Source organism: Lepidochelys kempii, chromosome 6 (assembly GCF_965140265.1).
Source record: "Lepidochelys kempii isolate rLepKem1 chromosome 6, rLepKem1.hap2, whole genome shotgun sequence".
NCBI classification, from domain to species: domain Eukaryota; kingdom Metazoa; phylum Chordata; order Testudines; family Cheloniidae; genus Lepidochelys; species Lepidochelys kempii.
Window position 1 is genome coordinate 29,816,506 of NC_133261.1, and position 208,814 is coordinate 30,025,319.

At 42.6% G+C, this 208,814-nt stretch overlaps 7 protein-coding genes across 34 annotated transcripts; 5 read left to right on the forward strand and 2 right to left on the reverse strand.

Moving 5' to 3' along the window:
• Positions 1–32,245: 32,245 nt before the first annotated feature.
• Positions 32,246–69,007, reverse strand: GTF2H1 (general transcription factor IIH subunit 1). Its single transcript, XM_073347331.1, has 15 exons — positions 68,455–69,007; positions 62,744–62,912; positions 61,400–61,592; positions 55,658–55,820; positions 54,731–54,824; positions 52,195–52,344; positions 50,316–50,395; positions 48,545–48,675; positions 45,856–45,943; positions 43,062–43,150; positions 41,729–41,846; positions 40,493–40,583; positions 37,048–37,163; positions 35,908–36,000; positions 32,246–35,237 (listed from the first exon to the last, which is right to left on the reverse strand). Exons 2-15 carry the CDS (start codon positions 62,895–62,897, stop codon positions 35,151–35,153), a joined length of 1,647 nt encoding a protein of 548 aa, XP_073203432.1. The 5' UTR covers positions 62,898–62,912; positions 68,455–69,007; the 3' UTR covers positions 32,246–35,150.
• LOC140912629 (serum amyloid A protein-like) lies at positions 68,775–127,822 on the forward strand. Of its 14 annotated transcripts, none has more exons than XM_073347311.1 (24): positions 68,776–68,958; positions 70,810–70,848; positions 72,432–72,604; positions 73,618–73,728; positions 76,324–76,388; positions 76,932–77,124; positions 81,529–81,662; positions 83,072–83,287; positions 84,847–84,918; positions 85,513–85,601; positions 86,846–87,024; positions 87,292–87,450; positions 91,264–91,423; positions 94,298–94,421; positions 100,313–100,465; positions 101,252–101,323; positions 102,287–102,906; positions 104,348–104,468; positions 104,750–104,905; positions 105,418–105,537; positions 106,306–106,419; positions 107,287–107,393; positions 108,159–108,444; positions 109,389–112,259. In XM_073347311.1, exons 3-24 carry the CDS (start codon positions 72,497–72,499, stop codon positions 109,447–109,449), a joined length of 3,420 nt encoding a protein of 1,139 aa, XP_073203412.1. In that variant the 5' UTR covers positions 68,776–68,958; positions 70,810–70,848; positions 72,432–72,496; the 3' UTR covers positions 109,450–112,259. The 14 variants fall into 14 exon arrangements, with proteins under 14 accessions (XP_073203416.1, XP_073203412.1, XP_073203413.1 ...); XM_073347314.1 differs by lacking the exon at positions 68,776–68,958 and adding an exon at positions 69,158–69,197; XM_073347315.1 differs by lacking the exon at positions 70,810–70,848 and having other exon boundaries at positions 68,775–68,835.
• LOC140912633 (serum amyloid A protein-like) lies at positions 127,762–152,574 on the forward strand. Of its 4 annotated transcripts, none has more exons than XM_073347338.1 (5): positions 127,762–127,850; positions 130,839–131,044; positions 137,421–137,533; positions 147,445–147,583; positions 149,454–149,671. In XM_073347338.1, the coding sequence occupies exons 3-5, from the start codon at positions 137,425–137,427 to the stop codon at positions 149,593–149,595; spliced, it is 390 nt and encodes a 129-aa protein (XP_073203439.1). In that variant the 5' UTR covers positions 127,762–127,850; positions 130,839–131,044; positions 137,421–137,424; the 3' UTR covers positions 149,596–149,671. The 4 variants fall into 4 exon arrangements, with proteins under 4 accessions (XP_073203439.1, XP_073203440.1, XP_073203438.1 ...); XM_073347337.1 differs by lacking the exon at positions 130,839–131,044 and adding an exon at positions 152,537–152,574 and having other exon boundaries at positions 127,772–127,850; positions 149,454–149,603; XM_073347339.1 differs by lacking the exon at positions 137,421–137,533.
• Positions 127,767–158,188, forward strand: LOC140912634 (serum amyloid A-5 protein-like). Of its 3 annotated transcripts, none has more exons than XM_073347342.1 (4): positions 127,767–127,850; positions 155,945–156,063; positions 157,125–157,263; positions 157,989–158,188. In XM_073347342.1, exons 2-4 carry the CDS (start codon positions 155,961–155,963, stop codon positions 158,128–158,130), a joined length of 384 nt encoding a protein of 127 aa, XP_073203443.1. In that variant the 5' UTR covers positions 127,767–127,850; positions 155,945–155,960; the 3' UTR covers positions 158,131–158,188. The 3 variants fall into 3 exon arrangements, with proteins under 3 accessions (XP_073203443.1, XP_073203441.1, XP_073203442.1); XM_073347340.1 differs by lacking the exon at positions 127,767–127,850 and adding an exon at positions 155,510–155,607; XM_073347341.1 differs by lacking the exon at positions 127,767–127,850 and having other exon boundaries at positions 155,838–156,063.
• Positions 134,022–163,396, reverse strand: LOC140912630 (serum amyloid A protein-like). 7 transcript variants are annotated; one of them, XM_073347327.1, is made up of 4 exons: positions 163,018–163,107; positions 137,208–137,326; positions 134,992–135,130; positions 134,022–134,226 (listed from the first exon to the last, which is right to left on the reverse strand). In XM_073347327.1, the coding sequence occupies exons 2-4, from the start codon at positions 137,308–137,310 to the stop codon at positions 134,085–134,087; spliced, it is 384 nt and encodes a 127-aa protein (XP_073203428.1). In that variant the 5' UTR covers positions 137,311–137,326; positions 163,018–163,107; the 3' UTR covers positions 134,022–134,084. The 7 variants fall into 7 exon arrangements, with proteins under 7 accessions (XP_073203428.1, XP_073203425.1, XP_073203430.1 ...); XM_073347324.1 differs by lacking the exon at positions 163,018–163,107 and adding an exon at positions 159,287–159,649; XM_073347329.1 differs by lacking the exon at positions 163,018–163,107 and adding an exon at positions 158,776–159,262.
• SAAL1 (serum amyloid A like 1) lies at positions 161,196–178,271 on the forward strand. 4 transcript variants are annotated; one of them, XM_073347332.1, is made up of 14 exons: positions 161,196–161,306; positions 164,313–164,491; positions 165,632–165,745; positions 165,952–165,993; positions 167,854–167,937; positions 170,150–170,229; positions 170,905–170,964; positions 171,247–171,362; positions 172,179–172,362; positions 172,634–172,716; positions 172,834–173,022; positions 174,175–174,371; positions 175,822–175,914; positions 176,630–178,271. In XM_073347332.1, the coding sequence occupies exons 2-14, from the start codon at positions 164,369–164,371 to the stop codon at positions 176,720–176,722; spliced, it is 1,458 nt and encodes a 485-aa protein (XP_073203433.1). In that variant the 5' UTR covers positions 161,196–161,306; positions 164,313–164,368; the 3' UTR covers positions 176,723–178,271. The 4 variants fall into 4 exon arrangements, with proteins under 4 accessions (XP_073203433.1, XP_073203435.1, XP_073203434.1 ...); XM_073347333.1 differs by lacking the exon at positions 161,196–161,306 and adding an exon at positions 161,405–161,672; XM_073347334.1 differs by lacking the exon at positions 165,952–165,993 and having other exon boundaries at positions 161,198–161,306.
• A 2,684-nt stretch (positions 178,272–180,955) lies between these two features.
• On the forward strand, positions 180,956–183,123 carry LOC140913596 (uncharacterized). Its single transcript, XM_073350324.1, has 2 exons — positions 180,956–181,816; positions 182,603–183,123. Exons 1-2 carry the CDS (start codon positions 181,090–181,092, stop codon positions 183,121–183,123), a joined length of 1,248 nt encoding a protein of 415 aa, XP_073206425.1. The 5' UTR covers positions 180,956–181,089.
• The last annotated feature ends 25,691 nt before the right edge of the window (positions 183,124–208,814 follow it).

Genomic DNA, 208,814 nt, shown 5'->3' on the forward strand with positions numbered 1-208,814 from the left:
CACATCAGATGTTTCCAATATTCTGGGGGGGAAAAATCTACAGCATTAGGAGGTATTATCTCCATTTTGATACTTTGCTGTAGGGTTTAAAGTATTGTTCAATCTTGGTGTCTCTTGTCAGTTGCATGTGTCCTTTTTCTCTGGAAAACCAACTCAAAGCTGATACTGACCACTCCGAAGATGAGAAGACATGAAGCTACAACATGCACGGGGTCATTTTTGGGGTTCAATTCTGAAGTTCTTGCTCAGGCTGCGCTCCCAATGAACTCCATTGGGTTTTGTCTGCAGAAGCAGGCAGTGTGTTCTGAAGAAAAGATCAGGGGACTGAGCATCAGGATGTTCTGAGTTCAAATGGGAATGGTTTTCTAAAAGATCTTTTCTAGGACTTATTTCGAAGAAGTTCCGTGGCCTGTGTGATACAGGAGATCCAGATGATATGATCACAGTGGTCCCTTCTGGCCTAGGAATCTATTAATCTAAATCCTGGTTTACCCATTAATTTGCTCTGCACCCTGGGATGAGTCCCTTCATCTTTCTGCCTCAGTTTTTCCATCTGTAAAATGATAATATTTAACTACCCCCTCATAGTGATATTCTGAGGATTAGCTAATTAACAGTGATAAAATAGTTCAAACATGTAAACCTGTAAAATTGCTAATTATTATAATCAAGGGGTTCAGGATTGGCACTTAGATGCCATGCTGCTAGGTGCTTTAGACATACCTTAAGTTGATTAGACTAGACCAGACCCTAAAATGGACTGAGTGAAATCAGATAAAAAAGGATTGAGGTGTGTCTTTTATTGTCATTCAGTTGATTATGCGACAGCAGGGAGTGGACTTGATGTCCCAAAAGGTCCCTTCCAGTCCTGTGTTCCCAAAACCAGAAATAACAAAGTATGGTTGAGCAAGAACTTTAGTGATTGTTACATGTGTAGCAGGGTGAAATACATTGTACAGTGCATAAAATAATCATGTTTATACATGTCCCCGTGCTCTTCAGTCATCTGTAATATTCCCACTTCAAAGGTTTGTACTAACCTATAGAGAACCGAAGGCTCAAAAATGGATCCCCTCTTAGCTTGCACTAACAGATTTCTATGCACCCAACTGATTTGCCATAATAAATAATCTTCACAATTTTGTCTTGCTCTTTATCTGTTCCCACACATGCAAATATCCTCGGGGCAGAGCCAACTGGAATTACAAAGACCTAGAGCTCTTGCTACTTATTAGAAGGAGGTGCTGGCTGAAGTCTTAACACTGTTTGTTTTTTTTGTTTGTTTTTTTGGGGGGGGGGGAGGGTTGCATTGTCAGGGGGTGGGGTTAGCTGATGCAATTCTCATTTCTGGAAATTTCCACACATTTTGAAATCTTACTAAGGTACAAAAATAAACATCAGGGAAATGTAACTGAAATATAAGTGGTGATTTTATACATAACTGACAAAATCTGAAAATCCTCCACCTTCTGGGGGAACTTTTCATTATATCGCCATAGGTGTTTATTGAGATGGCCTAAGAGGCTCTCCAGCTGGTTACCAATTATTTTTGTTTCCTAGTTTACACACTTCAATACTCAAAACTTCTAAGTACGTTGACTTTTCCCCCACCAAAAAAGTTCTGTGTGCTTCCCAATTATACAGTCATGGAGGATTTGTTCACTGGTGCAGTGTGCCCTAGAGGGTAGAGCACTGAAGTGGGACTCCGGAGACCTAGATTCTATTCCTGCCTTGGCCACTGGCCTGCTGGATAAGCTTAAGCAAGTCACTTCACTGTGCCTCAGTTTCCCTCTCTGTAGTATGAGGCTAATGATGCATACCTCAGTTGGAGAGTGCCATGAGCACTATGGCTGAAAAGTTCTATTTAAGTGAGATGTTGTCATATTATTATGATGCTACATAGCTAAAACTATATTACTAACAATGGCTTCCTAAATCACAATTTTAATTATTTTAGGTTTAATGCACCACTGCGTAATTAGAGCTGAGCAAAAGCCCTGGACTTGCCTTACTTTATGAGGAGAATAAAATTATCCATGCGGGCATTAGCCATTATGTAGGACTCTATTGAGTCCTGAGTAGTGGGCTTTATCCAAAATATCCCTTTTTCATGCTGTTCTCCATAGTCTTTGTTTCTGCACAGATACCAGAGGATAAGTGTGGAGCATACAGACAGATAAGAGATGGGGAGGCAGCCTTATGCAGTGACAGGGCACTTTCTGATCTGCTGAGTGACTTTGGCCAACTCATTTAGGCTAGGATTTCAAAGAAGCCTAGGGGAGTTTGGCACCTGACTTTCAATGCGAGCCGAATGAAAAAATCTGCTTTTAGGTCTTAGTCCTAAACCTGCTACAGGAGCTAAATATTCATATTACCCCTTTATTAACTAGTGTCTTGAAATTAAGAACCCTGAAGATTTCAAGAAGTAAGACTTTCCATAAATGATAGTAAGGTCGACAGTGATACCAGAGGAATACTGCAGATCCTTGCCACTGCTTCAGTAGTGAAAGATTAGATGATAAATGTAAAAGTAGTGAAAGGTTGTTGGTAAATGTTGGTAAACATTTATTTCACAACACACACACACAAACCGACAAACAAATATTTCCATCAATAGTAATAAAAATTTACAGATCAGCAGAGTAGAAAAATGCTTAAACCCCATAATTTTGGGCAAACCCCCCTGAGTACAACTCGCTCAAGGGCTTCAGCTCCTCCCTGCACTGTGCAGCGGCGGGGTGGCTCCAGCACTGACCCAAGGAAGTCTTCATTCTGGGAATGGCTCTGGCTCTTCACGGGTGGCGCAAGCCACCTGGCTGGGAGGTGCTGTGGCCCCCTGCCCAATGCAGCCATGGGCCTGGATTGTTCACAGTCCCCACCAAGAGGCCACAGGATTTTGCTGCTGGCTGCTTCAGAACAGCAGTCCTGGGACTGGGAGGAGAGGCTAGCAGGGTGCTGCCTTTCCCCAGCACTACACGTTCATCTCTACCAGAGTGATACTCAGGCCTCAGTGGGTGAGGAGCCAGATTAGTGATCAGGGGTACCCAAAAGAGCCACAGTTGTGTGAATTCATCGTTCCATTTACTATTGTACTAGTCATATTTAAACAGTATGATGGGGAAATATTTAGTTTTTATAGGTTTCAGAGTAACAGCCGTGTTAGTCTGTATTCGCAAAAAGAAAAGGAGTACTTGGGTGCCACAAGTACTCCTTTTCTTTTTAGTTTTTATAGATTATTCTCACAGCAAAATGACTGATCAAGTATTTTTATCAACTGCAATTGGTTAATATAGTAAAAGCATCCTGATTGGTTAATAACTTAGATTGGTTAATGAAATCACAGTGTTTTCAAAAAAAAAATATCTATAGTGGGAGGCCGTGCACTGAGTCCCGCACAGAGATTAACAATCCACTTAGGTCATTTTGGGCACAGTGCATGTAATGGTTCTAATATTTGTTCCCTGTGGTGCAGAATATTAGTGCCAGTGGTAACAATCACCTAGAAATTAGCATTTAAAAGATAGTGAAGATGATTATAGGATTTATAAACCCTTTTTCATGACACCAGGCAGGTGGCCAAGTCAGATACAAAAATAAATGAGAGACAAGATAGAGATAATCAGTAACTTCTCCATAGCTTTTATTCATATCTGATCAAAGTGTTCTCTTTATCATAGATATAGTTACAGAACTAAATCATTGTAGGACCTGTGTTATCCTGGCCTCATTTCCAGAGCTCAGTGCCACACCTGAGGTGCTTTAAAAGCGCTGCAGCTGAGCTGGCTCAGCCCTAGCAGCAGTAATAGTCAGGGAGCGGCTGATTGTTTCACAGAGCCAGGCTCTTTCAACATCAAGCTGGGAGAAGTAGGCTGGCTGGTTCTTCATCAGGTAACGGAACCTTTTTAAGGCATAGTTAAAGGCTCTGCTCTGGGGAAACAGTATGCAAAGGTCACTTATTATTTATTTGGACTGTTAGTGCGTAAGGATCCTAAACGTGGACTAGGACCCCATTGTGCTAGGCTCTGTGTGAACATAGAACACAGGCAGTCCCTGCCGTAAGGAACTAACCAAAGAAAAAAGTGGGGGCAGCTAAATATCAATCCTAGCACATATATTCTTGGCAAAAAAAAGTGCCTCAAGTCGAAATGGAGCCATTTTCAAGGGGAAGGTTTCCCTGTCCCTTCAGTAGCTCTGCTGTCTTCGTGTGAGAACCAGCCGGACAAGGAGATAGTAAGCAAGCCTTCTGCTTACTGGTCAAGCCCCCTTGGCTTTCTGCTGCCTCTACCTAGTGTTGCTTTATATAAATAATTAGAGATGAGGTTTTGTGCTAGTCTACACAGAGACACATTGGCTTTAAGTTAATTAGCTGTTGTATGATATAAACTATCAGTATGGGTTTGAGGTGGGCAGGCCATGGGGTCTGAACTCTCCCAATGGCCTGGGGGAGGCAGGGGTTTGGAGTTAGAGATCTGGTTCTGCCCATTGTAAACCTAGAGGTTAGCCACAGAGTTCAGATGTGGATCCCCTGCCGGCTGTGCCCAGAGTTTGGGGCAGCTTAGGTCTAGGAGTGGTGGTTTTGGTCCATCTCAACAAAGGGGTGTTTTTTACAGCCTCCTCCCTACTTTTCATTAGGATGAGGCATGGATCTGTCTGTATGGCTCTGGATATTGTTTACAATCCCGTCATTTAACCTGGTGGCAGCCTTCAAATGAGGTAAACGGCACTGGACAGAGCAGGGAGCTTGAGGTGAGGCATGATTGATGGTGTCCTATATGAAACAGTCTGTTGGTTCACGCTCATCATGCAACACAGCTGAAAACAGTAACAAACTGTAAGCAGGTGACAGGTACTAGCTAGCTGAGCTTGCATCACAGCTACTAGGATACTGATACTTGGCACCTATCATTTTTTATTTACTCTAGGGCCTAGAAGCCCCAACTGAGATCAAGGTGGCACTGTGCTAGGTACTGTACAAATATGTAGCAAAAGAAAGACTCCACTTCAAAGAGCTTAAAATCTCAATAAGACAATGGGTAAGAGGGAAACAGATGCACAGTGAGGCAAAATGTCTTGCCCAAGGTTACACTTACATTCTTCAAGGCATTTCACAATATTTAGTAACTCTCTCCCCACCCTTCTAGGTAATTAAGTATTCTTGTTGCCCTCGGTTTTCTGACGGGGAAACTGAGGCACAGAACCGTTGCTGCTTCCTCAGGGATATACAGTGAGTCAGTGGTACATCTAGTACTAGAACTCAGAGGTCATTGAATCCCAGTCCCCTGTGCCTTTATCCAGATCATACTGAACAAGTTCAATGTAGCCATGTTGCTTTGCAAGCCACGATAAATCTTGCTTAATAACATGAGTATGACTGTTCCCCAAGGGAAATAGAACATCTAACTCCTAAGAGAAAAAGAACAAATGTAAAGAAAACAAGTTGTATAGATTCCGATCCTGCCCGGGAGTGAGTGCCCACATTTCTAGCTAAGACAATGGGAGTTGAGGGCGCTCAACTCCTCTTAGGAGGTAAATTCCAGGATCAGTATATAAATAAAGAAATCTGAAATCCTGTTGATGGTAAGATTTCTCTTTATTTAGCTTTACATACAGTCCACCACATCCATATGTACTAAGCAGCTGGCTGGTGCTTGCACTAACAACCAGGGTGTGGCAATGCCAAGGATGCAAATCTATTTTAAAATAAGTGTGACTGTAAAAATAAATAAATAAATAAAAAATAAAAAATTGGCAACACCCTGATTAGCTGGTACTGCTGCTCCATGCTCTGGAGTATGGTCTGGCCTTCTGGAACCTCTGTCTTTGGAATTTTTTCACCTTGTGCATGTGTGCTAGGGATGTTCTTTGCTAATTAGTGCAGCATTTCTGTTTCTGACCATCTTCACCCTGATTTGGTCATTGTTTGCCATCTTTTGGAGCCCCTTTGTGTACGGTGGTGCAGTTGATTAATTGCATGTTCTATTAAATATTTTTAATATTTAATGCTTTTATGTCAGAAGGAAGGAGAGTTACAGATCCAATTTAGAAATGGAGTACTTGTGGCACCTTAAAGACTAACCAATTTATTTGAGCAATAAGCTCAAATAAATTGGTTAGTCTCTAAGGTGCCACAAGTACTCCTTTTCTTTTTGTGAATACAGACTAACACGACTGTTACTCTGAAAGATGCAATTTAGTACCATATTGTTGTGGACCCTCAATGGGAATCAGATGTAAAATAAACTCAGGATTTTGATTTTGATCAATAAAGTCCCTTGCCTTGACTCCTGGTCATCTAGTCATCTCTGACTAATCACCTTCCTTCCCACCTACAAATGTGGCAGCTGGATCAACTGATCTCCTCACGCTTAGTCCCTGCAAACTGAGGTAAAATGTTTTCGGTTTAGGGGGAGGGTATTGACTCCAGAATTTGCTTCAGCCACTAGGTAAATAGAGCCCAGGCCTGTGGCCATCAGAATGCAATACAAAGCCTGTTTGCATATTCAGGAGAATGTGGATAAGGTGTATTTGTTATTTTCAATTGTTTAATTCTGGGCCTGGGTTCATATATTTGGTTGACATTGGTCCACCAATTCTTGCATTGTTTCTAATTAGTTGTGCATGATTATGACAAGGGAAGTACATCAAATGCACAAATCTATTTTCCTTTAAAGCCTTTATGGCTAAGTGTTGGAGTGGACTTGATCCTGTGAGGGGCAGAGTATTGAAAGTTGAGAGTACTCCATACATCTGAGGTAGTGCTGACCACCGGATGGCCCCTTGTTTTTTTTAAATCTTTGTTCCTGCTGCTTATCTGTACTGCAGTAAATGTATCCGCATAGGCAATCTGCTGTTTGCCTGTTGACATTTATCCATAATAGTCAATCTATAAAATATTCATGCACGCGGCTTTTGTGTCTGCAGGATTTGAGTGCGAGGACATGTTTTAAAAGGGAGAATAATGAATCATCTGCAGTGTTTCTGACCCCTCGGGCAAAGGGTTTTTTAAAGGTCAGTTAATTCAGTGTGTGACCTATGTAAGAGATCTTGGGCATAAAAGAGAAGTCAAAAATAACCCCTTGGAAGGTCAGAAAAGGCACATCTTGTGCACTAGGATAGCTCTGTATTTCATGGCAAATAACTGTATTGTGGTTGGAAACACAAGAGGCTACCAAACACATTTCAGTAGAGGGACTCCTAGGACCAACAGGCCTGTGTAATGGATTCTTTACTCGGACCAGCCCTTGTGAACTACTCTCTGCTTGGGAGACTTTCCCTTTGTAAAACAGAGAGCCCAAGTCTATCTTTATGAAAATATTTCAGACGAGATTAGTTGTCTAGGAATTAAATCTTGGCTTGCCAACAGGATGGACAATAGCACAAGAAATGTTTATATTTAAAACAGAGCCAGCAGTTCATATGGATCTGTTTTCAGATTATTTGAGCTTTTGATTGGTCTAGGGATGAATTTCAGTTTGTCATACGGAATGTTCTCTCAGTGTCAGTGCAGGTAAAGAGGTTTATAGAGAGCGTATTTATAAAGCTTCCTATTCAGATCTGCTGTAGAATGCTTTTTTTTTTAACCTATAAATGAAGTATACCAGAGCAGATGTGAAAGCGAAGAATTCAGTGATTCTGCACAAATGAAACCCTGCTCGACTCCTCTCGGTTAACGAGGTTATGTGCGTTCCATTTCACAAAGGGAGCAGAATGCTGCATTGGTAGAAACCAAATATTCCCTGTTGTCAAGGCAAAGGGAACTAAATGTGTTTAAAGCAGGAACCAGTTTAGAAAAGAGAAGATTTCCAAATGGTCAAATACTCACTTTGCACATGCTCCAGATATTACAGTAATATACATCACCACCACCACCCCCCATCTCTGCTCTGCTCCTGAAATCTGTGCTGGTTAGATATCTCCACACAGGGAAATGCATGGGTCGTGCCTCCTGGATCATATGACTAAACAGGAGTGAAGGAAGCTTGCAGTGAAATGCATTTTGCTTCTTTAACATATCCCTGTCTGAGCATGATTCATGAGCTGCATTGGTGGTGATTTGTGTGTGCTTTTTAACTAACAGTGATTTTGCTTTAACTCAGAACAAATGACAAATTTGCTAAACAATGTATCTGTGCATTGAACAAGGTGCATACACCCTCCTGGTTGAGCCCAGACCCTGAAGTGCTGTAGTAGTTAAACTGGTTACACAGCAGAACGTGCATGTTCTGGTCCTGTACCCAGCAACGCCATCTCACTTCAGCCTCACTGCACTCAAGTTATTTGGGCAGAGGCTGTGAAAATGGAAGTGTGTCAGAGATGAGCAGCCTGAATATAATGGAGACCTTTCTGAACGGGAGCCAGCATGCCCACAAACACCATCGTTAACCTACCTTGGTTTTGCTTCAGTTTGCAAAAAGGACGTAGGGTTCTGCTGGCAGCCTGAGTTCCTGGCAAACCTGTGTACTGAGAGGAGTTAGTTACAAATGGTCTTGAAGCGGAACCAGAATTTCTGATCTGAGTGCCCCCAGGCTTCAGGGGGACTCCGAATCCAAATGTGGATATGCTCTTTGCAAATGGCTTCTGGTCTGATCTCAGGTTTTGATTCAGCACTCCATGTCCAAGATATGAGCTTTTGGCTGTTCAGTATCTGGATCCAAATCCTGCAGTTCAAACTCTCCTTTATTTTGAAATGTGAAGGGTTTATTGCACCAAGGTCTTGTTTGATGGAGCTTTTTGGGACAGGGCTTATCACCCGAGCTGAGACTCGGCAGGTTGGTTTTGCAGGGGATGCGTGTGCATGCACTTTTTTTGTTTGTTTCCATTTGACCAGAGTTTGCATTTCAGGGCTAACCCCTGACACTCAAAGCCAGACCTTCCGGGTTGTGCCAGGCTATGCTACTGAGATTCCTGTAGCCTCCCCCCTGAAACCGTAAATCTTTCCCTTAGCTCTTTATCTTGGCCTAAGCTCCCTCTTATTTTAGCCAGGGCTTGCACGTTGGTTTTGTAAGGAAGCTCCAAACCACAGGTGCGATGCTTGCTTTTGTGTTGTATCATGGATGCTTTGCTCAGATCTAGCCAGGCACGGTTGCAGTGGGGTATGCCGCATGTTATTTAGCGACCATTTCCAGCATTCCTGTTTGCTAACAGTGTAGATCATGAGCTTTTCTGCAGCCAGGTGAATGTTAAGGGAAAGCAGGAATTACTCTCCTCTAAAGGGGGCATATGAACATTAGGAAATACAGGCTGTGACAGGTTGGATCGCAGAAACCCCCTTAGGAACTGCCAACTAGGCTGAGCAGATAGCAAGTGTGAGAAATCGGGACGGGGGTGGGGGGTAAATAGGAGCCTATATAAGAAAAAGCCCGAAATATCGGGACTGTCCCTATAAAATCGGGACATCTGGTCACCCTACTGCCAACTGATGTGCTTAGACTACCTCTGAGCCATTTCCCCTGCCAGCTTGGGACTTCAGAACACTGCCTGGTTTGAGCCAGACACGCTTGCATGCTGCAAATCCAGACCCAGGTCTGAACCACGTCCTCTGAATGCTGCAGGCTTCACTGAAAACAGCTTAAGAAGTGTTCCTGTCTCTAACGCTCAGATGCCCAGCTCCCAATGGGGTGCAAACCCCAAATAAATCTGTTTTACCCTGTATAAAGCTTATACAGGATAACCTCATAAATTGTTCGCCCCCTATCACACTGATAGAGAGAGATGCACAGCTGTTTGCCCCCCCCCCAGGTATTAATACATACTTTGGGTTAATTAAGAAGTAAAAAGTGGTTTTATTAAATACAGAAAGTAGGATTTAAGTGGTTCCAAGTAATAACAGACAGAACAAAGTGAATTACCAAGCAAAATAAAATAAAAAACACAAGTCTAAACTTAATACAGTAAGAAGCTGAATACAGATAAAATCTCACCCATAGAGATATTCCAATAAGCCTCTTTTGCAGACTAACCTCCTTCTAGTCTGGGTCCAGCAATCACTCACATCCCTGTGGTTACTGTTCTTTGTTCCATTTTCTTTCAGGTAGCCTCTCCACCCCCCCCAAAGGATATCTCTTCAGCCAGCTGAAGACAAAATGGAGGGGTCTCCCAGGGGCTTAAATAGACTTTCTCTTGGGGGTGGAGACTCCCTCCTATGCAAAATCCATCTCCAAGATGGAGTTTTGGAGTCACATGGGCAAGTCACATGTCCATGCATGACTCTATTTTTACAGGCAGCAGCCATTGCCCACATGGTATCTTGAATGTCTCCAGGAAGACTTCTTATGTGGATTGGAGTCTTCCAAGATCCATTTTCAGAGTAACAGCCGTGTTAGTCTGTATTCGCAAAAAGAAAAGGAGGACTTGTGGCACCTTAGAGACTAACCAATTTATTAGAGCATAAGCTTTCGTGAGCTACAGCTCACTTCTTCAGATGCATATCGTGGAAACTGCAGCAGGCAATGCTGGAAATCACTTTAGATAAGCTATTACCAGCAGGACAGTGGGGTGGGAATAGGTATTGTTTCATATTCTCTGTGTATATATAAAGCCTGCTGCAGTTTCCACGATATGCATCTGAAGAAGTGAGCTGTAGCTCACGAAAGCTTATGCTCTAATAAATTGGTTAGTCTCTAAGGTGCCACAAGTCCTCCTTTTCTCTTTCCAAGATCCATTGTCCGTCAAGTTTCTTGATTGGGCACTTAATTTGCACATTCCTTTTTCAAGAAGCTGACCAAATGCTTTACTAAGGCTACTTAAACTCAAACAAGTACACAGCCAATATTCATAACTTTGAATACAAAAATGACACATGCATACAAATAGGATGAATATATTCTGTAGATCAAAACCTTTACAGAGATGGGTTACATGGCATATGTAGCATAAAACATATTCCAGTTATGTCATATTTACATTCATAAGTATATTTCCATAAAGCATTATGGGGTGCAACGTCACACAGGCCTCAACTTTAAACAGTGAATAAATATGTGCATGGCCCATGGCATTAAAGCATGTTTACATGTTTGACGGTACACAGCAGCACTATTCAGAAGGCCACAAGTTCCTCTACTCTCACTAATGCACAAAGGGTGGAAGTGAACACACATTGGGCCGGCATACTAAGTTGCTATATAGGAAAGATCTACCCTAAACGCAAGCCCCTAAGGCAATTCTGGTGTTGGGGTGCTGCATAGATCGAGGTGTACGTGTGCCGACAGATAGTTTTGGGGGCCAGGGCATACATTTCGAAGCCCTTTGAGAAGATCAAGCCAAACAACGGCACTGTTTGCAGATCCACTGACACTTTTATACTCTACCACATCAAGGTTGAGCTGTCTGTCAATCCTAAGTTACTGTTACGGTATTACTTGATTGCATCTATTGTTTTGTAATTTTTGTGGCTCTGCGGCGGTACACTTTGGTGTGGGGAAGGACTTAATTGAATCAGACTGAATACATTGCTGCCTGCCTGTGAGAAGCCAGCATGTGTGTGAGAGAGCAGCGTGTGTGTGAACAAGCAGAGGGTGAGATGAACTCTGGCCAGGAACGGTCTCAGGGCCTGGCTTCACTGCTAAAAAAGCTGTTTTTTACCCAGGACTAGCTCAGACACAGTAGTTACCCTCAAGTAAAAGACGCAGCCTTTTTTAGCAGTGAAGACAGAGACCTTAGAGACTTGGGCTCAACTATACCCAGCCCTAGGTAGGTGTGTAAGGGGCACAGGGGAGACAGCTCAAAGATCTTTCCCCTCACAGTCCTGCGTGGGAGTCTGAGGCCTGGCATTTTGGAAGCACAAGGACTCCGTGCAGTTAGTACCCACACTGCAATGGCACGAACCTCCCCAAGGAAGCAGGCCAGGCCATCCTCATGCAGGAGCAAGGGCACCATGCACCTTTGGTGAGAGTGACACGGCAGCCACGTACCCCCCGAGTCAGGCACAGTGTCTCCCTGCTGGGACTGTGCCTCTACAGCTCCCCCCAGAGAAATTTGGGGCCCCAGAACATCATGTTTGCTGGACCCCACCCCTTCCCATTTCACCCCAGTTAAGAAGTTTTGGGGGTTGCCCTGAACTCAGGGTCCCAGTACAGTTGTTCTCTTTTTCCTGCCTTGTCAGGCCTGCCTGTAGCTGTATTTCCCTGTGTGGCTTTGCCCAAAGAGCCTAACTGATAACGTGCTCATGGGGCACAGGAGGCCTTTTTTTCTATGCCTGGTCAGTCTTGCAAGGTAAAAGAGCATTCAAAAATCTGGAGTCCGGCCCAAAAAATCATGAGATTAGCTTCAAAGTCATAAGAGATTTAAAAATATCATCATTTGGGATTGTTTTATTTGCTTCTCTGGTTTCTGAACCTGTAGTGAGCACTTAGTTCACGGTTTCAAGCTTTTTGCCAGCACCATGAAGGCTGGAAATGTTTCTTCAAATGAAAGCTGAGTTTCTTGCACAGTCACATGACTCTAGAAGCTGGAGCTTTAAGACAAAACCAACCACTGCATGAGTTGGTAGCACTGAGCCAGTAAAGAAAAGGAAGAGGAGAAAACGCGCGGGTTTGCTCCTGGAATCCGGGTAGTGGATAGGCTTTAACAATGGCACCCTACAGCATAGGCTTCAGCTACTGCTTGGATGTACGTGGCAAGGTTTGTACTCAGTGGCTGTGATGGGTTGCGTCTTGCAGGCTGATGGCCCAGACCATCACTGGAACGTTGCTTGCTAGTTAATTGTTGCAGAGCGAACAGGGAGAGCTGCACAAGGGCACAATGTTAAGTTATTAGGTAGGTTAAAAAAAAAAAAAAGGTGAAATTAAAAAACCAAAATAGATATGAAAATCTTGATCTATATTTCTCACCAACTTAAAAACAGTGTAAGGTCTAATTTTGGACCTCAGCTTTTTGACTCTGCACAATTTTAAGTGGAATTTCATGGAAGTTTACAAATAATTCATGCGTCTTATTTTGCAATGGGGCCTTAAGGCCCCGCAGTTTGGGGCACGGAAGAACGTTCCGGGAGGGAGGGGAAGAAGACGTGCAGCAGGGCCTGCACCAGCCACCACAGGAGCGAGGAGGGACCACCTCCCAGCCCAGCTCCTCCCCCAGCCACAGCTCCGCTTTGCCCCCCAGACTAGCCCCACTCTAGCCCCAGCTCCTCCCCACATCCCCAGTTCTGCCCCCAGCTTTGCTGTCAGCCCAAGCTCCTCTGCTTAGCCAACTGTGCAGTAATGGAAGGGGGCATGGACGGACTCCATTACTGATAAAGGGGGGGGGACACGACTTTTGGGCATCACTGCTTTAAGGCCTTAAGATCCTTGTAAATTGCTATGGATTGCAACTCCATCAATGGCCCCTAGAAATGAGACTTGCACATTTCTATGGCTTTGCTCCAGCCTGCTTGCAAACAGGTTAATTGTTGCTAATGTACACTTTTGATGGGTTCAGGGACTGTACAAATGACAGTACATGTGTCTGTTACATTTCACATCTAGTTCAGTTTAAAAAGAAATAAAATCGAATAGTATTAAAGATCTGATCCTGCAGAATTTACTCTTACAAAATTCACATTAAGGTCAATGGGACAAATTAATCCCTGGTCCGACTCCTCAAGTCAATTTGGCATTTCACCACGGATGAATCTGGCCCAGTAAGAGCTTTGAGCATGACTTAGGACAGCAGCTTATTGTCTGACTTAAAAGAGGAGAATTCGGATCCCAAAGTGATCACACAATCACCCTACTTGCTTCACTGTTACAGTTATGCTGATGATGTCGTCATAGTTAAGAAAAAGGGAGAGAGGTTTTCAGGCCAAGATTTTCAAAAGTGACTCAGGTTTTTAGTGTCTCCACTTTTGGGTGCCCAACTTGAGATACCTTTGTCTGATTCTGAGAGGGCAGATGCTCAGCACTCTTTGAAAATCAAGTCCCATTAAGATATCGGTTGCCCCAAATTTGCCATCTCCCTACACTACTAATCACTCTTGAAAATCTTGGCCATCATACTGAGTTGTGAATTTCAAAATAAATCCAAACGTTAATATGTGAGGATAGGTTGTCAGGGTGTGGATACTGTGGTGGTGTGTGCAACGGAAATGCCTGTACATAAATAAATTTTGTAAGGGTGTCTTTTTTAGAATTTGATTTACTTTGTTTTTGGAGAAATGGCTTAAAAATGTTTGTTTGGGCATAAGCTTTCGTGGGTAAAAAAACACTTCTCCAGATGCATTCAGTGTTTTTTGTTTTTTGTTTTTTTTACCCACGAAAGCTTATGCCCAAATCTGTTAGCCTTTAAGGTGCCACCGGACTCCTTGTTTTTGTGGATACAGACTAACACAGCTACCCCCGATACTTAAAAATGTTTATTTTACAGAAAACGTAAATGTCCTGCCCAAACTCCCTGGCAATGCCCCTAATCCTTGAAAAACTTTAAATTGCAGTTTGAGGAGAAAGGTCGTTAATGACTTGTTACATAACCCATTGGATCAAACCCTGGAGGTTTAATTGGTTTTGAACTTTGCACCAAGGCCATTTCCTGCTCGTGAGTAACAAGTTCTGATCACAGGTGGATGGAAATATCAGATTAACAAATACTAAGTGAACTCAAATTATTTGACCTCTTTGTGTTTCCTGAAGTGCTTACATGGAAATAGATAATGAGGTAATGGGTGCATTGAAACAGGGTAGTTAAGCACCACGCTTCTCAACTGGGTCATGATCTTGCACCCGTTGAAATCAGTGGTAGAACCAAGGCACTTAGTGCAAACTGGTTCCATTCTGCGTCGAGACCACAGAAACACAGACCCACAGATAAGCATGCAAAGTTATAGGTGTGTGATGTGCGGTGTGTGCCGTGGGAGGCTGTTTTTGAAAAGCTGACCCTTTGGGGCTGTTGTATCATCCCATGCATCTGGGTCTAGTGCAGAGCAAATGCCTTTTGAACAGTGTTTGCTGAAGTGGGCTCTCCACTCGAGTAAGGAGCTGTTGTTAAGCTAATGAGCTGGAAAAGCTTCATGTGAAAATGATGCGGAATATTTGTCCAGTCCATTCACCTGAAAGAATCGTTAATTTGTGGCTGCTCAGTGACCACCTCGAGTTGCTGTAGTAGCAAGTCCAAGAAGTAACTTACTGCGTTACAGGAACGGAAAGCAGGAATGGGCCCAACCAGCAACATTTGTGGGAGTTTGGATCCAGATTTTTGTGTCTTCTATAATCAAAATATATTCAGTCCCAATGATTTGTCCACTGTGTCTAACAATAGTATGTGAGATTCCTAAATTATACAGGACTGTGACTGTGAGCTGGGATATTCAGATCTTGGTTAGATATCACAATAAGTGCCTTATCTACCTAATATAGTATCAGACTCTTAGAAATACACTGATGTGCAGCTATTTATTACTTCAAATGTAGAGAGAGAGCGAGAGAGACACTGACTAGAACGAGAATAGAACTGAACCATTTGACAATGGCTGGTTAAAAAGCAGTATGGCCATTGTATGAAGCCACAGCACTATCTCTGTAATGTGGTGTACATCTGTCTGTCTCTCATGCACATGCAGCTGATTTGACAGAGTTTCCTCCCTGCACCAAATGATCACTTTGGGAAGCAGCATCTCTAGGAAGAAGTGAAGTGGTTTGACATGATAGGAGGAGACACTTTTCTGAGTCAGAGCTGGGAGGGAGGGAGGAGATCTCACAGCAGCAGAGGGCAAGAGAATAACCTTTAATTTTGTAAAAAGAAAAGGAGTACTTGTGGCACCTTAGAGACTAACAGATTTATTTGATCATTAAAGTTTTCATGACCTACAGCTCACTTCATCAGATGCTGAAAGCTTATGCTCAAATAAATTGGTTAGTCTCTAAGGTGCCACAAGTACTCCTTTTCTTTTTGTGAATACAGACTAACACGGCCGCTACTCTGAAACCTTTAATTTTGTGTTTCTGGGGGACAGTGTTTGGACCATTTAGCATCAGGCAAGACTCGATACTAAAGGGTCCGAAGAGTCCATCTGGGATGTAACCAAATCCATGTGATGGATTCTGTGTGTTTCTGTTTGCTTTCTGTGGCCTGTACATACGCACAAGGCTTGAGCACAACGCGCCAACTGCTTCCGGAGTGAATGAAATTACCCCTAACCTAGCCAAGTGAGTAGTGTGACCAATTAGGCCTGTGTACAACAGCTAACGTCCTATTTCAACGAGCAGTAACCCCATCAGATATTAATGCTGGTAAGAGATCCCTGTGTGAGGATTGCATATCTAAAGCATGCCCAGATTTTGTGCCATTGAGATTGCCGTGCCTAGTTGCACATCTGGTATCTCCTCATGACCTCCAGCAGAATGATGGGGTCAGTCCAGAGGTCCCCCCAGCCTGCTTACATTGACCTGACTCTGAGTTGTCTTTGAGTGGCAAAAGGCTGCTTCGTGCACCCAGACTTCTAAAACCTCTGAAAACATGTAACCTCCCTGGAGGCTCTTCTGAGCTGGCTGGCACATGTCCCATTGACATTGCTAATTGCTGCGGTGCATCCCCACTGCTGCTGTTTTAAAAGCTGAAATAGGAATGTCAAAGGGGGGCGGGGGGGAGGAAGAGGCTGTGTCTGTGATGGCCTGTATTCCATGGATTCTGGCTCTGTTCCCCAAGCCAGTACATATGTGGAGATGCAGGCAGTGGAACGTGTGCAAAGTCAGCATCGCTCAGCTCTTCCTGCTTGCCTGGCTGCCTCCCCTATGAATAAACCATTTCAGAAATGTAGACCAATATTTCATAACCTTCACCATCCATCAGTGCATAAAGCTGCAGTACACAGACGTGCACTGAAATCAGTAGGGTTTCTCTGGATCTGTGCTGGGGAAACTGGGAGCAGTGTCTTGCCCCAGGAATGTATAAATTGTTATGTAAGTGGACCATACATGATTGAATATTGAAATTCACAAACACCATGACATGGTAAATATATGCATGGAGCAAATCTGTAGTAACACGAAAGATTTTGGATGGTCTCCAATACAACAGAACAGTTACTGATACAAATAAGTGACTGACTTAGTTTTCTTGTGTGTTTTTGGGTGGATCATGTCTCCTAGATCTGCAGCTTTCCTCCTACCCCCCCTCGCACACAGCAGGGAGCCCAGCTCGGCACAGTTCTTCCTCCTAAGACTTTGCCCGAGGAGGGGAGGGGAATTGAGGCTGGGGGGAGCTATGGGGATGACATGTTGTCCCATGCTCCCCAGCCCTGAGCACTACAGAATCCCCAGAGAAATGAATGACGATTTAAGCCATGTCTACACGTACAAACTTAGAGGCACAGCTGTACAGATACAGCTGTATGAGCGCTCCTGTAGCTGCATTATGCTGATATATTAAAACCAGCTCAACCAGCTCCTGCTTTTGAGCAGGGGGTTGGACTAGATGACCTCCTGAGGTCCCTTCCAACCCTGATATTCTATGATTCTATGCCCTGGTCTACACTAGGACTTTAGGTCCAATTTAGCAGCATTAAATCGATGTAAACCTGCACCCGTCCACACGATGAAGCCCTTTATTTCGACTTAAAGGGCTCTTAAAATCGATTTCCTTACTCCACCCCTGACAAGTGGATTAGCGCTTAAATCGGCCTTTACGGCTCAAATTTGGGGTACTGTGGACACAATTCGACGGTATTGGCCTCCGGGAGCTATCCCAGAGTGCTCCATTGTGACCGCTCTGGACAGCACTCTCAACTCAGATACACTGACCGGGTAGACAGGAAAAGAACCGTGAACTTTTGAATCTCATTTCCTGTTTGGCCAGCGTGGCAAGCTGCAGGTGACCATGCAGAGCTCATCAGCGCAGGTGACCATGATGGAGTCCCAGAATCGCAAAAGAGCTCCAGCATGAACCGAACAGGAGGTACGGGATCTGATCGCTGTTTAGGGAGAGGAATCCGTGCTATCAGAACTCCGTTCCAGTTTTCGAAATGCCAAAACCTTTGTCAAAATCTCCCAGGGCATGAAGGACAGAGGCCATAACAGGGACCCGAAGCAGTGCCGCGTGAAACTGAAGGAGCTGAGGCAAGCCTACCAGAAAACCAGAGAGGTGAACGGCCGCTCCGGGTCAGAGCCCCAAACATGCCGCTTCTATGATGAGCTGCATGCCATTTTAGGGGGTTCAGCCACCACTACCCCAGCTGTGTTGTTTGACTCCTTCAATGGAGATGGAGGCAATATGGAAGCAGGTTTTGGGGACGAAGAAGATGATGAGGAGGAGGAGGTTGTAGATAGCTCACAGCAAGCAAGCGGAGAAACCGGTTTTCCCGACAGCCAAGAACTGTTTCTCACCCTGGACCTGGAGCCAGTACCCCTCGAACCCACCCAAGGCTGCCTCCTGGACCCAGCAGGCGGAGAAGGGACCTCCGGTGAGTGTACCTTTTAAAATACTATACATGGTTTAAAAGCAAGCATGTGAAAGGTTTACTTTGCCCTGGCATTCGCGGTTCTCCTGGATGTACTCCCAAAGCCTTTGCAAAAGGTTTCTGGGGAGGGCAGCCTTATTGCATCCTTCATGGTAGGACACTTTACCACTCCAGGCCAGTAACACATACTCGGGAATCATTGTAGAACAAAGCATTTGCAGTGTATGTTTGCTGGCATTCAAACAACATCTGTTTTTTATCTCTCTGTGTTATCCTCAGGAGAGTGAGATATCATTCATGGTCACCTGGTTGAAATAGAGTGCTTTTCTTCAGGGGACATTCAGAGGAGCCCGTTCCTGCTGGGCTGTTTGCCTATGGCTAAACAGAAATGTTCCCCGCTGTTAGCCACGGGGAGGGGGGAAGGTTGAGGGGGTAGCCATGCGGTGGGGGGAGGCAAAATGCGACCTTGTAACGAAAGCACATGTGCTATGTATGTAATGTTAACAGCAAGGTTTACCCTGAAAGAGTGTAGCCACTGTTTTATAAAATGTGTCTTTTTAAATACCGCTGTCCCTTTTTTTTTCCTCCACCAGCTGCATGTGTTTCAATGATCACAGGATCTTCTCCTTCCCAGAGGCTAGTGAAGCTTAGAAAGAAAAAAAAACACACTCGCGATGAAATGTTCTCCGAGCTCATGCTGTCCTCCCACACTGACAGAGCACAGACGAATGCGTGGAGGCAAATAATGTCAGAGTGCAGGAAAGCACAAAATGACCGGAGGAGAGGTGGCGGGCTGAAGAGAGGGCTGAAGCTCAAATGTGGCAGCAGCGTGATGAGAGGAGGCAGGATTCAATGCTGAGGCTGCTGGAGGACCAAACCAGTATGCTCCAGTGTATGGTTGAGCTGCAGCAAAGGCAGCTAGAGCACAGACTGCCACTACAGCCCCTGTGTAACCAACCGCCCTCCTCTCCAAGTTCTATAGCCTCCACACCCAGACGCCCAAGAACGTGGTGGGGGGGCCTCCGGCCAACCAGCCACTCCACCACAGAGGATTGCCCAAAAAAAAGAAGGCTGTCATTCAATAAATTTTAAAGTTGTAAACTTTTAAAGTGCTGTGTGGCATTTTCCTTCCCTCCTCCACCACCCATCCTGGGCTACCTTGGTAGTCATCCCCCTATTTGTGTGATGAATGACTAAAGAATGCATGAATGTGAAGCAACAATGACTTTATTGCCTCTGCAAGCGGTGATTGAAGGGAGGAGGAGCGGGTGGTTAGCTTACAGGGAAGTAGAGTGAACCAAGGGGCGGGGGGTTTCATCAAGGAGAAACAAACAGAACTTTCACACCGTAGCCTGGCCAGTCATGAAACTGGTTTTCAAAGCTTCTCTGATGCGTACCGCGCCCTCCTGTGCTCTTCTAACCGCCCTGGTGTCTGGCTGCGCGTAACCAGCAGCCAGGCGATTTGCCTCAACCTCCCACCCCGCCATAAACGTCTCCCCCTTACTCTCACAGATATTGTGGAGCACACAGCAAGCAGTAATAACAGTGGGAATATTGGTTTCGCTGAGGTCTAAGCGAGTCGGTAAACTGCGCCAGCGCGCCTTTAAACGTCCAAATGCGCATTCTACCACCATTCTGCACTTGCTCAGCCTGTAGTTGAACAGCTCCTGACTACTGTCCAGGCTGCCTGTGTACGGCTTCATGAGCCATGGCATTAAGGGGTAGGCTGGGTCCCCAAGGATACATATAGGCATTTCAACATCCCTAACAGTTATTTTCTGGTCTGGGAATAAAGTCCCTTCCTGCAGCTTTTGAAACAGACCAGAGTTCCTGAAGATGCGAGCGTCATGTACCCTTCCCGGCCATCCCACGTTGATGTTGGTGAAACGTCCCTTGTGATCCACCAGAGCTTTCAGCACTATCGAAAAGTACCCCTTGCGGTTTATGTACTCGGCGGCTTGGTGCTCCGGTGCCAAGATAGGGATATGGGTTCCATCTATGGCCCCACCACAGTTAGGGAATCCCATTGCAGCAAAGCCATCCACTATAACCTGCACATTTCCCAGGGTCACTACCCTTGATATCAGCAGATCTTTGATTGCATGGGCTACTTGCATCACAGCAGCCCCAACAGTAGATTTGCCCACTCCAAATTGATTCCCAACTGACCGGTAGCTGTCTGGCGTTGCAAGCTTCCACAGGGCTATCGCCACTCGCTTCTCAACTGTGAGGGCTGCTCTCATCTTGTTATTCATGCGCCTTAGGGCAGGGGAAAGCAAGTCACAAAGTTCCATGAAAGTGCCCTTACGCATGCGAAAGTTTCGCAGCCACTGGGAATCGTCCCAGACCCGCAACACTATGCGGTCCCACCAGTCTGTGGTTGTTTCCTGAGCCCAGAATCGGCGTTCCACAGCATGAACCTGCCCCATTAGCACCATGATGCATGCATTGGCAGGGCCCATGCTTTCTGAGAAATCTGTGTCCATGTCCTGATCACTCACGTGACTGCGCTGACGTCGCCTCCTCGCCCGGTATCGTTTTGCCCGGTTCTGGTGCTGCATATACTGCTGGATAATGCGTGTGGTGTTTAATGTGCTCCTAATTGCCAAAGTGAGCTGAGTGGCCTCCATGCTTGCCTTGGTATGGCGTCCGCACAGAAAAAAGGCGCGGAACGATTGTCTGCCGTTGCTCTGACGGAGGGAGGGGCGACTGACGACACGGCTTACAGGGTTGGCTTCAGGGAGCTAAAATCAACAAAGGGGGGGGCTTTACATCAAGGAGTATTTCAGGCAGGACTTCACGGAGGGTTCCAATAAGAAATAGTGCACCTAAGTTATTGTTCTTATTGGAACAAGGAGGTTAGCCTGGCCTCTGATTGATACATGGCTAGATTTACCTCGCTGCACCTTCTCTGTGAGTGACTGCAGTGTGACCCAGAGGAATGAGTCCCCTAGACAGGGGAGGAGGCAAATGAGTACAAAACAAATCTGGTCTCTTTCTTGTTTTGATCCACTCCATCTATCTTTTACATCTTTGGCTGGCAGCGGATGGTGCAGAAGGACTGCATGCCATCCACATCTCATGGCTGCTCGGCAGAAGATGGTACAGTACGACTGCTAGCCATCCTCATCTCTTGCCTGCCCGGCAGAAGATGGTACAGTACGACTCCTAGCAATCCGTATCGCCTGCTTGCTCACCATAAGACGGTTCAATAGGACTGACTGCAGGACTAAAGAGAATGACCTGGTCAAGTCACTCCAAATTTAATCCCTGTGCCCATGTCTGCCCAGGCGCTCCCAGCCGACGTGGCCAGGAGCACCTCGGACACGATGAGGACGGCTACCAGTCGTACTGCACCGTCTGCTGCCAGAAGGCAATGGGTTGCTGCTACTGTGTAGCAAAGCCGTACCACGTCTGCCAGCACCCAGGAGACATAGGGTGACGGTTATCTGAGCGGGCTCCATGCTTGCCGTGGTATGGCATCTGCACAGGTAACTCAGGAAAAAAGGCGCGAAACGATTGTCTGCCCTTGCTTTCATGGAGGGAGGGAGGGAACGGGGGCCTGACGATATGTACCCAGAACCACCCGCGACAATGTTTTAGCCCCATCAGGCATTGGGATCTCAACCCAGAATTCCAATGGGCAGCGGAGACTGCGGGAACTGTGGGATAGCTATCCACAGTGCAATGCTCCGGAAGTCGACTCTAGCCTTGGTACTGTGGAAGCACTCCGCCGAGTTAATGCACTTAAAGCATTTTCTGTGGGGACACACACACTCGAATATATAAAACCAATTTCTAAAAAACCAACTTCTATAAATTCGACCTTAGTCCGTAGTGTAGACATACCCTATGATTCTAAGTGGCGGTAGCTAGGTCGGTGGGAGACGCTCTCCTGCCGACATAACGCTGTCCACACCAGCGCTTAGGTCGGCGTAACTTATATCACTCGGGGGTGGCTTAGTCACACCCCTGAGTGCTGTACGTTCCACTGACCCCCATTACTGTTAGTGTAGACGTAGCCTAAGGCTGTACAGTCTTTCTTGAAGAGAGCTTGCAGAAGAAGCAGGGGTGCCATGCTGCCTGTGGTGAGTCAAGGGCAGGAGGTCCCAAAGCTGGTGCCAAAGCACATGAGTGTCGTGTGTGTGGAGGTCAACTCCTGCAGCTCCTCCCAAGTCCACAGTCTCTGGTCATTCCCCAAAAGGTGACCGCCCCTCTAAGCTCCCTAGAATAATGTGGGGAAAAACTGAGCAGCGCTTGCCCTTTGTCCCCTCACCCAGGAGGGTGACCTCTGGTCCCCTGTTCCTTTGATGATGATTTTGATTGTGTTCAATCCTAGATTTGACAATCTGTATGAAGTTTATATGCAGGGTCCCATCTAGCGCCTCCCTTCCTTCCCCTTCTTGAAGGAATGGTCAATGCCCTGTACCTGCCCATAACTTCCCCCTAGCAATCCACCCCCCTCCCATGCTGGAGTATGGGACAGTTCCAAATGCCCTCAGCTACTCAACCTACAACATGAGGGGGATTGGGAGGAGAATCTCCCTATGTAGACTGGGTGGCCCAGGAGCAGTGAGATTGTCAGCAGACTGCCTAGGAGTCAGCTCCTCTGGCTGGGGGTGTGTGGACAAACATGCATAAACCAGTCCCATATTTTGATAGTTGATATTAGCCATTGAGCCTTGGTTTATTTAATGAAGCCTGACCATATGGAGCTGGTCTTAGAATTGCACCCATTCTCAGCCAATTGGTCTGCTCCCTAAATCCAGGCCATGTTATGAGCATGGTACTGCACTAGGGCTAAAGTAGCATCTACAAATACATTCCTGAGATTTCGCCCCAGTGTATCGTAGCACAGAGTTTATAGATGGGAATGAACAGGCTTTTTCTCTGGTTTTCTCTAGTAACTATTCAGCCATTTCTCTTTGACTTTCTTGATGTTGCATTCTAGTGACTAATCTCTAGTTAGGATGGACTAACAAGTGGCAGTGAGAGACTTTCCACCTGCTGGGATGCTTAACTTTCACAAGAAAGCAGAAAAATCTTTAAGGATTTGATTTCCTGGGCCTATTAAATTTATAGGACTAACGGCAAGAGTTCTGAGTAAAGCAAGATAATTTGATCAAGCCTCCATTTCCGCCCTTCTGGAATACACCTCTATCAACTCAGCACTGCCAGGTGCCTTGTTCACACAGGGACATGCTAGATTTTTAAAATCGGAACGCTTTGGGAGCCTTGCTTCCCAGATGTAGTATCCATTCTCTGCTGTCACCCATGCAACTTTTGTGTCTGGCTGCTGAAAGCTGGTAGGAAAAGACCACTTGTTTTCTAGGATATTTTTCATTTGATGAGTAGTTCCTAAGAGTGGATCACATGGGGCTGCTTGTATAAGCATGCTCTGTACACCCTGCATGCACCAGGAAGTATAAATGCTCAGTCATATCAAGATAAGCTGGATTCAGCATTAGTCAGATAGGAAGTCTGATTTTTACAGCCACTAGGCAGGGTTTAGAGCCACACCCATAGGATAAAGGAAAAATTTAGGAGATTTCTCACCAGGAACTAGCTATTTCTGGGCCATGGTGTCAGAGCTTTCCCTTCAAATCACTAGACGGCTGCATTTTATATAGCATTTTTCAACTTGCTGTATCCCAACCTGCCCCACAGAGTCCGGTAAAACTACAAACTGTATGTGGTAGGAAACGAGTGCTTTTGTTGTTGATACTACAGTACAAACTAGACCAGTGGTTCTCAACCAGGGGTACGTGTACCCCTAGGGGTACACAGCCGTCTCCCAGGGGGTACATCAACCCATCTAGATATCTGCCTAGTTTTACAACAGGCTTCATAAAAATCACTAGCGAAGTCAGTACAAGCTAGAATTTCATACAATGACTTGTTCATACTGTGCTATATACTATACATGGATATGTAAGGACAATAGTTATATTCCAATTGATTTATAATGATATGGCAGAAATGAGAAAATCAGCAGCTTTTCAGTACTAGCGTGTTGTACACTTCTGTATTTTTATGTCTGATTTTGTAAGCAAGTAGTTTTTAGGCGAGGTGAAACTTGAGGGTACGCAAGACAAATCAGACGCCGCAAGGTGGTACGGTCGTCTGGCAAGGTTGAGAGCCTCTGAGCTGGAGACCCTAATGGAAATTGGGGCCCGTTTCGCTAGGTGCTGTACATATGCATCGAAAGAGCGTTCCCGTCCCGAAGCGTTTGATGATCTCTATCCAGTTCACAGAACAAAATACCATGTTTAGGCCTGGTCTCCTTACTGGGAGTTTGGCCTGAGTAAAGAATGAAAGAAAGGGCTCAAAACTGGCTCCTTTGCTAGTAGCTGCAGGAGAGTGAGGCCAGGATTGGAGTGTATCATGGAGCCTGAACAATGCCTTTCCCCTAAAGCTGTTCCCCCTCTAGATAAAGGTTGGGACGCTGCTGGGATAATACGGGGAACATGCTGGGCCAGATTTACACCTTACATGCCCCCAGGCACAGCATCTTCAGCCCCCCCCTGCCTGCAGCGGACTTTTCTGTTGCACAGTTTGGGAGAGGTAAGGCTAGGGGTGACCAGATGCCCATATTTTATAGGGACAGTCCCGATTTTGGGGTCTTTTTCTTATATAGGCGCCTATTTCCGCCCCACCAGCCCGGTTTTTCACACTTGCTGTCTGGTCACCCTAGGACCGTGCCTACTGTGCCTAATTAGAAATCCAGCCCTGGGAACATGCTGGAATCTGGACAACTGATGCTTTGGCAGGCCAGAGAGAAGGGAGCTGCTGTCCTGAAGACTAGGAGAGATGCTGGCATACATGAGGACTTGAGCAGAGGTGGAATCAAATCAGTGGCTGACATGGATCACCAAGGGAAGGTCATGCCTGACTAATCTAATTGCCTTCTATGCTGAGATTACTGGTTCTGTGGATGAAGGGAAAGCAGTGGATGTATTGTATCTTGACTTTAGCAAAGCTTTTGACATGGTCTCCCACAGTATTCTTGTCAGCAAGTTAAGGAAGTATGGGCTGGATGAATGCACCATAAGGTGGGTGGAAAGTTGGCTAGATTGTTGGGCTCAACGGGTAGTGATCAATGGCTCCATGTCTAGTTGGCAGCCGGTGTCAAGTGGAGTGCCCCAGGGGTCGGTTTTGTTCAATATCTTCATAAATGATCTGGAGGATGGTGTGGATTGCACTCTCAGCAAATTTGCGGATGATACTAAACTGGGAGGAGTGGTAGATACGCTGGAGGGCAGGGATAGGATACAGAGGGACCTAGACAAATTGGAGGATTGGGCCAAAAGCAATCTGATGAGGTTCAATAAGGATAAGTGCAGGGTCCTGCACTTAAGACAGAGGAACCCAATGCACAGCTACAGACTAGGGACCGAATGGCTAGGCAGCAGTTCTGCGGAAAAGGACCTACGGGTGACAGTGGACGAGAAGCTGGATATGAGCCAGCAGCGTGCCCTTGTTGCCAAGAGGCCAATGGCATTTTGGGATGTATAAGTAGGGGCATAGCGAGCAGATCGAGGGACGTGATCGTCCCCCTCTATTCGACATTGGTGAGGCCTCATCTGGAGTACTGTGTCCAGTTTTGGGCCCCACACTACAGGAAGGATGTGGATAAATTGGAGAGAGTCCAGCGAAGGGCAACAAAAATTATTAGGGGTCTGGAACACATGAGTTATGAGGAGAGGCTGAGGGAACTGGGATTGTTTAGTCTGCAGAAGAGAAGAATGAGGGGGGATTTGATAGCTGTTTTCAACTACCTGAGAGAGAGTTCCAGAGAGGATGGTTCTAGACTATTCTCAGTGGTGGAAGAGGACAGGACAAGGAGTAATGGTCTCAAGTTGCAGTGGGGGAGGTTTAGGTTGGATATTAGGAAAAACTTTTTCACTAGGAGGGTGGTGAAACACTGGAATGCGTTGCCTAGGGAGGTGGTGGAATCTCCTTCCTTAGAAGTTTTTAAGGTCAGGCTTGACAAAGCCCTGGCTGGGATGATTTAATTGGGTATGGGTCCTGCTTTTCAGCAGGGGGTTGGATTAGATGACCTCCTGAGGTCCCTTCTAACCCTGATATTCTATGACTCTATGGGCAGCCAGGCAGATCTAGGAGAACTCAGAGTCAAGGATGGTGCTGTGGTTACAGGCGGGGGACCCCGTGGCTGGGAGATAGACAACAGGGCAGTACACTTGAAGATACACCCCTTGCTCAAGGACTTATCATAATGCAGAGCGTTCCTAACCTGAGTCCATGGGGAAAGGAATGGGTTACGTAAGCACTGAAATTTTGGAGAGCGAAATGGTGTTTAGGCTCCCATAGCTTCAGGGAAGCTGCTCCCTTTGGAGAGCTTTAGGTTCTGAGCTTGATAAGTGCATAGAAACATCCTCCCTGTTGCAGATATTGGTGAATGCCTTCCTAGGGCGACCTGAAGGACCAACAGCCCCCCTGAAGCAGCAGGGAAAGGCAGGGCCTACCTCACTGCTGGACAGAACAAGCTTTCATCCTTATGTGGTCAGGCAGTGAGCCAGCCCTGCTGGGAAAGGAGGAGTTTGGCTCAGATAGAATGAAGCAGCAACAGCCTGCCTGGCCCCCTCTAGTTGGGGAGCAGTAGGGCAGCTCCATGGGGTCTTCTGGAGGGAGCCAGAGAGGAGAAGGAAGCTGGGCTGGACATGAGCCCAATAAAGTCTTTCAGCTGAGATGGCTAAATAGCACTTACACAGCAGGGAATGGGCTAACTGAAAGCCCAGCTCAGTCACAGGTGGAGGGTAATTCCCATAGTAGGAAATAGTGGAGAAGCTGGTGAGGTCTGATCTCTGAAAAATAAATCCACAGAGAAGGAAAAGCAGCTTCAGAAGGTTCACGCTGAAACCTCTTGCCACCTTCCAGACTGTGAGGGCTGTACGGTGCTTTGCGGAGAACGCGTTAGGTCTGTGCTCACAGCTTAGTGTTTGGGGCTCATTGAGGCATCTTTCGTGTCATTTTCAGAATTGATGTTCATCAACTTTATTATATTGTAGTCACATTCAATGGCCCCAGTCAGGATCAGGGCCCATTCTGCTGGGGGCCATGCAGACACCACACCTACAACCAAGACAGAATAAGCAAAGGGGTAGTTTTTAAAATGAGGAAATCAGGCTCTTTTGTTTAAGTTGGATAGAAGAGTGTACGTGAACTTTGGGTGTATAAATTTAGCTCACTTTACTGTGATCTCTTTTGCAGTTCTCCTTCCCCTTCTTGATTTACTACCACCAGCTGTTCCTGCTTTTGCAGCCAGGACTTTATTTATGTGCCCTCTAGTGGACATTGTGTATTTTTTGTTTTTTAAAATGCTTAACTTGCTAGCATCATAGAAATGGGGACAGCTTGTACTGACTTGGACTCTCTTATGTCTTGTTATGTAAAGAAATGGTGAACAGTGGTAAACCAAGTATAGGTCCTGCACGGGGATATTTAGCTTATTACTAGGGTTGGGTAGGCAAATCCCCTTCACATACGCTTTTTAGGAACAGCTCATATTGGAACAAATAGAGCCTTGAGATGACTGAGCTATGCCAGAGATGAATTTAAGGAACTTAAGAGCTCAGTCTGTTAAGCTAATCAAAAAGAATATTGAGAACTGACTTAATTACAGTATACAAGTATCTTCAGGGGGAGAAAATACCCTGGTTCTAAAGGGCTCTTTATCCTAGCAGCAAAAAGTATAATAAAAATGAGTGGCTGGAAGCTGAAGCCAAATTCAAATTAGAAATGTATACACAAATTTTTAACAGGGAGGGTGATTAACCATGGGAACAAACTACCAAGGGAAGTGGTGGATTCTCCATCTCTTAATGTCTTCAAATCAAGACTGGATGCCTTTCTGGAAGTTATGCTTTAGTCAAACAAATTATTGGGCTCAATACCAAGGTAACTGGGAGAATTCGTCTGAAATCAGCAAGATGAAATTCAATAAAGACAAGTGCAAAATATACTTAGGAAGGAAAAACCAAATGCGTAACTTACAAAATGGGAAATAACTGGTGAGATAGGAGTACTGCTGTCAAGGTTCCTTCCCCACTCTGAACTCTGGGGTACAGCTGTGGGGACCTGCATGAAAACCTCCTAAGCTTACTTTTACTAGCTTAGGTTCAAACTTCCCCAAGGTACAAACTATTTTACCCTTTGCCCCTGGACTTTATTGCTGCCACCACCAAGTGTCTAATAAATATATAACAGGGAAAGAACCCGCTTGAAAATGTCTTTCCCCCCCAAAATCCTCCCAAGCCCTACACCCCCTTTCCTGGGGAAGGCTTGATAAAAATCCTCACCAATTTGCATAGGTGACTACAGACCCAAACCCTTGGATCTTAAGAACAATGAAAAAGCAATCAGGTTCTTAAAAGAAGAATTTTAATAGAAGAAAAAGTAAAAAGAATCACCCCCGTAAAATCAGGATGGCAAATACCTTGCAGGGTAATCAGATTCAAAACATAGAGAATCCCTCTAGGCAAAACCTTAAATTACAAAAAGACACAAAACTAGGAATATCCATTCCATTCAGCACAGCTTATCTCCTCAGCCATTTAAAGAAATCAGAATCTAATGCATCTCTAGCTAGATTACTTACTAAGTTCTAAGACTCCATTCCCGTTCTGTCCCCGGCAAAAGCATCACACAGACAGACCCAGACCCTTTGTTTCTCCCCCCTCCAGCTTTGAAAGTATCTCTTCTCCTCATTGGTCATTTTGGTCAGGTGCTTGCAAGGTTATCCTAGCTTCTTAACGCTTTACAGGTGAAAGGGTTTTTCCTCTGGCCAGGAGGGGTTTTAAAGGTGTTTACCCTTCCCTTTATATTTATGACAACTGCTAAAAGGGATCTGGGGATGAGAGTTGATCACAAATTGAACGTGAGTCAGCAATGTGGTGCAGCTGTGAAAAGACTGGGGTGTATTAACAGAAGTGTTGTATGTAAGATGGGGGATATAACTGTCTCACTCTACGTGACACTGGTGAGGTCTCAGCTGGAGTACGGTGTCCAGTTCTGGGTGCCACGCTTTGGGAATGATGTGGAGAAACTGGAGAGAGACCAGAGGAGAGCAACAATGTTGATAAAAGCTTTAGAAAATCTGATCTATGAAGAAAGGTTTAAAAAGGATTAAGGGCCGTTATAAAGAGAATGGTGATCAATTGTTCTCCCTGTTCACTGAAGGTAGGACAAGAAGTAATTGGCTTAATCTGCAGCAAGGGAGATATAGGTTTAGATTTTGGGAAAAGCTAATGATCCAACCAGTGGACCAAATTGGTGATGAATCCTGGTCATGTGCCACCTGAGGCATGTTGTGTATATGCTAAGATGATGACTTAACTATACGGGTAGTTAAATTCTGGAATAGGCTTGTTGCTGAATTCCCATCATCCTGGAGGCTTTGAAAAACACCTGCCAGGGATGGTCTTGATTTACCTGATCCTGCCTCCGTGGGCAGGACTCGATGTCTCTAGGTCCCTTCCAACCCTACATTTCTAGGATTCTAAATTTAATGGCCTGTGATATACAGGAGGTCCAACAAGATGACCTAATGGTCCCTTCTGGCTTTAAACTCTCTGAATCAATCCCTCCCTTTGACTAAAGGAGTATATTTGCCATTAATTGCTAGTGTTTGCAACTGAAGGGTGACTTTTGGACACACTCCCAGGTGCTGTTTATTCCATATTACAGTAGTGACCCATCTGCAGCTAGCTAGGATGTTGTCACCTTTCCACCCTTATCTAGGCTTTTTTGTTACATTAAGATTACATTATTGCAATGCACTCTACATTGGACTCTACTAGAGCTGGTTGGAAATTTGACTGAACAGTTTTATTAGAAAATGCCAATTTGTTGCAACCCAAAATGTTTCAGGAAACATCACAGGGTTCAGCGAACTTTTGGCAGATCAGTGTCAGGGTTCCAGTAGACCCTTGCCTGCTCAGCAGGTTTCTGTAGGAAACCTGGCAACTTGCTGGGGAACCCAATCTTCCAGGGTCCATGGCTCTGGGAAAGTCCCATTGGATAAGACTGCAGTTCAGGGAGCCAGCTCGGCCAAGAGTCTGCAAGTCCTGAGGTTACCCAGCCCAGGACAGTCTGCATGGCAGGGCTGCCCCTGCCAACTCCAATAGTTGAGTGAAATTGATGTTGTCAGTTTTAGGCTGCTAATAGCAGTTGTGAAACAGACAAGAATGTCATTTTCACTCAGCAGCCATCAAGATCTTGGGCAGCAAACTTGGTTTTGTAAGCACAACCTGTCAGTGTTTCCAAAATGACTTTTTTGGAGATTTCTGGTTCATGTGAAATGTTTGAAAAATTTGGATCTAGTCTGATTTAGACCAAACCCGCAACATTACCCATGAACTGGAAATCCCACATTTTTGCCAGCTCTGTGTTACACCTTAAAATCAACTGGAGACTAAAGCTGTTGCAGAACACAGTGGCTTACTTATTGAGGGGATGTGGGGAGAAAAAGAACAGTGCTTTAGAATCTGCAATGGCTGCCTATTGGTGTCTGGGTGGAATGTTAGGGGTTAGTTATGACCTGCAAAGCCCTGAGTGGCCCAGGACTAGCCTACTGGAGGGATCACTCCTCCCCCTGTGCCATTCTGCCACAGCTGTGGTCAGCAGGGGAACTGAAGCCGACTATATGAAAGAGGACTGGCAAGGTGTTGTGATGGCTCAGACTCTGGCACTCTTCCCCTGATCCAAAATAGCCTAAATCTCATGACTTTCCAGGCATGTGCAAAAGATACCTGTTTGGACAGGTTTTCTACCTGATGAAGGGGTTGGTGGGTGGCTGGCAGAGCTCCTGTGGAAGTGATGATTTTAAAGATGCTGCAGCTTACTTATTTCTTGTATAATTAATTGAGCACCTTGCTTAACTTTATTTTAAATCAAGGTAGGCGGTGGCCTAAAAAGGCAGATTTTTCCATATAAAGAGAAGCAAGGAAGAGAGATGTGATAGTACAGCCCTATGACTTTGGACTGTGTAGAAATTGTAGAGGATCAAGAAGGGTCAGACTGTATACAACAAAACTCATGCATGCAGAGGAAGTAGCATTGCTCATACAACAGATGGCACCCTTTCCTCTGAGTCAATGGCCCAGCGTTAGCATAGTGCTTCTGGTAGTAGCAGAGCATCAGTCTTTCAGTGAGGCCTCCAGCTGAAGGACCCAACCCCATATTCTCATTAAAGATCCCACAAGGACTAGTCCATTTTTTGTTTTGTTTTTTGCCAGATTCCAGTGTAACTAGTCACTGTAGCCATAAGAATTCAGTAGATGAAATTCTTTACTTTCCATTCTCATTTTAGGGTTAGTATATGCTGTTAAGTAGCTGCCATCTTCCACCCTAGCAAAGCCTGCCTTTGAGTGATAGATGATGCAATTGTTACAGTACCTATAGGTTGTAAAGTATTTTTGGTAATTAAAGTTGCTATGTTAGTATATATAAATACTAGGGTTTTCCTATATTACCGTAAAGCTCCAAGACTTAAGAGGGGAGCAGGTTAATATACCACCAATGTCCTCTTATCCAATAGCTGTTGTACGACTGACTGGGAAAAGTCATTACAAGAGAACAGAGTAGCAATAGGAAGATGGTACTCTGCTGTTGCAGCAACAATGAAATGCTTCCTACATTTAAAAGCTAAATGAGGAATTTCAGAAGATGTTTCAGTCACAGAATAAAGAGGATTCCTTTGCCGCAAGTAAGTCCTCTTCTGAAAAGCACTCTACTGCCAAGAAGAGAGCTGAGCTTATGCCATATGCAGCACCTTTGGCTGAGACCCATAGAGTTTGTTTTGGTTTCGATTTGTTTGAACATCGCAAAATACATAGTCGGAAGCATTAGAGAAGACTTGACTGCAGAATTCAGTAGGGTTTATTCTACAAATACTTTGAATCAATGCCAGTGATACAAGTTGTATGAATTTCCTTTAAAAATACAAGTCAGTATAAAAGATTCCAATTGGCATATTAAGCAAGGTAGCGAATGATTCAGTTTCAAAATGGTTAAGGAATTGTCAGGTCACTTTTTTGACCATGCTACAAAAGTATTGAAATCAATGCTGTCAGGAGACAAAAAAGGAGAAAGGTACGTAAAGTATTTCAATTTGTAGGAGAGAGGGTGACTGCCTCCCTTACTTTAGGAGGGGCTTGCATCTTTTATTGCCAAAATATTTGAAAGAGCAATATGCGCAGTGCATAGCAGCCTAGCTCAAATTGTTCCTGGTCAGAACTGCTGCTTTCAGCATTTCTTCTCAACACATGTTTTATTAATCCATCACACATTTAGGTAGCAACAAGCTCCCTGGTATCCATGTAAACCTAAGGACCTGTGAAGAGGAACATATCCCTCCCTCAAACAATGATTGCAAGGCAAGGATTCCCCAGAGTGTACGGACAGTGTGCATATGCCCTGAAACTTAAACGTTTTGCCCAACATTTCCAGGAGTCATAAATGCTGTTGCTTCAGCCTAAATGCCACTTAATTTGATGTTCAAAACCCTACCTTTGTAATGTTAAAACAGTGCAACTGCTTAAAAAAAATTCAGTGCAATCTTGCTTAAGTTTATCATAGCTCCAGGGAACATTAGAATGCAACTATATCAATTTTCCTCATTCCTGGTCTGATGAAAGTTCTCCCACTGAGAAATGTACTACAGTTCAAAAAAAGCCACTTAGATTTACTTTATTTTGGAGCATACTGCTCTCTTTGTGGCTATTTAAAAAGCAAGATGTATGACACTGATAGGTGTCCAATGTTAAAGACAACTATTGTGGGTCAATGTCTCCCTGATATGAGTCCATTAAAATCTAGTGGAATTCGAGCAGGGATGGATTAGGTTTACTTTAGTTTTAGTTCACGGAGAAGTAGGTTACTTTGTTTCTACACGGACAGTAGGACCATATACTACCAGAACACACACATTGCATTTTTAGCAAGATGGCTTCCCCTACCTCTTCCCCCTACTACGCTTTTCACCATGTAAGGTTAGAAAAACTGTTCCTCTTACTAAACCCAGCAGTCTGTGTGGTAGCAGAACCGTATTAGTTACCACAGAGCAGATAACAAGCACCTATCTGCAAGGGCAGATTGAGGGAAGCTAGGTTAACAATGCATTATTAAATTTCTAAACCAGGCTTCGTCAGTGCAGACAGGGAGAGAAATTCTGATTGTACCAAAAACCTTATCAGACTATGCAACCCACAAAAAGTGCATACAATAAGCATGTAGCTTACATACTTTACTCAATGAGAAAACCCTCCACCCCTTCAAAGGGAGTAGCGGTAGAGCATGGACACCATAGATAGATTCTGCTACTGTGTGTGTGTAAACACACACACATTTTGTCAGGATTAGGTGCCATCCCCTTACTGACAACATGTGTGTGTGTAAACACACACACATTTTGTCAGGATTAGGTGCCATCCCCTTACTGACAACATGCTGTAGGGTTTAAGTACCATTGCAATGCTCATCTGTCTCTCTCAGGTAAACCATTCTGGAGGCTGATGAGTCAGTCTCCAATTTGAATGGCTGTCTGCTCTTAAATACGTACTGTCATTCTGAGTTGTTTCAGTGTATTAAATACATCCCAATTCTCCAACAGTCACATTTAACCCAAGTCAAAAACTCAGTAGCCCATACCATGGGCCTTGTTAATGATCAAAATGAAATACAGTGTGTCATTACTGCATCTACTAATATAGAACAGGTTTACTTTGTCTCCAAGTCAAATATTTAATACAAGACGGATAGGTTTTATGATCAACTCACAGTTTATGTATTTGGAACAAAGTATGGCACAGATTCCAGATACCTCAGGAGCTTGTGTATTCACACACTTTTCACTCTTTTGCAATGATTATCAATTCGCCAAAAATAGTGTAACAGTCAACAAGGAAGAGTGGAGAAAAACAGATTTAGGAGCAATCTCTCTCTTCTAAGAGGTGAAAGTAAGTGACTTTTCCTCTAGTTCTTTAGTAAGAAACTTTTATTTTAGAAAATGCATTCTCTCCTTCTCAAAACAGATGCCACCTTAAAAAAAAATTGCAATAGCAACCCTTGCATTCAAAGGAAAACATGCAAACTTGATGGCTGAAAATATTCTGCATAAAAATCCAAGACAGAGGCAAAAGTGTGCCCTCCCCCACTCATGCCTTTAGGGACTCCAAACCATAAACAGCTTTCAGTGCAATGTCTGTTGCTTCCAGTTTGTGGGGAAACATATGGCCGAAGCTGGTCTTCTGACAGCTAATCTTGTCAGATGTTTGAAGCAAAAACAGTCTCAGCTATATTTAAAATGTCATTGTTAACCTTTGTTTCAGTAAGTACAAACAGAATTCAATAAAATGCCAGAATCCAGTGAAGAAAAACATTACATTCTACCCTGTGCCATACACATTTTAAAAAAATTAGACAAACAGTTTCAGATTTTATTAATACACCCTTTTTAAAGTTTATTTCTGAAAGCAGCTCTTTATGCAAATCAAAAGCAGTTCCTGAGTAACTGCAGTAAACAGCATCTTAAATATGTTATTTTTTTTGCCTCTCAGCTCTTCTGTTTTGGTTCTTCCTCAATTTTTCCCTAGTTTCAAGTTTAATCACAGGTCTTTTTCCAAAAAATGTGCAAGTTCAGTTAGCAACATTTCCAGGAATCCACATATTGCAGATGTTCCTGCAATATCTAAGAACTGCACATTTGCCAGGTTGTGTTCCTACAGCTATTGCAGATTTCCCTCTCCAACCTTTATAGCAGGAGTCTTCACGTTTTCTTCAGCATACGTCGGGACTGCCACGTGTGGAACTTATTGTAGGCTGTCTGCAGCATCTCTTCTATGTGATTTATCAACTGAAAGATAAAACAAAGGGATCATCCCAGTATCTGAGAAACGTGTGCCCTTACTCTGCTCAAACATAAATGGGATTGATTGTTGTTTCTCTCAGTATGAGGAATCAGGAGTAACTCCTCTAAAGCCTAGGGAGTTGCATCAGGGTATGTGATGTGAGAGGAGAATTGGCCGCAAGTTTCAATTACAAAATGTCTCGAAGTCAAGTATGGCAGAGTATCAGTAAAGACAGTGGATATGCAGTTAGCTAGTTCAAGGGAAATTATGTGGACAACTTATGTTCAAGTGCTGTACTTAAAAGCACTTTCCATAGTCACTGGAAACTAGCTAAACAGGCCATTCATCTGGTCATTGAGAAATCAGACTATCAACTTGAAAGATAATAAAAGGAGAAAATTATTCCAAAATATAATACCCCTAACATCCTTTTCTCCATCAGCCATTTTTTTTTGGGGGGGGGGGTGAGGTGGGGGTAGAGAGATGATGATGAGAGAAATACACTTAAGAAAAATTAAGCATTATACGTGTAGTTAATGGAACAAATTAAAACCCCCCCAAATACAGGAGACCAAAATCTGCCATCCTGTGATAAATATGAGTCAGTTATTTTTTTTTAAAAGATCAATATGTGCACAAATAATTGAAATTGGAAAGAATACTTTTTCCTCTTACATTTGTGCTTAAATACTGTCTCCGAATTTTTTCTTGGAATGGACAGAGCTTTGTAACTTGAAATCTTTCCAAGTTACTCTTCATTTTCATAACCTGAAAGAGATCAACAGGAAAAAAGAGTACAAACTCCTTCACATGAACATTTTCTTGCTTTCAGCAAATTGCTCCTGCAAATTGAAATACCTTGAAGCTAGTACCTAGGATTACTGTAAATATGTACAGTTAAAGCAAATTGCTAGGAAGCACTTACTGTATTGAAAATGTGATAATCTTTTTGCTTTAAACAACTGAAAACAAGCACTAAATGGCTCTGCATTTTTCTTAAACTTAAGCTGTTTAACTGAGCATAATATGCTTTACACCTGTACTGTGGTAATTTCTACAGTATCTTTGTCAGCAACACCTCACATTTAACATTATTTATCTCTCTGCTTCAAGCCAACAGCACACTATGATTTTTTTTAAGTGTTGCAGTAGAAGGCCCAAGCCATCTGAATAGAAGTTTTTATTTCACACAGTAACCTACAGTGGCAGAGCTAGAATCCTATGCTTTGTTTCCGATTCTTAACCCCATGCTCTAACCTTTTTGAAGTGCAGTTATACTCTGCAAGGTGACTAGAATGGCACAATGATACTGTGGATGTGTGTGAGATTCTATACTAAACTTGCTCTGTTTAGACAAGTTCTCTCCTGCCTACCACTGTTATCTTGATTTTGAGATCCAAGGTTGATTGTATTTTCTTTCCAGTTCTCATTACCAGTAATCAGGATTCTACAATTGGAATATAGGTAATACGACAATTTCTGAGCCACAAGTATTCAGCCCCTTCTTCTGTACTGTAGTTAACAGGACAGCAAAAAACAGTTTTAGGCAATAGCATTGGCAGATCACACTCCAATTATGCAGAGGGAGCAGATCTGCTGAGTTAATTATGCTGTTTTTACATAGTGCCTTTCTGTCCATAATCATTTCAAGAGTGAAAGGACAATCATCATGTAGAATTATATATACCACATGATTGATAATGTGATACTACAGCTTGAATAAAAATACTTTCAATGGTCTCATTACAGAACATACACGTTTACAAGACACACTGACATTTATACTGGCAAGTTTATACCATCAATCGCTCTTACCTTTTCTTCTAGGAATGGTGTATTAACAGGAAAGCAGGACCAGAAGTGTCGCAATAGCTCCCCAACTGCCACATACAAGTGTTTCAGTTCAGACTGAACATCATTTGGCACCATCTCTGCAACAGGAAAAGAAATTTTCGAAAAGGCATGTCACTTAATTTATGTAATGTGTAAGTAAAATAAGAGCTGGCTAATACATAAAGAAAGATGTTTGATACCTGTAACAGGAGCAGTCTAGGACTCAAACAACTGTATTGTGCCAGTCCACAAGCAGAGAGTCAATTACACTATTTCTTTGTAGTCTACAAGTCTCTTAAAAAAGATGCTCTAGGGCTCATTTAAAGTTAACAGAGTGTTTATTAAATGTATCCCCTTGGAGGTAACAGGACCCGAAGAACCACCCAGAGTGGTTAGGAACACTGGACCTTAACCTGCTACTACATCCTCCATTTTCCTCCCGGGGGCTCTCACCCTCAGCCCCCACTGAGCACTTCCCCAACCTGAAGTGGTCAACACTATCACAATCCACTCATTGTGGAGCAGAAGCAGCACAATCAGTTTGGATCCTACTGACTCACATAATCAGGGTCCTTCCCTCCTCATGACATACAGGGGTAGGGGCAAGATCACGGTGGCAGAGGGAGTAGAGAGGAGAAAAAAACTGGGAAGGAAAAAGCACAAAGAAGCTATAGGAGTGAAAGAAGCAAGGGAAAAGAATTAGAGACTGAGATGCACAGGAAGAGAAGTTAGGGAAGGAACAATCAGACAAAGTGACCAAGAGAGGAAAGGGGGAAAAAAAGCAGAAATATAAAATAGTCAGTGAGGAAGAAGCTGTACAAGGAGCCCCCCAAAAGTCTGTGTGGGGATAAAATGGGGGAGGGTGGGTCCCCAGTAAACATGATGTATCGGGGCCCCAAATTTCTCTCAATGCACTGTGCTGTGGCTCTTTAGCCTTGAGGGGGAGGGGAGCTGTAGAGGCACAGTCCCAGCAGGGAGACACTGTGCCCGACTCGGGGGGTATGTGGCTGCCGTGTCACTCTCACCAAAGGTGCATGGTGCCCTTGCTCCTGCATGAGGATGGCCTGGCCTGCTCCCTTGGGGAGGTTCGTGCCATTGCAGCGTGGGTACTAACTGCACGGAGTCCTTGTGCTTCCAAAATGCCAGGCCTCAGACTCCCATGCGGGGCCGTGAGGGGAAGATCTTTGAGCTGTCTCCCCTGTGCCCCTTACACACCTACCTAGGGCTGGGTATAGTTGAGCCCAAGTCTCTAAGGTCTCTGTCTTCACTGCTAAAAAAGGCTGCGTCTTTTACTTGAGGGTAACTACTGTGTCTGAGCTAGTCCTGGGTAAAAAACAGCTTTTTTTCGCAGTGAAGCCAGGCCCTGAGACCGTTCCTGGCCAGAGTTCATCTCACCCTCTGCTTTTTCACACACACGCTGCTCTCTCCTGGCTTCTCACAGGCAGGCAGCAATTTATTCAGTCTGGTTCAATTCAATACCTAATTGCAGCTCTCCAGAGCAGTCACCCAGTCCTTCCCCATGCCAAAGCGTACTGCAAAGAAGTATCGTGCAGCAGAACCACAAAAGGGTAATAGCTGTGATCAAGTAATACAAACTCACAGTAACCTTAACTCGACGGTCTCAGCAGAACTCCAAACAGAGGCCACAAACAATGCCGCTGTTTGAGTTTATTTCATTAAGGAGCTTGCAACTCAGCATGGCCTCATTATAAACCTGGCCCCCAATACTATTTGCAGGTACTTGTAAGCTTTGACCTATGCATTACCCCAACACCAGAATTGAGCACTTTAGCTCTCTATAATACCCCCAAGGTCTTACTACACCTTGCATTTTGGGCGGATCCATCCTATGTAGCAACTTACTATGCCTGCTTAATTTGTATTCACTTCTACCCTTTCTGCATTCTTGAGGGTAGAAGAACTTGTGGCCTGCCGAGTAAGGTATTATTTTTTTAAGAGTGGAGTTGGGGTTGCAGAAGTGGGGTAGAATACAAAACAAAACCTGACAGCATGGGAGGGAAAACCCTGTCCTTTCCCACCTTTTATTGACCCCTTTTCATCCATTCTGAAGTGCACTCTACACTTTCCCTTGTGGTACCTGACTGTGGCTACTTCTGCCCTTGTTTCTGTGATGCTTCCTGTCAGTTACCAGGGAAGTAAGAGTGCAAACTGGGCCTTACAGGGACTCAGCTTAGTCGCTGCAAGGCTGAAGAGGCAGGAGCTCAAGGAGGTATAAGCAGGATCGGTTGAAAGGGGAAGAACTAAGTGGACATATAGGGCCTGTGTAGAACAGTTATGCCTCTGTAATCCATAAGAAAAATTAACATTGAGCAATTATTTCATAGAGACAAGGTGGATGATGTAATATCTCTTTTGGTGAGAGACGAGCTTTTTGAGCCACACACAGTTCTTCAAAAGATACTCCGAGCATCACAGCTAAGTCCAGTTAGCTGTGACACTCGGAGTAACTTTCCGAGACCTGAAGAAGAGCTGTGTGTGGCTTGAAAGCTCATCTCTCTCAACTGGTCCAATAAAAGATATCCCCTCACCCACCTTATCTCTCTAATATCTTGGGATTGGCACAGCTACAACTACACTGCATACAATTATTTCACAGACAGATTTGGTTACAAAATCTGTTTCCAAATAAAATCTACAGCTTGCTCCCCTAGCATAAATGAAGCTTTATTTTGTAAATGTCAGAGAAAATGTAAGAGCCAAGAAGCTACCCCTCTGCTTTTACACTGTGGCATACCTTCCAAGGCCAGGGAGTGTTGAGTTTTAGCCCTTAACTCAAGGCTTCAGAGCTTTCATTTGTGTGCAGCTGGACTGCTGCTGCTACCTCTTATCTCTTGTGATTCCTCATTTCTACCACTGCAGAAAGCCAGCAGGAGGAGAAAGAAGGGGGAGGAGAAGCCTACACAAAGCAGGTGTAGAGATGAAAGCACCTAAGCGTGAGCAGAGATATTGGAGAAGAAAGTAGGCTTACTGGCTGTCCTCAACTCAACAGAGTGGCTACTTGGGTTTCACCCTATCTGCTCAAAATGGTGGCAACAGGTTGGAAGCAGCTAGACAGGGCCTTTAGTGGAGGAGTAATAAATGGTTTTACCTTTTAAATAACTTAATATTCTGAGAGTCAGTCTGGCTTTGTTTGCTCCTAGCTAACTTAATTCCATTTACCTCTGCACCAGAGCCACCACTGCTTCCCTATCGGGCAGACTGGATTGCTAGTTTCTCTCAGAATTTTTCCTTTGTCCTTTTTCCTGATAACTTCTATACTTTGCAAGGAGTATTTTCGATGAATGTCTCTGCATTTGCTTTGTCAGTATAACCTGTTGTATCCAAAAATTTAAAAAGCCAGGGCACGCCACCTTGCTGTTGGTGTAGCCTATACGGCTAAAAGGTAACTTACAATACGAAAACTTACGGTTTATGGCTTGCTGTGTCCCACCCTGCATAAGGGCTCCTCCAGGCGACAGGGCTGTGATGGTGCTAGTAGCAGCACCACTTGAAAGAACCTGAGGGAAAAAAAAAAACCCAAAGCCCTTTCATATTGTCTTCCCCAGTGACTCGCTTTAAAACATTCTGGACAAAGTCTTAAAGAAAAGCGTGAACTGCACTGGCCCAGACATATCCATCCGGACGTACGTTAGTGATCTTAGATTGAAATAATTTTGAATTTTGCAAGTATAAAAGTCATCTCCCCACTGATGGGATAGGGAACTGGACATGCAGTTCTACTAAGCATTAACTCATGTTGCCTTAGGAAGTTCCAGAAACCATGATGGGAACCCAGAGAGCACCTGTCCACCAGTATTGTTCTCTACTTGATGTCTGTGGTGTGGGTTCTTAACATGCACATGATATTGCCAAACTAGTGCAAGTCAAGATCATTCAAACTTTTAATAAGGCAATATGACAAGTGAAGGAAAATTTTCATTGGTCCTCATGACTTTACTAGAACTGTGAGGCACAAACATTGTGGTAATTTAATAAGGGCCAAAAGTAAATTTTCTGAGTGCAAGGGAAGTTACGAGAACCAGCTGCCCCAGTCAACCTGAGGGCACAGCACACATGCAGCCATTTGGCAACCTCAGAGAGGTAGTAGCACCTGTGTCCTACAGATCCACTTAGTCACAAACCCACTGGCTGTGACCTTGTATTGCCATCAAACCCTCCCCACCCCTCCCTGTGCCTGAGGTAAGGGCCGCCAGAGATAGCTCCACCTTCACGTTGTGGAGCTAAGTCCCCATGTGTGGCTTTCTGTTGTACCCTGTGCAGTACAGCAATGCTGATTCCACTACATTTGGAGCTTCCTCGCAGGTATGAGAGGGCTATAGGATTTGCCGATCAATACCAGCAAATATGGTAGTTACTTGTCTTAATATTACAACTTCAGAGAAGAGCTGAAGTGGTATGGCTAAAACACTGCTCTGCAACTTAAGTGTTGTTCTGATGGAAGACTTCACTTCTAAAATAGTTTCCAACATTACGCAACTTAATCGGAAAAGTATCAGGCTCATCTTGAGGGACAAAACTCTGTAAGTACCAGAATTCTAGTAAGTCAAGAAATATCTAGACAAAGCTAATTTGACACTAACTTTCCAGTATTAAGGAGGGAGTTTTACTTTTTTGTATTTAAATTAAAATGAATTTTTCCTACCTGAGTTAGTCTGGGTATGTAGGCTTCCATTTCTTGTCTAATACTATGAAAAGAATTAATAATATCCTGACTGGTTGCATATTGCTGTGATTGAATTGGAGTTGGACCATGATAATACCTATGGGAAGAGAAAGGGGAAAAAACCAAACCAAAACACAAGGTAACTTAATTCTCAGTAGATTAAGATTTATGTAGCAGTCGCACCTCTCAGATTTTAGGTGCTGTACAAACTTGGCTTTTGGCCTCTATTAAAAATTAAATAAATCAATAAATCCAGTGGTCTGACTGGAAATGTAAAACAATTAAAACTTAACTGTAAGCTTCCAAATTCCACCTACAACCTAATTTTCTCCCACACATGACAGCAAAATGAGAAGGGACATGCCATTCTTGATTTTTTTGTTATGCAGATCTTAGGGCAGGTCTACACTTAAAATGCTGCATCGGCCCAGCTGCAGAGCTCTCCTGTCAGCCAAGTTAATCCACCTCTGAGACGCAGTAGCTTTATTGACAGGAGAAGCTCTCCCATTGACAAAGCGCTGTCTAAGGGGGGGGGGGGGGGGATAAGGCTGGTATGACTATCACTCGGGGGTATGGATTTTTCACACCTGAGTGATGTAGTTATACCAACGTAGGTCCGTGGCGTAGAGCTGGCCTTCGTGTCATCACCCCTTTTATGCTTTGCTCAGCACTGGCACTACTGTCACTTAAACTGACAGACTCCAGATGAGTGGGGCAAGTCCCACCTCTCAGGACTAGTATTTGACAAACACCACTACACCACTGGTTCACATTTGGAAGGCTCTCTTTGTATCTCTTGTCCTGACAGTTGCAATGTTTTTCAAACTGAAAGCTTAGGTTCTGGAAGACAAAAGGGCAGCCCATCACAAAAGTAGTGAATCAAACCACTGAGAGTTGTCCCAAGTCAACACCCAAGTACAATCTGTGTCTGTGCAGAGAGTGCAAATATTTCCAAATACATCATACCAACAGAAATGCTTATAAGATATCTCAAACTAAATTAATAAGGTACATTTGTTAGATTTTCATACTCAGACTAAAATTATGGATCTCTTCTAGTAATCATTTGTAATAGGCTTACTAAATTCAAAAGTCGATATGAATTAAAGATACAGTTTTGAAAATGGTAACTAAAATTTGTTTAAACAAGGTTTCAGATTAATGAAATTTTAATTTAGAAGCATTGAAACACAAAGCAGATTAGCATATTAGGGACAGATTGATTCTGAATAGATCATAAAGAGATTTATATTAGTTTTAATATGCTGAAACATCCAAAGAACTGCAGTTTTCTTTTATCCATTGAACTTACCGATCAGATTTCTTTAGGTTTAGTGCAATAGTTTTAATGCTATTATTCTTTCCTAAATCTTCATATTCAATAGCCTCCTGTAGCTTCACCTGCAATATAATGAGACAATAAAAACTAAATTACTTATGATATAGTTGCACATACACAGACTGTGCTTTTTTTCTTGTCATAGTTTCCTGGTAAGAGAATGGAAAAAGCCAAGATAAATGAAAAAAGCCCATGTGGCTCAGATCCTCTGCTCTGGCAGTGCATCACCAGCGTAGGTTGGGAGGAGAGGTGTATAGGTGGCTCTGGTTGTCTAGCTCAGTTTTCAGTGACACTGGCTGTGAAGGCCACAAGATCCCTATACTATTTGCCATGGCAAAGGGGGACCTCCTTTCTCCCATCACAGCCCAACTGGCAACAGCAAGAGGAAGGAAGAGGATGGTGGCCTAAGAGCGGCCATATTTTCTCTATACCACAAGTGGATTACCCCCATATAAATGCGTCTTCCTTCCATAGCAGGCTGTTGGCCCAGTGATTAAGATTCCCTCAGCAGCGCAGCACGAAGTGGCCACATGCTGTGCTATGATCTCAGCCAAATCTCAAAGACCTTTACACAAACAGACAGGCCTAATTTTACAAATGACTAGCATTCCTGGGTATCCAACCTAACATCTTAAAGGATCCAGGTCTTCAGAGAGCAAGTACTCAGCACTTTTGGAAAGTCAGATCCCTTTAAGGATCTGAAACTGGGCACTCAGAACTTAAGACACTCAATACCACTGGTTTCAGAGTAGCAGCCGTGTTAGTCTGTATTGACAAAAAAAAAAAGGAGTACTTGTGGCACCTTAGAGACCAACAAATTTATTTGAGCATAAGCTTTCGTGAGCTACAGTGAGCTCACTGTAGCTCACGAAAGCTTATGCTCAAATAAATTTGTTGGTCTCTAAGGTGCCACAAGTACTCCTTTTCTTTTTGTCAACTGTAGCTCACGAAAGCTTATGCTCAAATAAATTTGTTGGTCTCTAAGGTGCCACAAGTACTCCTTTTCTTTTTGTCAACTGTAGCTCACGAAAGCTTATGCTCAAATAAATTTGTTAGTCTCTAAGGTGCCACAAGTACTCCTTTTCTTTTTGTCAATACCACTGGTCAGTTCTGAAAATGTAAGACAATTATAATTGGAGTCAATGCTTGTGCGAGGGCTTCAGAGTTGGGCTGAGTGTTTAAATGCACTGGAAGTTACGTGGTGGTAAATCCGATCGTAAAATTATTTCTACTATTTTTAAACTAAAAAGCACAGAAGCCAACTAAAATGTTTAAAAATTCCAAAATCATTGTCTTGTTAAACAAATTTTTAAATGGCATTTGAGAAATTTTAATAAAAGCAGAAACTTGTCGAAGAACCTAGTGTCTGCCAGTTTTGAAGGAAGTTACAGTAAAACTCACTCTATGAATATATGAACAGGAAAAACATGACCAAAGCCATATTTAGGTAAATACTCTACTGAAATCCCATGGGCAGAGCTCCCTGCCACCTTCCCTTTTTTAAAAAACATGTTCACATGCTTGTTTTAGTACTAATGGCCTTTACTACTTTTTCTGCAGATCCTGGCCCGGATTTTTTTTTTTTATAATCAGAGCCAACTCATTTTAAAAAAAAAGTGCACACATACATAAACAACCCTTTGTAGTCCCTGTTTATGTGCATATGTTACTTTAATACAAGAGGAAGGAACAGGGTTAATGTTTTTAGTGCAGGAATTTAACCCTAGAGCCAGCGCAGATATGTAGCTAAATAAGGTGTTCATTTGTGGCAGAAAATATTAAGGATCATTAACAGTAGTATACTTAAATATGATACAATGAAAATTAAGTGAAAACTGCTTTGGACATCTCTTGCTTTCTTCATTCATTAAGTGTAGAGAGATTTTCCTTTAGTCCTGCTCTGTTGTTCATTCCCACTGAAAACTGCACCATATAGTAAAGTCAGAGCTAGTGACTGCCACAAAAGCTACAATGGGTATTTTCTACAAACTGTTTGTTACTTGTGTAGATTTCAAGTAATTTTTGGGGGTTGGGGGAAGTGTATGTGCAAAGGTTAAAAGTCAGTGAAGTTTTCCCCCTTAGCTTTTTGGATTGCAGTATGCAGTCATTCAAAACATTCTATTTTCTTTGCAATTTTTACATAATTCCAGTATCCTGAACACAGCAGCTCTGTGGAAAAATTCTAAGAGAAACACTATAGTTGCCTCATTTTTGTGCACCAATAATCAATCAAATTTGAAACTCACTTTCAGTTGAGCCCTATGATTCTGATGCAAGGTCAACCCCTTTAGCTTAAGTATCAAATTAGCATTCTGTTTACTAATAAGTAGTAAGTGTGCATTCCTTCCCCAATGTATTCAATATATTAATTCCATGCAGTGGTTGCAACTACTAATAATATCTTAATTCTTTGCCTGGATGTTCTCCTAAAGGTGCTCAGGCACTTACAGTGGTAATGCATAAATACAACCACACACAATGAACAGAACATGCCTTTTAAGATCCATTAGAAAGGTATGGGGGAAAATGTCAATATTTACTCAGTGAAAGAAAAAAAAACAACAGGAAGATTGTATTATCAATTAAAGTTATTTGCATTTAAATAAATGAAGAGCTCTGTGTCAACAGCATGTTCATCTTAAGGCTGTTGTATTTAATACTTTATTCATATCATTCTTCATACTTTTAAGCAGATGATGCTTTATGCAGCTGTTCGCAGTATTATACGTCAATTGGAATTGCAGTGGAAAACTCACTTTGTTCATACCTTTTTTATTGGTGTCTGAAAGAAATCTGAATCCCGGGAGTTTCCATCCATACTGCTGGTCTCACTGTAGTGATCATTTTGTGCTTCTCTTAAAATAAAAGACAGTATTAGAAGGAAGCGAACAATAAGTCATCTTGTGGGAGACTGACATTTAGACTGAGGACATGTAGTAGGTTAATCTTTATTTCTTTCAAAAAGGTCTGCACTTAAATGCTGGACCCCTGGGTGTCACTCTAAAAAGGGTCAGTATTTTGTTGACGATGGGCAATGGGGATAATATTCCTCATCTCTGCACAAAGAAAAAAAATAGTGTACTCTTGACATAGACAGGGAGGTAACAGGACCATACTGCAGTGAAGAAGTCCTCCTGCCAACTAAAACTTTAGTCACACACGTGGTGTGTTACTGTTAATGCATTTACATCACATCATTTCCATGTCAGTGTTGGCACACAGGACAGAAACTACTCTCTTTTAGTCCTCTGTTATTTGCTGCTGCTTCCATCTGCTCTATGGTGTTGAGATCTACTGTTCTGTCCTCCCTGTTAAGGGTTTTTCTTAAAGTGTCTCTTGGACACCCTTGTTTTCTCATACCAGTTAGTTTCTACTTAACATCTTCATGTGGGAATCCATGTTAGTTTCTGGAGTACAGCTACTCCTTCTGATTCTGGTGGAGATGAGTGGCTGGTGGCTGATTTCTCACATCTCTTCGCTGGTAAATACGTATTTCCAACCAATGCCCAGGATCTGTCATAGACACTTATTTTCAAAGGGGTCTAGTTTTCTGTCTAACATTTTGATAGATCTCCAGTTCGAGGCCACATGATAGAACAAAATTGAGAATTTTCAATTCAAACGTAATCTCAGTGCTGAGTATCTTAGCTTTCCATACGTTAAGTTGAATAAGTGCTCTGGATGCCTTTCCTATCCTTGATGTCACTTCCTTCTTGAGGTCTCTGTTGGCCATGATGGTGCTGCGCAAGTAGGTGAACTATTCTACTTTCTCGATGTTTTTGTCTTCAAATGTGGTGTTACTGTTTGATGTCTGGGTTTCCAGGATGTTTATTTTAGCAGATGTCTGTTCTGAGTTCTGCCTGGCATGCTGTATTTGCCAGGCTGTCTTTATTTTTAACTTTTCAGGGGTAGTGTTCAGTGCAGGAAAATCTTGGCTTTCTAGGTATTTGCCATCTATCCATGCTATACCAGTATTTGTATTGCTAATATACTACTTTGTTATCCTGTCTATGACCATGCCAAACAACAGCAGTGATAAAATGCAGCCCTCATTTCATGCCACTCTCCACATTAAACCACTCTTGTGTGGTTGTTCCCCCCCTTAAAACACTTCTGATCTCTGCACATGGCCTTGATGATATGGCCAACTTTAGCTGGGATGCTATAGAACTGAAGAATATTCACTATGTATGTCTGTGAAGGCTGTCAAATGCCTTTTGAAAATCAGTGAAATAGGTAAGGAGGGCAGCTTGCCATTCTATACACTCTTCTATGAGGGTGCTTAGTGAGAATATCTGCTCTACAGGCTCTCTTGGGCCTCAATCCTGTTTTTCTCTAAGCTTTGCATCCACTGCCTGCATCATCGTCTTTAGTATCACACTGAAGAAGTCTTGCCCAACACCATACTGTCACCTCCACACAAACTTGTCTGGAGTGTGGGAGTGCTGGGCGTGCTACGTTCACAGTATGAGTGTTGCTATTCTCCCTCTAATTGGCACTCTGATTCTGACTGCTGCTGTGCACATACAATAGGGAGTACTCCCACACAGGACGGGCAAGTAAAGGTGCCTTAATCTCCAGACTGTGCATTTTGTAGAAAGGAGCAATATAAGTTTTGGGGGATGGAATGTTTCCTATCAGAAAGGCTTATTAAGGTAATGTATTCTATTTAAATGAAAACACAAATACATCATATGAGCAAATAAAGAAGCACTAAGGGGAAAATGTGTCTCCTAAAGAACAGACTGGATAAGTTGACTATAGTTGGCTGAGTTTTGCAGGACTCAGATGGAGAAGGAATCCTTCCTGGGCTGCACAGCAGACACTACTGCAACAGAACTGTAACTCAGCCACCTTGTGGATCTGCATTAGTAAACCCAGTTGCCCTGGCTCTTCTGTCCCCTCCTCCTGAACACAGCAGTATAGGAAGTCCCTACAGAGCTATGTTCAATGTGCAGGTGGCATGAACTCCACGTGATGTCCTTGCATCTAATCAATCTATCCCTCTGCATGGCAAAAACTGGACCAATTTCACTGCACTCATGGCCTTCTAGGCCTTAATTTGGGCTATCGTTTGGATGAGGTTGTCAGTTGTCAAATATTCTCTAAGGCAAATCAGTCAAGGCATGATTGACTGTCATGATTGACAGTCAAGGCATGATTTAAATAAAACATGAAAAAAATCCATGTTTGAGATACAGTACAGAAGAGGAATATATGAAGGTATTTCCAGATGGCCATATTTTACGCCACCTTGTGCAAAAATAACATCTTTAATTTTGGTGGTTGGTATGGCCTTATACACTGAAAGGGATTTTAAAAGTAAAAATGGAATCCACACTATCAGATTTGTTTTTAGATCATAATATTCCACAGGCTTCAAGATAACATTTGTAAAATTTTCAAGTTTGAATTAGTCACCAGTTTGGAGAGCTTTTTCCTATGCTGAAACTTACTGTTTTCTGAGCCCAGCTGCAAGGACCATGGCACTGTGATGATTAAAGCGTTTTATAATGGCAGCATTGCTACTCTCCTTTAAGGACTTTGAGGAGTTTGATGTGGATGGCACAGAGGAAACACCATAACCCTGCAAGTAAAGTAATTAACAGTTAAGTTATTCCAAACTAACTGCAGCATGGGGCACAGGTCACTTGCAGGTTTAAACTAATGTAAATAGTGGATTCTCTGTAACTTGATATCTTCAAGCCACAATTTGAGGTCTTCAGTAACTCAACCAGAGATTATGGGTCTATTACAGGAGTGGGTGGGTGAGGTTCTGTGGTCTGCAATGTGCAGGAGGTCAAACTAGATGATCATTTTGGTCCCTTCTGACCTTCAAGTCTGAGTCTAAAAAGTGAGACCATTCCCTATTTTCCATTAGATCAGACATGTAGCAGTGATTCTGCATTTCCCATTTTCTGGGCTTTACTGAATGAACAGCATTGCAGTGTGGTTTAGAGGAATATACATAGTATTGGGAGTCCTCAGGGTCCTAATGCTGGCTCTACTGCTTATGTGCAGTGTGACCTCTTCACCTCTGCCTCGTTTCCCCATTTGTACGCTGGGGATAGCACTTCCCAACCTCACAGGGACGTTGAGAGCATTAATGCTTGTTTTGCACTTTGAACATGTAAACCTCTGTATAAATGCTAATTCTTTATTTTCAAACTGTTAGCTCCAATTACCAAATTCTTACAGAAGTTTATAGAAATCCAGTAGGCCAAGGACTGTTTAGTAAACAAATGAATAGGAATGTCGTTCACCAAATCTGTCGTCATATTTTAAATTTTATTAAGTGCTTAGGGATACAGCTTATATCATTGTAAAACAATATAAAGTTGTATTAATTTGCACTCTGACTCTAGCGACTAATTCTTCTGTTTTAACCATTAAGTCAGTGGTATCTTTGGAACTATCAAACAAGCCTTTGCTGTGTGTGGTGCAAAGCACACCTCTATAACGCAACCTGATATAACACAAATTCAGATATAATGCGGTAAAGCAGCACTCCGGGGGCCGGGCTGCACGCTTCAGTGGACTAAAGCAAGTTCGATATAACGCGGTTTCACCTATAACACGGTAAGATTTTTTGGCTGCCAAGGACAGCGTTATATCAGGGTAGAGGTGTATTTAATATTTTAAATTGATATTAAGAAGTGTTGTGTATATAGTTAACTTCATTTTAAGTACATAAGTTGGACCAAAAACGTGGTAACTTTTATATTTATCTTCGCTTTGATCTTAATCTTCTGTATTGTAGGATTCCTGTTTACCAATGCCAGGTAGCCTCTAAATGGAAAGGATTAAATAAGGAGAGGTCTATTTTAAAATAAAAAAGCTGTACAAGAATGCTTCTAGAAACAAAGTCAGATTTTATCCCAGTGTGCTTAGGAAGCCAGCTGAGGTAATGCAGCGCCATCGAATAAAGAAAAGATGCATAGCACACAGACTGAGAATACAAGTTCTGATTCTCCATCCACTACCCCAATGTATATCAGAAGTAACTCTATGCAGTTACACTGGTGTAGAACTGATGTGATTAGAATCAGACCCAGAACATCAACACAAAGAGGAGACATTCAGTGAAAAATTAGCACTGGGCACCAGAAGTTATTCAGTGGAAAGTTTGTATTTTGGTATTGTTTGCAGTCCTTTAAGCTGATAAGTTGATCCAGTTTTAAAATGTGGAAAGTCTTACTTTTTTTGTTTTACAGTCTCTGTACTTACCTCATCTAACGATTTATCCTCCAAGGCCGTTAAATCTAGCAGTGGATTTTTCACCCCTTGAGACACCATTGTTTTTAACCCTATGAGAAGGAAAAAATCCAATGTCTTCTTGCAAAGTAGTATCTAAACAAGAATATCTGTCAACACTCAGGGCTGATAAAGCGTGAGCCTCCAAGTTATCTGGACTTCAGTACCTTTTTATGATTCCATAATTTTCTTACAAACATATAGTACTAAATTACTATTAGACACCAATATATGTGCAGGAAATTTATTTCTAAAACAGCACTAGTTGTTGCCAAACTTGAATTTGTAGTTTATATCTAACCAAGCAACATGTAAGACATCAGGTACATTTTAGATTATATGGGTTTGCAGGAACCAGTGAACTGAACACTACAGGTATCAAAAAAAAACAAGGCTGTATCTATTTTAGGACACAAGTATTTCTAAAAAGTACAACGATTTTTTTTTTTAATCCTCCGAACATGTTCCGTGGTTGGGAAAAAGGGTATTGTCAGAAGGTTTTGCATGTGTCCAAGTGCTATTATGTGCAGTAACTTTCAGCCCTTTATAGCATCTATCATTAAAGTCAGTCTTTTGCTCTGTATTTTTGAAAATTATTGCAGGAATTATTCTAACTAGTTCCAGATACTTCCACCCACAATTCTGAACGTTTTCTAGTAATTCATCAATGGTACTGCCTTCAATATAAAGTATTATATTTAATTTTTCAATAGATAGTATTGACTAGTGGTTAGAACAGAGAACTGGAAGCCATAACTCCTATGTTCTATTTCCAATTCTGCCACTGTCTTACTGTGTGATCTTGGGTAAAACACTTAACTTTTTTATGCATCACTTTACACATCTGATGATGAGGTATGGCTTTTGTTTGTTTTTGCTTTGATAGTGTCCTTCAGCTGACAATCCCAGAATGAAAAGCATTCAGTATTAATATATTAAAGGATCTAATCTTCTCTCCATACATGTGTGTATCATTCGTGGATTATACACATGCATCAAGAGAAGATGACATTTTCAGAATATAACTTTGACGTTTTTCACCTCAAGGTCATGGTTTCAAATATGTCTCAGAACTGTGATGGTCAATGAAAGTAGAATGTATTCAAATGGCCTGTGAAAGAAACCAATCTTTATCCACTTTCTAGAGAACTGATTTATCACAAAACCCATGTCTGTTGCAAGTCTCAGCAGAGACATCACAGAATAAATAGTCACCTGAACAAAACTATGCCCTACTATCAGAGGTATGGTTAAGGCCCCTTCGTTGTACATTATGAGGAAGCTTTCACTGACATTATCCATGCTGCATGAGTTGTGTATAAAAAGGATTTTCTAGTGCTGGCATCTTTTAAGCACTAATTTGTTTCTAAGGATTTTAGTACAGAACCTGAAATGTCTTCCATAATCAGATACTGTAAATATATAGGTTTCAGAGTAGCAGCCGTGTTAGTCTGTATCCACAAAAAGAAAAGGAGTATTTGTGGCACCTTAGAAACTAACAAATTTATTTGAGTATAAGCATCCGATGAAGTGAGCTGTAGCTCATGAAAGCTTATGCTCAAATAAATTTGTTAGTCTCTAAGATGCCCCAAGTACTCCTTTTCTTTTTGTAAACATTCAGCGTGATCAACACTGTCTAAAGATTACATCACAGGTCTTGGCTCCTGTCATCTTGCAGCATTTATCAAATAACAGGACAAATACATAATTTTTAAAAATGAGAATGTTGGTTTTATCTGATTAATCTAATGTGGCTTTCAAAAACTTAGCTTTATTTTTTTAATTAATTTTGAAGTTTCAGTTTACTGTGGCTACCATCACAATCACCTGTTGCAGAGAAAGAAAAGCTTACCTTTTTCATCCATTTTGGCACATTCAGCAAAGAGGTCTTTTGAGCCTGTATTCAGCCTATCTCGATGGAAGTAGTGAGACTGGAAAAATCGTGTCCAGAATTCTTTTTCCGTCATATTATGTGGAACATTTTCTGCATATTTCACTTTTACTGCAAACAAACCAAAGTGTGTTTAAGCTATTTTGCAATTCAAGATACTGTTTTAATTGTTGGTGTGTGATGGAAAATGACCAAAGCTTATGTTGAATAGGCGTAAACACTTACTAACTAAAAAGATATGGAGTTTGGATTTTAAAAAGAGATGGCAATTTATGCAACAAACTGAAGTTCTGTCATGCCCAACAATGCTTATTAGGTATTGGAAACAAACACCAATAGCCTATAAACTTTGAAAATGGTATAGCTGAGCACATCTGGAAAATTTCGAAGGTCAGAAGTCTAGTTATTTAAGAGGAATCCTTCCATATTGTTCCCAAGATGGACTGGTTCTTTTTCATCCAGGACTGATCAAACTAATGTCAGTATCAGGGTCCAATCTAGCATTTGTAAATCAGATAATTTACCAACAATCTCTCATTAGAAAATTTTAGAATCGTTAAAAAAAAATCCTTCAAATGGAGAGTGGAACTTAGCATGAACATTTACTCATGGCTTAAAGGCAAAGCAAACTGAATAATTCCAGAGTCTCTTTTCAGCCTCAAGCCTTAAAATTAGGGCCGTCGAGTGATTAAAAAAATTAGTTGTGATTAATTGCATATTAATCAAACTCTTAAACCATGGAATACCATTTATTTAAATAGCTTGATATTTTCTACATTTTCAAATATATTGATTTCAATTACAACACAATACAAAGTGTACAGTGCTCACTTTATTTTTTATTACAAATATTTGCACTGTAAAAAAAATAGTATTTTTCAATTCACCTAGTACAAGTACTGTAGTGCAATCTCTTTATCATGGATGTTGACCATACAAATGTAAAATTATGTAAAAAACCCAAAACCCCTGCATTCAAAAATAAAAATGTAAAACTTTAGCGCATACAAGTCCACTCAGTTCTACTTCTTGTTCAGCCAATCGCTCAGACAAACAAGTTTGCTTACATTTGCAGGAGATAATGTTGTCCACTTCTTGTTTACAGTATCACCTGAAAGTGAGAACAGGTGTTCGAATGGTACTATTGTAGCCAGCATACGCCAGATGGACTAAAGATTCATAGGTCTCTTCATACTTCAACCACCATTTCAGAGGACATGCGTCCATGCTGATAACAGGTTCTGTTCGATAACCATCCAAAGCAGTGCAGACCAACACATGTTCATTTTCATCATCTGAGTCAGATGCCACCAGCAGAAGGTTGATTTTCTTTTTTGGTGGTTCGAGTTCTGTAGTTTCTGCATCAAAGTGTTGCTCTTCTAAGACTTCTGAAAGCATGCTCTACACCTCGTCTGTCTCAGATTTTGGAAGGCACTTCAGATTCTTAAACCTTGAGTAGAGTGCTGTAACTATCTTTAGAAATCTCACATTGGTACCTTCTTTGCGTTTTGTCAAATCTGCAGTGAAAGTGTTCTTAAAATGAACAACATGTGCTGGGTCATCATCTGAGACTGCTATAACATGAAATATATGGCAGAATACAGCTAAAACAGAGTAGGAGACATAATTCTCTCCCAAGGAGTTCAGCCACAAATTTATTTAATGCATTATTTTTTTAATGAGCATCATCAGCATGGAAGCATGTCCTCTGGAACGGTGGCCAAAGCATGAAGGTGCATATGAATGTTTAGTATATCAGGCACGTAAATACCTTGCAATGCTGGCTACAAAAGTGCCATGTGAATGCCTGTTCTCTCTTTCCAGTGAGATTGTAAACAAGAAGCAGGCAGCATTATCTCCTGTAAAATATAAAGAAACTTGTTTGTTTTAGCGATTGGCTGAACTAGAAGTAGGGCAGAGTGAACTTGTAGGCTCTACAGTTTTACATTTTGTGTTTAAGTGCAGTTATGTAACAACAACAACAACAATCTACATTTGCAAGTTGCACTTTCACCATAATGAGATTGCACTATGGTATTTGTATGAGGTGAATTGAAAAATACTATTTCTTGTTTGTTTAATTACAAATATTTGCACTGTAAAAATGGCAAAGTGAGCACTGTCTACTTTGCATACTGTGTTGTAATTTAAATCAATATATTTGAAAATGTAGAAAAACATCCACAAATATTTAATACATTTCAGTTGGTATTCTATTGTTTAACAGTGCAATTAAAACTGCGATTAATATTTTTAATCGCATGAGTTAACTGTGATTAATCGACAGCCCTAAAATATTTCCAGAACCTACAAAAAACACCACACTGAAGTAAGACCACATAAGAAGTGCAGAAGGGAGTAGGAGGGAATGTTCAGAAGCCCTGTACATTTTACCAACAGAAACAAGTGTAGGACTAACCCTCTAGTCTTCTAATGATAAAACATAAAATCAACTTGGCGTGCTTTGTATCACATATGTATTGATTTTTCTGCCTACCTGCAGGATAAGTCCTGAATATGGATTCAATAATATCTGAAGTTAAGTTATACCTCAGACCATTGCAGCCATCTGTTTGAGGCCGAACATCAGCCTATGGGAATAACATAAGAATATTGTCAAACTGGGTAAAATCTTGTTATGGGTTGAGTTAAAACTTTGTTAAAACTGATGTGTGAACCCACATTTAAGATAGCTGTAAGAGAGAATTAACCTATATAAACAAAAACAGTAGTAGAGTGGGTAGTTTTTTTTTTTTAAGCCACAGTACAAAATGAAGAGCAGCTTTGATCGTCTCTTAAGGAAACTAATTTATTTGCTTACAGACAATGTCTTTCATTATAAAATTGTCTTTTCAGGTGGGAAGAAGGATTTATCAATTTAAAAAAAAAAAGGACTGAATACACACATTTCTTGGCTAAGAAAAGAGCCTACAAATATCTGAAGGTATAAAGAAAAAGGGCAGAGGAAGTATCATACAAGGAGTAAGAAAATGAAATAGAGAAAAATTTAGGTTAGATATCAGGAAAATCTTTCAGATGGAGCGGTATAACAGAATATGGAAGTATAACAGGAAATAGAGGAAACCTCCTTTCTCATTACATTTATAAATAGACCAGACAGAATACTTTAGGGTATATGCAGAGAACAATCCTGCACTGACAAGGAGATTGGCTTAACTTCTGAGACTATGGAAAGATAATGGATACTCTTGTTTAGAATTGGGGAATTTCACTTACAAAAAACACCACATTAAAACTCAAGGCAGGGCCTTTTTTTTTGTATTGCATTAGGTAGAAAAAGATTTCAAAGCAAATTGTATTTGGGGTAAAATTTAAATTCATCCACATTTTACAGAGAAAGTCTAGTCAAGAAATAAATGTTTTTGTTTTAAAATCCTTCCTATGCTATGTAGGTCAAACGTACCAGAAAAGCTGCAGAGATGCCCACATCCTGCTTACTAGGTGCCACAGAATTATCCACAGCATTCAAGCTTAAACGGTTGGCCCAGAATTCTTCAGCACTAATTACTTGGCTCACAACGAGATCTTTATAAAGCTGAAACAAAACAGGATCTTCTTGCAGCATTCTAGTAAAAGAATGTATTGAATAAAATTGAAACATTCCACACTAATTCGGCAGGATTTCCATGTCAATAAGCCATATGGGTTCCTGAAGCGAACAGATCAGTGAGGTAAGAAACGCACAGCATTGTCCAATAAAAGTTAATTAGTTGTACAAGTGAGATATTGAGGCCAATACTACTATTCATATTGGTCAAAGGGGAGAGACAAAGGGTTTGTCCGCATGAGGACACTCAGTTGATTTGTTTTCACTTCCCTGAAAGTGTGAAGTTCACAAGCATTAGTTTAAAAGGCATTAAACCCCTGTGTGGTCACTCATTCAGCAGTAAAATGGCCGTAGTTCGCTGTAGCTTAATCCTCACTTAAGAAGAGTCTACCCAGGTTTAATGTGTTTTAATTTATGCACTTTAATTTCACATCTTTAGTTGATTCATCTTAACTTTTGTGAGTGTCCTTGTGTAGACAAGCCCTAAACAGAAACAAAGCTGCTGGATGAGGGATAGTTTTAATGGGCAAAAATGGTGATCCCTAGAGAGAAGTTAATACAAGACAGCACCCACAAAAAGAAAAAAGTTACTTGCCTTATAGTAACTGGAGTTTGAAAGCTGTTAATGTATAGTCACTCTTGGTGCCCACGGGGTTGAGATCAGAGTCTTAGTCTTTTGGCCAGCACTATCCAGTGGGGATGCACATGCACCCTGAGTATCTTCATGCTCCTGTTCCAAGGACATAAAGGGCAGAGCATGCCCAACTACCACTATTTCCTTCACCATCACAGAATCCAGATGTTCTAGGACTCCATAGTAGCAGGGAAGAAGGATGGGTCACGGAATATACATGGAAAACACATTTCAAAGAATTTTTTTTTCCTAAGTGGTTATTGATAAATATTCCATTCTTGATGACTCACAAGCAGTGACCTGATGCAAGTAGGTAGGTGCCTGGAGTTTACTTAAAGATTGAAGCACAGCACCAAACCTCAATGCTTCTACCAGGGAACACATTTACTAAAATATGGATTGAACCACAAATAACTTCTTTTCAGGTGTCTGAAACAGGTATGCTTTGCCAGGCAGCTGTTGGGTACCTAAACTAGCTAATTTGTAACAAATCTTAATGTAGACTGAACACACATGGATAGCCTCTGGGCTGATGCTGCTCGACCTTTCATTTTCTCAGCAAATGCTGTAAATTGATTCGGAGAGGTCCTGAAGGATTTAGTCCTTTGCAAATAAATGGATAGAGCTCTGCAAATAATTTAAGGTGTGCAGCCTAACCTCCCCCTGATTAATATGTAATTTAGGGAAGAATATTGGTAAGTGAATCATTTGGGCAAGAACTTGGGATGGGGTGTAAGTGATACCTTTATCTCTAAGAAATACGGCATAGGGAGGTCCTGTCATAAGAGCCTATATTGTCCCAACTCTAATTAGCTGATGTAACTGCTACTAAAAAGGGATGTTTTCATAGATAAGTCAAGCACAGGGCTAAAGGTTCAAATGGGAGGAGGGGGAAGAGCATTAAGTATGCCACAACCACATTAAGGTACCGGGAGGTTTCCTTACTAGTGGAAAAACATATAAGGCCTTTAAGGAATTACACCACAAGGGGGTGAGGAAGGTGTAATAAGCAGAAGGGGCTATGAGGTGCACTCTAACAGAGCTAATCAACAGTCCAAAACTCTTTAGAGCAAGCAAGCAATCCAAAAGAGGAGGGACCTGGTTGTCAATAGGCTGTGATTCACGTTGTTTACAGCAAATCCTGGATCTTTTCCATTTAGCAGCATAAATTAGTCCTATTCTGGACTAACACATGTTCCTCAGATGTCCAGAATGATCTGTCTGACGACATCCACTCAGTAGCCAAGCAGTGAGATGGAGGGAGGCTGGATTTGGATGCGAGTTGTTCATGTTGTCTTGAGAGATTAAGTTTGATAGAAGAGGAAAGGTTTTCAATGGATGAACTGGTAACAGCATCAGCTTCAGGTACCAAAGCTATCTCAGCCAGGCGGGAGCTATCATGATAACTGTGGCCGCATCCTAACTGCTATTCCTCAGCACCACGGGAATCAGGGATTGGCTTGTAAGCATACATCATCCCTGGTAAATCACTGAATAAGGAATGTTTAACAGAGATCCTGGAGCAGAATCTGACATACTACTTGCTCTTGTCTGTTGTGAGTAGGTCTATTGAAGGATGCAGCAGAAAACAGAATCCTTGATCATCCACTGGTGGTCTGATGAAAAATGTCTGCTCTAGCAGAACATTTGAGCTTTCTGTAGACCTGGAAGATACCTGGTGCTAAATGCACCAGTTCCATAGCAAAACCATGTCCTTCAGCCATAATGGGGATGAATAGGCCCCTCCCTGCCTGTTTATATAAAACGTGGCCATTGTGTTGTATTTCATAACTTGACCAGTCAGTCCTTGAGTCAATGGTAGGAACATGGCCCAGGATTTGTGAAGAGCTCTGAGCTCCAATATGTTTATATGTAGTAGAATCTCCTGATGATGGTCCAGGTATGCTCCCAAACCCTGAAAGGGACAGGAAGATGGAGTGGGCATAGTATGGAACTGTAGAGAATATCCGTTATCAGGTTCCAAGACTCCTTGAAAAACTGAAGGAGATTCCCAATTGCATGTGTGTAGGGAGTGGCACAAGAAGGAAGGGTGTTGATCCAGTAGACCGATCAGAGCGACTCTCAACCAGCCGACTGAAATAATAATTTAGATAGACGGAGAATGGGATGAAGTCATAGCCAAGACAGAAGAGCTCCTTTTATGAAAATGCTGCCTCGTTCTTGGAAGCTTTGCGTTTCTCTAGTGAAAGAAGGTACCAGATGATGGTCTCTGTTTGGCATAAGTGTGAGGTCTTCCCTATTTTGTCCGGGGGAGAGTCTTCCCTGCCTGAATCAGAGGCTGGGTGCATTGAGTGGTCTAACAAAAAAAAAAAAAAAGTAAGAAATCCCAAATCTTTAAAGTCCTTTGGGCCATAATTAACTTAACTTGAGGTGGCTGGACTAATGGGATCAGGTGATAGTAAGTTGAACATCTGGGCCTCATAAAAAGGCTTGAGAGAGAACAGTTGGAGAGAAAGCTTTGCCAGAGGCCCCAGACAACAAGAAACTCCTGGAGGGATAAGGAACCAAAGGGAGCAAGTTAAGCTCCTATGGGCGGCCTTGAGCTATGAGTTTGCAAGAAGGTCCTTGGGATGAGACACACTGGGGGGGAACTTACTATGAAAATGACTCCAGGAAAACCAGCCTAAAAATCAGTGCTGTATTACAGCCACAGGGAAGGATTTAAAGTATGGCTGTCAATCACAGTTAATGCTTGTGATTAACTGAAAACAAAATTAACATGTTAATAGTTTTAACAGTATTAATTGCATACCTCTGGAAGGGGAAGGAGGCATCGGCTGTGGAGGGACCCTACAGTGCCCAGTCAGGTGCAATAACCCAATCTGCCTCCGGAGGGCAGGAAGAGGAGAGAAGAGAAGAGGAAGTGGCTATCATCCCAGCTCCAGTGGAGAGGAAGGGATCCTGACCCTGCTGTGCCCCACTGCCCCCAGCCGGCCCCTCGCTCTGGGGACCAACCTCCCCGCACACCCTATTGTCCTTGGCCAGCTCCTTGCTCTGGGGACTACCCCCTCTGTGTTCCATTGCCCCGACTGGCCCCTTGCTCCCGGGGGGCACCCCATAGAGAACAGAGGCCTGGTGAGCTCAGCCTCCCTGCACCAGCCTCTACAGTACTTGTATGAGGTGAATTGAAATACTATTTATTTTGTTTATCTTCTTTGCAGTGCAAATATTTGTAATAAAAAATATAAAGTGAGCACTGTACACTTTTTATTGTGTTGTAATTGAAATCAATCTTTGAAAATGTACAAAACATCCTAAAATATTAAATAGAATACCACTTATTTAAACAGTGCTATTAAAACTGATTAATTGCAATAAAATTTGTTTAATAGCTTGACAGCCCTAATTTAAAGGTGGCCCAGAAGAGGCTGAGAACAGAATCCAGAAGGTGGGCTGAAGAGTAACCCAAAAGGGGCAGAAGAATTGTTTGTCTGACCTTCTGGTTGGACCTTTGCTATCCAAGAGCGAGACTGAACTTTAAGTGTAACCAGGCCGTAGCACCAGGTTGCTTGAAGAATATGACCACTGCAAAACAGATCAGCCAACAAAAGGAAGCGCGGGACTGGAAGAACCACTGCGATGTTATGTACTGACATGAGGAGGAGCTCTGACAGCAACTTTCACCCAACAACAGTCTTGCACAGTGAGTTTCTGTCAGAGATATGAGCCTTTCCAAGACAAAAAGGCATCTGGGATGCCCATTGTTAACTGGAATTGCTACCTGGCAAAAGGGACAATACTTAAAGCCATGTAGTTTAATCCGTACTGACAAGAACATCCTGATCAGAGGTTCAGGGGGAGGGAGGGAGGGAATCAAAATAAGGAAGGTAAACATTTCCAAAATCAAGTAACTATCCTAGCACTAATATAAATATATATACACAATTATCTATAAAGATTATGAAAAAGGTTGCATTGAGACCTGGACACTGAGGAGCTCCATTTTGCAGTTATGGATGGTGAGAAGGAACTGAGCGGCAGAGGGACCCACTCTGCCCTTCGTGTCCTTGGTACAAGGACACTTAAGGTGCACGTGTAACCCCAAAGGACAATGCTGGCCAAAAAAGACTCCAGTCCAAGCACATGCTCAGCAAGCAGAATATATAAATATGGAGAACTCAAATAGCCTATGTTTAGTTTCTTGTAGGCAGTGTATTTATTGCACCTCACATGTTAAGACAGTTAAAGAAGAATTTTCTACTCAAATTCTCACATTACCCATCAGAAATTCTAATCTAGAAATACTACAGAAGTAGACAGAAATCAGTTTGAGAAGGTTATTTAGAAAGGGGTAGTTTAAAAAAAGCCTAATTACTAATGACATAGCAAATTCTAGCCTGCAAACCCTCCATCATGTCCTTTCTAAATAGATACAACGAAAAATTCTATTTTTTTTTTAAAACACAAACCTGGAGTTTTCCAATTCTTCAAAATTATACAGCTGTTCCTACTCTTTAAAAATACTGTAATATTTAATGAACTGTGCACTCGAGTCTTATTTGCCATCCCGCTGAACACAAGTCTATTTAGAAAAATGGTATAGCTATGTTCAATTTAGGAAGGAAACTGATTGGATAGAAAAAGTATTTGTATTCCAGGATTGGGGAGGAAATGAATAGATTCCAATGCATCACTTATCTTGCTCCACTTGTCTGCTAGAAGGAAGTAATTTCTAGTCTCTCTCTGAAATCCATTGATCCTTATAAGGTAACAGGTTAGTCACAAAGCTTTTAACAAAATAAATGGCTTGCTTACATAAGTCCTGTGAAATGAAAACATGCCCAGAGGAATTTCACCAGAATCTAAAGCCAACAGATTTTTACTACTGAAGTAGAACACAAAAAGCATTTTTGTGCTACAGCAATATAGCTCAAGAACTGTTCACAAGTCATAAACATTTATGTTGTAATTAAAGATCTTCTCCTTCTCCCTTCCCACTTTACCTGTTCTTTTCCTCAAGTTCTTTATTTGCTTTCCTCTTGAATTTGGGTAACAGCTGCTGAAGAAGGTCCTTCACTGCATCTCGCTCCTTCACTGCTGTGCTTTCATTAGAGAAGTGGAAGTTGGTTGTGTCCCCTGCATGCAGTACCAGCTGTAGTTGAATTTTAGCCTTTCCTTCCGGACTGATTTTCTGGCCTAGAATATATAAAGAACAGCAATTAGTGATACAAGTACATTTATGTAACAAACTTTCTCCACAGATCATTCATTTATATGCCGTTGTCGGTATCATCCCATTAAATCCTGATATCCCACATTGGTGGTATTATAGCACATTTCTTCCAGCCCTGGAAGAGAAGCATGCTGCTGCCTCTACAAATTAGCTTTAAAAGCTGCATCTCACTTTTCCCCACTGCAACCAAAGACATCCTGGCCCAGATCCTGAGCTGCAGCAGAGTACTCCTTGGCCACCTTTATGTTCCACCTTTGCTAGTTTTCTAGCAAAACTCAGAGCAGCCCTCAGAGTTTCTGTTCCCTCCAAGTTGCAGGACCTAGCAATGGCCCCATGGTGCTGCTTATAGCAGCTGGAGATCACTAAGGCATAAGGATACCTGAGCCCTTCCTCCTTTCCCATAGCCACAGAGAAAAAGGAGATACAGGACCAACTAGGGGAGATCGACACCACCCATAGTGAATATCTACCCGCTTCTACATTGAGGCATTATCTTATTTGCATTGCTTCCCTAAAACCCGCAAAAACTGCCCTACCACACCTCAAGATCTGAGCCCCTTTCTCCAATATAACCCCACTGTATACCAGATTTTAATCTAGATTTTCAAAGATGAGAGGCTAGTATAATGAACCATCAGACCACATAACTCTACCAAACTTTAATCAATTTATTGTGAGCTGGGTTTTATAGAATAGACTGTGGCAGAGCTAGATGCACATCCTAATTAGCCGAAAATGGGTTAGATAGTTCCCTCTTGGGGCCCATAAATCCTGTATCCTCCAAAACAAGACATATGGCCTAGTGATTTTCCATTAGGCTACAATACATATTTCTGCTTCCAAGCGATTGCAGAGATTAACAAATTGGAAAAATGAAAAAAAAAATTAAGAAATTTGGGGTCTATATTAAAAACACCTGAAAATTTTTTGAATTGCAGAATCTTCTATGCCTGTAATTTACTCCTGGTTCCACTCATGCTTGCCAGAAAGAATAATCTAATGAAATGCCCAAATTGGCCAAATACATGTGAAATAAGGTTTGAGTTTTATTTAAATATTTACTGATAATTTGCATACAAGAGCAATAGATAAAATAGAAAGTGCTTTCACTTACATTTTATATCTGCATACATATGGCTGACTGTGAATCGGTCTTTGCCTTCAGGTGCCCATGCTATCCTTTCAGCCATAAGGTAGAGAGCCCCATCCTGTTTCTTTTGACGCACCTTCTTTACTATCAGTAACACTTCCTCAGATGATGTTGCCATGATGGCTATAAGGTGCTATTAAAAGCACATGGTACTGTTAGTTACTTAATTCAATAGCAATTAGTACAGTATTTCCATTGACCGATTTTTCCCCCCAGTATTCCAACTTGTTTCAAGGCATTAAGACTTGCATTTTCACTTCAATACTTACATTCTGTAAACTAACAGCAGCATATAGTCACTGTCCAAGCCTTATGAGACACACTCTGAGCTTCACTTTATACATGCAGTCAAACATTTTCGGATTAAATACAATAATCACATACAAATATAATAATCCACAGCCATATTATACCTAGATTTCTTTTCCAATCCTCCTTGTGCTCCAGCTACACCTACATTTCATCTAATTCCTATATTTTCTATTTCTCTTTTATGTTTCTTTACTGGTTTGTCCAGTTGTGAAGAGGGCTTATACCTCAGAGAGCATGTACATTCCAAATCCCCTGTGGCATTTCATAATGCTTTCCTTCTGTGATAGGAACTCTATAGGTTAAAACTATTTGGAAGGGGAGAGGGACGAAGACTTACACGTTCTTGCAACTGTGTACCTCCCAAGTAAAAAAGATGAACCAGTTACTTTCCCCTTCCTTCAGCACGATCCACTGATTACCATGCAAGACTTGAATGAGACTTCAGACACAATCATAATTTTAACTGGCCTATTTATTTTGTTCCAAAAATACTCAGGATCTAATCTTGCAACAACAGAAAAGAATGTTTCAGAGCAGCAGCCATGTTAGTCTGTATTCGCAAAAAGAAAAGGAGTACTTGTGGCACCTTAGAGACTAACAAATTTATTTGAGCATAAGCTTTCGTGAGCTTCAGCTCACTTTATCGGATGCAGTGCTTAAAAGCTCACGAAAGCTTATGCTCAAATAAATTTATTAGTCTCTAAGGTGCCACAAGTACTCCTTTTCTTTTTGCACAAAAGAATGAGAGTTTTGTCATTGACTTCAATAAGATCTTTTGTAATTGGGAGGAAGGATAATGGGAGTGCCAATATCTTTTTTCCTTTATAGTTTTCCCAATCTTAAATTTCTCAAGAGAACAGATAAACAGTAACATACAAATTTTACTGTATTCCATCACTACACATTTCACTCCTATCAGAATGACATGAAGTTTCCTTCAGTACTATATCCTTTACATATTTTATTCCCATCCTACTCCTGCAGTTTTATTTGCCATGTACCTTACTGCCCCCTCCTCACTTTGCTACGAGTGTATTAAGTAGTTTTAGAAATCCTTTCAATACTTTGAATATGTACATGTACATTTGCTTATTTTAATTGCCAAGATCTACATCAATACTTTAAAAGAACATCTGTACCATATTTTACCACGTATTAATAGGCATCAGAAACCAATATACATATCCATTTATACTTACGTATGGATATGTTTTTAAACTGGATTTTAAATACTGTACAATGTTGAAGATAAAAATCCAATTGTTTTAAATTTGAACATCTATATAGATAATTAGTAATGACCAGCGCTCTGCTCAGTGAAAATCTTATAAGCTGAGCAATCAGACAAGTGTATTAAGTACAATATTTATGAGAGAAGATGTTGAGTAGAAGATGTATCTGCACGTAGGCTTTGGTCCAGAACCAGATCAACAGTTTTGCTATTGACTTCAATGCTGCAGTATTGGGCGCTTATATGATTTCTGCCTGTTTGTGACAAAACTGTGGTTATCACTAGAATACTTAGTATTTAGGGTGCTATAGCTAGAGAAGTTCTGGTAATACTTTGCTTCAGAGGCAAAATGAGACATGTATGAAGCCAGTATTTCAAGAGAGCACCCAGGATATTCTGTGCCATTTCCCCTTCCCCCCAATACCACTATTCTTTCCTGGTATTATTTAGGACACCCATCTCCTTTAAGATTTAAAACCTTCCCAGCTCTGGCTCTGCAGCCTCCCACAGGATTCTTACCCTTGCTGGAAGTAAGAGATTTGGCCATAGAATGAGAACTTCAATGTTTTCTCAATAGTGTAGATTTTAACAATTTTCTCACTTGTTATTTTTAAATTATATACCCCACGTTTACTACAGTTGAAAGAGGGCAGAACTGCACTAAAGGCGATGGACTTCAAATCACACTGAATTGAGATGAATTAAAGGCATTTTCATGCTTAGGCTTAGCCTATTGTGCAGTTATACTTTCTCAGCTAGGTAATGTTTCCTCTATAAACATCTGATTTTCCAAATGAGAAAAAAATATCAGCTGTTCCTGATTTATCTAACAAAGACAATATTTCTGGCACTGTACTTTGCAGTGTGCAGCTTCTGAATGCATAATATCCCACAAGTAGCTTGTTCCATTGTCTGGGAAACTGAATGCACTAAATCAGTGCTCTTCTGTTCTTTTTTGGTCATTGCTACTTCTTTTGCTTTCATGCCTCTGTAATAACTGCACTTTAAAGATGACAGCTCTGACATAACTCTGTCTGCAAACTACTTGCAAGCAGCAAACATTATCCAAGATAGGGGGAAAAAAACCCTGGAGTCCTCTTTAAACAGTGCATTAAGAATCAAAATATTTCACTAATCAGGGTTTAAAAAAATACTATACACCTACAACCTAACAAGACGAAATGGCTCCACCAGTTCGGTTCTGAGGTATTACTAAAATAGAAATCCAAATGCTTCTCCTCTAATTGCTGGTGGGAAAACTCTCTTTTGTATCATCTCTAGATAATAAGTGTCTTCTCCACCATTTAAAACTTTCTAGCTGCTGTGAGGGAGGAAAAGTTTCCCAATACTCTACCCCCCCACTCCCTTTTTTGGGGCACTTTCTCTTGAATGTCTGCAGCAGCACTGTGAAAGTGACATGATTCATGACAATATCACTGCTGCTCCCAGGGGTCTGAACTACAGTCCTCAAGCTGACAAGTTTTGTTAATTTTAATCTACTGGTTTTTTTAGCAAAACTATAAATTAGCAGTAAAGGCATTGGAGTTGTCTAGTTGAAACTCAGAAAGATGGCTCTTTGTCAGTTTACACTTGCTTCAAATTTGAAAGATTACCTTTGCAACTCTGAAGGGTAGAAACCCAGTTTTATTTAAAAGCTTTAATTCTGCAGAAATTGATAGTTAAGAGACCCCCACTCAAGACCGGTAAGTGGACTTTACATGCCAAGTACTAAGCAATATGAAAAGACAACTTGTTAGACACAGGTTTTCGCTGCTTTGCATAGACATGTATCCCTGATAGTAACTTATCTATGAAACATGAGGTTATGTTGTTGAACATTTGTGTTCTGCAACAGGGCCTTTGAAATAATAAAATAGGTAATATTTTCAAAAAGCATGTAGATAAATCAGTGGTTCCAACTTGTGGGTAGGACTCCATGGAGGAGGCACAAAACTTCTCCCAGGACTGACACTTTCAGCTGTACATGACTACTGACACCACTCATCCTGCAGCATAAGTGGTGTGTTAAAAAAATGAAAACAAAGGAAGACTGAGCTGCAAGGGTTGTTTATTTCCCAGCCCATTTCTGAATATTCCCCATGAAATTGGGAAAGGGGGGGTAAATGCAGCATGGGAAGAGTCCAGCAAAAATTGGACCGCAGTAGTGGGGAAAAGGATCTTCAACATACCCACTTTCAATTCCCTAGTTGGTGGATTAAGTCAGGCAGAGACAAGCTAGCAGCTACTTTTAAGCCACCTGCCTGGCTTCTTTGTTTCTCTTTAATTAGCTCTCCCCTACCATTCCTTTTCTCTGCTCCTTCTAGAGTAGCCAAGTAACATAGTGGCACCAGGGGATCTTGCCTATTCCCCTCCCACATGGATTGCTTTGGCAAGTGAGATTTGGATAGAGAAGAGAGGCCTCCAGTACCCCTGCTAATAGTCCTGATTTGGCTGAGACAAAAATGGGTTTTGAAATGGTCCTAGGCTTCTATGACAGGTGGACAAGAAAGGGAGCTCATCTGTCATGTTACTGTAAGGAAGGGTAGAGCACAACAAGTTGTTCTTATTAGGCAAGCAAGGCAACAAGCTGAAGAACTCTGGAACTTATGTTTTGGCCTGTCTACACAATAAGTCTGAACCCCTGGCATGGTTAGAAGCTTCTGTGGTCTAATGTAGTAAAAATTTTAGTTGCAGTGAGACTAGAAGAAACAACACATTATTTGCTTAAGTGAGAGAGAAAACTAAGATGTGAATGTGTGTCAGATGCCACCACTTTTTAAATCGGTGGAATTTTCTTTTAGATTTTGGAAAAGGGAGAGTGGTGCTATCATTTCTTTGCCTTTAAATTACTTTGTATATAGGCCTAATGGCTGTAATCTCCAGCTAAATTTCCCAATATCAAACCTCTGAATCTTGAAGTTTCATTTCAACTACAGTTTCAAGGTCACAAGTAAAAGGAATACCGTAGTTTCCTGCCCTCTTTGGTACTTCTCGCTATCTTGGATTTTATGGCAAGACAGCAATGCTGAACAATAGACAATTACTGGTGACATTTCCATCTCTCTCCTTCCTTAACCTTTTGTTCCAGTTTTATCCCTCCCTTTCCCAAGTTTCAGTGTCTCATGTATACACCAAACAGAAAAAGATCACCCAATCTGTTGATGCCATCTGTGCTTCTGCACAGGGGTGCTTTTAACAGCACAGAGCACGGAGTGGTGACCAGGGTCAACTGGGCTAGCAACAGCACACGGAGATGTGAGCAGACCCACCTCAGTCAAAACACGTGGCAACAGGGTCTCAAATGGGAGGCTGATTCTTTTAAGGAAAAAAAAATGAAGGGAGGGAGGAGGTAAGCCTCACAACTATTTACGGAACTATAACCTAAACCTTGATCCTACGAGCTGCTCCACACAAGCAGACGTTCACACCCACACGGGGTTCTGCAGAGGCACAGAAGTCCACCTGCATAAAGCAGCTTGCGTGATCAAGGTATATACTTTAGGGAGGCACAGCATGATTATCTAAGCTGGGTTGCAACCAGACCATCAGGCATCAAATCCTGATCATTACACAATGGCATTTTTTTATCTTTAACAAACACACGAGCAGGACCTTGGTTTTACCTCATTTGGAAGGGCACAGGGTCAGCAGGGCAACATTCCCACACGTTACACACTGCTGGATCAGTCCCACCTCAGAGAGAGGAGCATGTTCCTGCCACCACGCGCCCCTGGGTCCTCTCCCGCCCAGCTTGCCCTGTCATTCCCTCAACCCGGCTGCACGCCCTCCCCCACGTCCGAGCACACCGCGTGTGTCAATAAATCCGCCTCTTCCCCCGGCCGCATCCCGCTCAGCGGTAGCCCCCAGGGCAGGACAAGCCGAGCCGCCCTCGCCCGGCGATAGCTGGGGAGCCCGGAGCAGCGGGGGCCGGAGGCGGCCGGAACGCGTTGTGCTCTCGGGCTGTCAACGCCGGCTCGCAGGTGCCTCGCTCCCCGCCAGGAGCCAGCACAGGGACCCCGGCCCGGCCCATCCCCTCCCGCACAGACACGAGCCCCCGCCTGGGGAGCAGCCCCGCTGCCCCAGCCCGCCCGGGAGACTCCGCCGAGCCCCTGGATACCGTCCAGACTCCTACCGTGCGGGCGGCTGCTCAGGCCCCAGGCCGCGGCTGGCTGGCTGTTGCTGCCGCCGGGTGCGGGCGCGGCGGGATGAGAGGGCGGGTGGCGCTGGGCACTGACTCCAGCCGCTGCCGGTGCCGCTACTCGGGGGGTCTCGCCGCCTCCTCTTCCATGGGGCGGCCAAACTGGCCAGCAAGGGCACGTGACCGGAACTAGCCAAACTCCCGCGACGCGCAGAGGGAGACCGGGTCACGTGACGGGGGAGACTGGTGTCGCCATGACACCTCCCGGTCACATGACAGGTTCTCCCCACCACCATCACAATCCTGCATCACGTGATGGTTTCTCCCTTCCCCCTCCCGTCGCCATGACAGGGCGCGGGAGGGGGTGGTGACCAGGTACCAACAACGCGGCTGCCACCGTCCGATCCCTCCCATCCCAGTCACCCGGCCCCGAAGAGCGAGGAGTCCGGCTCCGTCCCTTTCGTTCCGCCTGTTCGGTCCTGTCTGTTCCGCTCCGGGGTACCGCGGCGCTGAGGGGGGGCGGGGACTTCCCTAGGCAACCGCCCGAGGGGGGAGGGGTGAAAAGAGCGTAACCGTCACGTGACTGGGGGGGGGAGAAGTTGTGTGCGCGTGACGCACTTTTTTGCGGGCGCGCGCGCGAGCTGACGTGTTTCAGGTAGGCTGGGGAAGGATCGCGTGCCGTGGGGGCGGGGCCGGAGAAAGCAGCTGACGGGGCTGGCCAGGTTGGAGTTCGGTGGGTGAGTGTCCGCGCGGGGAGCTGGGCCAGGGTCTGGGCAGCAGCAGCAGCAGCGCTGGGGCCCAAGCATCGTGCAGTGGGTGGGTCCCATCCGTTTCCTGCCTCCCCCTGGCCCGGTGCCGCGGTGTGACTGGCGCCCAGCTCCTCTGCCTAGGCAGTGCTGGCTCTCGCAGGGGCTGTCGTGCTCCCCGCCTGCCTCCCCTGGCTGCCACAGCGAGCACTGCGCCGCCAGCAACCCCCAGAGGGCGAGAGCCACCCTCTGCAAACTGACAGGTTTCAGAGTAGCAGCCGTGTTAGTCTGTCTTCGCAAAAAGAAAAGGAGGACTTGTGGCACCTTAGAGACTAACCAATTTATTTTGAGCATGAGCTTTCGTGAGCTACAGTAAAGTGATCATCAAGTTGGGCCATTTCCAGCACAAATCCAGGTTTTTTGGAGGGGGGTGAGGGAGTGAGAGAACCTGGATTTGTGCTGGAAATGGCCCACCTTGATTATCATACACATTGTGAAGAGAGTGGTCACTTTGGATGGGCTATTACCAGCAGGAGAGTGAGTTTGTGTGTGGGGGGGGGGGGGCGGAGGGTGAGAAAACCTGGATTTGTGCTGGAAATGGCCCAACTTGATGATCACTTTACATAAGCTATTACCAGCAGGACAGTGGGGTGGGAGGAGGTATTGTTTCATGGTCTCTGTGTGTATATAATGTCTGCTGCAGTTTCCACGGTATGCATCCGATGAAGTGGGCTGTAGCTCATGAAAGCTCATGCTCAAATAAATTGGTTAGTCTCTAAGGTGCCACAAGTACTCCTTTCCCTCTGCAAACTGGGAGCCTGCACGTTGAAATAACTTCTCGGTTTCGTGTCCTGGCGGCTCCGTGTTGTCATCGCTAGTATGAGTGGCAGCCGGGAGAGTCTCCCCAACCAGGTCCTGGCCCTGTTGCCCAAAGTGTTTGCAATCTGAGCTTAAAAGTGAACGTACACGTGTGTGAAACGTACGCGCGGGGAAGAAGATGACCCCGATGGACCTGAGTCTGCAGGCAGACAGCGCTAGTGGCACTGCTGCTCCTTGGGAAAGCCAGGGGCTGACTCTGGTATTTAGCTTCCTGTGGCAGCAATGAAGGAACATGTCAGTTTCAGGCTACAGCTTGAGGAAACTGTGGGTGGTAGACATGAGTACTGGAGGGAGGAGGGAAGAGGATCTACAAAAAAAGTTGGGGAGCTCCCCACCCATTCCTCAGAAGAGCCTGAAGGAGGGGAGGAATGGCAAAGCCCCTTCCAACAGTTGTCAAAAGGCTGTGGCAGAGGGGAGAAAAAGATCCTTTTCTAGGCTTGGGTGGTGTGATTTGTACAAGGGTACACTCCCTGAACCGTATTTGGGGAAGTGTGGATTCAATCTGCTACTGTATGTACTAGAGTGGGATTAGAGTATTTTGTTTATTAGGCCAAATCTCCCCTAAAACGTGTGAACAGCAACAAATATCTTAGTCTGTAGCCACTAGAGATGCTCCCGTCCATATCCTGGAACGGACTTAAGAATTCCAGAAGTCCCAGTGTTACTTTGTTGTCAGCAAATATCTTTGAAATTCGCTGTCAAAGTATGTGTCTTATCCTTCTAGTGACTGGTCCTCAGTAAATAAGTCTGCTGCTACTGCCAGGTAAGTGGTAGAAGTCTGTGCTGTGGAGCTAAAAATGCATGCCTCCCGACCCTAATGATATGTAGAGTGGTCAGTATAAAAAAAATATCGTATATTGTTTTTTGTTTTGATAAAGCTTGTGAGGAAACTGCCAATTTTGTATTCAGTGCAAGGTTTGGATGATGTGCAGGAAATAATGCATGGGGCCCCACCCTGATGGTGAAGATAAAAATATTGAATAGCTATCCCATTCAGTGCATGAATGATGGGTCCTGTGAAAACTGTTGTATGTCGTTAGGGTGTATCATAGTGCATGTGCACAAGGAGGCTGAATTAAGGTTGAATGGACTACCTTGGTTTTGGTGTTAGGGAAAAAGGGTTCCCCTCCCGTCTAGGGTTAGGAGGGTAGCCTTCCCTGGACTTCTGTATTAGCCAAACAAAACACAGAGTCTTGGCTCTTTGATAAAGTGAGGCACTTTATTGCTAGCGAATACGACAGCTGAAGGGCTCACCAATTCCTTTTCAGAGGAAAATGGTGAAGCCCCGAACAAAGAACAGGGATGAGCTTTTATAGCTTGGTTCAACATACATTGTGATATCTCTTCCAGTTCGAACCGGTTAACCCAGTCTGTTTGAAGTTCTGGGGTAGGTAAGAGCATGGAGGCTTATCTGTATAAGGAATTCTCTCCCCAAAAGCAGGGAGTGCAGGTTACACACAGTTCGCATTCTTTCTATCCATAAACAAAGTAGAAAGGACAGATAAGCATAGAAAAAAGACAGCAGCGTAGCTTTACATGATTATAGGGTCGCTTTCTGGGTTTTTTCCCTATCATTGGTATTTTTTAACTTTTGAGTGCTTGATATTGTAACATTCATATTTTAACAACATATTTTACATGTAATATCAATTTTAAGTGTGTCAATGCAGTGATTTACACTGGTTTAACCAGATTGATTTTCAAAATTGATTTTTAGCTAAATCAATGCAGTTTGAGTCTATGGGCTGGGCTTACATTGCACAGGAGACTGTAAACCCGTCAGATATTTACCTTTAGGAATACTCAAATTGTAGCTCATCCAACAGACTAACATTTCCAGTGTAAGTTCATAGACAGAACAAACAAGGGCCCTGCCCTTGTAGTCGGATCCATGTGGGAGGATCCTTATGCTTGTATGGGTCCAGTTGCAGGATCAAGCCTGCAGCCTGTTAGATCCCCCCCTTTTTTTTATCTTTATGAGCAGTCTTAAGTCTTTGTCCCCATTAAAAAGGGTTTCCCTGAATAGCTATACCAGCTAATCCTCCTTGTGTAGGCAAAGTTTATACCAGCAAAATATTTCTTTTGTCAGTATGACTTATACCAGTTCTCTGAACAAAATAAACTGTATATACTGTATATAATAAACTGCTATACTCGTGTTTGCTATCAGGCTATATTAGGTTAGGGGTGTTTCCCCTCTCCCCCTCCATCCCATTTTCCTAAGTGACATAGCTATGTGAGGAAACTTTTAACTTTAGATTAGTTCTTAAAGAACAAAGGTGGGGCTAGAAAGCAAATTGTAACAGCTCAAGAAAGGGATTATATTCTTAAATTTAACTTCTGCAGGTACAGCTAGAAGCTGAAGTAAATAATGCACCAATGATTGAGTATTGCCAGGCTTTCTTAACTCAATGACATCTGTGCCAATGATACCAGAATCTTACAGCCATGTATTGGCAGAACTTGAGTGTTTGGATCCATTGCTTTCTGCACTCAGGTTGGATTCTAGCCGTCTGAAGGTAAGTTTGGTTCTTGCTTGTTGCATTTTTTGCTTTGTTGCTTCTTGTTTTTCAGACACAGAAGTCAATATTTTTGTCATGCTACTGCTTGGTGAATGACTGCATAAAATTGCTTTGATTTGTATAGCTCTAGAAGCTATTATGCAATTTGCAGATTATGACTTGGTGTTTGCTACTTAAAGCTTGGGTGCAGTTTTATTACTGTCAGCTGCATGGTCGAGAATAGTGGCTTCTTGGAAGAACAGTTAAGAGCAGTGTAGAGCAAACAAAGATGGATCTTCTTTTGTCTGTAATGAAATAAATAGAAAAATCTTGCATGTATCTTTAAAAATGTTGCTTGCCCATTCTTAAAGTCAGAGTAATTTGCTGTTTAATTCTGTTTTTGAAGCAAATTACAAATATAAGGTACTTTGAGAATAGATTAGTCAGTTCCAGGAAAAATGCAATATTTACCCCCAAAGCCTCTAAGTGCATAGTCACTTAATTTGAATTAAAACATTTGTATTATGATTTAAGGTTTATTTTTTGGTCAGCCCATGAAATCGGATGATTGGTTAAACTTTAAGTGGATGATACCTTATTCCGATGTACAACTTCATAGCAAACTGTTCTACGCTTTGATCTGTGCTTATTGGGTATGATGGCAGATCCATCAAAAGAAAATAAGTTTTGCCCTTGTTTAAAAAATATCGTCTAACAAGGTTTAAAGTGCTCAAACAGCTTATGAAAAAACCTGAATTTGTCTTTTTCTGTGTCCTTTATCACTAAATATATTTGCAGGAAAACAGTCTTCAAGAGTTTGTTTGCTTTTGCTGCATTGGTTTCACTTCTCTGACAACCTAGCCTTGCTGTTGCATACCTTGAGGGGGGAAGGGAGGGGGAGATGAGCAGCAGGCATAGAATAGGTTCATTGTCAAAGCTTTTGTTTTTAACAAATAAAGGACAAATGAGATGCCATTATCAGGGAGTTTACGTTTAAGTAGCTACATTGTCCTGTGTCATAATTTTTTCAGTGCACATGTATAGCTGTGTCTCGGAAATGGCTGGCTCTGGGCAGTTCAGGAGGGGGATTAAACCTGATTCAAAAAGATGGTTGGAAACAGAGGCTGTTCCTCACTCATAAGGTAAGGTTAGAATTGTGCAAAAATCTCAAGAAGGGCAATATTTCAATTGCAGAAGTGGGGAAATGGTATATTCATATTAAAGTCCCAGGAATGTACAGCCTGTTGAATTATCCAAATAAGCTGAATTTTTTCACTACTTGTGTTTGAAGAGAGAGGTGATTGTTTGCAAAAATAGCGCTTTGCAAAGTGTGGGGGTTTGAAGGAAGAGTAGCCTGAAAGGGTGCATAGTCTACTCAGTTGTTCTCCAGACTCATAGCTTTCCTTTTTTAAACACGTCTCTCTCTCTCTCTCTCTCTCTCTCTCTTATGTTCAAAAGAAAATCTTCAAATCTTATGTGAAGTCAGCATAACCAGTTTGGAGATATCTACCTAAATTTGCAGTGAACCTGAAACAATAACTCTAGCTGTGAATTGCCTCAGTCATTTCAATGGGTGTTAACTCAAACGCCAATGATGATTCTCTATATATTAACACTGTTAGCTATTACTAAGGCTGCGAGTTTGTCACGGAAGTCACAGATTCTGTGACCTCTGTGACTTCTGCAGTGGCTGGTGTGGCTGGCTCCGGGGCTGCCTGATCAGCTCAGGCAGCCCCTGGACCAGTTGCACCAGCCCCTGCTGGGGCAGTCTCAGGCCACTGCCCCCGCAACAGGAGGATTTTGGATGGCGAGCTTAGGGCTGGGGCTAGAGGTGCGGGAGGGGCAGCGCTTACCTTGGGGGGGCTCCCCAGAAATGGTAACATGTCCCTCCCTCTCAGCTCCTAGCTCTACTTGCTGCCTTCGCCCGCAGGCACTGCCCCTGCAGCTCCCATTGGCTGCTGTTCCTGGCCAATGGGAGCTGCAGAGCTGGCAGCACGCAGAGCTAGGAACTTAGGGAGGGACATGTCGCTGCATCCCAGAAGCTGGGTAGGGAGCCTGCCAGCACCAGTGGGGGTCCCGGGCCCGCCAGCACTCGCGGCACCCCCCGGACCACTCCCCCAGCATGTGCAATTGCGTCGCTCCCTTGACCGCTCCCCCCTGTAGCACCCATGGCACTCTCAATATTTAGACAGGGGTATAGTACAAGTCATGAACAGGTCACGGGCAGTGAATTTTTGTTTACTGCCCCTGACCTATCCATGACTTTTACTAAAAATACCCGTGACTAAAACATAGCCTTAGCTATTACCGTGCTCAACACACGTAAGACTGGAATAGATCTTCAGAATATACTTCGTTTCTTGTGTTCCCCAAAGTTGGTGGCATATGTAAAGGACTAACTTGGGCTGGAGGAGGTGTTGAAGATATATAAATTAGGATTTTTAAAGGATTGTTGGCTTTTAACAACACGTGGCAGGATTGGAGGCAGAGAATGATGGATTTAATTTTCCTTTGCAGAGGAAGGGGGATCAGCTTTCAAAAAGCTGAGACTGTGTTTTGCAATCTCTGCATTATTAGTATATCAAATGGTCTGTTTCATTTTTCACTGTTGTGGGGGGGATGATGGATGAATAAAGGTTTTGTTTATTTACAAGTCTTGATTTCTAAAAAAGTACAGAATTAAAACTGCTTTGATGCTGGTGATGGGATCAGTAAAGGTCCTTGTCAACCAAATGATTTGGAGGCACCTCTATTACAAAAATTTCTGTTGTGTTGGTCTTCTTGTAAATGTATCTCCTTTCACTTGTCCAAGTGCTAACACCGTGCTTGCCTTGAGACAGACATGATTGGCAGCATTTTTTTAGATATGATTATGCCTTTATTGGTATCCTTGTGTATTTGTGTATGCCAGGATTTCCCCCTTATTTGGTTACTTTTCAAAACTTTACCTTTAAACTTGAGTTGTGTACAATTATTTAAAAATATAACCACAGATTTCCAGTTGGCTCAAGGGCCACATGAAAGATCCCCTTTGTTACTTGAAGCACAGAGTGAAGAGGATGCTGTCTAATACAAATGGTATACTTAACTTCCATGTGCAGGAGACTGTCTTTTTCACTGGGCCAAAATAGGCTGTCAGTTGGACTTAGTTACACTGACGATTGGTAATTCGTTATGAAGCCTTTTGCGTTGAGTTCATCAGTTTAGAATCCAATACAGATCAGTCGTGATCAGATATCTTTACAGTCTAACAATAGTTGGTGAATTGAAACCACAAACTCATTTTGGTTCCTTGTGCATTGCTGTTTGTATTCTGAAAACAACCCTCGTCACTGGCAGAATTGAATGGGTTTGGAAACTGAACCCTTGTCACTCATGGAGCTGGTTCCTTTAGTCCAGATTTTAAGACGTTGCGTAGACTGTGTCAGATGAAATAATTTTCACTGCTACTACCTATGTTCCTCTTCAATGGATAAACATAAGGCTTCAGTCTCCAGGACTGTCAGTTGGACGTTTTTCACAACCAGTAAGTTCCACTGAAAAAAAAAAAAATGAAGAGAAGGCAAAGGATCCAAGAGCACTCAAAGCAGCTATGAAGACTGACTTTCATCTCTTGTTGTAGTTCTCAGATAGAGGATAAGAACTGTCTATAACCAAACGTAGTAATGAGAACTAACTTTACTACTGCACTTGGAACTATATTCACTTCATCACTTGACTGGTCTTTCTTGCATCAGGAAGGTGCCATTTCCCGGGTTGCCTGTTGTTTACATGATGAAGATTATGTTGCTGTTGCCACCAGGTGAGAAATTCGATTTAATTAATTTTTCCCTTCCTGCCCCAAGGCTATAAAGCATCTTCTCTGCTGGAGTGTATTCCACAGTAGCCATGTTGGTCAATTTCCCTGTTAGCTAAGGCCTGAGACATTTCAGTGGCACGGTGAAAGTGTGTTTGCTGACCTGATAAAGTGAAATGGGTAGCTAAAACATTTATACGTTGAAATTCCAGTTAGTTACATTTATTTTGTTCACAACAGACACCTTTATTGGCAGTTTCAGAACAGAGGCCCAGGTTTGAGTGAGCAACCCTCCAAGTCAGGGCTGATGTACGTTGGTAGGTTGGTGTGTGGAAGCTTGTATCTTTGGATAAATGTAGCACTTTATTTTTCAGAATGGTCAACCTCGTAATTTTCATATGTACAGCATTCAAACACAGCATTATTATATCAAAATGTATTCTTTGCTTGCCTCTTTCTGCAAGCAGCACTTCTTTACTACTAGTATAAATGATAGTCACTTTCAAAAGATCAGTTCTCTTAAAAATGTTAATCTCCTAACTGTTACAGTCAAGGCCTTGTAGTTGTCTGGGAACTCAATCAGGAGCGTCGTGGAAAGCCAGAGCGGATTTATGTTTCCACTGAGCACAAAGGCAAAAAAGTCACATCTCTTTGTTGGGATACAGCCGCACTTCGAGTTTTTGTAGGAGATCATGTGGGAAAAGTGTCTGCTATCAAGATTAATACATCCAAACAAGGGAAGGTAAAATGTTACCCATTTTCTTTACAATGAGAGGAGATTCCAACAGACAGACACACAGATTCAATGTGTCCATGTTTGTTAGTAAAATCAGGGTGGGGGAAAGAATTCACTAGCAAATTAAGTTCTGCTCGTTTTAGTGACTAGACAGGAGTGATGAACTAGATACTGGTATAAATGTTTGCTTCAATTCTTGACTGTATATGTAGCTAATCCAGCAAGTGGCAATATAATGTAAATATTCTAAAATACATTAGCATTCAATTTGGAGGTACGATTTACCACTTTTAACAGACATTGAGTTCAGGGTGGATTTTTTGCACAGTGATGCAACTCCTTTTTAGAAGTCTGAGGTTAAATCCATAATTTCTGTCTTGGCGGTTACGTCAGATAGTCTTAAGTAATCAAAAGATGGATGCACCACTTATTATGGTACTTCTGCTTAATTGTAGAATGAGTCCGTCACTGTACAGGATGATATTAAGTAATTGTCTACACTTACAGCGGCATATAGAATACAGGCACAGCACGCCCAGCTAGCACAGGTATAAATAGCAGTGTAGACATGTCTTAGGTGAGTAGAATAGAGTGCCCTCCATTGCTAAACACATGAGTATATATTCTACGTAGCTCTCTACATGTTCAAGCATTGCCTCCTATGTCTACACTGCTGTTTTTAACAGTGTAGTGTCAGAGTCCATTCCCTGCCACGGGGAAAGACTCTGCAATGGAGAAAGGCTCTGGTATGGGGGAGGCAGCAGGGAAACTCCTCCCCCCCCCGCCCGAGACTTTCCTTGCTGTCGCCCCGCCAGAACTTCTTACTGTCATGTCTTGCTACACACTTCAGTGACAAGTGTGCACGCAGCCTTATTTCACTGGAGCATGTAGTGACATGCATAGTGCCTGTAGACAAGGCAAAAAACAGTTTGTCACAGTCCTGGCTAAGCTTCTCCCACTGGATGCTTGGCAGACAGCTGTTTGTACCCACATGCTGGATCCATGTGCTGCTAAGCTCCTCTGGATAGGCTTCTGGTTTCTCGGGCACACTTCCCAGGCATAAACTCTCTGATGACACTTATGGGGAATGGGACCTTGTGATTGAGCAGTCTTGGTTTCCAGGATCAGTGCTAACCCCCCAAACCCTCCAGTCTCCCCATTAGCTTAAGCACACCTTCCCCAGAGCTTCATTCTCATGTACGTTCTGGTTCATAGTTTAATCCATTTGGGACATGTGAAGTTAAAGGAGGTAACGCACAAGGACTTTCTAAACTAGTCATGCTTTATTCAGAAATCACAATAGATAAACAGATATAGGCAAAATTAAATACCTTTATGCAATTCCCTCCCCGAGTGCCCATGCTGAGAGGTGTTTGGATTTTGGTTAGTGTATTCAGGGTCCCAGGACCTTCCTCTCCTTCCTTCCTCCTGATCCATCTAGCCACCTTGTTCTGTGCACTGAGAGAGTTACTCGGAGCACACTGTGTCCATTTATAACTTTCCAGTTCCTCTGCCATGTTACTCTCCTAGTCAGCCTCAAAGCTTCCCTCAGGTGATCAAGATCCACCGTCAGGTGTGCTGTTGCTTGGTTACTGCCTGTCTGAAGTCCAGACTGAAAACACTAGTTTCTTGCAACACAGTCTCCCCATATGGGTAACTGTTATGGCCAAGGTACACCTGTTAAAATGTTAATGACTCTTGATGTTCCTATCATAGCTGTCTAGTTAGGGTCTGTGCCATGTATAATACAATCCCTATTATCAAATGGCTGATTCAGTATACACTGAGACTTTCCATGGTATAGCAATTTCATAATATGAACCAGAATTCATAAGTTTTACATAAGGAAAGTCCCAAATCATGTCACAGCTCCACAGTTAAACATGTTACCAGAACAATTGCAAAAAAGAGAAAAAGTGGAACTGAAATTTGTAGTAAAGTGGAAGTTCGGGTTTTGAGGTTCGTATCATGGCAGATCTGAACAATACATTTAGCATTAAATCTGCAAAGAACTTTTAGAAAACTGGCCTCTATCTTTTTTGCTTTTTTATAATTTGGGCTTCAGATTTGTCAGGGCATTTTATATTAAAAAATCATGGAGCAGTTGCTAAGCCTGTGATTTTTACTAATTTTATTATGACTGCTCTGTGATTCTTGATAAAATGTGCCCTGACAAATGAGGGGGCACCGACCAGCTGCAGCAACACCCTTTGCTCTGACACCACAACCCTAATCCTAGCCTGGGAATGGAGGGGGCTTCAGAGCAAGCCCAACCTGCACTCACCTCGAGCACAGGGAGCAGTAGAGCCTGCATCCTGTGGGGCTGGTCCCAACTCCCCACTCTGGGCATTGCAACCAGGCATGCAGGATTGCAGCACTGCTCAGATTTGGCCCAGCTGCCTCTTCGTTGTGATAGAGGGGCAGGCCAAACCTGAGTGGTGCTGCAGTCCCATACACCTGGTTGCAACACACACAGCGGGGAGCTGGTCCCAGGCCTGCAGGACAGGAGCTGATGGTGTGAGGTGAGTGAGTCATGGATGAAAAAAGTTACGGATAAGTGGGAAGATCATGCTATTGTGACTCTTCTTTCCTGCCATGACAAATCTATAACCTTATTTATAATGTATAAAATATAGACTGTAAGAAGGCCTGAAAGCCTTTGTATTAAAGAAAAAAATCTGCTTGTTTTATTTTAGAAATATCAAGTAAGTCAACTCTATTCTTCCCTGGTTTTCCCTGGGTAAAATGTCTCCGGAATATATAATGTGTGCACTAAACCCTCAGTTGAAGGGATTGGACTGTTGAAACTCTGACGTACTTTCTCCACAGTGTTAATTGGCCATTGAAGCTAAATAATACCGAAAGCTTTAATAGTCAGGCTATGGAACAATTAGAGAATTGTAACGAACTTTTCACTTGTGCGCCTCCTGGTTCAGCTGCATCAGTGTCCTCACGAGTGAGAGCCCAGGTGTGTGCTACTTGTTGTATGGCCCACAGTCAATGCAAGTCATCTATGTGAGAATTATTTAGTAAATGGTATTTAGACAACATGCCGCAGAGGAACGATGAAACTTGCTGGCATTTGTAGGTCGATTAAATGTGAAGCTAAGTTACCTTAGTAAATAGGTGTATTCCCATAGGGAATACACCTAAGGGAGACTATTACAGGCTTAAAAGAAAATGTGCATTACATGGGTAATGACACATTTATGTAGAAAGAGAACTTACTAAAAAAAAAGTCAAAGAGGACTATGATGTACAACAATGAATATAGTACAAGTATACATTGATGGGGAGAAAAATTACAAGACACTATAAACAAGGCCCCCATCTTGCAAGCACGTATGTGAATAACTGTATGTGTGTGGATCAGAGGTTGGCAAACTGTGGTCCGCGGGACCATCCTGCCTGGCCCCTTAGCTCCCAGCCGGAGAGGTTAGTCCCCGGCCCCTCCCCTGCTGTCCCCACTCCCCCACAGTCTCATCGTGCTGTGTCGCCAACACTCTGGCTCGCCGCTCCTGCTGGGCAGCGTGGGCGGTGTGGCTGGCTCCGGCATGGTAAGGGGGCGGAGGGTCCCGGGAGGCAGACAGGGAGCAGGGGGCGGTTGGATGGGGGTGGAGGTTCGGGGGGGCAGTCAGGGAACGGAAGGGGGGAGCTGGATAGGGCGTGGGAGTCCCAGGGGGCCTGTCAGCGGGCAGGGGTGTGGATAGGGGTCTGGGCAGTCAAGGGACAAGGAGCAGGTGGGGCAGTCAGGAGACAGGGAACAGGGGGGTTGGATGGGGCGGTTAGGGGACGGGGAACAGGGCGGGTTGCATAGGCGTGGGAGTCCCAGGGAGCCTGTTAGGGGTCGGGGGTGTGGATAGGGGTCGGGGCAGTCATGGGACAAGGAGAGGGCTGGGTTGGATAGGGGGTGGAGTCCCAGGGGGGACAGTTCGGGGCGGGGGTCCCGGGAGGGGGCGGTCAGGGGACAAGGAGCGGGGCGGTTGGATGGGTTGGGGATTCTGAGGGGGGTAATCAGAGGGCGGGAAGCAGGAGGGGGAAGATAGGGGGCGGGGCCAGGCTGTTCGGGGGGGCACTACCTTCCCTACCCGGCCCTTCATATAGTTTTGCAACCCCGATGTGGCCCTCGGGCCAAAAAGTTTGTGGATAGTCCATTGAAATCTGTAGGGCTATTCACTCACATAAACATTCTCAAATCCAGGGTCTTATTTGTAGGGGGAAAGTAATGGTGTATGTTATTGGACACAGGACAGAGTTAAATTAATGTGAACAACCACAAACAGTTTGAAGTTTGCCGTTTTCTGACCTTTGAGTGCAGCAGTTTGCAATTTTTTCTTAATGTCGTTTTTATAGAATATTATCAACATTGACCTAAACCCAGTATATGTTGTTTTTTGTTTGTTCCTTTAGGCAGCTGCTGCTTTTGTGATGTTTCCAGTTCAGATTATAACCACTGTTGACTCCCGTGTAGTTCAGCTTGATTATTTGGATGGAAGACTGCTTATTTCTTCACTTACTCGCTCCTACTTGTGTGATACTGAGAGGTAAGTTATACACTAACTGCAAAAGTATCAAAACATCTCTTAAATCTGGAAACTGATTCAAATGGATCAGCTGAAAGATTATTCTTTAGCATTTACATTTATTATTTGTAAATTTCATCACTCAACATTGTTACCATTTAGCTGGTCATACATACTCGTCATTGAAGAAACTTTCTGACATATTGTAGACCAGATATTACCCCTTAGCAGTATTATCTTAACAGTATTAACTTACTTCTTGGTTTTGCTTCTGATTTTAGGGGTTGGGTTTCATGGTTTTAAAATGAATGATAACTTTAATTTACAGCTCTTCAGAACAGTATTTAGTGTCTACACTGCACATGCAGTTTAATGGACACAGTTAAACTTTGAGTTAAGCAGAGACAGCAAGGAAGATACCGGCCCTGCTGTGTAGACCCTAGTAAGATAGACCCAATTGGCTAGGCAAATAGCATAGAAATTACTTTGATTGCTAAATCAAAATAAGTAGTAAAAATTAATGCAGAAAGTATGCAATGTCTTCGTAAAGTACAAATTTAAAAATAATGGAAAACTGACTTGTATCAAGCAAACAGGTTTCGTTTTGGTTAAACTGCAACTATCTCATCACTCTATACTTTGAATTATAATGGTGAGATTTTTTGGTTTAACTTACTGGTCATCAGGAAGTTTAGACTTGAAATTAGATGAAGGTTTCTAACCAACAGAGGAGTGAAGTTCTGGAACAGCCTTCCAAGGGAAGCAGTGGGAGGCAAAAGACCTATCTGGCTTCAAGACTAAGCTTGATAAGTTTATGGAAGGGATGATGTGATGGGATAGCCTAATTTTGGCAATTCATTGATCTTCAACTATTAGCGGTAGATATGCCCAATGGCCTGTGGATGGGATGTTAGATGCGGTGGGATCTGAGTTACTACAGAGAATTCTTTCCTGGGTGGCTGGCTGGTGAGTCTTGCCCACATGCTCAGGGTTTAGCTGATAGCCATATTTGGGGTCAGGAAGGAATTTTCCTCCAGGGCAGACTGGCAGAGGCCTGGGGGTTTTTCGCCTTCCTGTGCAGTGTGGGGCACGGGTCACTTGCTGGAGGATTCTCTGCACCTCCAAGTCTTTAAACCACAATTTGAGGACTTCAATAGCTCTGACGTAGGTTAGAGGTTTGTTATAGGAGTGGGTGGGTGAGATTCTGTTGCTTGCGCTGTGCAGGAGGTTAGACTAAATGATCATAATGGTCCCTTCTGACCTTAAAGTCTATGATTCTATTCAATAAACTTTACCATATCAAATACAAACTAAAATATTTTGGAAGCTTACGGTTATGAATGTTCCTTTGGTGGTTACAGTCCTCCAAGAAAATGTTAAAACAGAGCCTGTTTTTCTTTATTGTCTAAATATATATTTTCCCCCACTAGAGAAAAATTCTGGAAAATTGGTAACAAAGAAAGAGATGGAGAATACGGCGCCTGTTTTTTCCCAGTTGGAAAGAGTTGTGGGAGCCAGCAGCCATTAATATATTGTGCACGTCCTGGGTCAAGGATGTGGGAGGCGAACTTTGAAGGGGAGGTGCTAAGTACCCATCAATTCAAACAGCTGCTCTCATCTCCTCCTCTCCCCGTTATTACTCTAAGGTAGTGGTATTGATGGTGGTTAGTGATAAATTGGGTTATGCTTTCATCCCGTGACTCTTTCTGTGAAAGCTACTCTCTGAAAGTCACAAAATACAGTAATAAAAAGTCAAGTCATGAACAAACACTTCCACTTGTCATGCAGCCTAAAGTTTTCATTTTGCAGCTCTCAGAAATATTTGTTCAGCTGTTCTTTATAGCATCCACTCGCCCACACGCTTGCATCCAAAAGTTTTCTTCTAAAAGGAAAAAAAAAATCTTCTAATGACAAAAGATCATGCTTAAGTAGTGACTAATGCAATGGTTGCCATTTCAATTAGAAGTGGTCAGTTTTTATTACATATCTTCAAGTTGGCAGGAGCTCTGTGCATGAGTGCTTTAAGAACTGATTTCTTTGTTTTGTAGTCAATTCTGGCTTCCAATTAAATGTAGCTGTAGCAAGTTACCGTCATATTTGATTAGAGAAGTGAATTCATACTTTGACTCTTGGGTTATATTTTCCATAGCAGAGATGCAGTTTAAAGTAATAAATCTACAGTGTTGCCTTTGGATGCTCTAAAATTATTATTACTAAACATAGAGCTGTTAATGCACTTCTGTTTGGTAACATGTTTGACTCTTTTTGGAATGGGTTAGGTTGGGGTAAGGGTCATAGCTTTATCAGAAATACTTCCAGTGTACTTTATGCCTATGGAAAATATAACTACATAATTATTTCATAGAATAATTAATTTTTTTCTATATTCGTATTTTTAAATGTTTTTGGTGGGAAAAACTTTTAAACAAACTGATCTCTGACCTTTACTGTAAATTATCTTAAGAGTTAAGGCAACCAGAGGTCTTGGACTCTTGTAAATTTCTATTTCCTGTTCTGAAGTATCAGTCCTTTTGTAAAAAGAAAAGAAGTACTTGTGGCTCCTTAGAGACTAACCAATTTATTTGAGCATAAGCTTTTGTGAGCTACAGCTCACTTCATCGGATGCATACTGTGGAAAGTACAGATGATCTTTTTATACACACAAACCATGAAAAAATGGGTGTTTACCATTACAAAAGGTTTTCTCTCCCCCCACCCCACTCTCCTGCTGGTAATAGCTTATGTAAAGTGATCACTCTCCTTACAAAGTCCTTTTGTAGTTTATGATGACCTCTTCCTTCCATATTCATGGCTATTTAAAATGCCAGTGAAAAACAATTCTGTTAGTTAAAAGATTTAAGCTAATCCATCCACCCTGTATTAATTTTAGAGGTAAATTGTAATATAGTCAGATTGTGACTTTAATAAATATTGAAATTCCTAAGTATTCCACTTTAGTAATAGTAGGTATTTTGCCAATAAACTTTGTTCATAAGTGACAGAAAAAACTAAAGCCTCAATCTTACAAACATACCCATATGTTTAATTTCATACATATCACTTTAGTGGGACTAAATACATGCTTAAAGTTTAAGCATGTGTGTAAATGTTTACAGGACTGAGGGTTTAAATATTTTGCTAACGTGTGTTTTGTAATTAAAATGAATAATTGTCAATTGCCATTTAGATATTATATATTCTATAGGTTGGATCCTCAGTATAATACTTCTGCCTGCTCTCTCCAGTCTTTGTCTTTCCCAAAACTGTTATATTTGACGTAAGTATTTACCAGCACTCTGCTTTAACAACAATATTGTCTTTGTGTTAGCTTTCATCTCATCTGTTCAAATTAATATCCTGCCAAGCTCATGAGCAGTAGTTTTGATTTGTTTATCCTCTTCTTCCCATGCTCCAAATCCTCTTAACCCATTTCCCCCCAACCCTGTTGTCTAGTGAATTCTTTTCAAAATCCTAATTACTTTAAGTTTCCAGGTCTTGTCAACAAAATATAAATTTGTACTAACTTTTAACATTTTCACTAAACGCATTTTTTTACGGGTTCACAGTTTCATGTAAATCTGCAAACCTTCTCCAAAAGTCAGTTTTTTTTTAAATCTACAAAATAATCTTCCTACCTGAATTCCCTGTATGCAGGTTTGGTAAAAGACTATAGAAAACAGATGTGTTAGGTCAGGAGGCTGTGTCTTAAATCTTGTTTTAGAGATCTAGAGATCTTGTTCTCTAAATAAAAAAATAATAGATTAATTAAATATACTATTAAATGGCGTACTCTGGCAAGAGAATTTCCTTCTGAAATGAGTACGTTAAAACTTCTTGAAACAATGCTTAATATTTTTTTCTTTGCTTACAGCGAGCATTGTGTTATGACGTGGACAGAAAGAGGCATTTATGTCTTCATTCCTCAGAACGTTCAAGTTTTACTTTGGAGTGAAGTAAAAGGTGAACTTTAAGAAACTTATGTTTTTGCTGCATTGTTCATTACATTTTGACTTTCTAAAGTCCTGTACTTACAGTTCAGTAAACCAATTTCCATTTCCACAAAAGGGTAAAATAACATTCATTAATAACTTTCTAGTTTAATAGTCAGCAATTTATATGACAAATTTTTGAATATTAAAAAAAAACCAAACCCTTTGAAAACTAATCTTTACAAATTACTTATTTGGATGCTTGTGCAATAAAAGTAATAGGGGACAGTGTATTGAATCTCAGAAATAAAATGACCAAATGTGATTCAATGAAACATCATAAATATTATGGTTTTCTTTCCTTGCTTCTCCTTACTCTGTTTTATTATCTTTCAAAGAATATCTGATGTGGATCTGACTCTAACAGATTAGGAGACTTTTGTATAGTGTTCTTCTAAATTGTATTTACATTCTTCAGTTTAGACAACTGCCGAGTTACACAGAAGGACTAAGAAATGTCAAACACATATGTGCTTACTATATTGGTTCTAGAACTGTTCTAAGAGTATTTAACTGCACTCTTGATATTAACAGTTCAAAATGCCAGTGTTATGGAGCATTTGCACATTAAGTGTTTCTTGTACATCAAATTAATTAAATCCTTAACAAGCAACTAATTAATTTCAAATAATGGGACCTGTCATTGTGCTATGTAGTCTCTGCGTTTTGGTTTGTTTTCTTTTCCAAAGAAAAAAGGTGCATAACTTGTAATTAAATACTTCCAAGTAACTTGGTAAAGATCAAAGGACTCTTAGATTTTAATTGTATGCAATGATAATTATATATTAATGTACTGTCATCTAATTTTATCCCATATTCTGTTGGTCTATTTCAGGAATGGAAATTTGTTGTAATCATTAGTAGGCAGATGGAAAAGTACAAACTGTTTCCAATGTGTTTGTGTCCGTGTCAGTCCCAAGAAATTAAAAATGTAGGGTGGCTGAAGAAATGTCTTTTATTGGACTAACTTCTGTTGGTGAGAGAGGCAAGCTTTCGAGCTTACACAGAGCTCTTCTTCAGGTCTGGGGAACTTACTCAGAGTGTCACGCTAAATCTGTTCTACGTTGTATTGGTCCAGTACAGAATTTGGTCCAATAAAAGATATTGCCTCACCCATCTTGTCTCTAAATTGTTTCCAAGTTTACCCAGAAATGGAAAGGAATACTGATAAGTACATTCATCCCTAAGACTTCTCTACTCGTCTGTTTTATATAGATATCCAGGATATAGCAGTGTACAGAAATGAGTTGTTCTGTCTGCATACGAATGGAAAAGTCTCGCACTTCTCTCTTCTGCTAGTGGAGCGGTGTGTAGAACGTCTGCTAAGAAGAGGTTTCTGGAGTCTTGCTGCCAGAGTCTGCTGTCTTTTCCAGAACTCTATTATTTCCTGCAGAGTAAGTTAGGACCTCTTCCCACCTCTTTCATACATCTATTCATTTAGTACATCTATCTTTTGTCCTAAACCAAATCCTATAAAACTCTGCACTTCGGATTTTGGAGCTTTTTATCGTGTTGAAATGTTATTGTAGAACTAATCAGCAATGATTCCTTTATTAGAAAACTTAGCCTATACTTGTATGGGTAGTAAATTAAAACCCATCTGTTATGTTTCCTATGTGCATTAAGACTATTAACAAACCTCTTGCTTTTTGTATTGTTAGGCAAGAAAATTTTTGCCTCTAGACAAACTAGAGCACTTGAAATCACAGCTGGACCTCTCAACCCAAAGTGATGTCAGTAGCCAACTGGAAGAATTGATATCAAAACTGGAACCTTTAGATTCTGCATGCAGCAGCAGAAGGAGCAGTATTTCATCACATGTAGGTGTACATAAAGTTGAATTTTTTCGTTAATTGAGTTCTTCCTCGTTTTGTTATGAGCTTGTCTTTTGCCATCTTTGACCGGGGTTGCTGGAGGGATGATGCTGAAAATGCTCAAATGCAAAGAATAGGGCAGACAATCCCCAAAACGGGTAGTTTATTCTAATAATTATATTCACCAGGCCAGTAACAAAACAGCCTCTGTAATGCCTGACAGGTTCCCTTTAAGCACTCTAGCCTTTGGCTTCCACTCAAACAGCCAAGTCTATATGGTGAGGATTATTTAAAACCTTATTCACCATATATAAAGTCCTACCAGTCCCAAGGGATCAGACACATTACCCACCAGGTTAATGAATATTTCAGATCTTACCCAAATACATGCTTACAACCAATTCTTATTAACTAATCTAAGATTTATTTAAAAAGAAAAGAGTTACTGTGGTTAAAAATCATTATACGTACAGATATGAGTATAGTTCTTAGGTCAGTTTCATAGCAGAGATGGTGATGATGCTGATTTGTAAAAATCCTTCCTGAATCAGTTCAGTAGGTTATAGTCCAATAGGCAGTTGATGTGTAGAGTTTGTTCAGATTCTTCCATGAGAATTTGCAGGGATAATTCAGGGTACACCTGGAGACCTCTTGCAACTTGAACTTCCTCATCAAAGTTTAAGCAAATCTGAGATAGTAAAGATCAGGCCCGAGCCCTTTATAACTAAAGCTCAGCAGATAAGTCTCTTGATAGCAAATGATCACAGCGGGGGCCTTCCCGGATGAAGAATAGGCAGTGTATATTGTGCTTTGAAGCTAAACTTCTATTTCCTATGTATATGCTGATAAACTAGTTGCATTGATTAGCATTATCGCAATTACCCATTCAAATGGTTAATAGGTAGTGTACTGCACACTTCAAAGAGAAATAAAGACGATATTATTACACCACAAGTCTCATCTAAGTGTTAATATCCCTTTTTGATCTCTGAATCAATAGAATATAGTAATGAAACATTACAGACAGGAACTGAAGTTTAGCATGTACAAGCTAATTAGATTACATTGTTAAACTTCTGATAAGATATAGATAAACAGACAAATATAATTAATATCTGCTTCTAATTCTTTAACAATAGAGGTTTACATTTCAAGAACTCTGAGTGTATTTAACATGGCTTTCTTAACTATATACAAGGAATGGTCCTGTTTACCATTTCAGTACTATTCTAGTATGTCCTGAAAGGTTGATTTTTGGATCAGCCAGCTGCTGGTTGCTTAACCCTCGCTGGCTCAGTGTCACACAATCCTTCACTCTGCAGATTAGAAAAAAGGTTTATCTTATATTTGCCTTTCTTCACTGATAGTGGTCAGATATTTAGGGTGTGGGGGAGGTAATATCTTTTATTGGACCAACTTCTGTAGGTGAAAGGTACAAGCTTTCAAGCTACACGGAGCTCTTATTCAGGTCTGGGGAAGGAAATCAGAGTGTCTTAGCTAACTACAGTTTGAGACACATTGCTAAACGTAAGGGTTAACTCATATTGTAGGAGGCCACATGAAAAGAGGTGGGCAATTGAGGGTTTAGACTATTATTCATAAGGGGTTTGAAGTGGGCAATTAAGGATAGCAGGCGGTGGTGGGGGTATTACAAAGCATTGTAATGAGCCATAAAACCAGTGTTCCTGTTGAGTCCATGGTTTTTGTTGTCCATCAGAGTTACGAATTTAAGTTCCCAGTTGAGACCTACCACCCCACACTGGAACCCATACTGCATGTCCTCATACAGTTAAAACCCATATTTGATGCGGACCACATCCTGAAGTAAATCTTTCTTGAGCACCCTATTCTTGTCTTCAAACAACCCCCCAGCCTTGTCAAGCTCTTCATCAGAAGCAAGCTCCCCACAGACCGGGATGTACCAACTCAGAGCAGCACCAAACCCTGCCAGAATAACCGATGTAAAACCTGCAGACATATCTCCACTGCTACAATGATCAGTACCTCACACAACAAACACACCTTTTGAGATTCATGGGTCCTACACATGCTTATTACAACTCATTCAGTACATCAAATGCCCCAAAAAAACTTATGTGGGTGAAACCAGTCAATCATTACATTCTTGAATGAACTCTCACAAAAAAATGATAAAAGACAAAAACACTTACTGCCTATGGTCAAACTTTTCTCACAAAGTGATCACTCCATATCTGGTTTCAGAGTAGCAGCCTTGTTAGTCTGTATTCGCAAAAAGAAAAGGAGCACTTGTGGCACCTTAGAGACTAACAAATTTATTTGAGCATAAGCTTTCATGAGCTACATGCTCAAATAAATTTGTTAGTCTGTAAGGAGCCACAAGTACTCCTTTTCTTTTTACTCCATATCTGTTCTTTCAATACTCGCCCTCAAATACCACAATACCTTCAAAAGGTGAGCTTGGGAACTTAAATTAATAACTCAGCTAGACACCAAAAAACACGGATTCAACAGGGACACTAGTTTTACGGTCCATTACAACAATTTGTAATATCCCCCACCCCCACTGCCTGCTACCCTTAATTGTCCACTTCAAATCCGTTATGCATAACAATCTAACCCTCTGTTGCCCATTTCCTTTCAAGTGGCTGCCTATAACATGCATTATCCCTTATGCTTAACAATCTGTCCCAACTTGTATTTAGCTTACACACTGATTTCCTTCCCAAGATCTGAATAGGAGCTCTGCATAGCTCAAAAGCTTGTACTTTCCACCAGCAGAAGTTGGTCCAATAAAAGGTATTACCTCACCAAACTTGTCTTTTTCATATCCTGGGACCAACCTGGCTACATCCACACTGCAAGATACTTAGGGTGTCTATTACTAACTAGTCTAATGGGGATAGGAACCTAAAAATGTTAATTATGCAGTTTTTTAGATTTGTGAGGGTATGATTTGATAGATTTCATGTTTATCTAGGGCTACTTAATTCTATTCTCTGACCCACAATGATTCCTGCATGACAGTACTTCTCTTCTAAAGTTATATTTTAGAGTGCTGTAACATTCTTCAGAAAATGCTGGTTTGTGTGGAAATGTGACCTCATTTGGGCATAAGACCTTGTACTCAGTTTTAAAAATTGGCTTTAACTTTACTTACAAAAGTGTCAAGTGCTGTTTTACTCATGTGGTTGGTAAGATGTTGACCCTTTTAATGTCTTGTGAAAAGGAAAAACTTGCTTCGTATTTAGCACTTACATAGCTGTTTTCATCTTCGAAGCACTTTAGACAACTAATTATTCTCACAACATCCTGTGAGGTTATCCATGTTGTAGAGATGTAGAAATGTACAGCTTGAGCTGAACCATGACCAGGGAGAAACGTGTGTTTTGGGGAAAACTTTTGTGGAGGGTCTATAATTGCACTTACAATTGTGTTAGCAAACCAGTTATTTAAGAATCAATTAACTGCAATTACACCATGACCAAAACTCCCTTTATAGGCGAGAGGAAGTGTCTTGTACAGTGTGGCTTTGTCAGAGACGATATTAAAACTGAGGAGTTCTTAGTTCCTCATCTTGTGCCCACCCCACCAGACTTGCAATTTTTCTTGTAGTTACTCTTCCTGTAAAAGTTTCATTTTAACTCTTACTTAGTTCAATTTCTTTATAAATATACAGTGTGGCATACTCATCTGCGTACAAATACCAGAATGCTTTTCTAGCATACATGTGTTTATTTCCAAGGTTTCAGATTAAAAGCTCTGGTGGTTCACTGAATTCTCAGTGTGGTTTAATAAGGATATTTTTGTGGCTCATGTGACTATTATTTGCCCCCACAGGAAAGTTTCAGTGTCTTAGACTCTGGAATTTATCGTGTTATTAGTCGAAGAGGCAGTCAGTCAGATGAAGACTCTTGTTCCCTAAACAGCCAAACATTGTCAGAAGATGAGAGACTTAAAGAGTTTACTGCACACCAGGAAGAAGAGCGGGTGGAGCTTGGTAATGGCTTGCCATGAAAATTGCTTTTCGGTTGCCTTTTTTGTGTTCAGCAAGTAGCTGGTGATATGGTGTCTAAGTTTAAAACAACGACAAAATCCTTTATAGCTGTAAATTCCATTTGTCTTCCACCATTTAGATATCCCTGATTTAAACCCTATAAACTGTTCGGTGAATCACATGTGCCACATCTTGCTGGTAAGCCTAAAGTCACCACTTATGTGGCCTCTTGTAGTAAAACATTGCACTGAAAACCTTAGGGTTGAGATCCTGACTCAATTGAAGTAAATGGCAAAATTCCCTTTTATTTCAGTAGAGCCAGGATTTCACTCAAGATTTCCTTTTTTTGTAGGTAACTCAGCTAGGTTATTCTTACCATTAAGGCAAAATACCCTGCTTCAGTATTAATCCAGCCTCTGCTAGCCAGATTTCCACTTTTGTTGTCCTATCCTAACTCTAGTTGAGCCAGGCCTTATATTGGTGCCAGGGCGCTGGTCGGTGTCGGTCAAGAGCTTTTAACTTTCTTGCAGGGTTTCTTTTCTGGTTTTTTTTGGAAGGGATTCCCTCCTGTACATTTACACATTGGTGTATGAGGGATGCAATCTTTTGAAATAGTAACCCCATTATTCCACCCAATCAGCTTTGTTCTTTTCTTCCCCCAACAAATGTCCATCTCTGGACAAAAGTAGAGGCTTCTCTGGCTTTTCAAGGGGTAGTGTGATCTCTCCTTTCTGAAAAAAACACACCTTTGTTAGTAGCTCCTTTCTCTGCTGCTGCCTGTCTGTGTTGATAGAGGAAGCTGTTTAAAGCTGGGTAGAGGATAGAATGGCCTGCAGAGAGGGAGATGCTCTTGGGTTTCTGCTGGGAATATACTCTAGTGCTATAGGGAGAATATTGGGATTTATTTTTTGTATAGTGAGCTCTCTCTTCAGATGCACCAAAAGAGCTGGATGAGGCAGACCTGAAGGCACACTTCTATTAAATATTAAACTCCTTCCACCTCACCCACCCAATTTAGAGCTGCTTGCTATGAGAAGGTGTGGAGTCTTTCTCCTGACCCCTAGGTTGCTGATGACCTAAAAATTAAGTGGGGCAGGAGAGCAAAACTCCTTTCTCATCAGGGAGTCAACTGCTATCCCCTGCAGAGTGGGAGTGTCCTGTAGGAAGGGATGGCGCCCCTTGTGATCTACCTGATCTTGAATTGAACCCTGCTCTGTTTGGTCAAGAGGGAAGGTGAAGAATGCAGCTGTATTGGTAGACTCATTCTTTTCTAAAATCAAGTGGATTATACTAAAGTGTATGAAAATATGTCAGGGGGTTTCTTTGGCCTGTTTTTTTAGTAATCTGTTGGTGTCAGAAACTAAAATGTTGTAGTGCAACAGTTTTTTTTTGCCAAGGTGTTTGTGGACTTTCTCACAATTTGTGTCAAGAAAGAGTGGAAAATATAAAGGTTTAAAAGCTAATACCATCTTTAGGAAGGTTTGTACTATTAATAAATGCATGTTTTGTGACCATGAACTTTACACTTGTCATTTGTGACATTTGTTCACCCATCTTTACTTTTTGGTTATGCCATCTTAATGTATTTTAGAATGTAAAATTTTCAAGTGAAGAGACTTGGCTTTACACGTTTGGAGTTAGAGCTTTCCTGTTGCTGCTCAACTAGTGATCTCCAAGTGGCTGGTTATTTCAAACTATAAAAGTCCTAGCTGCTTCTGTATCTCAGTGCATGTGAGCATCATTTGGTACTTTAGATCAGTGGTTTGCAGACTGCAGGTTGCGACCTAGAACTTGGTCGCGGAATGTAAGGTGCTGGGTTGCGGCAGCTCTGGTCAGCACCGCCGACCTGGTCGTTAAAAGTCCCATCGGCGGTGCTGCCTGACTAAGGCAGGCTAGTCCCTACCTGACACTGTGCTCCGCCCCAGAAGCGTTCAGCAGCAGGTCCGGCTCCCGGGGGGGGGCACGGGGCTCTGCATGCTGCTCCTGCCCCAAACTCTGGCTCTGCACTCCTAGCCAATGGGACATGGGGGCAGTGCTTGCGGGCAAGAGCTGTGCGGAGCTGCTTATATACCTTTGCCTCGGAGCCGGACTTCCTGCTGGCTGCTTCCAGGGCACAGCGTGGTCTGCGGTGCCAGGACAGGCAGGAAGCCTGCTTGAGCACCCCCACTGCACCACTGACCGGGAGCCACCTGAGGTAAGCATGCACCCCCAATCCCCTGCCCCACCCCTGAACCCCACCCAAACCCGGAGGCCCTTCCTGCACCCAAACCCCTCATCCCTGGCCCCACCCCAGAGTCTGCCCCCTCAGCCCAGATGTAATCTAACTTTCTCAGCCCAAATGTAATCTAACTTTCATGAAATGTCACTACATAGTTTAATATGACATATTTATGTTAGTTTTTTTTTTTTTTTTTTTTTTGAGCCATCTTGGTTACCTGCTGAAAACAGCATTGAGCTGTTGCCTCAGAATAGGCCAGAAATCCATGTACAGAAGACAGTCACCCATCCAGTGTTCTCCTCTTACTGCCACTAGTTTGTCAGTTGCCTCTTTATCAAATAAAGATTCAACAGGTTAATAAAACAAATACCTACTGGTCTAAGGCCAGTAATGCTAAAATTGCCCTTGATCCCAAGGACTGTGTGTGTGTGTGTGTGTTGCTAGTTCCTATCCTATCTCCAGTCTCCCAGTCTCAAAAAAAAAAAAATAATAATAATAAAAAAAATCCATGATAGAACCTGCAAGTAAAAAAGAAAACACAATTTAGGCTACAAGAGTAAAATTTCCCAGTTAAAGGAAAGCATGGGTCCTAACTGGATTATATGTTTCGTTGTCAAGTCATTGCTTCATAATTTTATTATTTCAATTCCGTTTGTTAGAAAACGTATCTCATACTTCTGTGGTGGTTGAGACTGATCGGAATGAGACTTTTCTCCCATTCAGTATTCCATTGTCATTTCGTTCACCATCTCCTCTGGTCTCCCTCCAAGCTGTCAAGGAAAGGTAAACATCATAGGATATTTGTTCATCCATTATATTCCTTTTTTTCTGAATTCATAGCATTGTTGTTTCATACTTTGCCGAAAGATAAAATATTACATAAAATACACAATATAAAATCAAATTTGATAGGGAAGTTAGAGTTTAATCCTGACTCCAATGAAGATAATAGGAGTCTTGCTATTGACTTCAGTGAAGCCAGGATTTCACTCTTGAGTTTTAAATGGAAGTTAAGAACACATACCATAGTCTTGTGGCTAGCGTTTCCAACTTTTGAGTGAGTCTATTGATTGTGGCTATGGGATTTAGCATTTTGGTACTTAGATTGTTGAAGATGTTAAGGTCCTGTGTGTATTTTAATGATGGTATGTATTGTCAAGATATGTACCCCAAATCAATTAAATTGTCCCTTCCCTCCTTCAGTAAATCTTATGCATTCCTCACAGGTATCTGGAATCAACTGTGGTTTATACCTACTGTATGTGAACAAACCCAGTTTTATGTCTAAAAATCAAAATGTGCGGCTTTAAAATATAAAACAAGCAAGCCACTAAAATAAGGGGGGGAAATAGCTTGGATAAAACTGGTTATTTCAAAGCTCTGAATATAATGCATCTTATTTAAAACCAGAAGTGCTGGCCCATGGTGTTTGTAGCATTATCTTGAAATGTTGGGTTAGCCCTTTCATTCAGTTTTCTAAGGTAAGTGTATTGCTCCCAGACCCTTCAATAATAAAATAATGTTTTCATCAAATTACTTGATGCCTGTTAGTCTATTGAAAGCTTCATCCATAAGCTTTATGTGGATATTCACACCTCCATTTTCCTCTTTCCAAATACCAAGCTATATCCATTTAAAAAAGTTTGTTACCAGAGAACATTAATTTTTACACAAGCAGAAAATTAAATCCATAAGTATTCATATGCTACATTCTAGTTACTCCAGTTTAAAGGCTTGGGTCAAGAATCCTATTTTATTTTGTGGTTTATAATCTTTTATAAAAATTTCCCTTCAACGCTCACTGTATTTTAAGATCAGTAACCTACTGGGCTTAAACCCATTCCCTCTTCTTAAATTTGAAGAGCAGCTCTTTTTGTGTTGTACTGTGCCACCACTAGGAGGGGCTCTTTGAGTGGTGAATGTTAACTGTTTAACCAGAGAATCCAGAAGTTCTATTTCGAGTGATTGTACAAGTCATTTCCACTGTAGGGGTGTGTGTGTGTGTGCCTTGCACAATTGTTGGGAACCTTTTCCCTGAGTGGTACCCAGCAGGGTGGGTCAAGCACTCTCTGCCATCACTCGCCACTGCTTGCAGGTATAGAAGGACAGTGACAGCTTTTGTAACAGTTCCAGTCTTGCTATTACATGTTTATTTCACTTGCTCTTTGTATATAGTCTGTTGTTTAGTTGGTAGTTCGATATAGTTCATGGTTAGTGTTAGTGATAGGTTTCAGTTTTTAGATTCTTTATGGACCAAATTTGATTCTCAGTAGCAGGCACTGTACTGGAGCCATGCCTTGTTCTCTGGGGTTCAAGTCCTGCCAATCTTTGTGCTAGAGCTTTGCCCGTCAGTGACCCACAGCCCAGCTGCCTAAAATGTTTGGGGGAGTCCCACATCAGTGAAAAAGTGTCACATTTATAGAGAGTTTAAGCCTCACTAGAAAAACGAGAGAGCAGCAAGACTTAAACATCTCTTTATGGAGGCGGCATTTTACCCTCCTTTGGAGCCATTGGGTTCAGAGCATATTCCAAGCCCGGCACCATCAGTACAGAGACACATCTTCCAGGGACTCAGTACCTCGTTCAGCAAGGCCAGCTAGAGACGAGGACTCTGTGAGGGACTCGAAGGGGAAGTGTTTTCTAGAGCATTCCTCTGCCACAAAGTGGGGTTGTCAACTCCAGAATCTATGCCAGGTCTGTTGAGGCCAACCCCTGAATTTATTATACAAACACAGCAGACTGAAGACCAGTTCTGGTATTGATGACGTCAGAGGTACGCTGCCACAGAGAATTGCTTAACCTTTTGGTACCGGCATCCCCAGCAGAGCAAGAGTGGTTTCAGCAGGTCAGCAAGAGCATGCAGTCCTGATGCTGCTTCCAATACCTAAGGGGCCAGTACAATCCAGAGGCAAGCCACTGTCACTATCCTGAGTACCACCACCTCTGGGTTCAGCTTACCTGTATCCTGTCTACATGGGTTCTGCTCCGCTGTTACTGCAGGACTCAGTCATCTTGGTCAGATTTGGAAGTGGGGTCTTCTGTGTCCCAAACCAGATGGCAGGGTTATTGTCCATCAGAACTTTGTGGTTTATGGATGTCCCAGTCTGAGAAGTCATGTCTGAATCCAATGGGAAAGGCAGAGGAGACCCTACTAGTGTTGCTAGAAAGACCAACAACCAATTTTGCTGATACCATGCTGGTGCAATTAGTATGAGGTAAGCATGATTCTGCTTGGCCTTGAACAGGACATTGGGTAGTAATGTATGCATTTCCTCTAACAACAGCAGGGAGCTCATCTGTGATAGCATGAAACTCTGTTAAAGAACCTGGGCTGTGACCCCCTCTGGAGCAGAACTGATGGCACTTTCTATTGGTCTTTGTTGCAAACAGGTCCTCTTGGGGAGTTCTCCACAACTGGGCGGTGGACCTGGCCACATCCAAACAGAGACCATTCCTGGTGAGCGGAGGAGGACCTGACAATGTGTTCTGCTCGCCTGGGAAGCAAGCAGCTTTGGGGTGTATTGAGTTCGTTTTACAGAACTCCCAAAGCAGAATTACCTCCTGGCACAGCTAGAAGGAACACACCCCTCCCTGTCTGTTCACATAGGACATAGTCCCTGTATTGTGCATTAACGCTAGCAGACTTTTCCCTCACAGTATGTGGACGGAAGGTCAAACAGGCTAGATTGGTAGCATGTAGCTCCCTGATGTTTATTGGAATCCTCAGATCTTGCGAGGGCCACAATCCTTGAGTTGCAGGGTTCTGATGTGGCCCTCCCAGGGATGAGGTATCCATGACCAGCTTGAGCATTGGTTGCGGAGAAACGAAGGGAACTCCTGCACAGACATACCAAAGGTCTGTCCATCAGTTCAGAGAGGATAAAGTTACCTATGGAACACTAATCACTCTGCCTAAACTACGTCGCAGGGGACATACACCGACGCTAGCCATTCCTGAAGCCTTCTGAGGGCAGAAGTGTAGTCTGGCATGCTGCACTATACGGGTACATGCCACCATGTGTCCCAGAAGCTTGAGCCAAGTGTGTGCTTGGTAACTGGATGTGCTTTTAGATCCAAGACCAGGTCTCTGAGCATTTGAAGAGTTGACAGGGACAGATACACGCTGGCTTTTGTAGCATCCAAGCATGTGCCGATAAATTCTATTCTTTGCATGGGTTTTAGAACTGATTTGTCCATACTGAAGAACAGCCCTAGTGTTTTGAAGGTGGACTGAATGATGGTCATACTGGACAGTGATTGAGACTCGGACTGACCTCTCATCAGTCAGTCGTCCTGGTGGAGGAATCACATGGATTTCCAATCTCTGCAGATACACAGTTACCTGCGCCCTGTACTTTGTGATAATGCAACAGGCTGCTGATAGGCTGAATGGAAGCACTGTGAATTGGTAGTGAATTCCATTGACTACAAACCTGAGAAACTTCTGGTGGTCTGGATGGGTTGCAATATGGAAGTAAGTGTCCTTTAAGTCAGGGGCAGCATACAAGTCGCCCTGTTCCAGGGAAGACCAAATGAAAGCTTAGGATAACTGTAAGGAATTTTATTTTCTTCGGGTACATGTTTAATTCTGTTAGGTCTAAAATAGGTCTTTTGCTTTGGCACAAAGGAAACAGCACAAATAAAAACGCTTCCTACTGAGGAACAGAGGAACTTTCTCTCAGGCTTCTGCTAGAAGGAGAGATTGGACCTCCTGCTGAAGAATGGTCTTGCAAGAGTGGTCCCTGAAGAGTGACAGGGAAGTGGGATTTGAAGAAGGGTAGAAACAAATTGAAGGGAATAATCTCCCCTCCCCAACCTACAGGCTTTCCACGTGGCCATAGGGATGCCTCTTGGTTAGCACTATTGGAAATGGCTCACTCAACAGATGTTCAGGAAGCACTTCTGAGTAGCAGAAATCCTTCAACTAGATGTGCTTATCTGGCCACATGGAAACGTTTTTCTATTTTTTCTCAACAGAAACGGTGTCTCTCTAGTGCAGGCTTCCATTAACCATGTTTTGGATTATCTGTTGCACCTCAAACATCAAGACAGTTCAATTAAAGTCCATTTGGCGGCTATTTCAGCATTCCACCCTCTACTGGGTAATAAATCACTCTTTTCCAACCCCGTAACTATCAGATTTCTAAAAGGGTTGGATGAATTATACCTTTAGGTACAGGAACCTATTCACCCAAGGGATCTCAACCTGGTGCTAAAAAAATGAACAGGACTTCCCTTTGATCTTCTTGCAAATTGCTCCCTGCTCCATCTCTTTATGAAAGTGGCATTTCTGGTTGCGTTAACCTCAGCAAGGAGAGTGGGTAAATTGAGAGTCCTGGTTTCCGAGCCTCGTTATACAGTTTTCTGTAAGGATAAAGTGTACCTCCTCCCCCATCCAAAATTCTTGACAAAGGTGGTTTCCAATTTCCACATTAACCAGGCAGTTTATTTGCCAACTTTTCCCCAAAAGCCTACATGTGTACAGATGAGCAAAAACATCATTTGTTGGATGTGAGGAGAGCATTAGTCTTCTATTTGGGCTGCCCCAGACCCTTTAGATCTTCAGCACAGTTATTTGTCATGATTTGCAGCCAGGGTGAAAGATTAACCGGTTTCCACTTAGGAAATCTAGAAAGAAATCCTCTCTTGCACTTGTTTGTGCAGTTAGCTTATGTCACGCCACTTCTTACCTGGAGTATTGGCTCATTCAACTAGAGCACAAACAGCTTTCCTCATGCATGTACCTGGTCAAGACATTTGCAAAGCAGCTACCTGGTCATCAGTTCATACATTTGCTGCTCATTATGCCATTTCCCGTCAGTCCAGGAATAATGCCAGTTTTGGATGGCTTGTTCCACCATAACTGTTCAGACTCCAAACAGTTATCTGCTTGTGAGTCACCTGTAGTGGAATGGACCTGTGCAAAATATTTTGAAGAACAACAGTTATGTAAAGGTAGGTAACTGTTTTTTCTTTCTGACATGGCTAAACTTGTTCTGACCTAGAGCGCAGGAACTTGAGGTTGCTTTTGAATCCTGGTTTTCTAAAAAACTCTTGCATGTTATGGGCCAATATATTAGAGTTTTGGAATGTAGGTAGGCCTTCCTTTGGAATGAGACATTCTAAGGGTTAGGAATGGATAAGTGAAACAGAGGACCTCTTAGAATGCTCTCTAATTTATTAATAACTGTAAATTTCCTGAACAATTTTCTTGTCACTGTGAAGGTCATTATAGACCAAATTAAAAGATAATTAACAAAATTCTTGTGCGTGTGCGAATTTAGAGGCTTTATCATGGAAAAATTAACCTCTCTGTATTGCAAATAAAAATCTCATAATTTGCATAATTGTTAAATCTCCTCTACGAGCAGCACAAAACCAAACTTCCAGTGTTTTATTTTGTGATTTCCATTGGGGCCTAAAAATCTTAGGAGTAAAGAACTTGACTAAAGCATACAAGTTCTGAGATGTTTCTTACTGAGTGCAACATTTTTTCATGTTTGGTTCTGACTGACTGATACTTGCTGGTTGCCAGTGCGCCCATCCTCTCTTCCTGCCTCCTTCAGATGATAAAGGTTTCTGAAGTGAGAAGCTGGCTAGAAAGACCGAGATTTATTGCGTTGACTGAGCTCCCCCCTACTGCCATCTCAGTTGTTTGAACTTTTGACTTTTAGTGTTTCCAGCTTTGTACGCAAAACCACTGAAAAGATTGGCACCCTTCATATGAGTCCTGATGTCAGAGTGAGGCAGGAAATAAAAGATGATGAGGAGTCTCACGAAGTGACTGCTAGTATAGCCACGCACTCCCAGGAAGAAGATGAAAACGAGTAAGTTCAAGCTCGCATAGTTTTATTAGTCGAATGTGCCAGCTGCCCAAGGACTGGGAACTCTTGTCTTCCACAGTGATCCCATTCATTTAAAGAATGGGAAATCACATGATTCTGCTGGAGATTTTTTTCCAGCTGGCTGTATAGAGAGGCTCCATGAATTTACCTGGTTTCTCCCTCCTCCCTCACCCCCTTTCTCAATTTTTTACCCCCAAGCTTGTTCAGGTGTCAAACTCGTCTCGAAAATGGATGTTAACAGTTTACATTCGTGGTGCTGGAATGGTTGAGGAAGGGGAAACTAATATAGCTCCCTACTTGCTCTTCTTGGGTACCTAAGCAGGCTTGTTGACGCATGTGAATTTTAAAGCCTACATCCTATTTTTAATTAAAAGAGGAACAAGCAACTTTATCAGCCTCAAAACTGGGTTGTTTAAAGGAATAAGAAAACACTCTAGTGGCTTAGTCATATGAATAAAGAATGAGAGCTAAATTGTTATCTGGAGTTAAATTGGCAAATCATTGAAATATTTTAAGCAATGAATTTGTAATAGCTCAGTGTTAGTTTTGTTTCTTGACATCTGAGAACCCTCATAGGTAATGAATTACAAGATGGAAGAAATTATTTTTCTTCTGCTCCTCAAGTCCAGCTGCTCCATAATTACTGTAGTCTCATTTGTCTGTTTCTCATGAAAAGTAACAGAGCTGCATTTCTCATAACAGAATTAATGCTATTTCTCCCTCTGTTTTGAAAAGAGAGCACAATTTTGTCTTCATATTTCTTTCTAGAGTGGAACTACAGAGCCAGCCTCAAGAAGAGGATCGGCTAAGAGATCTCAAGGTAGCAACGACAGAAGCTATGTAAGTAGAGACCATAGAGCTATATTTTACTTTGGCAGAAAGCCTTTATTGTAAATGTCTGCAATAAATGATACTGTGCAAGTATATCCAGACATGGTGTATGGCTGTCTTGGGAGTGGGCAAACTTTTTGGCCCGAGGGCCACATCTGGGTGGGGAAATTGTATGCAGGGCCATGAATGTATGGCTGGGGCAGGGGGTTGGGGTATGGGAGGGAATGCAGGGTGCAGGAGGGGGCTCAGGGCAGGGGGTTGGGGTGCAGGAGGGAGTGCGGGGTGTGGGAGGGGGCTCAGGGCAGGGGGTTGGGATGTGGGGTGTGGGCTCTGGCCCAGCACCGCTTACCTCAGGTTGCTCCGGGGTGACAGCGGCACTCAGTGGGGCTAAGGCTGGCCCTGTGCTGCTCCCGGAAGTGGCCAGCATATCCAGCAGTGGCTCCTGGGGGCAGGGTGGGGTAGGCGGCTCTGCTGAGCGCTGCCCTCGCCTGCGGGTACCACTCCCAAAGCTCCCATTGTCCACCATTCCCCGTTCCCGGCCAGTGGGACCTGTGGGGGGCGGTGCCTGCAGGTGAGGGCAGCCCAAGGAGCCGTTCCCTCCAGCCCCAATAGTTTGCTCTTCCCTGGGCTATCTGAAAGTCCTTCCTTGAATAGTGGCTTTTTTCCATTAAAAATATAACTTCATTGTGAGTTTTGCTGAGAAAAAGAGGACTGTAGCATTAGAGGTAGAATTGAACAGTTGCCTACCAAGCTACATGAATCATTTGGAGGGGAGATCCCCCAAAGCATGCGAGGAGAAATTATATAGTGACTTTCCTACTGTCCTGACTACTCAGGAAAACAGCATTGGTCTGACCAGTATCTAGGAATATACTAGAGTTGCGTTGTCCTCTTGATATGTCTAATAGATCAGCTCTGGCATCTCTTGATTATTAAATAGCAAGTTCAATTCATTTCCACTTTGTTTTACAGAAACAAACTGCAAGATCCACTGGTTTTGTTAGAACCACAATGCTTGAGAGGAGTTTTGCAGGAGTGGTTTTTGTATCTGGAAGAAACATTTGGTTTCAAAGAGCCTTCCTTTTCAGGTGACTGCTTATCCATGAAGAAAGTTAAGAACGTGCTTGCTGAAGAACAGAGTGAGGTTTTAGAAGAAAATATTGCACCAGAGCAACACAGTGAAGATCATGTAGGCAAAGGACAGACAGATGCCTTGCAAGGAATTACTGAACAGGATCAAAGTAGCGAAGCTCATTTTGGCAGAGAAGTGTGTGAAAATGATGCCAATTCAAAGGGAGCCTCAGGCCATGTTTTTCAAATGTATCCTCCATGTCTCATAGCGCACGATATTCACAAGGACCTAATGGAGTTGACAACATTATGTTTTGAATTAAATGTGTTTCCTTGCGAGAATGGGAATGCGGAAGAAAGTGCTGAACAGGATTTACAGCGAACAATGGCATGGGTCTTGGCTTGCCAGTTCATAAAGGACTATTTCTTTCTCTTGGATTTAAAAAGACTGAAGCGATGTATTACAAGCAATTACACTAGCAGTCCCAGTGTTTGGGAAACTTACATTGAGGGATTGAAAGGTAATGGCTATGGTGGCTTTTTGTTTTAACTTTTAAACCAATTGAAGCTAAGTTTTAGGTTTTTGTTCTGGAAAAAATCCAGATTTAAAAAAAAATAAATAAAAAAAATCCAGCCTGAGGGGACATTCCTTTCTGAACCACCTCTGAAACAAGTGGTCTTTTTCGTTTTTTTAATAAACAAAACTAGGTTAATAAGAACCAGTGGCTTCTAGGGGAAAATGCTTCTTGTTTAGTTACTACACTGATGTTACTTCCTAAACAAGTTAATCTCTAGTGCAGCTGCAGTTAGCTAAACATGGTAGTGATATGAATCAAATGTGTTGAAACAGAATATGCAAATGTCAAAGAGAACTTGAAAAAGTGTGGTGCTGTTAAACTCAAATAATTTCAATTATTTAACATATAAACCTAAAATTAGGGAAAGAGTTTCAGCACCCTCAGGGGCAAAGTAGGCACAAATATTTCAGCTCGTTTCCAAAGCTTGAACGACAGCACATTTATGAAGATCAGCAGTGAATTGGAAAAACATTCCCCATATCGCCTCAGACATCCTTTTCTTCTCCAGAAGTCCCTTCTGCCCTTTCTCATACGTTTGCACTCCAATGAATGAGGCTTCCTGGATGTAACTCAGAACAGAATTTGGTCCACTATATGCAACTTCTAAAACTGAAGCAAAACCTTTTTAGGCAGGTCTTCAGGGCCACCAATTGATAGAACCCTGATTCGGCATAGAAAGTTAAGCACATGCTTAAGTTTTTTGCTGGATGGAGGACTATGTTTGGGCATGCAGAAATTTGTTCCATGTTGGCGTAAGCAAAGTTTAGAGTAGAAAAGTATTAATTGCATCCCTGCATTGATTTGAGCGGAACTGGTTATTTGCATTCAGTTAAGGATGTGAGGTTTCGCAAGATCAGGGCTTATGTGCCCAGTTTGCTTCCTATGAATTCAGTTACAGAATTCCCAGTGACTTCAGTAATGTCCTTTATTGGTAATTTAAGCTTTAAATTGAACTTGTAGTTCATTAACAGTTGGTGTCGAAATAAGTTCAGGATGGTCTGTTCTGTACATGTGAAGCATATGTTCTGAAATTCATGTGAGTTATGTAACTTTATATAGTAGAAAGTAAGTTGCCTTAAATCTTAAAGGGAAGGAGAAGTGGAAAACCTTATCTTGAAGTTTTTATACAAAAAAATTCCCTAACAAAAAAAATCAATTTAATAATGTTAACTTTGCCGTAACACTATTGATGGTAATTCAGTCAAAGCCAAACACACCGCTTAAGTGTGATTTACTCACCTGCTACCATTGCAGCTAGAGATACATTTCCATGATGGGGACTTTGGAAGAATAAAGGACATTTTTCTCTTCCTTAATTGTTTTTTAAACCAGCTGAGTTGAAAAAAATAAAATCTTAAAACGTTTACAATGTTTTGTGTTTCAGAACTGACTCACACTAGTCCAGTGACTCTGGCAATGGAAAATGGAGATATGTTGAAAATATTAAAACTGTTAAATGACTTGGGGCCCTGGGATAGTCCTCTGTTATTGGCACATGCTCAAAGGTCTGTAGTGTGTGACTTTTTTTCTTGTTGGTTAATATGACAAATTTCAGACTGTCAGTTCACTTTCTGTTTGCCTTGCTCTGGATTTGTATTCCCACTAGCCTCTTCAATGTTTTGTGAGACTTTATGGTAATAGTTCTAGTGTTAGCCTTGTTAAAGCAGAAGAACTTGAAACATGCTGGTAAATAAATTAGAATCTTGAAATAGAGTTGTATTTTCTTATCAAAGTGGCAATCTTGCTGTGATTTGGCATTAAAGATAATATTTGTTTGTTTGTACAGGCTCTATGAAAAGTTTGGGGAAACAGCTATAAGGCCCTTGGTCAAGTTCTACCCATCAATCTTGCCCTCTGACATCATGCAGCTTTGTAGACATCACCCTGCCCACTTTTTAGCATATTTAGACAGTCTTGTTAAATCAAAGCCAGAAGATGAAAGGTAAAGGGGCTGCATGTATGCTGTGTGCCTTTTTTTGTTGTTGGGAAATGGTTACATAATAAAAAGACTGGATATCATCCAGGTGTGTGGGGTTTTTTTAATGTAATGCTACTTTGCCTGCTCATTTAAAAATAGAGTGGAACTTAACATTAAATAAGCTTTTTGTTTTGCCAGTTAATTTCTATGCACCAGTCTCTTCCCATGTTGCCTCATTACAAAGCAGATTCCATTTTATCAAGATTTTTATAACAACTCTTTAATGACTTAGTGTTTTATAGACTGTAATGTATCAGATTAACTCAAACTAGCAATGGGAAACACTTCAATATGTAAAATTCAAATGTGGATGTAGTCTGTAATATTTCTGATGATTAAAGGAAATGTAACTTGTCTAGAAATCATCTTTCCAGTGCACTGATCCTAGGTATTTTTAAATAGTATATATAAAAAGTTTATCACATTTCCATATTTGGTCAATTTAAAACCCGTGGATTTTCCCATTCTTTCTTTAGGTCGTCCCTGCTTCAATCTCTTCTTAATCCTGAAGCGTTACGACTGGATTGGCTGTGTCTGGCAGTTTCCCATGATGCGCCACAAAGAACAAATACAGTGGATTCTGAAGGAAACCCTAGGTAAGGTAGTAAATAATGTATATTTAATTGCACTGCGCAAACCAGACGTAGTTGTTCAGACTTTCTATGTGTTCCATGATGGAGCTGGCTACCTCAGAGTAATTTCACTTCCCTAGAGGGTGAAATTCACCCCAGTGGAGAGAATCCCTATAAAGCCTTCAGTTAAACAAATGGCTGTAAATGATGCATAGTCTTGCCTTGGCCCTTCTGCAGCAGGTTGAATTTCATTCTAGAGTATGTTATCTCATCTACCTCAAGATGTCTAACAGCAGCAACCAAAGGATTAAATAACTTTCCTATCTTCATAATCCAGGCCAGAATGATCTCTTCAACGACTATAAATACATCTCTCTCTTAAGAAGCTGCCACTTCGTTTTTCAGAATCATTTTCAGTGTGTTTCTGGGGAAAACATTTTTTTAAAATGTGTGAAATTCCCCTACTGGCTCAGCTGGAGTATACAAAACGCCATTCCCTGCGCTGTGCACATGCCTCCTAATGTTGATGCTGATACACAAAAAGGCCACATTAACTTTTTTCTGTCCCTCTGTAATCACGTTAATCTGTGCCTACAGGGAAAATCTAATTTTAAGTGAATCCGTTAAGAAGATAGCTGGATGCACTGCTCTTTGAATTAATATTGTCAAAACTTCATGTGAAAGATGAAACAATCCCATTCATCTATTTGGCCTCCTGATAAAAAAAAAAGTGTTTTTTTTTAAAACTCATCAGAATGTTAACGTTTAACTTGAATTAAACTGTCTTCCCAGACCACGTTCACATTTGTTTACCTGGGGCTATAGCCAACTGATTTTGCTTCTGATTAAACTCCCAGCTGATTTTGTAACAAAAGAGAGGATGGCTCACTGCTGCAAGTCATATGGGTAAGTCGGAAACTTTGTAGTTTACTGAAAAATTATGATTATTCTTGAAACTGGTTTAGTTGGTATCTTGGCCCGCTGAACATACAAATGAAAACCAATATGCTTCCTGCCAGTCTACTGTCAACTAAATCTGTTTAAATGAAGTATTTTGTGGCTGGCTTTATTTTAAAGTGTCGTCATGTATAGGTTATAAATAGCCAATGTGAAACATTCCTCTGCAGTATTAATGGTATTTTGCTTTGTAGCTAAGAAGCAACAAAGTCAAGTTGTAGCACATACTACACCATTACCTGTTAAGCTCTGTTTACTAGCCAACAAATGTTATTGACCTAAAATATGACCAAGGAAATAACCCCAATGCAAGTCACAAGGGTTATACCTTCATAATTACACTAATGCCTCTCCCATATTTAACCTGCTTTAGCAGAGAGAAATTTACCCATCAGTCTTCATGGACCTCTTGTAGGCATAAAGACAGTCCCTCTGTTCCTAATTACCCCCACTCACTTATTTCCCTAATGACTTCCCTTCTTTTCCTTATGCAGCTCTTACTTCCGTATGATGATTGTTTTCCACTTGACCCTTTACACTGTCATTCACAAAAAACCCCTCATTGTAATATGGGACCTGGATTTGTTGATCATTGAGCACTTATGACCTTTGTGAGGGTGGTGTTTGACAAAAAGCCGGCTCTAGTTCATTCAGTAAACTGACAGTTCTGGGGACTTATGGCATGGCCAGGTTATTCCTAGTATTTGGGGTTATTTGCTTTTACTGATGAGTTTGGTAATGAAATGCTGATTTACCAATGACATTAGTTTAGAACAGATAAGTATTTGATTTTGGAAATTTTAATCTTTTTTTAAGCTTCTGGCCTGGATATCTCTCTCTGTGTTTGGAACTGGATAGAAGAATAGAAGCCTTTACTAATATTGTTCATTTGGATGATATGAACCTGTTGGATGGAGAACATGGTTAGTGAATCTTAACTCGTGAGCACACCAGTAGAATACATGATCTATATTGACTATGTACTGATTACCATTTAAATATAGAGAAGCATTTATCGAGAGTTGAATGATGTATTTTTTAAGCACTGATGTAGCAAGATCACTTAGCATTTTGTATAACTTCATATAGTATATTGTACAGCATAAATATAATTGAGTGTATAAATCAGTGACGCTCTTTGTAGTTTAATTCTTGTCTTCCAACAAAACAGCAGTGTTTTAAAAAATAAATAAATAAAAATCATAGTCTCGTTTTGAGTGGTTCAAATCTCTTGACATTTTAATCGGATTTTTTGGCTCCAGCTTTCCCTCTGAGTTTTTGTTGCCCAGTACCTTGAAGGATCAGCTAATTCACTAGCACTATCTCGTGGCTTTTCTAGAATATAGTGAGCCAGTTTCTGTATCAGATGGCAGAATTGCAGGGAAAATCTACAATATACTAAAAAGACACACAAAGGAGCTCTTTTGCTCTTAGTTGAATCCAAAATCTCAACAATGGCTATGAAAAAGCTGGTTTTAGTGCTATACAATTAGCTCTGGTACACTTGAAAATGTTTTGTGTGACTGTCAAAAAATCAAATGCATTTTAAGCCATTTAACTAAGATATGAATGTAGAAAGTTGACTCTAGAAAACTAGCTTCTTTTAAATGCCAGTAGATGTAAAATTAGGTTGCTACAAGCTTTTTCCTCACAGATAACTACAGCCAGTCATTTAATTTTGCATTTAGGCTCAATTCCAGAGACCGTGGAAGAATGGAAGTTCCTTCTCCATCTTGCACAAAGTCACAGCACTGACCTCCACTATCATGGTACACAGAATGGGAATACTATCGGCCATGGTAGCACTAATTGGTCAAACTGCATTACTGTTGAAAATGTAGCTCTTTTGTTGGCTAAGGTAATTGGCCCAGATCGTGCCTTGCCAGTACTGCAGGAGTGTGATTTGACGGCTGAATTCTCTGAGAGATTTACCAGGATCTGTGAAATACTGAGAATTGCTGAAAAAAGGCAAAGGTAAGATGGGTGGGTGGCTGTGTGTGTGTGTGTGTGTGTGTATATAGAGAGAGAGAGAGAGAGAGAGAGAACTGTATTGATACTTCACTCAGTGCCATCCTAGGCCATAGTTTTGTCTTTCATTAAATTTAAAAAAAAGTGAAAACACTTCAGACTTGAGCTCCAAGAGTTTTTAAACAGTGTTACAGAGTGGTAAAACTACCTGAAAATACTTCTGTCCCCAGTTTAAGAGGTATATTTGAGATCTGTAGCTTAAAAATGAAAAATGTATTAACAGAAAATATATTCAGAATAAATGTTTAAAAAAATGGGGGGGGAGAGGTAAATGACTAAACTATCAAAAGTCCACTGCTGAAGAACTCAGAAACTCCTCACCTGTACTTCATCCTCCTATAGCTAGACTGCTCTGATGGCTGCTTCATAAATGCTGTAATAGTGCAGTGAGACATTACAGTATTTGGGATTTGAGTCTACTTACACTGCAGCTGTTGCTGTTGAAGTAGTTCACCTGCAAATACACTATTTAACTCCTTTACGGAAAAAAAGCATGCATGGAAAAACATAAGAGGTTTTGGAATTAAATGAATTAAGTTCTAGAAGATGGCACTTGAAATGGTCCTATTGCAATCTCTCTTACACCAATCCTGAGGGGTGGTTACAAGCAAGAGTGAAGGCCTGGAATCTAGGAAGCTTTAAATGCTAGCATTAAATACAAAATAAAATAAAAAAACCCTGGTATCTTCTATTTTCTATTTACGGTTTATCATTCATGCTGTCTATTCAGGTCAGTGAAAAATCTTTAAAGGCAGGGGCATGATAGGGCTCTCTCTGAAATGGAATAGTATTTTTCTCTACATCGGACAGTTTAAACTCTTTCAAAAAGCTAGTGTCCAGCAAATTAGGTAACTAATATGTTGGATTTTTTTTTTCTATTTTGTCTGTAGAGCCCTGATACAGTCCATGTTGGAAAGGTGTGACCGTTTTCTGTGGTCCCAGCAGGCATAGCAAATATTCCAGGAAACACTGAAACGAAGTTGTGTACTGTGCATCTTCTACATTAAATTGCCTCTTAAGTTTCATCATCTCTTAAAGAAACAAACTCTTGTCCATACAATAATGTATGCAGCCACACTGCATGAAAATAGCACCTGAATTGGGTTTTCTTCTACAACTCTTCCTAAATAGTTTAAAACGTGCTTCTAAAACTGGTTTTAGAAATTGTTAGGTTGAAATACTCCAATGTTTATGTTGAAATTAAGACCACAAGTGTCTAACAGATTTGGTTTTTTTACAATAGGATTAAAAGTGTTGAATGAACTTGGTAATAACTCTGCATGAATTAAAACAGTTGGTTAAAAGTACAGTCTTTTGAACATTAAATTATGTTTGAAAATAGTGTATTTTGACTTCAGCTGCTTTTCTGTGGGTTGGTTAAGACGTAAATTTCAAACAGATTAATTCTGTGTATACTGCCAGCATGAGCAGCCCCTGCTGGTAAATGTTAAGACTCACCCAAACTGTTTTCCCCTTCTGACATTCACTTATGCCAATAGCTGCAGTGAATCCATGCAAGAATGCAGATTTTTCCTTAATTGCATAGAATATCTATTCTTTTGATTTATTTCTTGGAATAGCTACATCTTTATCTTAAGAGCTATGTAAAATAATGTTATGGGGTATTCATTGCATAGTGTTGAAATATGCATTAAATCTTTGAAATACTCATTTATTAATAGAACACTGAAAAGAAGTGTAAACACAGCATTCGTAAATTGTATGAATCTGTCATGAGGTCATCTTCAGATAAATTACCACACAATGAACATATCTTTAGATGTCAATATTTCATAACTGATTTTTGATCTTTTTGGAAAAAATGATGAAACTGCATACTTCTTTTTATCTGAAATTGCCTTAAAAAAAGTATTTTAAAGGGAGGCTGTCAAGTTAAGAATCATATTTTTTAAAAACCTTTACCTCTGTTAAGATAAACATTGGATTATTAAAACTGAATATTTAAAACACCCAGTTTTACTTAATCATTTGCAAAAACTAGCTTTATACCTATTCTGTTTACTCTGTGAACTTCCTAGAGCTTAGATAGTGAAAACAGACAAGTGAGATTTACTTTTGGTTTTAGCTTATTTCAATTTAGAGCCTCATTTACTAGCACAATCCTATAATATTTAGGCAGTAGTCAAACCCCAAAGAACTAACTCCCTATAAAAAAATTTGTCATTTTTTCCCTCGTACACCAACATTTTGTGAGTAAATTTATTTGACAGTATCCCTTTGAAATAAGAGCCTTTATATGTTTTATATATATAGTTTTGTCTCCATGGTTTGCTGCATTCCAAATTAATGGTTTTGTTTTTATTTTATTTAAAATTTAATTATTTTTTGGTCAATGTGAATTTTATCTGTGAAGTTTGGTCTGATATATAAAACTACAGTTGGATGGGTAACCTCTTTGTCTCAATTGCTAGTACGAGTCACTCCCTTATGGTGGAGTGTTTCATAGCTCTTCTGGTGTGGGAATAAATGTCTACAGAAATAGGCCCAGTGGCAGGAATTTCAAACCTTAAGGTTCCTGTCTCTGAAAAGCCAACGAAACGTCCTCTTTCAACTTCAGTTTTTCCTGGGGTTGAGATTTTCAGCTGAAGTTGGGAAAACAGCACAAATGTGCCATCCTATACCTTCAGGCACACCATGTCTTATTTATCATAGGTGTAAAAAGGATTGGAAGTCAGGTACTCCTCTGTCGTCCTAACTTTGGTATTGATATGCCATGAGGCTTAGAACAAATCACTTTACCTTTCTGTGCCTGTTTCCCTACCTCTGCAATGAGAACACTTCTACCTCATGTGGGTGTTAGAATTAATTAGTTCAGTTTTATACAGCACTTCAAAGAAGTAAAGATCTATATAAGTTGAAGAATCATCTGTCTCAGGAAAATACATAACCAATGCTCTTTGTCAAAAGTCTAGTGAAATATTTTCAGTTTAGAGGATAAACAGCTGAAAGCTTTGTGTACATAATAACCTTTATTTTAAAATGCACAATTAACAATGCTGACTTTTACGATATATTACAAACTTTCTTTCAAAGAGCTTGTTTTTCCTTTTGCATAGCACTGTTCATATTAAACTTAAATATTGTTGTTGAACTGGTTATTGCACCTAAAATGAACTTGTATTCATAATTTCAACTAATTTTAAGAGATTTCAATAAAAAAGAAAAGTGTTTAGACTTAGTCTGAATTTCCTTATTTATACGTGAATAAGATGTGAAGGATACATGAACACATTGTGACTTCATCCTAGGAAATGCTGCAGTTGCACACCTGCAAGCATAAGAAAGGGAAGTCCGTCACCCAGATACGTTATGAGCCATTTAACACTTGTGTTTAACCTTTTTGGTGTGGAAGTGGAAAAAGGGATAAAGGGAATCTGAACGCAGACATCTTAGTTTTCTTAGGAATAGAGCTAACTCTAATAATGCAAGACTTTAAGGCAGGGCCTGGGCAAGTGGGAAGCGAGTGGGAAGACTGCAAGAGATGCTGTTTTGACCTTGTGTTAGATAAGAATGGAACGCAGACTGTAGCAGGAACTGCTGAAAAAAGTAAGATATCAGGAAGGAATATGTATAAACAAGACATGGCTGTTGATCGTTATTGTATGCAACAAAAGGTATAAATGCTTGCCCTAATTGTTTATCTGGCGGAGACCTGCCTAGGAAGGGGGAATCCCTGTCTGTGCACGCTCTCCCCCTTGCAATTGCTCGAGAATAAACTGTCTCTGACTTGTTACAAACAACCCAAGAGTGAAAACTGCGTTTTTCTTCTACATTGGCTAATACTTTGTGAAATCCTGTCACTTGGCTTACGAGTAAGATGGTCTGTATAGTGGGTTTTCGTGTCAAGACAAGAATCCAGATATGTTGGTCAAAAGAGGTGTAGTTTAAATAATACCGAAGTGAATTTACTTTTTTGTACATTGTTTCACAGAGGAAAAATATACAAAATAGCCCAACTGTCAAATATTGCAAGCATGAGGACAACACTTTATTTTGATGCTTAGCTGTCCTCTGCTGGACAAATTGAAAGGTCTTTCTTGATCGGTGACTGAAACTGTACCTTTCCTCATTAAATACCCTAATCATCTGTCTTACTGGAATGCCCAGGCTCACTTCCAAGTTTCCACAATAAGCCCAGCCTTTTGGATATCCTGTGAGTGAGGCGTAGTAGGTCTCAGTAGATAAGACAACTTCACTGAGAATCCATAGAAATGGGATCTACCAGTGAGTGCTGTGGCCTTGAATCTATTACTTCTCTGTGCCTCAGTTTCTCTATTTGTAAACTGAAGATACTTACCTGCCTATGTAAAATGCTTGGAGATTTGTAGATGAAAAAGACTATAGCCATTCAAGGGGTTCATGCACCTGTGGCTCGTGCATGTGGTCTCAGTGTCAGGTGTGTTCCCTGCACAAACACCTTTTAAAAAAACTCCAGTCAGAGCAATAAAGACTTGGCATTTCCTGACTTCAGTATGTTTCAATGTAAACGTTAAAATTGAACGTGCAGCCTTAACACTGTTTATGTGCATGTATGCATCGCTATATCGCCCTCAAATACTTTGTCCAACTTTTGGTAACACTGTATATTATGCCATTTTTTCTGATGGCCTTAGACACCTGTGTGACACTTATATCACTGTGTACAATCCGTAAGTCACAGATGCAGTTTGTGAAAATAGTTTATACACAAGATGTACAGCTAATAAGGCCAGGGCCCTACATCACTCTCTGCTCCTCCTACAAGATTGTAGAAATAATTGCATTCTTTGAGAGTGTTTTCAACGATGTGATTATGTACACTGCAATGCAAACAGCTGTGGAATCTGATTTTTGCCTGTGTAGGTTTAAGAACATTAGAAAGCTATGGCATTTAAGCTTTTAAAAGAAATCATATTCTGTAAGAACAACCCTAAATTTCACTGAATTATGCACATTACTGAATGGACAACTTTATACTCGGAATACATGAAGCTTTTAAGATTGAGGAATATTAAAGGGCTGTCTGCATGATATTGTAAATTCCCAGCACTCTGCTTCATACTGCTTGCACTTCTAACTGTGCAGGTCCTAAGGTAGTTGCCTGGCATGCTGCATGGCAAACTTAGCCACAGCAGCATACTCTTCCTTAAGAAATCCGTTAAAAAGGGCCAAAACATCAGACCAATCAGTGTTTAAAGATAAGGTGAGATGCTTAAACCCTCATGCCTGCCAAATACAAAGTATTGTTACAAGGAACTTCCTTTTTTCTTACCAAATGTTCACTCCAGTCATATTGCCCTTCAAGCTTTTTTGTTACAAAAGGACAAAATGTACAGAATCGATTTTCATTTCAAATTTTTTAAAAAATGTTTCTTTTTGGATGTAGACCAGGCCTGTAAAATTTCAGTCCAGAAGCTTGAGTGTTTTCAGAATGTTGAGTGAATGAAAAGAGGGCTAAAGGAAACATTTCGATAACCTTAAATACCGCTGTTAGGAGAGCTCCAGCTATACAACCCACCGCTACTTTAAATGATGATGTGCAATGTCTCTGGTAGGCAGATCATAGAGGGTCTGAAAAACTAATGCATTACAGCAAGGTTTTCAAAAAGATGGAGTCACATAATTTAGGAAACAAAGTGGCTCTCTCCTGCCCCTTGAAACCAGAATTATTTCCAATTCCAGGTATCAAAGGTGGAGATTTACCATAGTTCAGTTCATCTAGGGGAAAATGCAGTTGTAGTTCAGGGACTACTGAGCTTCTCAATCTCTGCAGCTTTGTTACTACAAGTAGTAAATGCTCTCCAGGATAACACGACCTAGGAGTTATCCTTCCCTTTTTTAAAGAACTAGTTGGAGTTTGTCTAGAAAAGTGTAGATGCTCATGGGAATAAAATGAGTAAGATTAAAATAAAATTACACGATTCAGCCTAACATGTCATTTTGCTGTCAAGGCTGTTACTGTTGAATGTAGACACTTCCAAAAGCTTCCAGGAAGCTCAAAACCAGATTGGTCAACAGAGCATTGAGCATGGACAATACAGCTACGGTCTGTTGTGTTTACAAGTCATAGCATGCTGTTGGGCTAGTGAGCGGGACTGATTTAGCACTGGTTTCACAACACTTTCCCAATCATGATGACTTTATTCAGATTACATTCCCATAAGAACCACACTGACCATTTACAAGATCTGCTGTTTAGTTTACAAACTTTAGAGGGCAAAGTCTGACCAGAACTAGCAGATATTTACCTGCATCTTTCCAGCTAGAATCAAAAGGAGTTTTACATATTATCGCCCATGCACTGATCTGAGAATGTAAACCGTATTTACTTCATTTAAATACAATTTTGATAGTTCAGATTGTTATTTATCAAAAATGAAAACACTTCACAAAGTACCCTGAATTCCAGATAGAGCTGATTATTCCAATCCACTGGTAATATTTTGAATTAAAAGATATTTTTATAACTCTTCATATAACTGCACCTAGCTTATGGCTTAGATCTTACCAACAGCTACACAATAAGTTAACCGCTATTCAGACAAATTAACCTCTCCCTTTTGAGGTCATAATGGTGGTAATCAAAGCTCGTTGATGTTGTTCAAAATTTTGACAAGTTTCCATCTAAATTTAAAAGGGAAAAAATGAAAATGTCTACAAAGATGACATCCCATTTCTGACCAGCTCTGGTCATTTGTTTTATTATTGATTTCTATTACCATAGCCTCTTGGAGCCCAAGTCATGGAGCAGGACCCATTGGCTAGGTACTGTACCAACAGTACAAAAAGATGGTTCATGCCCCTATAAGCTGATGGCAAAGGCTTCTCCAGCTACCTGTGGCATCTCTTGTGTGAACCCCTAATTACAATTACAGATGAGGATAAAACTGATTTGGTGTCTATCGTACATGCAAGATGATTACTTAAAACTTCGGCATAAAAATCTCACATAAAATATTTCACTCATTTCAGTCATTCCAAAAAATTAGAAGCAAGTCAGAAAAAGTGGCTGCCTGACTTCCAGTAAATGATGGACATTTCATCATATTAGGCACTGGTTAAGTAATTGATCGTTGGATAAATAGACAATACAGACCGTGACAAATTGAAATCAGGAAGGCTCAAGAAGAAATAAGGGAATTTACTGCAGTAAATTCCCAACAGAAGCAATGTTTGTTTGCATTCAACAAGCAAAGAATTGCCCAATTTGAATTTAGTCAGGTTTCTGTTAATTATTTCCCATTTGCTCTTTGAGATAAGGCTTCCTATAAATATAGTACCATTTTTCTTGTGAGAATCCATCAGAAAGGACTCCATTTTTCCGGGGCTTTGCAATACAGCAGTGGTAAGTTTCATTCCATATGGAAACTTCATATTTGTACCACTTTACCTTGTTGTGTATTCAATTTTTGTCTTAGAACTGGTGATTTTTATGATGTAAAAACTTAAGCGGAAACAAAAACTTCTATATTTACAAGTTATGTCCCAGCCCGGTGCTGTGATGGCAGAGGGCATTTCATTTTTCTGAGTTGAAATCATCACTTTTGGAACTCTTCTGAATTGTGTGTGACCCTGAAGATCCATGTACCTGTTCCAAAGCAGATATAAGAGAAATTTACATTATGTCTGGAGTCTTTAAAAGATTGACCAGTTTTCTGACGTATATTCTCCTTCTATTACAGCCTAAAGAAGTGAACTATGAAGTTCTACAACTGCATGTTGTTGTTGTCCCTGGTACTATGTGTCAGTGCCCAGAACTGGTTCACTGATGCTGGATCATTCATAAGGGATGCTTATCGAGGTATGCTTTTTACTAACTGTTTGTTCTTCATCAAAACTGTCCTCAGCATGGTGTACATATTAAAAAAATTCATAAAAGAATAAAAACCCCACAAAGCCAAGCTGAAGACAGGAGTTCTAGACCAATTTCTGATAAATAAGAAATTTACTCAGTTCTTCACAAAAAGATACATTAGAATTTTTTCATGATCCCTTAAAGTGATGCAGTTTTAGGTCCCTCATTGGGAGTCCAAGCACAAGGCTGCTGAACCAGAGCCAATCAGATGGCAGGTATGGGCCATAGATAGTACAAATTATGGATCATAACTAAACAGATATTTTCACCAGACAAGATTCACTTAACATTTAGCAAGATGTTTAACTGCAACCTGTGCACCCAGCTGACCATGTTGTGACTTTAACTTCTGCACTTTCCTGATGTGGATCTCAGTGGGTCTAGTAAAATCTGGAGGCATATTAATACATTTGAGAACTAATGGGTACCTTTTATATGTTTGTTCTTGGTTTTGTGAGAGGTGTATGCCAATTCTCAGTAAAGGAAATCTAATATACTGTAAATGTTGGTTGAATATTTTCAGAAGCTTTCCTTCCCCTTCCTGGAAATGTTTCTGGGGTCAGATAACTTGGGTCCTGATTCAGCACTACAGGAATGAGCATCTTCTGCAAGGTGCTGAACTTCCCTTATTCCTAAATCATGTTTCTAAATCATAGCTCTACTCCATTGTCCTGGTGAGTCTTAAAAGAGCACTGAGAGAAATTTGAGGGTTTCTTTGTCCCTAAAGAATTCCCCAAAGATATTACAACAGAGTTTTGTTGAGATTCCATGTTTTTATGAGATCCTTCTCAAGGGAACTCCCTTTCATTTCCTCTTCCAAAGATGTGACCTGGTGGAAGCTTCAGCTAATACAATAGCATAAATAGCTGCAAATCCATGTATCTCTAATGGGAGTCCTGGGTACCAAAGAAAGTTGGGCAATTTTTTTTGGCAAATATTAAATTAACCAAAAAATGCATTTCAGGGGGACACTGCAACTTTTGGCAAATTTTGGTCAAAAATAATTTCAAAACTGATAATTTTCACAGTGACCTGTTCTGACATTTTGCTGCAGAAATGTCTATTCAAATCAACCTGAACAATTTTTTTTTCATTCTGATGAGAAAAACTCTAACAAATCAGTTTTGGTTTGTAACTCAACAGTCTTTCTTTTTTGGATTTCTCAGATCTTCCACTGAACCAAAAAAATCAGATTTCAGAGGAACAGCCGTGTTAGTCTGTATTCGCAAAAAGAAAAGGAGTACTTGTGGCACCTTAGAGACTAACCAATTTATTTGAGCATAAGCTTTCGTGAGCTACAGCTCACTTCATCGGATGCATACTGTAGAAACTGCAGAAGACATTATATACACAGAGGCCATGAAACAATACCTCCTCCCACCCCACTCTCCTCGCTGGGAATAGCTTATCTAAAGTGACCACTCTCCCTACAATGTGCATGATAATCAAGGTGGGCCATTTTTGGGCAACAAAGCCCATTGCCAACTGTGCCCACATATCTCTTCAGGGGACACCATCACAGGGCCTAATAACATCAGCCACACTATTAGAGGCTCGTTCACCTGCACATCCACCAATGTGATATATGCCATCATGTGCCAGCAATGCCCCTCTGCCATTTACATTGGTCAAACTGGACAGTCTCTACGTAAAAGAATAAATGGACACAAATCAGATGTCAAGAATTATAACATTCATAAACCAGTCGGAGAACACTTCAATCTCTCTGGTCACGCAATTACAGACATGAAGGTCGTTATCTCAAAACAAAAAAACTTCAAATCCAGACTCCAGCGAGAAACTGCTGAATTGGAATTCATTTGCAAATTGGATACTATTAATTTAGGCTTAAATAGAGACTGGGAGTGGCTAAGTCATTATGCAAGGTAGCCTATTTCCCCTTGTTTTTTCCTACCCCCCCCCCCAAGACGTTCTGGTTAATCTTGGATTTATGCTGGAAATGGCCCACCTTGATTATCATACACATTGTAGGGAGAGTGGTCACTTTGGATGAACTATTACCAGCAGGAGAGTGAGTTTGTGTGTGTATGGGGGTGGGGGGTGAGAACCTGGATTTGTGCTGGAAATGGCCCAACTTGATTATCATACACATTGTAAGGAGAGTGATCACTTTAGATAAGCTATTACCAGCAGGAGAGTGGGGTGGGAGGGGGTATTGTTTCATGGTCTCTGTGTATATAATGTCTTCTGCAGTTTCCACAGTATGCATCCGATGAAGTGAGCTGTAGCTCACGAAAGCTTATGCTCAAATAAATTGGTTAGTCTCTAAGGTGCCACAAGTACTCCTTTTCTTTTTCAAAAAAATCAGAGTTTACTTAGCGATATATAGGAGCCTTTCTGCCTTCTCTAGAAGTACTATACTTGGAAGCCACAGTGGGGAAGTGAGAAGAATGGTGCTTGACGACTTCAGAGGACTGTGGGTGGAATAACCTCAAAGTGTTGTTTTTAAATTTTGCAGCGTCTCTATAATCCTTTCTCTCTTCTCCAGGCGCTGGGGATATGTGGCGTGCATACCGCGACATGAGGGAGGCGAATTATAAAAATTCAGATAAATATTTCCATGCTCGTGGGAATTATGATGCTGCCCAAAGAGGGCCCGGCGGTAAATGGGCAGCAAAAGTTATTAGGTAATGGATTCCACTTGGATTATGAGTTAAATGTCAATAAAGAGCTATGCAATCAAATAACTATGAAGTACATTGTAATTCATAACTAGTTATTGTCCTGTTCAAAGCGAGAACATTTTTATTTAACCTCTGAACTGGCTAAGTGTGAAGACCATGCCCATTCATGAGTTGTAAAGGTGATTTCTGAACTGATCTATTTAGATATATTCTGATATCAGATCTCATTACTTTGTGCCAGGAGGCTGATGTGTTCACCACAGGGCTTTTAAAACTTAAATAATTGCAGGACCTCACTTTAATCTTAAACTGATACATATTGCTCTGGGTATTTCATCCAAGAAAACTATGATCAATGGTTCATTTACAGTCCTCTAATGAGGATTGTTTTAAAATATTGCTGTTGAACGTGATGACTGTGATACAAAGGAGCTTATGAGGAGTGGGCAGAACTTAGTGGAGGCAAGTAATGGGAAAGCTTTTTAATTCACAACTGCTGGACTGATGCACTTCTGGGATGACCGATGCTACTCACAGACAGGCTAAGATTTGTGTCTGTGTGTGTGAGAGACAAGGTAGGCGAGCTAATGTATTTTATTAGAATAACTTCTGTTGGTGAGGTATTTGTGCGTGTCCTCAGTTTCATGGAAAAGTAGGGATTAAACTGGGGAAAAACTGAAAAGTAAATAATTTAGTTATTGAGATTTAATAATAAACTGTCTAAAATAATCTTTGTTTCCTCTTTCCAGTGATGCTAGGGAAGGTTGGCAGAGTGACGTTAGCGGCAGAGGAGCCGAAGACACACGTCAAGACCAGGAGGCAAATGCATGGGGCAGAAGTGGAGGAGACCCAAACCGCTACAGACCAGAGGGCCTTCCCTCGAAATACTAATGCAGCCTGTAATACTTTACAATGGTTCCATTTTTCTACCAGCTGTGCAAAACCACAATAAATAAAACCTTAAATTTCTGAAGCTCTCAGTGAATGAACAAACACCCTCAGCTACATTAGAAAGGATAAAAAGCAATATACATACAAACCTTCATGATTTGGGGCCAAAGGTAACCCTTAACTGCCCGGGATTTGGAAGATTCTTCCAGATTATTTAACGATTGTTCTTTACTTGATTTGTTGCGTATTCCTGTGAAGCAGCGGGCACTGGCCACTGTCACAGACAGGCTACTGGACTATTGTGATCCATTATGAAAATTCTCCTTTTTAGTGTTGTCCCCAGGGATCTGAGAGATGTTAATTGACTGGCCTAACATCACAGGGGAGTCTATAGCAGAGCTAGGAATGGAGTCCAGTTCTCTAACCATAAGACCATCCTACCTGGCTAATTAGTTGGGGGCATAAAAACCACCCTGCAAAGGTTTAGGTATCATGGCAAAAACAGAAATTTGTGGGGCAGGTCAGGAGGAAAGTTAACATTTTAAATGAAAAGATGAAAACACATTTTCTATGGGGCTGGGAGTCTGGGTCCACTTTAATAAGCAGTGATGGTGCTTAAGTTTTAAAAGTATATATTTATTGTTGTCAGGTGGGTAGAACCTCTGTTCTGTCTGAGGTCAGAGGAATCTTGGCTTTCAGAGTGGTAGCTGTGTTAGTCTGTGTCAGCAAAACCAACGAGGAGTACTTGTGGCACCTTCGAGACTAACACATTTATTTGGGCATAAGCTTTCGTGGGCTAAAACCTACTTCATCAGATGCATGGAGTGGAAAATACAGGAGGCAGGTATATACACAGTACATGCAAAGATGAGAGTTGCCTTACCAAATGCGGGGGGGGGTCAGTGCTAATGAGACAATTCAATTGAAGTGGAAGTGGGCTATTCTCAACAATAGAATACCAAGGGAGGAAAAATCACTTTTGTAGTGGTAATGAGGCCAAAGTAATCAGGGTGGCCCATTTCAAACAGTTGACAGGAAGGTGTAAGTAACAGTAGAGTGAACTTAGTACAGGGAAATTAGTTTTTGTAGTGACCCATCCCTTCTTCATGTCAGCCTAACAGTCCTGAGGAAGAGCTCTGTGCAGATCGGAAGCTTGTCTCTCTCCCCAACAGAAGTTGGTCCAAAAATAGACATTATTACCTCACCCACCTTGTGTGTCTAATATTCAGGGAGCAACACAGCTGCAACAACACTAATTACCCCTAGTCCCACTCTTGATCAAAAGATCAAAGAATTTAGCAGCATGCAGTGGGGGGTTCTTAGCATGACTTTGCTCAAATAATTTTTTAGGCCTTTCCTCAATTTTTATGGTAAAAGTGCATAGTCAATAGGCTTCAAATCTTACAATTTGTTGGAGGCAGGGGGTGCTGTGGGGTGGGTGAGGCGCTGTCTGTCTGTGGGAGGCAGGGCTGCAGGGGGGCGCTGTGGGGCGGCTGAGGCGCTGTCTGTCTGTGGGAGGCCGGGCTGCAGGGGGCGCTGTGGGGCGGCTGAGGCGCTGTCTGTCTGTGGGAGGCCGGGCTGCAGGGGGCGCTGTGGGGCGGCTGAGGCGCTGTCTGTCTGTGGGAGGCCGGGCTGCAGGCGGCGCTGTGGGGCGGCTGAGCCGCTGTCTGTCTGTGGGAGGCCAGACTGCAGGGGACGCTGTGGGGCGGCTGAGGCGCTGTCTGTCTGTGGGAGGCCGGGCTGCAGGGGGCGCTGTGGGGCGGCTGAGGCGCTGTCTGTCTGTGGGAGGCAGGGCTGCAGGCGGCGCTGTGGGGCGGCTGAGCCGCTGTCTGTCTGTGGGAGGCCGGGCTGCAGGGGGCGCTGTGGGGCGGCTGAGGCGCTGTCTGTCTGTGGGAGGCCGTGCTGCAGGGGGCGCTGTGGGGCGGCTGAGGCGCTGTCTGTTTGTGGGAGGCCGGGCTGCAGGGGGCGCTGTGGGGCGGCTGAGGCGCTGTCTGTCTGTGGGAGGCCGGGCTGCAGCGGGCGCTGTGGGGCGGCTGAGGCGCTGTCTGTCGGTGGGAAGCAGGGCTGCAGGGGGCGCTGTGGGGCGGGTGAGGCGCTGTCTGTCTGTGGGAGGCCGGGCTGCAGGGGGCGCTGTGGGGCGGCTGAGGCGCTGTCTGTCTGTGGGAGGCCGGGCTGCAGGGGGCACTGTGGGGCGGCTGAGGCGCTGTCTGTCTGTGGGAGGCCGGGCTGCAGGGGGCGCTGTGGGGCGGCTGAGGTGCTTTCTATCTCTCTCTGGCTGGCCGCGGGGCAGGGTTGTTGGGGTTGGGCCCAGCAGCCGCGCGGCGGAGAGCGCTGAGCCCCCCTGGCCGGGTGAGCCGCGTGCGGCGGGATCCGGCCCCTTGCGGGGCTGAGCAGCTGGGGCCGATGCAGGAGCCGCTCCCGTTCCCGCAGCGGCGTGAGGGGTCGAGCCCCCGGGGAGGGGAGGAGGGAGCGGGCCGCGACTTGCTCCGGGTACAGCCCACGTTGCGCCCCTGCCTTGCGAGGCATTGGTCGGAGTCGACTGCCCCGGCCCGGCCCTCCCAGACCAGCGGCTGCCTGGGCGGCCGGGGGAGCCGGTGCCCCGTGGAGTCTACGCGCTGTGGGCTCTGGGTACATGGCGGTGCGGGGGAGCCTGTTTCAATAATCCGCCGCCTCCGAGGGCCCCGAGACGACTGGCAGCTCTTTTTTTCTCCATCCAAGGGGTCTTCAGCGAGTTGTCTCCAAGCTGCACCTCTGCCTGCTCCGGACCTGGAAGCTGTTCTCTGCAACTGGGTCCGTTGTGGCCACCGAGGGCGTGGACCTTCTCGGGGTGCCCCTGCTACACAACCCCCACCTTCGTGTGCAGTGGCAGAGTCCCCCTCGGTGCGCTGGAGGCTGGTCCTGGCAGAAACCACCAGAATCAGACACTTCCTGGACTATGACAGCAGGCACTGGGTGGATCCCCGAGTGCCGGTCAGTGCAGGGGGCTCTCCATCCTTCAGATCCTGCACGTACTCCAGGAGGTGGGGGCATCCTTCTTGCCCACCTCTCAGATTTTCCGTGAGTGGGTCCTCTGGGAGAGTGCTCCCTGCTCACCCCTGACCCTCCGGACCTTTTCATCAGGCCCCTGACCTGTGAGTCCCTTGGCACCCTCCCGTTTATACTTCGACTTGGCTGTGTGCCCTGCAACTGGTTCGCTGCTGAACCACACCACAGGAACAACTATACACGTTCGTGCTCCACACATTTAATTTCCTCACCCTCGTGTCCCACCCCGATGCCAAGTGGCAGGACTGCTTACCACCTGTAGACAGTGAGGAACCCTGGTGGGCCAGACTCTTTTCCACCTCTGTCCAACATCCCACTGGGGATACCGGTTGGCGGCTCCTTCATGGAGCCAGGAGCACGGGGGTGTACCTGGCATGGTTCACCCCCATTCCTGACATCTACCCTTTTGTGGCATGAGGCAGAACCCAGCGCATGCTTATCTCGTATGTGCCAGGTTGCAGTCCCTATTCTGGCTCCTCCAGAACCTCCTGTTGTGGTTCTGGATGCACTTTTCCCCACCTCTCGTCATATAGTCACGCCCTTTCTGTGGCCTTATGAATGAGACCTCGTCATCAACCTCCTCCTGGTACTGGCAAAGTGTCCATTTACAACACCAGGATGAGGATGCTAGACAAGGGAGTACTCTGTTACTGTGGGGCCTATTTCCACTCCTCCCTGGTCTCACACATCCGGGCAGAGTTCCTCTGGGCAGCGTCTGCTGGCTCCTTAGGCAGCTTTTAGGAGCAATAGGTGCTGTCTGGGGTTCTCTGCTTGGTGTCGCCCTCTGGATCCCTAGTTCTGAACCTGTGGCCTCCTCTCCTGTCCCTGTTATTCCTTAGTTGTCCCAAGAATTCATTTGGATCCCGGGTCCAGTGGTCCCTTGCACAAGGCTGGGGGAAGGGCCTTTAGATGCGGGTGGGCTTGTGCAGCTGAGCAGCGAGTCCAGCTGGGGCTGATTCAGAAGCTGCTCCCATCCCCACAGCGGCGTGAGGAGCTGAGCCCCCAAGCAGGAGTGGAGGGAGCGGACTGCGCTTGCTCCGGGTGCCCCCCGCCACACACCATGCCTCTGCCTCGCCAGGCGATGGGCGGAGTCACTTGCCCCGGCCCGGCACTCCCAGACCCAGTGGCTGCCTGGGTAGGGTGGGGGAATCGGTACTTCTTGGGGGGTGTGTGCTGTAAGGCCTGTGTACCTGGGGTGGAGGAGCTGGTGCTCCTTATGGTGTGTGTGGTCTGGGTACATGGGACGGGGAAGCCTGTTCCCCGTGGGTCGTGTGTGCTGTGGAGTCTAGGTACATGGGTGGAGGTCAGGGGAGCCGGTGCCCTGTACAGGGGGTGTCCAGGTGGGGTAGGGACCTGGGTTTAGAGAGAGTAGATGGGATGGAAGGAGGAATCAGTGCTATGTGGGATAAGGAGTTCATGCTGTGGTGGGGAAGGGGACACAGGTTGTGGCTGTGGGGGACCCTCCCATGGTTTGGTGGGGACAGGGATGCTGCTGGCTCTTGCCTGGAGTCACTGCCTGGTCATCTCTGTTTCTAGAGAATCAGGATTGCTGGAAAGATCTTGCTGGATTTCTGAAAAATGGACCGGAATCCTTCGCCCCCTTCTAGTGATGCTGAGGACAAGGAGGCTGCAGGGGATTCCATTGCGAACACAGTTTACAGAAAGAATTGGCTGTTCAGTGACCTTACAAAACTGATTGACGTGCATGATTGGTCCAGATCTAATGCATCCGAGGATGCTGAGGGAATTGGCTGATGTGATTGCAGAGCCATTGCCCGTTATTTTTGAAAACTCATGGCGATCGGGGGAGGTCCCGGATGATTGGAAAAAGGCAAATATGGTACCCATCTTTAAAAAAGGGAAGAAGGAGAACCTGAGGAACTACAGCCTCACCTCAGTCCCTGGAAAACTCATGGAGTAGATCTTCAAGGAAACCATTTTGAAGCACTTGGAGGAGAGGAAAGTGATCAGGAACAGTCAACATTGATTCACTAAGGGCAAGTCATGCCTGACCAACCTGATTGCCTTCTATGATGAGATAACTGGCTCTGTGGATATTGGGAAAGCAGTGGACATGATATATCTTGACTTTAGCAAAGCTTTTGATAACGGTCTCCCACAGTATTCTTCCCAGCAAGTTAAAGAAGTATGGATTGGATAAATGGACTATAAGGTAGATAGAAAGCTGACTAGATTGTCGGGCTCAACGGGTAGTGATCAATGGCTCGATGTCTAGTTGGCAGCCGGTATCAAGTGGAGTGCCCCAGGGCTGGTTTTGTTCAACATCTTTATTAATGATCTGGATGATGGGATGGATTGCACCCTCAGCAAATTCGCAGATGACAGCTGGGGGAGAGGTAGATATGCTGGAGGATAGGGATAGGGTCGAGAGTGACCTAGACAAATTGGAGGATTGGGCCAAAAGAAATCTCATGAGGTTCAACAAGGACAAGTGCAGAGTTCTTCACTTAGGATGGAAGAATCCCATGCACCGCTACAAGCTGGGGACCGACTGGCTAAGCAGGAGTTCTGCAGAAAAGGACCTGGGGATTACAGTGGATGAGAAGCTGGATATGATTCAGTAGTGTGCCTTTGTTGCCAAGAAGGCTAAAGGCATATTGGGCTGCATTAGTAGGAACACTGTCAGCAGATTGAGGGAAGTGATTATTCCCCTCTATTCGGCAGTGGTGAGGCTACACCTGGAGTATTGAGTCCAGTTTTCAGCCCCCCACTCCAGAAAGGATGTGGACAAATTGGAGAGAGTCCAGCAAAGGGCAATGAATATGATCAGTGGGCTGGAGCACATGACTTACGAGGAGAGGCTGAGGGAACTGGGATTGTTTAGTCTGCAGAAGAGAAGAGTGAGGAGGGATTTGATAGCAGCCTTCAAGTACCGGAAGTGGGGTTCCAAAGAGGATGGAGCTTGGCTGTTCTCAGTGGTGTCAGATGACAGAACAAGGAGCAATGGTCTCAAGTTGCAGTGGGGGAGGTCTAGGTTTGCTATTAGGATACACTATTTCATTAGGAGGGTGGTGAAGCACTGGAATGGGTTACCTAGGAAGATGGTGGAATCTCCATCCTTAGAGGTTTTTAAGGCCCAGCTTGACAAAGCCCTGGCTGGGATGATTTAGTTGGTGTTGGTCCTGCTTCGAGCAAGGGACTAGATGACCTCCTGAAGTCTCTTCCAACCCTAATATTCTATGATAGGTATCATTTATCTGTCTCAGAAGATGTGCTGCAGACACTCTTAGGTACTGAGCTCTTTCTATGTTAACAGTTCGCCTGCAGGTTAAATAATGGGTGTTGTAACATGGAGAGAAAGTGACCTCCTCATTGAGTGACCTGCAATATGATTGTTCACTATGAATGCCTTAGTGGGGTCAATACAAGGGAGGATGAAGAGCTGTTTTAGCTAAAGGACAACTTTGGTGCAATAATAAATGGATCAGAGGGATGGGAACAGCATCCCAGTAGGAGTTGTGGGGGCAACCAACTCAATGAGTTTTAAGAAAGCGCTGGAGAAATTTATGCGTGTAATTGTATGACAGCGTTGATTGTGATGTAGGGAGTTAAGGCTTGAGAGCCCTTGGGTTCACTTCTGGTTTATGTCTTATGTTCCTAAAAGCTCATGCTTCAGGGTTTTAGTCAGCCACTGGCAGGGGATCGGAAAGGGATTTCCTGCCAGCCGCTGCCCCCTCATGTATTCTGGGAGTGTTTTTTTTTTATTATTACCTTCCTCTGAAGCCTCAGGGATAACCAGGACTGGAGATAGGATACTGGACGGGGAGGGCCAGGACTCTGGGGTGGCACCAAACATTCTCTCTCTCAGGTGCGTGGTTTGCTGGTTTTTGCTCACATGTTCAGGGTCTAATCGATTGCTATATGTGGGATCAGGCGGAATTTCCCTACAGGTTATATTGTCAGTGGCCTTGGGGGATTTTTGTCTTCCTTAGCAGCATGTGAATTTGGGTCACTTGCCAGGTTTATCTAAATATAATCTCACATAATTGATTATTTCCATCTTATTTCAGGAGCCTCGGACACTGGTACACCTCGGTCTTTCCTGTTCTCTGTTTGTGACACATAATAGTCTAGTCACTTATGGGCTGTAAAATTTTTGTCAAATTTTTGTTGTTGGGTTTAGTGTTCAGGTGCTGGGTGGTGATGGTGGCCTATGATATGCAGGAGGTCAGACTAGATGATCTGGCTGTCCCTTCCCACCTTAAACTGTATGACTGTGACTTGTTCTCATCTAAGCTTTAGTTATTTGAAGTTCACTAGCGATCTCTAATATCATTGTATGATTTCATAACTTTAATATGGCTAGCCCAGTGCACACAATTAATTCTGATCCACGAGAGTTTCACTTTGTCACTCATATAATGTTTTACTAAGTAGTCTGAAGATTTGTTTTGAGAAATATATCTTAATTCATCTGTATGTAATATCTCTGCAAAGGAAGTAATACTTGAACTTTTCAAGAGAGGACCTCACACCCTCTAACAAATGTTGATTAAACTTCCCAGCAATTTGTCAGGTAGGTAAGTATTTTTGTCCCTGCTTTTTTAGATGGGTAAATTGAGCCAACATGAGGTTAAAGACCTGCATCTCTTTCAAGGAAAGTCTTTTCTGCCTAAGAAGATTCATTTAGAAAATGCTTAAAAATTAGCAGTACAGTTTGGAAAGGTCTGAAAAGAGTAGATTGTTAGTGATGTCTGGCTTTGAATAACTAAAGCAATAGTTGTAGTTCTTGACTGTGACTCCCTTACTATTGCCCCATTTTCTTTTACTTCACTTGATAGGTCATTAGCCCTGAAAAGAGTGACTCCAACTTGAACTGTGAGAAAGTGCAGACAGAGCTAGATGAAGAAATGGAGAATGACATTTATAAAGTGTGGGACATGTCAATGGATGAGGTATGTTGGTGAGCATCCTGTAATGAAGTGTTGAATACAACTGTAAAGCTGAATAACGGATGAAATGCTGTGGTTGGGTGACAAGAGTGGTAAGATAAAGGAGAATAAAAAGGAAAGACACAAGTCTAAGAGGGGAGAATAATAGGTTGACCAGAGAGGTGAGACAGAAAGCAAGGGATTCCAAAACAACTGGATAAATGAACAGCGTAAAGAAGCAGAGAAATACACAAAAAGAAGTGTGACACAAGTTGTACTGCAAGATAAGAAAACTGAATGGAACACATGAGTTGAAGATGTCAACTGTGAAAGAGAAGCAGGGCAAATAGTTGAGGATGAAAAGCAAATCACAAATGAGGGAAAGCGTATTTTGCAGAGCTGTATGGAATTCAAAACACAGGACAAGTTTTCCTGTACAAATGAGGGAGAACAGAAGCAGGAGTTCTTAGAAGTAAAGATTTCACTAGAAAGTCTGAAAAAGGAAAGGTCCTGGGAAGTGACGAGCAGAGCAGTTAGGCGCAGGTGAGCAACACACATGAAAGGCAATGCACAAACTATGTAACCAACTTTACGAGCAAGGGCAGAGCAAATGGGGGAAGGCGATAATAGGAGTGATCTATAAAATAGGAGATTGAATGAGTTTAAGAACTATGGAGGAATCAGCTCACTGAGTCTGTGGGAGGAAAAGCACTCACCAGGATATTTCAGAGGAGAATGAAGAGGTACATAGAAGCATCGCTTGCAGAGGGACAGGCCAGATTTAGACCGGGATGAAGTATAAAAAGTCAGCTGTTTGTGATGAGACAGATATCAGAGAAGGAGCTAGAACAAATTTGGTTGCGTTCTAACAACTTGAGAGCCTTCAAACAGTCTTTTGATAGCATTTGGCAGAAAAGATTATGACAAGTCTTGAGAACATATGGCATCCCCAAGAAATTGATCAAGCTGGTAGAAAACATCTATAGCAAGTCAATGAGTGCGGTGAGAGTAGACAAGAAGCTGATGGAAAGGTTCAGGATAACCATAGGAGTGAGACAAGGATGCACCCTTTAGCTAGATTTGTTCAACTTGATACTGGAATCAGTATTGTTTAGCACTGAGAGATAATATGACTCCTTTTATTTCATGTGGGAGGATAGTGAATCACCTTTAGATTCACAGAGGATATTGATTTCATAGCATTGTCCCAAGGAAGATTTACAGACAATAACTGCCAAGGGTAGATTAGGAATGCATAAAATTTGGACTGAAGATCAACACGAGGAAGGCAAAAACTGTGACAACTGGAAGAGAAGAGGGAAGAGGTCGAGATCAAATTTAGAGACAAAGAACTAGAACAGTTGGAAAAACATGGGAATTGCAAAGATGATATAAAAGAAGACTGCATTGAGAAAACTCTGCAAGATGTGGAAGGCTAAAATCAGTGTATAGGAGACAGTTATCATGCCTGTACCGTGGTACAGGTTGGAATGTTGGAGTGTGAGGAAAGCCAAGGAATGTAAGATACTAACTGCAGAAATGAACTGACTGAGGGGAGTTTTGGAAGTTTCAAGACTGTGGAAAATGAACAATGAAATAAGAAAACAGGTAAAGCAAGAAATAGTGCTTTTATGGAAGAGTGAAGAAAGATAATTACAGTTTGGACACATGTCAGGAATGTATCCGGAAAGGGTATCATTTTGGTGGTATATACCAGAGTTCAAGGAACTAGAAATGAGGAAGACTGAGGTTGCGTGTTGGATAGGCACAATGAAGAATGATATAGAACAAAAAGATTTAAAGATGAACAAAACCATGGAACTGGCACAAGACAGAAAGTGATGGAAAGACTTCTTTCGGCCCTGTCGTCGCTGGCCGATGGGAATCAAAGAAGAAGCTAGTTCCCAGGTTGATCTTTGAAGTAAGGGAGCCCGGGGTATGGGAGTTGCTTGGTGTACAATCTGGTGGTCACTGGTTGAGGATCACCTGAGATAAATGGCTGCAATTCCTTGTATTTTACATATGATTTGAACTAAAGCCTTTGGTAATTAGAGCTCAATACATCAGCCATTATTGATGCTAATTCTGGTGGCTTTCAAATTTATAATGGTTGTTTAATCTTCAGCATTTTTAAGTATAGAGATAATGTGATGCTGCCTTTAAAATGACACATTTCTCTATAGCCATGATAACTATTATTGCTATTAAATGTAATTAAATCTGATCAATAGACTAGGTTTATCGGTTTGATTGACAAAGTCCCAAGGTAGGGATATAACATGACTTGTTTATTTTGTGGGACAGATTGGTACCCAAAGATTACAAACACTGAAGTATTAGCAAATTCTCAATTAAAGAAAAGAGACATTATCTGCTTCTCTCAGTCTTCAAAATAAACAACTTGGGAGATGTCTCCCTCACTTCTTGTGGCTTAATGAGGTGAAATAGGAGTAGGAGGAGAAAATTTCTAATACATTCCTCTCTTGTACACGCTGATCGAGTCTGAATGGTAATCCCTTCCCTTGTGTTTCTTTTTATATGCCTGATATAAGGTCATTGGCTAAATTCTCATGGCTTAGGGAAAGGGTCAAGTGTGCTGAGAGAAGAAAAATAATTAAAATATAATTTTTTTTGGTACACTGTTGATAATTCAAGAATTTGGAGATATGCTGAGTAGGAGTTTGTAGAATTTCTCATTGATCTGATTGAAGGAATAAGGATGATAACGCCTGTGGACACATCAATGTACAGTAACTCCTTGCATAATGTTGTAGTTATGTTCCTGAAAAATGCTACTTTAAGTGAAACCATGTTAAGCAAATCCAATTTCCCCATAAGAATTAATGTAAATGTGTGTTGGGGGGGCAGGTTCCAGGGAAATTTTTTTCACCAGACAAGAGACTGTGTTTTTATATATACACAGTATATATATACATATACATATATATAGTGACAAAGTTCCTCCTCTGCCTTGGTGGGTCCTGTGCTTATTGGCAGTTTTTCTCGCCTCAGAGGTTCACAGCTCAAACCTGCCGTTCAGTCAGTTAGCCTCATCGCTGGCCAGCGTGGGGAAAAGAAGAAGAACAATACCCTCAGTCTCTGCTGATTAAGCTTCTGGCCTGGATATCTCTCTCTGTGCTTGGAACTGGATAGAAGAATAGAAGCCTATACTAATATTGTTCATTTGGATGATATGAACCTGTTGGATGGAGAACATGGTTAGTGAATCTTAACTCGTGAGTGCACCCGTCTAATACATGATCTATATTAAATATTGATTGCCGATTAAGCATAGAGAAGCATTTATCCAGAGTTGAATGATGTGTTGAGTTTTTTAAGCACTGATATAGGAAGATCACTTGGCACAGTGTATAACTTCATATAGTATATTGTACAGCATAAATATAGTTGAGTTTATAAATCAGTGATGCTCTTTGCAGTTTAATTCTGGTCTTCCAACAAATCAGCAGTATTTTTTTTTAAAAAATCATAGTCTTGTCTTGAGTGGTTCAAATCTCTTGACATTTCAATCAGATTTTGTTTTGGCTCCAGCTTTCTCTCTGAATTTTTGTTGCCCAGGACCTTGGAGAATCAGCTAATTCACTAGCATCATCTAGTGACGTTTCTAGGACATAGTGAACAAGTTTCTGCATCAGATTGCAGAATTGCAGTGAAAATCTACAATATCCTAAAAAGTCACACAAAGGAACTCTTTGGCTCTTAGTTTAATCCAGAACCTCAACAATGGCTATGAGGAAAGCTGTTTTTGGTGCTAAATGTCCATAAGCCCTTACAACTAGCCCCCTCAGTGGCCACAACAGACCTGGTTGCCAAGAACAGCTTCCAGGTCTGGAGGAGGTGCTGGTAGAAGACTGGCAGCTCAGAGACATCTCGCAGAAGACCCCTTGGATGGAGAAAAAAGAGCTGCCAATCGTATCGGAGGCGGCGGATTATTGGAACAGGCTCCCCTGCCCCACCATGTACCCAGACCCCACAGTGCACACACCCCACGGGGCACTGGCTCCCAGGGTCAGCTCTAGGTTTTTTGCTGCCCCAAGCTTAGGTGGGGCTGGGGCTCGCAGGCGGTGCTGGAAGCGGAGGGAGTTGATGTCCCCTTCTCCCAGCGCCTGCAGGGGCTTTATCCCCTCCCCTGCCCGGCTCCTCGGGCCTGCCCAGGCAGCCACAAGTCTGGGAGTGCTGGGCCGGGGCAGGTGGACTCTGCCCAATGCCCGACAAGGCAGGGGCACGATGCAGGGGGGCACCCGGAGCAAGTCGCGGCCTGCTCCCTCCTCCCCTCCCTGGGGGCTCAGCGCTCTCTGCCACGCGACTGCTGGGGCCAGCACCAACAACCCTGCCCAGGGGCTGGCCAGAGAGAGAGAGACAGACAGCACCTCAGCCACCCCACAGCGTCCCCTGCAGCCCTGCCTCGCACAGACAGACAGCGCCTCAGTCGCCTGACAGTGCCCCGACAGTGCCCCCTGCCTCCAAGAAATTGTAAGATTTGAGGCCTATTGACTACGCACTTTTACCCTAAAAATTGAGGAAAGGCCTAAAAAATTATTTGAGCAAAGTCATGCTAAGAACCCCCCACTGCATGCTGCTAAATTCTTTGATCTTTTGATCAAGAGTGGGACTAGGGGTAATTAGTGTTGTTGCAGCTGTGTTGCTCCCTGAATATTAGACACACAAGGTGGGTGAGGTAATAATGTCTATTTCTGGACCAACTTCTGTTGGGGAGAGACAAGCTTCCGATTTGCAAGAGCTCTTCCTCAGGACTGTTAGGCTGACATGAAGATGGGATGGGTCACTACAAAAACTAATTTCCCTGTATTAATTTCACCCTACTGTTACTTACACCTTCCTGTCAACTGTTTGAAATGGGCCACCCTGATTACTTTGGCCTCATTACCACTACAAAAGTGATTTTTCCTCGCTTGGTATTCTACTGTTGAGAATAGCCCACTTCCACTTCCACTGAATTGTCTCATTAGCACTGACCCCCCCCCCCGCATTTGGTAAGGCAACTCTCATCTTTGCATGTACTGTGTATATACCTGCCTCCTGTATTTTCCACTCCATGCATCTGATGAAGTGGGTTTTAGCCCACGAAAGCTTATGCCCAAATAAATGTGTTAGTCTCGAAGGTGCCACAAGTACTCCTCGTTGGTTTTGCTGACAGACTAACACAGCTACCACTCTGAAAGCCAAGATTCCTCTGTTTTTAAGTGAAGATGTTAGGGTTAAATGCACGACCAGAAACCTCTCATGAGACTGCTGTCAGCTGCCTGATAACTATCCAAAGACTAGGAAGCACACAGCCGGAAAACACTGGTTTCATTTTGATTTGGTTTTGTGCTACTACTTTCCTTTTCTTTCTTTTCTACTTCAAGTTGTGAGCATTGAGTCTTTTAACCCCTATAATCTCTTCAGGTTTTTATCAATGTACATTAACTAGTTTTGAACTTAGTTTTGCCACCCCTCTCTGATGCTGTTTCCACTCACTCCTGGTCTTCAGAAACAATGGGAAATTTCATCCAGTGATGACTCTGATCCAGCCTTTCTAGCCTGACCTCAGATGGAACAGAGGTTCTACCCACCTGACAACAATAAATATATACTTTTAAAACTTAAGCACCATCACTGCTTATTAAAGTGGACCCAGACTCCCAGCCCCATAGAAAATGTGTTTTCATCTTTTCATTTAAAATGTTAACTTTCCTCCTGACCTGCCCTAAAAAATTTCTGTTTTTGCCATGATACCTAAACCTTTGCAGGGTGGTTTTTATGCCCCCAACTAATTAGCCAGGTAGGATGGTCTTATGGTTAGAGAACTGGACTCCATTCCTAGCTCTGCTATAGACTCCCCTGTGGTGTTAGGCAAGTCAATTAACATCTCTCAGATCCCTGTCTGTAAAATGGGGACAACACTAAAAAGGAGAATTTTCATAATGGATCACAATAGTCCAGTAGCCTGTCTGTGACAGTGGCCAGTGCCCGCTGCTTCACAGGAATACGCAACAAATCAAGTAAAGAACAATCGTTAAATAATCTGGAAGAATCTTCCAAATCCCGGGCAGTTAAGGGTTATCTTTGGCCCCAAATCATGAAGGTTTGTATGTATATTGCTTTTTATCCTTTCTAATGTAGCTGAGGATGTTTGTTCATTCACTGAGAGCTTCAGAAATTTAAGGTTTTATTTATTGTGGTTTTGCACAGCTGGTAGAAAAATGGAACCATTGTAAAGTATTACAGGCTGCATTAGTATTTCGAGGGAAGGCCCTCTGGTCTGTAGCGGTTTGGGTCTCCTCCACTTCTGCCCCATGCATTTGCCTCCTGGTCTTGACGTGTGTCTTCGTCTCCTCTGCCGCTAACGTCACTCTGCCAACCTTCCCTTGCATCACTGGAAAGAGGAAACAAAGATTATTTTAGACAGTTTATTATTAAATCTCAATAACTAAATTATTTACTTTTCAGTTTTTCCCCAGTTTAATCCCTACTTTTCCATAAAACTGAGGACACGCACAAATACCTCACCAACAGAAGTTATTCTAATAAAATACATTAGCTCGCCTACCTTGTCTCTCTCTCTCTCTCTCTCTCACACACACACACACACACATCTTAGCCTGTCTGTGAATAGCATCGGTCGTCCCAGAAGTGCATCAGTCCAGCAGTTGTGAATTAAAAAGCTTTCCCATTACTTGCCTCCACTAAGTTCTGCCTACTCCTCATAAGCCTCCTTTGTATCATAGTCATCACATTGGACAGCAATATTTTAAAACAATCCTCGTTCAAGGTCCGCAAGTGAACCATTGATCATAGTTTTCTTGGATGAAATACCAAGGGCAATATGTTCCAGTTCTAGATTAAAGTGAGGTCCTGCAATTATTTAAGTTTTAAAAGCCCTGTGGTGAACTCATCAGCCTCCTGGCACATAGTAATGATATCTGATATCAGAATATATCTAAATAGGTCAGCTCAGAAATCACCTTTACAACTCAAGAATGGGCACGGTCTTCACACTTAGCTAGTTCGGAGGTTAAATAAAAATGTTTTTGCTTCAAACAGGACAATAAGGAGTTATGAATTACAATGTACTTCATAGTTATTTGATGGCATAGCTCTTTACTGACATTTAACTCGTAATCCAAGTGGAATACATTACCTAATAACTTCTGCTGCCCATTTACCGCCAGGCCCTCTTTGGGCAGCATCATAATTCCCACGAGCATGGAAATATTTATCTGAATTTTTATAATTTGCCTCCCTCATGTCGCTGTATGCACGCCACATATCCTCAGCGCCTGGAGAAGAGAGAGAGGATTATAGAGACTCTGCAAATTTAAAAACAACACTTTGAGGTTATTCCACCCACAGTCCTCTGAAATCGTCAAGCCCCATTTCTGACACTTCAGCACTGTGGCTTCCAAGTATAGTGCTTCTAGAGAAGGCAGAAAGGCTCCTATATATCGCTGAGTAAATTCTGATTTTTTTGGTTTGGTGGAAGATCTGAGAAATCCAAAAAAGAAAGACTGTTGAGTTACAAACCAAAACTGATTTGTTAGGGTTTTTCTCATCAAAATGAAAAAAAAAATTGTTCAGGTTGATTTGAATAGACATTTCTGCAGAAAAATGTCAGAACAGCTCACTGTGAAAATTATCAGTTTTGAAATTATTTTTGACCAAAATTTGCCAAAAGTTGCAGTGTCCCTCTGAAATGCATTTTTTGGTGAATTTAATATTTGCCAAAAAAAAACAACCTGCCCAACTTCCTTTGGTACCCAGGACTCCCATTAGAGATACATGGATTTGCAGCTATATATGCTTTTTTATTAACTGAAGCTTCCACCAGGTGACATCTTTGGAAGAGGAAATGAAAGGGAGTTCCCTTGAGAAGGATCTCATAAAAACATGGAATCTCCACAAAACTCTGTTGTAATATCTTTGGGGAATTCTTTAGGGACAAAGAAACCCTCAAATTTCTCTCAGTGCTCACCAGGACAATGGAGTAGAGCTATGATTTAGAAACATCAGTCTCCCAAATCTCCTTTAGCACTTTGTCTGCATACGGTTTGTGCATCGATGTAACTAAATCTGTTTAGAAGCCAGTTCAGTTAAATCACTGCCACACAAGTCCATTTAATCTAAATCCATCTAAGGCATTCTTAGGAGTGTCTATTCCAGCATTTATCAGCAATTTAACTAACAACTTCTCAAACGATTTACACTAGAGACAGTTGGGGACAAATTGGTGAGAATATTTAAGCTGTGAGTATACAACGTGAGAACAAAAAATCTGATTTCATAGATGTGAACCTCTATCTACCACTAAAGTTTTAAAAAAAACCCAACACTTCTTACAGCAAAAAGGCGAGATCACGGAGTATCAACCTAAAATAGAAGCATGAGGATATTTGGGCATATAGGAGACAATAACTAGAATCAAAGACTATGCTGAGTTGTTTCTTGAGACTAAATAAATCACAACAGTAGAAGACCTGGTGGTCCACTTTAATTTGATCCACATCTCCATCCAGACAAAACCTATTATATCTCACATACCTCTCTGAGTAAAGCATCTCTATTCAGGAAGGGTACTTAAGCACATGCTTAAGCTTTCTTAAACAAGGATGAATTTAAGCTTGTGCTTAAGAATGCAGTTCTGCAAGGTGTTGCATGCCCTGAGCTAACCAGCCTGGGAATAAGGGAAGTTCAGCACCTTGCAGAAGATGCTCATTCCTGTAGTGCTGAATCTGACCCCAGTGCTGAATCTGACCCCAGAAACGTTTCCGGGAAGGGGAAGGAAAGCTTCTGAAAATATTCAGCCAACAGTTACAGTATATTAGATTTCCTTTACTGAGAATTGGAATACACCTCTCACAAAACCAAGAACAAACATATAAAAGGTACCCGTTAGTTCTCAATGTATTAATATGCCTCCAGATTTTACTAGACCCACTGAGATCCACATCAGGAAAGTGCAGAAGTTAAAGTCAGAACATGGTCAGCTGGGTGCACAGGTTGCAGTTAAACATCTTGCTAAATGTTAAGTGAATCTTGTCTGGTGAAAATATCTGTTTAGTTATGATCCATAATTTGTACTATCTATGGCCCATACCTGCCATCTGATTGGCTCTGGTTCAGCAGCCTTGTGCTTGGACTCCCAATGAGTCCAATGCATCACTTTAAGGGATCATGAAAAAATTCTAATGTATCTTTTTGTGAAGAACTGAGTAAATTTCTTATTTATCAGAAATTGGTCTAGAACTCCTGTCTTCAGCTTGGCTTTGCGGGGTTTTTATTCCTTTATTAATTTTTTTAATATGTACACCGTGCTGAGGACAGTTTTGATGAAGAACAAACAGTTAGTAAAAAGCATACCTCGATAAGCATCCCTTATGAATGATCCAGCATCAGTGAACCAGTTCTGGGCACTGACACATAGTACCAGGGACAACAACAACATGCAGTTGTAGAACTTCATAGTTCGCTTCTTTAGGCTGTAATAGAAGGAGAATATATGTCAGAAAACTGGTCAATCTTTTAAAGACTCCAGACATAATGTAAATTTCTCTTATATCTGCTTTGGAACAGGTACATGGATCTTCAGGGTCACACACAATTCAGAAGAGTTCCAAAAGTGATGATTTCAACTCAGAAAAATGAAATGCCCTCTGCCATCACAGCACCAGGCTGGGACATAAGTTGTAAATATAGAAGTTTTTGTTTCCGCTTAAGTTTTTACATCATAAAAATCACCAGTTCTAAGACAAAAATTGAATACACAACAAGGTAAAGTGGTACAAATATGAAGTTTCCATATGGAATGAAACTTACCACTGCTGTATTGCAAAGCCCCGGAAAAATGGAGTCCTTTCTGATGGATTCTCACAAGAAAAATGGTACTATATTTATAGGAAGCCTTATCTCAAAGAGCAAATGGGAAATAATTAACAGAAACCTGACTAAATTCAAATTGGGCAATTCTTTGCTTGTTGAATGCAAACAAACATTGCTTCTGTTGGGAATTTACTGCAGTAAATTCCCTTATTTCTTCTTGAGCCTTCCTGATTTCAATTGGTCACGGTCTGTATTGTCTCTCTATTGATCCAACGATCAATTACTTAACCAGTGCCTAATATGATGAAATGTCCATCATTTACTGGAAGTTGCAGGCAGTCACTTTTTCTGACTTGCTTCTAATTTTTTTTAATGACTGAAATGAGTGCATAGCCAATGGGTCCTGGTCCATGACTTTGGCTCCAAGAGGCTATGGTAATAGAAATAAATAATAAAACTTAAATTACCAGAGCTGGTCAGAAATGGGATGTCATCTTTGTAGATATTTTCATTTTTCCCTTTTAAATTTAGATGGAAACTTGTCAAAATATTGAACTTTGAATAACTTCAACGAGCTTTTATTACCACCATTATGACCTCAAAAGGGAGAGGTTAATTTGTCTGAATAGTGGTTAACTTATTGTGTAGCTTTCTTGGCAAGATCTAAGCCATAAGCTAGATGCAGTTATATGAAGAGTTACAAAAATATCTTTTAATTCAAAATATTACCAGTGGATTGGAATCATCAGCTCTATCAGTAATTCAGGTTACTTTGTAAAGTGTTTTCATTTGTGATTAAATAACAATTTTAACTATCAAAATTTTACTTAAATGATGTAAATATGGTTTACATTCTCAGATGAGTGCATGAGCGATAATATGTAAAACTCCTATTGATTCTAGCTGGAAAAATGCAGGTAAATATCTGCTAGTTCAGGTCAGACTTTGTCCTCTAAAGTTTGTAAACTCAACAGCAGATCTTGTAAATGGTCAGTGCAGCTGTTCTTTTGGGAATGTAATCTGAATAAAGTCGTCATGATTGGGAAGGTGTTGTGAAACAGTGCTAAATCAGTCCCACTCACTAGCCCAACAGAATGCTATGACTTGTAAACACAACAGACTGTAGCTGTATTGTCCATGCTCAATGCCCTGTTGACCAATCTGGCTTTGAGCTTTCTGGAAGCTTTTGGAAGTGTCTATGTTCAACAGTAACAGCCTTGACAGCTGAGGGTTTAAGGTTTCTTGAGGGTTTAAGAATCTCACCTTATCTTTAAACACTGATGGGTCTGATTTTTTGGCCCTTTTTAACAGATTTCCTAAGGAAGAGTATGCTGCTGTGGCTACTTTGCCATACAGTATGCCAGGCAATGCCTTGGGACCTGCACAGTTAAAAGTGCAAGCAGTATGAAGCAGAGTGCTGGGAATTTACAATATCATGCAGACAGCCCTTTTACATTCCTCAGTATTAAAAGCTTCATCTGTTCCAGGTATAAAGTTGTCCATTCAGTAATGTGCATAATTCAGGGCTGTTCTTACAGAATATGATTTTTTTTTTCTTTTAAAAGCTTAAATGCCATAATTCTCTCAAGTTCTTAAATCTACACAGGCAAAAATAAGATTCCACAGCTGTTTGCATTACAGTGTATATAATCACATAGTTAAAAACACTCTCAAAGAATGCAATTATTTCTACAGTCTTGTAAGAGGAACGGAGAGTGATGTAGGGCCCTGGCCTTATTAACTGTACATCTTGTGTATAAACTATTTTCACAAACTGCATGTGTGACTTATGGATTGTACACAGTGATATAAGTGTCATACAGGTGTCTAAGGCCATCAGAAAAAATGACATAATATATAGCATTATCAAAAGTTTGACCAAGTATTTGAGGGTGGTATAGTGATGCGTACATGCACATAAGCAGTGTTAAGGCTGCACGTTCAATTTTAACGTTAGCATTTCCTGACTTCAGCATGTTTCCATGTAGAGTATTTATTGCTCTTACTGGAGTTTTTAAAATGGTGTTTGTGCAGGGAACACACTTGACACTAACATCACATGCACCAGCTGCAGGCTGCATGAAGTTGGAATACAGCCCTCTGCATGTGGCTGTTACCTATGCCATGTGGAAGTCTGTGTGTCAGATGAGATGAGGTGCCATGGAGTCAGATGCTTTTGCATAGGCTGTATTGCTTTTCTTTCAGGAAACCTCTTTCTACGTGTATCCATCTTGTTGGACAGGACCTACAATAGGTTCTCACTAGGCTGAGGACAATGGGGGGACACTTAACTTTAAAACTATGTTCTGATGATAGCATCTTTATGCTAAGTATGGTGCCTGAGTTGGGAACCCAGTTTGGCCAAGTTGGTGTTAAGGAGAATGGGGGTTAGGAGTGGAAAGTTACTGAAGGTTGACAGAGACAGATGACAAAAACAAAAGGTTCTAAAAGAAATCACTAGGGGAAGACGCACAGGACATTTGGGCAAGAGGAAGGAAGGGGATGAACTGGCCAAGGTCAGGTTAGCTAAGCTTGGGGGAGAAGGCTCTGCTTTTGTGCATAAAAGTGATGCATTGCAACAGAAGGATGTTGGATGACCCCAAGTGACCCTGATCCAGGCCCATAGAATGGCTTGGTGTTTTGAGGAAACTGAGGCCGGGAATTGTGTATAGGGTTTACAATTTAGATAACACTATATATTTACAATTAGATAACACTATATATTATGCCACTTTTTCTGATGGCCTTAGATACCTGTGTGACACTTATATCACTGTGTACAATCGGAAAGTCACATATGCAGTTTGTGAAAATAGTTTATACACAAGATGTACAGTTAATAAGGCCAGGGCCCTACATCACTCTCCGTTTCTCTTATGAGATTGTAGTAATAATTGCGTTCTTTGAGAGTGTTTTTAACTGTGTGAAAAGAAAAGGAGTACTTGTGGCACCTTAGAGACTAACCAATTTATTTGAGCATAAGCTTTCGTGAGCTACAGCTCACTTCATCGTGATTATATACACTGTAATGCAAACAGCTGTGGAATCTTATTTTTGCCTGTGTAGATTTAAGAACTTTAGAGAGTTATGGAATTTAAGCTTTTAAAAGAAAAAAATCATATTCTGTAAGAACAGCCCTGAATTTCACTGAATTATGCACATTACTGAGTGGACAACTTTATACTCTGAATAGATGAAGCTTTTAAGATTGAGGCATGTTAAAGGGCTGTCTGCATGATATTGTAAATTCCCAGCACTCAGCTTCATACTGCTTGCACTTCTAACTGTGCAGGTCCTAAGGCAGTTGCCTGGCATACTGCATGGCAAAGTTAGCCACAGCAGCATACTCTTCCTTAAGAAATCTGTTAAAAAGGGCCAAAACATCAGACCAAACAGTGTTTAAAGATAAGGTGAGAGTCTTAAACCCTCATGCCTGCCAAATCCAAAATATTGTTACAAGGAACTTCCTTTTTTCTTACCAAACGTTCAGTCCAGTCATATTGCCCTTCAAGCTTTTTTGTTACAAAAGGACAAAATGTACAGAATCGATTTTCATTTCAAATTTTTTAAAAAATGTTTCTTTTTGGGTGTAGACCAGGCCTGTAAAATTTCAGTCCAGAAGCTTGAGTGTTTTCAGAATGTTGAGTGAATGAAAAGAGGGCTAAAGGAAACATTTTGATAACCTTAAATACCACTGTTAGGAGAGCTCCAGTTATACAACCCACCACTACTTTAAATGATGATGTGCAGTGTCTCTGGTAGGCAGATCATAGAGGGTCTGAAAAACTAATGCATTACAGCAAGGTTTTCAAAAAGATGGAGTCACATAATTTAGGAAACAAAATGACTCTCTCCTGCCCCTTGAAGCCAGAATTGTTTCCAATTCCAGGTATCAAAGGTGGAGATTTACCATAGTTCAGTTCATCTAGGGAAAAATGCAGTTGTAGTTCAGGGACTACTGAGCTTCTCAATCTCTACAGCTTTGTTACTTCAAGTAGTAAATGCTCTCCAGGATAACACGACCTAGGAGTTATCTTTCCCTTTTTTAAAGAACTAGTTGGAGTTTGTCTAGAAAAGTGTAGATGCTCATGGGAATAAAATGAGTAAGATTAAAATAAAATTACACGATTCAGCCTAACATGTCATTTTGCTGTCAAGGCTGTTACTGTTGAATGTAGACACTTCCAAAAGCTTCCAGGAAGCTCAAAGCCAGATTGGTCAACAGGGCATTGAGCATGGACAATACAGCTACGGTCTGTTGTGTTTACAAGTCATAGCATTCTGTTGGGCTAGTGAGCGGGACTGATTTAGCACTGTTTCACAACACCTTCCCAATCATGATGACTTTATACAGATTACATTCCCATAAGAACCACACTGACCATTTATAATGACAGGTTTCAGGGTAACAGCCATGTTAGTCTGTATTCGCAAAAAGAAAAGGAGTACTTGTGGCACCTTAGAGACTAACCAATTTATTTGAGCATGAGCTTTCGTGAGCTACAGCTCACTTCATCGGATGCATACTGTGGAAAGTGTAGAAGATCTTTTTATACACACAAAACATGAAAAAATACATTCCCCCACCCCACTCTCCTGCTGGTAATAGCTTATCTAAAGTGATCACTCTCCTTACAATGTGTATGATAATCAAGTTGGGCCATTTCCAGCACAAATCCAGGTTTCCCCCCCTCCCCGTCACAAACCCACTCTCCTGTTAGTAATATTTCCAACATACCTCTGAACAACATACTAATCCACAGAGACCTCCCTACCAACACTACAAAAAGAAGGATTCTAGGTGGACTTCTCCTGAAGGTCGAGACAGCAGACTGGACTTCTACATAGAGTGCTTCCGCCGATGTGCACGGGCTGAAATTGTGGAAAAGCAGCATCACTTGCCCCATAACCTCAGCTGTGCGGAACACAATGCCATCCACAGGCTCAGAAACAACTCTGACATCATAATCAAAAAGGCTGACAAAGGAGGTGCTGTTGTCATCATGAATAGGTCGGAATATGAACAAGAGGCTGCTTGTTCCAACACCACTTTCTACAAGCCATTACCCTCTGATCCCACTGAGAGTTACCAAAAGAAACTACAGCATTTGCTCAAGAAACTCCCTGAAAAAGCACAAGATCAAATCCGCACAGACACACCCCTGGAACCCCGACCTGGGATATTCTATCTACTACCCAAGATCCATAAATCTGGAAATCCTGGGCGCCCTATCATCTCAGGCATTGGCACCCTGACAGCAGGATTGTCTGGCTATGTAGACTCCCTCCTCAGGCCCTATGCTACCAGCACTCCCAGCTATCTTTGAGACACCACTGACTTCCTGAGGAAACTACAATCCATCGGTGATCTTCCTGATGACACCATCCTGGCCACTATGGATGTAGAAGCCCTCTACACCAACATTCCACACAAAGATGGACTACAAGCCGTCAAGAACACTATCCCCGATAACGTCACGGCTAACCTGGTGGCTGAACTTTGTGACTTTGTCCTTACCCATAACTATTTTAATTTGGGGACAATGTATACCTTCAAATCAGCGGCACTGCTATGGGTACCCGCATGGCCCCACAGTATGCCAACATTTTTATGGCTGACTTAGAACAACGCTTCCTCAGCTCTCGTCCCCTAACGCCCCTACTCTACTTGCGCTATATTGATGACATCTTCATCATCTGGACCCATGGAAAAGAAGCCCTTGAGGAATTCCACCATGATTTCAACAATTTCCATCCCACCATCAACCTCAGCCTGGTCCAGTCCACACAAGAGATCCACTTCCTGGACACTACAGTGCTAATAAACGATGGTCACATAAACACCACCCTATACCGGAAACCTACTGACCGCTATTCCTACCTACATGCCTCCAGCTTTCACCCTGACCACACCACACGATCCATCGTCTACAGCCAAGCTCTGCGATACAACCGCATTTGCTCCAATCCCTCAGACAGAGACAAACACCTACAAGATCTCTATCAAGCATTCTTACAACTACAATACCCACCTGCAGAAGTGAAGAAACAAATTGATAGAGCCAGAAGAGTTCCCAGAAGTCACCTACTACGGGACAGGCCTAACAAAGAAAATAACAGAACGCCACTAGCCGTCACCTTCAGCCCCCAACTAAAACCCCTCCAACACATTATTAAGGATCTACAACCTATCCTGAAGGATGACCCAACACTCTCACAAATCTTGGGAGACAGGCCAGTCCTTGCCTACAGACAGCCCCCCAGCCTGAAGCAATTACTCACCAGCAACCACATACCACACAACAGAACCACTAACCCAGGAACCTATCCTTGCAACAAAGCCCATTGCCAACTGTGTCCACATATCTATTCAGGAGACACCATCATAGGGCCTAATCACATCAGCCACACTATCAGAGGCTCATTCACCTGCACATCTACCAATGTGATATATGCCATCATGTGCCAGCAATGCCCCTCTGCCATGTACATTGGTCAGACTGTACCCCCCCCCCCGACGTTCTTGTTAAACCCTGGATTTGTGCTGGAAATGGCCCACCTTGATTATCATACACATTGTAAGGAGAGTGATGATCACTTTAGATAAGCTATTACCAGCAGGAGAGTGGGGTGAGGGGAGGTATTTTTTCATGCTTTGTGTGTATAAAAAGATCTTCTACACTTTCCACAGTATGCATCCGATGAAGTGAGCTGTAGCTCACGAAAGCTTATGCTCAAATAAATTGGTTAGTCTCTAAGGTGCCACAAGTACTCCTTTTCTTTTTACTGACCATTTACAAGATCTGCTGTTTAGTTTACAAACTTTCGAGGGCAAAGTCTGACCTGAACTAGCAGATATTTACCTGCATCTTTCCAGCTAGAATCAATAGGGGTTTTACATATTATCGCCCATGCACTGATCTGAGAATGTAAACCATATTTACTTCATTTAAATAAAAGGTTGATAGTTAAGATTGTTGTTTATCACAGATGAAAACACTTTACAAAGTAACCTGAATTCCTGATAGAGCTGATTATTCCAATCCAATGGTAATATTTTGAATTAAAAGATGGGTACCTTTTATTTATTAGTTCTTGGTTTTTGTGAGAGGTGTATGCCAATTCCCAGTAAAGAAAATATAACATACTTGTTAGGGGGCTTATTCCTTCACCCACTTACTTCCCTGGTCCTTCTCGCATGAACAGAGAGCAACAATACCCAAAGTCCAAAAGTGCAAACAATTCGATGTTTATTGGGGTGAACTTCCAGCAAGCATGATTCCAGTTTCCTTCCTTAGTGTCCTCCTTCCCAGCTCTGACGCTACAGAGCCTTACACCTGTGTCCCTGTTCCCATTCCTGCCCTTAGCCAAACATGATTCCAATTTCCCCACTCCCATTCCCTGTTCCCATTTCCCCCTTTAGCAAAACATGATTCCAATTTTCTTACCCCCATTCCCTGTTCCTATCTCCCTCACCCACACACCCACCCACTCACTTCCTGATTGACTGCTGACTATATCGTAAAACTTGAGTTCAGCTTAGCTATACCTAAACCAATCATTTTCCTGAAATTTAACTAACGAATCCTAACATATTGTAACATGATTATGTAACCAATTATATCCCACCACCTTAATTAGTTTACACCCAGCAAAATTAATTATACAGCAGTCAGAAACAATCACAGAACCAGACAGAAATTATACAGACAAACAATAGCAAAGTGGGAACTATGATGACAAAACAATACAGAAGTGAGGATTTCACATCCCAGCTATGGATAAGTGAGTTCTTGCCAGACAGGATGCTATCAAACTAAGTTTCCTTTTTCATCTTCTAGGCACTTCCCTTTCTCTGGAGGTGATTGGCATTATCAGGACAGGATTGTATTCCTAACAGCCCAATGGCACCTTCTTTCAATGTGACTAGTTTGGAATGTGAGGATGTGACCGTTCACTTCCCAGTTTATGGCTGCCTCTGCTGCTTAGCCAAAGGCCTTAGCCTAAGAACAGGGCCTCAGATTGTCACAGTAAGAGAAGGACCTTACACTGGCAGACAGTGATTTTGATTCTTTCTTTTATACCTCTAACTAGCCAAGTGATAAGAATACACCTAAATTCTTAAAGTACAGGCCTTTGCAGACAGGCCTGAATATCTATATCCTAACAATACTGTAAATGTTTGTTGAATATTTTCAGACGCTTTCCTTCACCCTCCCAGAAATGTTTCTGGGGTCAGATAACTTGGGTCCTGATTCAGCACTGCAGGTATGAGCATCTTCTGCAAGGTGCTAAACTTCCTTAATTCCCATGCTGGTGAGTTGTGGCCATTTAACACCTTGCAGAACTGCATTCTTATGTCCTGACTGAGGAAAAACACTTAAGTACATGCTTAAATTCATCCTTGTTTAAGAAAGCTTAAGCATGTGCTTAAGTACCCTTCCTGAATAGAGATGCTTTACTCAATCGGGAAGGTATGTGAGATATAATAGGCTTTGTCTGGATGGAGATGTGGATCAAATTATAGTGGACCACCAGGTCTTCTAGTGTTATGATTTATTTAGTCTCAAGAAACAACTCAGAATAGTCTTTGATTCTAGTTATTGTCTCCTATTTGCCATTGCACTTTTTAGAGCCAAATATCCTCATATTTCTACATTTAGGTTGATACTCCATGATGTCTCCCTTTTGCTGTAAAGAAGTGTTGTTGTTTTTTAAACTATAGTGGTGGATAGAGGTTCATGTCTATGAAATCAGGTTTCTTGTTCTCACATTGTACACTCATAGCCTAAAGATCCTCATCAGTTTGTCCCCAATTGTCTCTAGTCTAAATCAGGTTAGAAATAGTTAGTTACATTGCTGCAAACCCCTGGAATAGACTCTCCTAAGAATTCCTTAAATTGATTTAGATTAAATGGACTTATGTGACAGTGATTTAACTAAATTGGTTTCTAAACAGATTTAGTTACATTGATGCACAAACTGTATGTAAACAAAGCCCTAAAGGAGACTGATGTTTTTAAGTTGGAATCACACCTCTACTCCATTGTCCTGGTGACCCTTAGAAAACCAATGACAGAAATTTGAGGGTTTCTTTGCCCCTAAAGAATTCCCCAAAGATATTGCAACAGTGTATTGTGGAGATTCCATGTTTTTATGAGATCCTTCTCAAGGAACTCCCTTTCATCTCCTCCTCCAAGGATGTCACCTGGTGGAAGCAACAGTTAATAAAATAGCATAAATAGCTGCAAATCCCTGTATCTCTAAAGGGAGTCCTGGGTACCAAAGAAAGTTGGGTAATTTTTTGGAGGGGCAAATACTAAATTCACCAAAAAATGCATTTCAGGGGGCACTGCAACTTTTTGCAAATTTTGTTCAAATTTGGCAAATAGTTTAGGTTGGAAAAATAAAACTTCAAAACTGATAATTTTCACAGTGAACTATTCTCACATTTTGCTGCAGAAATGTCTATTCAAATCAACCTGAACAATTTTTTTCTGATTTCAATTTTGATGAGAAAAACCCTAACAAATCAGTTTTGGTTTGAAACTAAAGTCTTTTTTGGATTTCTCAGATCTTCCACTGAACCAAAAAATCAAGTATTTGCTCAATGGTATATAAGAGCCTCACTGCCTTCTCTAGAAGCACTGTACTTAGAAGCCACAGTGGGGAAGTGAGAAGAATGGTGCTTGACGACTTCAGAGGAATGTGGGTGGAATAACCTCAAAGTTTAGTTTTAAATTTTCGGTGTCTCTATAATCCTTTCTCTCTTCTCCAGGCGCTGAGGATATGCGGGGTGCATACAGCAATATGCGGGAGGCGAATTATAAAAATTCAGATAAATATTTCCATGCTCGTGGGAATTATGATGCTGGTCAAAGAGGGCCTGGCGGTAAATGGGCAGCAGAAGTTATTAGGTAATGGATTCCACTTGGATTATGAGTTAAAAGTCGGCAGAGAGCTATGCAATCAAATTACTATGAAGTACATTGTAATTCATAACTAGTTATTGTCCTGTTTGAAGCGAGGACATTTTTATTTAACCTCTGAACTGGCTAAGTGTGAAGACTGTGCCCATTCTTGAGTTGTAAAGGAGGTTTCTGAGCTGACCTATTTAGAAATATTCTGATATCAGATCTCATTACTATGTGCAGGGAGGCCGATGTTTTCACCACAGGGCTTTTAAAATTTAAATAATTGCAGGACCTCACTTTAATCTAGAATTGGTACATATTGTCCTTGGTATTTCATCCAAAGAAACTATGATCATAGGTTCACTTGCAGTCCTCTAATGAAGATTGTTTTCAAATGTTGATTTTGAACATGATGACTATGATACAAAGGAGCTTATATCTTAGTGGAGGCAAATAATGGGAAAGCTTTTCAATTCACAACTACTGCAGTGATGCACTTCTGGGATGACTCCTGCTATTTAGAGACAGGCTAAGATTTGTGTCTGTGACAAGGTAAGTGAGCTAATATCTTTTATTGGAATAACTTCTGTTGGTGAGGTGTTTGTGCATGTCCTCAATTTTATGGAAAAGTAGGGATTAAACTATGGGGGATAAGTGTAAAGTAAATAATTTAGTTAATGACAGGTTTCAGAGTAACAGCCGTGTTAGTCTGTATTCGCAAAAAGAAAAGGAGGACTTGTGGCACCTTAGAGACTAACCAATTTGTTAGAGCATAAGCTTTCGTGAGCTACAGCTCACTTCCTCAGATGCATATCGTGGAAACTGCAGCAGGCTTTATATATACACAGAGAATATGAAACAATACCTATTCCCACCCCACTGTCCTGCTGGTAATAGCTTATCTAAAGTGATTTCCAGCACAAATCCAGGTTTTCTCACCCTCCACCCCCGCACACAAATTCACTCTCCTGCTGGTGATAGCCCATCCAAAGTGACAACTCTTTACACAATGTGCATGACAATCAAGCTGGGCTATTTCCTGCATAAATCCAGGTTCTCACATCCCCCCCACATTTGACCAATGTACATGGCAGAGGGGCATTGCTGGCACATGATGGCATATATCACATTGGTGGATGTGCAGGTGAACGAGCCTCTGATAGTGTGGCTGATGTTATTAGGCCCTGTGATGGTGTCCCCTGAATAGATATGTGGGCACAGTTGGCAACGGGCTTTGTTGCAAGGATAAGTTCCTGGGTTACCTGGGTTCCTGGGTTACCCAGGAACTTATCCTTGCAACAAAGCCCGTTGCCAACTGTGCCCACATATCTATTCAGGGGACACCATCACAGGGCCTAATAACATCAGCCACACTATCAGAGGCTCGTTCACCTGCACATCCACCAATGTGATATATGCCATCATGTGCCAGCAATGCCCCTCTGCCATGTACATTGGTCAAATGTGGGGGGGATGTGAGAACCTGGATTTATGCAGGAAATAGCCCAGCTTGATTGTCATGCACATTGTGTAAAGAGTTGTCACTTTGGATGGGCTATCACCAGCAGGAGAGTGAATTTGTGTGCGGGGGTGGAGGGTGAGAAAACCTGGATTTGTGCTGGAAATCACTTTAGATAAGCTATTACCAGCAGGACAGTGGGGTGGGAATAGGTATTGTTTCATATTCTCTGTGTATATATAAAGCCTGCTGCAGTTTCCACGATATGCATCTGAGGAAGTGAGCTGTAGCTCACGAAAGCTTATGCTCTAACAAATTGGTTAGTCTCTAAGGTGCCACAAGTCCTCCTTTTCAATTTAGTTAATGATATTTAACTATAAACTGTCTAGGATAACCTTTGTTTCCTCTTTCCAGTGATGCCAGGGAAGGTTGGCAGGGTGGCATTAGCGGCAGAGGAGCCGAAGACACACGTCAAGACCAGGAGGCAAATGCATGGGGCAGAAGTGGAGGAGACCCAAACCGCTACAGACCAGAGGGCCTTCCCTCGAAATACTAATGCGGCCTGTAATACTTTACAATGGTTCCATTTTTCTACCAGCTGTGCAAAACCACAATAAATAAAATCTTAAATTTCTGAAGCTCTCAGTGAATGAACAAACACCCTCAGCTACATTAGAAAGGATAAAAAGCAATATACATACAAATCTTCATGATTTGGGGCCAAAGGTAACCCTTAACTGCCCAGGATTTGGAAGATTCTTCCAGATTACTTAACAATTGTTCTTTACTTGATTTGTTGCGTATTCCTGTGAAGCAGCAGGCACTGGCCACTGTCAGAGACAGGCTACTGGGCTATTGTGATACATTATGATAATTCTCCTTTTTATTGTTGTCCCCATTTTACAGACAGGGATCTGAGAGATGTTAATTGACTTGCCTAATGTCACAGGGGAGTCTATAGCAGAGCTAGGAATGGAGTCCAGTCCTCTAACCGTAAAAGCATCCTACCTAGCTAATTAGTTCGGGATGTACAAAGTTTTAGGTATCATGGCAAAAACATGGCCAATGGGGGCTGCGGGAAGCAGCGCAGGCCAAGGGACTTGCTGGCCACCCTTCCCGCAGACCCCATTGGCCTGGAGTGGCGAACCGCGGCCAGTGGGAGTGGCGAACCGCGGCCAGTGGGAGCCGCGATCGGCTGAACCTGCGGACGCGGCAGGTAAACAAACCGGTCCAGCCCGCCAGGGGCTTTCCCTGAACAAGTGGCGGACCGGCTTTGAGAACCACTGATCTAACCAATTGAGGCTATGTCCACACTACAAGTTCAAAGCGCTGCCGCAGGTGCCAATGTCTGGATTAGCTCTGAGCACTGGGAGCCGAGCCTGTCCACAGTAGCGCTTTAAAGTGCTCAAACTTGTTGCGCTCGGGGGGGGGGGTGTGTATGCGTGTGTTTTCACACCCCTGGGCCAGCAAGTTAGAGCTCTTTAACTTGCTAGTGTAGATCATCCCTGAGATTTAATTCAGTGAAACATTTTACATATATCCCCTCAGAAACAAAGAATCCCTTATCACTGTATCTGATTGCATAGAGTCTCATCGTCATTTCCCAAGTTGTCTTATCTGCTGCTGGGATTCCCTGAATTTTTAATTCTAATTTTTTCATCTTATTTTTAAAGCAGATGTTTATTCTGTTTGATTAGCTGACGTCCATTCTGACTGAATTTCTGGCCTAGTGTCAAAACTTTGTTTTGATTCAATCCACCAATGGGGATTCCATTTTTGCAACTGTTATTTTGCCTCTAAGTCCAGCCCTTAGTGTTTTTCTGCATTCCATTGCTTGTGTGTACAACTTGATTCTCAAATATTCAATAAAGACAGTATACTATCTCCTATAACATCTTTCTCAAAGGCAAAAATCTATTGCAATTTTTGCTGAACATTAGAACTCCAATAGTAGAGTTAGAACTCCAATAGTCAGTCTAGTCTAGTATCCTGTCTTCTGACAGCGGCCAGTGCCAGGTTCTTCTAAGGGAATGAACAGAACAGGCAATCACTGAGTGAACCATCCCATTGTCCACTCCCAGCATCTGGCAGTCAGAGGACGGTTTAGGGGCACACAGAGCATGGAGCTGCATCCCTGATTATCTTAAGAATGGTCCTACTGGGTCAGACCAAGGGTCCATCTAGCCCAGTATCCTGTCTTCCATCAGTGGTCAGTGCCAGGTGCCCCAGAGGGAATGAACAGAACAGGTAATCATCAAGTGATCCATCCCATGTCGCTCATTGCTAATTTCTGGCAAACAGAGGCTAGGGACACCATTCCTGCCCATCCTGGCTAATACCTATCCTCCATTAATTTATCTAGTTCTTTTTTTGAACCCTGTTATGGTCTTGGTCTTCACAACATCCTCTGGCAAGGAGGTCCACAGGTTGACTTTGTGTTCAGTGTGAAGAATAATTCCTTTTGTTTGTTTTAAACCTGCTGCCTATTAATTTCATTTGGCGACCCCTAGTTCTTCTGTTATGATAAGTAGTAAACAACACTTCCTTATCTACTTTCTCTACACCAGTCATGATTTTATAGACCTCAATCATAACTCCCCTTAGCCATCTCTTTTCCAAGCTGAAAAGTCCCAGTCTTGTAGAATCCTAGAATATCAGAGTTGGAAGGGACCTCAGGAGATCATGTAGTCAAACCCCCTGCTCAAAAGCAGGACCAATCCCCAATTTTTGCCCCAGAATCCCTAAATGGCCCCCTCAAGGATTGAACTCACAACCCTGGGTTTAGCAGGCAAATGCTCAAACCACTGAGCTATCCCTGCCCCCATCTATATGTCTTATTAATCTCTCCTCATATGGAAGCCGTCCCATACCCCTAATAATTTTTGTTGCCCTTTTCTGAAACTTTTCCAATTCCAATATATCTTCTTTGAGATGGGGCGACCACATCTGCACACGGTATTCAATATGTGGGTGTGGATTGGATTTATATAGAGGCAACATGATATTTTCTGTCCTATTATCTATCCCTTTCTTAATTATTCCCAGCATTCTGTTTGCTTTTTTTGACTGCCGCTGCACAGTGAGTGGATGTTTTCAGAGAACTATCCACAATGACTCCAAGATCTCTTTCTTGAGTAGTAACAGCTAATTTAGACTCCATCATTTTATATTTATAGTTGGGATTATGCTTTCCAATGTGCATTACTTTGCATTTATCAACATGAAACTTCATCTGCCATTTTGTTGCCCAGTCACCCAGTTTTGAGAGATCCTTTTGTAGCTCTTCACAGTCTGCCTTGGTCTTAACTGTCTTTAGTAATTTTGTATCATCTGCAAATTTTGCCACCTCACTGTTTACCCCTTTTCCCAGATAATTTATGAACATGTTGAATAGGACTGGTCCCAGAACAGACCCCTGGGGGACACCACTATTTACCTCTCTCCATTCTGAAAACTGACCATTTATACCTACCCTTTGTTTCCTATCTTTCAACCAGTTACCAATCCATGAGAGCACCTTCCCTCTGATTCCGTGGCAGCTGCGTAAGAGTCTTTGGTGAGGGACCTTGTCAAAGGCTTTCTGAAAATCTAAGTACACTATATCCACGGGATCCCCCTTGTCCACATGCTTGTTGACCCCCTCAAAGAATTCTAGTAGATTGGTGAGGCATGATTTCCCTTTACTAAAACCATGTTGACTCTTCTCAACAAATTATGTTCATCTATATGTCTGACAATATTGTTCTTAATTATAGTTTCAACCAGTTAGCCTGGTACTGAAGTCTGGCTTACAGGCCTGTAATTGCTGGGATCACCTCTGGAGCCCTTTTCAAAAATTCGTGTCATATTAGCTATCCTCCAGTTGTCTGGTACAGAAGCTGATTTAAATGATAGGTTACGGACTACAGTGAGTAGTTCTGCAATTTCACATTTGAGTTCCTTCAGAACTCTTGGGTGAATACCATCCTGTCCTGGTGACATATTGCAGTTTAATTTATCAATTTGTTCCAAAACCTCCTCTAATGATACCTCAATCTGGGACAGTTCCTCAGATCTGTCACCTAAAAAGAATGGCTAAGGTTTGGGAATCTCCCTCACATCCTCAGCTGTGAAGACTGATGCAAAGAATTAATTTAGTTTCTGTGCAATGTCCTTGTCATCCTTGAGTGCTCCTTTAGCACCTCAATTGTCCAGTGGCCTCACTGGTTGTTTAGCAGGCTTCCTGTTTCTGATGTACTTAAAATTGGTTTTGCTATTACTTTTTGAGTCTTTGGCTAACTGTTCCTCAAATTCTTTTTTGGCCTTCCTAATTGTATTTTTACACTTCATTTGCCAGTGTTTATGCTCCTTTCTATTTTTCTCACTAGGATTTAACTTCCACTTTTTAAAGGATGCCTTTTTACCTCTCACTGCTTCTTTTACTTTGTTGTTTAGCCCTGGTGGCTCTTTTTTCGTTCTCTTACTATGTTTTTTAATTTGGGGTACACACAGGGGTGAAAGTAACTTAAAGGACTTACAGAGGGCTGGGGTCCTGAGCAGCAGGGGGCGGGGCCTCAACCAGAAGAGGCGGGGACTTAAAATCCCCGGGTCCTTTAAATCGAGATTTAAAGGGTGCGGGGCTCCAGCTGTGGGAGAGGCGGCTGGGAGCCCTGGGCCCTTTAAATCACCACCAGAGCCCTATGGTAGCAGCAGCTGTGGCAGCAGCCAGGAGCCCCAGGGCTCTGGTGGTGATTTAAAGGGCCCGGGGCTCCCAGCATGATTCAGCCTAATATGTCATTTTGTTGTCAAGGCTAATACTGTTGAATGTAGACACTTCCAAAAGCTTTGTTCATGGCAGGTATTTTGTATGAGCTATTGTCCAAGGGAAATTTTCAGAACATCTCCAAAATGCTTTTAAAGCTTGGACAATATATGAGTGAATTATTTCAGCACAGGAATGATTATTCCTTTTTAGGAGAATATACCCAGTTAACTTTCCACACATCATGAGAACTTATGAAAGGGCGAGGTGGTGGATTATGTATTTAATATGTCTTCAGTCAGATGTCCTACTGTCCTACTTCAATAATATATAAAGTTTCCATTGCTGAGAAATCACTTGTGAGCTTTACATAGAATCTCAAGTTACAGATTTCAGGTGGTGAAAGAAGTAAAATAGCCATAAATAATTGAAAAGAACAAACTATGACATCTGGAACATAGAGGAAGAAATTTGACACCTTCAGGGAAGAAATTCTGCAGAAGAAGCCAACCAGTGAGGGGGTTCAAAGCGAGATTGGTCAACAGGGCATTAAGCAAGAACAATACAGCTACTGTCTGTTCTCTTTACAAGTCATAGAATTATGTTGGGCTAGCATGTGGGACTGATTTAGCACTGTTTCATAAGACCTTCCCAGTCATGATGACTTTATTCAGATTACATTCCCAGAAGAATCACACTGAACATTTACAAAAACTATGTTTTAGTTTACAAACTTTAAAGGGCAAAGTCTGATCTGACGTATCAGATACTTATCTGCATCTTTCGATTTAGAATCAATAGGAGTTTTACATTTTATCTCCCATGCACTGATCTGAAAATGTAAACTGTATTTACGCCATTTAAATAAAATTTTGATAGTTAAGGTTAGTATTTATCAGAAATAAAAACACACTTTACAAAGTACCCTGAATTCCTGATAGAGCTGATGATTCCAATTGACTTGTAATATTTTGAATTAAAAGATTATTTTGAAACTGTTCATATAACTGCATGTAGCTTATGGCTTAGATCTTGCCAACAAAATTACACAATAAGTTAACTGCTATTCAGATAAATTAACCTCCCTCCTTAGAGATCATAATGGTGGTAATAAAAGCTAGTTGTTTTCCAAAATTCAAAATTTTGTAATATTTCCATCAAAATTTAAAAGGGAAAAAATGAAAATGTCTGCAAAGATGACATCCCATTTCTGACCAGCTCTAGTAATTAAGTTATATTATTTATTTCTATTACTATAGTCTTTTGGATCAGGACCCATTGGCTAGGCACTGTACAAACAGAACAAAAAGATGGGTTCATGCCCCAACAAGCTGATGGCAAAGGCTTCTCCAGCTACCTTTGCCATCTCTTTTGAGATCCCCGAATTACAATTATACATAAGGATATAACTGACTTGGCATTTATGGTACAAGCATGATGATTACTTAAAGCTTCTACATAAAAATATTGCTCATTTCACCAATTAAAAAAAATTAGAAGAAAGTCGAAAAAGTAACTGCCTGCAACTTCCAGTAAATGATGGACATTTCATCATATTAGGCACTAGTTAAATAATAGATAGTTAGATCTATAGAGAGACAATACAGACATTGACCAATTCAAACCAGGAGGCCTCGAGAAGAAATAAAGGAACAATAGAAGCAATGTTGGCATTCAACAAGCAAAGAATTGCCCAATTTGAATTTAGCCATGTTTCTGTAAATTATTTCCAATTTCCTCTTTGAGATAAGGCTTCCTATAAATATAGTCTTGTGAGACTCCATCAGACAGAACTCCATTTTTCCGGGGCTTTGCAATACAGCAGTGGTAAGTTTCATTCCATGTGGAAACTTCATATTTGTACCACTTTACCTTGTTGTGTATTCAATTTTTGTCATAGAACTAGTGATTTTTATGATGTAAAAACTTAAGCGGAAACAAAAACTTCTATATTTACAACTTATGTCCCAGCCTGGTGCTGTGATGGCAGAGGGCATTTCATTTTTCTGAATTGAAATCAGCACTTTGGTAACACTTTTGAATTGTGTGTGACCCTGAAGATCCATGTACCTGTTCCAAAGCAGATATAAGAGGAATTTACATTATGTCTGGAGTCTTTAAAATATTGCCCAGTTTTCTGACATATATTCTCCTTCTATTACAGCCTAAAGAAGTGAACCATGAAGTTCTATAACTGCATGTTGTTATTGTCCCTGGTACTATGTGTCAGTGCCCAGAACTGGTTCACTGATGCTGGATCATTCATAAGGGATGCTTATCGAGGTATGATTTTTACTAACTGCTTGTTCTTCATCAAAACTGTCCTCAGCACAATGTAGATATAAAGCCAAGCCAAAGACAGGAGCTCTAAAACAATTTTTGATAAATTCTGGTGAATAAGAAATTTACACAGTTCGTCACAAAAAGTTACATTAAAATTTTTTTCTGATCCCTTAAAATGATGCAGTTTTAGGTCCCTCATTGGGAGTCCAAGCACAAGGCTGCCTGAACCAGAGCAAATCAGATGGCAGGTATGGGCCATAGACTGTACAAAGTCCTATGGATCATAATTAAACAGATATTTTCACCAGACAAGATTCACTTAACATTTAGCAAGATGTTTAACTGCAACCTGTGCACGCAGCTGACCATGTTCTGACTTTAACTGTTTCAATTTCCTGATGTGGATCTCAGAGGGGTCTAGTAAAATCTGAAGGCATATATATGCATTGATAACTAATGGATAACTTTTATTTCCTTCTCTAGAGGTGTCACCTTGTGGAAGCTTCAGTTAATAAAATAGCATAAATGGCTGCAAATCCCTGTACCTCTAAGGGGAGTCCTGAGTATCAAGGAGAGTTGGGCAATTTTTTTTTTCAAATACCAAATACACCAAAAAATACATTTCACAGGGCACTGCAACTTTTTGCAAACTTGGGTCAAATTTGGCAAATAGTTTTGGCTGAAAAAAAAAACTTTAAAATTAATAATTTTCACAGTGTACTATTCTGACATTTTGCTGCAGAAATGTCTATTCAAATGAACCTGAACAATACTATTTCTGTTTTTCATTTTGATGAGAAAAACCATAACAAATTAGTTTTGGTTTGAAACTCAACAATCTTTTTTGGATTTCTCAGATCTTCCACTGAACCAAAAAATGAAGTATTTGCTCAATGGTATATAAGAGCCTCACTGCCTTCTCTAGAAGCACTATACTTGGAAGCCACAGTGGGGAAGTGAGAAGAATGGTGCTTCACTACTTCAGAGGAATGTGGGTGGAATAACCTCAAAGTTTTGTTTTAAAATTTCAGTGTCTCTATAATCCTTTCTCTCTTCTCTAGGCGCTGGGGATATGTGGGGTGCATACAGCGACATGCGGGAGGCGAATTATAAAAATTCAGATAAATATTTCCATGCTCGTGGGAATTATGATGCTACCCGAAGAGGGCCTGGCGGTAAATGGGCAGCAGAAGTTATAAGGTAATGGATTCCACTTGGATTATGAGTTAAAAGTCGGCAGAGAGCTATGCAATCAAATTACTATGAAGTACATTGTAATTCATAGCTAGTTATTGTCCTGTTTGAAGCGAGGACATTTTTATTTAACCTCTGAACTGGCTAAGTGTGAAGACTGTGCCCATTCTTGAGTTGTAAAGGAGGTTTCTGAGCTGACCTATTTAGATATATTCTCAGATCAGATCCCATTACTATGTGCAGAGAGGCCGATGTTTTCACCACAGGGCTTTTAAAATTTAAATAATTGCAGGACCTCACTTTAATCTAGAATTGGTACATATTGTCCTTGGTATTTCATCCAAGGAAACTACGATCATAGGTTCACGTGCAGTCCTCTAATGAGGATTGTTTTCAAATGTTGATTTTGAACATGATGACTATGATACAAAGGAGCTTATATCTTAGTGGAGGCAAATAATGGGAAAGCTTTTCAATTCACAACTACTGCAGTGATGCACTTCTGGGATGACTCCTGCTATTTAGAGACAGGCAAAGATTTGTGTCTGTGACAAGGTAAGTGAGCTGATATCTTTTATTGGAATAACTTCTGTTGGTGAGGTGTTTGTGCATGTCCTCAATTTTATGGAAAAGTAAGGATTAAACTATGGGGGATAAGTGTAAAGTAAATAATTTAGTTAATGATATTTAACTATAAACTGTCTAGGATAACCTTTGTTTCCTCTTTCCAGTGATGCCAGGGAAGGTTGGCAGGGTGGCATTAGCGGCAGAGGAGCCGAAGACACACGTCAAGACCAGGAGGCAAATGCATGGGGCAGAAGTGGAGGAGACCCAAACCGCTACAGACCAGAGGGCCTTCCCTCAAAATACTAACGCGGCCTGTAATACTTTACAATGGTTCTATTTTTCTCTTAGCTGTGCAAAACTACAATAAATCAAATCTTAAAATACTGAAGCTCTCAGTGAATGAACAAACATCCTCACCTACAACCACCCTAAGCCATATTAGCAATAATAAAAAACAATATCGGATACAAATCTTCATGATTCGGGGACAAAGGTAATCCTTCACTGCCCCAGATTTGGAAGAAACTTCCAGATTATTTAATGATTGTCCTTTACTTGATTTCTTGCATATTCCTGTGAAGCAGAAGGCACTGGCCACTGTCAGAGACAGGCTACTGGAATATTTTGATTCATTATGGTAATTCTCCTTTTTATTATTATCCCCATTTTACAGACAGGGATCTGAGAGATGTTAATTGACTTGCCTAACATCCCAGGGGAGTCTGTAGCAAAGCTAGGAATGGAGTCCAGTCCTCTAACCATAAGACCATCCTACCTGGCTAATTAGTTGGGGGCATAAAAACCACCCTACAAAGGTTTAGGTATCATGACAAAAACAAATTTGTGGGGCAGGTCAGGAGGAAAGTTAACATTTTAAATGAAAAGATGAAAACGCATTTTCCATGGTGCTGGGAGTCTAGTTCCACTTTAATAAGCAGTAATGGCACTTACGTTTTAAAAGTATATATTTATTGTTGTCAGGTGGGTAGAACCTCTGTTCAGTTTGAGATCAGAGTCATCACTGGATGAAACCAGTGTTTTCTGGCTGTGTGCTTTCCAGTGTTTGGATAGTTACCAGGCAGCTGACAGCAGTGTCATTAGGTTTCTGGTAGTGCATTTACCCCAACATCTTCACTTAACAACAAAGGAATCTTAAAAACTCAAAATCATGTCAGCCTTATATTCCTGAGGAAGAGCTCTGTGCAACTGGAAAGCTTGTCTCTCTCTCCAACACAAGTTGGTCCAATAATAAGCATTATTACCTCACCCATCTTGATAGCCAGGGAGCAATACAGCTGGAACAACACTGCAATTAACCTCTCATTCCACTCTTGAACAAAAGAGCAAACAAATGTGCAGCATGCAGTGGGGGTTTTTTAGAATGACTCTGGTCAAATAATTTTTTAGGCCTTTCCTCAATTTTTAGGGTAAAAGTGCGTAGTCAATAAGACTCAAACCTTACAATTTGTCGGTGCGAGGGGGCACTGTGGGGTGGCTGAGGCGCTGTCTGTCTGTGGGAGGCCGGGCTGCAGGGGGCGCTGTGGGGCGGCTGAGTCGCTGTCTGTCTGCGGGAGGCTGGGCTGCAGGGGGCACTGTGGGGCGGGTGAGGCGCTGTCTGTCGGTGGGAGGCCGGGCTGCAGGGGGCGCTGTGGGGCGGCTGAGGCGCTGTCTGTCTGTGGGAGGCCGGGATGAAGGGGGCGCTGTGGGGCGGCTGAGGCGCTGTCTGTCTGTGGGAGGCAGGGCTGCAGGGGGCGCTGTGGGGCGGCTGAGGCGCTGTCTGTCTGTGGGAGGCCGGGCTGCAGGGGGTGCTGTGGGGCGGCTGAGGCGCTGTCTGTCTGCGGGAGGCCGGGCTGCAGGGGGCGCTGTGGGGCGGCTGAGGCGCTGTCTGTCGGTGGGAGGCCGGGCTGCAGGGGGCGCTGTGGGGCGGCTGAGTCGCTGTCTGTCTGTGGGAGGCCGGGCTGCAGGGGGCGCTGTGGGGCGGCTGAGGCGCTGTCTGTCGGTGGGAGGCTGGGCTGCAGGGGGCGCTGTGGGGCGGCTGAGGCGCTGTCTGTCTGTGGGAGGCCGGGCTGCAGGGGGAGCTGTGGGGCGGCTGAGGCGCTGTCTGTCGGTGGGAGGCCGGGCTGCAGGGGGCGCTGTGGGGCAGGTGAGGCGCTGTCTGTCTGTGGGAGGCCGGGCTGCAGGGGACGCTGTGGGGCGGCTGAGGCGCTGTCTGTCTGTGGGAGGCCGGGCTGCAGGGGGCGCTGTGGGGCGGCTGAGGCGCTGTCTGTCTGTGGGAGGCCGGGCTGCGGGGGGCGCTGTGGGGCGGCTGAGGCGCTGTCTGTCGGTGGGAGGCCGGGGGGCGCTGTGGGGCGGCTGAGGCGCTGTCTGTCGGTGGGAGGCCGGGCTGCAGGGGGCACTGTGGGGTGGCTGAGGCGCTGTTTGTCTGTGGGAGGCCGGGCTGCAGGGGGCGCTGTGGGGCGGCTGAGTCGCTGTCTGTCTGCGGGAGGCTGGGCTGCAGGGGGCGCTGTGGGGCGGGTGAGGCGCTGTCTGTCTGCGGGAGGCCGGGCTGCGGGGGGCGCTGTGGGGCGGCTGAGGCGCTGTCTGTCTGCGGGAGGCCGGGCTGCGGGGGGCGCTGTGGGGCGGCTGAGGCGCTGTCTGTCTGCGGGAGGCCGGGCTGCGGGGGGCGCTGTGGGGCGGCTGAGGCGCTGTCTGTCTGCGGGAGGCCGGGCTGCGGGGGGCGCTGTGGGGCGGCTGAGGCGCTGTCTGTCTGCGGGAGGCCGGGCTGCGGGGGGCGCTGTGGGGCGGCTGAGGCGCTGTCTGTCGGTGGGAGGCCGGGCTGCGGGGGGCGCTGTGGGGCGGCTGAGGCGCTGTCTGTCGGTGGGAGGCCGGGCTGCGGGGGGCGCTGTGGGGCGGCTGAGGCGCTGTCTGTCGGTGGGAGGCCGGGCTGCGGGGGGCGCTGTGGGGCGGCTGAGGCGCTGTCTGTCGGTGGGAGGCCGGGCTGCGGGGGGCGCTGTGGGGCGGCTGAGGCGCTGTCTGTCGGTGGGAGGCCGGGCTGCGGGGGGCGCTGTGGGGCGGCTGAGGCGCTGTCTGTCGGTGGGAGGCCGGGCTGCGGGGGGCGCTGTGGGGCGGCTGAGGCGCTGTCTGTCGGTGGGAGGCCGGGCTGCGGGGGGCGCTGTGGGGCGGCTGAGGCGCTGTCTGTCTGTGGGAGGCCGGGCTGCGGGGGGCGCTGTGGGGCGGCTGAGGCGCTGTCTGTCGGTGGGAGGCCGGGCTGCGGGGGGCGCTGTGGGGCGGCTGAGGCGCTGTCTGTCGGTGGGAGGCCGGGCTGCGGGGGGCGCTGTGGGGCGGCTGAGGCGCTGTCTGTCGGTGGGAGGCCGGGCTGCGGGGGGCGCTGTGGGGCGGCTGAGGCGCTGTCTGTCTCTCTCTCTCTGGCTGGCCGCGGGGCAGGGTTGTTGGGGTCGGGCCCAGCAGCCGCGCGGCGGAGAGCGCTGAGCCCCCCTGGCCGGGTGAGCCGCGTGCGGCGGGATCCGGCCCCTGGCGGGGCTGAGCAGCTGGGGCCGATGCAGGAGCCGCTCCCGTCCCCGCAGCGGCGTGAGGGGAGGAGGGAGCGGGCCGCGACTTGCTCCGGGTGCCCGCCGCGCCCCTGCCTCGCCCGGCGATGGGCGGAGTCTCCTGCCCCGGCCCTCTGAGACCGGCGGCTGCCTGGGCGGCCGGGGGAGCCGGTGCTCCGTGGGGTCTGCGCGCTGTGGGCTCTGGGTCCGTGGGGTGGAGGGGCGGGGAGCCGGTGCCCCGCGGAGGCGGGGTGGGGCGGCAGGAGGCAGCAGCGCTCTGCGGGATGCGGCGTTCGTGTCGTGGCGGGGAAGGCGACGCAGGTTGTGGTTGCGGGAGACGCCTCGGGGCCGGTTTAGCTTTTTGTGGGCCTGGCCCCACACACATTTGTGGGGCAAGGTGCAGGGGGGCTCGGGGCGGTCGGGCTCCGGCGTGACGGGGGGGGCTGGGGCACGGAGCCGCAGGGCGGCGGGAGCAGCCCAGCAGGAGGGCCCTGCTTACAAACCTGCGGCTGCCAGGCGCACACTGGCCTGCCCAGCCCTGGGCGGCCCGCAGGCCCCTTCCCCTTGAGGGCGAGCCCGCCCCACACTGCCCCCCTGCCCAGAGACCTCCCCCAATGGCCTCCCACCACAACTGCACCACACCGCTCCCCGCCCAGAGACTTGCCCACCGCCTTCCTCACAGCCCCCCCAACCCCGTCACAGCCCCCCATATTCCTGAGGCGAGTCTGCACCGACGCATTAAAATTTCTGCGCACAGTGTTTTAAGATTCTGCAGAGTTTATTCGTCAATAAATAAATGTGGAGGCTCCAACATGGCAGTGGGGAGCACAGACCACTGGTTGCATGGAGGTGGGAGATTACCCTGCAGCCTCCCCCCACCCCATCCTGGGACAGGGGCTCGGCCGTGAGGCTGTACCCGACCCTGACGCAGTGCAGGGGCCAGGCCTGCCCCAGAAACACCCTGGGGCCCTTCCCCCCCCGTGCCAGGCGCATCAGGTTGTGGGCGAACAGGCTCAGCCCGGCAGCAGGATCCAAATGCAGAGGGACTTAGTGTAGGGCTAAGAGAGTTCTCTGTGGGGCAATCTGGGTGCGGGAGGCTCAGTGGGAGAGTTGGATGCACAGAAGTTCATTGTGGGGTTTCAGGGGCAATGGGACTCTGCAGGGGATCCAGGTGAAGGTGTTTGGGGCTCAGCGGGGAGGGTGAGATGGGGTACAGGAGAGATGGGGTTCATTTGGGTGGGGGTGCAGGTGTTTGGGGCTCAGTGGGGAGGGTGTCTGGAGGGCTCATCGGCGTGGTTCAGATGCAGGGGAGATTGAGCTTGTCAGAGTGAGGGTTGGATGGGCCTGTTTAACAGGGGAGCCCCAGTTTTTGCCAAGGGGATGCTGCACACTGGGCTCCAGCGTTCTCCTGCCCCTGCTTTCCCTTCCCTTCCTCTCCCCACTGCTCTATCTCCTCCCCATCCCACCCCGTTCCTTCCCCCCTGTCTCTTTCCCCCTGCCCCTGCTTCTTCCTACCCCGGCTTCCCCATCCCCTTCTCTTCTCCATCCCATGCCCCTTCCCCACCATTCCATCTCCTCCTCTCCCCACCCCACCCCCTTCCTTCCCCACTGCCTCTTTCCCCCAAGCCACAGCCTGCCCCTGCCCTTCCCCACCATAGGCACTTACTGTTGTACAGAAAACAGGATGGCTCCCAGCACACAGAACGGGAGCTCAATCTAGGACCCAGAAAGTGGCATCTTCTGAGCAGCACTCTCTTTGGGCAGCTCTGTGCTTGCAGAAAGGGTGGGGGAGGCAGTGGCATGTGACTCTGTGTGCCCCCATGCCTTGCCTCTGTTAGGGGGATACTGCCCCCCCCAAACTAAGCCCATGTGTGTTCTCCGCTGCCACCCCCCTCCCTTTGCTTTTCCGTCACTTTTGAAAGGGAAGCAAAGAAATCTGCAGGGGATCTGTTTTCATTCCCCCAGGAGTACTCCATACAGAACACCCACTGCCCAGTGGCCCTCCCCCTGACCCTCCAGAGACCTACTCCCCCACGCCCTTTCTGCCCCCCAGCCACACTCACTGGCCTGCTGGCAGTGACTATGTCCATACATGGGCTGAGCCTGCAGCACTGCTGGGGCCGGTCAGGGATCCCTCTGGCTCCTTGGAAGCGGCATAACCAGCCAGGGCAGAGTGGGAGCCTGGCCTGCCCCAGCCAGGCTCCCTCAAGACCCACATGCCTGGAGGGGGCCAGTAGGGCTGCCCCTAGACATTGTGGTGCCCTATGCCGTCCCCTGCAGGGGGGAAGAGGGGCTGCACCCAAGGTGTGTGGGGGGCAGGAGCAAGCTTGGGGGGTAGGGGAGAAACCACCCTCCAGCACAAGCTGGCGGAGCAGGCTGGGTCTGCGTCGCTCCCTTTCCTGCTAGCTGGTGATTGCAGGGGGGCCTGACCCCACACTCATGGGGTGTTGGGAAGTGGAGTGACCCAGCCCCAATATGCTCCACTCTGCTCCCCTGGCTCCCAGCCTTGGGACTGGGGGGCACAGGGGAACCACCCCCCGCACTCACTGGTGGTGCGGCTGGGAGCCGGTGGAGCGGGCTGGGGCTGGGTCACTCCACTTCCTGCTACCCACTGAGTGCAGGGAGAGCCTGACCCCTGCTGCAGTCCCCCAGGACTTAGCTCAGGGGAAGGGGTGGGGTGAAGTGCGGGCAGGGCTGGGGTGGAGCAGAGGCAGAAAGAGGCGAGGCGGGGGTGGAGCAGGGTCGGGGGTAAATTTCCTGGCCTGCTCAGCCGGCTGGGAGATAAGGCTTGAGGCTGGAGCAGCAAGTCCGGACACTGGGGCCCCTTCTGAGTGTGGCCCAGCGCCATGGAGCCACTGGTGCCATGGTAAACCCAGTACTGGGACCCATCCGTGGTTTGGTAGGGACAGGGATGCTGCCAGCTCTTGCCTGGAGTCACTCCCCACTTATCTTTGTTTCTAGAGAAGCAGGATTGCTGGAAAACTTCTGGTCCAGAGATTGTGCTGGATTTTTGAAAAATGGACCGGAATCCTTCGCCCCCTTCTAGCGATGCTGAGGACGAGCAGGCAGCAGGGGATTCCATTGGGAACACAGTCTACAGCAAGCATTGGCTGTTCAGTATCCTTACAAAACTGATAGAGGTGCGTGATAAGTGCCATTTCTCGGTCTCTGAAGATGTGCTGGGGACACTCTTAGGTACTGAGCTCTTTTTGTGTTAACAGATGACCTGCAGGTTAAATAATGGGTGTTGTAACATGTAGAGAAAGTGACCTCAGTAAGTAACCAGGGATAAGATTGCTCACTGTTATAAGGAAGGTGAATAGCTGTTTAAGCTAAAGGACAACTTTGGTGCAAGAATAAAGGGATGTAAACTGCTCATGAACAAATTCAGGTGGGAAATTAAAAGAATGTTTCTAGTCATTAGAGGGGTGGAAGCAGCATCCCAATAGGAGTTGAGGGGCAGCCAACACAATTAGTTTTAAGAGAGCACTCGAGAAATTTATGAGTATAATTTATAAGTATGTATGACAAATATGTGATGTAGGGGGTCAGGGCTCAAGAGCCCTGGGGTTCACTTCTGGTTTATGTCTCATGTTCCTAAAAGCTTATGCTTCATGGTTTTAGTCAGCCACTGGTGGGGGGTCAGGAAGGCATTTCCTGGCCCACAATGTATTCTGGGGGTGTTCTTTTTTTATTTCCTTCCTCTGAAGCATCAGGGATGACCAGGGCTGGAGATAGGATACTGGATGGGGAGGGCCAGTACTCTAAGTTGGCACCAAACATTCTTTCTCTCTCAGATGCTTGGCTACCTGGTTCTTGCTCACATATCGTTGTATGATTTGATAACTTTAATGTAGCTAGCCCAGTGCACACAATTAATTTGTTATGAGAAATATATCTTACTCACCTGTGTGTAATATCTCTGCAAAGGAAGTAATACTTGAACATTTCAAGAGAGGACCTCATACCCTCTAACAAATGTCGATTAAACTTCCCAGCAATCTGTCAGGTAGGTAAGTATTGTTGTCCCTGCTTTTTTAGATGAGTAAATTGAGCCCAGGTGAGGTGAAAGGCCTGCATATCGTTCAAGGAAAGACTTTTCTGCCCAAGAAGATTAATTTAGAAAATGCTTAAAAATGAGCAGTACAGTTTTGGAAGGTCTGAAAAGAGTAGATTGTTAGTGTCGTCTGTCTTTGGATAACTAAAGCAATAGATTGTCTTGAAGAATTCACTGTCACTCCCTTACTGTTGCTCCATTTTCTTTTTACTTCACTTGATAGGTCATTAGCCCTGAAAAGAGTGACTCCAACTCGAATCGTGAGGAAGTGCAGACAGAGCTAGATGAAGAAATGGAGAATGACATTTGTAAAATGTGGGACATGTCAATGGACGAGGTATGTTGGTGAGCAGCCTGTAATGAAGTATTGAATTCAACTGTAAAGCTGAGAAATTTCTCTGCAGTGCCTCAGCCTTTCACTGAATATCTTCAGTCGAAATGCTCCTCTAAGAAGAGGATTGATAGCGCTGGTTAGTGGAAGATTTAACAAGCACTCTTTGCCAGCTTCCGAACTTGGATGGTGTTGCTCCTTCTCTATTCTAGTTGGTGCTATCTGCTGAGGATCCCCTAAGCAGAGTACGCCTGGTAAGTTGACGTAAAAGATGCCTGTCCCTATCATGAAAGTTTTTCAAGTACCAGGCTGAGAATTGCAAGATTTTTTATGTGCTTTAAAGCAAACACTATCTCATGAAGAAAGACCTTCTATTAGATACAGGCAGTTGGGTCCCGGGAAGGGAAGGGGCGGACACCAGGATGGAGTTGCATTGGTGCTAAAGTCCAATATCTTTTCATATGTTGAGGAGATTTAGAATAAAATCTGCTTCTGTCACAATAGTACAAGTATATGCACTGACTTTAGCAGTGCGCAAGGAAGAAATCAATGAATTTTATAATGATGTACAGAAAGCAATACAAGAAGTTTGAAGACAAGATAGGTTATAGTGTTGGGAAACTTTCATGTGAAAGTAGGATTGGACTGGATTTCTGGGATGGAGCAACAGGCAGATTGAAACTCAATGAAGAAAGCAAAAGAGGAGAGAAGCTACTAAATTTCTGTCTACGCAACAACCCAGTGATAATGAACACGCTGTTCCAACAAAGAAAGCTGATGAGGGAGTGGAATTGGCTATCACGTGATGGGCAAAGTAAGAATATGATAGATGATGTACTTGTGAATCACAGGTGGAAATCAAGTGTGTTGTCATGCAGATTATTTGTGGCAGATATTGGATCAATTCATAAGTTAATGTTGGCATTGACAGGGTTGAGGCTGGGCGCAACTGAAAATGTGCCAAGAACTAAAATCTATGACCAATTTATCAGGAAATGTGTCAGGAAAGAATACAAGGAAGCTGTTCAGAAAAACATCATGTTTCTGGTGAAAGAAGAAATGAACATTGAAAAGACATAGAACAGTGTTTTGTTTTGTTTTTTAAAAAAAGAGGAATACACAAAAAGAAGTGTGACACAAGTTGTATTGAAAGATAAGAAAACTGAATGGGACATATGAGTTGAAGCTGTCAACAGTGAAAGACAAGTGGAGGCAAATAGTTGAGGATGAAGAAGCAAAGCATGAAGGAGGGAAAGAATATTCTGAAGAGTTGTACGGAGTCTGGAACACAGTAGATGAAATGGTCCCTAAAAAGAATGGAGAGGTGCATAAAGCAGTGCTTGCAGAGGGACAGACCAGATTTAGACCAGGATGGAGTATAAAAAGTCAGCTCTTTGTGATGAGACAGATATCAGAGAAGCAGATATAACAAATTTGGTTGTGTTCTAACAACTTTAGAGATTTTAAACAACCTTTTGATAGCATTTGGCAGAAAAGATTATGACAAGTCTTGAACATATGGCATCCCCAAGAAATTGATCAAGCTGGTAGAAAACATTTACAGCAAGTCAGTGAGTGTGGCGAGAGTAGACAAGAAGCTGATGGAAAGGTTCAGGATAACCATAGGAGTGAGACAAGGATGCACGCTTTAGCCAAATTTGTTCAGCTTGGTCCTGGAAGCAGTATTGATTAGCACTGAGAGATAATATGACTCCTCTTATTTCATGTGGGAGGATAGTGAATCACCTTAGATTCACAGAGGATGTTGATTTCCTAGCATTGTCCAAGGAATATTTACAGAGAATAACTGCCAGGTAGACTGAGAAAGCAGAAAGTTTGGACTGAAGATCAGCATGAGGAAGGCAAAAACTCTGACAACTGAAAGATCAGGGAAGAGGACAAGATCAAATATATCTACAGTTGTGTGTCTCTATTTTCATTTGTCATTGACTGTAATTGACAAGCCTACAGGGCTTGGTAGATAACTCACCTGTCATAGTGAATCTGACAACTGCTTGATCCAGCCTGATTCAATGAGAGAAACATTTGATTTGCATGTGGAAATTATATTTTAAAAAGGAAAAAAAGGTCTAATTAACACTTTTTCTCCCCAGGATGTTGCATTATTTCTCCAAGAATTTAATGCCCCTGATATATTTATGGGAGTGTTTGCCAAGTCTAAGTGTCCTCGACTTATTGTAAGTATAGATTAATGGAAAGTGCTGTCCTAGGTGAACACTTGCAAAATATCCTCCCCTTTCTCCTTCCTTCTTGTTTTGTTTGTATAGGAGTTGAATGGTAAGGTGGAGTTGGGGGGTGGCTTTTAAAATAAACTACAGCCAGTGCTTTCAATCTTCCTTCTGCTCTTTGGTCTATGATCAGTGTTTAGAAAATGTTACAGGTCTTGAATGTAGGTATTTGTTCTGGTCTCCCAAGGTGATTTTGGTCTTAGTGGATTATCAGATATCAGTACTTACAATTCTGTCATTCTTATAATCACTTGTCCCGCCCCCACTCCCCCGCTTTTCAGCTCATGTGATTTTAGCAGTCTGTATCTCACAATCCACTCTAGATAGGAATTAAGATTAGGAATTCCAGAAGTGCTCAGTGTTGTTGTGATGGGTCTGGTACTGCAGCGCCCCTTTGTGGCGGGGGCGGGGGGATGTTGGGGCCTAGCCACTCCTATGTTCCCACGCCTGTCCTGTAAGGGCGTTCCAGTGTGGCCCCATGGCCGGCTTTCCTGTGCTTGCCCCTTAGTCGGGGTAGTGGGACCTATCCGCTTGAGTCCAGGTGTCGCCCTGAGTATCGGGCAGTGTGGCCCGACGGCCAGGTCCACGTAAATCGCTCCCCATGTTGGGGTAGTGCAGCCTGGTGGCTGGAGTCTATACAATCCCCCTCGCAAGCAGGGTAGTGCGGCCTGGCGGCCGGAGTCTGTATAACTCACCCTGCACCTTGGGGCAGTGTGGCCCGGCGGCCGGAGTCCATATAACTCCCCCTCAGGAAGGTAGGTGTATCCCAATGGTGGGAGAGGTAGGGGGACCCGGGCCTGCCCTCTCCACCGGGTCCCGACCCAGGGCTCTTCTACTGGCGGTGTTTCCCCTCGTGCTTAGCTCGGCGGGGATCCGCCTGCAACACATCGAACGTCAGCGCAGCTTTGATGCTGCCTGTCTCTAAGATGCCCCTGGGTCACTTCCTACCCTCAATGTCGCCTTCTCCACTCCTGCGGGGGGGGGTCCTCCGGTCTGTCCCCTCTGGACAAAACCTCCGTCCTGGGCGTTGGGTGTGTCCCGGCTTGGCTGGCCCCTGGATCTGGGAACTTTGGGTGTCCCTCCTCCAGAGCTGGCAGTGTGCCTCCTTCTCCTCCCGTGGTCAGCCCAGACTGAGCACCTTTGCAGGCTTTTATACTTATTCCCCAGTTGGGGCATGCCCAGCAGGGCTTCCTCTGCCAGGAAGGAAGGGTTAACCCACACGATACCAGTGTGGGGCCACTCTGCCCCGTCACAGTTGTCTTAACTCCACTCGCACTGAAGTCAGTGGAAGAAGAATTAGGCTAATACTGATGGCTTTTGAAAATCTCACTTTTAATGCTTTATGTCATTTGAAAGTTGGGTTCCAAATTCTCTGATCATATATGCCGTGGCATTGGCGTCTCTCCTTAGCAATTTGAGACAGTGGCTGCTAAAATTGTGGTGTAATTTAAAGGTGGTGAAAAAAGATGGGAGTAAAAATGACTTTCTTTTTTACCTTTTTACCTGTCAGGGCTAGAATCCAAACTTTACGTTACTGAAGATTTGAGATTTCAAGGTTTCCAGTGACATTTGTTATTAGCACTAGTTATTCACAAGATACTTCAGAGTCCTTGATCTTGGTGTAGAGCTGTACATTCTTTTGGTCATTGTCCAGGAGTGAATATAATCTGTTGGTGATATCTGCTGCATTTTGTTTTTAAAAATACTGCAATCAGCAATTGAGGTCTGTGAGGGGTTTATTGAGAAGATCCTTTCTCTTGTCAGGAGGCGAATATGTCATGGGGTTGCATTTGTGTGCTGAGTTCTTATGAATCCAGCTAAGCTCCAAACTGATTTGCACAAAGTATCTATTTGTCTGGCCTATCTAACGAAACCAGAGAAGTTTGTTTCAAGGTATATTCATTTTTGATTTTTTAAACCCTTAACTATGATAAGCCTGAGGAATACTTGCCATCATTTGTCCATAGTATAATTAGCCATCAGTGCATCCGAGGCATTCCTACATGACATCTCTAATGGAAACATTCAGTCTGTGTGGAAAGTGAACGCTAATACTAACTCCTGTAGAAAAGAAGTGAGAACCAGCTCCCCCACAGTTAGATCTGTACCCTAAGGGTACCTATATTGCATTGTCTAATCCCACTATAATTTGACTTCACAGGAAATCTGTGTGGGAATATTGGGTAATATGGCCTGTTTCCAAGACATATGCATGTCTATTAGTAAAGATGACAATCTTGGGTGAGTTTGTTTGTGTGTGCTTTTGCTTTGCATCATGTGTGTGTATATGTTTACAAAATATGGATTAAACATTAAGACTCTTTTTAGTCTTAGATTTTGGACCAAATAGATTAGGGTTAAATGTTAGAAAATTAATTTTATTGTAAATATTTTTGTCTCTGTAGTCGTTTCTTTTATTTATTTTTTTTAACAAAGAAAGGGTCATTTATTGGGCTTGTCTGTCTTGAGAAGTGCAATGCAGATAAATTAATCCACTGTTCTGTATCTCACATGGGTTATGTTAAGAGGAGGAACAAAGTTTCTCGTTCTCTGCCCCAACTTAGTTCAGGCATTTCAACTGACTAGTTGCTGAATGGAAGATAATGCCGCTTTGAGAAATTTTCAGTGCTAAAAAAAGCTATGATGAAGAGAAGAACTATCAGTTAACCATGAGTCTCCTCCTAACACTCATCATAAACCCTTGAGCATATATTGATAGATGCCCAGGAATGCATTTTTGTCTGAATTTTTAGAATTGGAAATATCATTAATTTCTGCACAAGTAGAGGAGGATTTTACTTTTATGTTGCGGCAAACTGCTGGTATGAAAAATTGATGTGAAATTAATCCTGTTCTAAAATTAATTTTTTTTAAGAACAATTCAGTTAAACTTAAGATTGTAACTTTTATTTACAGACAAATATTATTGCAACATTTATGTGATTCGGACTCTCCTACTTTGCTGGAAACAAGCAGGTAGGGCATCTTGTTAGCAACTGAAATATTGATGTTTGATAGTTTTAATGTGTTCTAATGCTTGTAAATAAAATCCTTGAGAGTGGGCTGATTATTTTGTTTTCTCTCCCTTTCCATTCTTAAGTTCCACAGTGTACTTGGATTTCATCCCTCGTGGGCTTGATTTTTTTTCTCCATTGTACCAGTAAGATTAGTGTAAATCCACATTAACACTACTGTAACTAGGACCTGACCCACTATATTTTAATTACATGCAAAGCTAAAATTGCAATTATTGTCTAGGTTGTTGTTAACCTGCCTCTCCCAAGCTGAGGTGGCCAACATCTGGGTTGAAAGAATCCGAGAAAACCCATCCGTGTATGACTGTGTTTGTTTTATCATGTCAAGCTCTACAAATGGTAAGTTGCCAAGTAATTTGGGTATTGGTGTTGATAGATAAAACGCAATGCTGAAGTACATCTGAATTGTAAAGACAAATTGTTTTTTTTTTAAAGTGTAGAATACATTAAAAATAGTAAACTTCATGAGTACAGAATAAACTGCATGTACTCTTGCAGGTTTTATAGATCTGTCTGATCCCTAAAGAAAAAGGGAAGATTGAAATCGGCCCTAGATTTACATCTGTGCAGGATCAAATTTCTTTCATTAAGGCAAATCACATGGTCCTTATTGAAGTACATGTACTTGGCATTTTTATTGTTTTAAAACAAGCCCATGTTTTCAGTTATTCCAGTGTAACATTGTATCTCTTTTTAAGGTTTGCTATCTAAATGCACTGTTGTCTTGTTAGAACTAAACTGAAAAACACTTTTAGAAAAATAAGCCAAGTAATAGGCAGCTATTCTGTTTCTTCTTGTAACATTTCAATTCTTACACTGTTTTAAGCATGTACCTTGACTGACATTTATAAAAATGTGTTTTTCATCTTCAGCTAAATAAAAACAGCAGAATGTTTATGCAAAAATCCTAAAATTTCAGCTTTTTGACTTAGAAGAAACATCCCTACTGTTCCCTATTTTAAGAAATAATAATACTTTGCTCTTCTGTTTGAGGGTCTTGTATGTTTGATTTCAGTGGGACTACTGAAAGTGTGAAGTGCTACTCAGCATGAATATTTATTCTAAATTCTGTTTTTTGTGTGTTAACATGGGTAAGAATTTTGTATGCTAGTTTTTCATTATTCATCAAAATTTATTATGTTTTTGTCTGTGCAGTTGAACTGCTGGTTAAAGTGGGTGAGGTGGTGGACAAGCTCTTTGACCTGGATGAAGAACTAATGTTAAAGTGGATTAAAAATGGCTCTTGTCAGTCAGTGGGACAGTCTACAGATGATTCCCCAGAAGAACATCCAGATTTTAAGATTGTACCTTGTGTACTTGAAGCAGCAAAACAAGTCTGGTACGTGTGCTTTTTCTCCTTAATTTTGGGGCTAGGGTGACTGCTGATTATCTTCTTGCAGCCCAATCCTGAAACTCTTGACTTCAGTGGGGCTACTCCTATGAGTAATAGGATTTGGTCCCTGTGATTTGTCATATAAAAGTGCCATGATGATTTATTCTAAAGTTTCTTGTTGTTTGTGGGCCAGTTGGATAATCCTTGTATCCTAGTGTTCATGAAGAGTCATTTTTCTATTAATAATGAACTCATCTGTTTTCTTTGTTTGATGTAGCTCAGATAATCCAGAGGGGCTTGATGTTTATATGCATATCTTGCAGCTCCTAACCACAGTGGATGAGGGCATTCATGCTATTGGTAAGACACTTGAATTGTTGTATATTATGGAACAATGCTGCAGTGACGTTAGATCGTGACAGATACTTAAGTAAAAAAAAAATTCTCTCCTTGAATCGGTTTTTTTTCTTTCTCAAGTGCAGTCTCCTGATGGAGGAAAAGAGACTTGGACTTTACTTTATGGTCTGGTTTGCCATGAACTCTGCCAGCCAGATGATCCACCAATCATCATTCAAGAGCAGAAGAGTGTATTGGCCTCTATTTTGTCTGTACTGTCTGCCATGTTTGCTTCACAGATACAACAGGAATATGTCAAGATGAGAAAAAGCAAGTATCATTTTTAGTTCCTGTACAATTGATGACTTTAGAGTCATGCCAGTAGTGGGATGGCATGTTAATTTAATTTATTAATGGTTACTCAAGACTGGTTTAGGGCACAGAATTGTTACAAGTTTAGAACAACATAAAGGTAACAAATTGGCCCATTATAAAGAAAGGGGTGACTTGCAAAATTTTTATCTAAACCAGAGTTCAGATTTAAATGTTTCTAAAATTCGGGGGGTATTTGGAGCTGGATTTTCAGCTGAGTCTCCTCTTTACCAGTTATGGTGATAAGTAATAGAACTGCAAAAATAATACTTGTTAATGACAGAGGCTGGGGTTGCAGTTATTTTAAGAGGTAGGAGGGAATTCTGTATTTAATTCGTGCATTTTTATCATTTGCATCAACCATTGTGAATGTCTCTGAGAAATGGATGAAAACATAGGCTAGCCTTTAAGATGGAAAGGAGTGACATGGAATGAGAGTTGATTTCTTTAGGAGCAGAAAATTGCACTGCTCACTTGGCTGGCAGTTGGGTTTATTATTGTGCAAAGTTTACTGTACTACCCTCTGTTTTCCTTTCTTCAGATGGTAACTAAATTGAATGGCTTACAGCAATGTCCAGGTTTCCTTTGCTATTGGGTCTGGGCTTGGTGCAGCCTAGGTATACAAGTAATGGGGAGAGGGCTCAAGGAGTTGGACCTGCACAAGGTAGCACATACCCTTCCAGTAAAAGGGGGGAGATTGGTTTGGCTTAGGCATCAGAAGCATGGGAGGTATTGTGCTTTCTGTGAACTATTGCTGGGGAAATTCCCCCATGCCATGGAGCTATGTCTTTAAAGACACATGGCCTGCAGAAAGGAGTGGTGTGCAGTTATGATAGAGAGTGAGATACCAATTGTATGTAACAATTCCCAGGTCTCTCGAGTTTTGTCTCCTGGATTGTGCTATCTCCTGACACTTTTAAAAACCTTATTGACAAACAGTGACATATACAGATAACCTATGGTCTTGAAGCAATCTGAATGTACATTTCTACATCCTTATCAAATCTTTCTTCATGTTTCAAAATGGATCCTCTTGACAGTATCTGGGAAAAAAAACCCAAATCTGTCTTTCAGTTTGTAAAACTGTGGTTTCCTGTTTTTGTATATTAGATATGCCTCTGATTGGGAGTTTGATTCGAATCTTACAAAACATGGAGGACTGTGGGAAGAGATCTTTTGATAACTCAAAGAAATCACAGCCAGAGGAGACTAAGAAGTCGGGAACAGTTGAGGAAGACTTCCATCTGAAAATCTTGAAGGATATCTGTTGTGAATTGCTTTCCAATATGCTTCAAGAATTGACTAAGGTAAAGAGAAAAAATTTAGGAGGATTTTATGCAGAGGAGGGAAAGAGGAAATCTTATTATTCAAGGGGCATTTTCTTCCTTTTCTTTGCTCAAAGTACAACTATGTACCAGAATTGAGTTCTGTAAGGTTCTGGTTAGAGAAGTGACTGGAGGCACAACTGTAACCTATATGGCACAAGATAGAGACCAAGATATTTCTGAGGACTTCAATCAGTTTATCTCACAAAGTAACCTTCTTGATGTACATTGGTAATTCCTTGTTGCATGTGAATTAATGAAGTTCAGTCAGGGAAAGAATACATGTAGGTCTTTATTTAAGTGGCAATTTCTCAGCTCCTGGCTAATAAGTTCTGAAGATTTTTTTTGTGAGAGCATTTAAACTGAGAGAATGTTTTCCCATTTTCTATTCGGTTTTGCGTCAACTATTGTCTCTAGACTGTAAGCTTTCTTATTTATATGATGTATTTTACCTGCTTTACAATACAAGGACATGTATATGTAGAGCCCTTTATTTTCAGTTTTTATTTTGTTTGATTTTTCCCAGGAATTTATCAGTGTTTATTACCACAACAACAAAAACAGGTGAAAATCAGTGCAAAAAATTATTAATAATTTTTCTGGGTAAATATTGGGGTATATTTTGGTGGATGAAAAGACGGGGGGGAAAGTATTCAGTAGATTAATGCTCTGAATTCCATTCATCAATGTGGTTTGCTGTAGAATTAAAACACAATGCCACCTCTGAGTTTAAGAACCAGTATATCTCTAATCCCCAAATAAAACTTTTCATTTGAATAAAAAATGTACTCTTGTAGCCTTAGAACTATTAGACTATGAATATTTACATTTAATAATTGGGACACATCGTGTGCAGCGCATACACTCAACTTCATCCTTTTCTCCTGTTTTTGTTTTTTTAAAACTTTTGAGTGCTTCCTTGAGTTCTGAAACATATTCCGATACAGATTTTCGTTTTCTTCCCATTTGTGTATGTCAAATCTTTAAACCGTTATCTGCTAACAGCTTGAAATGTGTACGTGGTGGGTGTGAGATTCATCAGTACGTTCGCTTGTGCATGCACTTCAGAGCTTGTGTGCGTGCCTGTGTACATCTCGTAGACTAATTTGTAGCTTTACTTCAACGTGCAGCTTTGCACATACACACAGACTAGTGTATTATCGTAATACAGTACAATGCATGAGATATCTGTATTTTCATAATAGAACAAGTTATTTTTTATATATTTGAATGATACAAAAGTAGGGTGGAACTCAGGAAAAAAAAGAATAATACTTTTTTGTAAAACCTGGGAGTTCTTTGGTAAAAATCCGTTTAAACTGAAAACGAAGGGGCTTATATATATGACACTATGCACGTGGCTGTGAGCTTATGTATTCAGCAACTGTTTATGAAATACTAGTTGTGTTTATTTTTTACTGTTGTTTTCTAGGAAAACATATTAGAGGGATTGAACCAGGGATATCTAAATGAACAGAAATGTTCCTGTGCGTTTCAGAATCTTTTACCACTATATTTCACTTCAGTGAGTATGTGACAAAATCTTTAACATGGGTGAGAACATGCAGGGCAATTTATAGCCAGGTTTAAAGAGGGCAGGATTACTCTGACATAAGATGCAATATCGGATGACACATCAGACATTTATATTTTCTTTCCTTTTTTTTTGGCTCACATCAGCCAAAACTTTGAGCTAGATCATCAGCTAATGTAAATTGGCAGAGCTGCTTTGTTTTAATAGAGTGATTTAAAAAAAAAAAGCATATCTGATTTCCAAAGAACGAAAAACAAATATATTTTTTAAGCAAGCTCAAACCTTCACTGGTATTGGAGCGAATTGTATTCTATAGATTAGTCTGTGGATGTCGTTGGACTCAATGATATCTCGTGGCAAGAGTTTAGCATGATTCAAAAAAGGTTGAGCTATTTATATAGATAACTAGAAGATCCAGTTCTACATCAGTAAACACTTAAAAAAAAAAAAAAGTCTTGGAAGTGATATAAACACTCGTTTTTCAGGCTTCAAACCAGCTTCTAATTTTGGATGTTTGGGGGGCAGATTAATTTGTCCTATAACTGCCTAGTGCAGGGTTTCTTGCACCTTCTTCTGAAATAGTACTGTCTGCTGTCAGTGATAGGCTACTGGAATATACAGACCACTGGTCTGAGCCAGTATGGCAATTCCTTCATTCCATCTGAGTGTATTTGTGTTTTGTTTCATACTTGTGTTTTATTTCTAGGTGGAAAGTTTCCTTGAAGCACTGCGTGAGGCTGATCAGACGCTTGCTGACAGTCTAGAAAAACGTTTCCCAAGCCTGAGGCTGCAGACATAAGAAAGTACATGGAATATTTTCTTCCTATGGAATGAGGATTTTGACTGTTTCTTTACAGTATTTTAGAAATCAACATGTCCATAAACTCAGAAGAATGAGTTTAACCCCCTTACCTGCAGATGGTATTTAAGAAATTTCACAGATATTCCTGGTTAATCTTGGATTAACCTGATCTGGGATGGGGAAGGAAATAAACTCACTTGAAGTCAGTTCTTCATCCTGCAGTCTTGTCAGCTTTTGTGATCAGAGGCTTTGATTTCTTTGCTTATTTGAAGTGCAAAGCAGAACTATAAATATTCTTTTGTATTTTAATAACCTGTGAGCTTGTGCTTTTCATCTGTTGAAACAATGAAATGTATGGAATCTTTTAAAATGCTACTGACTCTCTTGCATTGTTCTTGGTAGGAGGGTTAGTCAAAAAGAAATCTTAAATATCTTCTAGCTAAGCAATCATTAATTTCTTCAGTCACCTCAGTAAAGCAGTTATATCACACTGATAAATTACTTGCTTTGTTTTGGAAGATGTCAGTAATGTGTGCAGATGTTATAGAAATTTTGCAACCTATTCTGCTACGATGTCTGTACATCTAATTTCTAAGCCCCTTTCACTATGGGCAATCTAGGGACTCTAGCTCCAACACAGTTTAAAATGAAATACTTTCAGGCTACACGGCAACTTCTGCTTGTTGTAGTCAAGTTGCCTGACGCAGAGTTATAGAGTAGATCTAGATTTAATCTCTTGCATACAAGACGCTGCTTTTTAGAAAAGCTCTCTATGCTTCAGTTCAGAAAAATATCAAACAGTTCTCGTTCCTTATTGATGTATGTTGTTATGTTGAATTATTTTGAATTAAATTAGAAATGGCTTTTTAGGCTGGGATTTTCAAAGATGCTTAAGGGAGTTAGATATCCCAGCTCCTACTGAATTTCAACTCTCTCAAATGCTTCTCAAAATCCCACTCTTCAGGTTTTTTTTAACTGCAGTACATTTTCATATGTTTTATCTGGGTGCAGTGCAGCTCATCTGTCTGCTGTGTTTGGACATCAAAGATATTACAACAATATGTTGGCTCATGTTGTTTCTATAAACTGGAACTGGCAACAAGTAGACAAAATTAATTTGAGATATAAAGATACGATGGAACAAGTTCATGGAGAATAGCTCATTAGCATACATTCATTCCACAGTTATCCAGATTTCTCTAGGCTTCTACTTTACTTGTCCTGAGTTACATGTACAGGTCGTAATTATTGAAGATACAGTATCTGTACGTGTGCTAAGTCTTTTCATCCAAGCTTGTTTTCAGAGGTGGTATTACTCAGCCATTCCATCAGGTAATTGACAGCATCTCTGTTGTTGGCAAGGGGACTTAAAAGCTTGAAAATGCTGACTGAAGTCACCATAAGAATTGCAGTCGTTTCTTGCATTTTTTATATGTTATTGGAAGCAGTTGGTAACTGAGTGGCTACAGGGTTTTCATACTACGTTGGCATTTTTGAATATTTTATTAAAACTACAGGTTTATAATAAAGTTATTTTTAAAAAGCACTTTGGTTTTCTTTACTTTGTGTCAAATATGCCTTCTGAAGAACTGTCAAATATTTACTACTGTCTTGAGTGAAGGTAACTTCTAAGAATAGAACTGAAACCTGTTTCCTGTTGTAAATATCCTGTGAAACATGTCCTCCTTTACCAGAAATTTGTTTTTAACACTGTCTCTCAATATATTGTAAGCCTTTGCTTTGTCACTAAAGCTAATGAGACAAATTATCTTTCTTCCAGTGGAAGTAGCCTTCTGGCCTTTTCCCTACATTATTTTAACGATGCTTATCTAAGAGAATACCATAGAAGTCCTTTTATTGGGAAGGTACCATAGGTTTCTTTCAGCATTCACAATCTTTGCTTGTTTTCATCTCTTGAGGTTTAGTGCTTTACAAACTCTCCTTAAAGTAACTTTCATAGAAATTGAGAATGGAGAAGACCTATTAGCTCATCTAGTCCAACTCCTGGCCAATAGAAAATCATTCCCCACTCCATATTATCAATGCTTTATGCAGAGGTTGTATGTGTTTTAAATGATTGGGTGGGGGCGAGAGGATTCAGCTGTTTCTGGAATTTTTTTCCCCATAGCCTGGGTAATATCTAGCATTGCAAGACATGGCCTGAACATTATATTCTGTGGAGAAAAAGTGACTGGTTTTAACTTTTTTTTTTTAATCAGAGGAAAACACACAGGATCTGTTTAGATTTGGGTGGCTCTAAATTCAGGCTAGTGTCCTATATAAACAGAAAATGTCAAAGGTCTATGTTGTTAAATCCCTGTAAAAATGGTCCCCAAAGATATAATATGAGTACTTCTCAGCATGCTGTGAGAATGGAAAATTCTCCGTTCCATGCATTCTGCCTTTTTACAACTAAGCCAACTGTCATTAAACAACATTTCATCTACAAAGTTTTAAGATTAAAAGGGAATTGGACTGGTAATGGGATATAGTATTAATATATTGGGCTTTAGGTGTAGGGACTCCTCAGTGAACAACTCTCCCCTCTGAAATTCTTTTTCCCACTGTTCTGACAGAGTGCTAGAATGTTAATCTTCAGGCCAAGAGATAAGATTCCAGCTCTTACTTTTCTCAGGCTCTTTCCTGTGGGAATGATTATCAGCATAGTATAGTTTATTGGTGGAGTAGAGTCCACTAGTGACATCAGCCAAGCTGCTGGGTTCTTTTTAATAATTAGGGTGAATTCCCAGCCTCATTGAAATCAATGGCAAAATTCCCATTGACTTCAGTGGGGCCAAGATTTCAATCACAATCTGTTCACATCCATTTGATAGTGACAAAAAATTGTTCCCAACTGATGGCTTGTTTGGCCTATATGGGATTAGCTGAAGATCCTTGCCCAGCCCCTGTTGGACTGCAGTCAATACAAAAAAACACTATTCTAGTTAAATTAATAGATTTTAAGGCTAGGGAAGGGTCCACTAGATTATTTAGTCTTACTTCCTGCATAACACAGGTCAAAGAATTGCACCCAGCTAACTCAGTATTGAGCTGAATAACTTGTTTGACAAAGGGCTTGTCTACTTGGGGAAATTTTGTGACACAGCTACAATGGAATTATTATTCTGTTATAATTATATCAGTACATATCCCTGTATAGACCTGTATTGTGGAATAAAGGTGATTTTGTGTGAGAAGAGTAATTACTCTGCTTCTAGTCTGCCATAAAATTTACTTTTATTCTGCAATAGCGGTCCATACAGGGACTTGATATAATTATAGCAGAATAATTATTTCAATATAATTGTGCCAGAAAATTTCTCCATGTAGATATTCCTTAAATGGGAATGTAGATGGAACTCTCTCCTCACGACCCACCAGAGTCAGCTCTTCATTGTCTGAGCTATGGTGTATTGTCAGGAGAGTGCAGGGAGAGGTGGTTTTTTTTTTGCTTCTGCAGCTCATCTGTGCTAGTCTATATATAAAGGGTTCAGGCTGCTGATTCACACCTTTTGCTGGTGCTAAATTCTCATGAAAAGTTTGAAAGGCAAAAGTTAAGATTTTAAAATATTTTCAGTTGTGACATATTTCTTGGTGATAATCCCTTTCATGCTAATATCATTTAGAGCGGAGATCATGTTTACTGAGCCTGGGGACTTGTTAGTGTGTGTTTTAAAAAAATCCCAGTATAGTGGGTAAATACAGTAGAATCCTAGTTTTGCAGCACTGTGATAGGAAACCTTGCTGAACAAAAATCTGGCAGCAAACGTGCATTTCCCCTGCACACTAAGCAAATATATGTAATATTTTCAGCATTCAGAAATGGTGCAAGTTATGTTTCTACATTAGTTGGTAGTTTATGTGTGTGGATGTTATGCAAGTGCAGTATCCATAATTACCACAAGGGATCTCTCTCAGCCTGGGCTTTTATATCGTGCTCCTGTTTAGATTATAATCTTTATTCTTAGTTTTGGCTCCCGTTTCCAGCCTTGTTATCATGCTCATTGCCAAACCAGAGCTATCTACATCATTGTGATTTTGAATGTCTATACCTGTTCATACAGGCAGGTAGCTTACTCCCAAACGGAATGGTTACCTTCAGTGACATCTTATCTTCCTTTTTTTAAAAGAAAGCTACATCTCTGTGACTAGTGCAGAGTTCTAAGCCCTGGTCTACACTAGGACTTTAGGTCGAATTTAGCAGCGTTAAATCGATTTAAACCTGCACCCGTCCACACAGTGAAGCCCTTTATTTCGACTTAAAGGGCTCTTAAAATCGATTTCCTTACTCCACCCCTGACAAGTGGATTAGCGCTTAAATCGACGTTCCCAGCTCGAATTTGGGGTACTGTGGACACAATTCGATGTTATTGGCCTCCGGGAGCTATCCCAGAGTGCTCCATTCTGACCGCTCTGGACAGCACTCTCAACTCAGATGCACTGGCCAGGTAGACAGGACTTTTGAATCTCATTTCCTGTTTGGCCAGCGTGGCAAGCTGCAGGTGACCATGCAGAGCTCATCAGCACAGGTGACCATGATGGAGTCCCAGAATCGCAAAAGAGCTCCAGCATGGACCGAACGGGAGGTACGGGATCTGATCGCTGTTTGGGGAGAGGAATCCGTGCTATCAGAACTCCGTTCCAGTTTTCGAAATGCCAAAACCTTTGTGAAAATCTCCCAGGGCATGAAGGACAGAGGCCATAACAGGGACCTGAAGCAGTGCCGCGTGAAACTGAAGGAGCTGAGGCAAGCCTACCAGAAAACCAGAGAGGCGAACAGCCGCTCTGGGTCAGAGCCCCAAACATGCCGCTTCTATGATGAGCTGCATGCCATTTTAGGGGGTTCAGCCACCACTACCCCAGACGTGTTGTTTGACTCCTTCAATGGAGATGGAGGCAATACGGAAGCAGGTTTTGGGGACGAAGAAGATGAGGAGGAGGAGGAGGTTGTAGATAGCTCACAGCAAGCAAGCGGAGAAACCGGTTTTCCCGACAGCCAGGAACTGTTTCTCACCCTAGACCTGGAGCCAGTACCCCCCGAACCCACCCAAGGCTGCCTCCTGGACCCAGCAGGCGGAGAAGGGACCTCTGGTGAGTGTACCTTTTAAAATGCTATACATGGTTTAAAAGCAAGCATGTGAAAGGATTACTTTGCCCTGGCATTTGCGGTTCTCCTAGATGTAGTCCTAAAGCCTTTGCAAAAGGTTTCTGGGGAGGGCAGCCTTATTTCGTCCTTCATGGTAGGACACTTTTATCACTCCAAGCCAGTAACACATACTCGGGAATCACTGTAGAACAAAGCATTGCAGTGTATGTTTGCTGGCATTCAACCAAAATCCGTTCTTTCTCTCTCTGTGTTATCCTCAGGAGAGTGAGATATAATTCATGGTCACCTGGTTGAAATAGGGTGCTTTTCTTCAGGGACACATTCCTGCTGTGCTGTTTGCCTGTGGCTGAACAGAAATGTTCCCCGCTGTTAGCCACGGGGAGGGGGGAGGGTTGAGGGGGTAGTCACGCGGTGGGAGGAGGCAAAATGCGACCTTGTAACGAAAGCACATGTGCTATGTATGTAATGTTAACAGCAAGAAGAAAAGGAGTACTTGTGGCACCTTAGAGACTAACCAATTTATTTGAGCATGAGCTTTCGTGAGCTACAGCTGATGAAGTGAGCTGTAGCTCACGAAAGCTCATGCTCAAATAAATTGGTTAGTCTCTAAGGTGCCACAAGTACTCCTTTTCTTTTTGCGAATACAGACTAACACGGCTGTTCCTCTGAAACCTGTCGTTAACAGCAAGGTTTACCCTGAAAGAGTGTAGCGACTGTTTTATAAAATGTGTCTTTTTAAATACCGCTGTCCCTTTTTTTTTCTCCACCAGCTGGATGTGTTTCAATGATCACAGGATCTTCTCCTTCCCAGAGGCTAGTGAAGCTTAGAAAGAAAAAAAAACGCACTCGAGATGAAATGTTCTCCGAGCTAATGCTGTCCTCCCACACTGACAGAGCACAGACGAATGCGTGGAGGCAAATAATGTCAGAGTGCAGGAAAGCACAAAATGACCGGGAGGAGAGGTGGAGGGCTGAAGAGAGTAAGTGGCGGGCTGAAGACAGGGCTGAAGCTCAAATGTGGCGGCAGCGTGATGAGAGGAGGCAGGATTCAATGCTGAGGCTGCTGCAGGACCAAACCAGAATGCTCCAGTGTATGGTTGAGCTGCAGCAAAGGCAGCTGGAGCACAGACTGCCACTGCTGCCCCTCTGTAACCAACCGCCCTCCTCCCCAACTTCCATAGCCTCCACACCCAGACGCCCAAGAACGCGGTGGGGGGGCCTCCGGCCAACCAGCGACTCCACAACAGAGGATTGCCCAAAAAAAAGAAGGCTGTCATTCAATAAATTTTAAAGTTGTAAACTTTTAAAGTGCTGTGCTTAAAGTGCTGTGTGGCATTTTCCTTCCCTCCACCACCCCTCCTGGGATACCTTGGTAGTCATCCCCCTATTTGTGTGATGAATGAATAACGAATGCATGACTGTGAAGCAGCAATGACTTTATTGCCTCTGCAAGCGGTGATTAAAGGGAGGAGGGGAGGGTGGTTAGCTTACAGGGAAGTAGAGTGAACCAAGGGGCGGGGGGTTTCATCAAGGAGAAACAAACAGAACTTTCACACTGTAGCCTGGCCAGTCATGAAACTGGTTTTCAAAGCTTCTCTGATGCGTACCGCGCCCTCCTGAGCTCTTCTAACTGCCCTGGTGTCTGGCTGCGCGTAAGCAGCAGCCAGGCGATTTGCCTCAATCTCCCACCCCGCCATAAACGTCTCCCCCTTACTCTCACAGATATTGTGGAGCACACAGCAAGCAGTAATAACAGTGGGAATATTGGTTTCGCTGAGGTCTAAGCGAGTCAGTAAACTGAGCCAGCGCGCCTTTAAACGTCCAAATGCACATTCTACCACCATTCTGCACTTGCTCAGCCTGTAGTTGAACAGCTCCTGACCACTGTCCAGGCTGCCTGTGTACGGCTTCATGAGCCATGGCATTAAGGGGTAGGCTGGGTCCCCAAGGATACATATAGGCATTTCAACATCCCCAACAGTTATTTTCTGGTCTGGGAAGAAAGTCCCTTCCTGCAGCTTTTGAAACAGACCAGAGTTCCTGAAGATGCGAGCGTCATGCACCTTTCCCGGCCATCCCACGTTGATGTTGGTGAAACGTCCCTTGTGATCCACCAGAGCTTGCAGCACTATCGAAAAGTACCCCTTGCGGTTTATGTACTCGCCGGCTTGGTGCTCTGGTGCCAAGATAGGGATATGGGTTCCGTCTATAGCCCCACCACAGTTAGGGAATCCCATTGCAGCAAAGCCATCCACTATGACCTGCACATTTCCCAGGGTCACTACCCTTGATATCAGCAGATCTTTGATTGCGTGAGCTACTTGCATCACAGCAGCCCCCACAGTAGATTTGCCCACTCCAAATTGATTCCCAACTGACCGGTAGCTGTCTGGCGTTGCAAGCTTCCACAGGGCTATCGCCACTCGCTTCTCAACTGTGAGGGCTGCTCTCATCCTGGTATTCATGCGCTTCAGGGCAGGGGAAAGCAAGTCACAAAGTTCCATGAAAGTGCCCTTACGCATGCGAAAGTTTCGCAGCCACTGGGAATCGTCCCAGACCTGCAACACTATGCGGTCCCACCAGTCTGTGCTTGTTTCCCGAGCCCAGAATCAGCGTTCCACAGCATGAACCTGCCCCATTAGCACCATGATGCATGCATTGGCAGGGCCCATGCTTTCAGAGAAATCTGTGTCCATGTCCTGATCACTCACGGGACCGCACTGACGTCGCCTCCTCGCCCGGTATCGCGTTGCCATGTTCTGGTGCTGCATATACTGCTGGATAATGCGTGTGGTGGTTGATGTGCTCCTAATTGCCAAAATGAGCTCAGCGGCCTCCATGCTTGCCTTGGTATGGCATCCGCACAGAAAGAAGGCGCGGAACGATTGTCTGCCGTTGCTCTGACGGAGGGAGGGGCGACTGACGACACGGCTTACAGGGTTGGCTTCAGGGAGCTAAAATCAACAAAGGGTGTGCCTGTACATCAAGGAGTATTTCAGGCAGGACTGCACGGAGGGTTCCAATAAGAAATGGTGCACCAAAGTTATCGTTGTTATTGGAACAAGGAGGTTAGCCTGGCCTCTGATTGATACATGGCTAGATTAACCTCGCTGCGCCTTCTCTGTGACTGACTGCAGTGTGATCTAGACAGGGGAGGAGGAAAATGAGTCCAAAACAAATCTGGTCTATTTCTTGTTCTGACCCACTCCATCGATCCTTTACATCTTTGGCTGGCAGCAGACAAAAAAGGCGCGAAATGATTGTCTGCCCTTGCTTTCACGGGGGGAGGGAGGGTGGGAACGGGGTCCTGACGATATGTACCCAGAACCACCCGCGACAATGTTTTAGCCCCATCAGGCATTGGGATATCAACCCAGAATTCCAATGGGCAGCGGAGACTGTGGGAACTGTGGGATAGCTACCCACAGTGCAACGCTCCAGAAGTCGACGCTTGCCTCGGTACTGTGGAAGCGCTCCGCCAAGTTAATGCACTTAGAGCATTTTCTGTGGGGACACACACACTCGAATATATAAAACCGATTTAAAAAAAAACGACTTCTATAAATTCGACCTAATTTCGTAGTGTAGACATACCCTAAGAGAGAAACATATCAAAGTGCCGAACCAAGAAGACAGAGGATTTTGGTCCCAATGAAACTGAACTTGGCATGAACCTTTAGTGATCTGTGACAGCACCAAAATATTACAGGGATGGGAGATTTAAAAATCAAGAGAAAAAGCTTAGTTGGTTCTATGTACAAACTAGGAATTGTATTTGAAAACACTAAATTAGATTCATCTATGCTGTAATTCTGTTGACTTCAAGGGAATTACAACAGATTAATTTGGCCCATGTTTTTATGTAAAATTGCAATTTATATGACTCCTGTGGGTAGCTCTCATAAAACCATAGAAACTAGAACTGGAATAGGACTGTTAGAACATTTAATCTATTCCCCAGCCAATGCATGTTTGTGCTCTACATCCCAATTTTTGTAGAGTGTTACCGTATAAATTTATATGTCCCACCTGGTGGGATTTTTACAATTTCCTTGTGGGGAGACTACACCACAGTGCTTAATGTTGGGAGATTTTTTCTCTAATATTCAGGCTGAATTTCTGCTTTATCAGTTTTATCCCATTAAATTTTTTAGTTTATACTCTCTCACCGCCCATATTTTTTTCCCTCTTTTGTGATTATATAGTTCTCACCCTTGTATATCTGTTTTATCTACCTTTAATCATTCTTCGTAAGGCAGGCTATCTGCTTCATTTGTGACAGTGGTATGAAAGAAACAGAAGTGGTGTGGTATGAAGAAACAGATTTACAGAGCAAGAAGTGTATCCAGAAGTCACCTACTACAGGACAGGCCCAACAAAGAAAATAACAGAACGCCACTAGCCATCACCTTCAGCCCCCAACTAAAACCTCTCCAACACATCATCAAGGATCTACAACCTATCCTGAAGGACGACCCATCATTCTCACAGATCTTGGGAGACAGGCCAGTCCTTGCTTACAGACAGCCCCCCAACCTGAAGAAAATACTCACCAGCAACCACATACCTCACAACAGAACCACTAACCCAGGAACCTATCCTTGCAACAAAGCCCATTGCCAACTGTGTCCACATATCTATTCAGGAGACACCATCATAGGGCCTAATCACATCAGCCACACTATCAGAGGCTCGTTCACCTGCACATCTACCAATGTGATATATGCCATCATGTGCCAGCAATGCCCCTCTGCCATGTACATTGGTCAAACTGGACAGTCTCTACGTAAAAGAATAAATGGACACAAATCAGATGTCAAGAATTATAACATTCATAAACCAGTCGGAGAACACTTCAATCTCTCTGGTCACTCGATTACAGACCTAAAAGTCGCAATATTACAACAAAAAGACTTCAAAACCAGACTCCAACGAGAGACTGCTGACTTGGAATTAATTTGCAAACTGGATACAAGTAACTTAGGCTTGAATAGAGACTGGGAGTGGATGGGTCATTACACAAAGTAAAACTATTTCCCCATGTTTATCCCCCCCCCACTGTTCCTTCTTGTCAACAGCTGGAAATGGCCCACCTTGATTGTCACTACAAAAGGTTTTCTCCCACCCCCGCTCTCCTGCTGGTATTAGCTCATCTTAAGTGATCACTCTCCTTACAGTGTGTATGGCAACACCCATTGTTTCATGTTCTCGGTGTATATAAATCTCCCTACTGTATTTTCCACTGAATGCATCCGATGAAGTGAGCTGTAGCTCACGAAAGCTTATGCTCAAATAAATTTGTTAGTCTCTAAGGTGCCACGAGTACTCCTTTTCTTTTTGCATCCTGTGGAAAGTGTGGGCACAGGAATTATTATCAGGCCCCCCCTACAGTGTACAGGAGGGTCCGGGAACACTGATTTACCCTGCCCCTGCGGCTACTCACCATTTTGGGGGTCTTGTGGCTTATGTGTGCTTGCCTGGGGTCAGCCAGTTAGTGACAGGTGTGTGAGTACTGGCTGTGTTTTAAATCACTGAATCAGTGTTCTTTGTGTTGCAAACAAAACTGCTTCTTTAAAATATTGCATTTAAACTTCACAGAGGTGACCTTGGGAGGCCAGCCTCCCTTACCGGCAGCAGAACGGCTGCGCAGAATTAAAAAGCGGACAAGAAAAACTAAGGAGGACCCTCTGCGTGATGTTATGATGCTCGCCACCGCCGAGAAACAGGAATTGAAGGAGCTTTGGGACAGTGAGAAGAGGGACTGAAAGGAGAACACAGCATGCCAGAATGAAGCTATGGAGTGGCTCTTAAAGGTTATGGAGCACCAAGCAGACACGCTCCAGGAGATACTAGCTCTTCAAACCAAGCAGCTCTGCGCTCACCTTCCCCTTCAGCCGCTGTCACAAAACTCTTTCCCATGCTGCCCCCAGACACCGTCAACACACTCTGATCAACCTCCTGGCTCCAGTCTATACCCGTGGCATTCCACTCCACCCCCCTGCGTTAATGTCTGTAAAATGCCTATGGTAATCCACAAGCTCCTGGAGAACCATTGAGAAATACCCCTTGCAATTAATGTACTCAGTGGCTAGGTGATCTGGTGCCAGAATTGGAATATGCGTGCCATCTATCACCCCTCCACAGTTAGGGAAGCCCATTTGTGCAAAGCCATCCACAATGTCACGCACATTGCCCAAAGTCATGGTCTTTCGGAGCAGGATGCGATTAATGGCCCTGCACACTTCCGTCAACAGGAGTCCAACGGTCGACTTTCCCACTCCAAGCTGGTTAGCTACCGATCGGTAGAAGTTTGGAGTAGCCAGCTTCCACGGTGCAATCGCCACGCGCTTCTCCAGTGACAGGGCAGCTCTCATTCTCGTGTCCTTGCACTGCAGGGTTGGGGTGAGTTTATCACACAGTCCCATGCATGTGGCTTTCCTCATCCAAAAGTTCTGCAGTCACTGCTCATCATCCCAAATGTACATCACGATGTGATTCCACCCCACCACTCAGTGCTTGTTTCCTGAGCCCAAAATTGGCGTTCCACTGTGGTCAGCACCTCCGTGAATGCCACAAGCAATCTCGTGTCATAGCTACTATGTGTGGTGAGATCAATGTCACACTCCTACAAAGGCAAGAGTTTAAGGAATAACTCTACTGCCACTCGTGACATGTTAGTCAGAGTGAGCAGCATACTGGTCAGTAGTGCGGGATCCATTCCTGCAGACCGAAGAGGCAGGGCGCGCAATACACAAACCATTGAAAGATGGTACCAAATGCAGATGGAAGCACACGGATTGCTGGGATGCAAAGCAATGTATCATGGGGCACTTGGACAGGAAACCAGGATGCCCCGCGACCCCCCTCTACTTCCCACAAGTCTTAGCAGCAAAAGAGAAAGAGGTGCTCTGTGGGATAGCTGCCCAGAATGCACCACTCTGAATACAGCTGCAAGTGTGAACACGCTATTGCGCAGGCAGCTGACAGTGTGAACACACAACAGCGCTTTCCCTTCAGCGCTCTCTGAGCGGTGCTGTAACTCTGTCAGTGTAGACATGCCCTTAGACTCTTAAGGGTTGTTTTAAAAAAAAAACCCTTATGTTGGCCTAACTCTGCTCCTGTTGAAATCAAACTCTCATTGATGTCAATGGGAGCAGAGTTAGGCCAACACTGAGCACTTTGAAAATCCTACTATTTAGCCACATCAGTGGTTTTCAACCTTTTTTCATTAGCGGGCCCCTACAAAATGTCAAATGGTGGTGCAGACCCCTCTGGAAATCTTCGACATCGTCTGTGGGCCCCCAGGGGTCCACTGACCGCAGGTTGGAAACCACTGAGCTATATCATTTACATTTCTGCAGTTTACAAATTAGAGTTATGAAAGCAACATCTTTACTATATTTTCACTTAAACATTTCCCTGTAGATCTTGGGCAAAATGTCTTGGTATCAATAATGGTCTCTCGGCTTTTCCTTCCCAAAGAGTCTGAACCTTTGTCTTCTTTGCTGTATTTTTGTTCTAGACAATAAAATCATATTTCATCTGTTGGACCAGATGAGACCTTTTGGGGTCTAATGTACCTGAGGTAATAACTATTCCACCATAGTATTCTGCAATTTCTCAAATCTTTAGTAGAGCACAAACCATACTAGAGCAGCCTTAGGCTCCTAAGTTTCAATTGTGCACATCAATCATACCAGGGAGTGCGTCCACAGCTGTAGGAGTAGGTTTTGCAATAAGAAAATACTCCTTTTGCTTCCCTCTCTGAGTTTAAGACTTATTTTCTGATTTATCACTTTTTTTCTCCCATGCTACATAAAGTAGAAACAACGTAAGAAGCAGAAATTTAAGAGTGGTAAACTAAAGAAACAAATGTGTTCTTGCAGAGTAGTTACCATGAAGGAAGCATGGAAAATTACTGTACCATCTGAAGTCGGTTGAAGTTTTCCACTGACATCAATGAGAGCTGGATCAAGCCTTTAGCGATGGGGAACACAAAGGTGCACTGTGCAAGGGCTTAATTTTACATACTGACCAATGTGAACTGGATTCACAAGGAGATGACAGCAGTAGGATGAGATGGAAAAATAGCAAAGTGAGAGAGAAAAGATGAAAAAACACAAGAGAGAGGTAGGAGAAGAAGCGGGAATGGAGAAAGAAGAAAGGAATTAGGAGTAGAAGAAAGGAAGTCTAGAACAGATGAGAGAAATTTCTAACAATCCCGACATTGAAGAAAAACAGGGTTGAATAATAGTAAAAAGAGATGTTAATAATTCTAGGCCACTAACTTCCCCCTAAATGTCACATTCAATACACCATTGTATTTCTCTTAAATATGAGGTTGATCTAACATGTTGAAAAGTGAATGCACTTTGCAATCTTCTAAGAAGATGTGAAGAAGTTCAGCTAGGCTGGATAAGGTGGGAATAAGCATTGCTGCAGATCAGAATGAACAGGGATATGAGGGCTTCTGATCATCCATCACAGTCTTCATTTGCCAAAGACTGCAGTTTTTAACTGGTTCCTAAAATGAATGGGAAGCCAATGGAGTTGTTCAGCGGTTGGGGGCGATGCAATTTCCGTTTTTTGTACATGTAAAAGTTTGGGCAGCATTTCATAGAGCTAATACTGATTGTTATTTTGCAGTGCTTTGGCATTAGTAAAGTACCTTTCAGTGTGCTGTAGAATTTTATAACTAGTCAAACATCAAATTAAATGGTATCATATTATTTTGAATGTTTGCTATTTTTCTTTCTTGTGAAGGAAATAATTTCTCAGGCTGCAACATCGCTCACTGAGGTGACCCAAGATATAATTTCAATAATTGTTGTCTAAAATCTTTTGAACTAGATCTAGAAACTCAGTCAACTAACACATTCATTTCCTGTTAGGATCAAAACCCAAGGCCCTGATCCAAAGACTATTGGAGTCAATGGTAATTTTCCCTATGACTTCAAAGATGTTTGGAGTGGGCTCCAGGTGCAGAATAATCTGATTTACTGATGACTTCCAGCAGACTCATGTACATAATAACTATAAGCCACAGTGGTTTAGGCAGTCCCATGCTTTGTTTTGTTCCTTCAAGCTATTTAAACATTTTTCACTTCAAAACCATTTCAAAGGAAACCCTAAAGAGCAAATGCATCTCCATAGTCCTCTGTATTGCAATGATAGCAGTTATTAATGTTGCGTTCTAGTTTATGCAGACAATCTTTTAATTGGGCACTGAGTTTGTATCAATATTATTTTTGTTGCCATGCAGAGCATTTTTGGTGACAGCCTATTTAAAGAAGAAGTTGTAACTTTAACGGGCCATCTGTTAACCCTCCTTAGAGGGAAATGCTTCCGTCAGTTACTCTAATGAAATCACAAAAATCATTTCCTGGTCTCCAATCCTACCACAGGTCTCCTATCTTCTGTCAATAGAGGATATTGAAATACACAGGAAAGTGTACGTATACTTTTATCCAGCTCTACAATATAGCCACAACGTTATATTCTAGTGTTAAAGATCATAAATAACCTGTGACGTCAAACCTTTTGCAATTATAAAAGGTGATTGATTAAAAATCTTCTGCATTGCATAAACTCTGCTTTATTTAACATCATGGAATATGTTCGTAAATAAGGATTTGGCTAAATAAAGAGTAGAGTCTTGTTTGAATGGGCACAGCATGCGGAAGGAGGGTTAGAGACGAACCCTGGGAGTGGCTGTATCTAAAGTCCCTCTTGTGCCTTGTTCAGGTCTGTCCTGATTTGTGAGGACTCTGATTTCATGGCTTAAGGGTGTAGAAAGGAAACAGTAGCACAGTAAATTATTTTGGGACACACCAATCCTATATAAAAAAGATAATCTGCCAAATAACTAGATAATGTTTGTGAGGCAGGCATTAAAATTAGCTGACTGAAGGAGGAGGTGAGAGGTGTGTGTGTGTGTATACACAAACCCACAAGGTCTGAATGGCGAGAAAGAGAAAAATGAAATATGATTGTAGTGGAAATACATTAAGGAAAAACAAGCAATTTGGGGTTTATGGACTATAATATATAGAAAAAAGTAAGCTCAGTAATGTGTTGTTTACAACTGAAAGACATCTAGGAAGGAAAAACAGGAAACATGGAGGCAAAATTGCATATAAGGCATTAATAATGTGGATCCAACTGAAGCCTGCCTGGAGCTGTGATACCTTGGCCATTGAGTGTTTCAGGTTGTTTCTATGGGACTGTTCAAAACACGGATGAAGGGAAGATTTATCCTTTTTTGTTAGAGAGGATTTGATAGTCCTTGAAAGGAAGGAGGAGACGGATTTGGAAGATATTGGCACCGAGTCACTCTACGTGGAGACTGAAGATGCATGAGTCAATTACTTAGAGGATTAATGTATATTATAGGCCACCTGGTCTTGAGGATGAGCGACTAATAACTGGAGTAGCCTGGGTACAGTCTGCACAGGCAAGCTTCTCCACATAGTTCAGCCAGCATATTTGAGCCCTGACCTGCAACACCCCTGCTATTCCAGTCTTGATCAGCTCTTGAGCATACTGGCAAATGTAGAATCATAGGCCTAGAAGGGACCTCGAGAGATCATCTAGTCCAGTCCCCTGCACTCATGGCAGGTCTAAGTATTATGGCAGTTGGTGAAATGGTTTTATGATGTAGACAAATGATGACTAGGAAGAGCCTATATAATTCACTGCACTAGTGCCCTGCTTGGTATTTGAACTTACTGTAGTTTTCCAAAGGTGAAAGTCTAGCATCAGGGATTAGAATGATGACTTTTACTACATTTTTCTGCATGATTTGGGTGCATGTTTTGGGTCAAATTTTGCTAATCTATATCCCCTAATGAATTCAGTGGATAAGTCAGCCCAGAATTTGGCCCTTTACATGTAAATTATAGTCTCATAATGCAAACTTTGGTAAAAGTATATTCAAGGATGTCCAGATCAGTGTGTTCCATAGGTGTCCTTCATTTTACAACACAATGGTGATGTCATGGTGTGATGACTACTTTAGATCTGGAAGCAATTTTGCAGTATTTTTGCATGATCACTTGTGGGTAGTTGGATGGCAGAGTGAATAGGGATTCTTTGCTTTCTTTTGGCTAATTCATCCCTGGGCATATGCCCATTAACTTCAGTGGGCTTTCAATCCGGGAGAGTGTTGCCCAATGACTCTATTTTGTCCTGTATTTGTGGCTGCCCCAGTCGTGGGTTATAGTAGCCCCTTTGGATCAGTGTCTGCATTGTGTACTACATAAAAGATGGTCACAGTTCCATGGGAAGCAGATGATAGATGAAAAACAAGGCATTCCCACTTGGAGCAAGAGTGCAAGGAACAGAATTACAGGAAGGAAGGAACAATTAAAGGGCTACCCCATGGATGGCAATTCTGAATTAGAAAATCCCCTTGTAATGTTGATATATCATCCTTTAAATGCTAGAATGTTTGCTAAACCCAGAGTGTAAAGTACTACAGAACTGCTTTGGAGGAACGTGTCAGGTGCTTCATAGCACAATGCTGGCTGTCCTTTAAGGAAACAAACAGTGTTCATAATCTAATTAGCCTGGTTGCTCTGGATCCAGAGTTTACTCAGACTTGAAAGAAGTGAATTTAATTAAAATTAAACAAAGCTCTTCCCTCCCCCTGTGGTCCAGTCCCTTTGCTGCTTCTCTGAGATGACGAAAAGGCTATAAATGTGTAGTGCTTTTTGTTGCCTCGTCACAGAAGAATAATGAGAGAAACATTGTATCCAGGTGCAAAGTGTTCATAGAACCAGAGAAAAAGGACACGTGTGTATTTAGAATGAACTTATTACATTTAAATCTCGAGGGGTAAACACTGTAAAATGATTGAACTGTCAGAAGTTCAGTATGACACATTAACAGTGTGATCAAGATCGCGGTAAGAAAAGAGTGGGGACTAGAGAGGAAGCATGCTCAGCTGGTTCTGTTACAGAAGTAGGAGGCAGGAGACCTGTGGTCTGTTCCTGGCTCTCCCAGTGACTGTGTGCAACCATCAGCAAATAAGTTAACGTCTCTGTGCCTTAGTTTCCCCATTTGTAAAAGGTGAATATTATTTCCCACGTATCTCAAGGGAGTGTTGCCAGGCTTATGAATATAAACCCTTTGAGCTCCTCTGGTGACAGGAGCTATATAAGATAAAAGTAATTTTAATTTTTTTATTTTATTTACTGACCTCTCCTTCCAGCAGTCTTCTGGTAGGAATGGCAGCAGGCCCCGACCCCTGGAGTTAGTGCCTTGTAGGAACTGGCTGAAACCTGAGCCTGGCCACATTCAGAAACGGTTGTAAAAAGCATTTCTTTGGCCTGGCATTTTGCTATGGCTGTATTCTCCTGTCTGGTCAATGGGAAGTGGGATTGGAATGGGGCCCCAGCAGCAAGGCTTTCCAACTCGCTCTCCTAGTAAAGTCATGGTGCCGAAGGGGATTTGTGTACTATTAGCGCCTTATGCCTGGAAAATATATTCTTTTTAAACTGTGCCAGGTGCAGCCCAGCTGCTGACCTGCAATATTTTCTTAACACCCATTTGTTTTCCATTTGCAAAATGAACGTGGGTGCAAATGACACTGAATGTGTGCACACAAATGCCATTTAGGTTACAAAATTATAGGTACAAATGTCGTGGCAGCACTGAGGTGTCATTAATCATCTTTTCCTACTCCTGTTTTTCATATGAACTCCTACCAAAGAATCAGATGGATGCCATTCATTATAGGCTCAACCCCCCCCGATTGTTTCAAAACATCTCCATAAAACCAGATGTGGGCTTGACCCCTAGAATTCAGTCCCAGGCTTTCCCAATTGCTGGAGCTTCGGTCCATTTCTATAAAACTTGTATTATAGATCTCCCCCTCCCCCATAAGATTTAGTACCTGTGCTTTACAAGCCTCCTCAGTGCCTCCTTCAATGTCATATAAAAATAAATACAATCAAATCAGTGGCCACAGTAAAGAGCTAGGGCCAGAACCTCAGCTGGAGTAAATCCACATAATGCCATTGAAGTCAATGGAGCTACAGCAAATGACACTCGCTGAGGATCTGACTCATTTTGTTTCGAAGTCATGGCTGGCTTTGTGCTAATTGGCTTTTCTTTTAATGCTATAAAGTATTTCTCTGAAATGAAATTTTGCACAAGCGGAAACTGAAAGCAGAGTCCCCTAATCAGACAGATGGAGCTCATTAACAGTTCATTTAAGAAAGATTTTCTTTGATGCAGACTAATGAAGTTTACCTAATTACGAAGTTGGGCTAATGCTAATGGTAGGTAAAATTTAATGACAGAAGAAGAAAGGAGACTCAGATACAACATGGGCTGTCGTGAGAAGGCAGGTTTTGCTAATCTTGGCCCTGAAGGTTTGTATTAAAACTCTTGGCCATTTTAGGATCTGATTCCCCCTAACGGCATGTGAGTGGGCAGAAAGTGTCTTTGATTTAATTTACCAAATTCACACTGAGCCAATGCTCCACCCCAGTGTGAGGGGACAGTGTGTTGTGGGAGGTACTGGGCCAGACTTTGGCCCCAGTAGCACAAAACAGATATAAAACTAGTTTGTGTAATTAGCTGGGGTTTCCCCTTGCATGGGGGATCCTCAGTGCCACGGAAGTGAGATGATTTATGAGGGAAAGTTCTGCGTTTTGAGGACAGTTGTTCAAGCTCATTTCACTTTGGACTCCCATGGTACCTAAAGAGTGGACTAAGGTAAAAGATCTCTCAGCATTCTGTGCTCCAGAACAGTGTATGGTTTATAAAGATGAACAATGGAGTGAACACAGAAGACTGCTTTAATAGGCAACCTGTATTTTTAAGCACCCTCTTGTAAAGCATCTCCAAGTTTGATCTTTAAAGACCCAGCACTTGATTTTCTTACTGGCTCCTTAGTCTGACAGTTTTCACTATATTTTTAAATCATGGCGACATATCACATGCAGTCTTTCTGTTTTCTAAATGTGACCATCTGGAGAACTTATACGGCATCTGACTGATTATGAATAAGGAAGATCGTGAAGTGTGTGTGTGTGTGTGCGTAAAAAAGACAGAAGGACGCCTGCTTCGTCAGAAGTGATTGAAAAGCTCTCAGCTGCGTTTGAGTGGATCAAAGCCTGCTGAGTTGCTTTCTGAGCTGTGCTTACTCATATAATTTAAAACTACAAAGCCTGCTCCATTGCTACAGTGCTTTTTCCTCCCCTCCGATGTAAAATGTGTTGCTCGTAACCTGTGTGCCTGTTGGCCTAATTAGTATAACAAAATGTTCAATAGCTTCTGTCATTAACAAGATTATTTATGCATTTGATTATTTGGCCCTGTGTTTGGCTACACCAGGAAAGACTGAATAACTCATGAGTTTATTTGTTTAGTGGAACAAATAGCACAGTAGCAGTACACAACAGTGGCCCTGCGGTGAATGGTTTATACTGTATGTTTGTTTCCAGGGGTGTAGAAGGTGTTTGGAGGGGTGTAAAAATAATACATGATTTTGAGCGCAGGTGAAAAGTGTTAGACTGATAGCACTTGTGGCTGATATCCACAGAGAAGTTATAGCAGCGGCATGCTCATGGGGCTGTGGCTCCAGGGCTTCTCCAACTAAGTGAGGAATCAGGCATTGTTGTCCTCCTCTTTTCCAGTGTTTTATAATGTTTCCATCTTGCACCTCTTACTCTTAACATAAGGTGAAAGGGAGCATTAAGAAAATAATCAAGATTTGCTGTTAGGAGAGGTTCTTAGAATAGGGCTCTTCAGCTACTATCAATATCAATAGCAGGGCTAAATATTTATTAGGATTGGACACCAGGGGCTTGATTCCACTGCCTGGCATAGACAAATACACTTGTGAGGACAAAAGGGGTGTAAAATGCCAGATCAGAATGGTAGTTTTTAAGATTTGCACTGGTGTCAATAACTGCACCAGGTAAGAAATAGAATCAGAGAACTGGAAGGGACCTTGAGAGGTCATCTAGTCCAGTCCCCTGCACTCAAGGCAGGACTAAGTATTGTCTAGACCATCCCTGACAGGTGTTTGTCCAACCTGCTCTTAAAAATCTCCAGTGACGGAGATTCCACAACCTCCCTAGGCAATTTATTCCAGTGCTTAACCACCCTGACAGTTACGAAGTTTTTCCTAATGTCCAACCTAAACCGCCCTCGCTGCAATTTAAGCCCATTGCTTCTTTTCCTATCCTCATAGGTTAAGAAGAACAATTCTTCTCCCTCCTCCTTGTAACAACCTTTTATGTACTTGAAAACTGTTATCATGTCCCCTCTCAGTCTTCTCTTCTCCAGACTAAACAAACCCAGTTTTTTCAATCTTCCCTCATAGGTCATGTTTTTTAGACCTTTAATCATTTTTGTTTCTCCAGTGTGTCCACATCTTTCCTGAAATGTGGCGCCCAGAACTGGACACAATACTCCAGTTGAGGCCTAATCAGCTCAGAGTAGAGCAGAAGAATTACTTCTCGTGTCTTGCTTACATACTCCTGCTAATACATCCCAGAATGACGTTTGCTTTTTTTGCAACAGTGTTATACTGCTGACTCATATTTAGCTTGTGATCCACTAAGACCCCCAGATCCTGGCAGTACTCCTTCCTAGGCAGTCATTTCCCATTTTGTATGTGTGCAACTGATTATTCTTTCCTAAGTGGAGTACTTTGCATTTGTCCTTATTGAATTTCATCCTATTTACTTCAGACCATTTCTCCAGTTTGTCTAGATCATTTTGAATTCTAATCCTGTCCTCCAAAGCACTTGCAACCCTCCCAGCTTGGTATCGTCTGCAAACTTTATAAGTGCACTCTCTATGCCATTATCTAAATCACTGATGAAGATATTGAACAAAACTGGACCCAGAACCGATCCCTGTGGGACCCAACTCGTTATGCCCTTCCAGGATGACTGTGAACAACTGATAACTACTCTCTGGGAATGATTTTCCAACCAGTTTTGCACCCACCTTATAGTAGCTCCATCTAGGTTGTATTTCCCTAGTTTGTTTATGAGAAGGTCTTGTGAGACGGTATCAAAAGCCTTATTAAAGTCAAGATCTACCACATCTATCGCTTCCCCGCTATCCACAAGGCTTGTTATCCCATCAAAGAAAGCTGTCAGGTTGGTTTGACATGATTTGTTCTTGACAAATCCATGCTGACTGTTGTTTATCACCTTATTATCTTCTAGGTGTTTGCAAATTGATGGCTTCATTATTTGCTCCATTATCTTTCCGGGTACAGAAGTTAACCGTGCAACTAGTGGAGAATCAGGCTCTGGCTGTTAGGTATAGGCACCTCACATGGACAATAGAAGATGTGCTAAAACTGTTTACAGATGCTTTCTTTTCCTCTGTGTCTTAAAGGTTCCTGTATATACAACCATATTTCTGAGGAGTTTGGAGATCCTGTTTTCATCCCGTTCTACTTGAGTTTTACCTTCCTCTGTTTCATGTATTGCTGTTGGATCAATTTGTGCTACCACGGAAATCAACAAACCCCTCACTGACTTCAGGGCAACTGGGATGTATTCCAATACTGCAGACACTTTGTCTCCTTCCACTGTTTTCCAGGCCTTGTATTTTGCACATTCAGTTTGAATCTGAAAGTTTTACTGATGACAACCCACTCAGGATCCTGTCCTCTCTCTTGTGTCATTTTCCACATTCGTTTACTACCTAGAGAGGTGACTTTATAATCTAAGTTATGGGATTTTCCATTCATGGGGTCACTGGTAGTTGAAGGCTGCTCTAACTTGAGCTGAGGGGACCAACACAGCACTGAGCAGATCCAAGAAGTGGGGATTGCAAGTAGCACCTTTTCCCTCACCTTCGCTTGCAGATGAGGAATTTGGTCCATGGAGTTTTTCAAGGATTCTACAGAGTTTTGATCTAGAATCTGAAAGCAGTTTCGATTGGAACGTAGCTGATGGTACGTGCATGGTTGCATGTTCAGTGTCAAAAAGAAAGCAAAGCATAGTTAAAGTTTTTCTCTGTTCCCCTCAATATCCTTAAGGAAACCTTTCATAAAAAACTTACACAGATATTAATTGGCCAAATGACAACTTGTTTGCTCAGAGCAGCACCTAACTCATAGCAGTCAGAGCGCTATTTGACTTCTATAAAAGGAAGAAGAAAAATGACTTGGTTCACATGAAAGGGCTTATGTTACTTCTTTCAACAATGCAAAGCAAACACAAAAACAGCTGATCATCTGGAAACTGAATGCGCTTCACTACATTTACAGCCTTTCTGTTTTTTTTTTTAAATAAGCATGGTTAGAGATTATTGATACTACAGCAGTTGAATCATTCATTGTGAATAATTGACCCAATCAATTCTGGCAATTTTTTTTTACTGGAAAAAGGTATTTGTGAATATTTTAAAAATGATTTGACCAGTTTTTTGCAATTAATGTTTAATTAATTATTTGCAAATAAATGTTTTCATTATTCAATCAACTCTAAGTGATACTGTAGAATTACCTTTTTGCTAAAACCATGCATAATGAGTCAGCCTGTCCAGTTACTGAGCTTCTGCATTCTGCATTAGCTGAAACCTCCAGATGCTTCTCAAAGTCACTACAAATGCAGTAGATTGCAGTATTCCAGCTCTGACTTTGCAAAGGGATGGCTGAATTGCTGTGGTGAGGTATTCACTGGAGAATAATGGTTCAATTGCCACTGGCAGAAGCGCTAGGCAAACAGCAGTTTTCCCCTCGTTAAATTTCTGGGACAAAATGAATGTTTTCAATTAAGCTGTGCATTCTGTCAGAAGTTTTAACCAGTTCTTGAGATTCGGAGGCACTTACCTTCTTTAATTTAAAGAAAAAGGAAGCTAATATATCACTAGATACCTAATGTGCTTGGAAGTTAAGGGGTAGGAAAATGGAGATGAGAGGATGGCTGGAAGAGAAGATTGTCAGCGAGACCCTATAGTCAGTGGTGCGCTACAAATATTTATGATACATTGAAGAAAATCAGTCAGAAGATCTGTTAAACCAGTAGTGTCCATAGCAACAAGTTCTGAGGATGAACCATAAGACCCACACAGACATATTATAATTCAAGCGTTCAACCTCTGCAATTTCTATCACTTAAGCTACAGTGCAGGAGGTGTCAGTCAGGTGAGTAAAATAAATGTAACAGTGAAGGGTGACACAGGTTTTCAACATCCCTTCCAAAAGGCTTGTGACAGGTGCTGTAGCATACGGTATAATCAGTGGAAGTTCCCATTGTGCTAAATGGGGATGCTGAGTTCTGCTACTGTCATGTCAAAAGAAAAGATGGTAATTAGCACATTCATGTCTCCTGTCAGCCATAAATACATTTTCTTAGATTCACAGGGTGCGATCCTCACCCCCCACTCTGGCCCCTTTACACAGGGTAAATCATCTGGAGTGGCACAGGGGGGTCCTAAAAGTCATGGTTTTGGCTGGAGGAGCATTCTCCCCAGGACAGAAACGGCAGAAGCCAGCTATCAGGCTGCTTCCTGAGGACTACCTCCCAAGTAGGGGGTGGGGCATGTCTGGGGCGGGTGCAGAACTGCAGAGATTCAGGGCAGCCCTGGGAGGTGGTTGTAATTTAGACAGGACCCCCAGGGCTAGTTAAATTATGCTGGGGGTCTCTCCAGGCCTTGGAGGATATAAAGGCGACTTAAAGCCACACTAGGTCTCCCCTCCTCCTTGGCTTCTAGTTTTATCCTGCATCTCTCAGAAACATAGCACAGCCTCTTACCTGCAGAAAGTAAGGCCAGCAGGGACCATTATGATCATCTCTATTTAGTCGCAGTCCCAAGAGAAAACTAGAAAAGCCCTCTTCCTACAGTTTCAAAGAGCTGCATGATACTGATCTGGGTGCTTCCTATTGACTTCATTGTTGTTTGGCTAAATCTCATGCAACCCTTGACCATTTAACTCCCCTGTAGCAGTTAACAAACAGAAACGTAAAGGCTGCGGTTAGACCTTGCAGCAACCTGTTTCGAAGCAGGTAATTAAGACAAAGCAGACTTGGTATTTGATTGTCTTAAACCTGTTTTGTAGAGGGACTTGAAACTTTATACCTCTTACTGTAAAAGCTTCAGGTAGCTGAATTCTGCCCTCATTTAACACACACGCAACCCCATTGGCTTGAAAGAGGTTAAGTGTATGTATGTACCTGAGGGCAGAGGATGGCCCTAGAAACCTACTTCCCAGAACTGATAATGTGAAGTTGCCTCTGAAGATTAGAGCACTTTCTCCTTTCACAATAGGAGCAGATTTAGTCGATGCTGATGACCTTGAGAGGATTGAAAAGACTTTATGGCTGACTGATTATCTCTCCAGCATTCCTGCAGCCCTCAGGTAATTAATCTCATCTTTCTGTAGCGGATTAATATCTGTGCAGATCATTCTTGTCTCATCTTCCTACAGTCCCGATCACTTGCGTTATGCATATTTGGGCAAATCCATTTCCCCAATCCCACCATAGCCCTTTATGGGCAGAGCGGCCCTGAATGCATCAGAAATGGTTTGGCTTCACTACAGCCTACACCGAACACTTGGGGTGTGATAAAGAATAGGTGGGGATGGGTGACAATACAGATTCCCAGTCATTCTGACTGTGCGTGTGTTGCGGGGGCAGGGGAGTCCTAGTGCGTATAGGGACTGTTGAAACGGCTGCCGTGGATCAACTCTGCTACTCTTCCAAGGCACGTGAGAAAATTCCTTCCCCCAAACTCATGGAGAACACTGGTGCCAAGCCCATGTAGTTGGGCTTGATGCAAGGTACAGTGTGTGCCCCCACATTGTACCTAGAGCTGTACAGACACAGCAGTTCTAGCAGCCTCTGAGGCAGTTTGGACAAGTGATGAGACTCCTGGGGTGAAATCCTGACTCCACTGAAGTCAGTGGGCCTTAAATGGAGCCAAGATTTCACCATGGGCTTAAATCCATTGGTGCCTTTCCTCACCTTTGCCACTGACTTCATAGATAACCTTGGGCAGATCATTTAACCCTAGCTTTTAACCTATCTATAAAATGGCTGTGGTAATCTGACCTTCCTCATAAGTCAAGTACCAAACCCAGGCCTAGAGGGCTGCTGAGCAAGAGCCTTAGCCTTTATGCTAGTGCACTGCAAAGGGGGAGAACAGGGAACTGCAGCTAAGACCCCACCACCAGAAGCTACACCCACTGATGCTGTTGGGTCAGGTGACTAGCACCAGACTGCTGATTGGACACCACTGTGCATAAAGCTTCCTGTTCCTGTACCACCCTTTGTCTAAACAACTAGTTGCTAGACTTCAGACTAAGTAACTTCTCCTTATTCCTGGTTTTGCTCTTTGTCCCTGTTATCGCTACTTGTTACTGGTTCCTGCTTCCTCACCTTAAATCCAGTGACTACTCTGGCTTTGACCTTTGATGTGACTTCCAGTGGTGACCCTGACTCCATCCTGTGTCTGATCACTGGGCCGGACTGCCCCAGTATGGGCTCTCACAGACAGTAAGGGTTAATTGATTTAATATTTGTAAATCACTTGTAGATCTGCAGATGAAATGTGATAGTTAAGGGCAAATTATATTAATAGTACTTTTCTTATCATTTGTTGTTTAGTGGCTACTGTGGCTTCTACATTGAGAACCAGATTATAAAAGGATCTAATCAGATTTCTCTCCCCCTCCAAAAAAAAACCCCAACCAACCTAATTTTATAAGTTTTACAGTGGTGTTAATGCTAGGGGCATGTATGTTTAAGAAGTCTACATTATTACTTTCCCCCCCTTTTTTTAATGAGACACTGAACAGGGGCTAAAGAATTAAGGTCAAAGTTATACAGTTACCATCAAAGAGTGCAGTGACTGAGGTTTCTACAAGTGATTAATGGTGGTCATGGTGAATGGGACAATTAAACAAAACACGCAAGATTTAAGCTACTCAGAGCTTCATGAGAAACCCGTGTAGGACAAGAACTAAATCAGTCACTTCCATAGGGCCTGATCATTCCACTGGGAACTAAAAGCTGCCCAAGAGGATGGAAACTCCACGAGGTTCCCCTTCTGGAGGAGGATCCTGCTATCAGGAGCAGGGGGTGCAAGTTTGCCCCCTGCAAAAGAAACTAGGGATTGAGCCCCTGGAATCCAAATTTCTCTCAGGATTTCCTACAGATCTTGAAGGCTCCTCCAGAGGCCAGAGCTATCTATGCAGTCCCTGTGTGAAATCCCAGCCCCTTTGAAATCCATGGCACAATTCTCATTGACTTTACTGGAGCCAGGATATCACCTTCTGTGTCTCCACAGCAGCTTCTGGGCCTCCTGCTTCTTGCTCCAGCTCTCAAGCAGTGGATTTCCAATGAAGTCATGCTGACGGGGACCAATGCCATCTGTCAGGGTTCCTTCCCCACTCTGAACTCTAGGGTACAGATGTGAGGACCCACATGAAAGACCCCCTAAACTTATTCTGACCAGCTTAGGTTAAAAACTTCCCCAAGGTACAAACTTTGCCTTGGCCTTGAACAGTATGCTGCCACATACTGAACAAAGAAAAGGGAAAGAGACCACTTGGAGACGTCTTCCCCCAAAATATCCCCCCAAGCCCTACACACCTCCTTTCCTGGGGAGGCTTGAGAATAATATCCTAACCAATTGGTTACAAAATCATCAAAGATCCAAACCCCTGGATCTTGGAACAATGGAAAAATCAGCCAGGTTCTTAAAAGAAGGGTTTTATTAAAAAAAAAAAAAGAAAGGTAAAAATCATCTCTGTAAAATCAGGATGGAAAATACTTTACAGGGTATTCAGATTCAAAACACAGAGGATCCCCTTCTGGGCAAAAATTTAAAGTTACAGAAACCAGGAATAAACCTCCCTCTTAACACAGGTAACATTCACATAAAACAAGATTTGAAAGTATCTTGTCCCCTTATTGGTCCTTTGGGTCAGGTGCCAGCCAGGTTAGCTGAGCCTCTTAACCCTTTACAGGTAACAGGATGTTGCCTCTGGCCAGGAGGGATTTTATAGCACTGTATACAGAAAGGTGGTTACCCTTCCCTTTATATTTATGACAGGAGCCCTTGTATGCCCTGGGGCTGCATTCATTTTAAAGACAATTCCCTACAAGGGTGGTGGATAGGCAATGTGTGTAGCACTCCCATTCCTGCTATTGGTCAGCCATGCCTCTTCCTCTACCCATAGCTCTTGCCCCATGGAGAGCCCTTTGAGGGTCTACAGATGGAATAGGGTGTGAGGATAATGCTGCAGAGGTGCCAGCCCCCCTTTTCACATGGAAGAAGAAGGGAGTCCCTTCCACATGTGCATTGTTTTGGGGGGGGAGATCAGTGATCCAGCCCTTTATATTTTCAGTACTTTTTAGTCTAATGATTGCCAAGTGAATTTCTTTACAGATGTATACCCAGAAAACTAATCTTGCTCTTAGGCTTTGACTGCAATGCCAAGGAAGACTAGGAGGATAGGACTTTATCCTGAAAGAGCCGGCAGACCCACATTGACCAGTATAATAGCATGTAGAGAGCCATGCTAATAATTATGTCAGTTATTTCTTTGGGAGACACTCCACTTTCCTGGAGCTACGCAGATTTATACCAGTTGAGGCTCTGGTCCTAGGAATCTTGTGGCTTCTCTCCTTGTTTTAATACTGCCCTTTTGCTCTAAGCATTAGGGTGCCGTGAAGATGGATTTATGCAATGGGAGTAATTAATTACCAGGGGATAATGTAATTGAAAGAACAGCTCTACCAGCTTTTCAGATAGGGTGATATACAGTTCTTGTTATGTCAGTGGAATATGTCAAGCAGGCACGTGTGACAGAACTCTACTTTTCAGAACGTCGGATCAGTTTCCTTGACCCAGTTTCTAGCAGGGTCAGATTTGTATCAGATTCTCAGGTGCTGATAAGCTGAGTGTTTAGAGGGAATAGCAACTAGAAGCCAAGTGTCTAAAATCTCCCCCTAGCTAATAAGTGATTAAATGTACGTAAGTCCAAAAAACCCACAACCCTTTCTCACCTCTTGTGCAGCATGCTGAACATCATTAACGCCATGTGGATTTTCTGGATCAATAATTGTTTCAATGTGACTATAAAAGGCTCTTAGAATAAGTCAAAGATTTTTACACGTGCTTAACTTTATAGTGAGTAAGTTAGAACATAAGAATGGCCTCAGTGGGTCAGACCAAAGGTCCATCTAGCCCAGTATTCTGTCTTACAGCAGTGGCCAGTGCCAGGTGCTTCAGAGGGAATGAACAGAACAGGTAATCATCACGTGATCCATCCAACCATTATGTGGTTATGTCTTTTCCTCTCTGCTTTCAGTGTCTTTATTCCCTGCTTTCTCTCCCATCTATGACTTTCATTTTTTCTTTTCCATTTCCCTTTTTCTATTGGTCTGTGTTTCTTTCTCTCACTCTTTCTCTCTCCTGCTGTAGTTTATTATTATTGTATGTCCTCGTTCCCTGTGCTTGCCTCTGGTCTTTTGCCTCTCTCTATCCTGGTACCTTTCTTTTCCTATGCATATTCCATTTCCCACCTGGATCTTCCCTTGTACTCTGTCATTCCTCATTCTTTCACCTTATTGTTTGTTTCAGAGTAGCAGCTGTGTTAGGTGCCACAGGTACTCCTGTTCTTATTGTTTGTGTTACTGCTGCACCAATCAAGATCAGTCTCCACCAGGCCACCCAGCCCTAATCACATAGCTATAGGCAGTCCTTGCCCTGGAGATTGTATACTACAACTAGACAAGACAGACAATGGAAGCGGTGTTATCTCCTATTCCTCTTTCCCCATATCAGTCTTATCTTTCCCTCATGCTCCTACAATATTTGTGGCCTTCTACACCGTATGCACCATGTCTTTCCTTTTCTCACAAATCTGTCATTCCTCAGGATCTCCTAAGTCATTCCTAAATCTATCCCCCGCAGTCTCACCTCTTTTCTGCCCTCCCCACTTCTTGCTGCCCGTGTACTCCTTAGCTATATTCCAGTGATTGCATGAGTTTTCTGGATCAGTCACTGGTCATCTTCTCCCACTCCAGGCCATATGTGTGGCCCACTTATAGCCCAGTTGTTTGTACTGAGCTCCATAGGCTGGCTGCTGGCACCTTATCTGCTGCAATGTGTTGCCCATCCCATCCCTGCCCCTGTGGCCACAGTTATCATCAGCACCTCAGCTATATGGTCAGCCTTTTGAAGGAGGGTTAGGTGGCCATTGGCTTAATGGGCCATGAAAGGCAGTGCTGACTAGGGCCGAGTTGTAAAAGGAATACTGTTATTACTGAATCATCCCCGGATCCAAAATTACAACTTGGAGTTGAGAACACACAATGGGACATTTCGCCTTGTAAAAAGTGATATCCTGCTGCTAAATTTCCTGGTCATAAGGTTCCCTTTGTTCTCAGAACAAAACTAGAAATGTTCCTTAGCATTAGATGTATACGCTTTTTATCTGCGGAGACATCAGGTATGTAACTTTCTAAGCATTTGATTTGTTTAATTTCCCCATTTGTCCAGACATTACAAAGACTCTGCTTTCAGATTAAGCTTTTCAAACTGTTCCCCTTAAACCATCTTCAAATGCACGGCAACTACAGATCTGGATTGTGGAGAGTAGAGAAGAACGGGGCAGACTGTAGTAAATATCCAGTGAAAAATGAAGTGGACCTTAATGTAGTCAATTCACGCTTCCATGGTCCTTCTCGTCCAGACTATAGGTCACTGACTTTGGTAAACTACAATTGTTATGATCCAGTGAACTGGGTTTAACCAGTGACGGTAGGATCAGGGTCCTGTTGTGCTAGGCAGTATCCAAACACAGAGTAAGACATAGTCTGTGTCCCAAAGAACTTTCCGTCAAAATAGACAAGATGGATGAGGGGCAGGGACTGTCTTTTTGTTCTGTGTTTGTGCAGTTCCTAGCACAATGGGGCTTCTAGGAGCTATGGCAATGTACACAACAGCAAAGGAACATTTAAGCTAACATTTAAGGGGAAATGTAAACTTGATGCCCAGAATATATCGCCACTGGTTAAACTCAGTTCACTGGTTCATAACAAATATAGTTCATCACAGTCAGTGACCTGTAGCCTGTATGGAAAGATCCATGAAGCATGAATTTACTAAATGATGATTCATTTCTTATTAACAAAACAAGAAAATTGTTAATCTAATGTACATTCCTGATTAACAAACTGATTTTCTACTGTAGATTGAAGATAATGGCTCTGGGTACTTTCGCCTTTTATTTTCTATGTCTGTATCCAGTAACGAAGCTGATAATTTCCAAGCTAGATTAAACCCTCATTCCTAGACTTCAAGCACAGTGCTGATGTGGGTGCCTCACTTGAGAAATGTCATCTGTCCAAAGAGAGAAGGGCTCTCTCTCAAATGGGCAGTTGATCACAGAATACTTGCCACCAGGGCACCTAATGAAACAATTTTCACAGTGTTGAATGTGTGAGCAGATTACCATCACTACATTGGTTATGTATGCAGTTTACTTCTTTGGAAAATTATTCTATTGTAACCTAACCCATGCTGTTTCTCAGGGGAGATTGTAATAAGAAAAGTGTATTTGTTTGGAAGCAGTCTAGTTAGATTACTGAATTTGTGCCCTTGTAATCTGAGTTGAGTATTTATTTATTCTGTTACTTTATGAAGTTTAAGGGCCAAATTTTCAGCCACAGTCATGAAATTTGAATCCACAAGATTGCTCATGTGCGTGCAGCTACAAAATTCCATGCATGCTCATTTAGGGCAGGCAAATGAATTTTGCATGAGCAAATTGGTTGGGTACCTGTTTGTCTGATTTTGCATGCAGATACAGATGTATATGTAACTACATGTACTTTCCAGCCTCCAACATTTGTGCAAGTGTCAAATATTTGTGGCCACAATCGATGAACAACATGGTTATCCATTAAGCAATAAGACATGTTATTTCTTTACAAAATAATGAGAAATTAAATTCCTTGTAGCTGGAGTTCTTGTAAAGCAGAATGCCCTGTAGATTTACACTCCCTGGTTCTAGTACTTTGAAAACTGGGGCCATATTCCACTCTGTGCAACCACCAGATTGACACTTCCACTGTATCTTTTATTTAGCCAAGTTAGGCAGTAGAATCAAAATAAACTAATCACTAATGCCTTGGTGCTTGGCCATCTCCTTCATATGATCCACATCCAGAATTTAATTAAGGAGGCTGTTTGTTATTCTAGTCAGCCTTAAGGATAGTGATCAGTTTTAGCTAAAAGAACCAAACTGAGTCTTCACCCACAACTGAAAGCAAACTGAACCCCAAAGTTTTCTGATGCCTGAAAAATTCTAGTGGACTTTTAAAATATTTTTTAACAAAAATTTTGGTCTGCATTTTCTTGGTTTTATCCAGGATGGATGATAGCAAAGGTACCATAATACCACAAGAAAGGCATGCAGTGCTGTTGTAGCCATGTTGTTCCCAGGATCTTAGAGAGACAAGGTGGGTGAAGTAATATTTTTCATTGGACCAACTTCTGTTGGTGAGGGAAACAAGCATTCAAGCTCCACAGAACTCTTCTTCAGGCCTGGCCTGGCATGTCCAAACAGGCTGCAACCAGGAAATACTAGAAAACTGGCATTATAGCCTGATCTTGGGAGATTTCCAAATAAGGGACATTCAGGTAAGTTTGGAGAAGCTTGGCTTTAGCAACTGAGCTTTTAGATACTTCTCTAAACTTTTAGAGGCCTAACCATGACTAATCAACTTTAAAATCATACCTAAGAGGAGAGGACACACTATCTCTGACTGTTGCTGTGTGGTAGGTGCTGTCCCTGGTTAAACTCTTACAGGTTAGCCACATTAAGTCATATTATAAACATTTTACTGTTTGCTTGTTTGCAGCTTCTTTACTAATAACAGGATCTTGTATGCTTAAATTTTGTTGTAAAGATAATATTCTAATGAGCAGGAATATGAATTGTTTGTCTTTTGAGTCAACTTGTTTGCTGGAGAAATGTTTTCA

Bases quoted from the DNA above. Each gene is read 5' to 3' on its own strand.
- GTF2H1 (XM_073347331.1), bottom strand. From the start codon at position 62,897: ATGGCAACATCATCTGAGGAAGTGTTACTGATAGTAAAGAAGGTGCGT. The intron at 41,847-43,061 runs GTAAGTTCAATG...CTCTTCCCATAG, and splicing joins AACCTAAAGAAATCTGATCG to GTATTATCATGGTCCAACTC. The intron at 35,238-35,907 runs GTAAGAGGAAAA...TTTATCTTTCAG, and splicing joins GACAGTATTTAAGCACAAAT to TTGATAAATCACATAGAAGA.
- LOC140912629 (XM_073347315.1), top strand. From the start codon at position 72,497: ATGACATCTGTGCCAATGATACCAGAATCTTACAGCCATGTATTGGCA. The intron at 104,469-104,749 runs GTCTGTAGTGTG...TTGTTTGTACAG, and splicing joins TTATTGGCACATGCTCAAAG to GCTCTATGAAAAGTTTGGGG. The intron at 104,906-105,417 runs GTAAAGGGGCTG...TTCTTTCTTTAG, and splicing joins TCAAAGCCAGAAGATGAAAG to GTCGTCCCTGCTTCAATCTC.
- LOC140912633 (XM_073347337.1), top strand. From the start codon at position 127,798: ATGAAGAAATGGAGAATGACATTTATAAAGTGTGGGACATGTCAATGG. The intron at 127,851-137,420 runs GTATGTTGGTGA...GCTTTGGAACAG, and splicing joins GGGACATGTCAATGGATGAG to GTACATGGATCTTCAGGGTC. The intron at 147,584-149,453 runs GTAATGGATTCC...TCCTCTTTCCAG, and splicing joins TGGGCAGCAGAAGTTATTAG to TGATGCCAGGGAAGGTTGGC.
- LOC140912634 (XM_073347342.1), top strand. From the start codon at position 155,961: ATGAAGTTCTATAACTGCATGTTGTTATTGTCCCTGGTACTATGTGTC. The intron at 156,064-157,124 runs GTATGATTTTTA...TCTCTTCTCTAG, and splicing joins CATAAGGGATGCTTATCGAG to GCGCTGGGGATATGTGGGGT. The intron at 157,264-157,988 runs GTAATGGATTCC...TCCTCTTTCCAG, and splicing joins TGGGCAGCAGAAGTTATAAG to TGATGCCAGGGAAGGTTGGC.
- LOC140912630 (XM_073347326.1), bottom strand. From the start codon at position 163,153: ATGCCACTGCCTCCCCCACCCTTTCTGCAAGCACAGAGCTGCCCAAAG. The intron at 135,131-163,017 runs GTAAGTGCCTAT...TCTCTTCTCCAG, and splicing joins ATCCTGTTTTCTGTACAACA to GCGCTGAGGATATGTGGCGT. The intron at 134,227-134,991 runs GTAATGTATTCC...TCCTCTTTCCAG, and splicing joins TGGGCAGCAGAAGTTATTAG to TGATGCAAGGGAAGGTTGGC.
- SAAL1 (XM_073347332.1), top strand. From the start codon at position 164,369: ATGGACCGGAATCCTTCGCCCCCTTCTAGCGATGCTGAGGACGAGCAG. The intron at 167,938-170,149 runs GTAAGTATAGAT...TTGACTTCACAG, and splicing joins CTAAGTGTCCTCGACTTATT to GAAATCTGTGTGGGAATATT. The intron at 172,363-172,633 runs GTACGTGTGCTT...TGTTTGATGTAG, and splicing joins GAAGCAGCAAAACAAGTCTG to CTCAGATAATCCAGAGGGGC.
- LOC140913596 (XM_073350324.1), top strand. From the start codon at position 181,090: ATGTTATTGGCCTCCGGGAGCTATCCCAGAGTGCTCCATTCTGACCGC. The intron at 181,817-182,602 runs GTGAGTGTACCT...TTTCTCCACCAG, and splicing joins AGGCGGAGAAGGGACCTCTG to CTGGATGTGTTTCAATGATC.